This window comes from Anthonomus grandis, chromosome 6 (assembly GCF_022605725.1).
Source record: "Anthonomus grandis grandis chromosome 6, icAntGran1.3, whole genome shotgun sequence".
NCBI classification, from domain to species: Eukaryota; Metazoa; Arthropoda; class Insecta; order Coleoptera; family Curculionidae; genus Anthonomus; species Anthonomus grandis.
The window spans coordinates 11,583,593-11,867,863 of NC_065551.1; the positions used below are offsets into that span (position 1 = coordinate 11,583,593).

At 32.5% G+C, this 284,271-nt stretch overlaps 7 protein-coding genes and 4 long non-coding RNA genes across 18 annotated transcripts; 6 read left to right on the plus strand and 5 right to left on the minus strand.

Annotated features, from left to right (window-relative positions):
- Positions 1 to 5,664: 5,664 nt before the first annotated feature.
- LOC126737964 (uncharacterized) lies at positions 5,665 to 175,146 on the plus strand. 4 transcript variants are annotated; one of them, XR_007661174.1, is made up of 5 exons: positions 5,665 to 5,971; positions 172,294 to 172,566; positions 172,815 to 173,049; positions 173,155 to 173,621; positions 174,295 to 175,141. XR_007661174.1 is itself a non-coding variant. In XM_050443100.1 (5 exons), the coding sequence occupies exons 1-5, from the start codon at positions 5,816 to 5,818 to the stop codon at positions 173,360 to 173,362; spliced, it is 828 nt and encodes a 275-aa protein (XP_050299057.1). In that variant the 5' UTR covers positions 5,665 to 5,815; the 3' UTR covers positions 173,363 to 175,146. The 4 variants fall into 4 exon arrangements, 3 of the variants coding, with proteins under 3 accessions (XP_050299057.1, XP_050299059.1, XP_050299058.1); XM_050443100.1 differs by having other exon boundaries at positions 172,294 to 172,402; positions 172,447 to 172,566; positions 173,155 to 175,146; XM_050443102.1 differs by having other exon boundaries at positions 5,665 to 6,079; positions 172,447 to 172,566; positions 173,155 to 175,146.
- LOC126737962 (U5 small nuclear ribonucleoprotein 40 kDa protein) lies at positions 34,147 to 38,615 on the minus strand. Its single transcript, XM_050443097.1, has 6 exons — positions 38,359 to 38,615; positions 38,152 to 38,281; positions 37,918 to 38,091; positions 37,615 to 37,823; positions 34,558 to 34,800; positions 34,147 to 34,500 (listed from the first exon to the last, which is right to left on the minus strand). The coding sequence occupies exons 1-6, from the start codon at positions 38,473 to 38,475 to the stop codon at positions 34,324 to 34,326; spliced, it is 1,050 nt and encodes a 349-aa protein (XP_050299054.1). The 5' UTR covers positions 38,476 to 38,615; the 3' UTR covers positions 34,147 to 34,323.
- On the plus strand, positions 38,641 to 40,396 carry LOC126737965 (uncharacterized). 2 transcript variants are annotated; one of them, XR_007661176.1, is made up of 3 exons: positions 38,657 to 38,872; positions 38,937 to 39,053; positions 39,977 to 40,396. It is a non-coding gene; the product is annotated as an uncharacterized LOC126737965 (long non-coding RNA). The 2 variants fall into 2 exon arrangements; XR_007661175.1 differs by having other exon boundaries at positions 38,641 to 39,053.
- On the plus strand, positions 61,362 to 62,708 carry LOC126737963 (methyltransferase-like protein). 2 transcript variants are annotated; one of them, XM_050443099.1, is made up of 4 exons: positions 61,362 to 61,551; positions 61,729 to 62,214; positions 62,276 to 62,448; positions 62,497 to 62,708. In XM_050443099.1, exons 1-4 carry the CDS (start codon positions 61,457 to 61,459, stop codon positions 62,637 to 62,639), a joined length of 897 nt encoding a protein of 298 aa, XP_050299056.1. In that variant the 5' UTR covers positions 61,362 to 61,456; the 3' UTR covers positions 62,640 to 62,708. The 2 variants fall into 2 exon arrangements, with proteins under 2 accessions (XP_050299056.1, XP_050299055.1); XM_050443098.1 differs by having other exon boundaries at positions 61,410 to 61,666.
- On the plus strand, positions 106,004 to 106,884 carry LOC126737966 (uncharacterized). The gene is made up of 2 exons (XR_007661177.1): positions 106,004 to 106,629; positions 106,691 to 106,884. It is a non-coding gene; the product is annotated as an uncharacterized LOC126737966 (long non-coding RNA).
- LOC126737958 (uncharacterized) lies at positions 116,640 to 135,938 on the plus strand. Of its 2 annotated transcripts, XM_050443092.1 has the most exons (3): positions 116,640 to 122,599; positions 132,450 to 132,705; positions 135,739 to 135,938. In XM_050443092.1, exon 1 carries the CDS (start codon positions 116,892 to 116,894, stop codon positions 122,136 to 122,138), a length of 5,247 nt encoding a protein of 1,748 aa, XP_050299049.1. In that variant the 5' UTR covers positions 116,640 to 116,891; the 3' UTR covers positions 122,139 to 122,599; positions 132,450 to 132,705; positions 135,739 to 135,938. The 2 variants fall into 2 exon arrangements, with proteins under 2 accessions (XP_050299049.1, XP_050299050.1); XM_050443093.1 differs by lacking the exons at positions 132,450 to 132,705; positions 135,739 to 135,938 and adding an exon at positions 125,707 to 126,186.
- LOC126737961 (FAS-associated factor 2) lies at positions 145,744 to 171,814 on the minus strand. Its single transcript, XM_050443095.1, has 7 exons — positions 171,554 to 171,814; positions 171,105 to 171,398; positions 163,623 to 163,738; positions 163,326 to 163,567; positions 157,294 to 157,549; positions 157,061 to 157,234; positions 145,744 to 146,278 (listed from the first exon to the last, which is right to left on the minus strand). Exons 1-7 carry the CDS (start codon positions 171,633 to 171,635, stop codon positions 146,099 to 146,101), a joined length of 1,344 nt encoding a protein of 447 aa, XP_050299052.1. The 5' UTR covers positions 171,636 to 171,814; the 3' UTR covers positions 145,744 to 146,098.
- Positions 175,147 to 176,976: 1,830 nt separating the features above from the next.
- Positions 176,977 to 178,728, minus strand: LOC126737960 (uncharacterized). Its single transcript, XM_050443094.1, has 2 exons — positions 177,955 to 178,728; positions 176,977 to 177,705 (listed from the first exon to the last, which is right to left on the minus strand). Exons 1-2 carry the CDS (start codon positions 178,589 to 178,591, stop codon positions 176,978 to 176,980), a joined length of 1,365 nt encoding a protein of 454 aa, XP_050299051.1. The 5' UTR covers positions 178,592 to 178,728; the 3' UTR covers position 176,977.
- Positions 178,729 to 204,276: 25,548 nt separating this feature from the next.
- LOC126736980 (sialin) lies at positions 204,277 to 281,590 on the minus strand. 2 transcript variants are annotated; one of them, XM_050441634.1, is made up of 7 exons: positions 281,452 to 281,590; positions 233,444 to 233,581; positions 212,587 to 212,811; positions 212,173 to 212,419; positions 208,209 to 208,444; positions 207,935 to 208,132; positions 204,277 to 205,150 (listed from the first exon to the last, which is right to left on the minus strand). In XM_050441634.1, exons 2-7 carry the CDS (start codon positions 233,481 to 233,483, stop codon positions 204,603 to 204,605), a joined length of 1,494 nt encoding a protein of 497 aa, XP_050297591.1. In that variant the 5' UTR covers positions 233,484 to 233,581; positions 281,452 to 281,590; the 3' UTR covers positions 204,277 to 204,602. The 2 variants fall into 2 exon arrangements, with proteins under 2 accessions (XP_050297591.1, XP_050297592.1); XM_050441635.1 differs by lacking the exons at positions 233,444 to 233,581; positions 281,452 to 281,590 and adding an exon at positions 219,270 to 219,435.
- On the minus strand, positions 220,465 to 222,945 carry LOC126736981 (uncharacterized). The gene is made up of 2 exons (XR_007660841.1): positions 222,493 to 222,945; positions 220,465 to 222,412 (listed from the first exon to the last, which is right to left on the minus strand). It is a non-coding gene; the product is annotated as an uncharacterized LOC126736981 (long non-coding RNA).
- Positions 281,591 to 281,725: 135 nt separating the features above from the next.
- On the plus strand, positions 281,726 to 283,021 carry LOC126736982 (uncharacterized). Its single transcript, XR_007660842.1, has 2 exons — positions 281,726 to 282,666; positions 282,722 to 283,021. It is a non-coding gene; the product is annotated as an uncharacterized LOC126736982 (long non-coding RNA).
- Positions 283,022 to 284,271: the final 1,250 nt, after the last annotated feature.

A 284,271-nucleotide genomic window follows, 5' to 3' on the forward strand; every position in this document is an offset into this window, starting at 1 on the left:
TACATACCTAAATACAAAAAGCAACTACATTTGTTTTTGAGCAATATAAAAGTCTACTACCTAACATGAAAATTATTGTAGAAGGTTTCTATCGCCCTCCACGCTTACATATTTATAATATATTGGTCGACTTGGAACATATAATAAACCAGCTTTTTCTTTATTAAGATATTATGATTTTGACAGAAAATTTAAAGGTCGAGTTTTTAAATCTGCATAACCCTGTACTGAATACTCTTAACACCTATGGCCTCGAACAAATTATTAATGAACCTACTTGAATTACTAATACCTCTAGCACTTTAATTGACCCGATTTTTATTAACAATAAAGACATTGTCAATAAATGCGGCGCACTACCCCCTAATGGAATAAGCGATCATAACCTTGTTTTTGTCAAAATATCTATTAAATTTATAAAGCCTCCTCTGCGTTTTTTTCAATATAGGATTTTTGAAGACTTTCATCTAAATGCTTTTAAAAATGATTTACAAAATATACCATGGCATAGAATTTTTCGCGAAAGAAGCATAGAAAAAAAAGTTAATATCTTTAGTGATCTTATTATCTCACTTTTTGATAATCATGCTCCCATTCGGAGGGTAAGAGCAACAAAACCTAGGGCTCCTTGGCTTACCAGAGATATTCGTGAATTGCAGAGATTAAGAGAAAGCATGGCAAAAATATAAAAAGACTAAAACGGAAAATAATTACAATTATTATAAGACTTTAAGAAATCATACATTACCTTGTATTAGAAAAGAAAAAAGAAATCACATATTAAATATTTCTAAACTTAATAATCCTTCTAAACTTTGGAAAACCCTACAAGACTTAAATATTACTTCACAAAATAACAGTATACTCTTCTGCCAAATCTATCAAACGCTAAAAATACTTATAAATAAATACTTCACCTCTTTTTTAAAAGCAGTAACTGAACCATGTAGGGATAAGATAGAATACTACAACAATAATGTTTATAACTTTAAATCTAGATTTAACTTTGTAGAACTTCTCAGGAAATACATTCAGTTTTGCTAACCCTTAAATTAATATAAATAACTTAAATAATATAAATTTATATTAAATAAAATTAACATAAATGCTGTAGGTGTAAATTCAATCAATTTAAAAATGTTAAAAATGTGTAGCCCTTTTATAGAAGATATTATTATGCATATGATTAACTCCATAATTGAAACAAGCGATATACCGACTCTAGGGAAAACTGCAATTGGCATCCCTTTACCTAAAATAAATGATCCTCATGCCTTCTCCGACTTAAGAATTATAAGTATATTACCCACATTGTCTAAAATATTGGAAAAAGTTTAATATAACCAATTTTTTTTTCATTTTAACAATAATAAAATTATTCCTGATTTTCAGTGCGGATTTAGAAAGGGGTTTAGTACAGCTTTCGCTTTAGCATCGGTACTTGATGTCATTAAGAGTTTCGATGAAGGTACAACATCTTGTTAATAAAACACTTGTTAGTATTCTGGTTTTGTTTGACTTCTCTAAGGCCTGTTGATACTTTAGACCATAGGCTTGTTTTAGCTAAACTTAAATACTATTTCAGCCTCACGCCTTCTCCGACTTAAGCTTCTACTCCCCTTGCTTCTTTTTGCTTCCTTAACACTAGACAATGAACTATCACATAAATCTAAATCACTGCTCAGATCACTCTTATTGATTTCATCACAAATCTTATTGTCTTTCTTGTGCGCCCACGGTCTCCATAAGCCCGCACAAACACTTTCCTTTTCATTTACCAAATTTTCCTGTCTTTTATTTTAAGGTCTCTTAAGCCAAACCGGCAAAACTCAAATCAAATAATAATCTCACATGGCCTCCCTCCCAACTATTAAAGGTGATAGACCCATCCTTAAAGATCTCTTTAAAAACACGACGAAAGTAATACAAAAATGTATTTGGGTACGGCCCCGTAATTGTCAAAATCAGTGGAATAGTAAGAGATACACAATCACTTGCACAGCCTGAAGTAGGAATCGCCAGAACGCTGGTGTTTTATCTTTGTTTAATAGACTGGCTAAAAAGAGGTGAGAAGTCTGAGTGGTGGAAGTGTTTAAAATATTTTGTAAGGTGCTTGGATTTTAGTCCGTGGTCAATTTATTATTTTATATTTCAATTATTTTCATTCTAAAAATGAACATTTTCAAAACAAAAATAAAAAATAGTGAAAAACATGGGGTTTTACGTATATTTAAAATGATTTCATAGATAAACTATATAAAATGTTACCATTTAAATATGTATATCATGCGATAATAATTACGACATAGGCGCAAAGGACTAGTTAGTACGGCATCTGCAACACATCAAAGATTTTAATAGATCTCTGAACTGGACTTTACCTCTGCCTCGTTTCAGTGAACACAGAAAATAGCCAGAAGAAATAAAATATAAAAAATTTAAAAAAATAGAAAAAATAGAAAAAAAACACAGAAACCAGCATGAAATAAAATATAAAAATAGGCAATTCAAAACTTATGCCAGGTGGTTCGTCGCCGAGCGGAAATAACTTTTTGAAGAGACCAATCTGGCAAACCCTCGTGCAAAGTTTCAAAACATTTTAATAAGCGATTCTTGAATTATTCAATTAAATGTAATTGCAAAATTAGCAAATTTTCGGTTCAGATAAAACCAAACGGGCACAAGTAAAATGAATATTGTCACTAACGTGAGGAAAATTTGGTAATTTTGCAATTACATTTAATTGAATAATTCAAGATTCGCTTATTAAAATTTTTTGAAACTTTGCACAGGGGTTTGCCAGATTGGTCTTTTCAAAAAGTTATCTTACATTTTTTCAAATTTCAGCCAATAATTAATTAGTCAATAGACCCCTTTAAAATTTACATGGGATTTCCTATGTTCCGCTCGACGACGCACCACCCGGTATAGCTCCATGTCTAAATAATATTTACATTGCGTATCTCTCTCCATGTTTTTCTTGTGGTAATTGAAGGATATTGTAAAAACCTTTTATTGCTATGTTTATCGGAACAATTTAAAATATACCTTCTCTTTTCTTACCGGACACCTGGAATTGCTGCAAATCAATTAAAACATTACTCCTGCTATTGAAAATAACTTTTTAGGAATGTTATTGATTTAAAATAGCATCCTTAAAACAATCCCAACCCACGGTTCCAGCATACGTCAAAATGAAAAACAAACTCAAATGATTTGACAAATGATATTCTATCAGTCAATGTCAACAACGTCACTTCTGTTAGCTCATGTTAATTTCTCCAAGCATGATGGCCGACATACGATTCCGTATTTCACCATACAAGCTTCACGTGTTCACACTGCGACCGGACAGATAGTCGCACGACGGACGAAACGTTATTTAACCTCCACTCCGATGTTGCCAAATCAGCCAAATGCGCATTGCCGAATGCCGATTTCCAGCAGACAGCCAGCCACGAACTTAAAAATATACCTGGACGCGGATTCCGTGTACTGTTGAATTCCATAGCGACATGTCGCCTATAAAATTTTGTATTCCGTGCACCGTTTGCTAGACGACTTTCGCCTGTTCTCAGTCGCTACGAAGACGGCACCTCTTGACGTGTTGATTTCATCTTTTCTATATGACTTTCTTTGTTTTTTTCATATTTTGACGTTGGATGGTTTTGTAAAAATTGTTAATTGTTTTTTTTTGTTGATGGTACTTATATGGGTACTAATAATTTCAAAAAACTAAAAAAAACTAATAATTTTTAAATTGTAGGTATTTGGTAGCACCTTTTTGAGCTTCTTAAATTTGCCTTGATATTGTTACGAGCTTCATTTTTGTTAGGTTTGTGTTGTTTTTATTTGCATTACATTTATTTTGGTTATTATAGTTTGATTTTGGGTTCTAAAGGTGTTGTAGTTAAGTTTTACGTTGTTATTTCTGTTTGTTTTTGTCATTTGTTAGGTTAGGAGGGCCCCAATAGGGCGCCAAATTTAGCTTAGTTAGGTTATATTTTTGTCTGAAACTATAATGTTTTGTTGTGTTGCTTACCTTAATTCTTTCTAATTAGTTCCATGGCTACTTTCTATAAATTTCATCTCAAAAATTTGGCATGTAACATATACATAGCGTGTTTCCTTGTTATACAAATACCGATTTATATTTTAGATGTTTCCTGTCAATATAAATAATATTGATAACCAAAGTTGGGTGCCTTTCACATATTTGCAAAAAAGTTTTCCAGTGCTGGGAAGTCACCCTCATTATTTTGTGGTACCTATTTTATATGGCCGAGTAAATATCGAATTAGTAAATTGCAAGTAAATATTTTTGAAAGTAAATATCGAAAAAAACAAACCATCATAGATCACATAACCTACAAACTATTGACCAACACAAACACAATTAAAAAAATATCCCTAGATATTTAGTAACAAAGAAAAAATACCTAGAATTTGCTCAAACATTTTCAGAATGAATAGTATCCAAAATGCGACATATTGTTAAATCCCGACTTTTACCGAACCGGTAACGATGGGTACACGGAATACATATTTGGCGACGTGTTGACTTTAGAAGTGGAATTCAACACTAGAATTCGACATGTTGAAAGCGACAGAACACGGAATCCGCGTACTGGACTGCTAATGCATATGGCCACGATACCCAAAAATGACTGCATGGTGGCCGCCATTTTTTTGTGGTTGTGTCCTTTTGATGTTGGTCACTCTGAAAATTTTTAGTGTTGCCAACAAAAAATATATTAAATAACGGTAATGAAGTTGACATTTGACGTGTGAGTATAGCGGATTGTCTAGTTTTTGACGATTTGTAAACGACGCTTGGGTATATCGTCTGGAACAGGCGATGTATCTTTCTCCTTATTTATTACGTGAATAATGTATCACCATCTTTATTTAAAGGTATTTGGTACAGTTTCTCAAAACCGAATTATTGTGAATTGCCCGCCTGTGTTGTTTATAATAGAATAATATATTGAGTTGTTGACAGAATTGTAATATATTTTTTCTATATAAACCCTTTATAATTACAAACCCTCATAAAATCATCTATATTTTGATTCTTAATATATGGTTATACCTATTAATGTGGAAACACTGTACATGGAAGGAAAGTAAAACTTGTAATAGTAAAAATAGAAAGAAAATAAGTGTTTTTAACTGAATTTGTTAAGTAAACACAAGCAAAAAATTAAATGAATATCATGATTTTCATAGTATTAGGATTTATAAGATGCAAGATTATCAGAATGATAAAACAAATATTTTAAAGTGCACGCATCTATTCCAAGTTGATTGAAACTTTGTCTCATTTTAGGTGAGGATTACTTTCTTTCATAAATTTTAATGAAATTCTCAAAGAAGTACCAGAAAAATCACAGATCTAACGCAACTATCTTAAATTCTTACCTATACGTAACTTTCTATTTTGTATTTTTGTAAACATAACCTCTCAAAAACTTTAATTGTTTTGTTTCCCTACAGTTGGCACAATTAAAATTTGTCCGAGTGACCAACATCGAAAGGACACAATCACGCAAAATGGCGGCCCCCTAGTAGTGGTCATTTACTTTTCATTGAATTGGCAGATATATTTTTAAGTTCCTGCAGCCAGCTGATTGATTGTTATTTGTTGGGTTGGGTGGTTCGTGTTTTGGAGTCGAGATATTTGTGTTTTGAAGTGAAGTTTTTGTCAGTGTATGTGCTTACACCTACCAAAAACAAAATTATACAAATTATAATAACCAATTAAAACGCTGCGTCCTAGTTTGGCTGTAGTTTGTTTACCTTGAACATTTCCATAATGGCTTTTGAGTGCCATATATGTAAAAAGTCTTTTGGAAAGAAATCCAATTTTAATAGACACCTTGCAGAAGTTCATAAACTAAATAAACCTTCTAGTAGTGATAGTAATAGAAAACTGGGAAACAATCGCTGCTTGGAACAAGGAGATGATGACGTCTTTGTGGCATTATTTTTTCAAACATAAAATCTCTAATTGAGCATTTACAGATCACTCACAATAAGAGCTTTAATATCGAGTTGAATCAAATGGAAAACATGCAAGGTATGATCAGTCTAAAACACAAATAAAATTGTTTAATGAGTTTATTTTTAGAATTTACACAATGGAAAATCAATATAGAGACTCACAATAAATGTTGTTACATTCTGAAATCAAAGAAATCTAGTACAGTAAGTACAATATCTAGTAAGTGGTGAAGTATTACATTATAATATATGCAATAGAAGCAAAGCAAGTAAGTACGGTGGTGTGTAATTTACTGACCAAGAATAAAGCGTGCTACCAAAGCTATTTACAGACAGAAACTGTTCAAACTTAATATCTAATAGCAGTATATGTATGAAAGCCTGCTACCAAAAAACAATTTGAAGTATCACCCTTCTAAGGGGTAGTTTATTCTTGACAATTTCTGATAAAAACGTGCTACCAAAACTATTTACCGTCGAAAACTATCCAAAATCGAGAACTGATGTTACTATACATATAAGTGCTTGCTACCAAAAAATAATTGAAATAGCACCCCTCTAAGGGGTAGTTTGTATTTGTCAATGTATAATAAAAACGTGCTACCGAAGCTATTTACCACCGGAAACTATTCAAAATCGATAACTGATGTTACTATACGTATAAGTGCTTGCTACCAAAAAATAATTGAAATAGCACCCCTCTAAAGGGTAGTTTGTATTTGTCAATTTCTAATAAAAACGTGCTACCAAAGCTATTTACCGTCGAAAACTATTCAAAATCGATAACTGATGTTACTATACATATAAGTGCTTGCTACCAAAAAATAATTGAAATAGCACCTCTCTAAGGGGTAGTTTGTATTTGTATGTCTAATAAAAACGTGCTACGGAAGCTATTTACCACCGGAAACTATTCAAAATCGATAACTGATGTTACTATACATATAAGTGCTTGCTACCAAAAAATAATTGAAATAGTACCCCTCTAGGGGTAGTTTGTATTTGTCAATTTCTAATAAAAACGTGCTACCAAAGCTATTTACCCTCGAAAACTATTCAAAATCGATAACTGATGTAACTATACATATAAGTGCTTGCTACCAAAAAATAATTGAAATAGCAACCCTCTAAGAGGTAGTTTTGTTCGGTGGGATGCTACTGATGCTAGACTGTTTAGCGGCAGTTCAGGGGAAGCCCTCATACTATTTTAGGTGACACTAGCTAGTTGTTAGAGAAAGAAGAGTACTAGATTACTAAATAATAATATAATCAATAAATTCAATATGTAAATGGGAGTATATGAGAGGATAGCGAGAGGGCTTTTTTTAAACTTTTACTCTCGGTGAGTACATTTTTACCTCTTATCTTTTACAGAGTCAGTAAATTCTTTATTCTTGTATTTTATTTAATGTTCTTGAGAAACCAAACAAATCGACAAGCGTGTGTAAAGTAAGCTCTTTACGCAGGTTAGTAAAAAACTTTATTTTTACTATTCATAGACGTCCTAAAAAAATCTGTAAGATACCAACAGGTTTAACGCGAAAAATGCCCCAGAATACTGCGGCTGCCACTGTTTTGTCTCTAACAAGAAAATGAACACCTGCAACTTTTTTTCACCCGAATTTTCTTTTCGATGTCGGTCGATTAGGATGCGGTGCGTTGTCAGTTTTTATGGTTTTTTTATTGCTAAATTTTGCCTGGATAAACCCGATAAACAATACATTCCTTGTTCATTATATCGTTACATCTCTAACATAGTGTTATATATTTAGAGAAGCTTCTTCCATCAGTCTCATCCCAAAAGAACGATCGATGGAGAGGCAAACATCTTTTCCCAGCGATGGTGACGAGTCAGATTTTGAGGAAATGGCTTCAGATTTGAATGTTACAAAAACATTTAAATTTGAGAATAATAAACAGTGCATCATCTACGGTAGACAGATATATCCTAAGGATTTAGAATGTCTTGTGAAAGATGAAGGAGGTGTAAACTTCAAAGACCTTTATTTGTCAGATGTGATAATTGATGTTTATTTAGCTGTTCTCGTAAACGAAAAAAAGATAAAAGCATCGGTTGATATCTTTCCAGTGGAAAGATATTTAGTTAATTTCGGTTTGTAAAAATGAACATTTTGTTTTGATAGTGGTGCTAAAAAACTTCAATACTATACTATGCTTAAATAGTATAAGAAGTGACATAGTATATCGCAATGAAATTATCTTCGTCATGAAAGTACTACAGTTCGTTCATCAACAAAAGCACATAAGTTTATCCGAAAATTGGAATCTCTACCGGCCAACAGATTTACCTGTTCAGTATAACTCATATGACTGTGGCGCTTATGTCATTCTTCTGTCTGAACTCATAGTTACCGGATCTTCCAAGGCTTTAGCATACCATTAATTTCGAGAAATCAACAATTACAGAATTCACATTAAAAAACAACTGACTGATTTATTTTACACTACAACTTCAAATTTCCGTACCTTTGCTTATGATAAAAATATAGTAGAGAAAGGCAGAGCAGGCTTTAAAGGAAACATTATCATAAAGGAAAACAACCAACTACCTCACCTAAGCGGAAAATCTCTGACGACATCATTACAATTTCTACAGTGTGTATCAGTTAATTATTGGGATGAGGATACGGCCGGTTTCTGTCATATTGGTGCAGCCAAGTGTTCCAATATTTTTGAAGAGATGATCTTGTGTATGAAATGCTATCATTGGTACCACCACAACTGCATAGGTCTTCAACAAAAGCCCAAACAACTTATCTGTTTAACATGCCAGGATTCATAAACATAATTAGTTAGTTTTAATACTCGCATAACAAATAAAATACATATTATACCAGGAAATGTTAATATATTATAAATTACGTACCAGAAAATTTATGTTGCGTTTATTTTACTTCTTCAAATTTTCTAATGCCCAACAACAACAACAACAAAAATTAAAAATCATGATTAAAAAGTCCCTTAGGGTAAATAGGAAGCAAGTTTTATAGTTTAGGTAGCTAATGAAAATTGTCAAAGATAAACCATTCCCTGGTGGCGTGCAACTTCTATTATGATATTCTGGTAGAGAGCATTTATACATATTATAATAGATACCAAGTTTGAATAGTTTCCGACTCTAGGTTACTTTAATAGCACGTTTTTAGTAATAATTGTGAAGAACAAACTACCCCTTAGAGGGGTGCTATTTCGATTATTTTTTGGTAGCAAGTACTCATATGTATAGTAACATCAGTTATCGATTTTGAATAGTTTCCGGCGGTAAATAGTTTTGGTAGCACGTTTTTATTAGAAATTGACAAGAACAAACTACCCCTTAGAGGGGTGCTATTTCGATTATTTTTTGGTAGCAAGCACTTATATGTACAGTAACATCAGTTATCGATTTTGAATAGTTTCCGGTGGTAAATAGCTTCGGTAGCACGTTTTTACTAGAAATTGACAAGAACAAACTACCCCTTAGAGGGGTGCTATTTCGATTATTTTTTGGTAGCAAGTACTTATATATATAGTAACATCAGTTATCGATTTTGAATAGTTTTCGGCGGTAAATAGTTTTGGTAGCATGTTTTTATTAGAAATTGACAAGAACAAACTACCCCTTAGAGAGGTGCTATTTCGATTATTTTTTGGTAGCAAGTACTTATATATATAGTAACATCAGTTATCGATTTCGCATTGTTTTTGATGATAAATAGCTTTGGTAGCACATTTTGATTTTTGGTCAGCAAATTATTTTTTCCCAGTAAGTACCTATATTCATATGTATTATATTTTTGTATTATATATGTTTAAGTATTATATGTATGTTACATGTGATTTTTAAAAAAATAATATCACATGTTACATATTCTCCAAAATGAATTCCAAAATATTTTTTTAAGAAATCTTTGATATCACAAACATCTTGTTGGGTATTTAACTACAACTTTTTAAGTAACTGAACATATTTGTTACTCCATTCATCATATTATTTCATTTCTACTCCAGGTTATACACCACTTTTCAATGAGTGCAGAAAAAGACTGCAAAACAATCAAGGGTCATGTAAATTAGAGCACAACTGCACCAGTTTTATTAATGTGAAAAATGAAAGTGGTGCCTTACTGGTTGAATGGCAAAAAGAACATTACGGCCACACAAACGATTTGAAGCATATAAGAATTCCTTCACATGAAAAAGAAAGTATTGCCTCCAAACTCATAAGTGGAGTTCCTCCTCGAAGGTAAGTTTAGATGTTGTTAATACTTAAGTGTTTTTTTAATAATAACTATATTTCTTATAATATTTTGCCTTAAAAGTTTATGGTCTAATTTTTTTTTTATTTACCAGGATTTTGGAAACAAACCGAGATAGAATTGGAACTGACTTAAAAAGAATTGATCTTTTAATGCATCAAGATATCAAAAACATTGATGCCAGCTTTGGAGTTGAAGGAAAAGATGGAAAGGGAAGTAAAGAAGATGCATTCTCAGTTGAGTTATGGGTCAGAGAATGTGAAGCCTGGGATGTAAACCCCGTTTTATTTTATAAGCGACAAGGGCAAGAGCATGCATTCTAAAGAAAGAAGATTTTTGTCTTGTGATTATGAACAACTTTCAAACGAATATGATCAAAAATTTATTACTGTTGACAGCATGCATGGCTTGAATTCATATGACTTTGAATTGGCCACTGTAATGGTAATAGATGAATTTCACCATGGTTTTCCTGTTGCTGAAATGTTTTCAAACAGAAAGGATACCACCATTCAACATCTCTATTTTTCTCTTATAAAGAAAACAGTAGGTTTGTATAATACATGATATAATGATATATTTATAGTTTTTTTTAAAACTGAAACTGATGCATATTATAATAGTGAAACCATAAAATGCAATCAAAATATTATGCTATACTGTTATTGATTTATTCTACATACAAACACACATTTTTATTATACAAACACACACACTTTAATTATATTTAACATTTGACTGATGTGCAACTAATTTACTTCTAAACAACAGATTATAAAGTTTTGTTCCTAGATAAACAATAGATTTGAAAGTCAATAGAAAAAACATGTGGAATTGCAATTAAATTTTCTCAATTTATAAGATAAATAATTTACTTTTTGATTTAACCAGAGTTTATTAGCATATTTGTGTTTTCTACTACTTTTACAGTTTTTCTTGTAGACTGTTTACCTAAAATTTTCTGGCAATTTAAGGTAAAATATCTGAGAAAACATAACATATTTAAATATATGAGTGAATTTATGAATTCCATTTCTCTATATTATTATCATTTATTACAAGCTTGCTTGTATATTTGTTTATTTGAAAATGAATCCTTTAAATCCATTGTTTCTTTTACTTTTTACCCTAGCATAAACCTTCATTGTAACTTGGAACTGATTAGCAAACACGAATAACAATTTGGCATTTCAATTTCTCCTGTATTTATACTACTTTTGTTAAGACATTTTTTATTGTAGGTAAAGTTTGTTCTGAAATATTCATGTCAGATATGGACGGAACATTTTTTAATGCATGGATTATGGTGATGGGAGTAAAACCTGACCACTTGTTTTGCTCTTGGCATGTAGACAGGGCATGGCAAAGTAATCTTACTAAGATTGGTGATAAGGAAAAGCCTGCTTCTGTTTATAAACTGTTAAAAACTTTACAACACCAGATAGTACTAGATCATTTTTTCTCAGCTTTAGCAAGTGCCATGCAAAATTTATGCAGTGATCCAAGCACTAAAAAATTTGGAAAGTATTTTAAAAATACTTACAGTCATAATTATAAAAAAATGGGCTTATTGTTCTAGAGAACATTCTTCCATTAATACGAATATGCATTTAGAATCAATGCATAAAGTCATTAAATATTTTTACTTAGAGAGAAAAACAGTGAAGCGTTTGGATAAAGGGTTAAATGTTGTCTTACAATATGTGAGGGATAAGAGCATTGAAAGGATAATAAGATTGACTAAGGGAGAACATACAAAAACTATACCTATATTATCTCGAAATCATTGGGATTCAATTAAAGAAATGTCTCAATATTCCTTATTAAATTGTGCTAATTATTGAAAAATTTAAAAAAAAATTAATACATCCTCATGTTATGAGGTTCGTCAAAAACTTGATAAAAACTGTTGCCAACAAATATGTGCAATTTGTAAAATATGTAACAAAAAACAAATTAATTAAAGAAAATTCAAAAAATTGATATCAATATTTATTGTTTATTATTGTTTGTATAGCTTCCTTTCAACACACCGAGTTTATTAGCGGTCTCGGGAGACCGCTAACAAACGCTTAAAGCACCTTATACCACAGAACACAAATATAGGCCTTATACGGTGACAAGTCATACGGTCATGACTTGATCGCTCGAATGAGATGTGTTAAAGACGCTTATAGGCGCTTACTCGCTAAAATATGGCATTGAAGATCAGTTAGGTCAGTGTCAAATGTAATCTCAAATAGCCTGTCCAAGCGATGGATGGTCAAAACCAAAAGTAAATACCCCTTCATATAAACGATATTTGGTATTTACCAAGACGTCATCAGTTTAACCGCCAGTAACCTTGCTTAGGAGGAAAGTTATAGCGGACAGCTGACGAATAAAAAAATTCGAAAACGGATTGTATAAACAAAAACTACTATAATATTATATAAACTCCTGGACAAAATTATCGCACCTTTACTGATTAAAAAAAAATTAAATAAAATAAAAATTAGTTGAAACAGTTATATATCTTTTCTCATACAAAAAGCAGAATTGGACAAAAACTATGTTTATGCTCTATCATGGAACATGCTGCTTGTGAGAAGTGGTAAAATATCCGTAAGAAAGTTTTCAAAATTTGATACGAGGAATGCCGCGAAGACTTCAAGCGATCATTTCAGCTAGAGGTTGCAAAAAAATTCAAGTTGTCAAAATCGATTTTTTTTCCTTGTATTGAATTTAGTTACTTAAATCTCGCTTTGTTAAATAGAATAATAATTTTTTTTTGTTAATAAATAAAATAATGCATAGTTAACAATGCCTATTATTTTTTTTTATCATTATTAAAAAAAAAAATCTCTAAAAATCAAGTGGTGCGATAATTTTGTCCAGAAGCTTATATTTGTCAAAATATACAAAAATGTATTAGGTCTAATATTTTTTAAGAACTGTAAAACCACAAGTGGGGTTTTTTCCAAACTCCATCCAAAAGAATAAAATTTTAAGAACAACGCCTTAGAACATTGAAAGGCTAGAATTACTAAACAACAACTTTGTTTCAGTTCAACATGTTCACAGGGGCAAGGGAGGTATTTTGTTTACTTATTGATGTTAGATTTTGGGTTAAAAATGTCAAGTAGAAGCCACTACTAAGGTAGTAGCCACTACCAGACGGACCAATAGGCGCCGCGAGAAACTTACGTGGTGTGAAAAGGAAGACACGACCGGTTTCAGTTTTAAGGGAAGTCGGTAACTTTTCTCACATGTATGAAGCTTGTATGGTGAAAATCGGAATAGTCGGTCGGCCATCTTGCTTGGTAAAATTGACAGAGAGCTGGCAGACAGTTCTTACATTGACTGATAGAACATCATTTGTCATTGTCAAACCATTTGAGCAGTGTTGCCAACACAGTAGATTTTCCACTAGATCTAGTGGTTTAGTCATTTAGTGGAATGGCGTTATCAAAATCCACCATGACAGAAATTTTAGTGGAAATGAAATTTTTTAGCGGAATTTTTACTGAAAATAAGATATTTTGCAAAATGATGGTACTTTTGTTATTTTCAAATTTTTTAGTAAAGCGCATCAGTTGGCAACATCATTTAAGGCAACCCGCTCGTCACTTGAGAAAGCGCCAATACGGTCGCGTTCATCAGAATAAAGCGCTTACTAAAGCGATGCAGTTTTTTCTGCTGAACTTTAAGGAAGCTTTGCATCGCTTTGTTCTGATGAACGCAGCCTAGATCAATTACTAATGTCAACGTCAACGCGTGTTATATTAACCAGTTCCAAGCGATCTATCGGTTTTAACCGCGGTTAAGCCCTTAGTTGAACTGAACAGTCCCTTTATAACATAACCAATCGTGTCCGCTTGGACGTGTTTGGTTGAAGAAACTTCGTAATTTGTCAGCTGTCGCTGTCATCATTTTGTTTGTTTGTAAATAATACCCCAGTTCTTAAACATAAATATCAAAAAAGAAAACTTATTAGCCATAATAAAGTTTGTGTCATTTTTAAAAAGGAAATAATTTGTTGTTTGTTTTATTTTTCCCGCACTTATTTCAATATCTGACATTTGACGTTTAGAAAACAGCTCCGGACGTGGGTAATTCCTGTTCCAAATTGATGATTATATATATTAGTATATAGGGCTAATTGGTGAGGTCACGTATCTTGGACGTGTTTGGTTAATACCATTTAGGAACGGTAATTACCGATAGACCGCTTGGAATCGGTTTATATATTTTCCATTTTTTTTATAATAAATATGTAATGTTTTCTATAAAACTATGAGTTTTTAATTGCAAATTGCAACTACTCCTCACAACAAGATGGCGTAAGCATAGCAAAAACTTATTGTAGATTTCTGCTGTACCTTAACATATGACATATGTACCTATATAAATACATTCGCCGACAGATGGGGCTGATTTTTAAAAATCGCAGAAAAGATGATAAATCAGATTATCCTAATAATTAAATGATATTTTTGTCAAAAAAAAAAAATATATATATATATAGTGGAATTCTAGTTCAATTTGATTATTTTTCAGCTGAATTCTAGTGGAATTTAATTTTTTCATTTAGTGGATTTCTAGTGAGATTTTATATAGTTTCTGGTGGAATGTTTTGTAACAAAGTTGGCAACACTGCATTTGAGTTTGTTTTTCATTTCAATGAATGCAAGCGGGGGTTGAGTGTTGAGTTTGCTATTTGTTTTAAAGATGTTATTTTAAATTCATGACTTCTTCTCGAAAACGTTCTCTTTCGATATTGGGAGTAATGTTTTAATTGATTTGCAGCAAGCAATTCCAAGTTTTTGGTAAGAAAATCTGATTTTATTTATTACTATTATGTGTTTGTATTGTCAATCTTTAGTCTTTAATAAAATCAAATTTAGTTGATTTCAATGAAGAAGTTTCACTTTTCATGTATTTAAGTTTTGAATTGATTATTATAAATACATATTACATGTCTGGCCTCTCATTTTCTATTCCACAATTAAAAATTGTTTAAAATTTCCTTGATGTAAGAGTATCTATATTTTAAATGATTCTGAGAAACAGTAATAAAATATTTTTTTAAGTTCCTCCAGTACCCATTACAAGAAAAACATGGAGAGCGATATGCAATGTAAATTCTATTAAGACTTTGAGGTATAGAATCTCTTCTGATCAATTCTCAATACTGCAGGCTTTACACTACAATACATATTTATTTAAACATTTATTTTGTCTTTTTTTACATGAATCCTTTAGTAAATTAATTTATAAGGTTTGGACTTAATTTTATTTCATGCTCCTATCATACCACTTCCTGTGTTCACTGAGACGAGACATAGGTTTAGAGACTAAAGGACTTGAGTCCCCGGAATGGATCAGAATTAATGTTTTTCTTACAACTTGTGTTTTTTTAAGAGTTTCTTTTTATTTTATGTAAACATCTGTCCTTGAATTAAGTTTTTATTCAATTATAGCTCGAAAATATGTTGTTAGTATTATAAGAGACCAACAAATATATATAATACTATGTAAGTGATATATGTTTATACTAACAAGTTTTCATTTTCAAAGAGTTTATTTTGTTTTGTAGATGGATATATTCTTTCTTAAGTTTCTTTAGGTTTAGATAATACTCTGCTATAGAATTTTTAAAATCTTTTTAATATTTCTTTAGGTACCAATACAAGTATGTACATATTAGATAAGGATAATTCATCCTTTATTGAATCTGTGTAAATAAAATAAGGATATTATTAACCTAATGGGAATGCCTTTAGATGTATGATGAGAAAATAGCACAAAAATTTTGACAATATTTTCTAATCTGTTTAAAATAGGGTAGTTCAGTGCTAACAAAATACTAATTTAAAACATTTTTAGATTAATTCTAATTTATATGTCTGTTATAATAAATTATTGTATATTATGTATATCATTTTAAGTAATTTTTTTTCAGGAAAATTAAATAATAAATGTATTAAAGAAAAACATTGTTTTATTTTCATTTGTCCAATTGGTGATATGTGGTACACTATTGTTAATTTATTGCAGTAAATTAACTCACTTAGATATGTAAAATAAAGCTGAAAAGTTTTATTTAAATTCAGATTAATATCAGATGCTAACACCTAACCAAAAAGGCTCCTTTCTCTATTAGTAACCTTTTTGATTAGGCGTTTGCAATAGATATTACCGTTGATTGAATATTTGGGAAGATACGCAACCTTATGGGCTAAGGCGTGACCGCAAATATGCATGAAAAATAGATGGCGATTCTCTCCAGTATGCGCGAAAATAATTTCGTCCGTCGCTTCTCATCATAGAGTAATTAAAAGTATGTAAATTAGTAATTAAAAGTATAAAACATACTTTTAATTACTCTATGGTTGCTGGTATTCCGTTGCTAACATTACTCCGGTGTAGAAATATCAGCCTCTATATATATGGACTTATCCTTAATTAAAAAGTGTACATTTCCATCCATTTTATCTGGTTTAATATAAATACTGCTTAATTATTACTACCCTATGGGATCTTATTATTGTATATTCAAGTTCAAATAAAAAAATGTTATCAATCAAAACAATTTTGTCTTTTATCTCGTGTTTACAAACAAATCCAAACCAAATCAGATAACCACCTCGCCGGTCTGGTTCGAGATATGACAGACCAAAAGTAACGAAACAAATGAAAAATGATTAATAAATTTATTATTTATTTCTATTTTAGGTTGTTTCCACAGAACACAAATATAGTTGTTTATATTTGTATTAAATATAGGTTGTTTCTAGCGAGTAAGCGCCTTACTCGGTTGCCTTAGGATATCTTAAGCATGACTTCCACAGAACACAAATATAGATGGCTCATACAGTGCTTTCACTTCAAAACGATCCACCCTTAATAACTTTCTTAAAAAAAAAAAAAAAACACGTCAAATTAGATATACAGGGGGACGTTTATCTAATTTGCATTTACTGAAGTTCTGTCAATCACCTCCTCACCTCCAGCTAATCTCACTTTAATATGTCAAATGGGAACCCCCATCGTGTGATACATCACATAAAGCAGCGTAAAATTCTCTATTCAACGGTACCAAAAAAAAATGAAATCGGTAAATGTGTAAGCAAATAGTTAGCGAAAATGTCTAGAAATAATGAATATGTTATTAACGCCAAACTTTGGTATGTCAAATGGCTACCCCATGGTGTGATACATTATTTTAAAGGGCATTCATTATGCTATCAATGGTTGTAAAAAAAAATAAAATTGATTGACCAAGAAGCAATTAAAGTGTAGATCGGTAGGGTAGAAAAACAAATTTAATTAGTTTAACAAATTTATTTTATTATATAATTCAAGTTCAAAATGCGCGCCGTTATTAGCAAGACAATAAAAAAAAGCCTATTTTCAAACTCTTTACGAACATTGGCAAGGGTCTGCCCGCTAATTTCTCTGCATTCTTGAAATATTCTATTTTTTAAATTCTCAATGGCTTGATGAAAATTTTCGAGAAAAGTGGATTGGCAGACGTGGCTCATATGATGACTTCATCATATGAGCTATATTTTAGCGAGTAAGCGTCTTACTCGGTTGTACAATGTCTTAAGCGTTACGTTACGTCATCATATGGTTGCGCTCGAATAACGTCATGTCTAACAGCTGTCTGAGTCTAAATCACAAAATATAAACCTACGGAAACTGTGGGTAATTTATATTTTGTGGTATTATTACTAAATATTAGCTATACCTTTCATCGGTATTGCATTCGCTTTGGAGACTGACCTAAACCATGAAAACACCCATTTGTCTAAGTTTTCAAAACGTTTTGAGTCTAAATACTAAACTAACTAAATCCGATCTCATACATTTTAAGGATCAGATCAAGAGGAAATACAATAAACAAAAAAGTTACTAGCGTAAACATACCCTCACTCATATTTTTTTTCACACATAAATAAACACAAACAAATCATCAATCAATTTAAAAAAAAAATCCGCGCAACCTCACCACACTTACGTTCTTCACTATATTTTTTTCAAATCTATTCGCTCTTTTGATAATTTATTATTTTCTGCATTTTTATTTGGTTTACTGTTAATGTATATAAGACATTAATATTAAATAAGTTAAAACAAATACTAAGAAATATAATGCTTCTACTCTAAAAAAATATCAAATAATTGATATAATATATAGTGATGCGAAGAGTCCGGATTAATCGTCCGTTCAATCCGGATCTCTAAATCGTCCGGATACACGCCGCCCGTCGTCCGTTCGACCGACAATGAAATAATCACAGAACACAAATATAGATGTGAAATAATTGTATGAGCGGAATCTCGTATGGAAAACAGGCAAATAACACAATGGACATTCGACACACTCCCGAAGCTTCCCCCGACACAACACACCGCTCGGAAATACTCGATTATGTTGAGACGAGAGAGACAACAAATCGGAAATCACTTACCAGAATACGTACCGAAAAAACCTTTCGAGACACTGAGTTATCGGGGTTGGCAGCGCTATTATTTTACAGGTAATATACTATTTTTTTAGGTGATCGAATGATACCATTCGATAAATCGTTAAAAAAAAAATTAAAAAACAAAACTAATTTCAATAGCTGTCTAATTATTCTTTTTAGTATGTTTCCTATTTAATGGTTGGGTTGAGTTGTATTGGGCCGGGTGGGTTGGTTGGGGCTGAGCTGGGTTGGTAGTGATTTTTTTTTATATAAAAAGGCGCGGGGTGCAAAAAGGACCTGTTGGGTGAATAATTATTTTTCATAAGAAAAACTGATTGCGCAAAAAAAAACGAACAGGGGTAAAATTTTAATATTTTTTATTTTCTTTTTTCAAATGATTGAGTCTCCGACAACGAATTTATAATAAATACGACATACATTAACTTTTGTAACTGTTTAATTTTCTAAATTCCTACAAAAAAACGGCGTTCGATAAGTATAGTATAGGATAGTAAACTGTTACGCCAGGGGTAATTAATTAATATAGTCACTTTTTTTTAAATGATTTAAAAAAAAATAAAATTGAAAAAATTGAAATTTTTGGTCTCCGACAATGAAATTATGATGAATACGACATTCACTATCCTATGTACCTGTCTTTTTTTTTAATCTTGAAAATGGGTAGTCGATAAGATAGTAAACTGTTTCCGTAATTTGTACACATTCCAGCCCTGACAAAACTCAACAATATGAATGAAAACTTGGCTCAATCTAAATAAGGCTGTAATATATGATATTCTCTAAGAACCTGTTTCTTTTCGTACTTATAAATATTATTAACTAATAACTCATTGCACTTTTTTACGACACCAATTCAGAAATAATGTTAGTCACAAATTACTTGATAGCAATACGTGTGTGTATAAGTAAATTAAAAACTGTATAGTCTATTACAGTCCTTTTGGTTATTCAGTATGTTATATTTAAGCTGACACTATAGTTTATAATCCAAATATCCTCGGAGGCATATGACTTCATCAAAATCATCCAGTTTCTCCAGCATATTATCCTAAATTGCACTTTTTTTAAGTTTATTAGTCAAAAGTAGTAAATATAAACACTATCACCACACCTATGCAAGTCAAATGGAACTTTGTTTGCCACAATTTTACACAAAAAAACTTGCACTTTCCCAAGTGATGGTACGTTTTTTTGGCGTCAAATTCCTCTTCACTTCGCAATAAGTATAATGCAGGTATTTAATGTTCTAACAAAAAGAATCACAGGATAGGAGGCCAAGTAGTAAATTACACAAAGTTAGTTATAGTGTTTCTTAATCAGTATCAGGAAGTATCATCCCAGGTCCTTTGTAGTTATATCTTAAAGCTTCAAATATACTGAAGAACTCACAACTCACAAATTAATAACTTTTGGCAAACTATCGATAAATATAAACTAATTATTGTAAGCACGACTCGAATGTAAAGAAAATAATATACCTATACCTAACCCTATTTTGTGATAGATGACAAAACTACTTCTATTTCGAATAAAAATTGGGGGATCGGAATTGGTCCTACTCCATAGGTAATTAAAAGTATATTTAATATTCATTTCTCTATGATCCCGTCCTCGGGCCGGCCGGGGCGCATATTCATTTTCTGCCAACGTAATAGACCCTTCGGCTGAAGTCGCAAATATTCGAGCCTACCGTTTGCAAAATATGATTAAATTGGACTAACGTTGGCAGATTATATTCCATGCCGCCCGAAGTATGCGATAGTTTGTTTACATATTATTCAGTTAGAATTTGGCGGTTAATGTTATAGGCTGGTGAAAATAGATTTTTTTGGGTTTTAATTTTCTTTAATGTCTTGCTTTGTTTTCGAGAAAAAAATCCACCTAAATGCATATCCTCAAACCATAGATAGGCTTATAGAAGAGATGCAAATGTTTAGATGGATAGCCTACTGTATATTACAGAGCGCCAGCGCTACAAAGTTCCACAAAGATTTCGGAAGCCCAACTTAGATGGCATTAGAGATACGATATACTTTCTGAAATTAGAAAGCTGTGTGAAATTAGGCGCCTTTTCTCTAGTACTGCAATTAGTGCCTACAACGCACGCTTGCATATAGGTAGAATGTTCATTTGTTGGTCTTTAGTGATTTTTTTATGCCAATTTTTCAAATTTTTCAATAAGTTTCTACTTTTTGTTTTCTCTTTTTTTTTTTAATTTTCCAAATTATCATTAGGCTTATTTTTAAATAAAGAATATCTTAAAAAAATGGTTTCTCTAGAAAATGAAAAAAAAACAGTATATTTATCTCAAGGGTTAGGTATATCATGCTTAAAATACGATTAAATGTATAACTTATGCGATTATTTACTCAGAAATTGATATAAGTATTAGGTATTACAACTTATATAATTTCTTACAGAAATGGGTAACCGAATTAGGAGAAATAACAAAAGTTACTTGGCGAGCTACGACGCCGACGACTGTTAGAACACCTTTGAAAAAATCTAAAAAAATAACATATTTAGACGCTATTACCATTGTCATTTCAAAGTTAAATAATCGTGTACAACAAAGAAGTCTCGTAATATTGACTGTCCTGCCAAGATGAAAATTGTATTAGAAAAGCCTATGGATAATGCAAGTACATGGTCCTGCGTTGTAAATTTTTATGAAGAACATAATCACACCATAGAGAGTGGAGTAGCCTTGTTGAAAAGACCTATAGGCAACGAAACAAAAAAATATATTTTTGAACTTTTTGAGAAAGGACATACTGCTGCAACTGCCTATCACACATACACTAGTATCAGGATGGAAGAAATAGGCGACACATACGAAAATATTATTTTAGACCGGCATTTTTTCCCGACCAAAACTGATTTTTCCAATTTATGGGCTGAACATTTCAAAAAAAACTATGGAAAACGAACTGGAGAAGGCATGCTCCTAACTTTAGAAAATAACTAAATGAAAAATAAAAGTACTCTTTCTAAAATTATTCGTAATGGTGATCATTATGCGGTCTGTTTATGCACACCAATAATGCAACGAGCTGGTCAGTACCTTACACAGGCCTCACAAATTTTATTTGTTGATGCATCAGGAAACTGCGACGTGCAAAATCACAAGATTTACTTCTTTTTTGCAACGCAGTCTCCAGCAGGAGGCATTCCAGTTAGATGTATCATGTCTAGTAGTCAGAAACAAAAGTTATTTGATGAAGCAGTTGAGAATTTGAAGGCAATCATGCCTCGAAAAATTTCTCCAAAAATAATATCAACCGATGATGATCTCAGTGAAAGAAGTATTTTAAAAAAACATTGGCCACAGGCAGAGCTTCTGCTTTGTTCTTTTCACGTGTTAAAGGTAGTATGGAGATGGCTGACTGCATCGAAAAATCTGATCAAAAAAGATGATAGGCAAAAGCTGTACTTTAAGAACATATTGACTTCAACGTCAGAGCAGCAGGTGAAGTTAAACATAGAACGCTTCTTCAATGAATGCAAGTATCCACAATTGGCTATATACATTCAGAATATGATAGATACGAAAATTCATGCGTGGTGCTTCTATTATAGACAAACACTAATGACTCGAGACATCTAATCAGACACTAATAATTACGTAGGGGTTATGTTCAGGTTGTTCAAGGACATTCCATTAGAAAGAACAAAAGCCTTTAATCTAACACAGCTAACAGATTTTGTCATTACGAACTTTGAAACATATTAGAAACAGAGAATACTTAATATAATTCTAAATAGAGAACGTCAAAGTAGATTAAGGCATTTATGCCCTGACGAGAAAAACGTTTCCTTGGATAAAATAAAATGTTTAAATGCAACAGAGTATATTGTTCAGAGCTCTTCAGATTCCGATGTTCACTATTTTGTAGATTATTAATTTAATTAGTAGTTATAAAATTTTTTCATGTTGTTGATGTAGTGAATACGTTGACCATTACCATTAAAAAAATTATGTATGAAATTGCAACCAATATGAAAACTTCTGCGCAAACATTTGCCCCACTGATTTCGGAAAAATTGAAGAAAATTGATGACGTTGACATTAATCCTATCTGTACCCCTCAAACTACCGACATACAAATTATATATGGTATACAAAAAGACGAAGAAGAAAATCTGTTTCAGGAATCTGGAACAATTATTAGTGTTAACAATATATCCGAAGAGGGTGTGAAAGACGTCAAGAGAGATTGGAAATCATTTAGTGAAAAAGTAATGGACCATTTGAATAATGACCCAGTTAATTTTTATCCAGCAATTAAAACGTTTCTGCATAATTCCCAGGTTTACGGTAGAAGTACAGTAGAAGTCTGATTCTTTAATGTCAGGGCTTTACACAGCTTTCAAATATCAGGGTGTAAATACCAAAAATAGACAATTCGTATCCAGAAAAGGGAAGAAAATTGCTGTGCAGCCAACTTCTGCAAGAAGAAAAACATCAATTAGTGGACGCAGAAATTTAACAGCTGGAAGAAAACTAGGATCAGTGTTGGTTAAGAGCAAACTCAAGACATAAATTGCCAACGTCAAGTTGAGATGCTCATAATTTGCCAACGCTTCACGGCTCACGGGACGAATCCAGCCGAAGTCGTATTACGTTGGCAGAATATGAATATGCGGCCGGGGCGGTGCTCTGTCGCAGGCACTGGTACACGCGCGATGTTGCAAAATTTCGCCTCTATGCGGTTTCCTATAAGAAACGAACGAAAACACGATCTGTATAAGTATGTAATAAATTTTAAAAAACACGCATAGAAAATTCGAAATCAAAAAATTTATTTTCTATTTTTTTATGTTAGCATAATCTTTGGTTTTTTAGCCTCCGGCGAATCATCTACCATACCCCTTTTTATTCGTCATTTCATATTTTCACTTACTTGCGGTTCCCAAATTGAAAATCGACGAACTGGCACTGTGTTGCTTACCCATTCGAATATTGTTCACATGTTCGAATGTTAATCTCGCGTTCTTAAGACCTAAGGGCGTTTGAATGAACTCGTATACAATTCTCATTTTCCACGGAAAATGTACTTTTTGACATATCCTTAGGGTCTATTTCGATCTGGTGGAATTCTGACGCCAAAACAAAGGTTGTCAAGTATTGGCATTTTCCAATTGGATTCGTCGGATATCGGAAAAGTCTGAGCAAAGTATTATTTCATCTTGTTCTTCGTCATTAAGGTAATTCGATTGGGGTTAATTTGGTTGTCAAAAATTCGTCCTGTTCATATCCATGAACAACAGTATTCGGAACTTTAACCTTCTCTTTTTCATGTCCTATTAAAATTACCTCTAAATCCGCAGAATTACATTTTAACTTGAAAACTTTTTAGCTGCGGGATTCTATTTCTATTAGGTTTTTATTTTGATTCATGCATATTTTACCACTAGAGCCCATATCTCGGCCATGCTTCTTTTAAGGTCATAGTGAATTAAAGTTTCTTTATGCACCGAGCTGTTTTACCGTTTTTAAAGTAAAAATTAAGAACTGTATTTTACAAAATGGTGGACACTTTCAACATTTGTAAAGTTTGTTTTTTGTAAAAGTTTCTGTTCTTGTTTCTTAATTTTGTTTAGGATTATGATGTTTAAATTAAATTATTGTTACAATAACTTCAGAATTTTTAATATTGGCTCCACTGAAAAAATTGTCTATCAAAAGATTAATACACCAATAATCATGTCAAAACCTATACAATATCTGTGGATTTTTCCCGAAGGATTATTCGATGTTACTTTGGATTAGTCCGATGTCTAGAAAACTGTACCAAATAAACAAAAGAAACCCAATAATTATAATTGCAATGTGTATTAGTATTGTAAACGTGTATTAGCCGTTAAAAATTCTTATTTCAGTAATAATTCGAAAAATTAAAAGGATCGCCGACTGTGATACTTATGTTTTTTTCCAGTAAAGTTAATCTACTTTTCGATTTTGCTATCAAAATTATACCATGCCATTTAAATCTTTGTGGACAATCAAAAGTAATAGTTTTTAATTCAAATGACAACTCCTAGTGATTTTACTCATCTTTAACTTTCGCATACTACTATGGATAAAATATTTAAAAATACTTTACATTTTACTTTTAACCAAGCCCAAATTGAAAAAAATCGGATGTCTTTTAAAAGTTATAGCCACTTTCAATACTTTTCAGTACTTTATATGAAGGTCGGTATGCCAATAAGTCTTTGACCAAAATAATATTCCAAGATTTCTAATTGTGACAAAAAATGATCTCTTAAGATGACATTTTCCGGAGAAAATTAGAGTTGAATTATTGGCCTTTTGATACGCCCTCTAGCGGCCAAATTTCGAACTTAAAAATAATTTCCAAGGTTTTCTCTTTGCCATTTTTATAATGTCAGAGATGATTGTCGGATTAACAGTTCCTGAGATAGCCGCGATCCGCGTTTTTTTAAATATCCTGTTTACATATAATATAAAATTATTTATGTATAATGTACCTACATTGGAATGTTAGGAAAAAAAATTAAATATGCCTAGTTTTTTTTAAACGTTACCACTCAATATGTATATTGTGCAAGACAGTTAATATATTTTTTTTTAAATTCCTTGTATTTTGATATATCAATATATTGTACTTTATATCTTGAACATATAAAAGAGATTGGCTCTTTAATGTTAAGTAATCAACAATCGATGAATTTTGAATTCAAATCACGAGACAGTTTTTCCACTGACCAAAACTCTTTATTTTACTCTCGATACGTGTTTCGCTAACAATGTCTTATTTTATGCCTTTATGTATCCTCGAACGAAGATGTTAAATTGAAAAGTCAAGTCATTGCAATAAAATTTATTATGAATATCTAGAAAGGTCTCAGAAAGTAGAGCAGGTTTGTTCTTATATTAGTAATATAGGGTAACCAAATGTAGTCTTACATAATGATCACTGGTTTCATACAGTTCCATAATACTTGAAAAATAAGGGATAAGAATTGATGAAAATACAAAAAGTGAATTGGAAAAAATTACCAAATTTTTAAAACTTCCTATTTTTATAATTTCATTTTACCGCATTAAAAAAAACTTCAGCTTTTTCGCTTAATAACTTTGTACTACCCCATATAATATGATTTTTCACTTTTCTTTCGAAAATCAAACTCAAATTTAATAGTAAAAAACTGCGTATAGGAAAAAATCACAATTTTTTTACGACTTGCAAACGCAATATATTATATAAAGGTTTCCGCGTGTAATCTAAAAATATAATATACAGGATGTCCCATTTAAATTAATGAAGTTAACAGCTACGTCCGTTATAACCGAAAGTGTCAATGATAGCTTTGTGTCCATCAATGCACTTACCAGAGAACCACCCTACTGAATATAGACACTTATGTATACCGAGTGTCAACGTCAACGATATTACTAACCAGAAGAGTAAATAAATTTAGTAATAATTTATGGCTAATTTGAGGATTATTTTGACATATTGAACAATTGATTGCCACTTTCGGTTTAACTGGAGCGATATTGAGTTGCTTTTTTAAATAGCATTACTACACTTACATACTCTTGAGTTTTTGAATTCTTGGAACAAATCGAAGTAAGAGATGGTACTAAATAATAGAGAATTTAAATCTGATTAAAGCTTAAATTATTTTTCGTTTAAACTTATTTGATAACTGTAAAAAAAAATTTACTGCCGCTATAACCGGAAATATAATAAAAGACGATATTTAAAGCACTTTTTCAAACAAACTTTTTAAAAACCGCGTAATATTAATGTTATAAGCAGAAATAGGAGCCTAAGTTTGATGTGCGTGACATCATCGGCTGTTCCATTGCCGCCGGTATGATTAATAATAAACAATATTGTGCTGATCCATAGTAAAGAATAAGTGTTATTTAAGCAGATTTAGGTTTATGTGTGAGATCGCTTACGTGTTAGATATTATTATTAATTCGACCGTTTTCGTTCAGAGAGTTAAGTTGACTTTTGTATCCCTACATTATAAAATAAAAACTTTTAAATAAAATATAATATATCATTATAAACTATATAAAAACCGTGTTTTTATAATATCAGAAGTGGGATACCGCGTTTCGTGCGCCTTAAAGACCGCGTTTTAGTAGTTTTGTTGTGTTATTTTGTTGTTCTTTGTTCGTGGTAGTGTGACGTATTAACAATTATGTCTTTGGAACAAGAACATGAAGAGCCGCCGGAAATGCTGTATCAGCGTCTTTTGGAAGAGCAGATTTCACGGCGAATTAATGGGGCAATTCGACGCTCAACGGAAACTTCATCCCTTGGTGGTCAAGGTTTTGAGGCTGCCGCGTCTACATCTAGGTCAGCTCCAACGCTCGTGACAGGTGACATTTTACCTCGTTTTGACCCAGACCAGAAAACACTTACAGTAGCCTCCTGGTTACAAAAAATTGAACAGCTGGGAACTTTGCATAAGTGGACCGAATACGAAAAGTCTTGCTACTTACAAAATAAATTAGCTGGTTCTGCTAGAGATTGGTACAATCGCCTGGAAGATTACGACAAAACTTGGAGTGAATGGAAAACAGCACTTACCCAAGCTTTTCCACGGCACACAGATTATGCCATACTTCTGGAAGAACTTGTAGCTCGTCGAAAACTGTCCGATGAGTCGATGACGCACTATTATCACGCAAAATTTTCCTTAGCTCAACAGTGTCGTCTGGAAAATGATGGCATTATTTCTTGTGTTATTAGGGGGCTACCTATAGAATTGCAAGCTAATGCACGGGCTTTTCAATGTACAACCCCAGATGAATTGTATGCGGGCTTCATAGCACCCATGGATAACTATCAAACTCCTGCCTCTAGCCATGCCAAAGTGCCCCGACTTTCTCTCGAGCTGCAGAATAATTGGTTTCATCGATACGGGAAGTGAAGTTAATGTCATAACTGCTGAAATTGCCTCGAAACTTAATCTTTCCATTACCAAGGAAAATAATGTTCTAAAGGGTTTCGGAGGCAGATATGTGTATTGCGATACCGTTGCAAATTTTTCGGTGGTTATCGATGGACTCACAATTGAGACACGTGCCGTAATTTCGGAAATCTTTCTTAATGGCATTGACTTTCTTATCGGGCAACCAGTGATTAATAAAAAAGGAATATCGTTAGTGATTAAGAACGGTACTCCTCAATTCGTTGACGACTTGTGTACCTTTTTGGAAAACATTACTTTGGACGAAACGAAACAACGGCCAAAAGTGTTACTGAGTGAAGATGTAACAATAAACGCGGGTTGCACAAAAGTGTCTATTGTGGTGTCGGGCATTCCGGATGGAAAAAGTGTTTACCAGGAAGCACAATGTTATCCCTTGGGCGTGTTAGGTGAATCGATTGTTCAAACTCCTGCTAGCATTCATTCAACACCAACATCAAAGTTACTTATTTCCAACATGGGTCACCAGGCGGTAGCTTTTAGAAAGGGTCAGCTGTTGGCACGTGCAGAGGAGTGTTTAGAAGTGGACGGCCAAGAAAAAATTTCTTTTTCGGTGAGTCACTCAAAAACTAATTTTTCTTTGAATTTGAATGAAATTGATATTGATCAGTCGCTAGAGTCAGAAACAGTAAATAAGTTACAAGAAATTTTATTAAGGAGACAACATTGTTTTGCAAACACTACCAAGCAATTGGGAGTGGTAAAAGATGTTGAAATGTCTATAATTTTAAAAGACCCAAAGCCCGTATGTTATAAGCCATATAGATTGCCTTTTAAAGAAAGAGAAGTTTTGCGAGACAAAATTAAAGATTTATTAGAAGCCGGAATAGTTCGTGAATCAAGTTCAGAATTTGCAAGCCCTGTAGTTTTAATTCTTAAAAAAAGACGGCGATTACCGCTTGTGTGTTGATTACCGTGCATTAAATAAACAAACATTAAAAGATGTTTATCCTATGCCGAATATCGAAGAACAGTTAAATTGTTTATCTAATAAAAAATATTTTACGAGCTTAGACTGCAATCAAGGTTTTCATCAAATTCCTATTGCACCCGAGTCGATACCCAAAACCGCATTTATAACTACCGAGGGTCATTATGAGTATTTACGAACTCCTTTCGGTCTAACAAACTCGCCTTCTGTCTTTCAACGTATCATAAATAAAATTATTACCAGTTTAGAAATTAATAACATTCTTGTTTACATGGACGACATTTTAATTGCTTCTGCCACAACATCTGAGGGTTTAGCTTTGTTAGAATTAGTATTAAAGCGTTTGGATGAGTCTGGACTTAAACTTAATATAAGAAAATGTTCATTTTTAAAATCACAGGTAGAATATCTTGGCCATACGATAAATTCTGCTGGGATAGCACCGGGAAGTCGAAAAACGGATGCGGTTAAAAATTTTAAAGAACCTAAAAATGTCCATGAAATTCGCCAGTTTTTAGGATTAGCAGGATATTTTCGAAAATTTATTCAAAATTTTGCAATAATTGCTGGTCCATTAACACAATTAACAAAGAAAAATGTAAAATGGGAATGGGGTTCATCACAGCAAAACGCTTTTGATTTATTAAAACATAAACTTTTAAGTAAACATATTTTGGCACCTTTTAATGAAAAATTAGAAACGGAAGTTCACACCGATGCGAGTAGTAAAGGTTTGGGCGGTATTTTATTACAAAAAAGAAACAAATGGAAATAAACAACCTGTCGCTTATTTTAGTAGGGTTACGAGTACCGCCGAAAAAGTTTATCATAGTCATGAATTGGAAACACTGGCTGTTATTGAGTCATTAAAACGGTTTCGTGTTTATTTGTTGGGTGTGCATTTTAAAATAATAACTGATTGTAGTGCGGTTCGGTATACTTTTAATAAACGCGACCTTGTCCCTCGAAACGCTCGATGGTGGCTGTAGATTCAGAATTTTGATTTTGAAATATGTCATCAACCGGGAAAGAATATGAGTCATGTGGACGCGCTTAGTCGGAACGCAATAACTGCAGACGTAAGCATTGATATTTCCCAAATTTCTAATATTGATGATTGGTTTTTGACCTTGCAACTTCAGGATAATGCGTTACAAATTATTATTAATCAATTAAATAGTGGCGAAAAAAATGATTTGCAAAAGGAGTATGTTATTAAAAATAATTTATATCGTAAGACTTCTGCAGGTGAACGATTAGTAGTTCCTAAGTCAGGTCGTTGGCAAATTATGATTAAGTATCATGACGATATTGGTCATCCTGGTCTTAAAAAATGCGAAACGTTAATAAAAAATAAATTTTGGTTTGCAGGAATGACTAGATTTATTAAAAAATATGTTTGTGCTTGCATAAAATCTGCATATAATAAGGGAAATTTTGGAAAACCTGAAGGTGAATTACATCCTATAAATAAGTCAAATGTTCCTATGGAGACAGTTCACATAGATCATGTTGGTCCTTTTCCAAAAAGTTCATCCGGTTTTATGTATATACTTACAATTATTGATTCATTTACAAAATATTTTATAGTTATGCCATGTAAAACGTTGGGGTCTAGGGAAACTGTAAGACATTTAAAGCAAGTTTTTGGGATGTTTCTTGGGTACCCAAAACGTATAATTTCCGATAGAGGCGTTACCTTTACGAGTCATCATTTTGCTGAATTTGTCAATGATAAGCAGATTGAACATATTTTAAATGCAGTTAGTACACCTCGTGCCAATGGACAAATAGAGCGATATCATAGGACATTTTTAAATGCCTTAAAACCTTCTGTTGATAATGACAAATACTGGGATGAGAAAATTGTTGAAGTTGTTTGGGGTATAAATAATACGATAAATTCCAGCACGAATTGTACTGCATTTGAGTTAATGTTTAATCACAAGGGGAAAATATTGCAGAATTTAGAAAGTGACATGTCAGAAAATACTGATGTTAGAATAAGAAGGCAGGCAGCTGCTGTAGCAATGGAAAAGATCGCTCGTCAGATGAAGGATGTTTATGATAAAAAGCATAAGCCTCCTCGAAAATATGCGAAAGGTAACCTTGTGTTATGGAAAGATGCAAATTGTTGTAGTCAAACCGGTATAAGCAAGAAACTTGATTCACGATATTCTGGTCCGTATGTTATTGTCAAAGTTTTGGAAAATGATAGATACAAAATTCGAAGTATAAAAGGGCTTAAGGGTTATAAAAAGTTCGAAACGGTTGTAGCAGGTGATAGCTTACGCCAATATTATAGTATGCCGGGTGCATCTAGTAATGACTCTAGTTCTGATGACGAAATAACTATAAACGACGAATAGAATAATAGTAAAGTTATGTTTAAGTATGTATTTGTGTAATGTGTAAAAAAAAATAATAAATTGTATTTTAAACTGGAAAATGTGATGACTTAGACAGTATCAAGCATGGAGGAATATACGAGTATATATGTATAAAGTATAAATAGGCAGGTTTCTGCTGATGGTCGGTCAAAATACTTAAAGAGAGGTTTTAGAAATTATGAGCAGCATTCTGCCGAAAGTTATGTCATCATATTTATTATGTTGAGAAAATACGATGATATGGTCACTTAAGCTTGCATGTTTGTTTACGTTGGCGGTGCGTATTCTGGCCAAATACGAGGCGGTCAGCGTGTGCAATCATGTATGCGGGTGTGATGGAATTTTGACCTGTTTATTGAAATGTATGGTGGTAATATACGTAGTCCTAAAGATAAATGCAAAGTGTTGCATTGTTCCATGTTTGATGAAGTCTGAGAAATCCTGAATATTAGTTGTGATACCTCAAAGAATTATTGGTTTCCAGGGTAATGTTCCCGAGGACGTGAACTAAACAGGATGGCCGATTGTTATAAGCAGAAATAGGAGCCTAAGTTTGATGTGCGTGACATCATCGGCTGTTCCATTGCCGCCGGTATGAATAATAATAAACAATATTGTGCTGATCCATAGTAAAGAATAAGTGTTATTAGCAGATTTAGGTTTATGTGTGAGATCGCTTACGTGTTAGATATTATTATTAATTCGACCGTTCTCGTTCAGAGAGTTAAGTTGACTTTTGTATCCCTACATTATAAAATAAAAACTTTTAAATAAAATATAATATATCATTATAAACTATATAAAAACCGTGTTTTTATAATATTAATATTCTCGTAATTAAAAAATTTCTTATATCTTCAATACTTTTCGAGATATCTGCCATAAAAGCAAATGACGCGGCGATATCATAGGAGCCTTCTAACCACAAAATATTAAAATCCACATTTTTTTTGCGGAGTTATTGCTTGGCTATTAATATCGTTGATACCCGATATGTACTAATCTTGGTATTGTTAGTAGATAAGAAATAAATAAGAATACTAAAGGACTGTGAACAAAGCAAATAATGTGTCCAAACATTAAATTTTTAAAATAGAGCTAAGACATTTTAGAATAAGATAGGCCTTTATGATTCAACAACTTTCTTCTTCTCTATTCCCTCATCATCTTGTTCTATATTTGCAGTTATTCTTCATTTGTAGGCAATGAGACCCGAACAAAAAATTGAAGGCATATTGTTCTACCGGGGTCTGATTTAAGGCCTAATAAAATAATAAATGATTGATAAATTGATTATATAGCTTGCTAAGAAACGAAACAGTATCGTCATAAAATAAAGGCACTCTCGGATGGACATTTTGACGCCTCCATAAGTCAAAAGGCACCACACTTTTTTCTAACTATGTTACATGTTTTAGAATTTGAAGATTGTCATTCCTCAGAAATGAAGAAAATATTTAAGGCTCCAAACGTTTAATAGGTTGCAATAGATGATAATAGGTCAAACTATACAGGGTGTCTCACGACGAATAGACGCGATCGATATCTCGGAAACTAATTTTTCAAACATTTTGAAAATTTGGCAACATAGCACATTCGATAGGGGCTACACAACTAAAATATTTTGACAGTTATGACGTTTCCGGTTATACCGGAAGTAGGTGTCAACTTCGTTATTTTAAATGGAACACCCTGTATATTTTTACATTTTTGGCTTTTATGTGAAATTCTAAGTATATTTTGTGTATAATGTCCTATACCTAAGTGTAACCGTTTTTGACATATTTTTAATTTCATGTGAGAAACTATGTTTATAAGCCCTAACATAATTACCGATTACTCTCTTTTAGTAGCCTTTATTTATTGGTTAGTTTTGGTTTTATTTTAGAGGAAGGACCATTTTAAAAGACTATTATAATATTTGGCTAAAAAAAGAAACAGGGGGGTCAAAAACTAGCATTAAAAATTAAAATGAAAAAATCATTAAAAGTCAATTTTTTTAAATGGAAACCCCCTATTTTTTTAATTTTTTCATAAAGATAATTAAAAATTAAGTTAACTTTGTATAAGGTTATCTAGTCCAAAAATTGATAGTTTCCGAAATATTGGCACTTTAAATTTGGCCTAATATTAAAAGCCGTATAGTAACACGGCTCAAGAATTGTTGATTAGTTGGGCATGACGGTTGTCATAGTAACCGCTAGAAGCGGCAGTAAGATAATGGATTATAACAGAAATGTACACTTTTTAATTAAATTACACTTTTACGAAGAAAACTTAAATAGCAAGTAACTTATAAACTTAATGCATATAATCCATTGTCTTACTGCCGCTTCTAGCGGTTACTATGACAACCGTCATGCCCAACTAATCAACAATCCTTAAGCCGTGTTACTATACGGCTTTTAATATTAGGCCAAATTTAAACTGCTAATATTTCGGAAACTATCAATTTTTGGACTAGATAACCTTATACAAAGTTAACCTTATTTTTAATTATCTTTATGAAAAAATTATAAAAATTGGGGGTTTCTATTTAAAAAAATTGACTTTTAATGATTTTTTCTATTTAATTTTTAATGCTAGTTTTTGACCCTCCTGTATCTTTTTTTAGCCAAATATTAAAATAGTCTTTTAAAGTGTTCCTTCCTCTAAAATAAAACTAAAACTAACCAATAAATAAAGGCTACTAAAAGGGAGTAATCGGTAATTATGTTAGGGCTTATAAACATAGTTTTTCACATGAAATTAAAAATATGTCAAAAACGGTTACACTTAGTTATAGGACATTATACACAAAATATACTTAGAATTTCACATAAAAGACAAAAATGTAAAAATATATAGGGTGTTCCATTTAAAATAACGAAGTTGACACCTACTTCCGGTATAACCGGAAACGTCACAACTGTCAAAATATTTTAGTTGTGTAGCCCCCATCGACTGTGCCATGTTGCCAAATTTTCAAAATTTTTGAAAAATTAGTTTCTGAGATATCGATCGCGTCTATTCGTCGTGAGACACCCTGTATTAAGTCGGTAGAGTTCAGTCTTTTATAACCCTTATTGAACTGAAATTAAAGTTTCGTAAAAAATGACATCAAGAAATTTATAGTTTTGTTTTATTACAAATGTATCTTTTTGCATGTGAGGCTATATTAATAATAGAAATCAGAGGGAAAAATATACAACAATTAAATCCTTAAATCCTTATTATGTTTTTATAGTTTCTTTAAGTGAAAATAATAAATCCATTTTATAATTTCTAGATATATCCTTTTATCAATCAATCTCTCCAATGAACACTATTTTATCACTTCCACCAGAAGCAATAATGGGTTCATTTGGATGAAATGCCACACTGTTAACAGACCCTGTATGTCCCGGTAATTTATAAATGATTCTTCTTGATGTAGTGTCCCACACATAGACAAATCTGTCTGCTGAACCGCCACTAACCTATTTTTCAAAAATAAAATTAATGTGAGTATAAAATATAAAAACCCTTACTGTTACCTTATTCCCATCTGGAGACCATGCACATCTCAGTAAATTTTTCTCAAAATTATGTTGGTGCCCACTAAAAACTTTTACACATCTCTCAATAGGTGCATATGGCCTTACATCCCATATCCTTAATGTATTATCCATAGAATTGCTAAGTAAATAAGATCCATCGGCACTCAATGACAATCCAGTTATTGTGTCTGTATGGCCTTTCATTGTATAAAGCAATTCCTTATTTCTTAGATCCCAAACCTAACAAACAATTTTTTGATTTTTATTGGTGATATGAAGCCACAGATTTAGAAGAAAACATTAAATGCAAAAAAAAATCTTCCTTTAGAAGACCAATTATGCTTTAATTATCTTATTAATTTTTATATTATCTGATTGAGAAGATACACATAGAAATTCTTTTTCAGACCATTTACCAATTTTACTAAACATGAAATGCCTAATCAAATTATTCATTTGCAATGTTTATTTTTCCATCTTGCTACTAAATCCTAGCAAAGAAATATTATGTTAACTTAAGGTAAAATTTAAAGAAAAGAATACTTACAGTCATTTGTTTTAATTCAATTCTCAATTGGGAAGTATTTGTTAACACTCCTATTTAATGGAATAATCAAACAAGATATATTCAGAGATAAACAATTTGTTATTATTAGCATAGCAGAACAGTTTCAACGTATGAGCCATCACCTCTGAAAGCTCTCTACTAAGCTAATAAAAACCATTTGCTTTGAATATGACTTGTTTCATTATTTCATATTATTCTGCCAGTGACACAGCCACTTCCCTCTTTTTACACTTATTTAAGTGAATTGTTAATTCTGCATATTCTTTAATTAAAAAAAAGTTACTCAATTCAAGTTCAACAATTAATTTTGTTATGGGGATTTCAATAAATACAAAAAATATTCATGGCTTTAACTTCTCCTTTAAAGAAGAGCCAAGTATTTCTTTCATTGAAATAAAATGTTAAAATGCACTAAAATAAACCAAATTTATTTCAAGTTTCAAACTCATTTCAATTTTAGTTAATTTTTTGTGTAAATAAATGATTTTCAAAGGGATATCTAACCAGAATGTTTGTGGCTGGCCAAAGAATTTATCCATTAAAATTAATTCTTGAGTTAAAATAAGATTAGGAGAAACAAACTAAAAGTTCTATAACTTATTATACAACTTATTTTTAAATTAAGATTATTTTTTCAGGTTTACTATTGTTAGCTTATATACAGTAGTGGCCATAATTATAGCAACAAGTACATTTTTCCTTCAAATTATATGATGTGGTAGATTAGAAAAAAAACTGGTATATATTATGATGTATTTTTTACAAAGCTTTTTATTTATGTTTATTTTTTTGTTACTTTATAAAAAAAATAAAAAATGGGAATTTTTTTTAGGAAACGGGTTGGACAAAATTATAGCAACACATTTTAGAAAAATCAATGTATTTATTCTCCAAAGTCAAAATAAGATTACAATACAATAATATTCTTCAGTATTTAGTATAGTACCCTTTAGCCCTTATAACAGCAATGCATCTTTTTGGCATGGATAAAATAAGTTTGTTTATAACATCATGATCGATTGACAACCAAGTATCCTGAAGAGCTTCGAAAAGTTCTCCAGCATTTTTTAAATTCCTGGTTCGACACCTGTTATCCACAATTTCCCAAAGATTTTCTATTGGATTTAAATCCGGAGATTGGGAGGGCCACTTCATAACATTAATTTTTTCATCATGGAGAAACTCTTTTATTAGCCTTGAAGAATGTTTTGGATCATTGTCATGTTGAAATTGATATAACAGCGGCATATTTTCTTCAGAATAGGGTAACATAACATTCTTTAATATATCCTTGTACATAAATCGATCCATAATCCCTTCTATTCTGTGAAGAGGTCCCATACCATAGCCCGAAAAACAGCCCCACACTAAAACTGAACCACCACCATGCTTAACTGTAGGAGAAGTGTACCGAGGATTAAATCTTTTGCCTACAGGACGTCGAACGTATGCAGCACCATCACTTTTAAATAAATTGAATTTTGATTCATCGCTAAAAATAACTCTGCGCCACTGATCAATAGTCCAGCCCTGGTGTTCTCGAGCAAATTCAAGTTGGGCCTTCACATTCTTCTTGGAAAGAAGAGGCTTTTTTGCTGGTCTGCGTCCAAACAACTTATTTTCAAATAGACGCCGCCTTATGGATCGTTCACTAAGATCGGAACACCCACTGCCATCCAAAAGCCCTTTAATTTTTGAAGAGGACAAAAATGGGTTTTGCCTGGAAATCTGAACAATCATTTTGTCACTTTTTTTTTAAGTTTTCCGGGGACGTTCCGAATTTTTTTTGGGTACTACCAGCCCTGTGTTATTGTATCTTTTCACTATACGTGATACAACTGATCTGTGAAGAGCAACATTTTTTGCAATGGATGACTGTTTGATGCTTGACTTATACTGATTAATTATAAGTTGCCTCACTTCAACAGACACAGTTTTACCACGACTCATACTGTTATTTAAATAAGTTAATAACTACCAAGAAATCACAATATAAATTGTTTCAATATTGCACTTCAACAGATTGAAAGAGCACTAAATTTCAAATGTTGCTATAATTATGACCAGGTGAAATATTTGCAATTACAAATATTTATTGTCAGCAAAAAAACAGGTAGGCTTTTTTTTATTTGAATGAGATATTTTGTTTAAATATTAAGAGGCCATCTAAACCAGCGGCGTACTTTTACTATTAAAACATACATATAATAGTTATTATTAAATATTAGTAAAATTCAAATTTGTTGCTATAATTTTGGCCACTACTGTATGTATAAAAAAATTAAATTTGATATGAGTATCTTTTAATCTCAAAAAAGTTTAATTACTCAATTTTAATAATGTAAGCCAAGGAATTAATTGAAAAAGTAAATTTTTTTTTTAATAAATAACACTCTACCACATGAGTTTTTAAAAGGTAAAAAAATGTTGTAGAGTAGAATAGGTTGTATTCAATATTTAGGATCTAATAATAGTTTTATTAATACCTTAATATCATTATCAATACCACCACTAAAAACATTCTCAGCAGTATCACTGAAACTAACTGCAGTAGTTTGGTAGGTAGCGTTTAGAGTCATAGTAGGTATTTTCTTTCTTTGGTCCCAAATCTTTACAGTAGTATCATCACTACCTGAAACAATCAACTGTGGACCCCTTCTTGAGGGCTGGGCACAATTTACAAATGTTGTATGACCTTAAAAATTACCCACTTTTAGTAGACTTGTTTTAGCTTTAAAACTTAAAACTACAAAATTAATTAAAAGCTTTACACAATTATCAAAACATACCCTTATATTTCTTAATTCTCTGTGCTGTCACAATATCCCAAAGTCCCAGAGTATAATCTGTAGATGCAGTGATCAAATTTGTGCCATCTGTATTAAAATGAAGTTCTGTTATAGCCCCTGTATGGCCAGTCATGACCGAGATATTTTCACATTCTCCATATACACTCCATAAAACTAATAAAGGAAATTTATGAGTAAATAATTAACAATAAGTTTTAGCAAAAGGAAACTGACATATTTTTCTATCAAAACCTGAAGTAGCAAAATATTGTCCCTCTGGATGAAAGTCTACTGTGAATATTTCACCTTCATGCCCTTCACACACCATAATTGGAGCAAAAAGGTTTGAGGTACGTGCCGGTGCCTGTAAAATAAAAGTTAGTAGGTAAATTAAACGTAAAGGTAAAGTAAATTAAACGTTTCCTATTTTTTTGAACTTACAGGCTGAAGTTGGGCAAGTTGTTTGTTTTTATTGGTAAGGGCGACATCATTTCGGGATTTTTTTTGAACCGGAACTAGAGCTGAGTCATCAGCTTTTCTCTTATTTTCAATAACCATAATTTATTCAGATTTTCTTCAACTAAAAAATACAAAGCACACCACTAACCAAATAATCAAAAATAAATTAATACATTAGGAAATAACACAACTTCTAACTCCAAACAATTTTGATAGAATATAGCTGACATTGACATTTTGAAAAGGTGGTGAGACATGAACCGATTCCAAGCGGTCTATCGGTAATTAGGCCGGCGACACATTGGCGGTTGCGGCAGCGGTTGCAACCGCGCGGTTACAACCGCGATAGCGTTCACATTTTCCGCAAATTTCGCGACAGTCAGTAGTATGGAGTTGACAGAAACAGTTGCCATAATGTACGCTCTCAAAATTAAGAAATCTAAACGAAAAAGAAGGTACTGGGTCCATCCGTTATACGAAAGGCGTCTGACAAATGGTCAGTTTCTATGCCTTTTTCATCAGTTGAGGGAATATCCCTAAAAGTTCTTTAATTATTACAGAATGAGCGTTACGTCTTTTGATGAATTAGTGACGTTGATGAGACCTCACTTGCAAAAGTCAAATAGTCACTTTAGAGATTGCATCACTGTGGAAGGAAGATTAACAGTCACTATAAGGTAAGATAATTATATTTTATTCTTAGTTATGGAACAAAGTTCTACAATACCGTAAAAATCTACAATACCGTTTAGAAAAAGAAAAGAAATTCAATCAAAGGTAAAATTTCACTGTAGTCGGACGATTGGGAATCTGTGGGTGAAAATATAGGTTGTAATGAACGAGAGGTACACGGGCGGCTGTCATACAAAGCAGAGGGGTTTGATGGTGATGGGTGAACGGAGAATGATGTGGAAGGAATGGTTTGGTGAAAAATTTGCTGAGAAACTGGCGGAATGTATGTCGCTGATTGGAACTGATTATGATAAGAGGGCTGAGGATTTAAAACTCTTTGGAGAACTTGCAGTATTTTTACTCTCAAATTGATTTTCTGTTACAGGTTCAAGGTTTTAACCATTGGTAATAACGATTTAAAGAAAAAACGACAGACGAGACGAAGAAATTTAAATCGTCGTCATCTTCCAGAGGCTGTGGAGGCTGCCTGTTTTCTAGAAGTGTCAACCATTTGTCTTTAAACGGTGCTTTTTTTCTGGAGATTGTGTTCGGCATTGCTGCTCTTTGGTTGAAATGCGGTGCTGGTATGGCCTCTTCAGAACCATCTTCATTTCCTTCGGTATTTTCTGGGCTGTCTACCGCTTCCTCGGGCACGTTAGATTCGGTGCTGGAAAAAGAAAAATACATATCGTTATTTTCTACTGCCATTAAAATCTACCATCGCCCTTGTGTTTGAGGAACCAAAAACTGCAGCATATCAAAGAAAACGTACTTTTTCTGAGCCGCTTTTCGAATCACCTTTGAGGTCTTTAATAAAACGGTCTTTAATGTTTTTCCATTTCTTTTGAAGTTCTGTTCCTAAAAAAAATCTCATTAAACTAAGCAACCTATTTTCATACACAGACGTAAAAATAAAATGTTATTTTAGGTATCTCACGACTGGAATGCATTTTGCTGCTTTGCAGTATTCATTTTTAATGGGAAAAAGGACAATCTCATTGATCATTAATGAATGTTGTCGTGCATTATGGACTATATTACAACCACTAGAAATGCCCGAACCTACTGTTGAAAAATGGAAAGAAATAGCAGAGGAATTTGATCAGAAATCTAATTTCCCCCACTGCTTTGGGGCAGTCGATGGGAAACATATTCGTATAATGTCACCAGAACATAGCGGATCGGCATTTTTTAATTACAAGAAGGCAGTTTGAGTTGGCAAAATGCTATGATATAGATAAGTATTAGTGTATTGTGTTTATTTAATAGATAGGTATATTATTACCTTTGTAAACAATTATTATATTAAAACACTTTCTGTACATATATATATGAAGTATTTTTCTTACCTTTTAGTCTTATTTCTTCCGGAGTCGCCAAATTTTGATCCGAATACATTTTCTCCAAAACCTCCTGCCAAGCATTAATTTTTTTTATCCCGATTTTTGTATTCCTTGTCAGAAACATCCCACAAACACGTCCGATTTTGCACCAAAATAATAAATTTTTCTGTGTCGAATATATCCATGGTTCAAAAATGATCTGAATGATTGAATTGAATGAATGATGAATTTCCGACCGCGAACCGCGCAACCGCGGTAAGATGCGGTTGAGAAGGCGATTGCTGCCATTTGGCGGCTAATGTGTTGCCACTCCATATTAATCCATGTATTTTACAGAATAGCGGTTGCAACCGCTGCCGTAACCGCCAATGTGTTGCCGTCCTTACGGTTCCTAAATAGTATTAACCAAACACGTCCAAGCGGTTATAGTTATAACCGTGTTGAGATAAGTGACGTCACCAATTAGCCCTTTATATGTCATCAATTTGGAACAGTAATGGGCTTGTTGCCGACTTTTTTTTTTCGCAATTTTTTTCATAGAATTCAACAACACTTAACATCCTAAATAAACTGTAAAAATTTCAGCTTTCTATGTATATCCAATCTTTAGATATTCGACGTTAAATATTGAATATCCGTAAAAGCCGCTCCCTCCATTTTTGACGTCACGCCGCAGCAGCTCTCTGCGGGCGGCCGACCCCGAACGCATTTGAGTCGGACATTTCAGTGTTTTTGATGTTATTATTTATTATTATCTAGTTCGCCGCTATAAAAAAGGGTCTATTTTGTTTGATGCCTGAATGTAATAAAACACTATTATTATTAGTTAAACTATTGTTTTGATTAGTGGAGTTTTGTGCAATGTTTTCAGTCGAAAGAGGCTTCATAAAGGCAGATTCTGGGAATTTGCCAGAAGTAGATATGTTCATGGTGCTGGATTATTTTTTTCAGCAAACCGCATTATCTTCGAATCATTTTGCTTAAATGCACATTTTCTTTTTTTCTTCTCTTTTTCCACTGGCACCAAATCATCTGGCATACATTGAATTCCCTTGCTGCGACTTTCTACCTTAAATAAAACTTGAATGCCTACATCTTTTTGTTTCGGTTCTGTTTCGCTTGTCACGTTATCTTCTTGCTCAACATCCTCGATTTCAGCAGAAGTCCCAGGAAGTAGTAAACTATGAATCAAAGACCGCTGTTCTTTTTTTTGTAAAAACTTCGACTGTTTCGCTTTATGTGCTGTTACTCGACTTTTTTGGCAATCAAAAAATCTCGGTACTACATTTGGCTTAATAAGAATATTCCCTTTTTTCATAGTTTTTAAATACATATAATTTTCTATGTCTTCTTTTACCTAAAAGAGGTTAAAGATATAAAATATTTTTTATTCTGCGTTATCATCGCAAACTTTAACTTACATCAAAATGATCCTCACAACAATAAACGTGTGATTTACCAGAAACAAAAACTTCTCGACGCATAGCTTTTTGCCAAACCTTCCTAGCTGTAGGATCAGAAGGCACGTTTATAAATAGTTTCTCAGGGGCATTTTTTGAGGTATTAGGACACTCAGGTACAATACAATATTTCCTCGTAGTTTTTTTGTCACTCATGGTACACCAGAAATTAAATTAAAAAAAGTTACATAACAGAAAACACCACACGAATACTCCAACAGACTAAACAAACACGTTTTTTAATTCGATTTCCACTGTTTCTGGCCGTCTCCCGGTACCGCGGCGCGGTCGCACCGTCTCGTCTGCTGCATCGTGACGTCACCCGAAGCTCCGCCCCGTTTTCGCGTGGAGCAACTTTGTTAATTTTTTTAAGGGGTTAAAAGTAGGAATAAAAATCTAAAAATTTGGGAATTTACTTTATAGGTGTTTTTCTTTCGATTTGTAAAATAAAAAAAAAATCGAGAACGGGCCCATTACCCACGTCCCGAGCTGTTTTCTAAACGTCAAATGTCAAAAATATTGAAATATGTGCGGGAAAAATAAAAACAAATAACAAATTATTTCCTTTTTAAAGATGACACAAAATTTATTATGGCTAGTTTTCTTTTTTGATATTTATGTTAGAATTTAAAAAAATTAGTTAGTCAAAAAATAATTAAATTAAGTTTAATTGAAATTAATTCATCGAGACAAAAAAGGTGGTATCTTATAATATTTTATGTGATTTATTGTCACGGTCAGAATATTTCGGAATTCTGGAATATTTTATTTATGGATCTTTTGCTGAGCTTGCATGAAAAAAAAGGGAAAGAAGATTAAGTTTAAATAATTTACTTTTTATGAAATTTTATTATGATGATCTATAAAAAAGCCTTCTTAAAATAGACATATTAGAGACATCAACGCTCCTAGATTAAAAAAGACAATTTTAAAAATGTCGTATTTTATTATCGATACATGTTATTTATTTAATGTAGGAACAAATTAAAAATATATTAGATCAATATAAAAGTTATTAGACATTATTATATTAATAATATTATTTACATATAATAATGTATTTTAACATATTATTAAGATTACCATAAATTTCTCCAGGGTGAAGTATCATTATGCAAAGCAAAATAATAGACGAAGGGTCCTGTTTACTTAAAATCTTTATTTCAAAAATCCGGACGCGTTTCGGTTGTTAAACCATTGTCAAGGGAACACTATGTAAGTAAAATATAAAAGGGTGTTATAAAACTAATAAATTAATTAAAAACGTAGTAAAACATGATATTAGGTATCACAAAATGTACATAAAAAGGTTAAAAAAATGGCACACACATAACGTTACAATACATTAATCCAAAAACATCTCATCACACCGTATTTACAAACAATAACGGATTTTGGTTTTTAAAAAATATCATATGGGTACTACATTATATACAGATATTTAATACTAGTACGAGTAGAGACATCTAGGATTAAACGCGGTTAACAGAACATTTTAAAAAACAGTAAATTCACAGAAATGTGGTAAACTACTTAAATAAATGTACAATCTTGGCCGCTTCTCGGTAGTGGGCGTTAATAGGTTCGTTCAGACAATTAACATAACCGATTCCAAGCGATCTATCGGTTTTAACCGCGGTTAAGCCCTTGGTTCACCTTGAACAGTCTCTTTATAACATAACGAATCGTGTCCGCTTGGACGTGTTTGGTTGAAGTAACTTCGTAATTTGTCAGCTGACACTATCATCATTTTGTTTGTTTTTAAATAATACCCCAGACGCCAGTAATATTATATGTAATTAGTTGTTAAACATAAATATCAAAAAAGAAAACTTATTAGTCATAATAAATGTGTCATTTTTGAAAAGGAAATAATTTGTTGTTTGTTTTTATTTTTTCCCGCACTTATTTCAATATCTTTGACATTTGACGTTTAGAAAACAGCTCCGGACATGGGTAATTACTGTTCCAAATTGATGACGTATAAAGGGCTAATTGGTGACGTCACGTATCTCAAGCGGTTATAACTATAACCGCTTGGACGTGTTTGGTTAATACCATTTAGGAACGGTAATTACCGATAGACCGCTTGGAATCGATTCATGTGTATTTATTTCTAGTTTTGCTATTTCTAGATTTTCTAATATATTTAATTTTTGGCTTTTATTTAGATTATGCAAAACTTTGAAATTGTCGTCTGTATTAAATGAATGACCTGTTTCTCTTAGGTGCAATCCAAAGGCGGATCTTTTATCATTAGGCTTCTTCTGAGAATTCAGATGTTCTTTAATTCTTGTCGATTTGACCAGCATATTTGGCTGGACAAGAGTCGCATGATAAAAGATAAACGCCACTGCCATTAGGAATGGGCTTACAAAGTCTTTTAATCTTGAACAAAGACTTCTTATATTTTGAAAGGACTTATACACAATTTTTATATTGTTGTTTATGGACTTAAGTAAATTACCTATGCTTAAAGAAATCGGACCAATAAAGGAAATTTTTACATATTTCGGAGGTTGGTAAGGATGGATGGTCTGATCAAGGGGCTCACTGGAGAGGGACTGAAATAATATTTTATTGAACTTTTTTCTAATTAAATTATCTATTAAAGGCTTTTTGTATCCATTGTTAATTGCAATCTGATAGTGTTCTGTTCTTTTAAGAATTTCAAAGGTGAAAGAGGGATCGTAAAGAGTCTATGAATTAATGCGTGAAAAGCTGCCAAAGAAATGGTTTGATTTTGCAGTAATGACATTATCGGTTTGTGTTGGTTTTCTATATATGGAGTATTGTAAGCTCTTACTCATCCTATTAATAGTTAGATCTAAAAAATTTAATTTATTATTGCACTCTATTTCCACCGTAAATTGAATTTTCAGATTTAAAGAGTTGAGAAAAACGTGAAATTCCACTTTGGAGCCTGTCCAAATTAAAAAAATATTATCTACAAACCGTCTCCATATATAAATCTTGTTGATAAGATTGTCAAAGTTCTTCATTTCTTATTTAATTTTTTAAAGTGATTAGATTTAAATTTATTAACTTTAAGTTCTAGGTTCTTAGTCTAAGGTTTTTTAAAAGCATTTACTTCAATATTGGATAAATGAGTGTATAACAAAGATAACATAAAATGTATTTTTAAAATTAGTAAGGACTTTTTGGAGAACCACATTTTATTTTCTTCTTTTAGAGCTAGTCGTTTTAGCTTTTGTAAACTGTGTAATGATCTGAAAGGTAAATATGTTTTCTTCTTAAACTTGTGTTCTAAATAATTTGGTGTAATTCCTTTCTTTAAACACTGCAAGTTAAACCAAATGTGTCCCTAGATTTTTCCTCTTTTATAAGAATTTTTTAAAAACTAAAATTCGTTATTGTTTGTAAATACGGTGTGATGAGATGTTTTTAGATTAATGCATTGTAATGTTATGTGTGTGTCGTTTTTTTAACCTTTTTATGGACATCTTGTGATAATATCATGTAAGTTTCACTATGTTTTTAACTAATTTATTAGTTTTATAACACCCTTTTATATTTTACTCACATAGTTTTCCCTTGACAATGGTTTAACAACCGAAACGCGTCGGAATTTTTGAAATAAGGATTGTGAAGTAAACAGGACCCCTCTTCTATTATTTTGCTTTTTAACATTGGTAGATAAAAATATTATTTTTATAGGAGACGCACAACAACCGTTTCAAACAAGGCACGTAGTCATTCTCTACTGATCGCTAGTAAATATTTCTGTTATTTTTACCAACGCATCGCATTACTTAGAATCATTACCTGGACTTGCATTTTTTAGACAGTGGCATCGCATCGCGTTGCCCATATTATTATTAGTATAATAATAAGCTTGTATACTTATCTCAATATTATAATAAATCAAATAATAACATAGAACTACAAGATTATTAACAAAAATATCGCTTGACGCTAACACGGCCAGCCTGACACTGGGACGCTCTCGGCCCAATGTTTTCCCTTTTTTTTTTAATGCTCGGTTTCATCTTCATCGCTTTCATCCAGACTACTAGTACTGAATGTGCTCGTGCCAACATCAGTGTTGGTTTGATTCATGTTCTAGACGACAGAAAACAGTTTCATAATCAAGTGTTCTTAAGAGCGCTTTATTTCAAAATACACATATATATTTAACATGCTCAAACACCAATGCTTAAAATCTAACAAGTGAAGATATCCGCCAGAAAGCATTAAATCATGCCCAAGCATCTTCACTAAAAATAATTTAAGCCAGTGAGATATCAGCCAGACAGCATAATACCATGCCCAAGCATCTATCTAAAAATATTTTAACCCAGCGAGATATCCGCCAGACAGCATTATAGCATGCCCAAGCATCTACACTAAAAATAATTTAAGCCAGTGAGATATCAGCCAGACAGCATTATACCATGCCCAAGCATCTACACTAAAAATATTTTAACCCAGAGAGATATCCGCCAGACAGCATTATACCATGCCCAAGCATCTACACTAAAAATATTTTAACCCAGAGAGATATCCGCCAGACAGCATTATACCATGCCCAAGCATCTACACTAAAAATATTTTAACTCAGTGAGATATCCGCCAGACAGCATTATACCATGCCCAAGCATCTACACTAAAAATAATTTAAGCCAGTGAGATATCAGCGAGACAGCATTATACCATGCCCAAGCATCTATCTAAAAATATTTTGACCCAGTGAGATATCCGCCAGACAGCATTATACCAACAATTATCGCTCACACGGTCATTCAATTATAATAATATTAGTTACCTGGCAATCATCATTATCAGTAAATACGTATGACTCAAGCAACTCTGAGCAGTCCTCAGGAGTCCATTCCTTTGGCCACAAACGCATCTGCTAAGACGCTCCTGCTGTAAGTCTAGTAGATTCAGCAACATCTCCCACTTTCCTTAATTCATATCTATTCGTAGATAGGATTTTTGTTACCTTATATGGCCCCAACCATCCAGACTTAAGTTTCTTTGGCTTAATAACCTCTCTGTTAATAAGTACATAATCACCAAATTTAAAGGTTTTTTGTACTTTTGCACGTTTATTCACGTACGTATCTTGAATAATTGCATTTTCATCAAGACGTTTCTTTACAAACTGCTTCCATTTCTCCGTCTGAATAGGCGAAGAAGGCAGTTTATCTTCCGACGCATTGTCAATGATATGCTTAATTTCGGGTATTCTGTTATCACATCCAAATAACGTTTGAAGGGGTGTCCTTTTTGTGGTTTTATGAACAGTAGAATTGATAATCAGCTGAATACGCGAAATAAAAAAATAAATAAATTTGCAATAAAACTCATGTAGCGTTCAGCTTGACCATTAGCTTGGTGTACGTATGGGGTAATGAAATGCCACTCTTCCGTTCCCGTTCACGTAAGAGTTCATGGTTCTGGACTGCACGAAGAGAACTACCTGTCTACCCCTTATCTGTTATTATTCGAGCTGGAGTTCCTACAAGATATATTATGTCCATTATGCAATCAGCAATTTCATCCGTTTTGAGACTCTTCAAGGCGTACAAAAAACAGTATTTAGAAAAACTGTCAACAGCTACGAAAATATTAGCAAAATCTTCTTCAGTCTTAGGTAAAGGTCCAAAACAATCAATGTGAAGAGTGTTGAATGGAATGTCAACTTTGTTTATTGAATGGATTTCATAGCTGGATGGTTTAGGGATGCGTTTTCGGGTGAGGCAGGTTAAGCACGCGTCAATATACTTTTTAATGAATGCCCTCATTCTTGGGAACCAAAAGTGAGAGTTTATACTTAATAATGTCTTATCTAAACCAACATGAGCTTGACTGTCATGATATTCCTTTAATAATACATAACGTGCATTTTTAGGCACAAAGTATTGTGTTACTCTTTCCGAATTTATCTCACTTAAATGGCACAGAGTACTATCAATCATCAAAACTGACTTTTATCAAGCTCGCCATTGTTTAATTTTTCTTTAAGTTCCTGAGTTTCGCTGTCTGTACTTTGTTGTACAAACAACCAACCGTCAGGCATTACGCTAAACTCTGCTTCGCTTGCACCATCAACAATCTCAGAAATTCAATTAATGCATACTGATTTTGGTGGATTGCGACTTAAATAATCCACATACGACATCTGATTACCCGCCCTATGCTCAATAATAAAATTGAAGTCCTGTAGGTAAGTCCACCAACGACTTACTCGCGGAACTAAATCACCCTTATACTGAGAGCTTTTTAATGAGTTGCAATCTGTGACCAATTTGAATGGAATACCTACAAAATAGTGTCTAAACTGTTTCAGTGCGTAAACCACGGCCAACGTTTCCAACTCGTATGAGTGGTAACGTGACTCAGATGTGGCTTTACTGAAATATGCAACAACACGCTTAATCCCATCATGGATTTGTAAGATAATGGCTTCAAAACCATGACTACTGGCATCCGTATGCAGCTCTATAGGAAGATTGGAGTCAAATATGGCTAAAACCGGTTCATTTGACAAAATATTATTGACATATTCAAAAGCCTTAGATTGTTTATCACCCCAGCACCAAGGTTCATCTTTCTTTAGTAAATGTGATATTAGTCTGGTTTTAACTGAAAATTCGGGGACAAACTTGCGGAAATATCCCGCAAGACCTAAAAACTGGCGCACTTCTTTAACATTTGTCGGGGGTGACAGAGACTTTAGAGCCAATGTTTTTGAAGGGCTGGGTTTCACATCACCTTTGCAAATTAATCTACCTAAATACTCAATTTCTTCTTTTAAGAAACTACATTTATTCATTGTATTTATTCATTCATTTATGGAAAATCCGTGAGATCTTAAAGTCACAAAAACTTTTCGTAGATTTGTTAAGCCTTCTTCAAGGGTAGTAGACGGATTCAATATATCGTCTAAATACACCAAAACTAAACCTTTTGTAATTTCATCCTGTAAAGCAAGATTTATCGCCCTTTGAAAAATGGAGGGGGCATTCGCGAGGCCAAATGGCATACGCAAATACTCGTACTGGCCGTCGGGTATAATAAATGCTAATTTTTCTACTGATTCAGGATGAACTTTAATTTGATGGAAGCCAGCGGCCATATCTAAAGTAGTAAAATACCTACAGCCACTTAAACGATCAACTTGATCGTCGATGCGGGGAAGGGGAAATCGATCTTTCACAGTGATACGTTTTAAAGCCCTAAAATCACAAACTAGGCGCGGCTCACAATTTTTTTTCTTCACCAAAAGTACGGGACTCAGGGCCGAGCCTAGGGTATTTGCCGCCCGGGTGCAAGAGCTAATTTTGCCGCCCCTTCTGCAGTGATTTTTATAAAAAGTGTTTTAAAAAATGCGCAAAAACCAAAGTACAACGTTTAAAAAAAAGGGTGTAATAAAAAAATCATATTGAATTAAATTCCAAATACACATATATTAATCAATATATCAATATTATCTATACATAAAAGCATATATTATTTACTTATATAAGTATTTCTATATTAATATGTAATTACATCGATTTAAACACCTAAAGAAAATATATTTTACTTACATACTAATTTAAAGAAATTTAAAAAAAAGTAATTAGAACCCTGGTTTAAATGCTAACATTTACTTTTCTTGCCTTTTTATATGCAAATTCCCTAATTAGGTCGGTAACATCTAAATTAGAAACAATGTCTTCCTCAATACTTATTATTGATAAATTTGATAGTCTTGATTAGCTCATTGTGGATCTTAAGTAGTTTTTTATTAATTTTAGTTTGGAAAATGAGCGTTCCCCATGAGCTAGAGCAATAACACCTCTACAAAAGGACAAAGCGCTCCAAAAAATTTCGCTCGTGACGTCACACGTTTGGGCCATGCACTTCGGGTTGATTTTCGCGTGAATTCAGCTGTTAGCGCTGCCGGTGTTCGTCCACGGAAGGCTGCCTGCAACGCTGTCAGACTTTGCAGATTGCCGTGAACGTTAGGATGATCTATTACTATCTTAAAATAATTAAATCTATATCTTTAACTGCTCTTACTTTACAATTTAGTTAAAAAAAAGAGTGCATCCTTATTTCTCTTTTTATAATTTAAACTTCCATTTTTCAAATTTTATCATTTATCTAATACCTTGTTACTTGCCAATAGGAGTTCTTTCTATATACATCTGACAACGGCGCATCTACTAGTTGTGCCACCTGATGAAACGAGCGGTTAGGTTGTTTATATTTATGTTCTGTGGTTGCCGGTATTTCTGACGAGATCCGCAGTAAACATTAGCCCATTTTTGTGTTTTTTTCTAAAATCGGAACTGTTTATTTCCGCGAAACGTGTATGTTATATTTATGTAAACTCTTCGCGTACTTTTAAATCGTAATTTCGGACTAGAAAAATCCTCGGAAAAACCGGTTCTCGGTCGCGGTTTTATTTGTTTATATCAGACTTAGTTCGTGTTTAATTTAATGTTTTTCTCCTAGTTCGGCTTGTAGTTTATACCAGAGTGTAAATATGCCTCAAATGTGTTGTGTTCCGGGTTGTAACGGAAACTAGAAAAACGGACCTAAAGTGCATGTCTTCGGTTTTCCTAAGGATATACCTAAATCTAAGGGGGAAATGGGTAAAAGCCATACACAGAAATGACTTTGAGCCCAAAAACAACACCAAAGTATGTGAAGCTCATTTTCCTGAAGGTAGTATAATAAAGAATACTTTATTATACGTTTTATTATACATATTAAGTTCAAGATTCCAACACAGGTAAAATTTTTACAATAGAATTACTAAAACCATGACTGAAACTTTTGAAACTTTTTTATATAGAGAACCAGTTTGTGTTTTAACATCAAAATTTAAAACTCCATATACTTCCCATAGTTTAGATGATTTATATGCAATACTTGAAGCAATAGACCTTACTATTATTACCTGCCTTTGGAGGAAAATGTTACCAATAATGACAACCCCGACTGTGACTTTCTGCCACCTACAAATACTGCTACCGAGACTGCTACCAATACTCTTGGCAATACTATTCTCGATCATGCCAAACCATCAAATGACATAAATAAAATGAAACGTGTGTTCCATTTTGTGTCAAACATACTAAAAAGTTTTAAAAACATTGAAGACAACAAAATAGTGCATTCTTTAGATTTTATTTGTGAACAATTAGCTTTGCTTAGAACTGCAAAGGAAAGGTACAGATATTCAAGTAGTACAATCATTGTAAATGACTTCTATAATCTATACTATTAGTCCTCATGCATACAAGTATTTAAGAGATTATGGATCCCTAATTTTACCACATCCTCAAACTATAATGGGTATTTATAACAAACACATGACCGATCCCCACATAAATGAAAAAAAATGTTTTTAACTTATGCCCGAAATGTGTTTAGTTTACTAAAGGATCATGGGAGATTTGTGACACTACTTTTTGATGAAATTCATATTGACCCTTACATAAAGGCGGTAATATCACTGGAACATCAGTCAATAATAAGTCTCTAGCTTCCTCGGCATTTACTTTTATGATTACAAGTGTGTGTTCCAGCTTTGAGGAAGTAGTTCACATAGCTCCCATCTCCAAAATTACATCAGGCATATTTTATAATTTTATTAAGACAATTATTGAAAATTTAGAGGAGATTGGGTACATAGTTTTTTAATAGTGTGATAATAATGCCATTAACGGGAAAGCCATTTGTCATTTTTCAACTGCAGACCAACTTAGCATTGTTTATCCTCATCCCATAGATAATCAGAGACCATTATTTTACCTATTTGACACAGTTCACTTACTTAAATGTGTATTTAATAATTGGCTTAACTCTAAACCAGACCAAAAATTTTATTTTCTTGATTTTGACACCTCGAAGAAAAAATGTGCTTCTTTTTCTGCAATTAAAAAATTACATAAACTGGAGTATACCTAAGCTTTTTAAGCTTTTAAAGTCAATATATGTATATAATAACATTTTTTAATACTTGATGGTATAAAAAAATTATAAATACCTAAATACATATGTTGAATTTTGGCGCAGATGTAGGGGAGTTGGGAGTCTGCATTTAATATTACACCATAATATTTAACCTGACATTCAACCAGAACTAAAACATACCTTTGAATGTTTCCTGAACTCTATTCTATTCCTAGCATTTTTTAAAATAAGCCAAATATTGAGATATTAGCATATGAAATCCCTTGGTTTTTAAAAATCGGTGGCCCACATCGATGACGTCACGCGCCAAGCACTAAGGCCTTGTCTTTGAGTGGGTGTTGGCTAGAGTGACTGGCATTGTTTAAAATATTCTTAAAGCTACGAATACATTTGGAAATATGCCTTTCAAATCGTTAGCAACCAGATATATTAATATTTCTTTGGCCGAGAAAATATTTCTATCATTAATGTAAATTGATAATATGTCGATTTCATTATAGAGGTCCAATCCATTTATGTCCATATTTTTTGTTTCAGGGTCAGTTAATTTAGCTTCTAAATTCTTACAATAGGTCATTATTTCGGGTTTGGAAAATGCTTTCAAATTGTTTAAAAAACCAAATAATTCAATATGTTTTTGTAAATCGTGAAATCTCTCATCCAATTTTGAGGTTGAAATATCAAGAATATTAAAAAAAAATTTACTTTCAAATTTATTTCTGGAGATTGGATTGGCTCATCCTTGTGTTCTTAATTAAAAAACGTTTTTTTTTCCTTGGTCTTATTGGTATTTGGTGAATGGCTGGAAAGGAAATTTCGGCGTCTACTTCTTCCGCAATTTTCTTAGATTCATTTATCATGTCTAAAAACCCGTTTTCCGATCTCATTTGTGTCAAAAATAATTTGATTTCTTTTAGCATCTGTACAGCTTCTGGTAAAATAACATTAGACTTTTGCAGTGTTTTGCTTACTATATTAATTTTTGCCAAATGTTGTACCAAATAACTAACGAACAAATCAATTTAAATGATTTTATTTTATTTATTAGGGACATTGCAATATTCTTTGTTTCATTATCTCTGCTTTCATCATTAAAAAGCGTAAACAGAGCATCATACACTTTTTCTAACTCAAATCTAAGAGTTTTTATTTCCTCAATACGGCTTTCCCAGCGGGTATCCGATAAGGGCTTTAGTGTTAGCCTGGGCAGCTCTTTTAAGAGACCATTCCATCTGTAAGTTGAAGCCGAAAAAAAGACATATATTTCCTGAATAATGCTAAAAAAATTAGTTACTTCTAGAGAGCTTTTTGCTGCATCATTAACTACTAAATTTAAACTATGGGCAGCACAGGGTACAAAAAAGGCTCTAGAATTAATATTTAAAAATTTTTTTTGTAGGCCATTGTGCTTGCCTTTCATGTTTGCTCCGTTGTCATAGCCCTGACCTCTCATATCGGCAATATCAATATCCCGTTCTTTTAAATAATTTAATAAAAAATCTGTTAACCCCTGACCAGTAGTGTTTTTACAAACTTTACTAAATCTAGCTTCCTTTTTCGGTATTGGGAACCAGAAAGCCTCTTTCGACCATCAGCCATCTAAATCAACAAATATTTTTTTTAGATATGGCACAAAAATCAGACATTACTTTTACTTTTACAAGCATGAAGTTCTAAATATTTGGAAGATATTAATAAAATATTTTAAACTTACCGTTAACAACACAAACACAATTTTTATATAAAATGTATTAAAAATAAACACTAATCGACAAGTCGCAAATTAAAATAAATTAAAAACAAAAGGGTGGGAATTTAAACATTACACCCCCGCTTATTTCTGCAGCTCCAAAATACATATTATTTATTACCCAAAAGTATTGAAATTCCGCAAGAAATAAATTTCGAGGAATTTGGTGGTACTTTACGCGGCTCTTTTAATTACGCCGCCCTTATAACATCATCAGCACCCGGCGCCGCCCTGGCTGAACCCACCATAATTGCGGTGCTATTGTTTTTATTACCTGGTCCTGGTACCTTTATTTATCTATATAGATTATTATTATTATAGCAACGATTCGGGGAACAATGCTCGGTTTCAATAAACATTGTATTCTGTTGGCGCCTTAATTATAAGTTTTAAATTTTATAAATTTTTGTTATTCATAATTTTTTTTTCATTACTTGGCGCTTTTTTATTTTATTTCTCGGATATTTTGCCGCCCCAAATGAGCGCCGCCCGGGTGCGGCGCACCCCTTGCACCCCCGGCACGGCTCGGCCCTGGCTGTGTGATTGCGTAATGCACTGTTGAGTTTTAAAGCGCTAATTTCATTTTTTTTTCAGAGTTTATGGAGGCAATTCGGCAGAACAATGCAGAGATTTATTCTAATTAATTTTTGAAAAGAGACCGATTCCTTGTGCTAAAACTGCTTTGCTGAAATGTCTTTTTTGCCTCCAAGAATATAGAAATTATCACATCAAAATTCATGAACCATCTATTGAAAAGATCCAGCAGATAGAACGATGGGCCGAAATGGTTCCTAGTGCTTTAGTTTTGGTTTCAACATGATCGAGCAGAAGTGCTGGAAAAAAACTCAGTACGCACCATGAAACCGTGAGGAGTATTTGGAAAAAACAAGAATACAAATATTTCAAAAGTCAGGGGGTATTTGAAGACTGAAGACCAGTGGCGAAGAATGGTATTTTGTGAAACTTTGATGGGAAAGGTATATATATAAAATGTCCTCTTTCCCATTGCATGGTAAACATAATCATTCCATTGTTTGTCACTGGTCTCAGGAAAACGAGCACAGAAGTTTTCAATTCCGTACTTAGTACCCTTAAAAGTTGAATTTTTGGGCTGGTATTGTTAAAATAGGTGAAATAAAACACATGTCCAGTATTCAGCACAGACCTATATTTGTGTTCAGGCTGGGATTCACGAACTTAAAAATATACCTGGACTGCCAATTCAATGAAAGGTAAATGACCACTACTAGGGGGCCGCCATTTTGCGTGATTGTGTCCTTTCGATGTTGGTCACTCTGACAAATTTTAATTGTAACAACTGTAGGGAAACAAAACAATTTAAGTTTTTGAGAGGTTATGTTTACAAAAATACAAAATAGAAAGTTACATATAGGTAAGAATTTAAGATAGTTGCGTTAGATCTGTGATTTTTCTGGTACTTCTTTAAGAATTTTGTTAAAATTTATGAAAGAAAGTAATTCTCACCTAAAATGAGACAAAGTTTCAATAAACTTGGAATAGATGCGTGCACTTTAAAATATTTGTTTTATCATTCTGATAATCTTGAATCTTATAAATCCTAATACCATAAAAATCATGATATTCATTTAAATTTTTGCTTGTATTTACTTAACAAATTCAGTTAAAAATACTTATTTTCGTTCTATTTTTACTATTACTAGGTATACTTTCCTTAGTTTTCTAAGTTTTACTTTCCGACCATGTACAGTGTCTCCACATTAATAGGTACAACCATATATAGGAATCAAAATATAGATGATTTTATGAGGGTTTGTAATTATAAAGGGTTTATATAGAAAAAATATATTATTCTGTCAACAACTCAATATATTATTCTATTATAAACAACACAGACGGACAATTCACAATAATTCGGTTTTGAGAAACTGAACCAAATACCTTTAAATAAAGATGGTGACACATTATTCACGTATTAAATAAGGAGAAAGATACATCGCCTGTTCCAGACGATATACCCAAGCGTCGTTTACAAATCGTCAAAAACTAGGCAATCCGCTATACTCACACGTCAAATGTCAACTTCATTACCGTTAATATATTTTTTGTTGGCAACACTAAAAATTTTCAGAGTGACCAACATCAAAAGGACACAACCACTATAAAAATGGCGGCCACCATGCAGTGGTCATTTTTGGGTATCGTGGCCATATGCATTAGCAGTCCAGGTATATTTTTAAGTTCGTGCTGGGATTCTAAAACCACGATTCGACACGATTACTCGATATGACTGATTCTAAATAAAATGTTCAGTCGTGAGTGTCTTGCGGATTGCCTAGTTTTTAACGATTTGTCGACGGCACGCTTGGGTATATCGTTTACACCAGACGATATAGCTTCTTCCTTTTTTAATACGTGCATAATGTAACAGCATCATTTTTTAAACGTATTTGTTTCATTTATTGTTTACCAATATATTATCTATGATACCAGGTTTTCATTAGTATATCAAGAAGCTTTCTTAAACACAACAACTAATAGATTTTAGACTTCTGTGGCACAGACTACGATTATATTTTTTCATTGACATATGACGTACACACACTGACATTGACATTATCGACACATCTTGTGGTATGACACGGCATTATAACTAATGAGCATAAAGGTGGTGGTATACAGTGTTGCGATATTTCAATACTCATAACATATTATTACAACAGGTATTTTGGGCGACCATACTATTGGGCCATTTTTCATGGATGGTACTTTGAACGCCAAAAAGTACCTTGAATTGCTACAAAACCAAGTTCTTCCTGTCGTTCAATGTCTCCCTGATATAGACCTGGGATCAGTCTTAACAAGATGGCAGTCCCGCTTAATGCGGTTAGAGTAAAAGAATTTTTAACATATACTTTTCCTAACCGCCTTATTAGTAATAAGGGCCGGCAATATTAAATCGCCTACAAGATCTTCCGATTTGTCATCAATTAACTTTAATAAAAACAACGCTTCAATTTCAATATGCAGCATAAAAAAATTATAAATACGAATCTATACGGATTCCACACATGTAATTCCTGCATTAGAAAAATTTTATATTAATGCCGCATAATATTTTTTTAAATTTTGCAGAAAGAGATGCACCTACTACCGACGTTAGACGGTTACTAAAATAAATTAAAAATAATGGATCTCGAACCTCGAAGACCAGCGTACTGTCGTGGCGGCGACTTAGGAACTTTATATGTGTAGTGGTCCATTCGCCAATCTGTATATGCCAGAAGATAATACATAAAGATATTAGGGATAACGCACCCTACAGGATCCTGCTTTTGGAGAATAAAAATACTTCTACCTGCGAAAAAGTCCAAGTAGTTGCTACCGAATCCAAGATTCTACGCATAGTTCAGTCAAATTATTGGAATTCTTCCCAATCAAGAGGTCATCAATTATTATAGTATTAAACAATTATTTATTTATTATTAATAATTGTAACTAGTTATTTCTACTACAAGAAGTTCTTTTATACTAGATGTTCAAGAAGGTCGACCAATCTAAAGCTTGCCAATATAAAATATGTGCATATTTTTTAAAAAGGCGTTTGATTGTTGAATCAGTTAAATCCTGTCAAAACTTTTGCCTTCTAAAAACTTTTCCCAACTTGTTGACATTGTTTATCACGTTCTTTAACTGTATTTATGTCACGATTTATTATTTATATTATGGCAAAGTTATTCCAAATATTTTAAGTTTTTTAACAATTAACCAATTATTACTTTTTTACAAAAAAAAAACTTTGTTTGTAGAGGGTTCGGACCATCGTAATTCATTTAACTGTTATTTATATCAAGACCAATTTTCATTTAAATATTTTGGGAGTTGAGCTTACCTGATTTTCTTATGATCACAAAAAAACCTTAGTTTGTAGATAGTTATGGCCACAATATTGACCACTCGGTATATATATTTGCTTACTGTAATGTAAACGTTGCTTTATATTATCTTTCGCTGTATTCGCTATAAATCTTGTATTTGCATCTTTTGCTGTATTTGCTATTAAAATTTATATTATCATGTTACGGCCTTATGCCTTAATCTTCGTTGTACAATAGAAAATAGTTTCTACTTGCTGTTTGTACTAATTGTCAAATAAAATTTGTTTTTTAAAACGTGCTTCGCACGATAAGAAACATAACTAGATATTTATAATCTCCATATATCTATTTACTTATTCATTGTCAATAACCGGACAGAATATTATTAAAATATTTTGTGAATTTTAGGAGATATAGTTCAGTTCAGAGATCTATTAGAATCTTTGATGTGCCGCGAATAGTCCGTGTGCCGGTGTTGCTTGTATTGTCCCATGACATGCATGTTTAAATCGGAAAATTTTATGTAAATGGAGTCATAAAGTAATATTCTAAGCGATATTTAATCATTCCATTAAATAAATAAATGTTTTAAGCATTTTTCTCAGAATTTATAAATTTGATTCGTAAAATTTTACTAAATGCGCCCACGTACTATTTTGTTAGATGCCTGACCCTAGTCGCAGCCAGTCAATCGTGAAAAGTTGCACAGGTCCGGCCTTAAAATGTATTTGTATTTAAAACTTTATTATTCGGGATTTTTGGGTTTAGTTTTATTAAGTTAGAAATTGAAGATAGTTGATAGCAAAATAATATTTAATTTAACTATAAGATTTAAGTACGTAAAATAAGTTTAACCAAACATTTTAATTTAATAAGTTTAGTTTTTAGCGCCATCAATGGGGTGTTTATAACAAGTGATGAGAGAATAGGTGGTACGAATTACTTAGGCCCATTTATTCTGTGTATTAAGGCATTAAATATTTACTGTTTGACACAAAAGGGTAAAATGTTTTGGTTTGTCTTCAAATTTTATATATTTCCTTTTTTTGGGTATTGATATTTATTTTTACTTGGTGGTGATTATTAATGGGGATTTTGGCTGCCATATTCAATGTCCTTTATTATTGTTTTTTTTTTTAATTAATACATATTATGATATATTATTATAATAATATACTCGTGAAAACCCTATCCCTACTATATTTCGTACCAATCTCTTTTGATAAAAAGTAATTATGTAGTCAGAAAAGTGGAAGTATATTTTTTTTAAATAAACTTTTACATTAAAAATCATCTAGCGGTCTATAACTTATGCGTTTAAAAGACACAAGTTTTACTTGTAAAAAACACACTTTACATCCTGAATGTAATATTTATTAATTTGTTTGCCTCATATTTAGTTATTGTGTATAATAGGAGAGATTAGGTGAAAATTAACAAAGATAAATGCTTATACTAAAAACTAAAAATCTTATATAAGACTCTACATTTTAAGTATACTGAATCCTAAAACTACACTGAGGATACTAAATACTTTTATAAATTTAACCAGTCTTTTGAATCTGGCCCAAAAAATTAATACAATTTTCTAAATTCTGTTTTTTTGCCTTTGTTCTTTGGCAGTTTCTTCCATTAAGGAAGGAAACAGTTTCTCTGTTGCTGCTATGGATTTCAACTTCATCTCGCACATCAGCATATGGATACTAAAGCATTACATTATAATTATATTCTTTATTGTGTCGCTTAAGGACAAACAGGGGCAGTAAGCTGAAAAACCCAAAACTTTAAACTTGTTTAATTAATAAAAATAGGGTGTTCTTACTATGGCAAAAAAGGGACTTTTTTCCAGAGAATGAAGGAAGAAGCAGTCTTTATTGTGTCGCTGAAGGGCATATATTGCTGCATGTTGTCAATGAGCCAAAAGATAAGATTGGAACAAAATTCGTGATAGGGACTGATCAGTTGACAGTCGTTTTCCATAAACCCATTCAATTTTTTTTACCCATAAACACTCTATTATTTAAATGTTATTTATGAAAAAACGTTTGAATTTAAAAATGTATCAATATCTTTTTGACACATAAGTTTATCTCTATCTAGCTCATAAAGGAATCAGATAAGTATACTTTTATCTCATATAAATGTTGACAAATTATTATGTTTTTACAGGCACTCCTGAAATAAAAATTCCAATTACTTGACTTTTATAAAATGGATTTTAGTAAGTTCTTTAACAAAAACTAAAAAAGCCTTCAGAGTAGTCCATAACTCGTTCATTTCAAAATTAAATCAATAGAACCCTAAGATATTAGGGTACTAACCAGAAACAAATTATTTTGTCTTTTACAGCCACCCCTTGAATAAAAATGCAATTTTCTTGGCTCTTAATAAATGGATTCTAGTCATTTCTTCAAAAAAGAATAAAAAAACCTTTAAGTAGTTCATAAATCAATAACGGGAAAATTTTGACTGTTAGAACTCAAGGTATAAGTAAGATGCCAATAAGAGACAAATTTTTTAGACTTTTAGTTATTAAATTTTAGTTATTTTTATAGAAAAGACTAGGAAAGTCTTCAAAGTAGTCAATAAATCAATAATAACGAAATTTTTACTACTAGAATTCAAGATATTGGCGGGCCAATAAGAGACAAATTTTTTTTTCTTACAGGCACTCCTGGAACAAAAAATCCAATTTTTTGAATTTTAATAAATGAATTTCAAGCGTTTCTTCAGAAAAGACTAAAAAACCCTTCAGAGCAGTCCATAAATCAATAATTTCAAAATCTTGACTACTAGAACTCAAGATATTATTGTGTCAATAAGAGACAAATTATTTTATTTTTTACAGGCACTCCTGGGATGAAATTTCAATGTTCTGGGCTTTTAGTCATTTCTTTAAAAAAGACTAAAAAAATCTTCAGAATAATCCATAAATCAATAATTGCAAAATTTTGACATTTTCCTTCTTGAAAAAATTCCTGTGGTTTTTAAGTAAGAAAAAAATGTGATTTTTGTTGTAAATTTCTTCGTCAAAAAAATTCCTAGACAAACACGAAATTTGATCCTCAACTGCGACAACAGAAGGAACTAAGCTGTAAAAGACAAAATTTTAGACTTATTTTCTTAATAAAAACAGTGTTTTTCTTACTATAGCAAAAAAGGGTTTTTCCCAGAGAATGGTGGAAGAAGTTATAATACTAAAACAAATCCACAAACACAAATAAAAAAACACACTTTCTCACAGTAAAAACTGCAAAAAATTTGGACGAATACAGGTCAAATTCTAAATTCACCACTTTCATAAAAGGGAAAAAAAGAAAACCAGCAAAACCCATCAAATAATAATGATCTCACCTGACCTCCCTCCCAACTATTAAAGGTGATAGACCCATCCTTAAAGATTTCTTTAAAAATACGTCAAAAGTAATACAAAAACAGCCCATAAATTTATCTGGGTACGGCCCCGTAATTCTCAAAATCAGTGGGATAGAGAGAGATACACAATTACTTGCACAGCCTAAAGTAGGAATCGCCAGAACGCAGATGTTTTATCTTTGTTTAATAGACTGGCTAAAAAGAGGTGACAAGTCTGTGAGTGCTGGGAGTGTTTAAAATATTTTGTAAGATGCTTGGATTTTAGTCCGCGGTCAAATTTTTTTATATTATTTTCTTGTGATATTATTTTCTTTCTAAAAATTGACATTTTCGAAAGAAAAATAAAAAATACTATAAAACATGGGGTTTTACATATATTTAAAATGATTTCATAGATAAACAATAGAAAATTTTTCCATTTAAATATGTATATCATGCGACAATAAATACGACATAGGCGCACGGACTAGTTACTGCGGCATCTGCGACACATCAAAGATTCTAATAGATCTCTGAACTGGACTTTACCGGCATCATAATGATAAAATAACAGCGAGCGCGGACTATAACTAGGCTGATGGTAAACGACATGTGCTGCGTTCCACATTGACGCTGCTTAAAACCTATAGTCCTATATATTTGTGTTATGTGCTTAAAACACAATACACATCCTTTTCTGAAAGCATGGAAAACTCTAGTGATAACCCTGAAGACAAAAGACCTCAATTCGGTAACCGTTACCTCACAGACAGCAACGACGTTTTTCAGCACAATTCTTGGTATGAAAATATTAAGACATTTTGTTAGATATTGCCATACAAGATTTAGAAAAAAACCAAAGTATGGTACTAGATACCTTACAGATCCTTCCAAAGTTTATAGTTGTAATGCATGGTATAACATTCTACCTTTGTACAAATCCTATGTTTTATAAATTATTTCTGAAACATTTTTAGGGATGATGTTGAATGGGATGAGTCACAAGAACAAGAGGCATTGATAAAAGTGCAACAAAATAGCACCATAAAATTTTCAGAACCTGAGATAGAAAAATATGACAAACTTGCTAACAAATTTTGGGACTCCTTTTATGATATACATGATAACAAATTTTTTAAAGATAGACATTGGTTATTTACTGAATTCCCAGAACTTGCCAATAAAGACAGCAAAAAATTGACCATTTTTGAGCTTGGCTGTGGGGTTGGCAATACTATATTTCCCATTTTGCAATATAGTAAAAATAAAGATCTTAAGGTGTTCGGTTGTGACTTCTCAGAAAAGGCAGTTCAGATCTTAAAAGATTCTGCAACATTTGACAAAGAAAGGTGTAATGTTTTCGTGTTAGATATAGCAGAAGATATATGGAATGTTCCACTAGTAGAAAACAGTGTTGATATTATAGTTATGGTTTTTGTTATGTCTGCAGTACACCCTGATAAGTAGGTGTTTGTTGTTTATATATGTATATAATATATTAATTTATGTTGATCTTTTTAATAGGTATAAAAACATAGCAAAAAATATTTACAAATATTTAAAACCTGGAGGCCTACTGCTGTTTAGAGACTATGGTCGATATGATTTAGCACAACTTAGGTTCAAGCCTGGCAGGTCCTTGGGTCAAAACTTTTATGTTAGGGGAGATGGAACTAGAGTTTATTTTTTTACTCAAGGTAAACAGATGTCTAACATTTTTAACAAACTAAAAAAACCACTTTCAGATGAAGTTAAGAAGCTATTTAAAGATGAAGGTTTTATTGAGAAAGAAAACAGAGCAGACAGAAGGCTGCAGGTCAACAGAGGCAGACTTCTAAAAATGTATAGAGTTTGGATACAAGCAAAATATCAAAAACCAGGAGTATAAATATTTATAATTTGAAACATGGAGATATGTATGGTTTTGTTTTAATAATTATATTAATATTTTATTTTATTGCTTGTAATATCCTTTACAAGAGATGGACAAAATATCTAAAAAAAGCAGACAACTGTTGACAAAAAAGTCGAAAATATTTAAACTTAAATTAATAAAAGTACCTAATATTTATTAAGTTACATATTTATTTTATTATTCATTAAATTATATAAAAACTCTCACATTATCCAGGGTGTCTGAAATTAAGGCTGCACATGTATTATTGTTGACTTCTTTTTTTTCAGAATACAAAGGGTTAAAAAAATATATATGTATATAATAAAATATTAAAAATTAAGCTCAAAATTATCCTCTAAATAGTCTGACAATCGATAGTAACCCTTCCCCAGCACAATTTTATTCTTGCCTTAATTTTTCCAATTCAAGAAGGAAGATGGTTAAGAAATTTTAAACTGAAATAAATTGAGGAATTGTTTGTTAATGTTGAGTGAGGTGTAGCAAGGCAGTATTAGTCAAGGCTACAATATGAGAACTTCTCTTAAAACTGGGATTATTAGTAACTATGACTGAATTAAATTTAGAGTGGATCAAACAATAGGTTTCTAGAATAAACAAGGATGGTACTGGTAGTGTTATATTTTTGGAGACTGAAAAAATGGTTTGCGGCATTGAAAACAAAAACAAAAAAGTTTTTAATATATGCTTATATCATAGTCCTATGGTTGGAACCTTTGGTGTGATACTCAAATTATGAGACAGTTTTACCACTAACCAAAACTCTATTTTTAATTTCGATACGTGTTTTGCTAATGATGTTAGCATCTTCGGGAGAGGATTAAAACCAAACTAAAACTACTTATCTCCTTATATACTAATGATGTAACTAATAGAATGGAAAAGGCAATGAAGCATGGCCAAACAAATCTTAAACACTATCTAAACTATATGATTGACTATAAGGGATTGGACCTTTATCCATGTTAAGAATGTTTTTTTGAATATTGCTAAACTTTCGTATACATCTAAATTCGTATTGTTATTAATTGGTTTAAGTAATTTTAAGTTGTCTATCCCTACAAAGTGACCAGTATTTAAAACATGTTTTAAATACGTAATATAACCACACTTGTGTGGCTGAACATGTTTTAAATATTGGCCACTTTGTAGGGATAGACTACTTAAACCAGTTAATAATAATAGAAAACTAAATGCATATGAAAGTTTAGCAATATTCAAAAATCAAAAAAACATTCTTAACAGGGATAAAGGTCCAACCCCTTATGGTCAATTATATAGTTTAGTTAGTGTTTAAGATTTGTTTGGCCATGCTTCATTGCTTTTTCCCCTTATTCAAAAAAAATTGAATTATGATCGGTTTTCACTTTCAGGTTGGTTATGAAAAAATCAATCAAAATGAGTCATTTACCATTGGTAGTAATGGGTCATTTGATAAAAAAATGGTTTCTCTTCCTAAAAAAAGCTTGCATGTGGTCAGAGATTATGCATCACCATACAATTTTTCTCATTGTCACACTTTTTATATCTTAAACAAAGGGCCTTTTTAAAAATAGTTATAACTAGAGATGGGCTGCTAATTTGTAGCTGATTTTCCATAAAAGCTGCTTTGCCCTGTTCTTCACCTCTCAAAAAAGCTTCTACTAAAAAGCACTATATTGTGAACAATGCTATATGTATAAATGTGGAAAGCGACAAAAGCCAGAAGCAGTCGACTAATACAGTGTTAACTTGTCGCGTACCGACGTTAGGTTCAAAGTTCAATATTTGCCAATTGAGTTGCTTCTTTCAAAACAATTCGGTAACATAAATTTAAAAAAACTGAATGTTAATATTATAATGGAGCTATATATTTTTCAACAGTAATTTTTTTAAATTTTGAACTATATCTAGTGTACATATAAATAATATGATGTGTCATTAGAAATATTATTATTTTAATAGCAAAACTTAAAGTTAAAACGCTGAACTTTTTGTTGTATAAACACTTAATTCTCTCACCTTTTAAGACGATAAGCTACTTTTTGTTTTTTAAAGTAACTATAGTTTTTGAAAATAGGCGTTCGCGTGAAACTAATGTGGAGTCTGTTCCAAATTTGTGCCCAACTAGCTTCATTAAATTAGAAAAATTATGCCCATTATCCTTCCACCATTTCAGAGAGTCATGTTTTCTGTTAAGATAAGGCTCTTCACAATATCGCTTTCATTATTGCCCAAATGCAAATTTCAATTTGCAATGCTTTTGCGCGATTGGTTTTACCATTGAGACCTGCTTCAAATTCACCCCAAATTTATAATTCACAAAATTTCTAGTCATTGGCAGCCTGAGCCCCGTTTGTCAAACTATTAATTGAATCTGATGCTTTTGAATCTTATACCTAGTGACGTACTACCCTTCCTAACCCACCTCTGAAACTTAAAATATTCACCGACATGACTCACCTGATCGGATGTTTTTGGAATAACTCAGGCGATCGTCACATTCTTTAATATATTTCGCAGGGCGAGATAAAAAAAAGAGAATAGATATATTCGTTCGATCCGAAGTGATAAGACTTGCATAAATTAAGAATTATTATTTATTCAAAAGTTAATGTTTGGGATATTTGTAAATATAGTTATTATTGGGAGATTGTGGCTTTATTCCTACATCGCTTAAACGCCCAGACTACATCAGAAGTGGTTGAAAAGAACCGGGCTTGTTGAGAAAAGGCTAATTTAGGGTGTTTCGTGCAAAATTGAAAAATGGGACGTAATAGTAAAAGGGATAGACGACATCGGTCGCCCTCATCGACATCAACATCAAGTGAAGAGTGCAAGAGCCATAGGAAAATTGGTAAACAAAAACAAAAAAAGTCCAGAAGCAGATCAACTGTAAGTTACACACCTCCTCCTATTAAGTCGTATCCCGCTGAGACCATTACCGTTTCTAGCGTTATACCAGATTTTCACCCCAAATTTCGGGATATAAATGACTGGATCAAAATTATTCAATATAATAAAAATTTATATCATTGGTCTGATACGGCCACTATATTTCAAGCTTTAAGCAAACTTTTAAATTAAATCGAAATTGTTACTAGTTGTTAATGGACCTAGTTAATCATAAACCCAAAGAAAATCAATCATTATATGATTTTTATTTCGAACATCTTTTAAAGATCAACAAACTAAAATTAAATTTTTCGGAAACAGATAAAATATCTTTGATTACTGGAGCCATTAATGGCAATAATATAAGCGCAGCAGTCGAAGCTTCTAATATGACAGATGTTAATGCTTTAGGCGCATATCTTAAAAATAAAACTAATGTTGTTACAGCCAACAAAATGGTACAAAATAAATCTCAATTTGAGAACACTAAACATAAAATGAGTCGTGAAACTTCTTCGACTAGCTCGACACCTCACATACAAATTATAAACAAACAGTGCAAAACATGCGGAAAAATTGGTCATGATCGATCCGTTTGTAGGCATAGAAACCAGATTTGTAATTTTTGTCAAGTCAGAGGGCATTTAGAAAGTTATTGTTTAAACAAGAAAAAAGTTAGTAATTTTAACCTCACAATTTTCAAGAAAATCAGAAAAATGTTAAAGAAAATTTTAAACCAAAAAATGTTAACCTTATTAAAAATTCAAACAATATATCAAAATTTTATAAAGACATTTGTCTCAACGGATGAGAATACAATGAACTGAACAATGAGAATATAAATATTATGTATTATAGAATAAATAACTCCCTTATTTTTAAATATAAAGGGGATATTCCTACATGCTACTAACATTCACCATGGAGAAATATCTTCTGAAGAATTAAGATTGTTACAAAAACTTTTACAGAAATTCAACATGTGTATGTTCCAAACATTAAATAGCTTAGGTAAAGCTCATTCGGTTACACTTTCAATAGAATTAACTTCTGAAAAACCAATAGTCCATAGAGCATATCGATGTGCAGAAAAAGATAAGGAAATTTATCGAAATATTATAAAAGAACTCTTAGATGCAAAAATTATTCAAGAAAGTAAATCTCCTTATTCTAGTCCCGCTCTGCTTGTAAATAAAAAGAATAACGAAAAAAGAATGGTAGTCGACTACAGGACGTTAAATAAAATTTCTGTTAAAAATACATTTCCAATGCCTGTAATTGAAGACATTAACAAACTATAAATATTTTACCAACCTCGGCTTGGCATCGGGATATCACCAAATTCCAATGCATGAAAACTCAATTCGTTACACGGCATTTGTAGCGCCGGAAGGGCATTACGAGTATCGAAGAGTACCATTTGGGTTATGCAATGCCCCTTCAGTGTTTCAACAGTTCATGAACGAAATATTTTTGCCACTACGTCACTTTCATGTCATACCATATTTGGATGATATCCTCATACCATCAAAAACAGTAATTGAAGGTATAGAAAAATTAGAAAAAGTTTTAGAAATAATTAAGCAATACGGTTTAATTATAAAACTTAGTAAATCAGCGTTTTTATTGAAAAAAATAAACTATTTAGGATACGAAATATCATTTAATAGAATTTGTCCTTCAGACACCAAAATTGAATCCGTTCAAAATTTTCCTCGTCCTAAAAACCAACATCAGTTAAGACAGTTTTTGGGCCTTGCGGGATACTTTAAAAAATTCATTCAAGACTTTGCACGCAAAACAGCCCCTCTTACAAAGCTTTTAAAAAAACATTGTAAATGGAAATGGACAGAAAATCATGAATTAATTTTTAGTCATTTAAGAAATCAAATATATTCCAAACCAACATTGGCTTTATTTAACCCACAATTACCAATGATTGTATATACTGATGCAAGCCGAGATGGTTACGCTGGTATTTTGACACAAAAAAAAGATAATTTGGAACACCCTGTAGCATTTTTCAGCAAACAAACAACCGATACCGAAAAAAACTACCATTCTTTTGAGCTGGAACTATTAGCAATAGTCAAAACTTTGGAAAATTTAGATACTATTTAACAGGGCACGTTTTTACAATTTTTACTGACTGTAACGCGGTTAAAAACGCTTCGAAAAAAAACAAACAGAGAATCGTACCTCGAATTGCTCGCTGGATATTAACCTTGCAGGATTTTTCTTTCAATATATTACATAGACCGGGAACACAAATGCAGCGCGTAGATGCATTAAGTCGCAATTTTGCTGAAAGTGGTAACAGGCAAATAGAGAACATTTTAGTTATTTCTGAAAACGACTTTTTAAGAGAAGCTCAAGATTTAGATGATAGTATTAAAGATATTAAGAACACACTACTAAGCGGTGACGTAGATAATAATAAAGATATATTTAATAATTATGACTTGCGTGATAATAAAGTTTTTAAATTAACCCCATTTGGACGAAGATGGGTAGTACCAAAAAGTTGTCGTTGGCAAATTGTCAAAGCTAATCATGACGATATTGGTCATTTTGGTTTTGATAAAACTATTGAGAGAATGAAAAAATTCTATTGGTTCCCAAAGATGAATAGGTTTGTAAAAAAATATATAAGTGCATGTTTACAATGTTTATATCATAAAGACTCAAGTGGAAAAAAACCTGGGTATCTTCACTCAATTCCCAAGTATGCGAGACCTCACCACACAATTCATCTAGACCACCTAGGCCCATTTGTTGAGAGTAAAAATGGAAATAAATACTTATTAGTGGCAGTTGATGGATTTTTAAAATACACATATTGCCAACCAGTCCCTGATACGTCTTCGAAACATGTAGTTGGAAAATTGGAAGAAATTTTTTCAATTATTGGAAATCCCATACGAATTATTACTGATGCGGGTACTGCTTTCACTTCAAGAGAATTTAAAGAATATTGCGATAGAAAAGGCATTAAACTGTTCACAACAGCTGTTGGACTTCCTCGAGGTAATGGTCAAGTAGAACGCATGAATAAGACCATACTGGAGGCTCTGGCTACATCAACTGCTAATACAACGAGAGACGACTGGGACAGCAAAATACTACAAATTCAACAAGGAATAAATAGCACGAAACACCGCATAACTCAACACTCACCCGCAGAGCTACTACTCGGTTATCCACTTAGAACTGACACTGACATTTACAATGTATTGGACGAAGAGATTATAGACGTTACAAAGATCCGGAAGCAAGCGGCCAAAAATCTCGAAGAAAACAGAGTCAGGCAAAACTTATCGTTTAATGAACATCGAACACCACCAAAATTTTATTCAGTGGGAGATGTCGTACTCTCAAAAGTAACAAGCTTTCCGGCAAACAATGAAAGTAAAAAGTTACTTCCCAAATATAGAGGCCCTTTCAAAGTCATCGAGGTTTTACCTAACGACCGCTATCGAGTAAAGGCGGATATTCACTCAGAACAATCCAGTAGACTTTATACAGCTGTGGTTGGATAAGAGCAAATGAAGCCTTTTACTCTTCAGGAAAAATAATGTCGCAGGTAGGCAAAGATACTACTACTCTCTCTCCAAACAGTGACACTTGAAACAGTGAAGATCGTTAACATCTTTGGTAAAATAGTGGCCCCCTTTGGCAAAACAGTTGTCCTCTTTGGCAAAATAGTAGCCCTCTTAGGCAAAACAGTCGCCCTCTTTGGTAAAATAGTAGCCCTCTTAGGCAAAAGAGTCGCCCTCTTTGGCAAAATAGTAGCCCTCTTAGGCAAAACAGTCGCCCTCTTTGGTAAAATAGTAGCCCTCTTAGGCATAATAGTAGCCCTCTTAGGCAAAACAGTCGCCCTCTTTGGTAAAATAGTAGCCCTCTTAGGCAATGCAGTTGCTCTCTTTGACAAAATAGTCGCCCCCTTTGGCAAAATAGTAACCGTCTTAGGCGAAACAGCAGATCTCTGAAGCAAAATAGTACCGCTCTTAGGCGAAACAGCCGCTCTCTTCGGGAAAATAGTAGCCCTCCCAGGCAAAATAGTAACTCTCTTAATCAGATTAGAATAAAAAAAAAAAAAAAAAAGAAATGTTTTAATTTCAGGTACTCTTTATCTTTCGAGGACGAAAGAAGATCAGGATGGCCGTGACGTACTACCCTTCCTAACCCACCTCTGAAACTTAAAATATTCAACGACATGACTCACCTGATCGGATGTTTTTGGAATAACTCAGGGATCGTCACATTCTTTAATATATTTCGCAGGGCGAGATAACAAAAAGAGAATAGATATATTCGTTCGACCCGAAGCGATAAGACTTGCATAAATTAAGAATTATTATTTATTCAAAAGTTAATGTTTGGGATATTTGTAAATATAGTTATTATTGGGAGATTGTGGCTTTATTCCTACATCGCTTAAACGCTCAGACTACACTAGGATAACTAGTGGCGACCAGTAAGGTGTTACTTTACTCTTGATTTCTAAATCCATATTTAACGCTCTCGTTTATGCCTCTTCCACGAACTTAAAAATATACCTGGACTGCTAATGCATCTGGCCACGATACCCAAAAATGACCACTGCATGGTGGCCGCCATTTTTATAGTGGTTGTGTCCTTTTGATGTTGGTCACTCTGAAAATTTTTAGTGTTGTCAACAAAAAATATATTAAATAACGGTAATGAAGTTGACATTTGACGTGTGAGTATAGCGGATTGCCTAGTTTGTGACGATTTGTAAACGACGCTTGGGTATATCGTCTGGAACAGGCGATGTATCTTTCTCCTTATTTGATACGTGAATTGTATCACCACCAATTGTCCGTCTGTGTTGTTTATAATAGAATAATATATTGAGTTGTTGACAGAATAATATATTTTTTCTATATAAACCCTTTAAAATTACAAACCCTCATAAAATCATCTATATTTTGACTCTTATATATGGTTGTACCTATTAATGTGGAAACGCTGTACATGGAAGGAAAAAACTCGTAAAAATAGAAAGAAAATAAGTGTTTTTAACTGAATTTGTTAAGTAAATACAAGCAAAAATTTAAATATCATGATTTTCATAGGATTTATAAGATTCAAGATTATCAGAATGATAAACCAAATATTTTAAAGTGCACGCATCTATTCCAAGTTGATTGAAACTTTGTCTCATTTTAGGTGAGCATTACTTTCTTTCATAAATTTTAACGAAATTCTTAAAGAAGTACCAGAAAAATCACAGATCTAACGCAGCGATCTTAAACTCTTACCTATATGTAACCTTCTATTTTGTATTTTTGTAAACATAACCTCTCATAAACTTTAATTGTTTTGTTTTCCTACAGTTGGCACAATTAAAATTTTTCAGAGTGAACAACATCGAAAGGACACAATCACGCAAAATGGCGGCCCCCTAGTAGTGGTCATACTTTTCATTGAATTGGCAGTCCAGGTATATTTATAAGTTCGTGCTCTTATCGCATTATACAAGACATCGGAGTATTGGTTTTCACGTAGCTGGCTATGTACTATTGAAGTGAAGTTCTAGAGATCTAGAAAGCATATAAAATATAGAGTTCCAACGCGTTGGCACATATTGGACCAAGTTTGTTGGTATTTTATCATTTTGCTTCTGGTCCAGTTTTTCTTTTGCTAAATTACTAGGTTCGAAAAATGCCACTATAAGTTTATCTTTTTCTCCATTTTAGATCTTCTATGTCTCTCTCAACATTATCGAGATTGTCAGATATGGTTAACAAAAGCTTATTTTGCAACTCCTATTCCTGAACTAGCCGATTTAAAGTTTTTTGGCTCGGTAAACTATACGAGAGATTTAGAGATTAGAGAGTAGAAGAAAATGCTCGTGGTTCCAGTTCCAACTCTGAATGAAGGTCAGGCTGTTCATTTAGGCTAGTTGGTTCTGTAGACCTAAGATTTATTAAAGGGTGTTTTCTCACAACATGCTGTCTCAGATTAGTTATTGATATTTTGTGATTAATCAAATAGTAAAAATTAATCGGCTTAAAAAAATAAATCGCCAAGTGAATTTCTTTAGGCATAAAAAAGTTCAAACATTTTTTTTAAATTCATTTCTAATTGTCTTCTGAAAATACAATATTCAATGAAATGTAGGTACAAAAACACTCCGTTTTACGTCAAAATATCCTAAAAAAAGCACATTGTCGGCGTTATCGCAATAAAAAATGTTCATAATTTGTTATAAGCAGGAATAGGAGCCTAAGTTTGATGTGCGTGACATCATCGGCTGTTCCATTGCCGCCGGTATGAATAATAATAAACAATATTGTGCTGATCCATAGTAAAGAATAAATGTTATTTAAGCAGATTTAGGTTTATGTGTGAGATCGCTTACGTGTTAGATACTATAATTAATTCGACCGTTCTTGTTCAGAGAGTTAAGTTGACTTTTGTATCCCTACATTATAAAATAAAAACTTTTAAATAAAATATAATATATCATTATAAACTATATAAAAACCGTGTTTTTATAATAAATTTTAATACCCTCTCTCACTGGTAGGCTGGGAAGACAAAAATATTTTAGGCTTCAAAATTTGACTCAACTCGACGAAAATATATTTAATTTTTCCAAATAAATTCTGAGAATTAAACAAATATATTTAATATTATTTATTCCAATATTAACGTTTTACCTCTTGAGGTAGCGAGGAAGACTTTAATTTCAGATCCGAACATTGGCTTATACAGTGAAAATTTAATTCATTCATGATATGCCCGATTTTTCAATATTTGAACGAATCTTAGTCCTTCTGACCAGTTAGTACTTTTTTGGTCATTCAGGCAAGTCATAAGCATATTTTGGATGTCCTAGTTCGCTCGCTCCACACTCCCTTGAGACTGACTGTGTCTAGGCTGATCATGAACAATTTTCAGCCTGTCCCACGTTTAGCACAACTCCTCAATAATGTGCTCAGCTAATTGCCGACCTAATTAAAGAAAATAACATTTAGGCCTTTAGGGTGACTGATGATCAGTGATGGATTTATCCAGAAAAGTCTAGTAAATTTCTTGCAACTTCTTCAGCTGTCTATGTCTGTAAAGACCTAATTTAGACGAATTTCATTTCATCAAGTGGTCTTGGTAGACTATAATAAACCTAACCCATTGGACCCCCATGGATTTGACTGCATGTCGATCAAGTCAACTTGGCATCGATTTTTCATTTCTGAAAACACCATGGGATTGACAACAAGACCCTTTTTAATAGATTTCTGTTTCTTTTGACATGCCACACACAGTTTGAGGTATATCATGATTATTTCCTGCGTTATAGTTTTATACTTTTTTATTTATTCTTTTAACATACGGTGCTTTCCGCCATATCCGATAGCCACGTGAGTCTCATGTAGAATATCAAAAATATCTTCGGATTTGACAAAATACCTTATATTTGTTTCACCCTCCGCAACAGGAGCAATAAGTTTTTCAACTCACAACCTTGACGGTTCTCAATCGATGATACTGTTAAGCCGATTTACATTTCGCTTCCTTCGCCACTTTTACAGACTGCAAAAACTCACTATACTGCATAGAATTGACACAAGATGTATTTAAGTCTCTATGTGACATCAAGTCAAGAAGCATTTCATTCAATCGCGTCTTGAAATGCGAAGATACTTCTTAAGTCACTCATTTTCTTGCGCTGTCTGGAACTGAATGGCCTAAATATGGCATGCAGTTTTATCCAAGAAACATTGGGAAACAGGGGCATACCCTGTTTAGGGGCCGGGTATGCCTCTGTTTCTGTTAGGGGGTTAGGAGATAAAATAAACGGCAATTTATCTGGGAAGTGAGAATTAAAAACGTGTTACCTACCCTGCGCAAAATGAAGTGTTAGAAGCAAAATATCTTTCTTAAATAAAATCTTTTTTTTTAATCTATAATTAAATATTCCACAACATTCGATATAGTATACTGTTAGCGACTTAATATAATTTAAGTCTCCCGATGAGACAATCAAAGTCATCTAGGATTAAAGCCGAATGCTATCGAGAATATCTGAAATAGCATCAATTTATACGCAATACCACGAAGTACATTCTAACTGGAAAGGAAAGGCAGTGATTGCAATTATGAGGCAAGGCAACACCACCGAAATCAGATCTTTATTTCGGTGGTGTTGGGCAAGGACGGAAACAGAGTCAAGTATTTTCTACATATTTCAGTTATTATTTCAGTTGTTTAATTCAGTTCGACGAGACAACTAATACAATTCAACCATATGATTATTTGATTTCTTGGTTCAAACCATAAAGTTAACGAATTTTGAATATCGCAATTTTACTTTTACTGATAGGAAGTCCGAAGTAAATGATATCTGAATGATTATAGAAGAAATTTTTTTAAGAATTGAAAAGTCGCATTAATTGAAACCTGTTTTATAAACGTTCCTGTTTTATAATTGTTCATTGGTTACATTAATATATATTATTAAATCACATGCGTTAACTTTAAATTGATAATAATATTATATACAATTCCATTAGTTAAGCTATAAAATACACTCAAATAATAAAACATTATCAGACCAAGATGACTAAGCATCATTTTAAAGATTCTTCGATTCTTGTGATAATAAATTTGATATGGTAATATTTATAAAAGAATTGTCTTAAAGATACGCTTTATTCCTCACACATGGTATTTTTACTTACTTAGGTACTTATTGTTATCAAGTAAAGAAGCAGTAAGCAAAAAGCTTTCGTTGTGGAATTTTATAATCCATTCCGTTATTATAGGTATCTTGATCTTTATTTTCCGTATTTTCGTGCTTTGCCTAAATACCGTTAGAGTAATTTCGTGTATCTATTTTTTAGGGTCAACACGCGAAAAAAGATAAAAAGGTCAGGAAAGTAGCATTGGAAGCGGAAGCGATGAAAATGACGACCATGATAAAACTACTCACAAAATGCCAAGATTATTGCTTGCAAACATTGGACAAGCGTCATATTCTCTAGCAGAACCTGTAAATATATCCGTTGCCGACTATTCTTCTCCATCGACGTCCCAACAAACTTATGACATCAATGTCGATCCTGAAATTATAGTGGACGATGGCTATATCATAAAAATGATCTGGGTCTTTATGTTGAGTTGACTATCCAGCGATCGCCGGAAAAGAAGAGGGAGTTGTTACAAAATCCTTGGATCCCGCCCAGAAATTACAATTAATTATGTGAGAGGAATATGCGGATTATTTATAGGCCATATATAAAGTTCAAAAATATGCATGAAGACTGCCGAAAGCATGCAACGACCAACCTTCACCTAACAGCGACAAATGCTGCAAAAAATTTTCTTGAAAATGTCTCTGTTGACATCCAGCTGCTAAGTGGACACCAAAAATCAATCGATGAAAACAGACAAATATTGTCATCAATTTTTTCTTGTATACTATGTTGCGGTATACATGATATGCCTCTTAGGGGAAAACAAACAGATGAGTGTGTTTTATTAGATTTATTGAAGTTGAGAATCGATTCAGGGGACGACAAATTAAAGATTCATATGGAAAAGTACCGTCGCAATGCAGTTTACACATCGCCAAAAATACAAAACGAACTGATAAATTTATGTGGCGAAGTTATTAAGGAGAATATAATAAGTGAGGTTCAGAAGATAATGGCTTACGCAGCAATAGCTGATGAAACAGCAGACGTAGCTGGGAAAAAACAGCTGTCAATAGGCGTGCGATTCTACGACGAAAGCAAAAGGAAAATTAGAGAAGAATTTGTAGGGTTCGTTGAACTAAAAGCATAAAATGCTTCAGCAATTGACAATTTCTTGATTAGTTCTAACCTCCCAACCGAAGACTGCGTAGGGTTTCGATTCGGTGGCTGTTCTACGATGGCAGGGAAAGAAGGTGGCTTTGAGAAAAAAATATCCTCGTGCTTTATATTTTCATTGTTCACAAACTCAACCTTGTTGTGAATTATGCGAACGCAGTGCCAGAAATTAAAAATACTGTCGCCACTGTATAGGATGTTATAACGTTTCACGTAAATCCCGATTGTGTGAGACGAGATGGTCCGAAAAATATAAATCAATCGGAAAGTTTTCTCAAAATTTCCCAGACACGTTATCCGTAGAGGGAAATTATGCCACCAGAAAATCTGCATATCAGTTGCATTCAGCCAGTGTTTATTATTGCTCTACAAACAATAGTCAAATATTCAGCAGTTTTAGAACCAGTGGTTAGTGCACTGCAAGCTAAATCGATCGATATGATCTCGGTGGGGGAACACATCAAAAATATCAAGGACAGTCTCACAGATGACCGCGAGTTTCCTGATAGAATAAATGCTTCAAAAAGCGCGAGCTGTTGCAATGGATTTGAACATAGAAATTTTGGTTCCACGTCTTGCTCACATGCAAACACATAGAAGTAATCCGTTATCAGACAATGATAACAAATATTGGCGGCGTTCCCTGATAATACCATACATTGATCCACTCATTTCATCATTGAATATTCGATTCTCCCAAGAAAATACTCCAGCGTTTGTTTTAAGTAAGCTACATCCCTTATATATGACCAAGACCAAAACCAACATTACAGACTTACACAAGAACGTAGAATAATTCCAAGAATTTTATAACCTGGATATCACCGGAGAACTGAACCTTTGACCCAATTTATGGGTGAAAAAGGCTTTATCAGATGATCAATTAAGGGACATAGAAGTAGTTGATCTGTTCAACTAAGCCAAAATTTTATAACCTGCTGTCAGAAAGTCATTGATTATTTTAAACACTATCCCATGCACCACGGTGACAGTAGAACGGTCCTTCAGTACGCTGCGAAGAGTTAAAACATGGCTTAGAAGCACCATGGATGAAGAAAGGCTTATAGGTTTATGTTTGATGAGCATACTCGTACATCGCAATTATTTAAAAGAAAGCAGTGAGTTTATTGAAAAGACTGCCATAGACACATTTTTAGCAAATTTGACAAGAGTACTGTTAAATTAATATACATATATATTAAGATTATTATATGTGTAATATTTTGTTTTAATATACCCGACCGACCATCTTCTCTCGAAACAGTATGAGCTGCCCTCCCCTAGCTGAAATCATGGGTACGCCCTTGTTGGGAATGTAACCCACTACACAGATGGTGCCAGCCTGTTTTTAATCCTACCTAATGGCCATCCTGGGCCAAGAAGAATAATTTGTGACCGAGGAACAGCGTTTACGAGCAAAAGTTTTTAGGACTTTTGTATTTCGTTAGGTATTAAGCGCGTTCTTTGTGTCACAGCTACACCTAGAGCTAATGGGCAAGTGGAGAGAATGAATCGCTCTATCCTCTCGGCTCTCGCAATCATCTCTCAGCAATCATCAGTAGACGAAAAATGTGTTTCGTCTTCTGAATTTGCTTACAATATAGGGAACTAATTAAGTTTTTTTTTGTTTTTTTAGTGAATCTAGTTCACGAGGTCGTGAAGTGTAGACAGGAAGGCCGATTGTAACCCATTACACAGATGGTGCCAGCCTGTTTTTAATCCTACCTAATGGTCATCCTGGGCCCTGGGAAAAGCAAACAAGCCCAAACAGATATATCATATCATATCACAAACCACCCAGAAAAAGAAAGTGGCATCACGTCTTCTTGGCCGGGTTTTTTGGAAGGTTTGGGCAGTCGATTTGCGATATTATTATCCGTCGGTTTCTAAGCGCTCGTTGTAGTATTTCTTTATTTATTAAAAAAATATTTTGTCCTCGTAACTTTATTTGTTTTATTCACATCGATTACAGGAAATACTAGTATTAACCGGATAAATCTAGAATACAACGATATTTCGGACTATATTCACTTTGCTTGGATAGTTCGGGTTTTATCTATAGAACGGATAATTCTAGTATTATCCAATATTTGTTTTAGCCATAAGATATATATTTTAATTAATAATGTCAGTGTCTATGAGAGACCCTGATTAAAATAATAAAAATAGTATATGTTATATAATATGTCAGATCTTGGGTAATATCTTCGGAAGCTATAATTAATACACTTAATTGAACGCGAATAACTTTGTTTATTAAAGAAATGTCCAGACGGATGTAATATCCCAACTAACACGAAAATCAACAACTATACACTATAATTACTTAATATAAACTAACAACTTAATATTTACCAAAGTAGTAAGGTGATCCTTTCAGTCAGGGTCAGTCTTTCTTTAATCCGGTTCCTTTTATAACTGAACTCTTATCCTCTTAATATATCTGACCCCCGTTCCATCCAACCGTAGCCGATCGAGAGTTCTAGCCGTGACACTGGTTTCGTGGCGTCAAAATTGAAGCCGAGATTTGGTGGCGCACGCCGTACAGTGGAACGACTAAGTGGAGATACCGCGGGACCTAATATTTTACATTTTACAAGATAATATATTTTTTTATTATTACGTATTTTTAGGTATATGATAAATGTTTTAAATATTTTTTATTATTTATTTTATTGGAAAAATACACATAAACGGTGTTTCAAATTCGTCTACCCTCAAAATACGAAAATGGATAATTTACCCCAAAGTTGCACATTACTTACTTTTAAAAGAATATGCCATATAAGAAAATATATATTTTATGTGGTTTTGAATATTATCGAAAAAAAAAACAAATTTTCAAAAACTTATTCTTGACACTTTTGTGGGTTATCTTGGTTGCTATGGGAAAGTTGTTGCATTGCTGTATTACTTTTCCGTAAAAATGTTAATGCCGAAAACAAAATTAGGTAGGTACCTACGCCAAATTTTTGTTGCTTATTTAAAAAATCGAAAATTTGAATGATTCCGAAGATAATTAAAAAAAAACCAAAAAAAAAAATTTAAAATCCATTTTAATTTTTTCTGAGCTTAAACAGGAATGCAGCAAGAGGTAGGCATTATTCTAAATAAAATTAAGATTGTAAAATGTAAGTTAAAAATAAAATTGTTAATTTACCCACCTAATTTAAATACCGAATTTTTATTCTTTTTAAAACTCAAAGCGAGTATCAAAATAGTTTGGTAGTTTAAAATTTTAAATGCCTTATTAAGATGTATAGTAAGCTATAAACTACAATAATAACTGCAGTAAAATATTATTTCGAATCAACGCAAAATATCTGCCCCAGCGCGGAATTTTTGCCATCGCGATGCGGTCGTCGCCTCGCGTGATTTCGGCTTCTGTTGTGAGGTATCGATGGTAGCGGGGATAAGTGTCCAGGCTAGAACCGTTGATTGAATATTTGGGAAGATACGCAACCTTATGGGCTAAAGCGTGACCGCAAATATGCGTGAAAAATAGATGGCGATTCTCTCCAGTATGCGCGAAAATAATTTAGTCCGTCGCTTCTCATTAGTAATCGGCCGATCATCCCTGAGTCGTGTGGGAGAGTTTTTGCACAGGTTCGTGTTTGCCGTATTGAAATTTGGTAGTTGTTAAAAATTTTGTTGGATATCATAATCACAAATAGATAGATATATGTAAATGTGTTTAGTTTGTGAGACAATGGCTCCTTTAGGCAAAATTAATCAGTGTGCGTATCGTGGGTGCAATAATGTAAGAAAATGTAAAAACAATATTCTCAGTTTCTTAAGATAGAAATATTTTTAATTAATAAAAGCTTTGCTAAATCAAATAATGTATCTTCTCTAATAAACCCATCAGATAATTTTTCAAATTTATGTCAAAATACAATAAAATCCTTTAATGAACTTTATCATACTCTAAAAGTAAATAATAATATATGCAAGTCAATTAATAAAATATTACTAGATAAAATAAATATAAATAAATCAAACCTATGTCCACAGCATATTAATAAATTTTTGCATATATTAATTAAGACTTTGATTTATAACAACCTAAAATGGGAATCTCAAAATCTTATTAGAAAATCTTTAAAAAAACTAATTATAAACCTCACAGAAAATTATCTATTTTATCTACAAAAATCAATCCGAACTCTTAAAGATATTGTCTCTTCATGTCTATGAGAGCCATTTTCTCTTTTTCTTTTTTTTTACTTTAAGAAAATTTTAAATCAATATATTATGTTTATGGTGTTTAGTGTTTTAAGTATTTTCAATAATTGTTTTCATGATGAAATTTATTTATGAAAAAGATAAAAATAAAGCCTGAAAAGCCTTTAAAGTTATTGAGAAACTGGTTATAGTACGAATGGTAGCTTTCCTAATTAAAGAAAATAACATTAAATGAATGTCGAGTAATGTTTTCATTCCTGGAGAGATTATATTTGAGCTTGAAGAAGGTCACTTTGCTGCAGCGGTATTCTGCGACTTCTCTAAAGACTTTGACTGTGTCAACCATGGAATACTGCTCGGTAAGCTTTCTAGATATGGGTTTAGGGGAGTTGCTCTAGAATGGTTAAAATTTTGTTTTGTTAGACAGAAAAAAGTTTGTTTGGCCAAATGGCAGTTTGTCTGAACTTTGTGTAGTAAGCAGGGTTCGTTTCTCGGTCCTATTTTATTTCTATTGTCCTATATAAATGACCTGGCGTCTCTCCAGATAAGAGGATTCTTTACTATTTTTGCAGATGACACCACTATCTTATGGGCAGACAATAATAAAAGCACATTAACAAGAACAATTTCTAAAGATTTATTAATTATTAAACAGTGGTTTGATGCTAATTTGTGGTCTTTAAACATAGATAAGACTAAATTGTTAAGTTTTTATGTTCAGAGCAGTTCATGATTCACAACAAAGAATTGAAAGTGAATAATTTTAACAGATTCTTGGAATTGTTATCGATCATAAACCTAAGTTTTATGGAGATATGTCAGGAGGCAAAAACTGGCTAGACGATGTTATGCTATTGAGTGGTTTTAAATGAACTGAGATTGATATCTGCAAAAACGGTCTATTTTTTTTTGTTGAAAGTTGGAACTTACTTTCATACAAAAATACCTACAGTATTGAATAACATTTTGAAGTTGCATTAGTAAACGGCTTTTTGACTCGATGTTTGTTTTTAAAAAACGAACCATTAAATATATGTGTCATAAATCTCCACAGGACATGCAGACCCCTATTTAAAGATACTTTCCTTGTGTTGCTTGTTTATTGTTGAGTCTGCTTGCCTAATATATAAAAAATATAAATTGTATCTTCAAAATAATGGCTCCCTAAAACATTATAATATCAGAAAAGAATACAATATTCCAATGCCCATCCCGAAAAGTAAACTAAGAATTCTCTTATTTACTTGAGCATAAAAAATTTTAATCATTTTCCAAATGTCATAAAAGTCTCTAGAAGTTCTCCTCGCTTTAAAAAGTCCTTAACGAAACTTCTTAAAAGCAAGTATTTTTATAGCATTAGAATTTTTTGAAGATAGTTAGGAATAGGCCAATAGTATATAATTAGTTTTTAGTAAAGATGTAAAGGTTAGAATTTGTGATGTTACTCTAAAAAATTTTTAAGTCGTCTTGCTTTGAAATTGAACAAACATTTTGGGTTTATACTAGTATGTTAAACCCACTATTGTGTATTGTTTTTAAATTATGTGTTAGTAATATGTCGATTAATGTGCCTATTTTATATCATAGAAGTACCATGTCAACAAGTAGGTACCATGTATTTATGAATAAAGTATGTTTTGAATTTTTTGAAATTCGAAATTGTATTTAAAAGAGAGAGAGGTATATAATATTTAATAGGGATGATTCCAACTACTCACTAGAAATTACCTCGTTGAAAAAGTAATTAAAAGGGTTATTCAAAACTGCAAGTGGCCAATATGACGTCGACAAGAAAAAAAAAAAGTTGATTATGACTCTCTAAAGAAGGAACGTCGTATTTAAAAGTTAAAGATGTTAACTTGTAAATGAGAAGAAGTGTTTACAACAATGTATAAATGATTTTATTTTATATTTTCAAATAACGCCAGAAAAAAATAAAAAACCATTTTGCCAAATTTCACCTTTTTTCTGAATATTAGGAAGTATTTGGCATTTTTCCAATTTTTAGATTGCATTTATTCAAATATTGCATTTATATTGCGCAACTTTCGCCTAATTAAACCATTTATTGCTCATCCTTACTTTGGACATCCTGTATAATGGCGATGAGACCCTTTATACTGTTAAACAAAATATTTGTTTTTTTTTCTTATTAACTTTTTCTAGTTTTAAGAATTAGTAAAGTGTTTGCCTGTATTACAAATTAAAATGTGGCCTATTTTCTATATTTTATAGTGTTGTTACACCCTTATTCAAAACCTTTTAAATTTTGCGATTTTATTTTTATATTAATTTCAGTTAAAGGTATCTATTTTTCAATATTTTTGTCCAAAAAAAGTGTACTTCACAGATCTCACTACCCTACACAGTTTTTGAGATATTGGCTGGTTTCACAAACCCGTATTGTCAAAAATCACATTTCGGGCTACTTTTTGCAAAAAATTATTGACTCTAAAAAACTATAGTACGGTATATAGATATTAAATCTTTAATTATTGAATTTACTCTTTATATTTACGTGAAACCTACCTATATCATCACCTTTATTTATTATTTTTGTTAATTTTCTAATTAATAAATAAAAGCTTATTGAATTTTTGTTTTGTTTTTATTTATTTATTTTTGTCTCAAAAAAGGATTTTGGTAAGTAATTTATTATTTGTTAATAAAATTAAAGTTGTAAGAGATAGCACCTTCCAATACATTACTTGACCACCACATTTATCTAGTTATTTATGCGAGATCACAGCGCATTTAAATATCGGCAATAACAAAATAAATAAAAGCGCTGTTATTATCATCGCCCTTGTCTTAAAAAAATAACAAAACGGCCGGGCGCCCAAAGATTCCCGCGTCGTCAACTGCAAATGATCAATATAGCGCCGACAAAGAAAAACAAAACAAGTTGATGATGGCTCTTTAAAGACAGAACGTCGTATTTTAAATTTAAAGTTGTTATCGTATAGGCGAGAAAAAGTGGTCACAATAATTTATTCATTTAATAAATACTTTTGTCATATATTTTGAAATAACGCCAGAAAAAAAAATGATTTTGCCAAATTTCAGTTTTTTGCAAAATTTAGGAAGTATTTAGATTTTATTATAAAAGGACACTATATTGCTTAACTTTCCTCTAATTATACCACCTCTATTGACGTCCTGTATAACCGTGATGCGGGGTCTTTAAACAAAATGTTTTTTTTTGTTACTAGGTACCTTTTTATAGTTTTAAGTATAGTTGTAACCACTGGTAATTGAGAATTTTCCTGTGTCGCTTAAAACTTAAAATGTGGCCTATTTTTTATTTTTATTAACATCCTCACTCACAACCCCTTACTTTACAGATCTCACTACGCTGCACAATTTTTCAGATATTGAATCACATGACAAAATGGGTTACTTTTTACAAAAAATTATTGATCAAGAAGTTATATTACCATCGCTATTAAGTCTTATGAATTATTTCAATTATTCTTTATAATATTTACGTGAAACCTACTTATATCTTAAAATTTGTTCCACATTCCACATATTTTTTGTATATTAGTTTTTAGTTAATTAAGTGCAACGGGCTTTTTATTTAAAAACTTGACCCTCTTGAACACACAATGGAGGAAACATAATGTTTGTTGGAATTATAACTTGTATTAAATTTGGTAAGGTTGGTAATTTTGTAAAAATAGCTTTTTATATATATTTTTGTATTAATTTTTAAGTAATTATTTGTTTTTAAAATTAACTTTTTAGAAATAACTTTTAAGAAATTTCAATATGCCTCCACCATAAGTATATCACTTATCACTTGACCACCACATAAATGACACCGTGCTGTATGTTCAAAAAAAATAATAAAAACATAGTTGGCAGCATCATCCCATATCTTAAAAAAATATCCAACGCGGCCGCGTAACCGGAGATTCCAGCGTCGTTGAAAACCTGACTCAAAGAAGCCAAAAGCCAAGTCCACGCAGCTAAAATAAATCGTTCCTAGATTTGACGCGTCGCGGCAGCACCACACGGTGCACGAAACTGAACGGCAATCCGATAGTCGACTGGGTACACTTTTTAACACAGGATTGCGTATCTTCCCAAATATTCAATCAACGCTAGAACTATCGATCGGCTACGATCCAACCCAATCGTATTACAATAATGAATGGTGTATTGCACATATTGTACAGCAATCCGTAAACAAGTATATTTTTTTCGCAAAGCCCTTATCTACTAAGATTTAAAAATTTTCAAGGATCAAGGATTTCTTAAGATCTTATAGTTTTTACTTATTCTTTTTGATATTTTAGGTCCTTTATACAGTGCTTTCATTTCAAAACGATCCACCCTTAATAACTTTCTTAAAAAAAAAAAAAAAAAAAACGTCAAATTAGATATACAGGGGGACGTTTAATTATGCATTTACTGAAGTTCTGTCAATCACCTCCTCACCTCCATATAACCTCAGTTTAATATGTCAAATGGGAACTCCCATCGTGTGATACATCATAGTAAGCAGCGTAAAATTCTCTATTCAACGATACCAAAAAATGAAATCAGTAAATGTGTAAGCAAATAGTTAGCGAAAATGTCTAGAAATAATGAATATTTTATTGACGCCAAACTTTGGTATTTTAAATGAATACTTTTAGTGTGGTACCTGCCTACATCATTTTAAAATTCTTACATTTTTTATAATAGATCATCAAAAAAAAATACATGCAATTTAGAAGTTAAAATGTGTGGTAACAAACAGTACATTTAGTTCAAGCAAATTATTGATTTTTTTAAGTAAAGAATGTGTACCGTTATTTGCGAGAAAAAAGAGTGTCTTCAAATTTTTTGCAAAAATGTTTGCAGTCTTATAACTTTGTATGTGTATTTATTTCACTTATATTTTTTGCGAAACCTACCTAATAGGTACAAAAAAACACTGCAATACCTTATATTTTTAAGGCGTTTAAAAAGCAGGCGATTTATTATTGTTAAAACTGTCAGTTTGACTCGTGCAATTTTTCAATTTTAGTTAAAACAGTGAGTTAATAAAATGGTGTATATGCTAGCCGAAAGAATAGAAATAATTTGCCTTTATGGAGCTCAAGATCGGTGTGCTCGCAGAACCGCGAGAGCATTTAATGAAAGGTATCAAGATAAAAACGTGAGCCATAAATACGTATTAGAATTGATACGAACATTTGAAGAGACGGAATCGATTTGCAATAAGAAAAAATATGAAAATAGAGTTGTCGATGAAGCATGCCAAGTTGAAGTACTAGGACAATTTGCTATGGATCCAACTTTGTCTATACCAAAGGCCGCAAAACTAACAAATATTTCCACTGGTTCCGTACATAAAGTTTAAAAAAAAATAAGTTCTTTCCTTATAAAATTCATATTCTTCATAAACTCGGAGAAGATGATTTTGATATGCCTTTTGATGTGCCAGCGAATTGACGACGATCCTCATTTATTGAAGAACATTTGCTTCAGTGACGAATCGACGTTTTTTTTTAAATGGCCTGGTGAACATATATAACTGTAGATACTGGGATAATGAAAATCCGCATGTTTTTCGGGAAGGCCATACCCAATATCCCCAAAAAATTAATGTTTGGGCAGGAATTTATGGGAATGAAATAATCGGGCCATTTTTTTTTGGAAGAAAATTTGACTGGCGAAATTTATTTAAACCTATTAGAAAATGCAATATACCCTTCCATCATCCAATCTATGGAAAATCAAGTAGATCAACATGGTGCTATATTATTGAATGAAAATAATATACATTTTCAGCAAGATGGAGCTCCCGCGCACTACACTTTGGTAGTTCGAGAGTGGCTTGATGAAAATTTTCGAGAAAAGTGGATTGAGAGACGTGGTGCCATCGAATGGCCTGCGCGGTCTCCAGACCTAACCCCACTAGACTTTTTTCTTTGGGGCTACTTAAAAAGCAAAGTTTATAAAACCCCACCTGAGAGTATTGAGAATGAAAAAAATAGAATATTTCAAGAATGCAGAGAAATTAGCGGGCAGACCCTTGCCAATGTTCGTAAGGAGTTTGAAAATAGGCTTTTTTATTGTCTTGCTAATAACGGCGCGCATTTTGAACATTTAATAAAATAAATTTGTTAAACTAATTAAATTTGTTTTTCTACCCTACCGATTTACAAGATTTACGAGAATTTTACGCTTCTTACTATGATGTGTCATACGATGGGGGTTCCCATTTGACATATTTAGGTAAGGTTAGCTGGAGGTGAGGAGGTGATTGACAGAACTTCAGTAAATGCATAATTAAACGTCCCCCTGTATATTTTTTTTTTTTTTTTTTTTTTTTTTTAAGAAAGTTATTAAGGGTGGATCGTTTTGAAATTAAAGCACTGTATATTCTTTATACTATCCTAGACATAACAAGTTAAATTATAAAGCCACCTCTGTTAACACATATTTGGCTGACTCTTCTTAAAGACCCATAGCTCTTAAGCTATGGTGCAACGTGGGTACCCACGCCGTTTGTTTATCTTGAAATTCTAAGTAATATAAATGCGCTGACTTATATTCTATTACGCTCTCTAAGGTAAGTTCCTTGTTTTTTTTACAATATAATTTAAATTAAAAAGTAATGCACAGAAATATTTCTTATTATATATAAGTCAAAAACTGTGCCATTTGTTACCAATAAACTTTAAATTATATACGCATGGCGCAAATCATATACAGGGTGTTTCAGAACTATGGGATCAAACTTCTAGGGGTTGTTCAGTGCAACAGTAGAATCCATTTGAGTATAGGAACCCATGTCCGGAAATGTGTCACTACGCCACTACGGCCCTAAGACGCGTTTAAATTTAGAAAAAATATTAATTACCTAAATAAGATCTGATGCATTTATTTTTACCTTTTGTATATGATACCATCATAACAATTGTTAAAAATGTCTTCCTGCAACCTCAATACACCGATTTAAACACCGCACATGATTTCGGCGGACTACACTAAAAATTTGATCCTCGTTTTGAATTATTTCAAATGCTGCTGTTATTCGTCCAATTAAGTCTAGCTCTGATTCTACTGGAGTTTCGTAGACTAAAGACTTTAGATGCCCCCACAAGAAAAAATCGAGCGACGTTAAATCGGGTGACCTAGGAGGCCAAGAAACTGCTCCACCTCTGACAATCCAACGGTGTCCAAACCGCTGAGCCAAATACTCGCGTACTTGTACAGCAAAGTGAGCCGGCGCTCCATCTAGCTGAAACCACATTTGCTATCTAACGTTTGGTGGAACATTTTCAAGAGATCTGGGAGAACTTTCTCCAAGAAACGCAGATAAATAGGTCCTGTTAACCGTTCCGGTAAAAGGTATGGCCCAATTAAATAATCATCAACAATGCCTGCCCATACGTTGACAGACCAACGATTTTGATGTTTTCTTGGAAAAATTGCATAAGGATTTTCTTCGTCCCAAACATGGCTATTCTTACTATTAAAAATACCGTCTCTTGTAAAAGAGGCTTCATCGGTCCACAAAACATATCGTAAAAAATTTGGTTGTGCAATGATGTGATCCAGAAACCATCGACAAAATTGAACTCTAGGATGATAATCGGCTGCAGTCATACCTTGAACTTTCTGGAAGTGGTAAGGATGGAGTTGTTTCTCGTGTAGTACCCTCCAGACAGAAGCGTTACTCGTATTCATATTCTTAGCGACGTCACGTGTGCTATTTGATGGTTCATCGGTAACTCGCTGAAGCACCTCTTCTTCAAATTCGACCGGTCTTACGGTTCGAGCACACCAGTATCATGCATATTGGCCTTAAAAACATGCCTGTCTTAGCGAGCCGCCGATGAACCGCAATAAACTTTTTGTATCCAGGATGCTGTTGTTCGGGATAACGTTTATGATACAACCGCGATGCTGCTCGAGCATTGCAGTTGTTGCTCCGTATGCCAAATGCATATTCGCCAATTCTTGATTGGTAAAGTTTTCCATTAGCAATAAATGTTTAAAAATTGTAAGCTATAAAATTTTTAAAACATGACATTGAGAATTGACATTGATAAACGTTGATTTTAAACAATTATTGTTGTTATGGTATCATGTACAAAAGGTAAAAATAAATGCAGCAGATCCTATTTAGGTAATTAATGTTTTTTATAAATTTTAACGCGTCTTAGGGCCGTAGTGGCGTAGTGACGCATTTCCGGACATGGGTTCCTATACTCAAATGGATTCTTCTGTTGCACTGAACGACCCCCAGAAGTTTGATCCCATAGTTCTGAAACACCCTGTATGTAATGCCCAACAAGGCAAAAATATTGCCAGGTGACTAGTTAAGTTACCGGGGATTACCCGATTTGTCATAACCCAGACCAATCATCAACCTTGATTTCAAGAATTCTATATTGCTGAATTGTAAAGTATTGTCACGTTTGATTATTATTTTTGAATATATTGATGTATGATTGCGTTACTACCACTTATTAATCAAAAGACAATTAAAAAAGCAGAAAGCGTTTATCTTTTTAAAACTATATTACCGAATAACTATGCACTTAATTACGCTAACGCAATATCAAGAACAGTGCCTCATAGCTCATTCTTCTATTTTAAGTGCTACCGCTGCTGGTTTTTTGACCACCTATTAGCCTACTTGCTAGTAACCTGCTATTTTAAAGCTAGTTTTAAGAAGCAGGTTTTTGAAAAAAGCAGTCTCAGCTGCTTCTTAAAAATAGCAGTTTTGCCCATCTCCAGTATTTGCTATTTTATTTCAAACAATACTAAGAAGACTGTTTATTAACTCTTAAATATAATTTTGACATTTATTTCTTGTGTGAGACCACTAGTCCCAACGAACACTTCGTGTAAACCGTCAGGCGACGCAGTGGCAAAAAAGCAGATTACTAGTAGACTGTGTAGCGAGAGCAGTGTTTCTGATTTCTTTGTATTTTTCTCTTGTCTACAAGTTACAATAAATTCAGTCTATTATAAAAAAGCCGAAATTACTTTTGCTATTAATCCTAACATAAGTTAATATACAAAGACTTTTACCAACTCAAAACCTTATAATTCTCAAAAGAAACAACATCCTGTCTACCAATTTTGATATGAATGATCATAAAGATCGCTGATCAGAACCAAAGAAAAAATAATAAATCGATAAGTACTTACGGTGTTTGAGCAATTTAAAACCCAACGATTTTCCAAAAGATCTTTTGTTTAGTAGAAAAGGTACGGTCTATAAAGCATTAAAAAAAATCTAGAATTAAAAAAAATTAGAACAGAAAAACACTTTTTTTAAAGTAGCGCCTACAGTTTTGTGTTCTATAAAGAGACTAGAAAAAGCCTATATAGAGAAATTTTCTTAAAGTAGTAAAATAGCAGAAAACCTTTTTTTAAACTGTTACCGTTTTATTATATAATATATTAATGATTACTTTAGTTTTTAAGTTAAAGGATGCTTAAATTTATTGAACATTTCTATGTAAATGTTCTTTTTGGCAATGTAAGCATTATTAAGCAATTAAAAAAATAGAAATTAATAATAGATAGATAGATAGTGCTTAGTCCCAATCGGTAATTGTACAAAATGCTCTTCATGCTTACTCCTGCAGCTAAAACAAGGAAGTGCTCTAAGGAGTATATAATATTATATAAGGAGTATATATATTATAGGTAAAAATACAGAACTGCTGAGAACCATCAAAGAACGAAATCTCCCATACATCGGACACGTTATTAAGGGCGACCGCTACGAGTTCTTCTGAATCCTCATCGAGGAGGTAGAACTCATCGCTGAGGGATTTGCGTCGGATCGTCGGAGGAACATCTATCGAAATTTTCAGAGGGGCGGTTTCAGGCACCTATATAAGCCATTTGGATCACCAACCTTTGTAGGAAGCCGCCGCCCTAAGAAGAAGAAGAATTTTACCAAATGTCAAATCAAATGTTTTTGTCATTTCTGTCAAATTTGAAAAATGAGAGTTTGTTTTGTTTTCTCATATCCGTATTGTTTATGCGGAGCATGGCTTTTTACTTTTAGTTTTAGTTCTTTTAGTTTTTCGAGGAATATTAAGGGCTTAGGTCGAGGTTTTCTTAAACAATGTAAGTGCTTCTTTTACAAAAATAGTTTAAGAAAACATGAATGATAGTCAAATTCTATATGCTTTACTGTCTAAATATGCAAATATTAATTAAAGTCTTATTCAGGAAGATTAAATCACCAATGGGATGCCTCAGGATTCATTTTTGAGGCCACTCTTTTGCTTATTTACCCTAATGGCATTGTCCTGTTTATACAAGGGTAAAAAATGGTGATGGTTGTAACTAATACTACTGCTCTCTGCAATTAAATTTAATTAAAACCTTCATTTCTTATTCAAAAAATTGTACTCATTCAAATTTAATGTAGTTAATTATTTTAATATAGACAGAAATAAATGGCCCTATTTAGAATAGAATGAACACAAAGTTAAGTTCTGTTAAGGGGGTGTAGTCATGACTACTGGCCTGTTCTCCAACATTTAACCTGCTCTTTTGATTGGATTTTACAAAAATACATGAAAAAAAACTCACATAATGAGGTAAAAATTGGTCAAATAAAAAGTATTTAGTCATTTGAATTGAATCAAAAGCATTTTATTCTGCTCACACTTCCTATTTTGATGTTGGTGATCCATTACAATTTATATTTTGTAGTTTGGTATTATTGGCTTCCCTTGTTAACTGTTGGCTTTCATTTTTGTTCAGGTGCTTGTCAGTTTCATGGATGGTAACTATTTACTGTTAATTAAATTTGAATCAGATCAAATATCAAAAATTTTCATTCCCACATATCCATCCATCCATTTCATTCCAGTGTGACCATCTGTGTACCAAATTTCAGAAAAATCTAAGGTAAGATTTTTCAATCTTGATTTTATTATCGAGATTTTATTACAATACATTACAAAGCTTATTTGTACAAATTTACATTACAAAGCTTAACAGTCAAAAATCCTGGCCAATCCAGATACTTTCAAGGGCCAGCACACACAACCCAGCTGGTGTTACTCCTAGTATCATGATGATCTAGGGGGGTAAAACCAGCCTAGAATATGAACATCCTCATGAGTAATACTGTTTTTATCAATAGCAGGGTTTCAAGGACATAAAGATATAGCAATGTTAAAATTTCATGGAGAGAAAAATCATCTCTGCAATCCTTTCCATATCCCAGTTCTGTTACTATTCTGACTGCCTTCCTCTGGATTGCAAACAATCTACCAGCTGCAGCTGAATGCTCCCAAACCAAAATAGCATATGAGCACTTGGTATGAAGATGTACAAGTGCAGACTATGTAGCTCTAAAAACATTTAGAAACATTGAGAGTCTCCTTGAACATCAGATATTAGACAATCCTCCACTTTATGGAAAAAGACAATAAGTTTACCAAAGTTATACTTCGTAACTTATATTTATATTATTATTTCAATAATAAAAACATCTTATAGTAAAATTATTGTAGCAACTACAATATCTGAAATTAAATGAAAGTTGCATAATTTTATGCTGATTAAAATTCAGAAAATAAATGAAATTTTTTTATCATTCGCAAAACATTTGCAATTCAATATTATACAGGGTGTTTCAGAACTATGGGATCAAACTTCTAGGGGTTGTTCTTTGTAACAGTAGAATTCATTTGAGTATAGGAACCCATGTCCGGAAATGTGTCACTACGCCACTACGGCCCTAAGACGCGTTTAAATTTAGAAAAAATATTAATTGCCTAAATAGGATCTGATGCATTTATTTTTACCTTTTGTATATGATACCATCACAACAATTGTTCAAAATGTCTTCCTCCAACCTCAATACACCAATTTAAACGCCGCACATGATTTCGGCGGACTACACTAAAAATTTGATCCTCATTTTGAATGATTTCAAATGCTGCTGTTATTCGTCCAATTAAGTCTAGCTCTGATTCTACTGGAGTTTCGTAGACTAAAGACTTTACATGTCGCCACAAGAAAAAATCGAGCGACGTTAAATCGGTTGACCTAGGAGGCCAAGAAACTGCTCCACCTCTGGCAATCCAATGGTGCCCAAACCGCTGAGCCAAATACTCGAGTACTTGTACAGCAAAGTGAGCAGGCGCTCCATCATGCTGAAACCACATTTGCTGTCTAATGTTTAGTGGAACATTTTCAAGGAGTTCTGGAATAACTTCCTCCAAGAAACGCAGATTAATAGGTCCTGTTAACCATTCCGGTAGAAGGTATGGCCCAATTAAATAATCATCAACAATGCCTGCTTATACGTTAACAGACCAACGATTCTGATGTTTTCTTGGAAAAATTGCATAAGGATTTTCATCGTCCCAAACATGGCTATTCCTACTATTAAAAATACCGTCTCTTGTGAAAGAGGCTTCATCAGTCCACAAAACATATCGTAAAAAATTTGGTTGTGCCATAATGTGATCCAGAAGCCATTGACAAAATTGAACTCTAGGATGATAATCGGCTGCAGTCATACTTTGAACTTTCTGGAAGTGGTAAGGATGGAGTTGTTGCTCGTGTAGTACCCGCCAGACAGAAGCGTTACTCGTATTCATATTCTTAGCGACGTCTCGTGTGCTATTTGATGATTCATCGGCAACTCGCTCAAGCACCTCTTCTTCAAATTCGACCGTTTTTACGGTTCGAGCAACACCAGTAACATGCATCTTGGTCTTAAACATTCCTGTCTCAGTGAGCCGCCGATGAACCGCAATAAACTTTTTGTATCCAGGATGCTGCCGTTCGGGATAACGTTCGCGATAACAACCGCGATGCTGCTCGTTCAGTTCAGTTTGTTGCTTCGTATGCCAAATGCATATCCGCCAATTCTTGATTGGTAAAGTTTTCCATTAGCAATAAATGTTTAAAAATTGTAAGCTATAAAATTTTTAAACATGACATTGAGAATTGACATTGATAAGCGTTGATTTTAAACTATTGTTGTTATGGTATCATGTACAAAAGGTAAAAATAAATGCAGCAGATCCTATTTTAGGTATTTAATGTTTTTTTATAAATTTTAACGCGTCTTAGGGCCGTAGTGGCGTAGTGACGCATTTCCGGACATGGGTTTCTATATTCAAATGGATTCTTCTGTTGCACTGAACAACCCCCAGAAGTTTGATCCCATAGTTCTGAAACACCCTGTATTCAAGAATAACAATCCAAATATCTGCTATTCTATAAACCTTTAATATTTTTTAGATTCAGAAAAATATCATGTTCAAATATTTTGACTTCTAGTAATAAGTAATTTTTTTTTAAACAGCTCTTTCATTTATTTATTTTTATTTATTTATTGCTCATTAATGCTTACAGTGCCAAAAAGAAAAACACTTACATAGGTATTCAAGAAAGTATTCAATAGAGTATTCAAGAAATTAAATTTAAGCATCTTTAACTAACTTAAAAACTAGGGTAATGATTAGTGTCAGTCATACAATAAAATACAAGGACATTGCACTAACAGACATACACAGACTTATGCTAAAGCAGTTAAAACAGTAATTGAGAATTAAATTTTTTAAAAGAATACACTAAATAAAAATTAGGTACAATAAATGTAACAATTAAAAAAATAGTTTTTAAATTGGAATGGTACATAATATTTAAATTCGTGTTTTAAAAGCTCGTCCAGGCTGTAGAACACTTTACTGACTAAAAGAGACTTAATGTGTCTTAAATAACTCAAAAGGTAGATTTCTAATAGCTTCAGGCAGCCGATTATCGAACCGCACTGCCAAGCGCTGGTAACTCAGATCAAGATCTTGTTTGTTTCTGGTATTATGAGAATGTTCCTGTTCATAAGTCTGGTATTGGAAAGTATGGTTTTTAATATATAGGAGACTTTCTTTGCCAGACCTCTTAACAAGAATGTATTGCTTCCCAATTTCGCGATGCAAGAAACAGCATGAATAGTCCAGCTGTTAGCCCCAGGTGGACGCCAAGATATTTAACATTATTTCCAGTGCCCTCTGTATCCCTGACACAACAAGAAAAGGTCATTTCTTGAGTTTTGGAGGAATTTAGAAAAAGTTTATTGCAAGATAACCATTGCTCAGCCCTCAATAATGCCTCTCTCCTCATACCCTCAGCCTCTGCGCTACTTCCAGCAGAGCAGGCAATTGTGGTTTTAGCAAAAAGGACAAAGTGCAATCCAGGGGCGGTCCAGGGTAAGTCATTGATATAAATCAGACACAACAGTGGTCCAAGGACCAATCCCTATGGCACCCCAATTGGCTCTCCTCTGAATCAACCCCACCCACACGGACTCTCTGGAACCGTTGACAGGTAACTTTTTATGAGAGAGACACTTTTTGTGTCAAAGCAATAATGAGGCAGTTTCTTGATGAGGATGTAATGGCAAATACAATCGAAGGCCTTACTAAGATCGCAAAATCCAGCAGCCACAGAATCACCTCTCTCAAAGAAATCATAGATATAATTTGAAAGATCTAGTATTCCCATTGATGTACTCAGATTTGCTCGGAAGCACATGCCTATCGGTGAAAAGGTTGACGAATTCAAAAAATCGGGCAATTCTGATCGCCAAGCATTTTTCAAATATTTTTGAGAACAGAAGGCGTAGAGATATTGATCTGTAATTGGAGACGTCATCCACTGCATCTTTTTTAAATATTGGTACAACAGTGGCATGTTTTAGGATATTTGGAAAAATGCTATTTTTTAAATGTTGATTAAATAGCCTGGTTAGGGGTGACACCAACAGATCTTTTACGCTTTTAATTAGGTCAACAGTAAAGCCAAAAGGATCCTTACTCTTTTTATTTTTTAAGTTGCAGATGATATCCCTTACTTCTGTGAATGTGATTTCAGGAAATTCAAAAGAGGTAACATTATGGAGGGGAATGTTTTCTACAGGATCAATATTGGATGGAGGGATTTGGGTCTGTACCTCTGAGGCAATGGTGTAAAAAAAAGTTACTTTAAGTAAATTAAAATTGATTAAAAATAACATGCTACTTGCGCCATCTGTTGGGAAATGTTTAAGCTGAAAATCAAGTATGGACGCCGACTACGGATTAATCTACCTTAAATATTAAACAGAGGCACTCACTCAGATTATCAGTAATGGGTTGTTATATCATGAAAAAAAATCGAAATAAACAGATATCCACCCTTACAAGCTGTGTTCTGTTACTAAGATATAACAGAAAGTATTCGAAAGATGCTCCTCTGAACCCATAGTGCTGCAACTATTAATTCAGATTTTATGATTTACAAAGTTGAAAGCCTTAGAGAAATGGCAGAAAATTGTTGCTGCCGAGTGATTATTTTTCAACAAAAGTTTGTGGATTTAGCTCCAAATGCGACAATGCTGCTTATTTACATACTTATTCAACCAAAAATTGACTATAATTCTCACCTGTTAAATGGGTTGTCAAATAAAGCAGTGTTGCCAACTCACAATAAAGTTGTCAACCTATAATAAAAACACCCTTTATAACAGCATGTAAGCCTGAAGTCTATCTCTAACTTACTACGAATCATCCTTCAGTCCAAGTTATCGAGTCCGCATCCGAGTTTGGGAATTGCTAAGCGGATCGGAGTTCTCGGAAAGCAAGTCCTTCTTTAGAGAACATAAAGCTTCTGATGTGACGTCTTTTTGGTAGCCCGGTAGAAAATCTTTCTTTTAGTCTTAATCAGTTTATCTGAAGCTTGACTCTGGCGCTAGACCGACGGAGCTCTTAAATTTTTTCCAAACTTTCTAAAGAAAACCTCAGTTTTCCATACATTTGTAAGTTCATAGCCACACAATGTACCATAACATACTCAGCTAGAGTAGCATACAGGTTTTACTACACTTAAGGTCCCGTTAGCCATTAAAATAAAGGGTCATGAGTTGAATTGGTTGGATTTTCAGCATCTTCCTGTTTCCATAATAATAAGTGAATCATTTACTTTAACCAGTCGATTAAAGTGTATGATTCGAGCTTTACCTCGCGGCGGATTTTGTGTTATGTTCTTATTTTTGTATGGTCCATCCTAGGATATTTGAGGTTCGGTGACGGATCCTTTCATCTCTTAGGGTCGTAAAGGCAAACCAAGTCGCCGTTATTGTGCTTCTGGTCTTTGGCTTTGACATCATATGGTTATCAATCCGATTCCTGGCATCTTGCATGGAAATGCGCACTTGACTATGAATTATTTTCCTATGCAGCGCACTGTATATTCAAAAAAGATCATCCATAGTTCACGATACAAACTACACAATGCCAAAAGTTGACCTCACAAGATCAGGAAGTAAATTTCTAAATAATATAAAAAGAAGGGACCCTAAGATGGTACCTTGCGGTACACCTGAGGTAAGTAAAATCTGTATTGTTGTGACGAATTCATAATGAGTTACTTATTTTATTGGGTATTACGTCACATCAATCTCAGCTATGGCAGGGAAATAAAATGCGGGTTTATCAGGGGCTGCTCCAAAACTACTTGGTTGGTCAGATACCTGAAATACAGAACCAAAGAACTGTGCAAAGCAATCGGAAATGTCTTGAGAAGTACTATAGGTAGAGTCATTGAAGTTCATTTCTCCAGGGATTCCATCTTTTTTAAATTTTAAATTATCACCATTTTTGCACTCAAATAGGTCCGACCAATTAGAGTTTTTACTATATGGCACAGCAGATTAAAATTACCTTTCTGGTAGTGATATGAGTACTCCTTTGATGGCTCTTTGGTCTCGCTCAAGTTTTTCAAAGGGGTATGAAACTCAACGGCGGGATGATGCAAATCCTCAGCCACCAAGGGATTAATTCTATTAATAAAGGAAACAAGTTCTATTGACACCTACAAACCTTAAATTTAAAATAATTAAGTCAATCTGTCTCTAGCATTTTTAATGTCATTGTATTGGACTAAGTTATTAAAGTTTGGGAAATCATGGAGTAAGATGCTTCTATCATTATCACAGTTCAAGAAAAATGGTAAATTAAAATCTCCTAAGATTAATAAATATTCATCATCATTTAAAATTCCTTCAAGTAACTTAAAGTATTTAAAATATAGATCTAGATTACTATTAGATGGAAAGTATACTACCGATATGTAAAATATATTCTTCTTATATCTTAACTTGATAATCACACATTCAATATCATAGTGGTTGGTATCTATTACTTTGTGACATATATTTTTCTGTAATGCTAAGATGACGCCACTTCCTTGACTAGAAGTAGCACTACTATCTCTCCTAACAATATTGTATCTATCATCCAACAGTTCAGATGTATAAATACCTTCGTATAGCCACGTTTCTGTTAGTCCAATTATGACGTACTCCCCAGATAGCAGATTTTCAAATAACACTTCTGTTTGTGCCCTGATGCTTCTTACATTTTGGTAGTAGCAGGAGCAGGATAGACTCATCAGAGGGGATTTGTGGCAAGAGTGTGGATTTACGGAGGACCTATCACATGTGGCTGTTCTACTGTTTGAGCTGGTGTTGCTGGGACTTGACAGCCCAATTGTTGTGGGCTGTGTTGACAATGCTGGAGCTTTTGGAGTTGTGATTTGTTACGTGAGAATGATGGTGGAAAGGCTGACTGACTAGCAGGATCGGAATCTGATGATCCCGATACTGGCACCAAGGTGTTTCTTTTAGATAACAGATCAATCTCTGATGTATCGTCATCACCCGGCTCCATTTTCTCACGGAACAACCAGATAAGAGAATGTTCAGCAGGTCATGGGGACTATCACCAAAAATGTTACACTGGGTATACACAATGGTGAAACCCATCATTACATACGCAGCACCAATAGGATGGCATACGGCAGAAAGAAGGGCTCTTATTCAGACACTCAACAAAACACAAAGAATAGCGTGTCTGACACCAAGTGCTGCCTTAGAATAGGGTCTTCGATAAGTTTCAGGACCTTAGGCGTATGGCACTAAGAACGGACAAAACCAAGAACATACAGCTAGACAGGACCTTTGTAATTAAAGATGGAAAGGGACCATTGGAAACGCACTTGAGTTGGAGAAACAATTGCAAATAACATTAAGAGAGAAGCAAGAGAAAGTTTTTATTTAATTATAAATTCAGATGTATCATTGGATATTTGTGATAAGAGGGGCAGCAAGCTGAATCATTTTAAAATTTCTCAATCCTTCTCCAGCTATATAAATGCCTCAAAACGAAAAGTGTCAAACTCAATCCACATTTCATTCACATCACTAACAAATAATGGAGGAAAAACTTTACAAGGAGAAAAAAATTTGAAGAAATGGGTCACCTTGAAGCCCACAGTCAATATTTCTGATTGTGAGAATCCTTTTTTAGGTCTAACTCCTATATGCTAAGCACTTTTACTAAATATGCAATCGGTAAGAGCTAAAATAAATAAGCTAGAGTTATTGTTAGATCATCTTGGCTTTCCTGCTATTTTACTAATAACAGAACATTGGCGGAAACCGAATGAACCAATTCATATTCCTAATTATAGTGTTGTGGCCAAATACTATCATATCTGTGAATGGTGCTACCATTATTCTTGTCCAAGATAATATACTTAGAAATTTTAATTTTAAGGAGATAAATACTGTTGTTGACTTCTGTGCAGAAATTTGTTTCGAATGTTGTGTTATATATTCTAATATTTTAAATCTGTTTATTATTTGTATTTATCGTTCACCCAATTCGTCTAGTGATGTTTCCTTATTTAAGTTCGAATTGCTGTACGAAGTACTGTTTCACCCCGATCATCGATAATTGTTGCGGGATATTTTAATATTAATTTTGCCGAGAGAATCAGTAATACAGTTAATTCACTTAGGCATCTGTTGAATGCCTAAGTAAATTATGCAAGAGTTACTTAAAACTCCGCTTCTATCCTGAATTATATGTGTTCTAATTTTAGTTTAGTTCTATTTAATTATTGATAGTGTGTTCTGTTCAATGCTAAATTCTGGTTTGTCAGATCATGAAGCTGTACTTTGCATGTTTTGTCTTCCTAAAACGGAAATTAAATTAGTTAAGAAAAACTTTAGGGCATTTAATCAGGCTTGCTTAGAAGTCAATTAGGAGAAACCTTGCGTATCTACTAAATCTCTATTGTCTTTCTACTTTAAACTCATTCAATAGTAAATTTCCCATTGCATATATAAAGTCTAAACGTTGAAAATCCTGTATGATTAGGGGTTTGAGGAGCTCCTCTAAAAATATGAGATGCCTACATATACTGCTTAAATTTTTAATGCATAATTTTTTTTTTATGAATTACTTTAATAAATACAAACAGGTATATCGTAAAATCTTAAAATTAGCTAAAAGTGATTATTTCAATAATGTTTTGGAGTCAGCAAGCAATAAGCAAAAGGAAACGTGGAGAATTCTAAATGCTCTACGTTGTTCACAAAAGTTTTAATTAACACTACCTCAGCAATGGATGCGACCAAACTGTTTTATTACAAAATGTCAAAAATATCCCAATAACTGATAGAAATCCATTATCTCTTCTGCAAGGTGTTTCTGGACAATCTTTTTATTTTAGCCATGTAACAGTTTATGAAATTTCTAAAATGCTTTAGGGTGAGATAACATTTCTATTAAGGCTTTTGTGAATTTGCCTAGGTGTGCGCTTACTGCATTGGCTGACTGCATTAATGGCTCTATCTTACTTGGTGACTTTCATGAATTTTATGGTTTTAGAGGTTTTATACTAATTTGTTGTATATTGAATTCTTTTCATCTAATAGGTGTCAGAGGGTGCGTTTTGGTGGGAGTGAGTCGGAGGAGTTGGGTGTGGTATTCCTAATACATATAAATGATCTACCATGGGTACTACAACATGGACGGTGCACATCATTTGCTGATGATACTACACTTCTTTGGAGTGGCACAGATTCACATGCTCTGAGCATTATAATAAATTAGGATTTGATCCACAGCATGTTAATGTCACAAATTGTAACACATTTTTAGGGTTGTTTATTAATGATAAACTAAAGTTTGATGTACACATTGAGAAGCTTTGCACTAAATTGGCATTTGGCTGTTTTGCAATTAGAACAATTAAGTGCGAGCTAAATAAGAGTATTGCTAGAAAAGCAATCAAAATTTAAGCAAATTTAAATCAAAATTAAGCAATAAAAATAAAGCGTTCAAAATTGGTTGTAACCACTTTTCATTTGTACCATATCCTTTGTGAAAAAAAAAACATTTTTCCTGATTCTGCAATAAAAAATGGTTTCCATTTAAAAAACATATCGATGACGTCATATCTCTTTTTTGAATCACCCTGTATATTTAATTTCCACGTGAAAAACCCTAAACAAAAAACATTAACATCGACGAGTTCGGCCACTTTTTTCGGAAACAGTACATTTCATTTTTATTGAATTTATCCGCTACTTTACGGATGCACTGTATATGTCACTTTAAATAGGTAATATCTTTAATATTTTTATTTAGGTCTGATGATATTTTTAGGGGCGAAAAACGTATATCTTATTTTCAATTTAAATATATGTTCGAAATGAAAACTACATGTTTTATAGTAATAAGTAAGTCTCTTTAAGAAAAAATGGACGACTACTTTCAATGTTCATAGAACAATAAACATACAAACTTAAAAGAATACTAAGCGAAATGGAATCGCCCGACACTAAAAGCAAAATTAGTCAATACATTTAGACATAGTCAAACTTCATGTTGGGGCACGTGTGTTATTATAAGTTTTCCTTATTGAGTATAAGGTTTATCTATATCTAATTAATTTTTAGGTTATGTCGTGTGAAACTACTAATGCTGATTGTTTATTAGACTAAATTTATACTAAACCCTTGCTTGGAAAATATTTATTACAAATATTGACATTGTATAAGTGTGGCTGTTTTCAAAGTTCTGCATGTTTATAATATAATATTTTAATATAGTGTGTAATAATATAAAACTGTTCATCTGCAAAAAGTCTGCCTAATCTGGAGAACATAGATTAGTAATGCGGCAGGTGAAGTTATCCTTTGAATAAAGGAAGTGAGATAGAATAGAAGTGAGAGAAGAATTTAATTATATAAACCCAATAAATGAAGCTGCTTATAAACAAAACTTGTAACGAATGAAATTACGCAATTTTGATATTATTTAATAAGCTGCGATAATGCTACAAAATATTTCTAAAGAAAACGCTCGTATCTTAAAAATAATAACTTTTATTAAATTCATTGAGTTTTTCTATAGAAATATAAGAATGCATGTAAAACCTGCATATAAATTAAATAGACCCGCATTTTTTGTCATATTCTGTTGTTTTCTGTCATGTCCGGCTAAACTAAAAATTGCGTTATAAAATAATTATATTTATATATATAATATGATTATACTTTTTTTTTTCAAATTAAAAAAAATGTTATTTTAAAATAGAAATCTAATTAATAATTCCCACATCTCTAATTCAAAATATGTCTTTATATATTATTAAATATTACCTTCCAAGTTGCGCTTTTATAAAAATAATCTAGTTATATCTTTTTAGTCGATGTCAAGAATGTTATATGAGTAGTACGTGTGAAAAAGGAATGGTACCATTAGGTAAATCCACAATACAGGAAAAATTGAAATTAGTCTTTTGCATAATAATTGTGCAAAAATCGCACATTTTGCAATGTTAATTAAGAAATGCGTTCAATTCTGCAATGCATTCCCTTTTTAATATTTTGTGTGCACGCTTCTTGCTAAAATTGCCGCAAAATGATATTCTCGGTCTGCAGAGACGAAAACTTAGATTCTTGGGTTTTAGGGAAAAATCTCATACATACTCCACAATCTCAATTTACTCTTGATGAACTCTTGTGTGTGCAAAGGAATAGAAACTATCGTGGGGTGATATATCCATAACTATGGTGGTGAAAATGAATAAAAAAAAATTAACTAAATTTATAAAGTTCTGCAGTGGTTCAAGATTTCTCGCTACTAAATAATGCAGTAAATGTACTAATTTGCCTTTTTTTATTATTCTAGGTCATTTCCTCAATATCCTTCTGCTCAAAAACATGAAACTGAAGAACTTGTGACATGCCCATTCAATCCACAACATAAAATGTGTGAAAGTTCTCTACAAAGACATGTATTGAGGTGTATGGTGAAGTATCCAAACTATGTTTCATGTCCTTACAACGCACTTCATATGTTTGAGTAAGAACTATTTTATATTTTTTAATTCATACATTTTATTCATTCATATATTTTTATTTTATTAACTATAGTTCCTTCCAATAAATACTCTATTTGTGGTTTCTTTAGTCATCGAAGTGCCCGTGGAGGAGACTTTTAGCGGCACATTTGACAAATAAACTACAAAATAGAATATTGGTGGATGCGCTGGGTAACACTAATAATACAATAATAATGATAATAATAATCATAAAATTATCCATGGATGTCATCTTCGTTACGCCGAAGTCAAGTAATCCAAATTTCAATCAAGTTCAAGTTAGCTTAAATTCCAGTAACTACCGCTTGAACATATGTTGTGACTCTTTACTTTCTCAGTAGCTATGTTTATAACGCATGTACCAAATATTTAATACTTGATTCATAAGACGTCACAAGGACTATTTTTTCGGTGTAGATGGCAGCGCACTAACATTTGATACGCGAATTTGATGCTCTCCAAACAGGGTAAATAAAAAAAATGTTTCGGTGCTAAACACCTAGGACCTATTTTAAAATACCAAAATGATAAGTTTGACATTTTATTGGATATTAGCTTACGAGATTTTTATTTTTGTACACAAAAATAAAGAAAAGGAAGACAAGGACAAGCCTAAACCTTAAAAAAATCCTTGGATTTTATATATAATTGGATGGATCATTTGATCCGTGGACCTAATAGATCCGCGAGTTGTAAACGTAGTTACTGGTGGTTAAAATTTAGCACAGTTCAAAATTAATATTGATAATCCATAATATTTAACTAACCAAACAGGGATGCGGCTTGTGATTTAAAAAGAATCTGGTAGACTTGTGCCCAACTAGATAAGATATTCAATCACTTAATATTTAACTCTACTCAGGGGTGAGTTTGTTACGTCCAAAATTTTACCGCTTTATCTTAACAAAAAGGGGAAAAAAATTAACTATAACGTCGGAAAGATCAATGAGCGCCACCGAATGTTTATTCAAAAAGAGCGTTAGCCAAAATTTTACTAATAGGACAAAAATACGGAAAAATAAGTGAGTCAATCGTATTGTCAATTTCGACCATTAAGGAAGCTTATAGTTTATACTTGGCTAAAAATACCTCTTAATAAATAAAAAAGGATAACAGAAAAAATCAAATTAGTAGATTTTAGGTTGTTTAGTTTATAGCGTCTTAGCAACTCCTACATAATCAATTAAACGATATTAATTAAAAAATATCATAGATAGTTTTTAAAAAATAAAGTGAAAAACAATTATTTCCTTAGAACTAGGTACTTGTTACTTGCTGATGTTAAGCTGCGTTGGAGTGTAATTATGTCACCAAGCCATTGATATTTCTTGCAGTGGATTTCAGCCACTTGAGGGGTAATATCGTCAGGGAAACAGCTGACGCAGTGGCGAGAATGCAAGGAAGCTTAGGGCTCAACTCAACCCCTAGTCAAGATAGGTACATCAGGATTCTCTGTCATTATCAAATTTGACAAAAAGTGTCACCTAAAGCGTAAATCGGAGTCCTGGATAAATCCAAAACTAACAGAAAAAAACCTAAAAGAAATACAATTTATTAAAATAGTATTAAGGGTTAACTTGCAGCGAAGCAGGGTTATCAAAAATCTCCTTCTGGCAAAATTACGGTTTTCAAACAAGAGTACAACTATACTGAAATTTGAAATGTAATTGTATTTTTTTTAGCCCCTAAGAAGGGTAAAATTTACAAAAATCTAGAATCGTCTTCATACGTCGAAACAGCGGAGTCTGCACACAGGATGTTTGACGACCCCACACAAGATACAACGCCGCAGTATAGTCTTCGCTTTTAACAATGGCAGATCAAACGGATGAAAATATAATTTTAGCGTGTATTGCTCTTTGCATAATTAAAGATATACCAAAAGGAAACGAAAATTTTGGTTTAAAGAATGGCTTATAAAACGGAGTTTACTGAGTCATGTTAAATTATTGGAAGAGTTACAGAGCTCGCTCGCTCCTTATGTTTTTGTTGGGGGTGATGCTTTTTCGTTGGGAGTAGATCTGCTTAAACTAAACCATTTTCCCAGAGAAATTTAGGCAAAGAAAAAGCGATTTTTAATTAAGATTATTATGAGCGCGTCGTATCATTAAAAATGTTTTCAGAATTTTGGTAGCTAGATTTCGCATATTTGATACAGATTAGTGCCAGTCTAGAAGCAATTGAAAAGATAGTAATGACACGCTGCGTTCTGCATAATTTTTTGCGTAGAAAAATCCCGAAAGGATACACGCCTCAGCATCACTTGGACAATTAAGACCAAGAAGTTGGAACACTTACCCAAGGGCTGCGGATTACTTCAAATGATTTAATTAAACTGCAAATTAGTTCTATGGCTAGGAATTCATCACAAGTTGCAAAAAAGACAAGAAAAATGTTTTAAAACCTATTTTAATAGTGAAAGACCTGTTCCATGGCAAAACAAAGCTCTTAAAATGTAATTAGGAATTATATCTTTAATGCCGCGTTAATTATTAATATTTTTATTTTGAAAAAAAAAATTGTTTTTCGCCAGAATGTAAAATAAGAAAAATAAAAATAATGCCTCATTTCCTCATCAGATACGTTAGAAGTAGCTTCACGATGTTCATCTTAATAATTTAAAAATGATCGATAATTGTTGAGTTTCTTTCTCACTATATCCTCATTTGCATCTTTATTTACTGTTTGAAACTTTTGCGATCAAAATTTCCAGACCTTCTTCGGGCTTTTCGGGTATGATAGGTTTCACTTTTTATTTTCCACAGACATTCTTGTTCTCTATATAACTCAAAAAATTCCCGTAAAAACTCCTCTGAATAAATCAACATTTTGGTGATCCATACCCTCAATTTTTTGGTAACAGTATCAACAAGTCAGTCGCGGCCATACACGATCAAAAACACCACCGATGCGACGGCGTTGTACAGCGGCAGTCAAACGTGTTTGTTTGCAAGCTTATTTGCCGATCTGGTTGTTGTTACGGCCACACACGATCAAATTACTGTCAATTTGGATTTATGCGACACGGTCTGCAGGCTCTGTTACATCGTGAGTGGGCCACTTAAGATCAACATTTACATCAATTTATATATTTTAGAATTCTACAAACGCCACTTTTTCCATAAAAAATTATTGAAATGTTAGATGTTAAAAAAAAATAGTTCTAAGTGGCTATAACTCCCAAAGGATTTGGATATGTTAGGTTGCTGTATTACTCCTTTCTTGGCTTGGGATTCGCAAGGATGAAGGGGAACGAGCCCTTTTGCGTAGGGAAATCAGGGAGAAAATATCATAATGGCGCCCTGTTTGATATAACGTAGCGCGTATTCGGGCAGATGCGGTCGGGAAAGAATACGGAGGGATTTGTGAGCCCACACTGCCCTGGAGTACCTTTTCCGTTCTAGTTCGTGCGTAAAAACATTTCCGGTCGTGTAATAAAATAAAATAAAAAAAAAAGGATACCAAGGAGAACAAACAGACTTTACTGGAGAATACTCACTATTTTCTCCTGGAGAGAGTGAGAACTGTTTCTCTTTTGCAGGGCCTACTGTCTAGGGGAATACCATAGTCTCGACGACTGCATGCTACCATCCCAGGTTTTATTCTTTACTGCTACTTATTCCCTACTACTGGATACCAGCGGACCTAATAAAATAAAAAGTGCTAACGTATTATCTATGAATAAAAAAAATTCAAATTATGATGGTATTTTGATTAGTTACAATACGGTTACAGTTGAAACGTATCTGATATTGGGACCACCAAAATTATAATGTATTAAGTGTGATTTATAAGACAATATCATTATAGGCTAGCTTGCAAAAATGTATCCATCTTCACGACAGAATGGATTCTATTTATATTTTCAAAGAAAGTTTGTAGAAATTTAGAACCTCTATAAATTATATTAGAGTTTCATCTTAGACTTCCCTACAAGTTAATAGAGAGTTATAGCCAGTTATAATTTTTAACATCTCACCCTTTAATTTTTTTTATGAAAAGTCTTTGTAAAGGTTTGAAACCATCTCATATCGATTCAGATTGATTAATTTTAACAAATTTTTATCCAATTGTTTTGGGATCTTTCTTTTACTTGCTGGCAACCTATCAGATGCTAGCTTCACACACATACATTTCTTCCCATATTAAAAATATCACATTTGCAGCTATTTCTCAAGGGTTAATTATTTATTCCTCAGGCTTTGCCACACAGTTCAATGAGCAAGATGAGAAAACCAACAAGTCAAAAAAGCCACCAAGAACAATAAATTCGACCCCAAAACAAGCTCTTCACCGAGGAAAATAAGGTGGATTTTAGACTTCTTTTTAACAGCTTAGACCTAGTGTGACTATTAATATTCTATATACAAGAAAAATGCATGGAAACCATAATCCGACTTAAAGAAGTACAAAAACAGGCACAGGATGCCGCAGTTTCGGCCCATTTTTTATTTCCAATAAAACAAATTATTTATTTAGATTTGAACAAATATATTGTACTACAAGAAAATGCTCTACATCCTTAATCTAATCATTATTTTCTTATGATATATATTAGATGAAACGTATTAAATAAATCAGACCATAACTAACCATGAGATTACTTGTTGTTCACATCTAATTTTTTCTTTTCATAGAGCCAATGGGATTTCATCTCCTTCATCATAAAATTTATTTACTTACGAGTTCAACTTTTCTGGATTGCTGTTTGACTCCACATTCCATAGGGTTGCCATGATATTAAGATAGTCGGGGAGATGAATTTCAATTCGTAGTTAATTTAAGGATGTATTAAACAGTGTTATTCTTTTCCTACTGATTTTGCCTCTTTAACGATTTGTCAGGTAAAAATTTAAAAAAGAGACCAGTTTTATCTGCATTTAATATGTTTTTTTTTCTCTATAGGGAGCTAACAGAGCCGGCGACGTTTCTTTGCTCTAAATATCAGATTTTCCTCTATCAACAGCCTTTTACGGCAGAACTTTTTTGCTAATCAATTCATTCAATAAATTCACCACCAGGGCCGATATGAAATTAATATTTTATCGGTCGGACGGTAAAATATCCATTTTATTTCGACCTTGAAATTTTGACTTATAGAGGTGTGTTTATTGCTCGGGCCAATTATCTGCTTCGAATTATGGAGATTTTAATTTTTTACAATACGCATCAATATACAGGGTGTCCCAGCGAAAACGAAACAGAGGTATTTTTGGTATGAAAAAAAAATTTTTTTACAAAAATCTCGAACACGTCGATTTTATTTTCGAGGGGGACAACTTTTCCTTACCAAAGCACCCTCATACCAGTAACCCTCTTCGAGGGGGTGGGATCACCTCTAAAATCTTAAATAGAAAGAGGGGTCGTGTGATACCTTATTTTAAAGGTCTTTTAATTCTGAATATAACTACCAAATTTGAAGTGGCTAAAATTTTTTATCCGGATATGACAGCTTGTCAAAATTGTAGAAACAGCGAAAATGAAAAAGGTATTTTGAACTCTGTTTTGGATAATATTTTTAAAAGAATAAGGAAGTCCTAATTTCAAAGGGGTGACTTACTAATTAAGAGGCCACCCTAATACCTGGAACCCTTTACGAGGGGTTGAAAGCACCCCTTAAATCTTAAATAGAAAAAGGGGTCGTGTCATTCCTTATTTTGAAGGCCTTTTTACTCTGAATTTAAATGGTGACTTTTGAATGACTGATGGATATCTTGTGGATATAAAAATAGCAAGAAATATCTTTACTGCCAGTAAAAGTGGAGAGATAAGAAATACCTACCCTTTTCCTTTTGTGTCTTTTAAATAAAACAAGTTTATTTAAATTACGTCAATTTATTAAATGTTCAAATTGTGCCCCGCCTACTTCCATGCAGGAATACAGGTTTTGCTCAAAACGATGCCTGACGTTTTGTAGAACTTCAGGTGTTATCATCTGACACTCATTTATAATTCTCTGGCGTAAGTCTTCTAGGGTGTCTGGTTGGGTAGCGTAAACTTTTGTTTTTAAATGCCCCCTTAAAAAAAAATCTAATGGGGTTAAATCGGGTGACCTAGCTGGCCATTCCGTAAAAGGTCCTCTCCTTCCAATCCAACGATCAGGAAATATCTCATCAAGATATTGCCTCACACCAGCAGCATAATGTGGAGGCGCTCCGTCTTGTTGGAAAACGACTTGATCATCATCAGAATGATTTCCGCCTTCCATTATTTCTACTATTCTTGGATATACGGCATTTTCCAAGAGATCTCGGTACATTTCTCCATTCAAATTTCCGGGCAGAAAAAACGGACAAACATTTAACTTCTCAGGGAACTGGGTATGAACTTCACGAAACTGGCCCGGATTTGCATTTAACCAGTAGCGGCAGTTATGACGATTTACGTTGCCATTAAGAAAAAAAGTACATTCATCTGAAAAGCAAATGTTGTAAATAAGACGCGGATTAACAGTTATCATATCACTAAGCGATTCACAAAATTGCACTCGTCTGTCAAAATCGTCCTCATTCAGTTCTTGCACCAGATGAATTTTGTAAGCATGGAATTTATTATGCTTAAGTATCCTATGAACACTACTTTTGCTTACTCCTGTACTCGTCGTCAATTTTCTGACACTTATTTCTGGCTCGGCATGAAGTTGACCTAGGACAGTTATTTGCATTGCTTCATTGACAACAACAGCATTTTGAACCTCACGCTTTTTATTTAAGACACTGCCAGATTCCCTAAATTTAGCAACTATTTCTAAAACGTATTTTCTGTTGACTCGTTTTTCTGGATGAAGGTCATTAAATTCTTGTACCGTTCTATTGGCACAATTGTTATGCCGAAAGAAAAACTATCATCTCAACCCTCTCTGCAGTAGAATAAACCATTGCTAACAGTGTTTCAACACGTAAAAGACTGGGTAATAATTTAAAACTATGTAAATAAATGCTGCTTTATGAAAAAAGTACCAATGATATTTAGCAAGCTAAATAAATTCTTCAGATACTTGTGTTTGCATTTTATTTGGTATTTTGTTTTTATTTATGATATGCTGATAAGGTGTAATAACAATACTAATAAATTTTTAATCATGTTTTAATGATCCAATAAAAAAAATTGTAAGAAAGGGTTTCAGGCATAAAGGTTTATTTAAAGCATTTTTTCCAGAATTTTATTTATCTTTCATATCCAGAAGAAATCCATCAGTCACTCAGAAGTCACCATTTAAATTTAAAGTGAAAACGCTTTCAACATAAGGTATAACACGATCCCTCTTTCTGTTTAAGATTTAAGGGGTGCTTTCAACCCCTCGTAAAGGATTTCAGGTATTAGGTGGCCTCTTAATTAATAAGTGACCCCTTCGAAAATAGGATTTCCTTGTTCTTTTAAAAATATTATCCAATAAAGAGTCCATAATACATTTTTCATTTTCGCTGTTTCCGCAGTTTTGACAAGCTGTTTTATCCAGAGAAATAATTTTAGCCACTTCAAATTTGGCAGTTATATTCAGAATTAAAACACCTTTAAAATAAGGTATCATATGACCCCTCTTTCCATTTAGGATTTTAGGGGTGATTCCACCCCCTCGAAGGGGGTTGCTGGTATGAGGGTGCCTTGGTAAGGAAAAGTTGTCCCCCTCAAAAATAAAATCGACGTGTCCGAGATTTTTGAAAAAAAATTTTTTTTTCATACCGAAAATAGCTCTGTTTCGTTTTCGCTGGGACACCCTGTAGATAGCAAAGACGCAGGGAACAGTAATAAACTTCGACTTTTTATTGTAAGTTGTTAACAGTAATTAAGTCTTCTATTTTACAGTCAGTTAGGTAACCTACCTATATAATAGTTAACGTTTTAATTAATTTAACAAAGTTTAAACTTATTTAGTTATGTTTATATATAGGGTGAGTCGGGAGGAAATACAGAATATTGAGTATTGTACACGAGCTAAATAATTCTAAAAAAACCCATATGTCCTTATGCGATTCTTATTTGTTTTCAAAAATAGCTTAATTAGCATAGTTTAAAATTTCCTAAAATAATATGGTTCAAAAATACCGCCAATAACCTCTAAGCACATTTTACTTCATCTAAGAAGGGCCTTTGTGGCATTCATGCCTTTCTTTGATAAACACTGCACTTTCTAATGCGTCGAATTAGGGCCTCCCGAGTGTCGACTTTCACTGTGTACGCCTCATTTTTAAGTGGTGTGAGCTCTGGAGATCTTGGAGGTTAACTTAATAGGACCACAGCGACCCATTCATAGTCATGGAATCTCTTCGTCCAAATATTGCTTGACCTGTCGAGCGAAATGTGCGGGAGCTCCATTGTGCATTAGTGCATTTATGCAAATAAATTTCTAATTAAATAATTATCAGAGTTATGAGTACTATTAATGCCATCATGGGTGAATGTTGCTTCATCGGAAAAAGTATGCGTGATACAACAGGATATAATCTTCCGGTTGTAGGTGCTGTACTGCTGCCAAAACGTTGTACATGACATGGATATAGGGAATGACCTATTGAGTAGCACTTCTTCGTGGATCGTTGCATCATCTACCAAATTCAGAATATTGTCTACTTCTTCTAAACCTCGTGAGGGGCTCGTTTAGGTGTTAGTACTGGGCAGAGTTTCGGTCTCGCAAAGTTAAAAACTCTGTTAAATAAGTTTTTGTCCGGATTTCTCCAGTGTAAAATTCGTCGACGGTATTCTTGAACAGCAGATGTAGCATTCTCATTACAAAAGCTGTGTAAGTATCTCCAACATTTGTGAAAAAAGCGCTAAACTGTTTAAAACATTTTAATTACGCTATAATGTAATAACAGATAAGAATCGGATAACATAATATTGTTTTTTTTTTAAATTATTTTCACGTGTACAGTAACTCTCCTGGAGTTTGGTGCGTTCCTCCCGACTATATATATATAAAAAAAAAAACAAATTACAAATTATTATCTTTTTTATTAATCAATTAAATAGGAATCCTAATATGCATGCTTTGCAGCAATCTAATCTCTTTTCATAATATTTTGACTTAATGTCTTTTCTTTGTGTATGCGTACTTCTGCATTGTCATATTTTAACAGTTGCCATATTTATCAATATACAAATTTTAAATGTATTAGGCAACAAATTTGTTAATTGTAGAACCAAAGAGCTTTTGCAAAGCCACATAGAAATCTGTCCATGCAGACAATTCACAATGGATGATATTACAAAAGATGAGGAATTGATTCATGATGCAAATCTTAAGAATTTGAGACGATGGAATATGGAGTATGAAAATTGGGATAAGAAAGATTAGTTATTAAATTTGCTAAGACTTAAAATATTTTTGACTTGTAAACCTTTAAATATATGTAGATTATAAATAAAGAATGTCATAAACAAATTATTTATTCTTACATTGACAAACTTTTAGGTTTTGGGTACGGAAATCAAAGTAATTAATCAGTGAAGTATTGTCTTTCTCGTGCCGTTGTCGCTTCTTGCGACGGTTTTTTTGTGTATGAACGCTATACGCGATACAACTTGAGATTGACCGAAGTGCCATGCCCGTCCTCTTCCCTGTCGGCCTACTCTACTTTTAATTTGGATCGAATTCTAGTTTAGAATAAATGATCATTCTCTTTCTAACTCGCAACTTACACTTATTAGCTTGAAACATTGAATGCTTAGAATAAGTGTAGCTGCAAACCATAGGCGAAATTGTTTGAGTTCATCTCTCAGACAATGATGTCAAATCGACTTTTCAATTTTTCATTCAATATACAATTTTCTTAATCCACTACATATTTTTTTAATGTGTTGTATTTTGTAACAGGTAAAAAAATATACTCTTTAAAAGTTTCGTTTATTTGCTGACTAATAATATATACTTTGAAAGTAAAACAAATTTTTCATAATAAAAAAAAGATTCTCGACAAAAAAAGTTAATGAAAAAAAAGCAACTTGGCAACAAACAGAATACCTCTATGTTTACAATGCACGTATCCGAATGCCATTTTGTGTTGTTTTTCTATATATTTTTTCATATCTGTGGAGCTAGCGCCCGATCGATATCCAGCAACCAAAATCTAGAACGTAGCATATGTCGTTTGCCAGCGACCTATTTAAAGTCCGCGCCCGCTGTTATTTAATCAATATAATGCCCGTATCTCCTGGACTTCTAAAGGAGTTTTTAATATTTTTTTGTCCAGATATTAATAACTAAATCGATTTATACTGATTATAAACCTCTATAAACTAAAGTTTTTCTGTGAAAATTACTTAAAAGTCGAATGTTAAAGAAATGAAAAAGGCTCAATATCTAAGCCCATTTGAGATGGTTGCAAACCTCTACAAACAAGTTTTTTGATAAAAAATTATTGAATTGTTAGATGTAAAATTAATAATAAAATTATGGAATTGTTATCTAACTCCTAACGGCTCTAAGGAAAAGTTTTATCCATATCCTTTGACTGTTATAGCCATTTATAACGTCTAACTCAATCATTTTTAACCAAAAAATTTTCGCTTGTTTTTGTTTTGTTACAGAAGAAAGTTTAATACAGATCCTTGGAAGTTAACCTTTTAATTAATTTTTACAAAAAAATCTTAGTTTTCGCGGTTTATTCCCACTATAAACCGATCAAGTTATCCATTGTTGATATCTAGACAAACAATTAATAAAACTCCTTTGGAATTCCAGATTTTGATATCCAATACTCAATAGATCCTTCACAAATATGCCGTCTTTTATATTATAATCTAGGTAGAAGGATTATACCATTGACACCTAACTCGCTTGCGAAAGGAACAATTTGAATTTCCTTTTTTCCAATATATGTGACCCACTTCAGACTTCTTTATCATTTTTTAGCAAAATGGGAATTTTAAGTCTTAATACTAATTAAAAAAACTCACTGAAAACATCCCTTTAATATTAATACTGTACGAAAGGTGCACCATCCAAAAGTAAACAACGAGCGCAGTTGCCAAATACCTTTATTGGGAGAATATTTCTGCCCAAAATTTACAGCGTTGCCGCTGCATGTGGAAATTTGGTGATTTAAAGAATCTAAATTAAAATATTAATTATTATTAGTGTTTAGTGTAAATATAGGACAAAATAGTTTTGGTTATTAAACGAGTTTCACTCTTTCTTTTGCTTTATCATAAAGAATGCAACTCAGTTTCTGCTAATTATAATAATTTATTATATCAATTTATTTTCCTCTCTTAAAATTAAGTAATCACTGGTAACATGGAATACTAAGCATGTTTATCAACAAAATATTCCCTCTGCCCCCTGTGTAGATGGTGCGCTCAATCCAAAGCAGCTAATGTTTATTCTAGTGTATTCAATGTTCTAAGGTTATTAGATTAATTCCCGAACCGACTCTGACTAGAGCTACTATAGTTTAGTGCATGGTTGCACAGACTTATTAAGACTAGGGGCCACTCTAGCAAATCACGAACTGATGGCGGGCCTGCCGCCAGAAGTACAGGTAAATAAAGATAACAAAGATTTGATAATAATTTATTAAAATTAAAAAAGAATTTCTTAATTTGAAGCGTGGTACTGCATAGTGCTTACAATCTTTCATACACTTGGCTCAAATTTACTTGTAGGAATGCGTACAACTGCTTCCAAACTTTAATTTGCAAGGCGGTTTCGATTTTTTGTTTTGTTATTATTTAGTATTAAAAAAGTTTGTTCACATATATAGGTAGAACCAAATAAGCTGGCACATTTCAGAGCGTTTATGCGCATACTTATGTTTATCAATGCAGCTGTAAATGTTCAGCAAGTCTCCTTTGTTGAATTTGTTATGTAAATCTTGGTCGTTTTGAATGTCGATAATTTCTAACTGCATCGACTCTGGCGCATTTTCAAAATTCAATTGTAATCTGAAAAGTGTCAGCTTCCATTGACAGGATGACATATGAACGTAGAGCTGGGATATCAGTGTCTTGAACACATGCCTTAAAGCCATGTGTTCAAGACATTCAAATGATTTGTAATGTCAACTAAAAAAGCCAAATCAAACGACCAATCAGGATTTTTAATTTCCGGAACATCTCTTTGCTTTTCCGCCAGAAATATTCTAATTTCTTCTGTTAAATTCATTAATCGTTCCAATGTCAATCCACGAATTAACCACCTTACTTCTGTATAATACAGTAAATCTCCGTATTCGCTTTCGATATGATCAAGGAATTGTTTGAATTGTCTGGGAGTCCTCGTGATTTTATGAAATGTACAGTCTGCTTTTTTAGCAAAGTAACTAGCCCGGAATTGACACAAATCATCGAAGGAGCACCGTCAGTCGCAACTCCCGATAATTTTGATAAGTCCAAATCAGTTTTTGAACACTCATCCAAAAGTACATTAAGTATATCAACTCCTTTGGTTTAACCTTTCAATGAACACATTCCTAATAACTCTTCTAAGAGTTCAAAATCTTGAGTAACACCTCGTATGAATATGAGACGTTGAGCTGTGGAACTAATATCAGTGGATTCGTACAGTGCTATTGAAAAAAATTTAATGATCTTAGTTTTTTCAATTAATTATTGCGTAATATTACCTGACAAACCCCTATAGTCTCAATTATTAAATTAACAACTTTCTCAGTCGGTGCTAAAGAAGTGGATATAATGTTTAAATAATTAGTGGTGTCGTTAGTTTTATTTAAGTAATTTTATTAAGAATTTGGTGACACATCAAAGCTAGAAGAAAGATACTGTAGGTACCTCTTGGTGGATAGATTAAAATAATCTCTAAGCACTTCATATGCGCAAGAGGATATAATATATAACATAAGACATTACTATAGTTGATGGGCAATAACGTCGTTGCTTTAAAATAAGTAAAGTTATTTAAAGTGAAATCTATTTTAGGTCATTTTGGAACAACTCATTGTTTTTTAAAAAGATTTTAACACGTAGGTGGTTATCTAATGATATTTGATTAATAATATTTATACAAGCATCATTTAATTTTAAACTATAGAAATATAGTTTTGTATCCCGAACAATTTTTACATTCCACAGGTCAGATATTAGAATTTTTTGGGAATAATAAGATCATGAGATCATTAGATCAACTCATAAGATCTTGAAAATTTCTTATAAAATCAAGTTGCTTAAAGGCTTCATTGGCAAGTTCTTTATGTTTTTGTTGTTCAGCATTTTTTTCGTCTGGACTTTTTCTAGGAAGAGGCACTATTTTTGTTAAATCTTTTGTCCGATTCCAAAAATGCCGATGGGGTACTTTTGAGAAAACCCAGCGGCAGCGATTGATTTTGTGTGTTTTTTTTAGATGTACTCTAACAATATAATATAAATGCCTATTTTGGTTTTGGATAAGGTTTAAAAAACGATTTTTATTATTTAAGGTATTTTAATTTGAAAATAAATATACACAATATGAAACGTCTGAAGGCTTCTTAATTAATAATAAATTAATAATACTTTATAGCTAGCCAAAAAAAAGGATTTATGGTTTTTATTTAACTTTTTTTTTACTTTAGACGAATGCCTCTGCAGAAAAATATCAGTGATATAATATGTACATATTTTATTATGTTGTCAAAAAAATAAAACAAAAATAGAGGATTAATATACAGCCTATTGTGACAATTAACTTTCATAAAATTGTGTGCGCTAAGTATACATATGAGTACCCATTGGTTGTTGGTAATAATAGTGTTACCAGTAAATGCCAAAAGAAAATGCATGATGCCATTGATGACATACAACCAATTAATTTCACTTTCTTAAGTATCTATAATCTATATTTTTTTAAATTGCTTATGGGTAGACGTGTTGTTTCGTCATCACATGTTTGTAGTAATTATAATTATTAACTTTAATTTTCTCTTAATCAATACTTAGTGATACTTTAACTTTAATTTAATTCTTTACTTGTATTTAATATTTATGCATTCAAAAATACGCGTTTTGCTAATAACTTATTTAACTTTACATAATTTGCCTTACATCTTTTCCTTTTCCCACCTTTTGTATATTCCTGAACTATACACATCTTTCCTTATATTGAATACGAATGCGAAAAGAGTGGGAGAAAAGGAGAAGGTTGTGCTAAGCTGTGAATTGAGTAGCAGCAATTCTGGCATTGACCGAAAACCGATTTGATCGATAAGTGTCGACATTATTTTACGCGCGTATTTTTCGGTACGTGACCTACCACACCCATCCCCAAAATATCCAGGGTAAGTTACTTTATTTACTAAGTTACTTTCTATTTACGTTTACGAATCAGCAGGTGAGAGGTTTAGATTACCGGTTAAATTCGAATATTGAGTCAGTGAAACCTATGACTTAAGGGTTTTACTTAATTCCCTCGGGATATACATATTTCGACGGAGTTGAACCATTTTATTGGTCCTTCAAGCCTGGATAGGTTTTTTTTTTCTTACAGAATAAGACCGGGAATCTAACAGCCTTATCTGCTGATTTACTACATTTTTGAATGCATTTAACGACTCTTTTACTATTTCTATTTTTTTACATTAGCCTGAGCTTATATTTTGTGGGATAATTTAATTATTAATTATTTACTACGTTTATCTATAGACAAATATATACATACATTTACATACTCTACTACATTATTTAAAATATAATAATTGCAATGGTCTTTTAATCTTATTACTACTGGGTGCTGTTACATATATATATATATATATATATATATATGTATATATATATATATATATATATATATATATAATATATATATATATATTTTTTTGTCGATACTTATTTTTACGTACTTATGTACCTGCATACTTTTACAATACTATTAAATTTATTATAATTTTCTTTAACAGATTTAAATACAAGCCAGATTCCAAGCACACTTGACCTTGGATTAATTTTTACGATTTGCAGCAAATTTGTGCGTTAAATTAAGCGGTATTTAGCCTGTTTACTTCAAATATTTTATCTTTTTATGAAATATCGAATACCACAAAAAAAAAGGTATTGGTCGCGTGTTTGAAATATACAGGGGACTTTTCAAAGGATTCACGGAGAGGTTGCATAGTTAATATAGTTTTTATTTTCAAGTCTTTATTTATTTATTACTGTTTTCTTGGAATTTATTATGCCACCTAACGCCGATAAAGTTTTAAAAGCAAAAGCTTTGCGGCAAACGGCCATAAGTCAGCTTTCTTTAATTATAGAAGCTGCCCAAGCAGCAAAAAATGATGTGGCAGAGTTAAATTCCTTTAAAGTTAGATATAGATCTTTGCCCAAAATTAAAAAGGATTATGAAAAACACAACAATGCTCTTTTAGCCTTACATGCTTCTACTCCTGATCAATTATTACTCGAAGAAAAGGTTTCTCTTGATTTTATGAAAAGATGTCATGAAATAGACACCATTTTTTATGAACTGTTTGAATTGCCTTTGGAACAAAATGGTATTTTAGATACATCCCTTCATCCTATATTCACTGCGCACGATCACTACACTCATCATGATTACGATAATTTACCTAAATTGGCTATTCCTATGTTTGATGGCGACATTACTACTTTTCCTACTTTTCAACAAAGTTTCAATGTTATGGTTCACTCTAAAAAGCAATTAAGTAACATTTCCAAATTTAATTACCTGCTTGGCGCATTGAAGGGTCCTCCACGGGAGTTGATAGCAGATATTTTAATTACAAATGAAAATTATCCAATAGCCTATAATACTATTATCGAAAGATATAGTAATAGAAGATTACAAGCATTTACTCATTGGAAGTTAATCGAGGAATGTCCCCGAATGACATCTGATAACGCTGTGAGCTTAAGAATTATCTTAGACACTTTTGCTAAAAATCTTGCTGTTCTTAATAACTTAAAATTTGAAACAGGTCTTTGGGATTTTCCGATTACTTATTCTTTACTTTCCAAAATTCACCCTGCCACGCGCAAAGCATTTGAACAGCAACACGCATCAAATGATGTACCCAAATACGATGCTGTACGATTGTTTTTACAAAAACAATGTCTTGCTCTTGAAACCATAGAACTGGAAATGTCTCAAAACTCAAAGCCCTCTACATCTAAGCAACATTTCTCATTTACTAATCCTCGTATTTTGCATAATTCGAATAATAGACACAAACATAACTCTATTTTATTTTCGAATACCCAAAAACCTAATTTACTAAATACTTGTTTCTTATGCAAGGGTTCCCACGTGGTGTACAGATGTCCCACATTTCTCTCAAAAACTGTAAAAGAACGTTTTGATATAGTAAAAGCACAAAAGGCTTGTACTAATTGCCTTGCTACTTTTCATACTGCTAGATCTTGTTCTTCACAAAAACGATGCCGTATATGTTCCCTTGAACATCATACTTTACTTTGTTTTAAAAAATGTGAACCTACAAATACTTCTGGAAATCAAGTTCCTTTGGATAATCCTCAAACATCAGATAATTCATTAACACCTAGATCTACCACTGCTTGTATGTTACTTAATGATCATGAGGTTTTATTATCTACTGTATTAATTAAAATCAAGGATGTCTTTAATAATTGGCATACTTGTAGGGCTGTCCTTGACGGAGGTGCTCAATCAAGCTTCATTTCCAGAAATTATGCGAATAAATTACTTTTACCTACCTCTAACATTTCTATGTCTTTGCATGGACTCGATGGTATGTACTCAACTGCCAAAAAAGGTGTGAATTGCAGTGTCTCTTCACTTTACGATAATAATCAATCCTTTAATTTTGAAGCTATTATTATTGATAAAATTTGCAATGATATGCCGTCAATCTCATTTTCAAAAGAACATTTTACTATTCCATCGGAACTAAACTTAGCTGATCCATATTTCTTTAAAAAATCATCTATAGATCTTTTGCTTGGAAACGATATTTTCCCGTACATTTTGCAAGATGGAAAAATAGAAAATGGGCCTAATCAACCAGTCTTATTAAATACCTGCTTTGGTTGGACTGTAACTGGTAAAACATCTTATACATCTACTGATAAAATCGTTCGTACCTTTTGTACTACTATTTCAAATTTGGACACTATAAACAAAACCTTACAAAAATTTTGGCAGATTGAGGAAGTACCGGAAGTCAGTGTTAAATCAAAAGACGATGAATATTGTGAAAAATATTTTTTAAATACCACTTATCGAACACCTTCGGGTAGATACGTGGTCTCTTTACCGTTCAAAATTACTGCTCCAGATTTTGGAGATACATATACCGTTGCTCTCCGCAGATTTTTATCTTTAGAAAAAAGATTTGCTCAGAATCCTCAGTTTTTTATTTCTTATTCTACAATTGTACAGGATTACATAGATCATAATCACATGCAACTTGTACAAAAACCTTCTTTACTTAACATGCATAATTACTTTTATATCAGTCATCATGCTGTCTTTAAAAATGATTCAACTTCAACTCCAATACGCATTGTCTATGATGCAAGTAGTCACGCAAATCAAAAAATTTCATTAAATCAAGCACTACATACTGGTCCTAAGCTTCAGAGGGATCTTGTAAATATTTTATTAAATTTCAGATTACATAATTATGTTTTTACTTGCGACTTGAAACAAATGTTTAGAAATATTTTGATAACTCCTAAAGATCGTGATTTTCAAAGGGTACTATGGCGTTTTTCTCCCAATGACCCCATTTCCGATTACCAATTAAATACAGTTACATTTGGGGTTGTTTGTAGTCCATTTTTGGCTATTAGAACCTTAATAAAACTTGCTGATGATTACAATGATTTGCCGATAGCTTCAAATATTCTAAAAACGTCGACCTATGTTGACGACGTAACCGGAGGTTCAAACACACCCTACGAATTAATCTCTATAAAAAATCAACTTAACGATCTTTTACTTAGAGGAGGGTTTGAAGCCCGAAAATGGGCTAGCAATTGTCCCGATTTGTTAAAAGAATTACCTTTAAATCATGTGGCTCACGATATTTCTTTTGATAAAGATGACACAACTATTTTAAAAATTTTGGGTTTAAAGTGGGATCCTAGACAGGATTGCTTTTACTATACATTTTCAGTTGAAAATAACCACTGTACCAAAAGAATTTTATTAAGTACTTGCGCCAGAATATTCGATGTTTGCGGTTTTCTAACCCCTATTACAATCTTTATAAAGCTACTCATTAAATCTCTATGGTTGTCGGGTATGGACTGGGATGAAAAACCACCAGCAGAAATCACTAATAAATGGGAAAAATTTAAAGCAGATTTAACCCTTTTAAATACACTAAAAATTCCTCGTTTGATAAAAATAACAGAGTCAAATTCATATGAATTAATTGGCTTTTGTGATGCCTCAGAGAAGGCATATTGCGGAGTGGTTTACATACGAACTTTACACTCTGATAATATATATAGAACGTATTTAGTTTGTGGAAAATCAAAGGTTAGTCCTTTAAAAACTCTAAGTCTAGCAAGATTAGAGCTTTTGGGTGCTGTATTGCTAAGCAAACTCATGCATTTTATTTTACATACTTATTCACACAAGTTACAATTTTCTAACACATTTGCTTTTACTGATAGTTCTGTTGTATTGCATTGGATAAAAGGTTCACCACACCAATGGCAAACTTTTGTAAGCAATAGAGTTTCATACGTTCAGGAAAAATTATCGCCTGAAGTTTGGCGCCATGTCCCATCAGAATTAAATCCAGCTGACTGCGGTAGCCGTGGTATGTTTCTGTCAGAGCTTGCTAATTTTTCATTGTGGTGGAATGGCCCTGATTTTTTATTTGATCATTGTAACACATGGAATTTTTCTAAAATAGTAATTCCCATAGATTTAAATTTAGAAAAAAGGAAAATTATACTTTCTTCTTTAGTACAAAAAAATGATGAACTTACCGATTTTGACTATTTATTTGATAAGTTTAATTCCTTACATAAAATAAAACGAATTATTGCTTACTTTTTGCGTGGTGTCAAATTATTTCGTAATATTAGAAATAAATCTTATCACCCTCAATTAAATCAATATTCTTGTTTCACTCTAAAGGAATTGAACAATGCTTTGTTGTTTCTTACAAAATATGTACAAAATAAATACTTTTTTTCTGAGATTGCGCTAATAAAAAATAAACAGCCTCTTCCAAAATATTTACAAAAATTAAAGCCCTTTCTTGATGAGCAGGGTCTTTTACGAGTAGGTGGCAGGTTATGTAATTCTTACTCACTATGTTATGATAGTAAATTTCCTTTACTACTGCCTTCAAATGCTAAATTAACACGTTTGTTGATTTTTGATCTACACATTACATATTTACATTGTGGTATACAAACCACCCAGCACTTTCTATTTCAACATTTTTGGATCATTTCTGCCAAGAAAATTATACGTGAAGTTATTCGAAAATGTCATACATGCTGGAAAATAAATCCAAAACCATATACACCCCCTATGGGAAATCTTCCAAGTTTTAGAATTTCAGAAATTCCTAAGGCTTTTACAAATACAGGCTTAGACTTATGTGGACCTTTTGATATTACTATGGGTCGGCTAAGGGGTGCTAAAATTTACAAAGCTTATGTATGTCTCTTCATCTGTACAAATACTAAATGTTTGCATCTGGAGTTATTATCGGATCTTACCTCAGAAGCCCTTTTGGCAGGTCTCCGTCGTTTTATTGCACGACGAGGAAAAGTCTTAAATTTGTATTCCGATTGCGGTACCAATTTTGTTGGTAGCGATAAATATCTGCGGCAAATATTTTCCAATTGTGCGAAAGCTGAAGCGATAGCGTGGCATTTCAACCCTCCAGCTGCTCCTCACATGGGCGGAATTTGGGAGGCAAATATTAAATCTGTAAAGTCGCATCTAATAAGAATTGTTGGTACTCAAAGATTAACGTACGAAGAATTTAACACTGTACTTGTACAAATAGAGGGAGTTCTTAATTCTAGACCACTTTGTCCAATAAGTTCTGATCCCTCTGACCTGGCAGTACTTACGCCTGGTCATTTTTTAACTATGCAACCTCTTAGTGCTTTACCTGACCCTGATTTTACGAATCATAATATAAATCGACTTTCACGCTGGCAACTCTTACAACGCATGCATCGCGATTTTTGGAATCGTTGGCACAGAGAATACCTGCACACTCTGCAACAAAGAGCCAAATGGTTAGATCCTATCGGCGAGGTTGAAATAGGCACCATGGTGGTGATAAAAAATGAGAATCTACATCCATTACAGTGGCTCCTAGGGCGGATCGTGGAGTTGTTACCTGGGCGCGATAATGTACCGCGGGTTGCTGTAGTGAAAACTACTAAGGGTAATTTTAAGAGACCATTGGTCAAATTGTGCCCTTTACCTTTACAATAATTTTTTTTTTTTTTTTTGCTCGAATGAAAACCCAGTGTTTTCATGGGCGTGGGGATGTTTCGTCATCACATGTTTGTAGTAATTATAATTATTAACTTTAATTTTCTCTTAATCAATACTTAGTGATACTTTAACTTTAATTTAATTCTTTACTTGTATTTAATATTTATGCATTCAAAAATACGCGTTTTGCTAATAACTTATTTAACTTTACATAATTTGCCTTACATCTTTTCCTTTTCCCACCTTTTGTATATTCCTGAACTATACACATCTTTCCTTATATTGAATACGAATGCGAAAAGAGTGGGAGAAAAGGAGAAGGTTGTGCTAAGCTGTGAATTGAGTAGCAGCAATTCTGGCATTGACCGAAAACCGATTTGATCGATAAGTGTCGACATTATTTTACGCGCGTATTTTTCGGTACGTGACCTACCACACCCATCCCCAAAATATCCAGGGTAAGTTACTTTATTTACTAAGTTACTTTCTATTTACGTTTACGAATCAGCAGGTGAGAGGTTTAGATTACCGGTTAAATTCGAATATTGAGTCAGTGAAACCTATGACTTAAGGGTTTTACTTAATTCCCTCGGGATATACATATTTCGACGGAGTTGACCCACGTGTTATTAAAATGGTTTTGTAATCCATGTCGGCAAACTTGTTTGTCCTTTGGAAATCTAAAGAATCGGCAATCTAAAACTACCTTACTTTTTTTGTTGTTGTTGCTTGAACAACCCACAACTGCACAGTACACCATGATAAAAAAATTTTAATTATTATAATTTAATAAACTCTGCCATATTTGTCACACAAAATACACACAAAACAAATAAACCATGCCCTAACCCTAAATCCAAGCATACGTTAAAATACAAATATGCCCCCAATCAGAGAAATTGAGAGTGGAGCAGCACCATAGAGTAATTAAAAGTATGACAGGGTTCAATCCTATAGTGACAAGTAGGCACCATCTTTACCCTAAACTCGATTGCAGCATACGGTTGCGGTCTAACCGAACTAAAATAATTGACATTTGTCACAGTCGGTAAAATAGTCTACTGTAATACTGATCCGTCATAGAAATGAAAGGCAGGCTATTCAAAATTTAAAATTATTGACCCATTAAATCAATTTTTAACAGCGTAAAGGCTGTGAATCTCGATCACAAACTCTAAAAAATTATGAAATAGTGCAAGTGTATTAATTTAATTTTTGAAGAGTCTAAGAGTGATAATGTATGTAATTAAAGTTTATTTTTTACATTTTTTAATTGAATTCGTTAGTTTTTTGACATTAAATTCATCAAATTTGCTTTTAAGCTGTTAAGTTAATGCATTAAGGCCCTTCAAAAAAATTAATTGTTAATAATGCACTTTTTCATTGATTTTTAGAGAATGTGAAAAAGTTTTTACAGCCCAATACGCTATCAAAAAAAGATTTAATGGGTCAATTATGTAAGACAATATTTTAGAGATTTAAGTATAATATATTAAGTCCTATTTTGAGAATTAAATGCTCGATACTAACAATGTTAATTTCACTGTTATCAACAAATTAACAAGGGTAGGGGTAGAATTAAAGTCAATTGTAAAGTAAGTTTATAATTTATTGCCTTAAAAGGGATCCTGATACAATTTGTTTTTGTGCTGCTTTAACACAACACTGTCCATGGTTCTATTTTCCTTTTTCTACATTTTGAGGATATGATACAAAAATTACAATTTATCAAATTTATAAATTAATTATTTATAGACATAAGAACTATATTTCTCAAAAATATGCCCTAAAAATTTAACGTTTACTACCTACTTTTTTGTACAGAGGGTACCCAAAAATGTTAGGAGAGTGGTAATATATAAAAACTAACCCTGTAATTAAAATATTCTTTATGGAGAGTATGATATTAAAAATTAGTTAACACTGATGTATACCCTAAATTCTAGATGTCATCGGTCCTTTTTCTTAAATATTCAAGGAGAATCCCTGGATCTTACTCCCACCTTATTGAGGTGAGGTACCTCTTTGAGTAGTGACCTGGTAGAATGGAAGTTGTTTCACTTATTGTGCTTTTGGTACTTCCTAGCAGCAAAGCACTGATGATACCTTTCGTCAGACCTAGTAAAAAGTGGTCTAGCATAATTATGTTCATTCTGAACATTATATTGAGATTGCTGGATTATGATAGCAGGTAATAAAGTCAATGTATCTTCCCAAGGTACTTGTGCCTCAACCAGTACTGGGGCATTTTGAATAATACCTGGGCCAGCAATTGGGAGAGCACACTTTCTTAAATGAGTAAATATAGTACTAGTAAATGAAATATCATCAAAATGGTCTTGAAATAAATAACACCTTGTTGAGGTTGGGCTTAAACCAAGTATTTTAAACCATTCGAACCTCCTAATAATGTCACTTTTAGGAAATTTAAAGAAAATTTTATTTTTGTATGAATCCTCAATGGGCCAATAGTAAGTATTAGAACAAGTAGGTGCCTTGCATTTAAAAATGAATTTTCCTGGTGATAACATTATTAGGGCAGTTTTAAAATGGTAATCAACAATTTTAGGTGACCTACAACATGGTGAAAACTATTTGATAAAAAAATTGCACTTACCCCATCCTAGGGATCTTCTAGGATCAAGTTTTTAAAGAATTAGAGCAAAATATGGATTGTTCAGTAGCCTCTTTTTTTCAAAATTGCTTTACAAATTTAAAAACAAAAAGACCAACATGGAAAACCAAAGATAAGGTATATGCCCTAGCACTCTACAAAAGAGGTCCAAAATCATACAGGTTTTTAAAAAGCAGTCTAGCTTTACCAAGTAAATCCACCCTACAAAAACTTTTAAAAAGTGCACCCTTTGAAGCGGACATTAATGATAAGCTTTTTGGTAAATTAAAATTAAGAGTGAAAAATGTAAGCAATTGATAGGTATTGCTCATTAATTTTTGATGAAATTTCACTGTCAGAACAATTAATGTACAATCGGTTATATGATATGGTTGATGGCTATGTAGACCTAGGGCCAATGGGTAGAAGAAATCAGTTTGCAAATCATGCTTTAGTTTTTATGGTCAATGGCCTCCACAAAACTTGGAAGCAACCAATTGCATATTTTTTTACTAGGGACTTACTTGCAATAGAATTGAAAGTTTTAATAAAACAGTTAATTGCCAAAATTGAGGAAACTGGACTTACAGTTTTATGTACAGTATGTGACCAGGCATCTAATAATCGCTCTACCATAAAACAACTTTCAAAAGAAAATACTCGACCGGGTCCATACTTTTATATAAACAACCATAGGGTTTTTACTCTTTTTGATTATTGCTTTATTAACTGCTCTATCTTTTAGCTATAAATTAAAATAATATTTAGTCGGGCAATTACATAATATATACTTCATCGTATTCAAATATATTTTTTTAATCAAAACTTTTTTAGATACTAATTAATATGAATACAAAATTCTTTTAAAACTCCCTGATCAATTCAAAACATTTTATATATATTGTATATAGTAGTTTTTTTAACATAGTTTTTTAAAACTTTTTTTACTAGGTCTGACGAAAGGTATCATCAGTGCTTTGCTGCTAGGAAGTACCAAAAGCACAATAAGTGAAACAACTTCCATTCTACCAGGTCACTACTCAAGGAGGTACCTCACCTCGATAAGATGGGAGTAAGATCCAGGGATGCTCATTGAATATTTAAGAAAAAGGACCGATGAAATCTAGAATTAAGGGTATACATCAGTGTCAACTAATTTTTAATATCATACTCTCCATAAAGAATATTTTAATTACAGGGTTAGTTTTTATATATTACCACGCCCCTAACATTTTCGGGTACCCTCTGTACAAAAATGTAGGTAGTAAACATAAAATTTTTAGGGCATATTTTTGAGAATTATAGTTCTTATGTCTATAAATAATTAATTTATAAATTTGATAAATTGTAATTTTTGTATCATATCCTCAAAATGTAAAAAGCAAAATACATACCATGGACAGTGTTGTGCTAAAGCAGCACAAAAACAAATTGTATCAGGATCCCTTTTAAGGCAATAAATTATAAACTTACTTTACAATTGACTTTAATTCTACCCCTACCCTTGTTAATTTGTTGATAACAGTGAAATTAACATCGTTAGTATCGAGCATTTAATTCTCAAAATAGGACTAAATATATTATACTTAATCTCTAAAATATTGTCTTACATAATTAACCCATTAAATCTTTTTTTGATAGCGTATTGGGCTGTGAAATCTCTTTCACATTCTCTAAAAATCAGTGAAAATGTGCAATTAACAATTTATTTTTTTGAAGGGCCTAAATGCATTAACTTAACAGCTTAAAAGTAAATTTGATGAATTTAATGTCAAAACATTAACGTATTCAATTAAAAAATGTATAAAATAAACTTAAATTACAAACATTATCACTCTTAGCCTCTTCAAAAATTAAATTAATACACTTGCACTATTTCATAATTTTTTAGAGTTTGTGATCGAGATTCACAGCCTTTACGCTGTTAAAAATTGATTTAATGGGTCAATAATTTTAAATTTCGCGCCATTCTAAAATTTTGAATAGCCGAACTAAAATAATTGACATTTGTCACAGTCATAGAAATGAAAGGCAGCACTGGGATTCTAAAATCACGATTCGACACGATTACTCGATATGACTGATTCTAAATAAACGTTTCAGTCGTAAGTGTCTTGCAGATTGCCTAGTTTTTAACGATTTGTCGACGACACGCTTGGATATATCGTATACACCAGACGATATAGCTTCTTCCTTTTTTAATACGTGCATAATGTAGCAGCATCCTTTTTTAAACGTATTTGTTTCATTTATTGTTTACCAATAGTCATACCAGGCATTTTTAGTTATTATATATATTATCTATGATACTAGGTTTTCATTAGTATATCAAGAAGCTTTCTTAAACACAACAACTAATAGATTTAATTCGACCCTATTTTCCACAAGCTTCTGTTAATAATAGAGGCGTAGGAAATAGCGTTACCATTGAATGGGCAGTTTTAGTACATATATCAAGATTTATTCCACATATTATTACTAAAGAAGCATTGGACAAGATTTTAAATTTGAAATTAGGGAAACTACTAAAGTCATTGGATCCATAAAATTACTGAAATTATTGACAATCACCTTGCTGACCGATTCATTAATTTTTCAAATATAAGAGATTAGAGAAATTATTAAATTAACATTTATAGAGAGATCCAATTTCCCTGGTGTTCTAGGTCCTATTGATTGCACACATGTTGCCATATTAAAACGTTTAAACATGCCAAAAGTGGATGAACACAACAAGTTTTTGTGATTTTCCATGAATTCAATTATGATTTTCCAATGAATAGTGATGGTTTTAAACGACAATTTTTTATTTTAAAGAAATAATATAGGCATATATTTAAATAAAAAAACACGAAGGCGAAAAGAATTAACAAAATAAATGAAAACTCTTGTGTTTATCAATAGAAAAGACGATTGACGCTTCCATCTGTCAAATATTAGGGAAAATAACAAATATATCCCAAGAAACCTAAATCAAATCGAATAAAACGAGTTTAGCCGACGATTGAAATTTAGAACCACCCTTGTCGTCACGACTGGGTCGCGATCGAATTCGAAGTCGTGATCGTATCGAGATCGAGTCGTGATTTTAGAATCCCAGCCCAGATTTCTATGACGGATCGGTATTACAGTAGACTATTTTACCGACTGTGACAAATGTCAATTATTTTAGTTCGGTTAGACCGCAACCGTACGCTGCAATCGAGTTTAGGGTAAAGATGATGCCTACTTGTCACTATGGGATTGAACCCTCTCATACTTTTAATTACTCTATGATGCATACATAAGGCAAGTGCATATATGACGTGCTACATATTTGCGCATCTGCGGAAACCAATAATGTTGAGAAAGTGCTGATAAAGTCTTTTCTAGAGCAAAATGTCCTGCCATATCATGATAATATGCTGTAACTGCCCGCCTTGCATGTATGGACACAAACCATTTTAAACCTTCGTCTGTGATTTTGTATACTTGGTTGTTCTTTAGTGCATACTGTTTGTGAATAGAGCCTTCCTCTTTGTCCTTTTGACGTTCCAAAAGAACTTGCTGTAAATATTTACAACGACTATCCATTAACTGAGCTGACAAAACCCAATCCCCTTCAGATATATTTACTGACAAAATACTAATGTTAGCTTCCGAGTCGATTGGATCTTCCACAGCGTTACGGCCTTAAGCATCTACGTGAGCCAGTCGAGAGCCCGGTCGATATACCTCAAAATTAAACTCCAGAGTAGTGATCCACCATCTGGCTATTCTCGGTACGAGATCTTTCTTTGAGAACGTGCTCCGTACAGAGCTACAGTCTGTCACTACCTTGAAATATATACCCAGCAAGTAAATGCGGAACCTTTGCATAGAATTGACAACAGCAAGGGTCTCCATTTCATACGAATGGTATCTCTGGTCCTCCTTACTGGTTTGACGGCTGAAGTACTGTACTGGCTTTAAATTTCCATCACCTTGGTCTTGCAATAATATACCTCTGATTCTCCATTTCGACGCATCTGTATGTAATTCTGTTTTTAGTGTTGGATCGTAAATAGCTAATAAAGGCCTCGTGCATAGGATATTTTTAAGTTCGTGAAATGATTTAACTTGATCTTCACCCCAAGTAAATATCTGATTTTTCCTCGTAAGAGTAGTTAATGGTCGTGCAATTCGTGCGAAATTCTTAACGAACTTGCGAAAGTAACTAGCGAGTCCTATAAACTGCCTTACTTCGTGAACATTTTTCGGTATAGGAAACTTTTCTACGGCTGAAATTTTGGCTTTACCAGGACGTACATATCTCGATATCTCATGACCTAGATATTCTATATCTTCTTTAAAGAAGCAACATTTGCTTGGACGTAGTGTTAGGCCCGAATCTTCGAAAACTTTTAATACAGATTCCAGTGCATCAAATCCTGTATCAAATGTTGTTGACGGCAGTAAAATATCATCCATGTAAGCTAGTGCTGATGTAAATCTTAAAGAACCAAGAATCTGGTTGATACTTCATTGAAATACTGCAAGAGCATTCACAAGTCCAAAAGGCATTCTCAAATATTCGTAATGGCCGTCTGGGGTTATGAATGCGGTTTTTCCTATTAAATCTTTTGACATGGGGATTTGGTGGTAACCAGAAGCCATATCCAGAGATGTAAAGTACTTACTATTTCTTAAGCGTTCCAAACAGTCATCAATCCTTGGCAATGGGTAACAATCTTTAACACTTTTACTATTTAAATTTCTGTAATCAACACACATCCTCGTTTCGCCCGTTTTTTTTTACTAAAATAATTGGACTTGCCTATGGAGATGTAGATTCCCCTATTATATTATTGTCCATTAAATCTTATATAATTTCGCGCACCTTTTGTCTTTCCACAAGAGATAAACGATATGGCCTATACATTACAGGCTTAGAATCATTCAAAGTTATTGTCATTTCAGAATTCTTTACGCAACCTAACTCGCTAGTATTTTGAGCAAAACAACAACGATATTTATTTAAAAGTTCAAGAAGTCTCTTCTGCTCCATTTTATTTAAATTTTCATTACAATTAATATCGGATAAATAAATGGGCTTATATTTCTCAATATTAATGTTTAATACACTTACCCCATTATTTTATGTCTCTCGGATACATGGTATTCCTCTTGCAATCGTGTCCTTGGTCTCAAAATTTATCGTCTGGTTTGAAACGTTCATAACTGATATAATTCCCGATTTAACCGAAGTCACACACCTTGGAACCAAATATTCGTTTGAAGGTTTACATCTTATTTGAAAATCCACAAACAAGTCACCATCGTACTGTTCTTCTGTACTAAACATTATATGTCTAATGTGATTAGGCGGTATAGTAATGTTCTCACTCACAATAATTTTTATTTTGGTAGGCGGTAGACGGTCAACTTCAGGCAAGTCTAAAATATCGGATCCAAAAATCCTAACTTGATCACCCTTTATAACTAATACAACATTTGCCTGATTAATAAAAGGCTGGCCAATCATTATTGACACATCTTGAAGTTCATTGGCAACAACTAAAGCGGATACATTTGTCTTGACCAGATCAACTTCAATACTTATTTTGCATTTTCCTAGAGCTCTGCATTGTTCACCTATATATCCATGTATTTTGACATCACACTTCTCCCATTTTACTCCAAAACGTAAGGTATCCGTATATCTTAAAGTCACTGCGGCACACCCTGTATCAATTAAACCATTGCATAAGAAGCCATTGACTTTGCAGGATATAATATAACAGTTTTTAACATTTTTGTTTGGTACTTCCATTGCCATCACGTTTCTCGAAGTACTCGGTTGAGAACTTGTATTATTTTTAAAACAATTACTTTCCATAGCCCTAAGCGCTTGCATTTTCTGCACTCAATTTTGGGTTTTTGACATTGAGTAGAAATATGTCCAATATTATTACAATTAAAACACTTCGGTTGAAATTTGGCCTTTTTCTTGAAATCATTATTCAACTGGCCATAATGAGGCTTGGAAAATTTATAATTAGAATTATGGTGTTTTGTACCAACAAACGTTTTGTGGTATTTTTCTCTCCTTGGGACCTGCGGACGTTCCACTGGACCCAAATTTGACAAATATTCCTTATATAAATTCTCAGGTTCATCGTATCTACTAGTCTTGGCACCGTTTTGTATGACAGGATCGTAAATTCCTTCAATAATCATGGAAATCGCATTTTTTCCCAAAATGTCACAACATCTCAGCAGCTCCATTTTAGCAAAGTAATATTCAGTCCATGACTCTTCACTCAATTTCTTTCTAAAAATTATCTTCTTTAGGGTTGAAGGAAAATCGCGATTTTCTGGAAAAGCACTTATAAGCATCTGCTTCCATTCTTCCCATGAATGGTTATAATTAGATAAACTATTATACCATGATTTAGCTAGACTCGAAAGTCGACATTGCATATAGTAAATTATAATTTGTTCATTCCAACCATTTATTTGTGAAATTTGATCAATTTTATCAACCCAAACTTTTGAACTTAAATTAGGCATATCTGGACTAAACTCCGGAATACAATCCGACTGTGAAGAATTTTTATGTAACAAATTGTTAACCAGATGTTCGAGATGAATAATCTTTTCATTGACTGTATCTAAGTCACTTAAATTAGTCGAAGAGACAGATTGTTTATCTAACACACGGGGTGGCGTGTAAGATGATTTAGAAGAACTTTTCTTCAAATTTTGTTGCGATTTCTTATGACTTCTATTATATCGACCATACGAATTATTTTCAGAACTTGAACTGCAGCCGCTATCACTACCGCTAGAATTTGATGAGCTTGACGAACGATCACGCTTATTTCGCGATGGTTTTGGCATTTTTAAATTTATTCTATCCTACCTTATATACAGCTAAAGAGCAATAATCCTTTAACAATCACTTAATACAAACTTTTTACCAATTGCACTTTGCAAACCAAATAATAAAGTTTTGTTTATAATAGCGCAACAAACACACACTAAATTTATATTATACAAAAGTCACAAAAATAACAACGCAATTTAAAACAAGAAAAGCCATTAATGGTAAGTATAATGATTGAAGATTACAAAAAAAACAAATATTTTAAATTCTAGTGCTCATACAAAAAACTGCATAGCTTTAAACTGATAAGAGCGAGAATTTTTATTTTTAAATACATAAATGTTTGTGTGTGCAGCAGGTTCTTTATAAGTTTTCTGCAAGTGCAATTTATATTAGTAGTGTGCCCAAACATGGATTGTAATTTAACAGGTATGTTATTCCTTCCTTTCCCTATTACATTACTTATTATATCACAAAATTATAAAAAAATAGCTTGACAAAATTCAACTATGTTTTTTAAAAAATGTGCAAAAATGCTCCATACGATTTTTAGGAATATGATAGCCCCACTACTCTACCTTATTATAAAACAATAAAATCTTGCCCCAATTTGCCCCCCTCTTAGTAATTAATTTTTTTAGATGTGTCCTACAATATACCAAGAAAGATCCTATTTAAAGAGTGGCTAATAAGCCCTTCAAACGAAAAGCAACATAATATTTTTTTGAAAATTAAGTCATTTTTAATTCAAGAAAAGGTTTTCGAAGACATTCTAAAGCAAAATGAGGGCTATATACAGCAGAAAAGCCATATTTTTTGTTTAAAGCTTTTTTTTTTTTGTTTAAAGGAATTTTGGGAAAGATATAATCGAACACGTAGTAGAGTAGAAAAAATCAGGGAAAGTGGCTTAATGGAAATATTACGGTAACTCTCAAAACCACAACTTCAACTTCAGAAGTAGCCAAAACTTCGAGTGACGACTCCAAGTTGATGGGCAGACCTAGAAAATCGTTCGCAGAGTTATGTCCAAAAAACAAAAGAAGACGAGTAGAACCGCTACTTAAAAGCTATTCCATGGAAGAATTATCTTTTGCTACTAATAGGTCAGTGCATTTATCAGAAAATAAATATTCCACTCAAAATTTAGCCAATAAAAAATGTCTTACAACCTCAAAGGCTTTGGCGCTTTTTTACGACATTATCTTTCTGTCAGAAAATACTACATTTTGCGGTCAGTTGTAAATGCGCTTCATCCAGACTGTTTCCCGAGCTACTATTCAGTGCTAATAATGAAAAAAGAATATTTACCAGACAAAATTAAAGTAACTGAAACCTCCGCTGAAGTCGACCTTCAACAACTTTTGGAAATAACCACCGATAGCATTTTCAAAACTTTAAATTTTAATAATATTCAAGACCACGACTTCAAACTTGTTTGTAAGTGGGGTTTCGATGGTAGCTCGGGACACAGTCTCTACAAACAAAAATTTTCATCGGCAACAGATACGGATGAATATGTTTTTGACAGCAATGGTTCCGCTAAAGTTACTTGACCTCGAGAACCACGGCAATGTGATTTGGGAGAATCCAAAACCGTCATCTACATTTTACTGTCGGCCGATAAAATGTATGTTTGCCAAAGAAAACTCGGAAGTTGTTCGTAAGGAAGAAGAAAAAATATCCAAGTTAGTAAGAGAGCTTAAAGAATATAGAGTTGCCGTTCAAGAAAACACTATTCTTGTTTCCTTTGAAATGATTTTAACAATGTTTGACGGCAGTGTTGCAAATATTTTGTCCAATACAAACTCCACTGCAAAATGTATCATTTGTGGAGCCAGACCCAAAGAAATGAACACCGATAATGTTCTGGAAAAACCTCCTAAGGAACAAAATTATCGCTTTGGTATATCAACTCTCCACTGTTGGATAAGATTTTTTGAGTGTTTGCTGCACATTGCATACCGTTTGCAAATGAAATTATGGCAAGTTAAAGGTGACGAAAATAAAAAAAAAATAGAAAACACCAAAAAAGTTATCCAAGCTAATTTTAAAAGCAAAATGGGTCTGATAGTAGATGAACCAAAACCTGGGTATGGCTCCACAAATGATGGAAATACTGCCAGGCGCTTCTTTCAGAATTCTGATTTAAGCGCCGAAATAACAGGCATTGATAAAGGCTTAATTGAAAAGTTTCATTTAATATTAAGAATATTGGCATCTGGTCGTAAAATTGACGTAACTAACTTTAGGGTTTTGCTTAATGAGGCCCGCTTTTTGTACTTAAGCCTTTATAGCTGGTATTACATGCCTAGTTCTGTTCATAAAGTCTTAGTCCACGTGTGCGACATTATTGACTTTTTTGAATTACCTATTGGCCAGCTTTCAGAGGACGCGTTAGAGGCTAGGCATAAGGAATTTCGAAAAATCCGGCTGTGTAACAGTCGTAAAACTTCAAGAGCAGATGCCAATACTGGCATTATAAAAACTCTCTTACTAACTTCGGATCCTCATTTATCTACATATAGACGATCTTTAATTAAAAACAAAAAAACTGCCTGTGACGATAACATTAAAAAATATCTGATAAATGAAGAATCCCACGATTCTCATTCATTTTTAGATATAACGGAAGCTTTAGATACTGATACCGAAACAGAAACTGATAATTCAGACTAAATTTTAAGTGGAAAATGATTTAGAATAATACCCTTTAAGTTTTTATATAGGTATATGTAATTTTTATTTTTGTTAATAAATAATTTGATTTTTTATATATTTTATTACCTAGATACATTTTTTCAAAAATATCGAAAATACAGTTTTTTTAACTACGTATTTATTGTGTTTTTGAAGGTGGTAGACAATAGTACAGTGAAAACATCTTGTCGGACTTGCATTGTCTTATTTATTTAATGTAACACGACGTTTCGGTTGGTAAGTATCTCCAACCGTTATCAAGTGTAAACTTGTTTTTTTTTACGTATTTATTATTAAATAATTTCAATTACCCGCCTATACTCCATACCTTTTTAAAATCCTATAAAAACACCTTTTTAAAAATATAAAGGTATAAATGAAGCTGTATCTATATCTATAGATATAGGTATTTACATACTATAGGTTTTATAATAAACATAAATTCAACTTTATTTTGCTCAAACAAATACCTACACCTACATGATAGCCAGATATGGTTTGTTTATGTTCTAAACATTTTCTTAACACAACCACAATTATTCTAGTTTTTATGGCATCTCACTAGCTCACATATTAAAAAAGGTAAGAGAGGTCCCGTATTAAAAAAACCCTGTGCAATTTCCAAAAATATGCTAGCCATGTCTCTGTAATGCATTTTGGTTGTTGTTTAATATTAATACATTAAGACATAAATATGTTTAAAACATAGGTTGTATATTACTTTTGTTCCAAAACTCCTATCTTACGCAACACTGTGCGCTAGTTACGGGTACCAACCCGCCACCTTATGCCGACCCTGCATACTTTATTTAGAAATAGCTTAGTTTGTATTGTCATCATTTTTAGAACGTATAAATATAATGTAATAGACAAGAGCAATAACAATTAATATAGTAATCGATGTAGTCATTATCTATCAATCAAGTTAGTTGTAAGTTAGTTAGTCCCTGTTCTCAATAAATTTGTTTTTTAAAAAAGCAAATGCTGGTTGTTGTCCTTTAACTCGCTGCACTGAAAGCAATTACTACTTTCTTACTTCGTTTAATTAAAACACCGTCTATTTTCAATACCACTCTTTTTATTCACGAACGACCGACTATCTTTTACAAAACTACCAATCTAACTAACTCCTCTCAGAAAGGCCCATTTCCCTTTTCTTAACCTAACATAAACATTTTTTATAAATGATCTTTTATAATACTCGGTCCTTGATCCGTTATCGCCCTGACTTTGCGGTTTCTTCGGGGACCGCGCCGTTTTGTTAAAATAAACATCCCGGCATCGGTACGTATCGCTTACACGAATACGTTTGATTTTAAACGACCCATCGCGAATACGTGCAATCTGCAGTATTCCCATTGCGTCATTCCATAAATTGTTTTTACAAAAGAGAAATAACGTGACTAGTCTGGGTAACACTTCCCTTTTGCTTATTTCAGCAAATACCAGTGAATTAGGCCAGCCTGCTGAAACTACGGCCACGGTCACGGCCTCTGAAACATGATCCATACTTGATATACCGTCTGTAATACTTTTTACAGTACAAGCCTGAGAGAGAAAAACGGGTCAATTTTCTGTTTACTATTAATTAATTAGATAGTACCTACTTACTACTTATTACATTATTATGATAATTAAGTACTTCGTATGTATGTAAGAAGGAGCAATAAATAAAAATAAAAAAATAAACTGCTTCACCAACGATCTATTTTAAAAAGAAGATTATACAAGCCAACTTGCTAATGCGTACAATACGACGTACCGTCTCAATCTGATTTTTCTTAATCTACCATGCCTTAAACTTAAAAGTCCCTATATCATATTACAGACTAAACATAAACAAAGACATCTAAAGCTAAAAGGTCGAAAACTATAAATCCTTCAATAAAAGTTCGTCAGCACATCACTTGAATACCCATTAGAAAATCCAAATAGAGGTTCTTTTGTCGTTTCTTTTGCCTGCTTGACGCCCAAATTCTATGAAATGCTCACACGGCCAGACTGACAGAAAATTCGCTCTCGAGTTTTCCCTCATTTCTAGCAACATTGCCAGAATGAGAGACCTGCAAACCTCGCCTTGAAGATTAGACTTCAACATCTGTAAAAGAAAAGATTTCCGCACAGCTAATGTTATAACAAGCACAAGGAAAAACAATGTTTGGCGCATAGCAATAGAATTACCAAACTATTTTAGCATAATATAGCGATTTGACATACCAAAATAAAATTTTTAGCACACAGCAATAAGAAAAGATATTTGCACACAGCAAAAATAAAAATTTGGCACACAGCAAAAATAAAAATTTGGCACACAGCAATAAAAAAAATATTTGCACACAGCAAAAATAAAATTTAGCACACAGCAATAAATAAAAAAAATAATTGCACTCAGCAAAACTAAAAATTTGGCACACAGCAATAAGAAAAGATATTTGCACACAGCAAAAATAAAAATTTGGCACACAGCAATAAAAAAAATATTTGCACACAGCAAAAATAAAATTTAGCACACAGCAATAAATAAAAATAATTGCACTCAGCAAAATAAAATTTTAGCACACAGCAATAAAAATATTGGCACACAGCAAAAATAAAATTTAGCACACAGCAATAAAATAAAAAACGTTTGTTGTTACTCTAGTACAAATAAATAAATGCTCACACAGAACATCTGACTAAACTTACGATTAACAGTTAACAGCAGTCGTATCTTCCGAGAATTCACCGGGCCAAGTACGAATCATGTCGATCGCCACAACTCTTTTCTTATTCGTTGCTAAGTTTTTTAATTCAAATCGTTCGTTTGGAAGAACTGCCGTTACTTCAAATGGACCATCATATTTTGCATCCAATTTAGCCAGGTGAGAGTTACCAGAAGGATGGTAAACAAAATCGCTAACCTTTATTTCTTTAGCGCATTTTCGTTTTTTATCAAATAACTTCTTTGAGTACTCAGCCTGTTGCTTCATATGTTCGTATGCCAGTTTTCTGTCTCTCTCCAATGCGGAGTTATTTTCAGCCCTTACGGTAAAATGTTCTGTTATAGCCTTTATGTTTTTATCGTCGCCGTTTTCACCCGTCAATAAATAAAATGGAGAAAACCCAGTACTTTTTTGTTTAGTTGAATTTAAAGTATGCTGCAGTTTTGCAATAACGTTTGGCCATTCTGCCTTATTTTCAATTTCAGTTCGTATTAGATTTAAAACGGTTGAAACATACCTCTCAACCTGACCATTACCGCGAGGGGCACTTTTAGCAATAAGATGTTGATTTATTTTTAAGTCTGATAATAACCCTTTTACCGACCGATCTGTAAAATTTGTGCCCCGATCAGAAATAAATCTGCTAGTATTTCCAAAAATATTTAAATAGATCTTTAACTGGCAGCACATTTCCGCTCCAGAGAGGGACTTAAGCGGGACAAAAAAAATGTATTTTGTAAAAGCGTCAATTAGGAGTAAAAGGTACTTATACCCTTCAATTGATTCTGGGAATGGCCCAACACAATCGGCATGCACGGTGTGAAAAGGAACAGGGAGTTTATTAATGGGATGCAACTGCCCTTGTTTTGGGCCAGAATATTGTTTACTTGCGATACATTTTAAGCAGTGATTGCAATATTTTCTTACAAATTTTGCCATCCCAGGAAACCAAAAATAATGATTGACTTTCGCAAAAGTTTTGTCAATTCCAATATGACATTGCTCGTCATGGAATAATCGTAACAAACCAAGGCGGCTTCCTTTTGGAACAAAAGCTCTATAGATGGGGGGATTTTGCCCTGGATTAATTTTTCGAAACAAAATGTCGTTTTGGCAAAAGTATTCGGTAGTTAGTTGTCCTTGCCTTAACTTTTCTATAATTTCTTGGGTCTCTGGGTCCTTACTTTGATTTATTTTAAGCCAATTATCTGTGGAAATTGTTATAACATTATGGACTTTCGGTGATATTGGATTTCTGCTAAGATAGTCGACATGAGGAATATGCCTACCCTTCCTATATTCTATTTGAAAATCAAATGTTTGAAGAAAACACCACCATCGCGCGATGCGCGGAAGAAGATCTTTCTTACTTTGTGTTAGTTTTAAGGAATTACAATCCGTCACTATTTTAAAAGGAATCCCTGTCAGGTAAATTCTAAAGTGTTTAACGGAATAAAACACAGCAAGCGTTTCGAGCTCGTACGAGTGGTAATTTGACTCATCCTTGGAAGCACGCTTAGAAAAATATGAAACAACTTTTAGCTCTTTCCCATGACGTTGAAATAAAATTGCTCCATAACCTATTGAACTAGCATCTGTGTGTAGCTCTGTTTCCAACTCCGTATTAAAAACTGCTAAGAGAGGTCTCTGACTAAGAAAGGCACAAACATAGCTTTTTGCTACTTCCTGTTCTACCCCCCAATTAAATTTTACATTATTTTTTGTCAAATTTGTAATACAAGCTGTACGAGATGCAAATTCTGGGATGTATTTCCTAAAATATCCAGCTAGGCCCATAAATTGCCTTACTTGCTTTACATTCTTAGGGTCAGGGGCATTTAAAAGTGCATTGACCTTATGTTGCCCTGGTCGGACACCACTAGCCGATATTTCTTGACCTAAATAATCAATAGATGTTTCAAGAAAACGACATTTTTTGATGTTTAAAGAGAAACCAGCAGTTGCTAAGGCTGTTAAAACTCGCTCTAGCTTTATTAATCCTTCCTCGATCGTAAGAGAAGTAATTAAAATATCATCTAAATGAATTAAGCAGTCTTTATCCCGCAATTTTCCTAAAGCATTACAAATGGCTCGCTGAAACACAGCGGGTGCATTCGAAAGGCCAAAAGGGACCCTCAGGTACTCATAGTGGCCATCTGGGGTAATAAACGCGGTTTTCTCGATAGAGCCCTTGGCCACCGGAATTTGGTGGAACCCAGAAGCCATATCAAGTGTAGTAAAATACTTATTTTGACCTAGCCTGTCAAGTTGTTCATCGATTCTGGGTAAGGGCCACTTATCTTTTATTGTAATTTTATTGAGAGCTCGATAATCACAGCACAATCGGGAACTACCATCCTTTTTATGGACTAAAATAACAGGGCTGGCATAAGGGGAATTGCTTTCACGAATAATTTTATTTTTTAATAAATCGTCTATTATAGTCTTAAGTATCTCCCTTTCAGAAAGAGGCATACGATAAGGACGATAACAGATTATTTTGTTCTCAGAAAGCTTGATTTCAAATTCGGCAGTTTTTACTGCAGAAACAGAGTTCCCGGTTGTAATATTTACTGCAAATTTTGTAAGCATTTTCTTTAGGTCTTCTAAATAATTACCTTGCAAAGGCGACAAAATATTGTCAGAAAAATTTGCAAATGAATTTATTGAAATCGAATCGGCTTTACAGGTAGGACTTTCCAAATAAATTCTGGTACCGCTAGAATCGGTGCAAATTTTTACGCCCTTATAATTTAAAAGATCCCTACCTAAAATAGCGTCAAAAGATATGTCGGTGTCATCAACTATACAAAATGTTATTTTAAAGGCAGTCCCATTATTTTCAATATTTATTGTAGTTTTTGCTAGAGATGAAACAAAGCTACCTCCAATTCCCTTTAATAAAGTAAAATTTGTCTCCATGTGGCAACTTAATTTACCAGCAATCTTTTTAGAAAGTAAACTACACTCAGCCCCGGTATCAATTAGACAATTTACTTCAAAATCTTGAATTTTAAATTTTGTACAAAATTTGTCATCTAGCTCAATACAAAAATTATTGATATTAAAACCTTTCTGCTTTTCTTGTTTAAGTTTTTGAAAACATTTATCAGCGGTATGGCCAAGTTTATTGCAAAAATTACATTTTATTTTAGAGATAAACGAGCTATCAGCTTCTTTCTGTATAAAATTTGATTTTGCATTTTCCGGACACTGCCTTTGTAAATGACCAGGCTTACGACAAAAGTAACACAATTTTACACTGGGTCCACTCGTCATACTGTCAGTGTTCGGAAAACGCCGTTTCAATCGATTGTTAAAATTACTGGTTGTAGGTTGAGCAACTTCATATGATGCAAGTAAAGTCAATAAGCTTGAAATTGAATCTAGTCTACTATTAAAAGCAGCAGTCTTAACGTGAATATCATCTAAGTCGCCTATAACCAGTTCCAACAATTGTTTTTTTGTTAAATCAAAATTAAGGGCTTGAATTAAAGAAATTTTTGTTCTGGCATACTCACAATATGAGGTGGCGCTTCGGCTGGTATACAGGCTGGCCTTACGAAACTTTTCGTTTAGATTCCTCTTTGGAGGATAGAAACTACAAATCTCCTCCCTAAAACTTTCCCATGATTTTTCAATTGGCTGCCACTTGTTATACCACTGTCTCGCTTCTCCCTGAAGTCCAGAAGCTGCTCTCGTTAATTGTTCAAGGGACGACCACTTAAATGTATCACCAAGCTTTTCAATTTGTTCACACCACTTGCTAGCTCCATCGCTATCACTTGGACAAAATTTCGGAATTTCGATAGCGGTCACAGGACTCGAATTACGACACGACACGTCTCTTAGTTCTTTAAGTGTAGCCGCCAACACTTCCGTTAATTGCTCCATTCTCGTAATTATGGTTTAATATAATAAAATTTCAAGTATTTTTCGCGGCCTCTTTATACTTGCGGATTAATACGCGAATTCTATCCCACTTCTGATGTAAGAAGGAGCAATAAATAAAAATAAAAAAATAAACTGCTTCACCAACGATCTATTTTAAAAAGAAGATTATACAAGCCAACTTGCTAATGCGTACAATACGACGTACCGTCTCAATCTGATTTTTCTTAATCTACCATGCCTTAAACTTAAAAGTCCCTATATCATATTACAGACTAAACATAAACAAAGACATCTAAAGCTAAAAGGTCGAAAACTATAAATCTTTCAATAAAAGTTCGTCAGCACATCACTTGAATACCCATTAGAAAATCCAAATAGAGGTTCTTTTGTCGTTTCTTTTGCCTGCTTGACGCCCAAATTCTATGAAATGCTCACATGTATTTTAGATATTAAAGTGTGTATTCTTATTTGCTTATTTTGAAACAAAAGTTAATAAAAGAAAAAGAAAGAAAAAAAAATTTACTGTTTGAATATAAAAATATATTTAGGGTTCTTATTATCCTACTTAGAGCATTCCGAGAGCGGAATGATGTCAGTTTGGCCGTGTTAGATTCCTTTTTCAAATATTTAAATTTGGCGCTCTTTTGTATATTTATTGGGTAAATCTAACTTTATAAAGAACGCACTTAAAATGTAGATACAAATATCATACAATATAACCGTTGTTCCTTAAAGACAAGTACCTAACTAATAGGTAAACCTCGCATCAAATGTTTTATTTTCGCTCAATTTCGCTGTCCGCCGCGAAAAGCTCGTGGTCTCATTTTCAGTCTACCGGGCAGTGTTGCCAGTTTGATTTTGCAAGGGGTAATAGAATGTCCAATGAAAAGGTAACAGATTTGAAAAAAAGGTAATAAATTTTCAAAAAAGTTGTGATTGTTGGGTTAGGCATATTCTGAGCTCGAATCTATATTTAGTTTAAAAAATAAATAAATTTTGACTGTTTAACGGATGCCGATATGAAACGGAAACATTAAACCATCATGCGCGAAGAAAAAGACGCCTATTATGAAGTGTACTACCATTCAGTTTTTGCAGTTAAGTATCTCATATATCAAATTGTTTGGTTTGAGGAGTAGTGTAATATGTTTCTTTATCCCTACTTCATGGCTTGGTGTTTGTTTAATCCGAGGTTATCTACATTTTCAAATTCAAATTCTTCTAACGTCTCAAAAAGTTACCAACTAGATACTGAATTAAAATATTGTAAAATATATATAAAAGTCTCAATATTTAGATAAACATTTTAGAGATTTTATTAGATAAAAATATTTTATGACATTAATATGATGTATTTATCTTTTATGTCTCGCATGATTAGACAAAGATAGAAATAAAATCAGCTTTTTAGAAGTTCAGGTGTCGACCAAATATGAAAGCGGCCGAATTTAATGGTTTTCTTTTCTTTTATAAGTCAAAATTTTGAGAAAAAAAATTAGTAGTATTAGTAAATAGTAAGCCATTTTTACACCCAGTACAAAAAAACAAGATTAAATAAGGCTCGTTGGTAATTCACATACATATTATGTTAATCTTTAAAAAAAAAAAAACTTAACAAAAACTACAACAAAACAAGATATGAAAAACAAAAAATGTATTAACAACAAAAAAAAACTTAAACAAAATATTGATTTTTGGTTTATAACCATATTAAATAACTAACACTAATAAGGATTCAAATTTTTTTAAAGTGTTTCTAAGAACTAACAAACAACTCCTACTAACTAATCTATCACTCAATCAAGAAAACTAATAAACTTAGCTTTAATCATAGAATTCGTTTTAGAAATATATTTGTTGATTAGCACTAAATATTAAATCAAACTAATATTTACTTTGGTCCTAAAGTTGCTTTTTTATTTTATTAGTATATTTTATGAATCGGTAGTAACGCAAAGCGTGGCGGCGCGTCGCCACGATCTTTGGCTCGCGTGCGACTTTCAAATAATCAGGAGTCGACATATGAACTCAATTCATTATGTAGGTAGAGCGCTTTTATTTTCTTTTTAAAAGGTAATAGGTAATAGATTTTAGCAAATGGTAACAAGGTAATAAAAGTTTTGAAAAAGTAATAGATCTATTACAATTGTAATAGACTGGCAACCCTGCTACCGGGTCTACCGCACCGTGTGCGCATACAAGACGGGCGCACATGGGACTGTGTAGTTGGCGCACATCTGTAGTTGGGATTGCAAAAAGGCATTGGAACCTTGGGTTGGTGCTAAATGGTGGGTTAGGAAGTGGTTTGAGCCCTATTTAGGCGACAGCCCCGTGTGGGTGTGCTTGTATATGCGTGTGTACATACAGGCGTACGTTGTTTTGGATATAAGTTTTTATGGTTGCGCTTAGTTATTTATATCAATGTTTTATTAATAAAGATATTTATTGTTTTGACTATTAGTTCATTTACATTAAACCTCATCATATTATTTACCTATACCATCGTTATAATTAAATATCTTAAATTATGTTTTTTTTTCAAAATGTATACTTATATTAAATTACATAAAATATCAAATAATTTAAATAAATAATACCCATTTTTTAACACCTGATAAATGTGTTTTGTTCATGTAATGTAAAATCTAACTATATTATGCCTTTATTATTTTTATTAGTCCACAGCTAACCCATTCAACTAATAAGTGTTCCAGATAAAACCAAAAAATACTACTATCGACATAGTGAAGCCACTCCCATTTTTGTCAATAAGGTTGTTATTTTATTTTTCGTGTGTGTAAATTACAAAATATGTAATTATAGGGGTTAAAAATGATACAAATCTATATTTGTGTTCTGTGGTACAAATACAAAGCGATAAAAAATCCTATAAATTTACAATTTTAGCCCCCAAAAAGGTCCAAAATTTTCCTAATATATATATTTTTTATTATAGCAAATAATTACGTCGAATTCGTATTCGAATTACGTAGTTCTATTTAACGTATATAGAAAAATCTTCATCATTTGCAAAGTTTTGTATTTTTTCCAGTCATCTTCACTATGTAAAAATTTTCACTAAGTAAAATTCTATGTAAAAATGATCAAAAAAAAATCGGTTTTTAGACGTCTCTTTAACTTTACCGGACCCGAAGCTTGCACCCTATTGAAAAAGTGGGGATACCTTTTCATACAATGCACATTGACCATTCTGAACCTTTTACTAGAAGCAAGAAAAATAATCAGTATGTGTTCATAGTGTGTGATGCATTTACTAAGTTGTCGAAACCTACTCGAACTCGGTCACAGGGACGATTTCTGAAACTTAGGTGTTGGCGGATTTGGGTTCCCTATGCGAATAATTTCTGACCGTGGTCAGTGTTTGGCGAATTTATGGCCAAGGCGTTAAAATAATAAACTTAAGGGTTTTGGGGTCTTAATCATTTGGGTAATTTAATTCAAAGATGGAGTTTTCTCCAGCTCAGTTGATGTTCTCACATAATAATGGGATGAATGCTGATTTGTCGAGTGGGGTTGAGGTGTCAAACACACTCGGGGCCGAAGGTGAGACTCATGAGGCGAATAAGCAGGCTGTTTTCTAAAGGCGAGTCGTAAGATGAAAATGCGTTACGACAAAAGGTGGAAAATTGCAATTCAAGGCAAAAACATATGTAGGTACAGGGCGAGGTGTTTAAAAAGGCTGATTTGGTGCCATGGCGAAAAGCCGGAACCTGTTCGAATGAAAAGGGTGTTAACCGTAAAATGATTAAGAAATATGATGGTCGCCATGAAATCATAAAAGTTTTACCACATGATCGATATGTCATAACCTCAGTGAAGGGCGTCAGGGTGTTATAAATCTTTCAAGGCGATTGATTCATTGAGGCGTTATTGGAGCACCACTTTTTAAGCAAGATGATCACTCTGTCGAGATCACTGAATTGACCTGTTTGAGAGTTAGGGAATTGTATTAATGAGTACACTAATTTTTGCAATAAGGCTGACAATAAATTTCTCTTGAATTCGGCACTGGCGTACCCCCGGGTGACAGCGCGACAATAGAGAGGGAGACGCCGGACGGTCTGGCGGGAAAAGAAAAGGAGAGCGTATAGTGCGTGGCTGGCGATCATTATTTTATTGAATTAGGTGTTGGAGAAATAAATAGGTGGTTGTAAAAACTTGGTTTAACAATATCATACTTTCCAAGCTTCAAATTCTAATTCAAGATATTTTAAAATAAAGCAACGATTTTTGACCAACAATGATTTTTATTGTTTTTTTTTTACAATATTTACAAATAAGAATATTTGATGAAAAATATGTATGTATGAGGTTACATATTATACACCTCATCTCCAACCTAAAAGGCTGAAAAAATACAAAAAAAATATACGCGCTAAATAAATGCGTTTTAATGAGGAATAAATATAAAGAAGATAATAAAAGTAACAACTCTGTCTATAACTACGAAAATCACAAAAACTTAATAAAACAGACTCTACTATTGTATTATACGAAAAATATTACATGACGTCAATATTTTGATACTGATATTTACCTGTTCAAATAGTTTTTGACAAGTATAACGGTAATTATCAATATTGTTTGTCAAAATTGAAATCTTTCTGAAAATGCAACTAAAATATAATTTGGGGGTGTGTCTGAAAAATCTGTACTTTTCTATTACATATCAAACTACATCAATATAAGAAGACCCTCTATTAGAAAAGCTAAAAAAAACTTTGGAGTGAGGCTGTATCGTTAAATCATATTATACTAATCATTCATTATGTAGGATTAAGACAAACGTTTCGGAAACACCCCATATGTCTTAAAAAACCAAAAGACTTGTTATCCTTAAATAACTTTTATATAGTTTAAGAACATCCATGTAAAGAGGTTCACATTTAAGTCAAAATCGCGAAAAGTGCTTTTTCTTTTAAATAGTATCACAATACTTGGAATATGTAACAGGGAAGTGTGTTTTAAGATATCTACATTCAGATTTTTACGATTGCTGCTACATAAATTTTCCTGTTACATAAATCGCTAAATGCCTGGGTAAAAGGGTGTTCTATAATATATTTCCGTTAATTTATTTGAGATCGACTGTATCGTTAAAATCATCAATGTGGAATGTCTCTTTCTTTAAAATGCAACAATCGCAAAAATCTGATAGAAAATTGGTTAAGGTTTTAAGTAGTTACGCATCCAAGTCGTTAATAAAAAGAACTTCCCTATTTTTAAGTCCGGCTTGCTCCAGCGTTTCTACCCGTTCCTTTTCGTGATTCGGACGACACTTCAACACTCGTTTGGGGAAGTTTGTGGTTATTTCAAATGAATCCGGAGAGTGAGGGTGACAGAAGACAAAATAAAAAACGTGCTGAAACAAGAAAAAATAATACGTTTAAAGCAACTGTTTAATATCAATTAGGGTTGAGTCACACAATTACGATTAATAAAACCAACATTTTACAATTTATTGAATTATGATGTAAGTTTAGTTTGTTCGATGCTATTAAGACCATTCATGACATATATTTTATTAAAACAATATAGAGTGAGCCTCGTCAAAAAAAAGCAACATCTTTTTTTAGTTATATCTTATTTCAGAACATACCCTTTAACAAACCTTTTAATATTATCTATTATTAATATTACCTATGTTTCAATTATATTTTGCTTCCTAAAAAATTTTCAATTTTGATAAAAATGCTCTTTAGAATAAATATAATACGATATAAAATTAATGCATTTAGTTGAAACGAGGCGGTAAATTTTTCTTTCCCATGTTATTTTAACTAGAACTCATGAGTTGCTTATTCGGTGTATACTGAAAATTAAAAAAAGCTAGCAAAAAAAGATTTTCTATTTTGATGAAGTCGATTAACAAATCACATTTAATATAATAAACGAGAAAGTTTAAGAAATAAACAAACAAATAGAACAAATGTTAGACAGCGGAATAATTCAACCATCTAATTCGCCATGGAGTTCACCAGTATGGATAGTACCGAAGAAGTTAGATGCAACAGGACAAAAGAAATGGACAATGGTGATTGACTATAGAGAAGTGAATGAGAAGACGATCAGTGATAGATATCCAATACCTAACATCACTGATATATTGGACAAATTAGGAAAATGCAACTACTTTACCACATTAGACCTTGCTAGCGGCTTCCATCAAATAGAAATGGACCCTAAAAGCATTCCAAAAACTGCATTCAATGTCGAACATGGACATTATGAGTACACACGAATGCCATTCGGATTAAGTAATGCACCTGCTACATTTCAGCGTACAATGGACAACATATTACGTGGTTTATTAGGAAAAATATATTGAGTATACATGGATGATATTATAATTTTCTCTACCAGCTTACAAGAACATATGAATTCCTTGAAATTAGTATTTGAAAGACTTGTGTCGTACAACATGAAAATACAACTAGATAAGTCAGAATTTCTACAAAAAACAGTCGAATTCTTAGGACATTTAGTAACTGCGGAAGGTGTTAAACCCAACCCTCGCAAAATAGAAGCTGTTAAAAACTTTAAAATACCAAATACACCAAAAGAAATCAAATCCTTCTTAGTTCTCATTGGATATTATAGGAAATTCATAAAAGACATCGCAAAAATGACAAAACTGCTTAAAAAAGAACGCAAAAATAGTCCACGATAAGGCATTTCGTACATCTTTTGAATTATGCAAAAACATTTTAACAAACGATCCAATATTGCAGTACCCCGACTTTAGTAAACCCTTCATCTTGACAACCGATGCATCAGAATATGCAATAGGAGCTATTTTATCTCAAGGATCCATCGGATCAGATTTACCTATCTCTTATGCAAGTAGAACGCTAAACACAGCAGAATGTAATTATAGCACAATAGAGAAAGAATTATTGGCAATTGTATGGGCAACCAAATACTTCCGTCCATATTTATTTGGTCGAAAATTTACCATCGTGACAGATCATAAACCACTGCAGTGGCTATTTTCGATTAAGGAACCAAATTCAAAATTGGTAAGATGGCGATTAAAACTCCAAGAATACGAATATACCATTCAATATAAAAAAGGAAAACACAACGTCAATGCCGATGCACTTTCTAGACCACCCAGAGAAATTCATCCTATGGAAATAAGAAAACCATCACCCACGCATATGTCAGCAACTTGTGAAGATAACGAAGATTACGACCAATATACATGACATGATAAGATAAAACATTTCTTTGATACACAAGAAAACTTATTTGAAAGAACAATGAAAAAGAAAGAAAAAAATAAAATAAATATAATCTCTAATGTTCTATTAAAACCAGCTGATCAACCAAAGGTTAATGAACTACCTAACCTACCACAACAAGAATCACCAAAACCTACTACAAGTAAAAAGGAAATAGTAGACATACCAGGAAAAGATAATTCAGAAACAGACACAGCTAGTTCATTGGAAAAACTGACATTAGAACAACTAGAAAAGGATAAATACAAGAGAGACAACTCAGAAACAGATACGGTGCATACGTCACAAGAAGACCCAATCTTAGGAGCACCATATGTAAATAAATCGATAAATTCAATCAATCATTTAAAACCCAAATTATTTTTAAATGGACAACTAAAGAAAAGCCATACATACAGAAAGATCGATTATTCGAAACAAAAAAGAGATTTATAAATTTTATAAATAACAACCCTATAACTAATGAAAGACAAATCCTATTCAGAGACAACTTACCACCCGATACTTATTGTTTGTTTTTTCAAAACAAAGAATTAGAGCCAGTTGTCATAAGAATATTTCAGGAAACGTTTAAGCATAACGCGTATAAGTTATTAATTTCAAACACCCTATTAGAAGACATTTTAACCCCTGATGAACAAAAGGAAATTATCGAGAGATACCATACGACGAAAACTTCACATCGAGGAATTACGGAAAATATTTAAAATATCAAACAACGATATTATTGGCCAAGCTTAGAGCGTGATGTAATTAATTTTGTAAATACATGTGAAACATGTCAAAAGACAAAATACGATCGACATCCATATAAAGTAATTTATAAGCCTACACCAACAGGATCAAAACCTCTTGAACATATTTACATGGATATTTATTCCATATCTGGCCAAAAATACGTAACCCTAATCGATAATTTATCTAAATTCGCAACAGCATATCCTATAAACGAAACCTCTATAGAGATATGTCAAAGTTTAATAAAATACTTTTCACATCACGGAACGCCCTGTAAAATAACAACAGATAACGGAACATCTTTTATGTAATCTAATTCAAGATTTATGTAGAACTTATCGAATTGAACTACATTTCACCAACCCTTATAACCCCAACTCGAATTCACCTGTTGAAAGATTCCACTCAACCCTTCAGGAAAGCCTTATTGCTCTTAGAAATGATCATAGAAGTAAAATTATACAAGAATTAGTGGATATAGCAATATTAAATTATAATAATAGCATCCACTCTTCACACGAATATACTCCGTTTCAACTTCTTAAAGGAAACTTGAACTATCAGTTAAATTTCGAAAAAGATCTTAACCAAATGCAAACCGATTACGTATATGAACTTGCCGAAATTTTCAAAGAATTAAATGAAAACATTAATTTAAAATTAAATGCTAAAAAGGCAAATGTTCTATCTAAATTAAACAAGAAACGCGAAAATGACCCAGAAATTCCCAAAGCTACTAATCAATTAGTAGGTACTCCGCGGAAATTACCTCAGAAGTTACAACCAAAATATAAAATAACCAAATTTAAAGGTCAAAGACATCCTAAAAATATTAAACGACGTTCGTAATTATTTTTCAGGAACGGAAATGAGGATTGTAATAATCTTATTACTTCCGCTACTAATAGGAATAGACGCTCAATATAAAATAGAAGAATTAACTAATCCCTTGCTGCCAGTCTATCAAGGAAATAGTTATATAGTTACCAATTACCATCATGTATACTATCATGTAAATTTAACTAATATGAAGGATTGCCTAGATATAACAAGATCCACCCTATTACAAATTAATAAGACCCTTGGCAATACTAGCGTAACATCACCCTATTATTCCCTGTATAAATTACTCTTAACCAGAACAAATAACTTATTCGATCAAATAAAATCGATTGAATTATTTATTGAACACTATACCACACCCCAAACGAGATTTAAAAGAGGATTATTTAATATTATTGGTAAAGCTCAAAAGTTCTTGTTTGGAACCCTAGACGATGATGATGCAGAACGTTATAATAAATATATTAAAACCCTGCAAGACAATCAAAATATCTTACACCATGATATTTCTTTAACCCAGACCATTGTTAAAAATTTAACCAAAGATATAGACTTACAGCTGAGTAATATTAAAAACAATCAACAAAAGTTAATGACCCAGGTCAATGATTTGAAACAGTTAACACAATCCGCTACCATAACATCTTATTTTATTCTCTTACTCGACAATGTAGAAAATAATATTCGCATATTATATGAGACGTACAACAATGTACAAACCGCGATAACCTGCGCTGAAATTAACATCGTGCACCATAGCATTTTTAAATATCAGCAGTTAAATGACATCATTATGAAACTTGACCCAAAAACCAGAATTCCTTTTGATAATATTATCAAATACTATGAAGTCGCACATGCGGATGTAACCATAAAAAACGACCTAATTATATTTTACGTAGGAATCCCTTTAATATCTAATAATACCTATATGTTTTATCACATTTATTCAATCCCCATTAATAGGCAAATAGTAAAGATTAACAACCCCTATCTATTAAGATCAAGTAATGATTTTTACAACGTGAAAGAAAGTTGTTATAAAATAGAAGACATGTTTTTATGCCTATTGAGCCAGAATGAACCTTGTATCATTCAAACTATTAACTTGACAAGCAATTGCCCTATGATACCTGTTAAATACACAGATACATCTGCTACACAATTAAGTGATAATTCTATCATAGTAATTCCAGCTCTAGAACAAAACATTTACCTTACATGTCCAAATCAACACAGCATTGAAACACTTAGTAAACCATCCCTTATTATTCCTTCGGAATGCAATGTAAAAATTAAAGACAAAGTTTATGATTCACAAGAACCAGAAACCATTAGTCTAAGACTTAAATTGCCTTCAATAACTATTAACGATCAATTAGTACAAAATATTGAACCTCTAGAACTTACAGAAATCAATCTTGAAAACATAAAAGAAGATTTAGAGAACGCTCAGCGATTATCTGTACACCCTCTGAGAGATTTCGATATTGTAAATTCAGGACTATCAATCACATTATTGATAATTATAATTATTCTTGTAGCATGTTTGTATTATTACTATTGTAGGAAACATAGGAATAATGTAAAAATGGACATAGAATTGATATCCCTCGAAAACCAACCCCGGTTTTCTGAGACCTAAAGAGGGGAGGAGTTATATGGCCATTTATGCCTATGTATATTTTTATTCATTCTCTTTTGCTTCATCCAGCTTGTTCAGCATTTATCTTATATAAATACCAGTTGCTTTACAGGCGCAAGTTAGTTATTAAACGGTAGTCTTTAAGTAAACTTCATGTTAGTTTGTAAGTTGCTTTAATTGTATTCTTCTTTTTAATTAAACGAATTGTTTTTAAAAAAGGAAGTTTCAATGAATAAAATAAAAGTCAACCTATTGTTCACTTCACAACAAGAAATTAATAAATAAATACTCTCCGAGCTTCGGGAAATGTCATGGCTTGAATATTGGTGGTTTTCATTGATAAACCTGATAAACTTTACCACGAGATGAAAAGCTCGATTGCGATGTAATTAGCTGTAAGCCGTGATGATTGGCGGTTTGGGTGAAACATCTTCGGTATGTACTATTTCATAAGAAAATGGGAGATACATAGTAGGTCTAACAATAAAACAAACTTAATTTTCTTTGCTCCTCCTTAAGTAATAAATTTGCTAAGTTCTAATAAAAATTAAAACATAAAAGTTAGTGATATTAATTCGTTACATACCAGACAACCAACTCTATAAAAATCTGTAAGTTTAATAAATGTTTTCATTTATAAATAAGAGGTTTAAAAAATCAAAGCAATATAAACTATCACCTCTAATTTGTAAAAAGTTCCAAGTCATTGTTATCTTAAGGAATCTGATAGTAGCATACCGGTCAGCGAGTCCTACTATACAAGCAAATCGGCCAGTACTTTTAAAGCAAAATGTCTCCCATAACTAATGAACAGATCTTTTAACTATTGCAAGAGGTGAAGCTGCAAAGTAATGCTATTAAGATAGATGTGCAGACTATAAAGGGTGATTTAAAGAATTTTAAAGAAAAAATAGAATGTTTGGAAGATAGGATCTTGGAACTGGAAGTGGAAAAATTGGAAGTTAGTAAGTTAGTAAAAAATTGCAAAGGATTGAACAATCCAGTAAGAGGAATCAAGTTATCGTTTTTGGACTGCAAGAAAATGAAGAAAATTTGGAAGACATAATTTATCAACTGTTAAGTGACACGTTGTCAGTCCAAATAAATCTGCAAAGTATTGACAATATTTACAGAGTTGGCAAAAAAGAAAAGGCCAATAGACCAGTTATTATTAGGTTTACTCGTTTCCTAGATAAGAAATCGGTACTGAAGAACTTATATAAATTAAAGGGTACTGGGATTACAATTGCCAATGATCTAACTGCCCAACAACAGCAAGAGCAAAAAATTATTTACAAATTTTTTTAAATTAGCCAAAAGTAAAGGTTTCACGGCAAAAATATCACAAAACCAACTAATAGTTAATGAAGAAGTGTTTAGTGTAACCGATCTGATAGAGGCTGACGAGGTATCTCTTTCAGAATTCTTTATAAATAAGAAACAGCTTACTCGTAACAATAGTGCACCTTCCACGCCATCCCGTGTCAATACTGAAAAGGAAAAATCACCACTTAAGACCTCCCAGGTAGCTCCACCAGTCAGGGTTAATCAGAATCAAAATAAATCAGGAAAGAGCCAGGAAATCGTCATTGACAGCACTCCTACGGTTTTAAATCGTATTCTTACCAGAACTGTTGCCGCTAGAACCACTTCTACCTCCAGTTTAGAAAAAGGAACAAAAAGCAAAAAAACAAAATAAAGGTATACATTATTTTTTGCATGTGAACAGAATAAGCCTTAGTTTAGTAAACCTTAGTTTTAAGATAAGTTTTTAGTTTTTTTTTCTGGTTTTCTTTTGTCTCACTTCAAATAATTGTTTAGGGTAGGTACAATATGTCTTTACGTTTTTCTCAAATTAATGTTAGATCACTAGTTCCGCATTTGGACGAGTTTAAGACTACCATTTTCAACAATAATTTCGACATTGTTGGTGTGACTGAAACTTGGCTAGGTCCAGATATACCAAACAATAATATAAAACTAAATAATTATACCTTAAAAAGATGCGATAGGGCGTATGGTCACACGGGGGCGGTGTGGCTCTTTATATTAGAAATCAATTTAAAACTGAAAATCTCTTTTCTGAGAGTCATGAGTTTTTAGAATGTATGTGGGCAAAAATTACAATAAAGAAAGAACATTTTGTTATTGGAATAATTTATAGACCACCTAGATCGAATATTCAGCAGTTTTTAAACAGAATGGAGGACCTAGTTTCTAACTTGTTTCTTCGTATAACAACATATTTTGTATAGGAGACTTTAATATTGATATGTTACAATGCGATAATCTTTTCACAAAAAAGTTGGTTTCGATGTTTGAGCCCTTTAATTTGAAACAAGTTATAATGGAGCCAACCAGAGTCACGAAATTTTCTAGTTCCCTAATTGATTTAATAGTCACTAATTATGACCAAATTAAATGCACTGGTGTTATCTGTTCTGATTTTTCCGACCACTTCGTAGTCTATTGTGAGATACAAATGGCCAAATTAAATTATAAACCAAGAACTATCATTTCTAGAAATCTAAAAAATCTAAACTATAACCTATTTAAAAATGACCTTCAATCGATACCGTTTAATAATGTTTACAATATCGTTCATGTTAATCAAAAAGTCGTATTTATTAACAACGCTATAACTAGCCTATTTGATATTCACGATCCTCTTAAAATAATTACATTGCGTAAAAAACCCTTCCTACCCTGGATTACAGAGAATATTAAGAAAATGCAGAAATTAAGAGATGCAGGTCTTCAGCAGTTTAAACGCACTAAACGTCCAGAAAAATGGGAATATTATAAATCATTAAGAAACTTAACAACAGCTTCAATAAGAATGGAACGCAAAGCCTATTATAAGCATAAATTTAAAAATTGCAGTACTCGAGAAAAATGGGAGGAACTTAATAAACTAACTCCGTCTAAGAAAAAAGATATTCCGGTGCAGTTTAATGATGTTGATCAATTTAACAATTTTTTCTATCTGAAACCAGCCTTTAGATCAGGAACTTTTAAATTTTTATTCAACCAATAAAAAAAGTGACAAAGATTTCTCTTTGCAGTTCAGAGCAGTGGAAAATTATGAGGTATTTAACATAATTAAAAAAATAAAAAGTAAAGCCTTTGGATCAGACGGTCTTAACATAACTCTTCTTGAGCTTTGCTGTCCTCATATTTGCGAATATATTACACACATAATAAATAAATGCTTAGAAACTAACTATTTTCCCAATTGTTGGAAGGAAGCCATTGTCTTACCCCTTTCAAAAATAAGTAACCCTATTGACTATACACATTTTCGATCCATTAGTGTGCTACCAACTATGTCAAAAATATTAGAACGCGTATTGGTAACAAATAAGGAATCATATTAATAGATTTTCAATATTACCCATTAAGCAATCTGGATTTCGCAGTGGATATAGTTGCGCAACAGCAATGGCAGATATTACCGATGACATTTTTCGTGCCCGAGATAATAACAAAGTCACCGCTCTGGTATTGCTAGATTTTACTAAAGCCTTCGATTTTTTAAATCATTAAATATTGGTAGCCTTACTGCACTACATAGGATTTTCAAATCATGCTATAGCTTTAATAAAGTCATTTCTAAGTAATAGGTCTCAAATGGTAAAAATTGATGCAACCTTTTCAAGTCGTCTTTCAGTTCTTAATTGGGTGCCTCAAGGTAGTATATTGGGGCCACTACTATTTAGTATTTATACAACATGCTTTCCTCAATATCTTGAATACTGTAAGTATCACTTCTATGCAGATGATACGCAGTTGTATCACTCCTTTGCACCTTCTGATTATTTAACTGCTTTGAACCATATAAATGCTGATCTTGATGCACTTGTTAAAGTCTCTAGTAAGCATATGTTAAAATTAAACCCTAAAAAATGTGTAGTTATTTTCTTTGGAAGTAACGTTCAAATAAGGACTATTTATGAAGAATTTTCTTTGTTTGTTGGACATCAAAAACTTCAAGTAGTTGAGAGCACCAAGAGCTTGGGTTTAACACTCGATTCACAGCTAAAGTTTAGTAGACACACATCAAATAATCTTAAAAAGTCGTATTGTGCTCTAAAAACCATGTACCCTCATCGACATTACTTAGATCTGAATATTAAACGTGAGCTATGCGACTCTCTTGTGTTGTCAAATTTTAATCATTGTGATGTGGTTTATGGACCTTGTCTAGATGGTCAAGACTTCTATAGAGTTCAAAAAATGCAAAACTCTTGTATTCGTTTTATTTATGGCATTAATAGGCGAGGTCATGTATCACGTAAGCTTAATGATCTTAAGTAGCTTAATATGTTTAATAGACGTAAGCTACATTCCAGTGTGCTATTTTATAAAATTATTAAATACCGCAGTCCTCCCTACCTATACAACAAAATTACATTTCGGACAGACATTCATCACTTAAATTTAAGAAGTAAATCTTTAACTATTCCTAAACGCAAAAATCCATTTTTCAAAAAATCATTCTCTTATAATATTTCTCATATCATTAATGCGCTACCACCCGATATAACTGATATTTCGAATTCCATTTATAGATTCAAAACAAAAGTAAGGCAAATCTTATTGGATAATCTAATAATAGAGCTAGAAGATTTATTTTTCATTTTTCTTGTTTATAAATTGTAATTGAATGGCTAGTATTAGATATATTCTTCCGTATTTAATTGTTGTATTGTTGTAATCTGTACCAAATCATCAACTACCTAGATGTAATGTATATACATTATATCTAGTAGTTAGTTTAATTTATTAGTTGTTAGTTTAATTCGTTAGTTTTATTTAAAAAGTAGTTTAGTTTAAAAAGTTTTTTATGTCGTAGCTATGTAGGTAGAACAGAACCTGCATTTTCAATGCAGGAGTCTGATACATTAGCTTTTATTTACCTCAATTATTGAATACCCCTGTAAGTTTATATTCTATGTAATTTCCATGGTAAATAATAAACGTTATTATTATTATTATTATTATTATTATTATTATTATTATAAGGTTTATTTTGATAGCGACCGCGGCCTTCACCGCACTTATCTACGTATCTTCGGAATCTTCGTACCCTAAGTGGGCATTCGGGAATCATTGTCGCTCTCTATTTAACTTTATAAGGCTTTGACTTTGATATTCTGGTGCATGTTTATATATGGATATTTCATCACCAAAGAAAGAAATTTTCCGAGAATGTAAAGTAAAATTTAACATCATCAGGAATTCTAATTTGTCTTAAAATAAATTCAGTTAGATGTGACACTTACTTCTCAGATAAAGTGATCAAAACAATGGCAAAATAAAGGCGGACCTTTACACCAAATGAATTACAAAAAAAACATTCCTACTGTTTGGTTAGCAGTGTTATTCTTTTCTTTTCATTTATCTTTCCATATTTTCTTAAGATCGACTGCATAGAATTTGAAGAACAAGACGCTAGTAAAGAAAAGAGAGAATTTCATTATTTATAACAGTCGACCCCTATTTTCATTTAAGATTTTGGCTCACCAGCACAGGTTTTTAAGTGAGTGAAGTCTGATGATTTTCCTTTCTTCCTAGAAATAAAATTTGACGGGTCCGAGCGATTTTTTTAACGATCTACACATATAAATTATTAACCGTGTTTCGTTTGTTTCTTAAGAAATAAGTAACCTACCTCTAATGAATGGGATTTTAGGAACCTTCGTTCCAAACGTACGCCAGATGGCAATTTAAATACTACATGAACCGCATCAGGATGAGCGGCATCTGGCTCAGATGGAACTTTATTCACCGACTCTAATTTTTCCCTATGTAGGGCTTGTCTTCTCTCCTCTTCTTCCCTTGCTTCCTAAATAAATAGAACATGTCATAAATAGGTAATATATTATCAACTTTTTTTAAATTTACCTGTTCGATTCGCCGTCTTTCTTCCTCTTCCGCTCTGCGTCGTTCTTCTTTCTTTTGTTCTTTGAGCTGATCAGCCCTTAAACTCTCCATAAAAGCTTCATCTTGATGTTGACGTATTGATCTATTTAAGCTCTGCTCATATCTGTCAGCCCGAGCTTGAATAAGGTTCATGCCAAACTCATTTTCAATAGTACGCATCCTTTGTAGCAAAAGATCTGGATCAGAATAACCCTCAAGCCTTCCAACGATTGTCATTCTAAAATGATAGGGAAGATAAGTATAATTTGTAACTGCTTATCCCACAGATACAACGAGACGAACAGATCCCGCCTACAATGCAGTGAAAATACTATTGTATATATGCATATAAATACTATTGCAGGACACAAAACGAAGCTGATGTTGGCGTCTAATAGACTTCAATTTTGAATTTGCTATTCGCTCAATGGTTAGTTGCCAATAAAATGGTGTATTGCCAATATAATTTTGTATGGAAAAATATGAAATATTAGGAAAGATATACTATTTTAGGAATAAAAGTGTCTTACAATTTTAAAGGACTAGGTAAATATCATAGTACATATTTCGTTCGTTCAAACTTGTTTTGAGCTTAATAAAATAGCTACTAATAAAAATATAAATAAGTTTGTTTCGTGTTATTCTTTTCTTAAAATTTTCTTTGATTATACTAGCAATTTAAAAGCTGCTATGACCTTAGGTTAATAAATTAATTCTAATTTCAGTATCACAACATAGTAGGAAGTTCTTTTTATTAGAACTAAATATTGGTTTGAGAATACTTTTCACCCAAAAACTTTTCAAACGTGTGAATAGTTTCTACTTTTATATATTGTTTTCCCCACTTTGGTGTTTTTTTCAATAAAAATAGAACGATTTATATAAATTAGCATAATAAATAATTATTTTCCTAACTTTTTTCTATACATAATGTATAAATTACTTTATCTATATGACTATTTTTATTTAAGTTGCATTCTGGTTAGCTTATTTCCAAAACTTATTTAAACAAATATTTCAGTTTTTACTCTAAGGATACATATTAAAATTTATTTATATAGTAATTTTATTGTATTTCAGTCTTATTTTGATTATAAATATGAGACTATTTGTCAAAAATATAAACCAGATTGTGTTGATCAAAATGTTCATTGAACTAAGATTAAAAATTGGTAACAGAAATTTAAATAATTATGATACACGTTATCTGGTACACAGATATCACGAGACAAAAGAGACCGACTATCACGCTATATTGTAGTAATATATACGACTATACTCTATTTCAAAAGTGTATAGAGCAATAAACTGGGGAATTCCGTTCTGTTTGGCTACATTTCGTGGTAGTTCATAGGCGCAGGTACTTATAATATTTATGAATTTAATTTTCACGGATTAAATGCCTTTGTTTTGAAAGAGATTAAATACTAAATAAATACTTTTAATCCTTTTGTATAGGTACCTATCTTTTAACGCTTTGTAACATGCAAAAATGGGGTCAGGTAATATATACAGACTATAAATACTTTTAAATCATATTTTAAACGTTAGTAGTCACTGCTACGCTGTAGTGTAATCACAATATTATTATCCCAATATTTAAAAAATGGAGGTATTCAGTCCAACGAAAAGATGTACTAAAAATTCTCCACTATCGCTGAGTGAAAAAGTTATTATTTTAAATGTACATGATTGCATAAAACACGATTACCCTAGTTTTACTGTGCAATAAATTGTTGAAAAATGTTCTCGAATGAGTGGAATTGGAAAGTCCACCATTTTCAAATTCTTGCGGGAAAGAAAAGTAGCAGGTCAAGTGGAATCTCCCAAGCAAAAGCCAGGACGACCTACAAAAGTCCTTGATAAAAATGCTAAATGTATAATTCGAAGAAAAGTTCACTCTTTTTATTTTAAAAAGGAAATACCCACCCTAGACAAAATTTTAATGGAGCTTGGCCGAGATGACAGTATTCCGTTGATAAGTAGAAAACTTTTATGGAAAACTTTAAAAAATATGAATTTTGCCTGGGAAAAGCATAACCGCAAAGCACTTTTACTGGAGAGCGACGAAATTATTTGTTGGAGACGACAATACTTGAGAAGTATCAAGCAGTACCGCAGGGAGCAAAAGAAAGTTTTTTATCTTGATGAGACGTGGATTAACGAAGGTTATATAGTCCAAAAAATGTGGCAAGACAAAAATATAACCAGTGCTCGCCAAGCTTTCATAGAAGGCCTGTCTACGGGTATTAAAGTACCTTCGGGAAAAGGAAAAAGACTTATTATCACACATATTGGAAGCGAAGAGGGATTTTTAAAAGAAGGTCTGCTAACCTTTGAGTCGACTCGCACAGGAGATTACCATGAAGACATGAACTCAGACGTTTTAGTCCTCGAAATTTTATCATTTTTGGTGAAATGATAAAATTTCTTCCGGCTAATTCGGTGGTGGTTAGGGATAACGCAAGCTATCATTCACGGCGAATAGAGAAGACGCCAACTTCAAGTTGGAGAAAGCAAGAAATTATCGATTGGCTGACTGCAAAAGGTATTGCGTTTGAAGCAAATTTGATAAAAAAAGAACTGCTGGCAATAGCAAACTTACACAAAACTCTACAGAAGATATAGCCGAAAAATATAATATAACTGTACTGCGATTATCGCCATATCATTGCGAACTAAATCCTATAGAACTGATATGGGCGCAGATAAAAGGATTTGTAGCAAGACAAAACACGACTTTTAAAATGAAAGATGTTAAGCTACTGTTTGATCAAGCCATTACGGAAGCGACACCAGAGAATTGGCGAAAAGCAGTCCAGCATGTAATTAAGCAAGAGGACAAAATGTGGGATCTTGACAACCTCATCGATCAGACAGTCGATCCTTTAATTATAATGTCAAGAGGTGATGACAGTTCGTCAGATGACGAAGAAGACTACAATCTATTATAATTTAAAATTGTTATACACTGTTCAAAAAGTGCCAGATCCAAAAGTGACATTTTCAACTGTTTTACTCTACATATTATGTTCAATAAATTTGTGAAAAAAATATATTATTCCATTTAAACAAAAGTAACTTTCTAAAATAAAATAGCATTTAAGTACATTAATTATAAGGTAAAAAACAAGTCCCAGTTGCACGCCTTTGGCGAACCGTTTTCAATGTTTATCAGTGGGTAACAATGGGCAAAACTCATAAATTGACCCAAAACCGGGTGGCACTACCTGCAATCAACGAAAAGAAAGAATTTTACATTGAAACTAATACCCAACTAAGGTAGTGGGGTATATAAAATATTGGTGGATCACCAGGTACCACTTTTGCATACCTAATGAGGTTTTATTGCTCTACACACTTCTGAAATAGAGTATAGTATTAAAATGATTGTTAATTTCGAATTTACGCGTTTTAATAACCAACAAGAATTGTGCAAGTGACGATGCCATTAAGCCTTCAATTAAAAAAAAAAAAAATTGGAAAGAAAAACGATTAATAATATTAAAAGAAAAATGACTTGGTTAAGAAAATTACTTATCCATACCTTTAAAACATTAAAACATTTATGATGCAAGTACTTTATATTCTCTCAAAGAATAGTTGTGAGTAGAATAATAAGTTGTGTTGCCGATGTCGCTGTATATTAATTCATCTACGTCAAGTATTAAAATAATTCAACTGATTTATTTTACACGTACACGCTAAACGCGATCACTTAAGACTACTAGAAATATCTATTTACACTGTAATTATTTACTAGTATTTATTATACGATTTAAAAGAACCGCCATATCTCCGACTGAAACCATGGTTCCGGCAGATTCTAACCTTCGTAATATCGTTACAATATACATATAAATTAAAGTTTTGCATCACTTTGTTTTTGTACAAAAAAAATCAACATTTTTGGCTTGATTATTAAGGTCAAGGCAGTTAAATTTTACGAGTTCACTTGAAAAGATGCACCCAAAAGTCATAAGCGAGATTGACCCTGCAAGAATAGTGGCTCTACTTGAAAAGGGCCACTCTCAAAGGTTCGTGGCTAATAGAGTTGGGATTTGGCAAAGTGATGTGCCCTGCTCTTAGAATCCTTATCTTGAGAATAATTATCTTTATGATAGACCAAGCAGCAGGGCTTACTCGATGTGAATCATGCCACTTCCAGGCTGAAGTATTTGCTGTGTTAAATTGCTGGAAGAAAATAATAAATTGTGGATATCACAACACAGCCTAAGGTAAGGTAAGCCTAGGGCTACAGTGTTGAGCTTGTCTATGCCTAGCCATTGATATGCTTGGTAACGATGAAACAAACTATATGAGCAGAGCCAAATTTCGGACCACATGGAATGCCACTGCTGCTGGGAGAAGGAAGAAACTGCAGACAACGTCATCGAGTACTACTTAGCACTCACGCGCGCTAGGTTGAAATATCTGAAATAAACTATTTAAAAAATGTAGTGTTAAGAAACAACCTTTTTTATCATACATTAATTTTTACTATTTTGCTATTTGGTTTTAATTTATTGCTAGGTTTTGATTTTCGTAAATGCAAACTAAGAAAAAAATATTGAGTAAAAAGAAAATATAAAAATTATATATAATAAAATTAATCATAAAACTTTAATATATTCAAATTAGTAACTTTTTTATTACGAGTACCTTTTTCATCACCAATCACACAAATAAATACCGAATTTGTTAATAATTCTCTACCGTGCTACAAATAATAAGTTCATATTTAATACAAAACGTATCTGTATGCTTCCCCAGAGACGTCTTAAAAGTTAATATACAGAGTGTTTTCAAAGATGAGTCATTTATTTTAACACTTCATAAAACTCAAAAAATGTAAATATACCAAAAATCATTTGATTAAAATTTACGAGAGTTACTTAACAGTATTGAAATTAGGTTAAATTGTTAGTTTTCACTAAAATTAATTTAAAATTGTCCCTATTTGTTCAATTAACATACAATCTTGCTCGGAGAATTAACGACTCAAAAGCTTCGAAAATAAAACCCGGGTGACGAATTTAATCACAAGAATGTTCAATACGCTCTTAAAAGTTCTTCCGGAGTATTTACTGCTGCAATTTACCTACTCTTTCAAATAGCCTCACAGAAAAAAATCGCAAGGCGTTAAATCCATTGCGCCCTATTTATATAATATATTCTCATTATTTGTTGATGGATGAATAAACTTCTTGTCTAAAATATTGGGGAGCCCCATCATATAGGAACAACATATGCTGTGGTTCCTTCCTCTCACATTTAGAGGAAAATCTTCTAACCATTGCAGCAGGTTGTGTCGAAGAATATCTAAATAAATTTTACCGGTCAGTCGAGGTGAAAAAAAGTAGGGGCCAATAATCATGCCATTTACCACCTAGATCTCTGTACAGCATACGGATTTTCTGCTACCCAATCCTGATTGTTGTGGAAATTTTGCAATCCATCTGGTGTAAATGTGGCCTCGTCTGTACACAAAATTAATTTCGTAAAATCTTCATTTTTGCCGGACTGTTTTAAATCCGAATGATTTCTTAAAGGAAACCTTTCCGTATACAACCTGCATGCTGCGGCTGCATTTTGTTGGCAATCTTCATAAGTAAGTATTATGTCGTTTAATTCATGTTTTCAATAAACATGGGCTACTTTTTCGCACAAAATAATCAAACAAATGAAATACGCACTACTAAAACTTACATTCTAATTTTTCAAAATTTTTAATGTTTTACTAGCTCTTTTAATATGTAACTTTTATATAGGTGATTTTTTGTATATCAACTCCTTTTTTCCCCAATTTTCAAAGCTCCTTTTGATGAGTCCTAGAAAAACTTAAAATAAATGACTTAAGTTTGAAAACACCCTGAATAGCTTTAATCTAACAACGCTGCACTAATAGAATTTAACTAGTCAGCCGAAGCAAGTGCCATCGAGCAGCAGCTCCATTTCCCGCCATAAAGTTACGCATCTATTTGTCTTGTCATATCTGCTTATACTAATATTACCTATTTTCTTTTAGTACCAATAATGCCATAAATGGGAACCTAGCACCTCTCATGGCATTCAAAGCTCTTCTGCCCTCATCTGAAGATGCAGTACACCCCCAAAACAAGAAGTTATTATTAATATATTGAATTACTGCTGGATTTGATAAAGTGTTTCTGCAAAAGATTTCGGTATCAACTGCTTCCACATCATGCAAATATACCGCTAGGAATCGGAGCTCTCTCTTGGCATCATTTAATGCCTTAAACAACAAGAATCTTTAAAAGCTGCCTTTGTATAAATAAATACTTTTCTACCTGTGAAAACGTGCCCTGATAGAAAACTGGATGCTCACAACCATATTTTTCTTCATAGGAGTGAATGAATTCTAATACTTCTTGTAGTGGATCCGTTCGAGGACGATATTCTATACCTAAAAACAATTTTTATTTTATACGTCGGCGTCGGTATAACTGCTTAACATAGATTATTTCTTAAACAAAATATTTTAAGCCAATCCTGTTTAATAATATGATAGCATAGAAGTCAACTCATATTCTCCCTTTATGTTTCGTTTTTAGAATGAAGCATTCTACTTTTCTATATGATGACCTTAATTAAATTAAAAAGTTGACTGAATATAGGATTTGTTGAAAAAAAAATATCTTAAGCTAGTTTACTAGCTCCACCAATTTGGTGGTAAGTCCTTATGTCGGTTTATGAGATTTCCTTTTAACCTTATAGAGGCCGAAGCATTTTTTATTGACCTAAATATGATTATGAAATATATTTTTCACACATATTACAGATGAATAGAATTGTTGGGATCATACAATACAACAAAAGCGACCTAAATTAAACTAAGCACTTTGTTATAACAAGTCAATAAAAATAAAGTCCCATTAGGTCATAGCTAGTTTTTAATACATGATCCAATAACCATGCTTAAATATACATATATCAAACTCTAATAAATAGGTTTTATATTTTAAAGTTTGTTAGTGTTTAGTTTAAATTGTTCTTTAAAGATAGTAGTTATCAAAGGCCAACTATCAACTGTGGTCAACACATACGTAGTTACAAGATTAATGGATTGACGTTTTTGAAATTTCTTAGAGATAAACAAACTTAAGAATTTTAACCCTAATGACAATCAATTTTTTGCGTCTGAATGTAATAAATAAATTATTAAATATTAATTAATAAATACTAATATTTATATTTTGTCACTAATAACATTAATTTTGTTTGATTGACATTTGAATTTTACTTGGTATGAGAACTTTAGCTTGATGATGAGCTTTTTAGGAGGTTAGGGACCATGAGGAAAATCTGCTTTCTACCAAACAATTTCCCAGCTATACTTTGATTTTTTTAAAGAATGTAAATCTCTTAATAATGTCCAATTTATCTGAAATAAATAAATATAAAAATTAATTATTTAGTCAAAGTATAATAGTAGTCATAACAATATAATGACGTAAGTATATAAATTCCCCATTTATATACCATAACTTACCCCACTTGTAATACAACTAATTCTCCGAATATATAAATTTCACATTTTAAAAATGTCAATCTGTCACAATTGAAAAAGACAGTTTTTGGATTAAAAAATAAAAAAACTAGTGATAATGTGCTTAGTGTGAAATTGGTAAAAGATTTATTTAGTGTCATTGGATACCCTTTATTGCATTTAGTTAATTCATGCCTATCAACTAGCATAGTTCTAATGATTTAAAAACTAGTGTAATGATTCCAATACCAAAGGTAACCACTCCAAAGATTCCTGCAGATTTTCGACCAATAAATTTATTGCCTGTCATTGATAAAATTATAGAGACAATTGTATGCCAGCAGTTGAGACAATACTTTGAACAACATAAACTGTTATACAGGGTGTCTCACGACGAATAGACGCGATCGATATCTCGGAAACTCATTTTTCAAAAATTTTGAAAATTTGGTAACATGGCACAGTCGATGGGGGCTACACAACTAAAATATTTTGACAGTTGTGACGTTTCCGGTTATACCGGAAGTAGGTGTCAACTTCATTATTTTAAATGGAACACCCTGTATATTTTTACATTTTTGGCTTTTACGTGAAATTCTAAGTATATTTTGTGTATAATGTCCTATACCTAAGTGTAACCGTTTTTGACATATTCTTAATTTCATGTGAAAAACTATGTTTATAAGCCCTAACATAATTACCGATTACTCCCTTTTAGTAGCCTTTATTTAATGGTTAGTTTTGGTTTTATTTTAGAGAAAGGACCACTTTAAAAGACTATTTTAATATTTGGCTAAAAAAAAGATACAGGGGGGGTCAAAAACTAGCATTAAAAATTAAAATGAAAAAATCATTAAAAGTCAATTTTTTTAAATGGAAACCCCCTATTTTTATAATTTTTTCATAAAGATAATTAAAAATAAGGTTAACTTTGTATAAGGTTATCTAGTCCAAAAATTGATAGTTTCCTAAATATTGGCAGTTTAAATTTGGCCTAATATTAAAAGTCGTATAGTAACACGGCTTAAGTATTGTTGATTAGTTGGGCATGACGGTTGTCATAGTAATCGCTAGAAGCGGCAGTAAGACACTGGATTATATGCATTAAATTTATAAGTTACTTGCTATTTAAGTTTTCTTCGTAAAAGTGTAATTTAATTAAAAAGTGTACATTTCTGTTATAATCCATTATCTTAATGCCGCTTCTAGCGGTTACTATGACAACCGTCATGCTCAACTAATCAACAATCCTTAAGCCGTGTTACTATACGGCTTTTAATATTAGGCCAAATTTAAACTGCCAAAATTTCGGAAACTATCAATTTTTGGACTAGATAACCTTACACAAAGTTAACCTTATTTTAAATTATCTTTATGAAAAAATTATAAAAATAGTGGGTTTCCATTTAAAAAAATTGACTTTTATTGATTTTTTCATTTTAATTTTTAATGCTAGTTTTTGACCCCTCTGTATCTTTTTTTTAGCCAAATATTAAAATAGCCTTTTAAAGTGGTCCTTTCTCTAAAATAAAATCAAGACTAACCATTAAATAAAGGCTACTAAAAGGGAGTAATCGGTAATTATGTTAGGGCTTATAAACATAGTTTTTCACATGAAATTAAAAATATGTCAAAAACGGTTACATTTAGGTATAGGACATTATACATAAAATATACTTAGAATTTCACGTAAAAGCCAAAAATGTAAAAATATACAGGGTGTTCCATTTAAAATAACGAAGTTGACACCTACTTCCGGTATAACCGGAAACATCACAACTGTCAAAATATTTTAGTTGTGTAGCCCCCATCGACTGTGCCATGTTGCCAAATTTTCAAAATTTTTGAAAAATTAGTTTCCGAGATATCGATCGCGTCTATTCGTCGTGAGACACCCTGTATATTGGACAGTCAGGGTTTAGGAATAATCACTCTTGTGAATCTGCTCTTCAGTATGTGTGTGGGACATGGCGAAAAGACATTAACGAAGACAAATTAGTTATTAGTGTATTTGTGGATCTTCAACGTGCTTTTGAGACATTAGACCGTAATATTCTTCTTAAAAAACTGTTATATTATGGTGTATGTAATAGAGCTTTGGACTGGATTAAAAATTACCTGGATAAGAGGTATAATAGAGTATCTATAGGACAAAAGTTTTCAAATAAAATAGAAAGTATCGTAGGTGTACCACAGGGTAGTGTTCTTGGACCGCTGTTGTTCGTTATATATATAAACGATATCTATACTGTTTTACAAAACTCTTTCGTAAATTTATTTGCAGATAATACAGTAATTTGTGTGTCAGGTAAAAATTACAAGGAAGCTACAAATATTTTAAATTCAGAATTGAATATTTTGTATCAATGGCTTTGTAAAAATTAAAACTAAACGAATCAAAAACAAAGTGTATGCTAATAGGTACCAAAGCAAATTGTAAAAAATTTGTAGATCAAGGTTTAAATATTGAAATTAATAAGTCAAAAATTCAATTTGTCAGTGAAATAAAATATTTAGGAGTACTCTTAGATCAACAATTAAATTTTCATGGTCATGTAAATTATATTTCTAAAAAGATTGCCAAGAAAGTTGGGTTTTTTAGGAGAATTTCTAATTGCTTGTCTCAATGGACTAAAATGTTAGTATACAATACAATTATTTTGCCGCACTTTAATTACTGTTCCTCGTTACTTATATCATGCTCTCAGGAATATATAAATCAGTTACAACTTCAACAAAATAAAGTAATGCGAATTATTCTTAACGGTAATAAATATACACCTATCAATCAGATGCTTCAAATATTAAAATGGCTTCCTGTGAAGCAAAATATTCTTAAGGCAAATTTAATTTTAATTTATAAAATAGAGCATGGATTTATGCCATCATATCTGCAACATTTTTTAGAGAAAAGATCCAACTTTCAACAATATAATATAAGGTCAAGAAATGATTATCATATATCAAGAGTTAGATCAACTTTATTGCAAAAATCATTGTTTTTTGAAGGGTTGCAAGCTTTTAACTCTCTTCCATTAGAAATAAAGAACGCAAGTAATTTAAGGTTATTTAATAAGAATGTTAAAAAACATTTATTTAGAAATAGCGTTATGTGATGTACAGTTTATGTATTACTATAGGTTTTACTTATTTTTTATACTACTAAATTTAGCAAATTGAATGTATTAGCCAAGTGCTAAATAAAGAATATTATTATTATTATTATTATTATTATTATTAATTTATTTAAAACCCACAAATCAAATGTCAACGAAATTACAATATTATACACATTTATTTTAGTGGAACTAAATAAAACTATTTTTTTAGTGTATGTACCAATTTTTCTATGTGTACCTATTCATGTGATCCATGTACGCATATAACTAACATAACTATAAATTAATTTAAAATCAAATATTTATCAACAATACTATGTAAAAAATAAATTAATAAAATGTTTTTTTAGAATACTGTATTTAAAAAAATATTAGCTATTAATTTATTTCCTTATTAGCAGAATATTGTGACTTTATTAAATACACTTATAAACTAAATTTGCTTATTTATTTATGTATGTACATATTTATTTCAAAACAGATTGTAATACACAATTTTATTACAGCCTCAAAAAAGAACAAAATTAAAGTTAAACTTTCTCCACTTTATAAAGAAAAACTCTCAATATTCCTAAACAGCTAAAACTATCTATGTATCTGTTTTTTTATTTAAAATACCTATCTATAGCTTCATGAAAAAATGTTTGTAATAGGTAGCTAAATAATTTGTTTTTTTTTGAACAATTTTGTAGACAAAGCTAGCAAAATAATATAAAAACATACAAAAAACATAATACAGAATACGAATAAAAATATACACTACAATAAACTAAATATTGTATTTGGTGAAAATATAAGTATAATATATTACACATTTAAAAAAAAGAATATTTATAACTAAAGATTTTTTTATTATTATTTATTTATTAAATATTACATAAAAAAGTGGTTTTCTGCATATAATGCTCTTTCCAGCATGTTTGATTGCATGGACTTGATACAAAATGAAAGGGCGTATCCGAGATACGACTCACAAAGAGCATAATAAACTGATCTAGACGTTGCCAAGTTTAAGTCCTTGGAAATCCATATAAGTGCAAACTATACACAGCTTAAATTTTTGGATAAGGCATCAATGTTCAAATCAAATTTTAAGGACTTGTCTATAATAAGTCCAAAAGGCTTTACCGATGCAACGACGCCCAAACTAGAATTATGATTACAACCTATATGACTTTGGGTTTAGAAAAGTAAATTTAAAACGAAAGACAGAGAAGATTTGGATTGCACCAGGATTTGATAGTGATTAGTTAAATTGATACAATTATATATTATATCGTATACCCTTAATATCCAGGTGGCTCGAACTAAAACTTGTATTGTCTGTAAACAGACAAATTTTACCGCTTATGAACATCGACTCGCCGACAATTGTTGCTGTTGAGTGATCCTTGTTTAGACAGGAGTATATTCTACTAAAAAAAAACCTATGTTTTGATGCATTTATTACTTAAGAAATACCAATACTATGGCATAAAGTACATATGAGGTATAAAAGTGGATTATTAGTAGAAGTTATAATATTCATTACGTTTTTTGTAATATTTATAAAATAATTGTTAAGGGTTAGTAAAATAATTAAAAAAAAAAAAAAAAAATTGATTTTCACTATAAAAGTGACCTAACTGTTTTAGTTCTGTACTGAGTTAATATGCATAACTATACCGAAAAAATCGAAAATTGACTGAAGGTGTTTTTTGGGCAGCACACTGCAGAAATCAATATTGAGATATTCTCATAAAAATTATTTACTCTTTAAAATAGCTGTAAATCATCATCAGATATTCTGAAAATGCAAACAAATATGAATTATGGTATATTATAATAAATTCAAATACTTTTTTAAAAAAATTATGAAACTGCCCAAAAAATGGTTGTTAGTAGACAATTACATAGTAACCTTGATGTGATAAATTATTTCAATTAAATCTAGTGGCTATAGTATAATTGCTATTACATCAATGTTGGAGTAGAAATAAAAACAGCAATTTCACCACCACAATTTCAACAGGAATTGGATGGAAAAAATGAATTTATTTTAACCCCATAAAAAAAATTAATTAATAGAGTGTATCTCAACATTAAAAAATCATAGTTCACGAGTTTATGATAGTATTCAAGCTGATATCATTAAACAGACACATTTAGAAATAATGAATCCACTGTTACATATACTAAACTTTATTTTAGAGACTGGTAAAATATCCGATGAATTGAAAACATCAGTAATAACACCCATTCATAAATCAGGTTCCAAAATACCCATTAATAATAACAGGCTTATCAGCCTTATAAGTAATTTTGTAAAACCGAATAATTTATACAGTTCTAATAAAAGTTTGCCTTAAAGTCAGACTCTATAACTATTTATTATAGAGGGCAGAAGCACTAATGATGCATATATTTAAATTGGTTGACCAAATAAAAATAAACTTAGGCTCAAATCAAAAATGTATAGCTGTCTTTCTCAATTTAGCCAAGGCATTTGACACTGTGCCTCACAGCCAGCTACTTGAGACTCTTGAGAAGTTTGGTGTCAGGGGTGTAGTGTTGAATGTTTTTGAAAGTTATTTTTATCAGAGATCTCAAATTGTTAAAATAGATAATATTCATAGTGATTCTTTGAATGTCTTTGTGGGTATACCACAGGGCACAGTGCTTGGCCCATTATTGTTTATCAACAAGCCAAAACAACAATATATGAGGTGTCACATACTAAGTACTTCTTATATATAATCAATACATTAAACAGGTCAAAATATTTATTTCAAAAAACATGAATAATCTGTTAAAATGTTTGTAATTTATTATGATGTGTTGTCAGATTGTTTAAGTTCAAATGGGTATTTCTAGGAGATTGTTAATGTAAAACTATCTCAATAATCATTGAATATAAATTTTGTTATTGATAACCAATACTGTTAGTAAGTTAAGGCTACAGCAATACATTATTTGCACATACAGGTGAACACTTAAGTGCAGAAACAAATTTGTGAAACTCAGATCTACAGATAGAAGAATACACATGTTTGTACTATACATTTTCTAAATAAATAAATTTAAAAAAATATATAGATTTTAAGCTGTGGTTTCTATTTCTTTGTTTCTTGAATTATACTTACTCCGAGTGTTACATACTTAGACTAACAAACAAACAAAATTACCTAAGATCCTCCTGGTGATCTGGAACAAAGTAATTAGAGTGCCATAACACATATTCCACATAAATCCAAAAATTGCTCTAAAATATTTCTTTATTCCTGTGTCAGATCCATCTGTAGGTGGTGAGAAGTAAACTAGTTGTCCCAGCAAATCATTTACTACTGCTGGAGGTCTTGACTCTGAAGCATATACTGATGGACGACCTTCTCTCATATTGAGCTGTTCTTGAACAGCCACTTCTAAATTCCATTGGTGTCTTTGTAACACGTCACGACATATGGTCATGTCCTCTATGCCTGTCCAAAAGAAAAATGGTAAAAAGCAATAAATATCTCAAACAAAAAAAATAAACACTGAAAAATTATTCTGATGCTACTTTTAAGTGACACAGAAAATTAAAAATTTATAGTGCTGGAAATATTATGTTATATAGATGCTACTTAAAACCTGCCTGTGAGGTCTTGAAATTGTAGAACCTTTTCAGTCTGTTCACTTGTAAGTCCTAACCCTTCATTTTCATTTGGATAGTCCATTGCTGAAGGTTTTGGTTTATCGAATTACTGGCTCGTAAGTTATTTATTTAATTCAAGAAAAATTGTTATTCAGTAAAGGAATTAGTACTTTCTAACCATTACTCAAACTTTTTTGCCAACTTCTTTTATATAAAGGGACGTAGGACAAGACTAGGCAAAAACAATAATTTATGTGACATTATTTTGACTTTGACATATAGTTGACAACGGGGCCTATCAATAACGAAACGTTATTTAACCTCCACTCCAACGTTGCCAAATCAGCCAAATGCGCATTGCCGATTGCCAGCAGACAGCCAGCTGATTGATTGTTATTTGTTGGGTTGGGTGGTTCGTGTTTTGGAGTCCAGAATGTCGAGATATTTGTTTGTGTTTTAAAGCGAAGTTTTTGTCAGTGTATGTGCTTACACCTACCAAAAACAAAATTATACAAATTATAATAAACAATTAAAACGCTGCGTCCTAGTTTGGCTGTAGTTTGTTTACCTTAAACATTTCCATAATGGCTTTTGAGTGCCATATATGTAAAAAGTGTTTTGGAAAGAAATCCAATTTTAATAGACACCTTGCAGAAGTTCATAAACTAAATAAACCTTCTAGTAGTGATAGTAATAGAAAACTGGGAAGCAATCGCTGCTTGGAACAAGGAGATGATGAGAGTCTTTGTGGCATTATTTTTTCAAACATAAAATCTCTAATTGAGCATTTACAGATCACTCATAATAAGAACTTTAATATTGAGTTGAATCAGATGGAGAACATGCAAGGTATGATCAGTCTAAAACACAAATAAAATTGAGTTTATTTTTAGAATTTACACAATGGAAAATCAAAATAGAGGCTCAAAATAAATGTTGTTACATTCTGAAATCAAAGAAATCTAGTACAAGTGGTGAAGTACTACATTATATTTGCAATAGAAGCAAAGCAAGTAAGTACCTATATTCATATGTATTATATTTTTGTATTATATATGTTTAACTATTATATGTAACATGTGATTTTTAAAAAAATAATATCACATGTTACATATTCTCCAAAATGAATTCCAAAATATTTTTTTAAGACATCTTTGATATCACAAACTCTAAACATCTTGTCGGGTATTTAACTGCAACTTTTTAAGTAACTGAACATATTTGTTACTCCATTCATCATATTATTTCATTTCTACTCCAGGTTATACACCACTTTTCAATGAGTGCAGAAAAAGACTGCAAAAAAGTCAAGGGTCATGTAAATTAGAGCACAACTGCACCAGTTTTATTAATATGAAAAATGAAAGTGGTGCCTTACTGGTTGAATGGCAAAAAGAACATTACGGCCACACAAACGATTTGGAGCATATAAGAATTCCTTCACATGAAAAAGAAAGTATTACCTCCAAACTCATAAGTGGAGTTCCTCCTCGAAGGTAAATTTAGATGTTGTTAATACTTAAAGTGTTTTTTTAATAATAACTATATTTCTTATAATATTTTGCCTTAAAAATTTATGGTCTAATTTTTTTATTTACCAGGATTTTGGAAACAAACCAAGATAGAATTGGAACTGACTTAAAAAGAATTGATCTTTTAACGCATCAAGATATCAAAAACATTGATGCCAGCTTTGGAGTTGAAGGAAAAGATGGAAATGGAAGTAAAGAAGATGCATTCTCAGTTGAGTTATGGGTCAGAGAATGTGAAGCCTGGGATGTAAATCCCGTTTTATTTTATAAGCGATAAGGGCAAGAGCATGCCATTCTAAAGAAAGAAGATTTTTGTCTTGTGATTATGAACAACTTTCAAAGGAATATGATCAAAAAACTTCAAAAAATTATTACTGTTGACAGCATGCATGGCTTGAATTCATATAACTTTGAATTGACCACTGTAATGGTAATAGATGAATATCACCATGGTTTTCCCATTGCTGAAATGTTTTCAAATAGAAAGAATACCACCATTCAACATCTCTATTTTTCTCTTATAAAGGAAACAGTAGGTTTGTATAATACATGATATAATGATATATTTGTAGTTTTTATAAAAACTGAAACTGATGCATATTATAATAGTGAAACCATAAAATGCAATCAAAATATTATGCTACATATAAATACATACAAACGCACATTTTTATTATACAAACACACACATTTTAATTATATTTAACATTTGACTGATGTGCAACTAATTTACTTCTAAACAACAGATTATATATTTTTGTTCATAGATAAACAATAGATTTGAAAGTCAATAGAAAAAACATGTGGAATTGCAATTAAATTTTCTCAATTTATAAGATAAATAATTTACTTTTTGATTTAACCAGAGTTTATTAGCATATTTGTGTTTTCTACTACTTTTACAGTTTTTCTTGTAGACTGTTTACCTAAAATTTTCTGGCAATTTAAGGTAAAATATCTGAGAAAACATAACATATTTAAATATATGAGTGAATTTATGAATTCCATTTCTCTATATTATTATCATTTATTACAAGCTTGCTTGTATATTTGTTTATTTGAAAATGAATCCTTTAAATCCATTGTTTCTTTTACTTTTTACCCTAGCATAAACCTTCATTGTAACTTGGAACTGATTAGCAAACATGGCATTGGTTTGGCATTTCAATTTCTCCTGTACTACTTTTGTTAAGACATTTTTTATCGTAGGTGAAGTTTGTTCTGAAATATGCATGTCAGATATGGACGAAACATTTTTTAATGCATGGATTATGGTGATGGGAGTAAAATCTGACCACTTGTTTTGCTCTTGGCATGTAGACAGGGCGTGGCAAAGTAATCTTACTAAGATTGGTGATAAGCGTGCTTCTGTTTATAAACTGTTAAAAACTTTACAACAACACACAGTACTAGATCATTTTTCCTCAGCTTTAGCAAGTGCCATGCAAAATTTATGCAGTGATCCAAGCACTAAAAAATTTGGAGAGTATTTTAAAAATACTTACACTCATAATAATTATAAAAAATGGGCTTATTGTTTTAGAGAACATTCTTCCATTAATACGAATATGCATTTAGAATCAATGCTTAAAGTCATTAAATATTTTTACTTAAAGAGAAAAACAGTGAAGCGTTTGGATAAAGGGTTAAATGTTGTCTTACAATATGTGATATGGGATTAATCATTTTATTGCTAAATCTGTATCACCCTCACATGATCATGAGTATTTTTAATTTTGTTATGAAATAATTTCAGCCTAACAATTAGACTTATATACTATATACAGGGTAAACTTGTGTATCTGGGATCTTGTTTGGAAATAGTTTGCTGTGCGATTTAGTAATGTAATGGTAGTAAATGATGTAGGTTTAGTTTTATGATGTTATCATTAGTTAACTAGATACAATAAACCATTTTAATGTTAAAAAAATTCCTACTAAATGCTAAATGTTTAAACCTTTTTTTATTTTATTTAAAGAGTGTTCTACAATAGAATTAATATTCCATTTTATTTATTATATTAAATTTTTTTATAAAACATACAAACATGTGTATCTGTAAATAAAAGATATAACAGATAACCAACCACAAAAATAATTTTTTGTGGTTGTTTTATTTATTAATAAATATTTTCCACAGCCAGCGTAAAATATTAGATCAATTATTTTTAGTGAATAAAATTGACTGACAATAATACAAATACAAACAATTAAATAATAAGAAAATCATTTAAAAAGTCATGTAAAATTTTCAAACAAAAAAAAATCAAATAAAGCTTAAAACATAAAATCTATTTTGCAGAATTGTGCTTCTTTCAAAAAAATTGTTTTACAGATTATTTTACATTTCTAAACGTATTTCATTGAGCATCAATCAATATACGGGATTGCCTCAATATACAATATATATGTATAATACTCAAATAAAGTAAAATGTACAATGCACGATACTTATTGAATCAGTTTAAATTTTGGCGGGAACTGTTGGCTGACATAGGACCACATTTGGCAACGTCGGAACGAAGGTTAATTAACGTTTCGTCTATCAATAGCCGATTTTCAGCGATGAATTGAGCCATGTTTTAGCGAGTAAGCGCCTTACTCGGTTGCCTTACGATATCTTAAACGTTACTTCATCATATGGTTCCGCTCGAATGACGTCATGTCTAGCAGCTGTCAGAGTTATATTATTAGCTATAACCGATTCCAAGCGGTCTATCGGTAATTAGTAATTACCGTTCCTAAATGGTATTAACCAAACAACTCAAGCGGTTATAGTTATAACCGCTTGAGATACGTGACGTCACCAATTGGCCCTTATACGTCATCAATTTGGAACAGTAATTACCCACGTCCGGAGCTGTTTTCTAAACGTCAAAAGTCAAAGATATTGAAATAAGTGCGGGAAAAAATAAAAACAGACAACAAATTATTTCCTTTTTAAAAATGACACAAAATTTATTATGGCTAATAAGTTTTCTTTTTCGATATTTATGTTTAAGAACTAATTACATATAATATTACTGGCGTCTGGGGTATTATTTAAAAACAAACAAAATGATGATAAAGTCGAAATTATACCCATTTGTAGTTACGTCATCCAGGTGAGAAAAAACGTATGGCATAAATATTTTTGCCAATCAATATTAGATTAGAAACTTTACCATCGTCTTCAGAAATTAATAGTCTGCTATGTATTTTTATACGTTCAGAAATTAACAAATGATTTATTTTAGTAGCATATTATTATATTTTTATATTCATGTACATATATACTTTCATTCCCAAAAAATTTTAAAAAATCTTGTAGTATTTATACAATAAATTTATTAACAAACAAATTAGTATTAACAAACTTAACAATTAACAAATATTATAATAACTAATCATAAATAATGGGACATAAACAACAAGTCCGAAACGGAATTGCACTTCAAATTGAGAATGTGATAGAGCGAGCCGCAGATGCAACAAAATTGAGCACAACAACGATCGCAAATATAAAGAAAAATGGGATAAAATCAGATCAGGATTACGCTGCTCATATATTTTCCAAGCAAAAGACCGCAAAGACCGAATCTACAACATATTTGAAAAGTAGAATTCGGCACGAGCAGTAGACGTAATAAAACCGAGCTTGCAAAAATTGTGAGTTATTTTAACCCACTGGGAAAAATTTAAATACTGACAATTTAATTTACTTGTTCATGAAAAAAAATGCTGCTTGAAGGAATATGTTAACACATTAAAATGAAAATACCATTCCAAAAAATAAAACATACAAACTCAAAAAAAACACGCCATATTGCATTACCAAGTTAATGAAATTGCAACGATATGATTGAATACTTAAAGACGATAATAAAATAAAATTTGCTAGAACAAAAAAAGCTTAATCAATCTCGTCAGTATTGTCAGAGTCAGAACTGAAATCAGAGATATTGTCTTCGTCATCGTCGTCTTCGTCAGTCGTAATCACAAGTGGCAGAATGTCATAGGCATCACACACTTGTATTGCCTCCCAAGCCTTTTCATTTATCTTTTCTGTATGAAAAACATATTTTTGCCAATGATCTATAGAAATTTCGTTTATTACCCTTTCCCATGTGGTCAGAACTTCTGAAGGTGACCCCTTAAAATTGGAAATATATTGATCATATTTTCGTTTACATTCCGACCATACCATTTCAATTGCATTAAACTGGCAATGATATGGTGGCAGTCGCAAAATTTTGTGTCCTAAAGGTTTAACATATTCATCAAGGAAGTACTTTTTTTCACTAGGGCAGTTTCTGCGTGCAATACTCCATATTTTATATTTCATGGCTTTTTCTGGAAAGCCAATATTCTCTTTCTTCAACCATTCGGTCAGTATCTGCATTGTCCAAGATTTTCTCGGGATTTCTTCTAATAAACCAGAATGGTAACTTGCATTGTCCATGATTATAAATGACTTTGGGGAAAGATTTGGAACCAGCTGAGTTTTAAACCAGTTTTCGAAGTTTTTCCTGTTCATATTGTCATGATAATCTCCCGTCTTTAATGCACTCTTGAATATTACATTTGCACCCTTGATGAAGCCATCTTTGGTTCCGGCGTGGACCACGATATAACGATGACCTTAAAAATAAAAGATAATTCAATTCTCTTCTTTTAGAAATCATTCTTCCAGAACATAAATTTAATAGAATTAATAAGTAATGTTCCATGCACATACGAGTAGTGTATGGAGTTAAATTCCCTCATATTGTCTTAGAGGGAAATTATATGAAACTATGAAACTGATGAATTTATGAAGTTAGAGAGCCCTTACAAGGGCAATAGTTTTTATTCAAAAAAAATCTAAAAAGATAACCAGATAATTTTTACCTTCACTGTTTTTCCTTGAATCCGTGTGCTTGGTGTCATCTTGCCAGCTACTACGAAATGATCCCTTCCTAAAAATCCACGTCTCGTCAATGAAAACTGGAGTAAAACCTTCCGGACCTAGATTTCTATTTTTGATATACTCCCTTAAAAAATTGATTCTTTTATGAACAATATTTGGCAAGTCCATTAAATATTTTCTATTATTTGATTTTCTCCACTTGAAGCCTATACTATTGATCCATCTTCTTAAGGAGTAATGTAACTCAAAATATTCAATTTCTTCCCTGAACTTTTCTCTTATTGTTGCCAATATTACATATTCTTTTCTGACGTACATAGAATAAATTGTGTCCCGAATTCTATGTTTCAAATATGTTGTAATTTTGGTTTTTGCTGTCTTTTGCTTGGAAGATATACGGGCTGCGTAATCCTGATCTGATTTTATCCCATTCTTCTTTATATTTGCGATCGTTGTTGTGCTCAATTTTGTTGCATCTGCGGCTCGCTGTATCACATTCTCAATTTGAAGTGCAATTCCTTTTCGGACTTGTTCCTTTTCCAGTTGAAAAAAAGCCAATATATTTAAAATCATCAGCTGCGATTGTTCATTATACCTATTATATCTTTTTTTAGGCATTATCTAACACTTTTCGAAATAACTTTCAAGAACAAGTTGACAAACCAATATTTTTGATTGACAGTGACGGATATTTCACATAACTAGTATATAGAAGATGCATAATCATCAGACACCAATTTTTTTCAAAAGTTTGTTGTCGCCGCTGTTTGGAATATGCTAAACAAAGATAAACAAAAATGACGTCATTACAAATGGGTATAATTTCGACTTTAGTGACAGCTGACAAATTACGAAGTTACTTCAACCAAACACGTCCAAGCGGACACGATTGGTTATGTTATAAAGGGACTGTTCAAGGTGAACCAAGGACTTAACCGCGGTTAAAACCGATAGATCGCTTGGAATCGGTTGAAATCTTTCATCTTGAGCCATATTTTAGCGAGTAAGCGGCTATAAGCGTCTTTAAGACATCTCATTCGAGCGATCAAGTCATGACGTCACCGTATAAGGCGCTTTAAGCGTTTGTTAGCGCTCTCCCGAGACCGCTAATAAACTCGATATGTCAAAGTCAAAGGGAAGCTATACAAACAATAATAAACAATAAATATTTATATCAATTTTTTGATATTTTTTTAGAGTAGAAGCATTATATTTCTTAGTATTAGTTTTAGTTTATTTAATATTAATGTCTCATATACATTAACAGTTAAGACATCCAAACCTAATAAAAATGCAGAAAATTATAAATTATCAAAACAGCGAATAGGTTTGCGAAAATTACAGTGAAGAACGTAAAGGTGAGATTGCGCGGATATTTTTTTAAATTGATTTTTGATTAGTTTCTGTTTATTTCTGTGTGAAAAAAATATGAGTGAGGTTATGTTTACGCCAGTAACTTTTTTGTTTATTGTATTTCCTCTTGATCTGATCCTTAAAATGTATGAGATCGGATTTAGTTAGTAGTATTTAGACTCAAAACGTTTTGAAAACTTAGACAAATGGGTGTTTTCATGGTTTAGGTCAGTCTCCCAAGCGAATGCAATACCGATGAAAGGTATAGCTAGAATATAATATTTACATCTTCACATCACAACTTCTAATATTTACATTAGAAAATATTAATTTAGACTCTGACAGCTGTTAGACATGACGTCATTCGAGCGCAACCATTTGATGACGTAACGCTTAAGACATTGTAAGGCAACCGAGTAAGACGCTTACTCGCTAAAATATGGCTTTGGTAAGAGCCGCGATTATTTTTTGGTTGACAACTTTGACAGGTAAGTGTGACGTATGTTTCCCCACCACTTAAAAATTCTGATTAAAAAAACAATCGCTGAAATGCTGAAAATCTGAAATGGATTGGTTAGGAATTAAAGAGTTTATGTTTTTTCTGTCGAATTTTTTGATTTTCAAGAGCGTTAGCCACTCTTTTCTCTCAATAAAAATGCTTTTGTTGCAAAATAAATTATGTATAATGGTCATGTATATTTGCATAGCTGAAACACTTAAACACCTATTGCCGGAATTAATTTTAAATGTTCTCTCTTTTAATTTAAATTTTTTTGTAGCGTATTACTACTTGTCCTCCTTGATAATTTAAAACTAATTGGTATTTATTTTTCTTAATTTATAAAGACCGCACATCATATCGCAATTCTCAATCAATTTTTTACAATATAAGCAAGCATAGCCTTCTTCTGGACTTTATAACCAAGTTAAACCCAAGTCCAAAACCGGATAATAATTGGTAAATACCAAACGCCAAACAGCTGATCCGTGACGTCATGTTATTCCCTATTTTGGTAAATACCAACCACAGAACGCGAATATATAGAGAAGTGGTGGTTGCATACAAATTCTTCTGACAAATCAGCTATCGTCCTCTCGCTTGGCAACGGAAACTGTTGTAACTAACTTGACAGTTTGACGTGCCTAATTGGACTAATCAAAATGGTAGAAAGGTGTGGCCAAATTAAGACGGGAAATCAATCAATTCCATTTAATCTGACAATCTTATTATTTAATCGTAATATCTAAAGCAAACGCCTAATTAAAACGGTTACTCATAGAGAAAAGGGCCTTTTTGATTAGGTGTTAGCATCAGATATTAATCTGAACAAAAATAAAACTTTTCAGCTTTATTTTACATGTTTTTTCTTTAATACATTTATTATTTAATTTTCCTAAAAAAAATTACTTAAAATGATAAACATAATAATTTATTATAACAGACATTATATAAATAAGAATTAATCTAAAAATGTTTAAAAGTATTTTGTTAGCACTGAACTACCACAATTTTAAACAGATTAGAAAAGGTTGTTAACATTTTTGTGCTATTTTCTTATCATACATCTAAAGGCATTCCCATTAGGTTAATAATATCCTCATTTTATTAACACATAGATTCAATAGAGGATGAATTATCCTTATTTAATCTGTACTTATACCTGTTTCCTAAAGAAAAATTAAGCAGATTTTAAAATTATAATTAAAATTCTATAGCAGAGTATTATCGAAAGAAACAATATATCCATCTACAAAACAAAATAAACTCTTTGAAAATGAAAACAACTTTTTAGTATAAACATAAATCACTTACATAGTATATATTTCTTGATCTCTTATAATACTAACAACATTATCTTGATATGTTACCGGGTGCTCAGGTCTCTTAGCCTCTATACCTATATCTCGTCTCAGTGAACATAGGAAGTGGTATGATATGAGCATGAAATAAAATGAAAAAATAGGCAGTGCAAACCTTATAAATCAGTTTACTAAAAGATTCATGTGAAAATAAGACAAAATAAATGTTTAAATGAATATGTATTGTAGTGTAAAGCCAGCAGTATCAGCAGTCTTAATAAAATTTACATTGCATATCGCTCTTTTCTTGTAATGGGAACTGAAGGAAATTTAAAAAATCTTTTATTACTATGTTTCTCCATCTGTCCTTCGACCTCGACCTCGGACCTCGATAATACTTTGCTATAGAATTTTTAATTAATTTTAAAAATTAATATTTTAATTATAATTTAAATAATTTTAAAATCTGTTTAATTTTTCTTTAGTAAACAAATAAAAGTACATATTAAACAAGGATAATTCATCAGAAGATATTGAATAGATGTTTGTGTTAGTAAAATAGAGATATTATTAACCTAATGGGAACGCCTTTAGAATTTAGATGTATGATGAGAAAATAGCAAGTTTTGACATTTTTTAATCTGTTTAAAATTAGGGTAGTTCAGTGCTAACAGAATACTTTTACACATTTTTAAATTAATTCAAATTTATATATTGTCGGTTATAATAAATTATTGTATATTATGTATATCAGTTTTTTTTTCAGGAAAATTAAATAATAAATGTATTAAAGAAAAAGATCGTTTTATTTCCATTTGTCTAATGGGTGATATGTCGTACACTATTGTTAGTACACTGTCATAGATTATTGCAGTAAATACTCATTTAGATATGTAAAATAAAGCTGAAAAGTTTTATTTTTATTCAGATCAATATCTGATACTAATCAAAAAGACCGTTCTCTATGAGTAACCTTTTTGATTAGGCGTTTGCTTTAGATATTACGATTAAATGATAAGATTGTCAGATTAAATGAAATTTGATTTCCCGCTTTAATTTGGCCTTTCTCCCATTTTGATTGGTCCAATTAGGCACGTCATACTGTCAAGTTAGTTACAACAGTTTCCGTTGCCAAGCGAGAAGACGCTAGCTGGTTTGTCGTTTGTTTGTTTGAAGAATTTCTATCAGTTTGTATGCAACCACCACTTCTCTATATATTTGTATTCTGTGTTTTATTTTAGTAAGCGTATGACGTAGGTGGAGTCTGTATCTCTTAAGTAAAATTTAAAAAAAAAAAATATTACGCGGCATGGTATAATACTTGAAACATTAAAAGGTCTTTCAATGTTCTAAGGTATAATATTTTTCTAATGCAGAAATTACATGTGTTAAACCTGCATAGATTCGTAATTACAATTTTTTTATACTGTTGTTCTTATTAAAATAAAATATAAACTCTAATAAAAATAGAATGTAAATATTATAAAGAAATAGAAAATAAAACTCTAAATAATTAACCTAACAAATAATTCTTTAAAGAAAAGGCTCAAAAAGATTTCCTTCTTTAGCTAAACAAAAGGTTATCGTAAAAACTGTTTCTTACTTCCAAAAGAGTTTGAGATAAACTGGAATTGGCAGATTCTTGAACAACTTCTCGAACAACATCCTTTCTTAACTGCTCTAAATTCGTTGGGTTACTATTTATTATGATGTTTATAAATAGTCTACCTAAGATTACCCTACAAATAAAAGTCATTTGCTGACAAATCGGGAGATCTTGGAGGTCAATTAATATTGCAGATCTCACTAATAAGGCGGTTAGGAAAAGTATTTATTAAAATGTATTTTACTCTCACCGCATTATACGCAGGATAGCCATCTTGAAAATATCAAATCATACGATCGGAATCCGCCCTGCCACTTATCAATGAGGAAGTAACCGAGAAGCGGTGTTGCCATGTATCACCAACCTGTATACAGATCGTGTTTTCGTTCGTTACTTATAGGAAACCGCATAGAGGCGAAATTTTGCAACGTCGCGCGTGTACGAGTTCCTGCGACAGAGCACCGCTCCGGCCGGCCCGAGAACTAGAGATGTGTCGACCCAGCTATTTTTGAATAGCAGTTGCTTTTGCTACTGCTACACAAAAATAGCAGTTAATTAAAGCTGCTATTTAAATAGCAGTTGCTACAGTGTTACTTTATAAGTAGCGAGTAGCGTTGAAGACAATGACAAATAACTTTATAAAGAATATTTGCTTTTTTTAAATTTATTAGCTAAATTTTGAATTTTCATTTTGAAAAATTTTGTCATTCGGTGTTTTTTTGTTTTAAGCAATATTTTGTTGAAACTTTTAGTGTAGGTGCTCGTTGTCTTCACTTTTTGTTTAATGAATTACAATAACTCAAACCTCAAACTCTCAAATGTTAATTATCGAAATAAGAAATTTCACCGCAAATAAAACAACAAAATTGATAGAACAGCATAGATGGCAGGTGGTAGATCCCTAGAAGTCCTGAAACTTTTCAATCCTTCAAGGAGAGGTATGAAACAAAATACTGTGATTGGTAGCAGGCGCGAACGCCTGGGATTTACAGACAGGGCTTTATTCTCGATTTGTTTTTTTGTCTCTATATTAAACGATTGGCGGGCGCCTGGGATTCACCGTCGATAAACCAATGGGAATGCGGGTTATTTGCCTTTTTTAGTGGGCGATTGGCCACATCCAGTCCTATGTGTTAGTTATTGTGGAAAAAGTAGCATATATAACGTAGTATCATAGTAGGATAAAAGACAATAGAAAGGTGAAAAATATTTCAAAATATTAATTCAAAGTTAGTGTGCTGTGTTTGCTTGTTCGAAGATTAGAATTTAAAAAGGTAAATTGCATTGAATTGTTTTGAAGTTGTTATTTATTTGTATATTTATTTAGGTTCTTTTATTCAACTAACAACATGAATAAGAAATCAGATATTTGGAACTTCTTCTCAGTCTCAGATGAAGATAAAAGCAAAGCCAAGTGTAATATATGTAAGTCAGTTTTTTCATATAAAACGTCTGTAACGAACCTTAAAGCACATCTTAGCAGAAAACATCCTTCTGTAAGACTGCATCAATTTGAACGTGTTCAGAACACTAGAAAAGCAAATACTGAACAGCATACCCAAAACGGTGGTACTTCTACTGTTAGTGAACCCTGTAGTTCTAATACAAGTGTGTTGCCATCGACCTCGCCATCGACTTCTAAAGGAAGTTCATCAAATATAATTCCCTCGGCTCGATCTGAAGCTAAAAAGATGCAGCAACAGTTAATGCCTGAATATACTCATAAGAGTATTACAATGTCCCAACAAAAAAAATTGGACGAGCTTCTATTGAATCTTGTTATAAAAGATTTTCAGCCATTTTCCGTGGTTGAAGACTCCGGTTTTAAAGCTTTTATTTCAGCTCTAAACCCTAGGTATAAATTGCCTACTAGAAAAACTTTAAGTAATGCTCTTCTTCCAGGACGATTTGAAGAAGTGCAGAACAAAGTTTCGGATGTTTTAAGAGAAGTCACATCTATGACAATTACAACAGACTGCTGGACATCTCGAAATACAGATAGTGTAATGGCAGTTACAGGACATTTCATAGATCCTGAATTTAATGTCAAATCTGTTCTTTTGGATTGCGTTGGGTATGAGGGAGGGCACAGCAGTAGGAATTTAGCAGATAATCTTTTAAATGTTGTTTCTTCTTGGAATATACCTGAAAAGTCCATCTTGCTGTGCATTTCAGATAACGCTGCAAATATAAAGAAAGCGATTACTGTGGACTTAAAATGGAGGCATTTTGGTTGCTATGCACATACCTTAAATTTAATAGTAGCCGATGCTCTAAAGTTAATTCAGGAAGGGACCTTAAGCAAAATTAGTAAAATTGTGACACATTTTAAGCAAAGTGCGAACGCCAAACATAAATTCGATAATGTTTAACGACAACATGGCAAAGAACCAAAAAAGCTCAAAAAGCAACAAGATGGAACTCCACATATCTAATGCTAGAAAGATTTGTGGAGTTAGAAGAAGCAATACGAACAACTCTAGCATTAATGGATTAAGTTTCTCTGCCAGTCATTCCCACAGAGGAGTGGACATTTATGAAGGAATTAGTAATTATATTAAAACCATTTTTTGATGTAACTGAGTTAATGTCTGGGGAAAAATACGTCACATTATCTTTAGTTATAATCATGACAAATGGGTTGAGAAATGTTTGTATTGAGATGTTGAATAGCGATCAGTTTACTACCGAAGTTAGCCAAAATTTTATAAAAAATCTTATACAAAACATAACATCGCGGCTTGGAGATTTAGAGTCCAGTAAGACCCTAATTGTGTCAACATTTCTGGATCCAAGGTTTAAGAATATTGGTTTTAGTAATCCTGTCGTTTCAGATAAGGCGAAGGAATATGTTACTGGTTTAGTAGCTCAAAATATAAGAGCAAAGTGCGAAACGACTGGAGAAGCAGGTTTAGAGGTTGGTGCCGGTAATGCGACGTCAGAAAAGCCACTATTTGACCTTTGGAAGCAGTTTAATAAGTCGGTGTCATCTCATCCTAAAGTCAATCAAAGTCCGCAGGCACGTGCTATAGTTGAAGTAAACCGTTACTTGGAGGAAGAAATTATCCCAAGAAACGAGGATCCTTTGAAGTGGTGGGCTAACAATGGTGCGGTTTTTCCAAATTTAAGCCATGTCGTCCGATGCAAGTTTGGAACAGTTTCAACTTCAGTTGCATGTGAACGCATGTTTTCAAAGACTGGTCTTATTATTTCGGAGCGGAGAAGTCGCATTAAGTTAGAGAAAGTAAAAAAAATTATGTTTTTAAATGTTAATCAAAAGTTACTTTGAGTTTTTATTACGTTTATTATTTCAGACTTTTTTAGATTTTTTTTCTATTTTTCACTTCTTTTAACGCTTTTCCCTGACTGTTATACTTACTATATGTTACAGTTTTATATACTCTTGTTGAATAGCTAAGTTTCAAGTTTTTCTTTAATAAATGTTTATAAATTAATAATAAACAAGTTATTTCTATTATATAGAATATATGATTTTTTCTAAACAGCTTTTTATTAAGAATGTAATTTTGTTTTTTGAAATTAATTTTTTTTTCCAATTAGTAGTTTTTTTTAATATTAAATTTAATGGATGACAATAAAAATATTACACGGAAACAAAATATTAAAATATTTCCGTATTTCCAGTCACGCCATAACCCATCTCTATCCGCTACTTTCATAATCATAATACATTTTCAATGTTCGAATCCCGAATACTCCGTTTCCCGTTTGTGTTACACTCATCGAATCGCACTTCGCGTCGCAGTCGGCCAGTCCCGCCAGTCGCAGTCGTGTCGTGCTATTGCTATTCCATTTCCCAGCTATCGTGACACTCGCGTCAATAGCCGCTCCGTATTCAATTTTAGTTGCTACAAAAATAGCAGCTATTTTTTGAAGCAGTAGCAGCTAACATTATTAGAAATCAAATAGCAGTTAAAAAATAGCAGGCTGCTATTTAGCAACCCATCTCTACCGAGAACGGGATTAGTAAACATCTGACTTTCGTGGGAGCTGCGTCGTTTGGCGACAAAATGTCCCAAAATATTACGCGAAAATCCAGGCATTTTTAAAATATTTATTCTAATGCGGGTTTTACAGACATAACAATGTGTAAAACCCGCATAGAATAGTAATCTTAAAATGTTTAATATGCTGTATTTTGCATAATGAAAATTGAACCGTTATTCTAATAAAAAATAAAATATCAACTCTGATAAAAATATAATAAAAAATCAGAAATAAAACTCTAATAAACAAACTTAACAACATATCATTTTTTAAATAAAAGGCTCAAATAAATCGCCTTCTTTCGCTAAATAAAAACTTAACCTATCGTAAAAGCTATTTCGCACCTCCAAAAGAGTTTCAGGTAAAATGGAATTGGCACCTTCGACAATTTTATTTCGCAACTCCTCTAAATTTGTTGGCCTACTAAATTCATGTTTGTAAATGGTCTGCTTAAGGTAACCCCACAGATAAAAGTCATTTGGAGACAAATCTGGAGATCTAGGAGGCCATTTAATATCGCCAGTCCCACTAATAAGGCGGTTAGGAAAAGTATTTGTTAAAAATTCTCTTACCCTAGCCGCGTTATGAGCAGGACAGCCATCTTGCTAAAAATAAACCGATCCCAGGTCTACATCAGGTAGGATTTGAATGGCAGGAAGAACTTTTGCAGCAACTCAAGGTACTTTTGGGTGTTTAAAATGCCATCAATAAAAAATGGCCCTATAACATTGTCGCCAAAAATACCTGCCCAAACATTCAATTTCTGAGGATACTGGGTACGAAACTGAAAACTTCTGTGCTCGTTTTCCTGAGACCAATAACGAACAATGGAAGGATTGTGTTTGCCATATAATGGAAAAGAAGATTCGTCAGAAAACAAAATATTTTTTAAAAAATATTCGTTTTCATTTGCCTTTTCCATCATGGTTTCACAAAATTCCATTCTTCGCCACTGGTCTTCAGGAAATATTTTCTGAGTTTTTGAATACTTGAAACATTTGTACCCATATTTTTTCCAGATACGAGCAACAGTTTTATTGCTCATTCCCAGTTCCTCTCTAACACTTCTAGTGGACGATGTCGAATCAAGTTTTAGGGTACTGCAAACCATTTCTTCCCGCCGTTCTATATCCTGGACCTTGACGTTTTGTGTGGCATGTTTTACAATCTTGAAGACAAAAAGATGACTCAAAATTTGTAACCACATTTAAAACCGTTTTTGCACAAGGAATCGATCTATTCTCAAATGTCACCGAAAACAAATCTCTACGTTATACTGCCGAATTGCCTCCATAAAACCATTTAATTAGTTGAACTCTTTCGGAAGGGGTATAAACAGCCATAGTGAAAAAAACACGAAAATAACGCTCAAAAATGATTAATGCAACGTGCAGTAACACAGCAAAGTGAGGTCTGCTGACTCCCGGTTCAAAAAATAAAAACGAAACATTCAGAAAAAAAACGAAAGATCTGTATATATTTCAGTCAGTATTTCGTAATTTCATTTCTTGAGCTTCATTTCAGTTCTTGAACAATTATATAATTTTTTTTTTGTTCAATATATTAATTATTTTACGTTTAATGTGAATAAAATTTCAAATTCATTTTAAAGTTCATATTTTTTGAATTTTCGGGTGAACAATAAGAAATTATGCCAGGAAGTGATACTGTCTCTGAATATTGTAGTGGTGGTCGTGTGGTCTCAAGCGCACTAATTTCTTTATATATTTTTTTATCAAGTTTACTTCTGATGGACTTATGTTCGAACATAGTATTGCTCAATTCTCAGAAGTAAATTTGGAAGATATTGCCAATTATTATTAAATTCATAATTCAAAAAATGAATAAATTTTATATCATTGTTGATTTTAAATATTTATTAAATATTTATATTATTGTAGGATATTTGAATATAGTGTTAAAAATTTGCTTTTACATTTTGACTAAAGCGTTGTCGCTGTGTCACTTAGTGCGTTGTACGTGTACTGTTAGGTATACGGCCACACTCTGACCATCTTTATTTCTCTCTGTCTATAAATAGCATATCTAGATAAATAATTAACTATTAAGAATATTCACCATACACACCATCAGAGAACTAGCTTTTATTGATAAATATTCTTTTTGCTTAGAGAATGAAAAAAGCATTGTTACTTTAGTCTTTCAAAAGATAGTTTAAATCATGAGCAGGGAATAGTTGTTATATATTGAAAATCAATGTATAATGTCCATAAATCCATCATGAGGAATTATCAACATTGAGGTTACTTCTGAAAATAAAAAACACATATTGCTTCTTTAACTAAAGTCTCTTCTGTCTCTTTATAATAATGGAAGGTTTCAGTTTAACAGAATATTAAGCTCATGATTATCAAAGAAAGAAGCAGCTTGTCAATGGCATATGTGCAAAGTACATCAATAATACCTCTGAGGCCTTAATTCCAAATATAAAATCTTTTGACAAGGTGAAACGTGGGCAAACGGGATACTTGGATTCCAAAAATTACATTTCCTAAAGACTACTCGCTGCCTTTAAATGCTCTTCGTGACTTGATTTCCCTGTCATAAATAACCTATCTCCCGTTTTGGTTGTGATTGCTGAGTCAAAAGCTACATCTGAAATTATTTTGTTAACTGGCAGCGATACCATTTTTTTTTGTAGATGTGCCTACGGAGGATGACTTTTCTATTAAATATCCAATATTTAAGGAATAGAACGAACGCGCTTAATCTTCTATCATCACCTGCGATTCTCCTGTCATTGTTTTCTTAACCGAGCATTGGATGAGACCAAGTGAATATTTCTTGGTTACTATTTTCCAATTCTAATTTTACAGATAAATTCGACAGTCTTCTTTTAGACAGAGTGTTTGAGTTCTCAGTGTATTTCTCTAAACATCTTAACTTAGATGAATTATTTGTAGATACGTTATTTGTATTTACAGGCTTCCTAGTGGGGATGTGGCAGTATTCTTGAAAAGTTTTTATTCTCTTTTATACCTTTCATTACATTCCAAAGTCATATGGGGTGGTGATTTTTTGTCACCCCAACGAACTTTACTAATGAGCAAAATTCAATCGTACGTCCTTAAGATATGTCGCCATGCTTCTGCCCTCTATCTGTGGTTTCTGACTAAATTGTGTTGATTTTTTAAAACGAATGTTTGTTTTTGTTTCATATTTTACAAAATATAGGAGAATTTACAGAAAAGTAGTGAGGGTTGCTAAAAGAAACTACTATTAGGCTCGGTTGCATTCCTCAAGTAATAGGCAAAAGGAGAGTTGGTCTATGGTAAATCAATTTACGCAATCCCGCCATTCCGTCGCACCGCAGTGAATGAGTTAAATGACTATTTTTGTGGTATGGTTGTAGAGTTCTTGAAAGATAATTCTGGTAGCAGAGATCCGCATATATAAGTTACATATCTTCACCAGGTTTCAGTTCCTAAAGCGTTCTTTTTCCTTCCTACAAATAACACTGAAGTTCTGCAGGTGGTCATGAGCATTAAAAACCACAAATCTTCGGGATCTGATGGCGTTTCTGTGAAATTACTTTTATCTTTACCAGTTCTTTGACTTTTGCCATGAATTCCTTCTGGCGTAGTGGCAATTTCCTGTGTATCTGAAGAGGGCAGCGGTTATTCCTTTGGATAAGGGCGGTGATTTGAATCAGGCTTGCAACTATCATCCAGTCTCGATTCTATCCACACTCTTCAAGATATTGGAGATATTGACGAAGACCACAATTCTTACTGGATTCCAAAAAGCCAAAGGTACTCACGATGCTATATTTAGGTTCTTGGATAGTGTTTATGCATCTCTGAGTTATGGGATGTCGACGGTTGCAACGCAGAGCATTGCATTCTATCAAGATGTTTGATTGTGTAATACTGGTGTCGAAGCTTGTCTGATCGATAGCCATTTACCTCAATGATTTCTCTCGTCGCTCTCAGAACGGTCGGATTGCTTACAAACATGTCCAACGCAAAATAACAAAAAATCTCCTTGTGTTACAAAAGTTCTAAAAACGATATATTACCTGATATTACCAAAAAGGCTCTGGTAATAATAATATTCATATGTGCTAAAAATCATAGATTAATACTTCTTAGATGGGAAACTCCCATATAGTAGAGCCAATCGAACACTGAACGACGAGGAGTAGTACTAGCCGGAAGTGAAAATGGGTTTGTAACGTCACAATAGCGGGTAATTTAAAATTTGATTATGGCACTAAATTTGAATTTCTCTCTACTATACCGTGCGCTTAAAATTAGTGGGAAATATGTGGTTCTTTCCTTATGCATTTCTTACTAGATACATAGGTCTGAGTTTTAGAAATTAAGCAAGAAATATTCACAAAATGTATTACTGTATTATAAAAAGAGATTATAGTAAAAATTCACAAGTTATGCAATAAACATTAACAATCATTGTAAAACAATTTCAACTTAGGGACCATCTGTTCACGCCAAAGTAAGTCATCTCGAATAATCTAAAAAAAATTAATTAATAATAATTATTATTTAATTCACCATATTGGTCCGTCCACATTTAGTTTGTGAACGTCCAAATAGTTTAGATTTTTTCTTTTTATAATATTCATTTGTTTTGCTCTCCAAATTAAAACTACCATTTCAATTAATTTAATTTTCTCCTTTATTACCAAGTTAATTTCTAAGTCTTAACAACAACAAATCTACGCGTGTACGATAGCCTTTAAATTTCTGAATTCCTTTGGTTTGTGCTGAACGGAGACCAGAGAGAAGACGACTTCCTTGTTAGCACTTAATCATCGCGCATTGATTCCAGTGTCGCGATTTTTTCCGCAACTGTTGTCTTAATCTTACCGCATCACAGATCGTGATTTACTTATCAAACCCGCAACCACTCTTAGTGATTAAACCCGAATTAGAAGACCCAAGAAGTCCAGAGCAGGCCTGCTGAAGCCGGATACAGACACCTCAAGGTAAGGATCTTTAAAGGCTGGTTTTTCGACCTTTTCACATTTACTTTTATTCACACAAATACAGTCCACTTTAAATCTCTCACTGAATTGTCTAAGTCCACCTTGTGCTTAAATAAATAATATAAGTCACAATTTTAATTAAAAAAAAAAAAAAATTGGTTTTCTAAACGACCACATATAATGCAACTGTTTCCTGAGTTTTCATGTATTTACATAAAAAATGGCTTTATTAATTCTTAATTGTTCGTTTTATTACTCGGTTGATCACATAAAAGCTATGCTGATCAACTGACGCTAATAAAAAATTATTATTTAAAAATCAGGGCTTTCTTTTATTAAAAAGAAGGGCAATTAGTAGCAATATATGAAATCTCAAAGATTGATGATAACTTACTTCTTCTACAAGCATACCATGTTGGCTCCAGACCACAAAATAACAGATCCTTCGATTTGTTTTTGCTAGTTGCCCTTGAACCTGGTAAAAATAATTATGGTTCCGCTTAAGTTTTAATTTTCCACTTACAAAGCTCGCAAATGGAATTTTTTCAGACGCAAAACTATCAACAGGGCTACTATCAGATATTGAAAATGGACACTTTATTTCCAGTAATCCATCTTCACCCACTAGGCCATCAGGACTTGCGCCCGAAAAGCAGTTGTCCCGGTGTGTCAATGTGTGTCAATGTGAAAACCGCTTTGGACAACTTTTGTATTTGTATTATAATTTTTCGAAATCAGCAAATGCCTGATTCGCTTTCATTGCCATAACGAGTGGCTTTATTTCCAAAAAAGTTTGAATACAACAAGTTTTTAATGGTATTTGCTGGAGAAGTAGATGGTCGCATTTTGCAAATCTGGCCAAAAATTGATGCCGTTATTCTGTTAGACCTCTCCTGCATCCACTGAGGGTTACACTTTTGCCCCAGAGTATTCCTTTCTATGGCTTGAATTTCGTTCAATGATTTTCTTAATGAGTTTAGAAAACCATTGGTCTTTTCAATATAAAATTATAAATATAAAATTGGCTATGTAAGTCCAAGGGTATGTAACTTGCATTAGGGCCATAATCCTCAGGCAAACTTTCTTTGGGAGCATTTTTTTTAAAAAGCTTTTTTTTTCACTATCATATTTTCTTTTTGCTTAATTTTTCTGTTATATAACAAACTAGGAGGAAAATACTTACCACACCAGACATACTATAACAATTTACATGATACGATCGCTTTCCCCATGCGCCATCTGTAACAACGGTTATATATGGAGTTCCATTTTTGTCAACGTCTCCAATATCCCTAGCCAATTTAGCTTCTTCTGCTGCCACCTCTTGCATATTTTGCCAAGCTGATGAACGAATAAACTCCACCACTTGTTCATGGTACTTATTAAAAGTCTTCAGGGTCATGAATGACCGATCTAAAGTTGAAGCTAGTTCATTTGCTTGGGAGTAACCAATTCCAGTAGAAATAGATCCCAAAACTAAAGACGAATTAATATTTTTTCCACTATCAGGTTGTGTATCAGATGTTATCGTTTTAAGACAGTTACACCTTTGGCACTTTAGGTAAAATTCACTAACTAATCCATTTCGTTTTTCCCCATCAAGCTTCATATAAATTATTGAACAATCAAAAGGTTTATGTCTGTCCTCATTTAGTATTTGGTCAAATAAATGCTTTACATTAATAAGTCTTCTTCCATGACATTCAGATTGGCTAAAAATTAGGCGATTTTATTATGTTATGAATTATGTAAAATATACTATTTACCCTTCCAACTTCTCCTCAATAGTGGGTTAGAACCTTTATCGCACATGTATGTAAAAAAACTGTCGAGATTTTTACCTTACATGTGCGGTAATATGGGTTCCATCGATCAATGTTTTAACATAAAATTATCTAACATTGGGCTTATAAAAAAGGGACAATATATAGTACAAAATATAGTAGGGTCAATTGGGGTAATTGTGGACGATATTTAATGTTTTGACTTGCTAAACGATTTTCGTGGACATCAGGCATTATGTTATATATGTAAATTAGCAGTTACATAGCTAATAGTATCTTCTTTGATAATTACTTCTGTAATTACAAGTCACATTAAGATAAAAAAAATATATATTTAACATGCTTGTCCGTTTACATTTGCCCCTACTCTTTAGGGGTAATTGTAAACAAGCATCACTTGACACATTTACTCTACCAGAAAAAAACGTGGGGCAAATGTAAACCAACTATATAAAGTCGCTGTGTACCAAAATATTTTTTAATATAAGTCGTGTTTACATTTACCCCAAAATAATGTGACCTTAAAGGTTTTGCTTGAAATATAAATGAAAAATCCAGATAAAAGTAAAGTTTAAAACTAAAACAGTTCTGTTTATTTTAACTAAAACTAAACTATTTTTGAGAACGCTAATAAAAGAAATTTATTCTAAGTATGTAATTATAATAATATTATAGGTATAAAAAATTAGTTTTGCTCATAAACAGGAACTATTGCTGGAAAGTTGTATAGTATTCTCTCTCCCTTCATTTGAATGCCAGGATCGGGAAGCACACCAATGATTTGATTCAAGGTTATATAACTGACATCAGTTTCAACAATGTTGAAAAGCATTTTTGATGCATCCCAGAATTTAAGACCAGTCACTTTGATTTCCGTTAATTTTTCATCCACAGCTTCAATTAAACACACATATTTAAAAAGAATAGTCTTTCTCTTTCTACCTTTGAATTGCACAAGAATAAATTTCCCTGTGGACAAGTCTGAACTCTCGACTGTTTTAAGCTCTATATCTTGTTTTTCCGGTTCCGCCCAATCTATTTCATCATCAGAATCACCTAGACTTATTTCTCCATCAGAACTTTCCGACTCTGCAACTGGTTCACTTTTCATTTTTTTCAATTTCGGCTCTAACCTTTTGTTGTCCGGTTTCGGATTAGCCTTTTTTTTTCCTTTATTTTTCTTCTTCTCTTCTGCTTCTCTTAGTCTTTCCAATAGACTTGGTTGGTTGTTAATACCTCTCCATATCTTTGTTGCTTTAATCTCGGTATGACTTGTTTTTTCTCTTCAACAATATCTTCACGGCGGCTGAGTGGCAAGAAAATGTTGGTAATTTCTGTCGATTTACTGATAGACAATGACGATGGTTGTGGATGGTTGTGGACTATGGGTAGATACCACTAATAATTTTTGGTAGTCGATGTAGGAGGCTGCTGTCGGCTTTCAGCTGATGACACTGAATGATGTTGACTACAACATGATGAAGTTGAAGGCATTTATTTGATCGTCGACCGTGGGTAGAAGTGGGTTTGGTTCAGAAATTGCAACAACAGTTGATTTAGAGGATACTGGTTGGATAATAATAGCATCGGATGTTACAGATTTCGGAGCTTTGAGGGCAGCTTCGTATTTGGCCAAGTCTTCTGGTGTAAATTCCTTTTGTGGGAATTTGTTTCGATCAACTGGGTATACGCCAGTATTTTTAAATCCAGATATAATATTGCTAGAAACCATAGACTTTTGCCAAGTAATGCCAAGTAATTCGGTAAATTTTTCCTTAGTTAGCCGTCCACACCCTCGTCCCATTTGTTCCTTACCAAATTGTTTATTCCAGTGCACCTTTAATGGTCCGAAGACACATTTGTCCAAAGGCTGAAGCTTATCCGTAAGATGGCTTGGAAACTTTATCAAAATAATATTGTTGTGCATTGCCTCTTCAATAATTCTGACGCTCATATGACTGCTGTGACCATCATACAACAGTAGAGCTGCTTGATCTAGAAGGTTTTGGGAAGTTCTTAAACCTTTAATGTGAGGTATAAACCCTGTCGTAATCCACTGGAAAAATTGCGGCTCCTCCATCCATCCATTAGTGGAGGCCGCATATAGAGTTTCTGGATAGGCGCTATTGGAAGTCCAACGAGCCTGAACTCCAGCTCCCTTGAATACGATGAGCGGTGGAAGTGCTTTTCCATCGGCAGAAACATATCCTAAGACTGTCGTCGACTCTCTTCCAGAGCCTCCAGATATCCGGCACAGGGCCTTTCCTTTCTCTCCAATTGCCCTAATACGATAGGGATCATTATTAAAACCTGACTCGTCAGCATTAAAAATAAAGCTTGCTTTATCATCTAAATTATTTTCATCAATGAATCTTTTCAGGGCATCAAAAAAATGGTAGACGATCTCAGGTTTTCTAGCAGCCTTCCGCAGTTTTTGCAAATGTTCCGGTTTCTTAAGAGACAGTTCAGGATGTCCTCTCATGAATGAGTAGTACCAGTCTTCTCCCGGTACTCCATTTTCAAATGGTGTTCTTAAACCTTTTGCATTAACATACTCCCCAACCAGTTGTCTAAGTTCTGCTTTGTCACATGGTAGACCCATCGCAGTACGTGCCAGTAAACATTTCACTATTTCATTTTCGATATCTGAGGATAAAACTTGGGAACGTCCACCCTTGGACACATTTAATTCTCCTATCCTTTGGTAAATAACTGATCTGGGAACACCATAGAACGTTTCTGCTTGACGATACGTTTTTTTTTTTATTTTGGACATCTGCAACGGCATTCGCAACAACTTCAGTTGTATAAGAAGGTGCTTCTTTTTTCCTTACATAAGTATGAGGCATCTTTACACTGCAACAAGACAAAGAAATTACTCATTTTACATAAATTATCGGCGAGACACTAATTTTATTATGTTTACAATTACCCCAAAAGTGTCTATACATTTCCCCCAAGAACAAATTTATTAGGGGGAAATGTAACCACTGAATTATTTTAGGGATTATAAAATTTGTCGACAGACATTTAGGCGTAAAATAGACACAATAGTATAACAAACAATGTCCAAATGAAATATCTAACTTACCTCGATGATTTGCATTCGAAAACTTCAGTGCCGAAATTCAACATAAAACCACCAAACACATCAAATTGCATCAGCCAATTAATGCAAGAAGAGCACAAACAGGAGTAAAATTTCGAGGGAAACCGAGTTCACCCGACGTCGGCACGACTCGAATAGTGAGCTTCGCGCCAAATTTGAAATCTAAATGTTGTTGTTTCTTATTTTAGATGTGTCTACAATTACCCCAGTTTACATTTACCCCAATTGACCCTATGGTCGTAGGAAAAATAGTGTACATCATTCGTGCGAAAGTGCCTCACTTTCCGCACTAAATAAAATTATATAATATACTATTACCCACCTAATATACATATTTTTGTAAGTAAATTTTTAAGTAAAACAGTGTTTCACAATAATTTGCTAAAAATCACATTCAAACAGTGCTTTTCTTAAAGATTCATTCCACTCTTTACTTTTTTTTTAAACGGGTCATTAAAAAAATGGAAATTTAGCATAAATTAATAGCTCCTTGACTAGAATGTTAGGTATATGACTAAAATAAAAGTAACTATTGAGCCCTTTTCGGCGGCATGGCCCGGCATTTACTTTTTTATTTTTGTTTTTTATCTGTAACGGTTTTTTTTCCAGATAGCCACAACACATGCTAAATTATAACAAAAAATTATATATTTTCCCACTAAATACCAGAAAACTACTATCACTGCCAGGAAATTAAACCTTTTTTTCCCTAAACCATGTCACGGCTTTTTGCCGTTTTCATAATTCTTGGTATTGGCAGTAGTTTTTTTAGTACTTATTTAGTGGGAAATATATTACATTTCTTTGCAGCATGTGTAAAAAACCTGCCGATTTACTTTATAATATCAGTACTTACATTTTTTTAGGTGTATCAGGCAAATCTACTAATGGGGCAGTACCACACAAATTAGAGGAATTATTGTTGGTATTTTTTTTCGATGCACATCTAAAAAAATTCTAATATTTCTCATTTTATTCTTTATACTTTTTCTTGCTGTTGACAGGCATAAGTTCTTTTTATTTTCTCTTTCCTCAAAACTTTTGCGACCCATATTAATCTTCCAGGCACCAAAAAAAGTATACTTACCCAATAAAAGAACATATATTTACATATACTTACTATACATATACTAATACTTATTACTATATATATACATATACTTACCCAAGAGAACGTCTAAATTCACAAAACTAATAATAAAAAAAGCACTTATCCCAAAAATTAAACCTCAAAACGAAACAATTCATGAAACAAAATAAATAAGCTCCTCAAACTTGCTATATTCGCTATCAAAGCACAGATTTAACTAGCTACGCTCTAGCGTAGCTAGTTAAATCTGTGATCAAAGGCACGCGACAAATAATGATTATACCATATTATTAGGCGGCAAATCTCACAGAAAATAACTCACATACCACATAAATAAAATATTGTCAGAAAAAAATTCAGCTCCAACTCTGTGCAATCATATCAGTGTTATATCCTTCTTTATTTTTTGCTTCAATGTGAAATAAGAAGCTTGATTGTTACCGAACCGTACCGTCAGCGGACACCAGTTCAGGGAGAAAAATGAATCCCGCAACGAGTGGAACAAAAGGTACGCGACGGCGCCCGTGGCACAGCGATGATGCCTGGACGGCTTATGTTTCAGATTATTTCCAGAATTTTTGGCGATTTTTTTGAAAATTAAAAGGCGTAAGATACAGGACCTAGTTGATAAGATATGATAAATTTAAATTGTGGGTTTTCGAAAAAAATACATTTTATAAAATGCTGATTAAGACCGATTTTTGAAAAAAAAAATTTATAGCAAATATTAAAAAAAAAATTCAACATTTTCAAAATTTTGAGTCTTTAGCAGCATTCTTTTACTTCTTTAGAAGATGTTCCCAAATTTTTAATTATCCAACATAAGCCGTTTTTGCTCTACTTTATTCCCCGTTTTGCCTTTTTTTCTGTCGGTACACAGGCCTCTTACCAATATCGTTGATTGAATATTTGGGTATATTATCAATCAATATCTCAATATAACCCATATTCTTAATCAACGCCAATATATAGAGTATAATATATAATTAATAATTAATAATACAATATAATATAAAATTAAACGGGTTTAAGCCATCCATCTTCTTGTACTTGCAATAAAGTAGCTTCTACTAGAATCCTACTTTACTCGCATTGCAATGTACTTTTGTAATTGCAGTTCTAATATACATAGCTAGGACGGGTCGCTTAACAAGTTTTTCCCTTAGTTTGAAAGGCATGTTCTTCTAAATCATTGCAAGAAAAAGCGAAATTCTTTTTGGTAAGATTTGTCAAAGGCTTTAAAAGTTCAGAGAAACCCTTTATAAATTTCCGAAAGTAACTGGTCAATCCTAGGACCCTTCTTGTTTTATGTACAGGATGGCTAAATAAGCGAGGTAAGCGGCGCTGTATCTCAGGACCTGTACATCTGGCAACAATGGAATTTTTTAAGTTCCGTATTTCACCGCAAGAGGGCGCAACTAAAAATAAATAAAAGAAACGTCTTTTTCTCCGAAAACTTAAGTATTAACTTATACTTTTAATATTATTTTTAGTAAGCCTAGATAATTTGCTATAATTTTGGTTTTATGAATCATTGACGTACGAACGATAGTAGGGGTGGGGGAAGCTATTGAAAGTGGAATCACTAAAATCGGTGTAAATTCTAAACCACTTATTCGATTTAAGCGATTCAAAATTTATTTGCAAGATAAATGTAGTTGCTTTAAAAGTCTGATCTCATCACTACCCTATAGTTCCTAATAAAACCGCCAGAGGGCACAATTTGTAATATTACCAGTTTTTTTCATTTTGCTCCAAAAATTAAAATCGAATGGTAGATTTTTGACATCATATTTAAAAAGTAGATAAAATTTGCAAAAATACTGTGAAAACCGCACGATGATATCTTTGCTTGTTTAAAAGTTATAGCGAATTAAAGTCTTTTACGCACCGAGTCCAAACTTATATACCGCCATCTAGCGCTCGGCCTTAGAATGTCTAGTTAACGTATAGTAGGCGGCAAAAACAAAAGAAACTTAAAAAGGATTGTATGGAAACGTCAAATATTTATTAGACGGCCAGTTTAAATCTGTTTTCAATTTTCTTTGCTCGATTTTTTGTAAAATGCCTTTAACAAATAATGAAGCTGTGGATTTGATTGCGGTTTTCTTTGAGTGCTTTTAAAATGCAGCAATAGCTGAAAGACAGTATGCCCTTCGCTATCCAGATCGCCGCCATTATAGCAGAAGAATTTTTCCACGGTTGGTACAGCGACTACGCGATATTGGGAGTTTTAGTCGGCCCAAATTTAGAAGGCGTCGCTCTACTGGAAGAACTAAAGAAAACATTATTAATGTGTTGGCCTACGTAGAGTTTAATACGCATATTGGAACTCGTGCGTTATCTTTAGATTTGGGAATAGCTCGAACTACTGTTTAAAATATACTTAAAGACCACAGGTAATACATCTTTTTATTATAATTTTTTTCTCGAATATAGGCATTTCTTTTTATTTTAAGGCTACACCCTTTTCATATAATCCTACACCAAGCTCTAAACGAACATGATTTTGAGCGCCGAATTGATTTTTGCCAATGGATACTATAAAAAAAAATATAGCAATGATTCGCGAAAACAGGGATTTTTTGTCACAGATTCTGTGGACCGATGAAGCCACTTTTTGTAGCGATGGGAAAGTCAATAGGCATAATATGCATTATTGGTCGGTTGAAAATCCTCGTTGGATGCGAGAAGTCCAGCACCAAGGCCGCTGGAGTGTAAACGTGTGGTGTGGCATTATCGGAATGAAAATAATAATTTTTTTATCCTTCCTTATTTTTTTGATGGCACATTAACCGGTAATGTTTTTTTGCAATTTTTAACAAATTCCTTGCCTATTTTAATGGAAGATTTGACATTGGAAGTAAAACGGATCATGTATTTCCAATTGGACGGGTGCCCAGCACATTTTTCCCGTTTGGTGCGGCATCATATAAATAATTACTTTTAAGGGCGCTGGATCGGAAGGGGGAGTCTATATCCTTGGCCGGCCAGGTCACCCGACTTAACATGCCTAGACTTTTACTTATGGGGTCGTTTAAAAGATATTGTGTACCAAACTCCACCTACAACAAGACAGGATATGGAAAACAGAATCCGTGGTGTAATAAATGAAATATCAGCTGCTGAAATCGAAACAGCAGTTTTATCCACCCAAAGAAGGTTGGAAGCTTGTTTGGAATGTGATGGAAAGCAGTTTGAACACCTATCGAGGCATTAAATACCAAATATGTTTGGGTTTAAAATCGGTTCTTTTCAGGACCATAATTTAAATATTAAAAGAAATTCGTTAATAAAATTATTCGCCTTAAGAAAGTCACATAAACTTCCAGTCATTCTGTGATACATAGGTATTATTAATTTATAATTTATCAATCAATTATTACTTTCATAATTTATTAATTATGACAACATCATGGTATCCTAGTTGTGGTAATACTAATTAGAGATTTTTAGGCGAGACACTAGATGGCGGTACGTAAGTTTGGGCTCGGTGCGTAAAAAATTTAATTCACTATAACTTTAAAACGAGCAAAGATATCATCGTACGGGTTTCACAGTACTTTTGCAAATTTTATTTACTTTTTAAATAGGATGTCAAAAATATACCATTTAATTTGAATTTTTGGAGCCAAATGAAAAAAACTGGAATTATTACAAATTGTGCCCTCTGGCGGTTTTATTAGGAACTACAGGGTAGTGATGAGATCAGACTTTTAAAGCAACTATATTTATCTTGCAAATAAATTTTGAATTGCTTAAATCGAATAAGTGGTTTAGAATTTACACCGATTTTAATGATTCCACTTTCAATAGCTTCCCCCACCCCTACTATCGTTCGTACGTCAATAATTCATAAACCAAAATTATAGCAAATTATCTAGGCTTACTAAAAATAATATCAAAAGTATAAGTTAATATTTAAGTTTTCGGAGAAAAATACGTTTCTTTTATTTAATTTTTAGTTGCTCCCTCTTGCGGTGAAATACAGAACTTCAAAATAATTTCCAGAATTTTCTCATGGCCACTTTTATAATAATAAAAAAAATTCCATTGTTGCCAGATGTACAGGTCCTGAGATACAGCCGCTTACCTCGCTTATTTGGACACCTATTGGAAATCCCTCTCACAAATACCCTACCTTTTTCGTATTGAATCACTCTATTGGACATACTTCACAATAAACCGCGATGTGAGCCATATGATTGGCTGGAATTGTGGTTGTCTCATTGGCAGTTAATGTAGCTTTTTTATTTACTAATATCTCGTTAATGTCTTCAATCGATAGACTTTGTTGATTGAATAAGCGAATTTGGTTTCCCCTAACAATGATAACCGGCACAGCTAAAACATCTATACGGTAACAGTGGCTAGGTCGACCTTAATTTTAATAAAAGTTTCCGCTTTTGCAATTATGGAGCCCCTTGCATAACCACACAAACATATATAAGGTGCCAGTTCTAATCCTAAATTATTTGCATCTGTAATAGTGACAGTGGCACACCCGAATCAACGTAACCACGTAAAGGTTTATCATTTATTATACAATCGATAAAATAACATGTATATGATATGTATGTATATATGTATATGATGATGTATATAAATGGTTTGTAGAAAGTAATAACATTGGTTTTTACTTAGCCTGATTCAGCCGTGTGCCAGGTACAACATGAGAGCGGTCTGCCGTATGTTCCATATAATTGTATTTTGTACAGGTGACATGAGGTTCTGGACACTTAGATTGGACATGTTCTTTTTTCTTGCAGTTAAAACACGTAATGTTGGAAACATCTGCTCTATCATTTGGTCTATTTGACGATTACGCTTTGAGGTCTTTGGTCTATTTGTGATTACGATTGTACGGCGTAAGTTGGCGTCTTGTTTATATGTAGGGGTTGTGTTGGGTATAGGGCCTTGACAAGTACGGTTTAAACAGAGCTTCAGGTGTCTCATAGCGCCCGGCTTGAGCAGCATTCTGGATGGTTGCGTCTGGAATACCATCTATTATGCAGAAAACTGCATTTTCTTTCCAGTAATTTGGACAGTTCTAAGAAGTGCATTTCGCTAAAGTAGTATATAGCCATGGACTCGTCACACGATTTTTGGCCGTTGAGCATCTTTCTCAGGCTTTTGGCAAAATCTACATCTGTAAAAGTTCTTGTAATTGACTTCCATTCCTCCCAGGTATAATTCACTGAGGTCAATCTGTGGTACCAAGTGCGAGCCAAGTCAGGTAAGCGTGATTGCATGTGGTATATTGCAGTAATGCCATCCTACCATTTTTACCTTTACATTTTTAAGTTATAGGATTAGGCAGGGATTATCAATTATATTACCATTTTCTGGATAAAAATTAGGAATATATTCTGCTTTAATAGTAAAAAAATCTACTTTAATATTAGAATAATGCATGGTATATACATAAGCATGTATATGCATGTACGTTTTTGCATCTCCTGATTATTACTAAATATTTTAACACATATTACCCTATTTACACTCAATAAGTTCTGCAAATAAATTGTCTCTTTAGGATCTTCAGGGAGCCCTTAACATAGTAAAGGTAGAGTTAATGTGAATGTCTTACCACTGGACTAGAGCTTTCGTCAAAATCTATCGCGTTTGAGTTTCTATTGTTTTGCTATTATACAAATTTGACCTTCCTAATCGCGTCGACCACATTTTTTATTAAATATTTAACTCGCTGGGTAAAGTAAATAATTTTTTTCAAAATAATTTTATCATGTATTTTGTGGCTTTGTACTGATCTAAATATTTTTATAAATTCTTTAATAAAATTACGTTTACGTTCATACTTCAATTCTACGATCCCCACTTCGTGTTTTGATTGGTCTAACATTAGTATCTAAAAATTTTAGACATAATCGGTTGAGTCTATCCGTAGCCGATCGATAGTTCTAGCCTGGACACTTATCCCCGCTTCCATCGATACCCCACAACAGAAGCCGAAATTATGCGAGGCGACGACCGCATCGCGATGGAAAAAATTCCGCGCTGGGGCCTAATTTTGCATTGATTCGAAATAATATTTTACTGCAGTTATTATTGTAGTTTATAGTAAGATTACGCATTTAAAATTTAATAAAATAAATAATAATAAATATTTAAAATATTTATCATATACCTAAAAATACGTAATAATAAAAAAAATATATTATCTTGTAAAATGTAAATTATTAGGTCCCGCGGTATCTCCATTTAGTAGTTCCACTGTACGGCGTGCGCCACCAAATTTCGGCTTCAATTTTGACGCCACGAAACCAGTGTCACGGCTAGAACTATCGATCGGCTACGGTCTATCCCCCTTGCATTTTAAAATGGACAAACATGTATCTCTAGAAACTGGTACATTTTTAACAATCTTTGCAAGCTTTTGTCTTTTGTCTTTTCTTCAGGCATTCAAAAATATTTTTATTTTCAGATTTTTTTTCCACTTCAAATAATAATTTTAATAATAAATAAACTCATGAATTTTAAGAATCGTGTACTTGAGTTCATTACAGCTATCTCGTGCTTTATGTGTATCCCCAAGAGTATATTATTAAAAAAAAACACATACATCTCATTAATTTTTATTACAAAATTGCAAAGAAAATATTTATTACAACAAAATACCTTTTTTCCGACGTGCGAAACGCACTGAAAAATATAAATATATATATTTTTTGTATATATAACTAGTATTGTTTTTTTACTGAAAATACTTTTGGTAGGCCTTAGAAAAGGTGAACATATATTGGATAATTAAAATTGTAATGATACTTATATAAAATCTTACGTTGTCAAAATATGTGCCTACAATCTGTGAGTAATAGGATTTACATTTTTTTAAATACTTGTCTCAGTCTCTAAACCAAAAATTATCCAAAATGGATATTTTTTATTACTAAGCCATGTTTATTTCTTTTTCCTTATCAATCTCAGCTTTGGTTTTTAACGGTTGCAACTCTTGTCCATTTTGTCTGGTATGTTCCTCAGGGTTATTCCATGTTTGCAGTTTTCCACTGCCGAATATTAAATAAAATAGCGCTCCAAAGATGTACGTGGCCACCAGCACATAAAATACGTACTTCCACGTATCAAAAGTACTTTGGGTTCCTGTTATTATTGCGACCATTTTTGTAGAAACCCATCCTCCGATACTAGAAAGTGTATTCGCCAATCCGAATATAGTCCCGGAAAAATTGGGTGCAATATCTAAGCCATTTGAAAGGTACCCAGCTGTGACCGCGCCATTAAAGAATAGACTAATGGTAAAAACGCTTACGGATAGGGCAGCGTTCATGCCCCAGATTGCCTGGATGATCATCAGCAAACCTGGAGGAAGTACGGCAAAGGTAGTGAAGATTTTCCTGGTCGCCGTTGTAGATAATTTTCCTGATTTACGTAGTTTATCTGCGATGTAAGATGCTATTATGGCCATTAGATACTTGCCTAAAAAAGGAAAAAACTGTTATATTGAAGAGTTTTATATTAATTATATTAATATTAATGTAATTTTAAGTAATGTTTCATTATAAAGAGCTTGAGCGGGACGCTTCCGATCTGTCTGTCATCACCATAGGCAGTGCTTGTTTGGTCCGTTTTTTTGTTCTGACATGTGTGGGTGTTAGTCTCAGTATGTTTGAGAAGTTTATTTTTGAGTTTGTAGGATTAAAGTCGATTAAAATGCCACACATCTATTCAAATTTAGAATAAGCAAATATGGTTTAATAATGGATCCAAATATAAGTAAGTATTTGAATATAACGAACAAAAAAGGGAATGTTTAGCTGCTTTAATAAAGCAACACGTGTAACTGAACGAAGCCGTAGCCAAATAAATCACATATTTTTAAGTGAGCAAAATTGTATTAAACGGCACCAAACTATTATAGCTCACACTGACATAAAGGATCATTATTTAAAAGATTTGACATAGACATTGAACGAAACGTCAATAATCTTTTAAAATCAGAAACATGGGACATTTGCATTACATCAAATGAAATTGAAAAGGCATATTTAAACTTATATATATTACTCAAACCATGGATCACACTTGGATTAATAGTGTCCATAAGACATCGCGATGCACTCAAAGAATCATCCTACAAAACTTATATATAAGCAAATAGTTCTCAATAACAATAAGCTTAGAAAAACATGGCGAGATATTAACGAGGCATTTTTCATTGATTGTTCTTTAAATACCCAAAATAGTTTGATAAAAATGGTAAAACTCGTTGAGTTGCTACAAAACCAAGTTCCTTCTGCCATTCAAATCGTTCTTAATTTTGGAACTGGGATGGGTCTATGTTCAATAATACGACTGTCATAATACGGTATGGGCAGAAGAATTGTTAACAAATATTTTTCCTGATCGTCTTATTAATGGGACTGGCGATATTGGATAATGGAAGACCACTACAAGATCTTTGAATATTGTAATGATGGCGGATCCAAATAGTTTTAATTTTGCGGTAAAATAATTTTCTAGAAAGAAATAATATATATGATTGATATGATATGATAATGATAAAGCTTATTTACTTGTGGGATTTGTAATAACAAAAAATTAAATTAAGAAAAATTAATAAGGACATGAAACTTAGATGAAGGGTACTGTTTTTAGTATATTAAGGTAAATATACAAAACCTATAATACAAAATTTTAAAATTGCTTAAGTGGATACCCGATGTCTTACTTATACAGGGTGTTACAAAATTCGGTGCAAATATTTTAAGAGTGTATTTCTGGAGTTAAAATAAGACTTTTTGCTAAAATGCATCCCCTCAGAGCTACAGCCGGCGCAAATTGCTTAAAGAAACTCGATTATTTGGAACCATAACTACAGTTATGCGTCAAAAATTAAAAGGAAACTTCTGAAAGTTTGAATGTCACCGTTTTTTTGAGTGCTCTTTTCATTTTAGGTCTCAAAAATGGTGTCCAATTTTAGAGGATGCTTGAGAGGAACTTGCTTTTCTGATTTCCTTTATCTTATATTTTCGATAAAAAAATTAAAAATCTAACAACATCATCTAGTTAGCCGTGAAAAAATTAGAATTTTTGTCTTTTGCATTTTTTTCGATATAATTAAGATTAAACTACCAAATTAGAAAAAACGAAGTGGGCTGTGACTGCTTTAATTTTTTTCAAATAAAATTAAGTTTATCGAAAAAATGCAAAAAAACGATAATTTTAGATTTTTTCATGACTAATTAGATGGTGTTCTAGATTTTCCAATTTTTTATTGGAAACATAAGATATGGGCCTTCATAAGGGTAAGCCCCCCTGAATCCTTCCCTAAAATTGGGGTTATACCAATTTTGGGATGGAAAATATCACAAAAGGACCCAAAAAATGAAGACTTGCAAATTTTCAAAAGATTTGACGAATAACTGTCAGTGTTCTAAATATTCAATAATCTTCAAGCAATTTGCGCAGGCTGTAGCTCTGAAGGGATGCATTTTAGGACACATGTTTATAGGAAAAAAAAAACTCTCATTTTAACTCCAACAATACCCTGTTAAAATATCTCCACCAAATTTTGTAACACCCTGTATTTATTAAGTAGTTTGTTTTTGATATGCTTGGTTATACTTTCGCGTAAATAGATTTGATAGAAGATTACTGGTTTTCGGACTTCACAGATGTTTCCTATTTATTTTCATTCAATATCGTAATTTATATGCGTTAAGAAATAAAGAGATATTTAATTTAAAAACAATATTCTAGAAATAATATACAATATCAGTAGTCTATTACTATTATTTTGATGCCAAAAAGTAATATTGAAAGTAAGACGTACTCTATATCATAATTCATAATATACTATGCATATATATATTATGTATATGGCAGTGAATTTACCAATATCAGTAACTAAAACATCAATTAAAATGCAATAGAGCTCGTATGCATCAATTCAATTCCCGTAAAACGTGTTATTTAAATTTGCAAAAGCAAAACTAATTAGTACAACTAATAATTGAATTTGCATGCATGGTATTGAAAGAAATGATTACATAGTAAATATTAGCGGTCATAGTTTTTGTGTTTTTATCTATAATTATTCATAATTAATCAGGTATATTATGTTTCCGTTTGTTTTATTTATATGACTATATTTGAAAACAATATATTAAAGCTTGCATTAGTTTCTGCATTTCTGCTATATGTGCTTGACACAAGACATAGATTTTAAAAAATGGCATGTCATTATTATTAAATTCTTACCTAAATATGGTAAGCTACTCAGCAATCCATTTTCCTTGATATTAAAATGGAGCACGTCTTTCATGTAAGTCGGCAATTGGTTTACAACTAAGAAATATCCGAAAACGGAACATCCGTGAGTGATTATAATAGCCCAGACCGGCATGCTTAAAAATATTTGCTTCCATGGTACGTAGGATGGTTTCTTTGAATTACCACCTAAAAAAAATTTATTGATTTAGAAAATAGATTTATGCATACCTTTACAACTTGTTTATCGTGAATCCTCCCTTACCTTCTCCTTCAGCAATTTTTGTCTCAATTTCATATCGTTCCTCTTCGTTGATTCTTGGATGTTGGGCCGGAGAATCATAGATCAAAACAAACCATAATGCGGACCACACCAGACCAATTAATCCAGTGACGTAAAAAACACTGGCCCAACCATACGAGTCAATTAAATATCCACAAACCGGCATTGTGGCAGCAGCTCCCAAACTTGAGGCCATCATGTTTGCTATGAATTTAGATCTATAACAAAAGAGATAAAGTATGAGTGACGATGTAAGATGGTTGGTTTGGCACTTATTAGGAGAATTTAGTAGATCTTCTGGTTTACGTTGATGATATGTAATGATTTTTCCCGTGAATATTGATCAACTGTAATAAAATATGGACTGTGGTTTACACGGAAGATAGTTCCATGTTATGACATCGTTCTGATGCCCGCATGAATGTGTGGTTTATATTTCTATTACGGTTTTTATAACTGTTAGACATACGAGTTAGTTGACTTATTATAATAACAGTAAAAAATAAAAATTTTTTCCAAAAATAAGTTAAACAGCTAACTGAAATGCGTTATTTCAACAATCGTGTTTTATTATAACAAACTTGTTCGTAGAATACAAAACTAATTAAATAATTAATAGTTTCTAATGACCCTGAGCGTGTGTCGTTTTTAGGATATTGAATTCTGCTAAACGAGTATCTGGTTTGCAATAAAAAAAATGATACCTAAATTTAATAATTAAAGTGGTCAACACTTCTATTTGAACTAAGTCATATTTATGGTAGATGTACTAAAATTTTACATGTATTGACACTCGTAAATAATAAAATAAACTATCCATGTTCACTGCGTTGCTATTGTATTGATTTTTTACATTAAAATTAATTAAAAATGTCATAGAAAATACATGGTATAAGATGAAAAAGGTGCCTGTCATTTTGATGTCATACCTGATTGACTTTTTAAAAAAACTGTGTTGTAAACCATTATTTACTAATCACTTAAAATTAAAACAGAAGTTTTGTCGGCCATTAAAAGGACCGTTTAGTGTAATGTAAAGTAAAATATATCATCTTCGCAACGTAAGTGATAAGTCATAAATAAAAATAAATTTTACAGCCAATACCTTCATAGAACACTTAAAAAGAAAGCCACGGATAAATTCCAGTGAATGCCAAAAATCTGCAAAAGTTAGTTTGATGATACATAATTATCTTTTGACCACCTGCACAGAAATCTCTTCAGACTTCTATTAATTCCAATATCCGGTTAACAGTTAAAGTAGATACTTTTTATCAACAGAAAACTATTAATAACTAACAAATAAATAAAAATAATTCAATGAATTTGGGAGTATCTACGGATAAGAAATTTAAAGCAAAAATAAAAAAAAATTCTATTTCAATTCATTTCTGACAAATACTTTTTTGATTTAAGATTGTTATTTATTAGGACCGAATCTTTGAATTTTAAAAATAATGATAGTTTATTGATACTATTAATATAAAGAGCAAACTAACAAAGACCAATATAAATAATTCTAAAACTTAACAAAAAAAAAGAAATGCAAAATGCAAAAAACGTATATTAAAGAAAAAGGCAACAACATCGCATCGTCGCTCGATCGCATTGTGAATTCCACCGACACAAGGAATCTTTAAAAAAAGAAACCAGTGACGTCATCAAAAAGTATTTACATGATAAATATTTATTAATAATAGATTATGCTTTAAATTATAAACAATATTACCGTTTATGAACTCTTTATGCATTTTTTAACGTACTTCATTAGAATAAGGGTTGATAATAACTAATTTTTTTTTGTAATTATTAAACATTTCCTAATAAGTTTTTATTTCTATGATCACCTATTCTACGTTTATGATGACAGTTCTCCCTTGATAAGATGTTATGACAGTATCGCCATTTACTTGTGATAACATCGCTATTGTTATTGTAACCATAGATGCCTCAAATATAGCAATAGGAGCCATATTAAGTCAAGGAAAAGTAGAACAAGATCTTTCAATTGCATACGCATCTAGAACCTTAAACCAAGCTGAATGTAATTTTTCGACGATAGAAAGGGAACTTTTAGCCATAGTATGGGCTACGAAACATTTCAGACCTTTTGGCAGAAAATTCATAATCGTTACAGACCATAAACCCCTGCAATACCTCTTCAACCTAAAAGAGCCAAACTCCAGATTGGTATGATGGAGATTAAAATTGGAAGAATTCGAGTATGAAGTCCAATACAAAAAAGGAACCCAGAATACAAATGCTGATGCTCTATCCAGAATAGAGATTAATATGATAGAAAATGATTCTATACTTGGAAGCCCTGGAGACATTACGAAAGAAACCGATCAATACATTGCAAATGAAAACGCAACTTTAGGTGATCTAGATCAATTACCAGATAATTTAACCCTGCCTTAGATCTAGAAATAAAATCGAATAAAATTCAAATTCTTTCCGATATACAAATATTACCCCCTTGTGACCAATGTCCACAAAATGGAGACACTATCCACTCAGCAGTAGATGACCCAATATTAAATAACCTATAACAGTGTTTAAATACCTACAACCATCAAGTTCTAATTACTCACCATACAAATAAACAATATTGTGCTTTTAAAACAAAACATTTTGAGAACAAAATCAGATATCACCTAACTTAATACATTAGGTAAAACGTCAAAATGGCAAAATAGATTATGCTTTAAATTATAAATAATATTACTGTTTATGGACTCTTTATGCATTTTTTTAACGTCCTTCATTAGAGTAAGGGTTGCTAATTACTTATTTTATAATTATTTAACATTTCCTAACAAGTTTTTATTTCTATGATCCCCTATTCTACGTTTATGATGACAGTTCTCCCTTGATAAGATGTTATGACAGTATCGCCATTTACTTGTGATAACATCGGATTAAATCGCCTTTTTCCCATGGTGTAGCACAAACGGTAGAAGTTTTTACCATCGTAACAATTTACAAAAACACTAGTTATGTACACAATATGCCACCCTATATATAATATTTTGCTTATGTATAAGCTTACTTAGTTATATTGTATTTCATGCTTCATTTGCATTATTTAGTTTATATAATCACTTGTTATATTAAGTTAAGGTAATCTTCGTTCTTGCTTAGAGTACACTGTATCGCGGCTTGTCAAAATAAAAGTTTTTTAAAACGTTATTAACGTGATAGGAAACATAACTCACTGAAATGAGATCTTTTTCCCTTTTAAAGCAAAAACTAAAGAAAAAACACAAAACAAGCATTAGCTTTTGCTTACGGTGTTGCCATTCCAAATTTTTTAGAAGCGCCTTTGGGAATAAGATTGTTAATCTCTTTTTTTTTGCTTTGAATATATTATTTTTACGCTTAGAATAATATACCTATTTCTACTTTTATTTTTAATCCAAAATCTAACACAAATAAGTTAAGTAGACATTATTATATGTATTAATAAATAGCTGAAAATTTCCTCTATTGAAAATGAGTGTAAACTTGATAACAGAGAATTAGTGGATATGTTTGTAAACCAACCACCCTCCTTACCCCTGAGCACATGTTGAACTCAAACAAAGGTGTTGTTTACTAACTCTAGTCTTCGAATGTTCTAAAGCCTAAGCCAAATCCATTTTCGCGTATTTTTTCAAGCTCCTAAAGAAGAAAACCGGTATTGTATGTAGACATTTTTATTCTTCAGTTAAATTCCGATAACCCAACTATTATTTATACAAATATATCAATAAATCAGTGATTTATTCATGGAATTTCTTATTGCCGCTAAGATATTGCTGCCTAAGACGCTTGCAAGATCCCGGACATGAAGGTATAAACTTTTTAATAGAAAGCCATAAATCAAAAAGGCTTTTCGACTTATTTGTGAGAATTGCTTTATCCCCACAAATCCATATTTTATCAAATTAACCTCTGTAAGTACCGTTCCATAGGAGGTATCCAACTGGCAGCCATCGGGGGAATAGCCGGCCAAGTGGCCCCTAAAAAGAAGCCAAGTACGGCCCTCAAAATTAGTATTACGTAGTAATCCAAGTAAGCGGCTGCAGGTGTGAGTATAGTCAATATGGAGGCCATAAGCATTCCTCCTCCAAAGATTTTTCGAGCTCCAACTATTTCTGCCATTCTACCGCCAGGCAGCTCTGTCAGCAAGTAGCCCCAAAAAAAACTACCTGAAAAAGTAAATAATCTATCTAAAATTTATAGGAGTATTGTTTGTGGGAGCTTAAATAGGTTGGATACCTAGAAGGGTTAGTATATATCTAGGCAATATCTGTACAACCTTTAATGAAGGAAAAGTAGTTATATAATTGGGTTAAATTAAATAAAAAAGATTTACCTAGAATTGCATTTTTTTGATCGGTGTTCCAATTGAACCTTGTTTCAGCCATGCGGTTTATTAGTGGTTTTGTGGAAGTGCTGTTCACTGAAGAATTTGTAAAGGGAACATCTTGAATCTCTATCATATCCACTATGGCGATTGTCAAGTTCACTCTCAGCATGTAATTGAACATAAACCCCAAGATGACCATTATGTTCAAGATTTGACGACATGTTAATATATCTGAAAAACAAAATATAAATTGCCAAACCTAGCAGTAAACATTTTAACATCTATATTTAGTATAGATTAGTTTCTAAATCCATAAGCCGCAGATTTGGAATTTAGTGAGATTTAAAAAAAATGCACACTATTACTTATTTTCAGACAGTTAAAAATAAGCCTGATTAAATAGTGTATAAATAGCTGCAAGCCAAAGCTGCTACTGCTAACAGGTTAAATTTCAGGCCATTAATTCAACTTAAGCGACTATCCCTTATACAGTCATTTAAATCAATATAAAATGGCGCAAAAATAAACCAAATATGTGAAAAAAGAAAATACTCTATATTTAATTTAATTTTTTTTGTTACAAACAAGTTAAAAGTTTATTCTAACAGGTTCAAAATAAAATCTCCTCTGCTCTTCCATCAAGCTTTAAAAACTTACTGTCCATGGACCTAACAATTTTATATTTCCCTGAATAATGTTTTCTATAGTTCTTTATATTTGCATGGGCCATTTTTCCTTTAATTTTACTTACAGCTGCTAAAACCGAAATGTCCCGTAACCATTTGTGTGAAATAAAAATTCGTTGTTAAGAGATTGAAGAATACAATCACAGAGTCAAAGTTCCAAAGAGCATTCACACACACATTTGGTGACGAAAAAACTACAATGTTTCAATTAAATTCCAACAGACTGATAAGACCTATTTATGAGTAGCCTCTTCTGAGGTGCTTTGAACAGTAAGGTATGTAACTTTATAACGCTGCGTCGTAGATGGTTAAAGATCATAAGACCTTCCAAAAAGATGAATTCTTGATAAGTGCGACTGCCATTAGGCCAGTGAATGAACACCATGAACTATTTTATTTTGTGTCATGTTCGGCAACGTTGGAACCGACGCGTCGCATTGCTTCTCCGCTCCTCTATTACAACTATCCCTAACAGCTCTTTCGAATCGTATGTCGGCCATCTTGCTTGGCAAAATTGACAGGGAGCTGACAGACAGTTGTTGACATTGACTGATAAAACATCATTTGTCATTCCATTTGAGTTTGTTTTTCATTTCAATGAATGTAAGCGTGGCCGTGGGTTGAGTTTGTTATTTGTTTTAAGGATGTTATTTTAAATTCATGACTTTTTTTCAAAAAAGTTCTCTTTCAATATTGAGAGTAATGTTTTAATTGATTTGCAGCAAGCAATTCCAGGTTTCCGGTAAGAAAATCTGATTTTATTTATTACTATTATGGTTTTGTATTGTCAATCTTTAGTCGTTAATAAAATCAAATTCAGTTGATTTCAATTAAGAAGTTTCACTTTTCAAGTATTTAATTTTTAACTTGATTATTATAAATACATAGTGACGGCTAGTGACAGGTCTTTTAACCGGTCACTGGCACTTAAGAAGCCATCACCATACTATCGGTATTGCGGACAACCCGGAATGCCGATGGTGCTGTGAGGAGGATGAAACCGTTGACCATGTAGTCGGGGAGTGCCCAGCACTCACGCGCGCCAGGTTCAAATACTTGAGTAACACTTTCAGTGTACTGAACGACTTTAAGTCCTTCAGACCAGAGAGCCTTATAGGTTTCTCTAAGGCCGTTGGGCTCTGGTAACCCCCGGTGGGGCATGACGGGTCCATCAGGAGACCTATATGCACAACTGCCTTGGCAGCCCACTGTTTCGTCAATTCATTCAATTCATTATAAATACATATTACAAAATGTCTGGCCTCTCATTTTCTATTCAACAATTAAAAATTGATTTAAAATTTTCCTTTTCCTTGATGTAAGAGTATGTATGTTTTAAATGGTTCTGAGAAACATAGTAATAAAAGATTTTTTAATTTTTTCAGTTCTCATTACAAGAAATACATGGAGAGCGATATGCAATGTAAATTTTATAAGACTTTGAGCTATAGAATTTCTTCTGATCAGTTCTCTCCACAAATGTTAATAATGCTGATACTGCTGGCTTTACACTACAATACATATTTCTTTAAACATTTATTTTGTCTTTTTTTTTAATCATTTAGTAAATTGATTTATAAAGTTCCCTATGCCTATTTTTTTATTTTATTTCATGCTCGTATCATACCACTTCCTGTGCTCACTGAGACGAGACATAGGTATAGAGACTAAGAGACCTGAGCACCCGAATGGATCAGAATTAATGTTTTTCTTACAACTTGTGTTTTTTTAGGAGTTTCTTTTTATTTGATGTAAACATCTGTCCTTGAATTAGGTTTTTATTAATTTTATAGTTCCAAGATATGTTGTAAGTATTATAAAAGACCAACAAATATATACTATGAAGTGATATATGTTTGAAAATGAAAACAGCTTTTTAGATCTTTACTTACATAGTATATATTTGTTGGTCTCTTAGAATACTAACAACATATCTTGGAACTATAATATTAATATAAACTTAATTCAAGGACCGATGTTTTCATTTTCAACTCTTTGAAAATGATAAAAATTTTTTAGTATAAAGAGTTTATTTTGTAGATGGATATATTGTTTCTTTCGATAATACTTGGCTATAGAATTTTTAATTATTTTTAAAAATGAATATTTAAATTAAGATTTAAATAATTTTAAAATCTGTTTAATTTTTCTTTAGGAAACATATACAAGTACATATTAAATAAGGATAATTTATCCTGTATTGAATCTATGTGTTAATAAAATGAGGATATTATTAACCTAATAAGAATGCCTTTAGATGTATGATGGTATGGTTAGGGTAGTTAAGTGCTAATAAAATACTTTTAAACATTTTTAGATTAATTCTAATTTATATAATATCTGTTATAATAAATTATTGTATATTATGTATATCATTTTAAGTAATTTTTTTTAGGCAAATTAAATATTAAATATGATAAAAAAAACATTGTTTTATTTCCATTTGTCCAATTGGTGATATGTCGTACATATTGTTAGTACACTGTCGTAGACTATTGCAGTAAATTAACTCATTTAGATATGTAAAATAAAGCTGAAAAGTTTAATTTTTGTTCAGTCAAGATCAATATCTGATGCTAACACCTAATCAAAAAGGTCCTTTTCTCTATGAGTAACCTTTTTGAGTAGGCGTTTGCTTTAGATATTACGATTAAATGATAAGATTGTCAGATTAAATGAAATTTGATTTGCTGCCTTAATTTGGCCACACCTTTCACCATTTTGATTGGTCCAATTAGGTACGTCAAACTGTCAAGTTAGTTATAACAGTTTCCGTTGGCAAGCGAGAGGACGCTAGCTGATTTGTCAGAAGAATTTGTATGCAACCACCACTTCTCTATATTACCTATTTGTGTTATGTGCAAGACCTGTATATTTGTGTTCTGTGTGCAAGACAGTACGAAGGAAGCAAAGAGAACGACTGTTGAAACGACTTCTTCGACTTGTGCACGCAAAGTCCTAACAATAATTTATTTAATTAATTGTTGTCTTTATTTAATTTGTCAAGTTTAATTAATAAAGTTATTTGTTTTTATACAAGAGTCAAGTGATTTATGTAGCCAACTAGTACAAGCATACATTCCACAAATCCAATAATAATCAGCGGATGTAAGGATGGGCGAACGCAAATTACTCTGATGTGGCTTATTGGTTTTTTTTTATATCTTTGGTTTTCCAATGTGATCTAATTTCAATGAATATTTACTTGATCTCTTGATCATTCTGGTTGCTATTAAGTTGCTGGTAAGTAACTCAAAACTAGTTGTCTTTTTTCGCTTGTAAAATATAGTATTGGTAAAAACTTGATAAAATTTTTAGTTTTTTGGCACGTTCTTGGTAATCCTTGTTGGAAGTTTATTTATGATGAAAAATTAATTTAATTCACACATAAATTAACGATAGAATTGGTGACAAATGTGGGGTGTGAAATAAACGTCAGTCAACTGGTCATTGACAAAGATCTTTGAAAACAAGAAGAAATTTAAAACGAGGACTACTGCAGTGACACCCATAATAGAACTATTAATCGGTATTTTACCAAAGGAGGCTTTAGCCCTTCCAAATACTGAGCCAGCATTCTTCAATTGTTTCTGCTGGCTTATCGATCGGCAATCCATGAAAGCACCGGAAGCACCATCTCCCATGATCTGAAGTTTGATTGCCTACCAGGAACCAATGTTGCCGGGGAGGACTACATTATTAAGCTGCATAGAAAAATGAATATTATTCATAGTCAAGTTCGCATTTTCATTCAAGATTTCAGCGATTGGAAGGACGCATATGATGTCAATGCCAAAGATCAGAGGTACCACCGTTTTAACCGATTGGCTCCTTATTATGGAAGCCACGAAGACGCTGAGCTGCTGCAAATCCAACCACAGCTGGAATCGACATTTGATGAATTCATGGTGGGAAAAGCGCAAACAGCATGGCCTGTGAAGTGTAGTAAGATCTGTTTACTGTTCCAGCTGAGTATGCTCTGGCACATTGTATGGCTGAGGATTTGCAAATATATAGAAGGATAGCCCAGGTTTTCCACAGAAAGTTCTGAAAAACTCAAGAACTACGTCGGTCTAACCCCCGAGTCTGACATGAACTTCAAAAAACTGATGAAGAGACTGGTAGAAAGATTTTTGCCTGGTTACCAAAGAGGCGTCATATCGGAAGCCAATCTATAAGGATATTTGGGGCGCTTTGTGTTCTCTAATGGAGAAGTTGCTTGCCGAGGACCTAAAAAGCTTGGCAATTCCCAAGCTGGCATGCTCGATAACATCAACTGGAGGATGATTTACAGCATGCAGACGTTATCTTCAAGTGTTCAGGCGCACTAACCATTGTTCCTGGAGATACTATAGCTTAATATATGTTGGTACTTTGGGATTTTACCATAAATTATTCAGATACATGTAAAGAAATAGTTGATCAGGGTAAAGAGAATACTTTATGACTTAACATTTGTTTTGTTTAAAAACAAATGTTGAGATATAAAAATTCTCAAATTATGTAAAAACGTCCACATCACATAATATTAAAATGAAGACAACTTCTCTTTAAACTGGAAGCAATAGATAACCATTGAAGGCTGGAGGTAAGGAGACTGATCTCTGCGATTACGAAATAAAGTGACGCGTACGCAAAAGAACGATAACTGGATTTTCAAAGTAGCCACTTTGGCGCTGCTGGTTAGAAGTGTATCTCGCTTTGATTGGGTATTATGCACGTGGCGGCGGTATTCTATCCTTACGATTAATATTACTTTTCGCAAACATTACAATATAATTACAACATCGCATCAACTGTCGAAAGGCGTGTCGAGCCAATTAGAGATGTAAACTTCTAACCAACAGCGCCGATGTGGTTACTTTCTGGAACTAACTTAAACTTAACATGATCTAGATTAACTTAATACCATATCTGGCAGAAAATTGCACACTGAAACACTTTATATAAGAACTTGTACTAAATGTGTGATGTAATTACAAGCATGTCTCAATCCCTTATCTGAAATATTTAAAAAAAATTTAAGAGAAAAAGTGTCCAAAAGAAAAACGTGTTTTTTAAAACCACTAAAATATAATTTCCGTAAGCTCGGAAAGCGGAGCTTAACAAGCCATATGCCATGTCTGGCATAATGAACCTCAAGCATTTTTGTACTTAATAAACCTGCCACTTTAAAGTTACTATTGCTGTTAAGTTATAACAAAATTTTGTGGCAACATAAAGGTTTAAAATAATATAAATACAAGTGTACTGGTCCTGTATTTTCAAATTTAAAAAAAAATCCATCCAAATCCTATGAGTAAGCAGCTGTATCAGTAATACAGTTATTTCTAAAGTAAAGTAAATTAATTTATCTAACTATAAATAAAGGTCAATTTCATAATATTTACAACAAAATAACAATGGCTGCTGGCAACGAGCAAAGCTAATTGATTATTGATAAATAATTCATTGATTTGACCAATTGTATTTTTTCCAACAAAATGCAGTGTTGCAAAAATGTTTTTAACGATCTCTCATAACTGGAAAGTTTTATGATAAATGTAAAAAAGGCCTTTTTTGATTATAATTGATTAATTATTCATAGAAAATCATACTTATTAATAAGTAAATATCGTAGTATTTTTTATAATTTACGCCACTAGCTGCTGAAAAAAAGTAACCTCTAAAAAATGTGTTTCTCTATCATAATATTAAGTACCAAAATTCAATATCTTAAACCGTCTTTGAAAAGTGTATTGAAAACTAAAAATAAAGTTTAATTAAGTCAGAAATAAAGTTAAATATGATGCCAGGATTCTATAAATTAAATATAAAAATTGAATAGCTGGAAGATGTAAATAATTACTTAAGAATATTTAATAAAATACTTGAGCTTTGTTGGTGAGTCTGGAAGATGTAAATATTACTTAAGAATCTTTAAAAAAATACTTGAAGATTTTTAACTTGTCTCGGTTTTGACTTTCTAATTCAGTTAATATTTGCAGATTAATTAATTTGTACCTGTATTTAGTTTAAAAGTGAATGAGACCACCATTTTACACTTGACCACCTATCCGCAAAGAGTAACACTTAGCATAGAGTATAACTTAATATCTCTAAAATAGGAACAAAAATTAATAGTCTACACTGGGATTGCTTTATATAAACTAATATCATTATTATATTACAATACATAAACATTGGAATTTATTTTAACTGTTACTAGTAACTTTGAACCCAGAGCCAAAGATTATTTCGAAGTGTACGCAATGTAATAATTAATCAAATTGATAGTGTTTGTTCATATGAAACTTAGTTTACAAGGTTACCCAAAAAGTAATCAATTACAAAATTGATGTAAGATTTGGAATTTCATAATTTGTCACTATTAAGTTTCAAACCATTATTTTTCCCATATTTCATACCCTTTATGAAAATGACCACCTCATAACAAAAAATTACTATGTTAGTACATATTTAAAATTATGTCATCAAAATCACAAAATATAACGTCAACAATTTTACGCATTTAAATTAGGTGATAAGAAGTGCCCTACTTTATTAATGAAAGCTTTAAGATAGCGTTCAAATGACATAATTATGGAAAAAAATCAGCTTCTTCGCGAATGTCATTTTTCATTATGAATGCGTATAATGATATAATCACCGATACGATCACCGGCTTGATCATATTTCTTGGTAAAAAATAACGAAATATAATAATCATAAATATTACTTTCAGATTGATTGAAATTTTATTAAATATTACTGGAAAATAGTGAGTTGGGTTTTATCATTTTAGTCTGTTATTTGACAAACAATGCGGTTTTATATCATTCCGCTTGAGAGAATGAATGACAGCAGTTATTTGAGGAGTGTCTTTTCGAATGGGGATATCTACATCTTATCTTTTTTTTCAGAAAATCAAAAAAACTGAACAAATACAAAAATATTTGCGGATAAGTGGTTTTACTGTTTAGAAAGTACATAAACCTACTATTAAAACACAATCTTTCAAAAAAAAAATCATGCCTTTTAATTTTCATGTTAGAAATTTCCATTCATGTAGAATATCCTCTTTTGAAAAATCCATTTTAATTAATCCCCTTTTGTCTTGAACTACTTGTAAATATCCCCTTTTGTTTTGCTTATTATTAGTAAGAAGTATGAGTTTTTGTTTTAACTACATTTTATCAGGATAATAAAAAATGAAGCAGATCTTTAATATTTTTTATTACAAATGTCTTAGACGCTATCAAAAATAAACAAAACACAAATTCTAGGTCGAAACAACAAAATAATAGTGATCAGAAGTTGAAAATTTGTTAACTTTTATTTCACCTATATCATCTGTAAGACAATCACACATATTTTCCATTTCGGGGTTTGCTTGTGCCTCGGAAGCACTATTTGGATCATGAATTATGAATTTTTTGTACCACTGTAGTTCTTCCAAATTAAACCACTCATCACCAAACTCTTTGTTCAGCAAGTTTTTTTATGTCCTTTTTTTGTTCTCGCTTAATGAACGTAACCCCAAATTCAAATTATCCCCTGACAAAGGGTGCCTCTTTCCCTTTTTAAGAATTGTTACAGGTTTTTCCAACGGATTCTCAAATCTATAGTTCTCATAGCATTTTAAATCAACGGTGTAATGACCTCGAACCTTTTTTTTTTTTTAAAAGCATTCGTTTAAATTTCTGGATTTTATCCACTTTTTTATAATATTCCTCCAAGCTTTTTACATTTTTTAGAATCCAATCGTGCCCCAATAATCTTAGTGTGCCAAATTTTTTAAAAATGTCATTATTTTCCTCTTTGGTGGTTACAACATGCTTTCTAATTTCTTTCTCCAGTCAACCGAAAACCCGGTCTGCTGGTAGAAAACTGTGTTCTCGTACTGGAAAAAATAATGTTATGTCCTTAAGATGTCTTGGGGAAAAACATCTTGGCGGACTTGCATTGTCTTATTTATTTAATGTAACACGACGTTTCGGTTGGTAAGTATCTCCAACCGTTATCCGACAAGATGTTTTCACTGTACCATTGTCTACCACCTTCAAAAACAGACATGTCTTGGGGAGTCATTCAAAAGGTAGAACAGGAGCATGTGTATAATGTGGCTATTCTTGTTTTGCCCTCCGCAACCATCGCAAAACAGTCTTAGGTGAAATACATCAGCTTCTAGTATTAATTTCTTTAAATAGTCTCTTACTGATTGTGACTCATCCCATGAGTAAAAAACAGGATCTTTTGAATCTAAAGGTACAAGACAAAAATTGTATAAACTGAGCTGCCTGGCATAAAAGGCATCTTGTATGGGGGTCCTAGGCAAACATTGAACCTGTTGTAGATCAAAACATACAGAATGACTGTTGTCCTCTTTTTTTCTTACATAGTCGTAAAATGCATTTGCACGGAGTTTATGTATGCTCTGTTCTGTTATTAACTGGTGCTTTTTGGCCTTATCTTTCTCATTTTTTATTTTATTACGCCATAACACGCAGACATTGCAAGCATCCGTAGCTGGAGATGCAAATCCGATATTGAATGCTCCTATAAAAATTTTATAAAACATTGTTTTTTTAACTTTCAAATCATCCGTCACAGAACTATTATAAAGTTGCCATAATTTCTTTGCATTTAATTGTGATGACAAGTAAATCCTTTTTGACTTTTCTCGACCATAATGACTTTCTTGTGCAAGCATTTTATTTAAAAATAAACGAAGGCTTTGTTTTTTGTTTTCGTTGCGATTACCATACCTATTTCCACCTCGGTTTTCTGCCGTCGTTTTTCCTTTATGTAATGTTTTACACAGGTTCTCTAATCTTCTTTTTGTAATTTCAAAAGCAATAATAAAAAATTGTTTACACACTACAATCAAACGTTTTTTCTTTGAAAATAAGTGTTACTGGCAGCTCATATTCCTATTCTTGACATTTGATTTTGCCGCATAGTTTCCCTTTCCTTGTGCATCATAAGGCGTTATTTTTCGGGATAAAAATATATCTTGCTTTACCTTCGTTTCTCGTTCGTAAAGCTTTTTTTTATTTTTCATCACCAATGACAAAGGAATAGTAGCACACTTAAATTTAGTTTTACCAGAACGATGTAAACAAGTTTTCTTGAAATCCGTACACAGACGATCTTTATCAACATATCTACAAAAAAATATATCACTAGTACTATAAACAAAACAGACAAAACACAAATCAAAACGCGAACTATTTTATACACTTACAATTTCTATAGGTATTTGCTAGCAAACACAGTAGAAAATAAAGGTCTTATTTCACCAGAAATTCCTTTTATTATGACGACCGGTTTCGCGATTACAATATCATCGCATCATCAGGTCGAGGACTAAAAGTAAAAGACACAATTTACATAGATACTACGCTTATCAAAAATTGGTAAAATGCTGAATAAAATCGAATTTTAAAGCGTACTTACATTGTTAAAAACGAGATTTGTCAAAACAAAACAAAAGCACATATAGAACGGTACAGTTAAAATTAAGCGAGTAAATCTTATCGTAAGATAACAAATAATACACTTAGGTTCAAAACAATAACATCTAAAAAGCACCGTTACAACACAATAGACAAAACGATCTAAAAACTATGATAACCGCTATTCAAACTAATCTGACCAACAGAGTCATCTATATCTAGTTTTCATAATTAAGAAAGAACGTTACAAAGAAATCTATATTTTATATCATATAATCGAATGGGTACTAGATAGCGGTACCCACAGTAACTTTAAAATATATATTTTTTTTAAACTGTTAAACAGATGTCTCTACCAGTTTATATTAAGAAAACAACGGGGTTTTTATTAAAATAAATTAACCGGAAAGGGAGGGAAGAGTTATTCAAATAAAATATTAATTAAATTGGTTGGAATGTTAATCTGAATATTAAGAGATTTATCATATTCTTTTTTGAGAGATCTTTTTATCTCGAGTAATTCAAGATTATTTAGATTTATGTTGTCCTGAACTCTATGTAAGATCTTGTAATTATTTAGTATATTCGATGGGTGACCGGTCTCCATAATATGCTTAGCAAATAATGACTCAGGATTGTTCTAGTACCCATTCGGTTATATGATATAAAATATAGATTTCTTTGTAACGTTCTTTCTTAATTATGAAAACTAGATATAGATTACTCTGTTGGTCAGATTAGTTTGAATGGCGGTTATCACAGTTTTTAGATCGTTTTGTCTATTGTGTTGTAATGGTGCTTTTTAAATGTTACTGTTTTGAACCTAAGTGTATAATTTGTTATCCTACGATAAGATTTACTCGCTTAATTTTAACTGTACCGTTCTATATGTGCTTTTGTTTTGTTTTGACAAATCTCGTTTTTAACAATGTAAGTACGCTTTAAAATTCGATTTTATTCAGCATTTTACCAATTTTTGATAAGCGTAGTATCTATGTAAATTGTGTCTTTTACTTTTAGTCCTCGACCTGATGATGCGATGATATTGTAATCGCGAAACCGGTCGTCATAATAAAAGGAATTTCTGGTGAAATAAGACCTTTATTTTCTACTGTGTTTGCTAGCAAATACCTATAAAAATAGATCCCAGAACATGGACACCATTCTCCAAACTACTTACAATTTCCTTTTTCGAAGTTTCTTTATACTCCTCTGCTTTCTACCACCACTATTTAAAGCCTCTACCGTTTTATCTTCCATTTTCTATCAATATTTTGTCTTCAATATTATTGATTTTATAAGCAAACTAACCAAAAAACAATGAAAACATTATCACACTAACTATAACCTCACATTCTCACTTTACTATTAATTTACAGAGTGGCTAAGAGCACAGTTTCGCGCCTCTGACTGCAACATTATAGATACGTAAATGACTTGAAATAGTTGGAATGCAAGACCGCACTGCCTAGAACGTAGAACCTACAAGCCCCTTATTAAATATAATTTGTTTTTTTTTACATAATTAGTTTAAAGTATAATAAAATTTAAACCAAACATGTAAAAAATGAAATGTAAATATTAATTTATGTAAATATCACCTTCTGAGAAAAATCAAAATAGTAAATCCCCTTTTGAAAAGAACACAATTTTTTCCATGTAATTTACTAAGGATATATCACGCTTTGTTTCGGTTTATGATGGTCAAAATATGAATTTTAGCACAGATAAACGGATTCAAGACTTAGTATAACAAAACCCAAAAATGTGAATAGACACTCCCTTTTGAAAAGACACTCCTCATTTGTAATTATTGTTATTGTACGTATAATATTGTTGCGTATCATTAAAAAATTCCCCGAAATTATCTTTCATTGTATGTGAATATTATAGTGGAGTAATTATTCAATATTCAATACACCACGATAATTATAAAGTCACTAACACCTAAAATTACAAAAAAATAAATAAAACTTATGGACGATTTTAAGATCGCGCCAATATTCCGAACTGAACAGTCCTTCCGGCGGCACGCGCTTCTGATATACTCGGCAGACCATGATGTTCGAATACCTAATTATAAAAAAGAAACTAGGGAAGGCATAGTCTTAAGATGCGTATACATTGAACAGGACGCGACGCGCCTGCTTTACGCCAAATTTGTGCAATTAGTAGCGGGTTCAAGAAACGCGCGCGCGTCGCGTTTTTATCGATTTTCTGTCGGTTTTTCGAAGATCTTATAACAGGTTCGAGGGAGAAGGATTCAGAACGATATAAATAAACATATTTTTCGTTTTATTAATATTTTCTTGTCATATGGACTGAAGAGAAGTAACTTGCCTTAATTGAATTATATAGGAGATATCCAAATTTATAGGATCTTTAAAAAAGAGGTTATTTTAAAAAAGATTTGAAGACAGATGCTTGAAAAGCAATTTCTGTGAAGACAAAGCAGTAAATGATAAAATGGCAAAAAAATTATGAGCCTCTTATCGATGTATACAAAGGAAAAAAAAAGTAGAATTATATATTATATATTATAGATTCGGTAAGGACAGGAAAAGGTAGGTTTAGGTTATAATGAATATATTCAATTATTACAATTTTTTTTAGAAAGCCCCTCTCCATTCTCCTACTTATTCCTTGAGCAGATCAAAAAAAAAAAAAAGAGTTGGCATATCGGTTTATAAATACTATATTTTGCTATAAAATTGTAAGCTATACGCAATATAATGAACTAACTATGAGTTTTTAAAGGTATCGATAAGTTTTATAACGCGGAAATAAAACCTTTATCTTCACCCGTTTCTAAATGGCCGCTTATTAAAAATGTGATTTTTTATTTTAGCATCTCTAATTCTAAAACGATTTTTTCATATTTAAAATTTGGTGTGAAACTTTCTGCAATTACTATGCAACCACTACCCAGGGTTATTAATTCTGCAATTAAAGATGTTAGCATCTTCGAGAGAAGTTGAAAACTCGCTTTTAGCATAAAACTATTTTGTGATTCTAGGGCAGATATGCAACTATAGAACCGTGATTTTATTTTCTTTGTGTCACTAAACTTTGCGTCAATGATTAAAACTTCTGCAAAGATGGAAGAAAATTCTGTCTGTTGGAAAATTGTGCAAAATTGAAAGAAAACTTTGCCACACTCACCATAAAAAGTGATCTTGGGGAAAATCTAAAGGAGAATTCTGCCAGGTTGGATAAAAATATTTTAGTGAATAATTAAAAGAAGAAATTCTGCAAAGAAATTCACATCTGGAATATGTCTCCCACATGCAAACATTGGTGCAAAGTCAGGGAAGTCCTTGCAAGAATTTGAAGCTAACACTGCACGTTTCTTAGAACATTGAAAGACTAGAATTAGTAAACAACAACTTTGTTTGAGTATAACAATTGTGTTCAGGGGCAAGGGAATTGTTTTACTTACAAACATATTCACGCGTTTTCTGTTGTAACATAGTTTCAAAAGACAGAAGTTTTATTACATTAACACAAATAATAATAGGAGTCCTTCTTTATCTGAACTTTTAAATTATATAAATATTGTTAATTTTTAAATTTTGACGTAAGTTTGTCTAAATTTGTTCATTTAAAATAAGCTTTGTCATGATATTTTATGTTTTGACCCCTTTAGAGAGAGTTTTTTGTTATTTTTGTTTTTTATTATTTATTTGGAGTCATAGCACTGATGATGGCATTGATGGCTGTTTGTTAGCCGAAAGCGCTTTGCTAGTTAAAAAATGTATACATGTTATACAAATCGCTTCTCCTTCTTCTCTATTATACGTTATCTGCATTCATTTAACTTTGAATATTGACTTCTTTATAGAGTATCTTACCATATTTTATTAAAGAGGAACAGGCAAGGCGTTATCTCAGAAGACCTAAACGTTTGAAATGCTTTCTTGACAAGCTTAGCAATTCCTAAGTTGGCATGTGGGCTCGATAACCTGGACTGGAGGATAATTCGCAGCATGTTAGAAGTATTCTTCAGGTATCTAGGCGTGCAAGTTCTGGTGTGCTGTTATACCCTTCAAGATCATTCTCTAGTGGAAAGCATAGAGAAATGAATATTAAAAGAGTGTTCGAAAGGTACCCTAACCTGATCATCAAGTTCTAAAACTTAACCTAAAAAAATTAGTTCGGTTAGACCGCATCGAGGGCCAACTTCTGTCATAATTGTCATTAGATTATCGATTTTCTTTCGTCCCTTCCCCATCACCACCCACCTTCGCATCATCGATCGTCGCCATTGCTTATTCCTTTTTATTTTGGCGTCCATTGGGTGTGTCCTTTTGTTTTTTTCTGAACAAAAAATAATTAAAAATGTAGCTTAAAGTCATTAAAGTGTAATTTCATCATATAGAAGCTTTTTTTGTTGTTTTATTGTGTGGTTTCAGATCCCTAGGATGGGGTAAGTGTAATTTTTTTGATCAAATAGTTTTCACCATGTTGTTGTTTACCATTTTAAAATTTCCCTAATAATGTTATCCCCAGGAAAATTCATTTTTAAATGCAAGGCACCTACTTGTTCTAATACATACTATTGGCCTATTGAGGATTCATACAAAAATAAAATTTTCTTTAAATTTTCTGAAAGTGACATTATTAAGGGGTCCGAATGGTTTAAAGTACTTGGTTTAAGCCTAACCTCAACAAGGTGTTATTTGTGTCAAGACCATTTTGATGATATTTCATTTAGTAGTACTATACGTACTCGTTTAAGAAAGTGTGCTCTCCCAATTGCTGGCCCAAGTATTATTCACAATGCCCCAGTACTGGTTGAGGCACAATTACCTTGGGAAGATACATTGACTTTATTACCTGCTGTCACAATCCAGCAATCTCAATATAATGTTCAGAATGAACATAATTATGCTAGGCCACTTTTTACTAGGTCTGACGAAAGGTATCATCAGTGTTTTGCTGCTAGGAAGTACCAAAAGCACAATAAGTGAAACAACTTCCATTCTACCAGGTCACTACTCAAGGAGGTACCTCACCTCGATAAGATGGGAGTAAGATCCAGGGATTCTCCTTGAATATTTAAGAAAAAGGACCGATGACATCTAGAATTTAGGGTATGTCTAAAGTGTCTATCCATATCAGTGTCAATTATTTTTTAATATCATACTCTCCATAAAGAATATTGTATCGTATATATTACCACTCCCCTAACATTTTTGGGTACCCTCTGTACAAAAAAGTAGGTAGTAAACGTAAAATTTTTAGGGCATATTTTTGAGAAATATAATTCGTAAGTCTATAAATAATTTATTTATAAATTTGATAAATTGTAATTTTTGTATCATATCCTCAAAATGTAGAAAAAGCAAAATACATACCATGGACAGTGTTGTGCTAAAGCAGCACAAAAACAAATTGTATCAGGATCCCTTTTAAGGCAATAAATTATAAACTTACTTTACAATTGACTTTAATTCTACCCCTACCCTTGTTAATTTGTTGATAACAGTGAAATTAACATTGTTAGTATCGAGCATTTAATTTTCAAAATAGGACTTAATATATTATACTTAATTCTCTAAAATATTGTCTTACATAATTAACCCATTAAATATTTTTTTGATAGCGTATTGGGCTGTAAAATCTCTTTCACATTCTATAAAAATCAATGAAAAAGTGCATTATTAACAATTAATTTTTTTGAAGGGCCTTAATGCATTAACTTAACAACTTAAAAGCAAATTTGATGAATTTAATGTCAAAAAACTAACGAATTCAATTAAAAAATGTAAAAAATAAACTTAAATTACATACATTATCACTCTTAGCCTCTTCAAAAATTAAATTAATACACTTGCACGATTTCATAATTTTTTAGAGTTTGTGATCGAGATTCACAGCTTTTACGCTGTTAAAAAATGATTTAACGGGTCAATAATTTTAAATTTCGCGCCATTCTAAAATTTTGAATAGCACGCCTTTCATTTCTATGACGGATCGGAATTACAGTAGACTATTTTACCGACTGACAAATGTCAATTATTTTAGTTGGGTTAGACCGCATCCGTGATGCTGCAATCTAGTTTAGGGTAGAGATGGTGCCTACTTGTTACTATGGAATTGAACCCTCTTATACTTTTAATTACTCTATGGTGGAAAGGGTCGATTGTTATTTCTACAACACAGAACACAAATATATAGATTATAGTCCTACAAGGTCCAGTTATAAGAGGGGAACCTTCTGGCGATATCGACATCTTTGGAATAATTTCAAAATGAGCGCAGGGAGGGGCAGTGTAACGATATTGCCAACACCGCGAATACCAGCTCTTCTCCCTATTTCCGTAATCATCGCGGTGACGCAAGCACACTGTACCTACGACATCTCTGAAGACGCGTGGAAGGTTAGCGATTCTTTCGGAACTATGATCTGCCCCCTGGATACAAGAGACACGCGTCGCCGGGAGACTAATTAACCGATTCCAAGCGATCTATCGGTTTTAACCGCGGTTAAGCCCTTGGTTCACCTTGAACAGTCCCTTTATAACATAACCAATGGTATCCGCTTGGACGTTTTGGTTGAAGTAACTTCGTAATTTGTCAGCTGTCGCTATCATCATTTTGTTTGTTTTTAAATAATACCCCAGACGCCAGTAATATTATATGTAATTAGTTCTTAAACATAAATATCAAAAAAGAAAACTTATTAGCTATAATAAATTTTGTCATCTTTAGAAAGGAAATAATTTGTTGTTTGTTTTTATTTTTTCCCGCAATTATTTCAATATCTTTGACATTTGACGTTTAGAAAACAGCTCCGAACTTGGGTAATTACTGTTCCAAATTGATGACGTATAAAGGGCGTCACGTATCTCAAGCGGTTGTAACTATAACTGCTTGGACGTGTTTGGTTAATACCATTTAGGAACGGTAATTACCGATGGACCTCTTGCAATCGGTTATTAAGTTCGGAATATTGGCGCAATGTTTGTATATCGATTATTTATCGATTCATACCTAACGAACAGTAAAAAAATTGCAATATAATGATTACTTGTTTAGGCCTTTACTGTGACTGCTCTTACTATTGCTTATTTGACATATTTTTTTGGCTAGATTTAGCAGTTTATCTTTTGAGCTTAGGTTTCGTAATTATGGGTTCCCTTATGAATTCTATAGAAAGTCATGTGAGCTTTGAGAAATTATATCGTACAAGAACTGAGCGTTTTATGCTCTTTTTAAGCACGACGAAATTTCTTCCTTAAGCTAAGTACAGTCTAATGTGCAAGATTCAATCCGATAATAAGCTTAGAACATAATCATAAGATATTATTATCGGATTTTCAGCTAAAATTTCCAATGTTATTTTGACAAAAATATTTTATGACTAATGCGTTTTAGTTGATCTTCATACTATTAGAACCGTATATCAACGATTAATTTTTGTTTATCTTAACAAATAAAAACCATGTTCCTTATTATCGTCGCAATCTAAATTTATTCTATATAGTAAATTTTAAGTGAAAAATGATGGAGTATTAAAAACAAATAAACCACTTTATAATGGAATTACCCAAAAATATAGATTTTTTAAAATTATTTTTCAATATTTCTTTCATGTTTTTACTTTAGGTCAAAAAAGGTTGATTTAATATATTATTTAATATACAATTAATTGATAATTGATTGAATTAATTGCTATACCTAATTTGTATACATTTTTAGGAGTTTATAATAATAATTAAGGGTATTCATAAAAGATCAATGCATTAGAGATCTCTTACCAAGGTTGACTGCTTAAGGTTTTTATAACAGTTCCCAGAAAAGACCCCATAAACTCCATATTAAATGAGGGCTCTGAACTGCCTTCAGTTCTTGCATGCGAAATGAAGCATTAGCTATTTTTATTGCCACCTCGTCTTCAATAATTTACGTGAAGTGAGATTTGTATGCGTATAACAGCCATTATTAATTTCTGGGTGAATAAAAAGGGCATTGTTAGTCTGCACCAATAAGTAAGCTATTAATAAAACACATTACTAATATTATTGACAGCAAAGCAAAAATTAATATACTACAAAACAAATTTTATAAAATAAAAATATCTCTGATTTGTTATTTAGAAACACTTAGTCCATCAAAATAGTCATTATAAAGTTAATTGGTCGTATATACTCGTAAGTCACTTAAAATTTCACAAGTCGATTGGCGTTGATTCTTGGCATAATTGTTTGTTAAAAAATTATTCAATGAATTAAATCCTTAACCAAGCCAAACCAAGTATATAATGAAAAAATACAAGATGCAATCAGGTGAGCAACTTGACCAGTTCAAATCAGTTTGGAATTATGAGGCACTTAGAAAATCTCTCTCATTAAAGGTTCTCGTAAATTTTTCCTATATCATTATCACCATCATTATTATAAAACTTTAAAACAATTCTATTCAAGGCGCAGAATTCCTGTATAGATTTTCTAAACGTTATAAAACAACATTTCGTAATATAACCAAGTTGTTTAAAATAAACAAGCATTATAAATTTGAAATTAGTGAAATTTTTTTAAAAGAAAAACGCTAATCCTGTTCCCTTAACTCCCTTTTGATATGGTTTAAACTTTAAATCAAATAGAAGAAAACTTGTTTTATTGCTCCTGTAGACTTTTAGCCTTTATAACAATCGTTGCACAGAAGTCACTCAAAAAGAAAAAGGTAATGATTTGGAAACTGACTAATAAAATCTTTCGATAGTAATTACCTTTCTGGATAAATTAGCAAGACCCGATTGAGTTTTCATCTTAAACTCTTAAAAATACTTCTACGTAAAGGAGTCATAAATAGCATCAATGCTAACCTCCCGCTTGAGCACTAACTATTGAAAATCTTGGTGTAACGTTCTGGAGAGATTCAAACCAGACATAGAAAAGTTTCGAGTTAATCCATAAGCGTCGCTTATTAAATTTAACAATTCAGGTCAAGAGGAATTTGCAACTGATCCAAGTTTATTAAGAAAAGAAAAAAAAAATTCAAACAAAAGAAATTTTTGGTTGGATGATTGTATACAAGCAAAATTTCTCGAGTGAAAATTATTGTTTTAACCTGAAATCTTATATATTCCATCTGACCATTGAATTTCGCACAGTTACTAGGTTAGGTTTGTTGCGAGTGAGGCTCTTTGCGTCCCTCCACTCCGACTCTAGGTCTATTGTGGCTCACCCCTAGGTGTTTTCACACATTTTTACTTCCCCAATCAAGTCCGCCCTCTTTTTGATTGGGAGAAGCATTTTTAATGTCTTCTGTCTTAGGTAAGGTATTACCGAAGATTGCCTGCCTGATTCTGTCTAGTGCCGAACATCTGTATAGAATGCGCGTGGCAGTCTCGTCTCCCTCCAAACATAGTCTGCATCCAGCGACTTCCGCCAAACCAATCCTATTCATGTTTCATCCTTTTTTGGCTATCTTCTCAACCGCTTCATTTCCGGTAAGCCCAGCATATCCCGGAATCAATGTTAAGGTAATTTTGTTCCCTTCCCTAAGCAGTATGAGCTGGTTTTTGCAGCTCCATGTTGCTTTAGATGTGTAGGTAGACGATTGTATTGCGTGCACAGTTACTAGCACTCACATTGAAGAAAGACTTTGTGACACCATTCTAAAGGTGATTCAAATTACTAGATGTATTTGTGGAATATAAAAGTGTTTCAAATAGAGCTAACGTGAAGTAAAAATAATATCCACTTAGATATTTATGTATCATGGATTAAATTAATGCAGCCACAGAGAAAAATAACTATAAATTTATGTGTAACCAGAAAGTAGAAGGATTTAAATAATCTTAAATATCATGGTTCTGATGCATGCGTTTAAAAAAAGGTTATAAGTAATAAATTATCGTGCAGAAGAGCACCTTAACTCTGTGCATTATAAATTGAAAATAGAATGAATTACTGTGCACTTCAGTCTAAGAAATTATAGTCTCACTCTCTTAGGGAACTGTTAATATTTGGAGACTACAACTTTCCTAACTAAGCGGGTCGAATAAGAATAATAGTGTGCAATATTCTGATAATTCTCCTGTTCAAAATATTGCGGAATTGCTTTTATTTAAATGTGTTCCAGATAAAGCAACTTCCCAAGAGTAAATCTCCTTTCTAGGTAGCTTTGTATCAAAATAATATGCCATTTGCTGAAAAAAGAATACCCACAAATGGTTTATGAATATATTTATGGGCTGTTTGCAAAATTAAATTCAAAATGTTTGAGAAAACCTAGAAATATGTTTGGTGTTGAAAATTCTAATAAAGAAATTGTAACCTTAAGCGCAAATTGTGATTTTTTCCAATTAGCAAAATTGATACTGTTTATATATTTCGATAAATGAAATTTTACGTTTGTATTAATGGACTTACGTTTTGTATTTATAAATTGAGCTTATCTATCTTGATACTAGCAACTGTTAAATATTCTTTGAGTAGGTCCGAGTTAAAGTATGCTGTAGCAAGGGATTCATAGGTTACAATTTGCATGAGCAAATGAGAGAGAGGGTGCAAGTTTTTAGGAATTATAGCTTTCTAATATCACGAATCTTGAAACTTGAATTAATGGAAATGCAGATTATTCTCCATTATTATCTCGAATTAGTATAAACTTTTCTAATAGATTATTGAAATCTTCTTTATAACATTCCCTAAATTTTTATTTCGTTTAAATTGCTTGGATTTGAATTGAATGTCTTATTGGTGCAAATCAACCACCATAAATCCTTACCTGTCCATTTCTTATTCTCCAGTTTACGAGCAGAGGCCATACCAAGGAACAGGTTTCTTGAAATAACCTTTTTCGCAGCTTTTTTTCGTTTTCTTCTGCTTCTTCTTTAGGCGCCGGTCTTTTTATATAGACTCTGAACTGAAACAAATAAGACGCAAAACATTTAAATTCCGTTGCGGATTAACGGCTGCTGGATTGCTTACCAACGTGTAACGAAAGGAATATTGATGAGTATTTAATTTATATACCTAGTAGTCGGCAATTTAAAGGTATACTTACATTTTGCTATTAAGCGGGATTGAAGAACTTTTAAATAGTTTTTTTTTATTAAAATATATAATGATAGACATGTCTCAAGGCTGTGAAATCGGGAGCGACTTTGTACAGTTATATTGATTTTAAGATGAACAAATTATAATGTATGTGTTGCTATACACTACTGGTACACTACTTTGTTGCTGCTTGGTATGATAATTCATATTAGTAATTAATTTGTACTACTAATTTCCTTTCTAGATTCAAGATTTGCAATTTTTAGAATTATTATCGGTCATTTCACCAATGTTCAACGCAGTTTCAAAGATTAAAATTACTTGTTGATTATTAAAAAAAAATAAAGAATAAGTTTCCTTTAATTTAAAACTTAAAATAAATTGATTTCTAATATTATGTTTTTTTTTAATGTATTTAGATAAAGATAAAGGGATAATTCAACTGACGTTTCTAAAGATGGATAATATGACAATAGATATATAATACACAATAGATCTTATTTCGAATTTCCACAAATAAATTAATTGGAATAATTAAATTAATAAAAGTCTCATATCAACTTAAATTAATCATTACATTTGGTCGGAGTATTAAAGAATTCTTGAAATTATTGAAAGAAAAGACTTTCTTGAATAGAAATTTACTTGAAAAGGGATACTTTTTAAACAGTTTGTAAATCTTAGGTGCTAAATAATTTTGAGAATAGCATCTTTTGTTTAATTGTATGAAATTTAATTGTATATAAGTCGTGCATTTTTTGGTATACTTCATATACTACATCATATACTACAAAAGGCAAAAAACAATTTTAGGTTTTTGGTATATTTAGAGTTAGTTGATTGGCTTGAACCCATGACACCTCGGTTTTTACACCTCAAAGTAATATTATTTGCATACAAGAAGATCCTATAAACATTAATCGGCAGATCATTGACTTAGATTGCAAACAGCCCAGGGTTCAGAGCCGTGTGGTACCAAAATATAAAAAATATTAGTCTGTGAGAGGATCATCAAGAAATTATTCTATAATAAGTATTAAATCCTACTATAAAATAGGATACGTTATAAAAATTCGATTGAACGAGCGCCAGGCTTAGGCATACTCTCCTGCTATCGGAATGTATGAGATGCGCAAACTCAATTAACGCGCAATTCAACATTGCTGGGATCACAAAACGTGAATTCAGCAAAGCCTTACACGAACAGAGAGCAGCTGCTCCGGTGCTGTTGTTAGTTCAAAAATCATATTGTGAGGGAACAAAAATACATACATTCGTATTCTTTTTGTTAAGCTAAACATATCTGTACTCTTTGATTTTGTAGATCTTCAATAGCTTTCCTAGCATTGTTTGAGTAACGTCTGAAACAGAACCCATGTGTCCTTTTTTTATAAGATTTAGTATCTGCTATATTATTCATTTTTTTGTTAATGGAATTTACAATATTTATAGGGAGTCATAAAAAATACTTATTTGAATTTACTGATTTTTTTTACTACCTTAATATTATTGATTCCATATATCTTTTACTTTTTTTTTTGTTGGGCATGTTAATTTATATAACCTTGGCTTTTGTTGTAAAATGTAAGTTTTTAGTAAAATTGATTAATTAAACATTTAGACATTTTTTCCTTCAGAGTTTGCTGCCTAGTTAAATAATTATATTTTAATTTACAAAAAAATATAACTTGAAATATTGACAATGTCGGTAATAATGACAATACGATGTCAAAAATGTAATGTCTTACAAATTTTTAAATTGGAGCTTAGATTGAAACATCATTAATGTGTCATTAATACTTTTGGTAAAGCTTTTCAGATTTTCGGTCTAAAATTTAAAATGCCACTCAAGGGCATATGATATATATTAAATAAAAGTATTTATAGTTATAACGTAAAAAACTACAAAAGTAGAGATATAAGTAAGGTATGCTTTGGTTTTAATAGTAGAATTGCCAAAATTGTCACAGAGTAAATAATTTTTCGAATGATCAAAGTCATAAACAGGACTATCTTGACTGGAATCTATCCAAACATTTTGAAAAGTGGTGGTTACTATTTTCAAAAGCAAAAAATCATAAGGTGAATTTATATATTACTGTATAATATCTCTATTTTCAATGATTTCAAAAAAATTAATTTCAGAAGAAGTCAGCTTGTTAGTTTTAACAATAGGGCATCAACTACCAAGAACATAAAGGAAGATGATCCCTAGAATTCTGTTCTTATTGTTTTCAATTAATAATATTTAAAATATTCCATATTTGAATCTGATGATACTACCAATCTTCTGAAAAGTGTTCTAATATTTAGACTTTATATTATCTTTTAACAGGCTTGGTAGAACCGACACTGATAAACAAATCCAGGATTGGTTTTAGCCAGTAACCTCGTATAGGCTTTAAGTCAACAAAGAAACTTAGAAACTTGTAGGAGTTCATGAAGTATTGTTATTGTCAAACTCTACTAGAAGATTCTATCTTGTTCTGGATTATAACCTTGCAACAATAGCCATAATACAGAAATTTTAATTTTTACAGAACTTCAAGATACAGAACCAGGTCTGATTACTATTATTACTATGAAGCTATTTAATAAAATTTCTCAGAAAATTTGAAATAGTAATCCTAAACTTCTTTGAGAACTACCTAGAAAGGGGGCTTAATGTTTCTTAGTTCTAAAAATATTTATCTTTAAATTTATAATTTCCACTTTTTCAATTTTTTCTCCAATACTGTACTTTCCCATCACCTATTTTTTTACACAAAACCCACTTTTAACTTGAATATACAACATATGTTTTAATTAAAAATAATAAAGGTGCTCATAAAGATAAATCCATCATAATAATCAAAGTAATGAATAACTGCGCAAAAATTTAGTTTTTATGTATATTCTTTTAGATAATATTAGTTTTCATTTAATGGGAAGTAACGAAATTTATAACATTCGTTGGAAGCTATTGTTTTATAAATTTTATTGTTATTTATTATATTCCCCTTATAATTATTAAAAAAAATTAATGAAGTTTTAAGAGAATTCAGAATGGTGCAAATCTTCCCAAAAAATCTACATGCATCAAGGTACCCCCGCTATGTCTATAAAGTTTGAGGAATAAGTAAGAAAAAGAGATCACATGCTTAAAAAAGGGTTATAAAAAAGTGACATATTTTGGGTCATTTAATGATTTTAATCAAGCATCCTAACAAATCTCAGATTTTGAGCACTTGATACTTTTAGTTTTCTATACTTTTTAAAATTGAACTCTCGACTGCATACAATTAATAACTCCAATTTTTTATGTCAGATATCTTTTAAAAAGTTGATAGTATATTTTTTATTAAAAAGATTTCCTTTTTTTTGAAATTTAAGAACGATGCGATTATAAGTTATCTAAGGATCTAATAAGGATCTTAGAGTTGCGTAAGTAGGCCAAGACAAAAAACTTAGATAGGAAAAGTTCCGTCCGGCAATAGAAATGACAGTCCAGAATCAAATCTTATAAGTGTTGTCTCAAATTTTCCTCTTTAGGGGACTGTACTTTTAGAAAAACCTAATATTATACAGGCTGTTACAGAATAAGATGCTGATCTTTAAGGGTGTTAATCCTTAGCTGATTTTAAGAAGAACCGTTTAAATAAAGTCCTAAACCCCTTTTTAAGTAATTTTTAAGCTATAAGGTGTTAAAATCTTAAGAAAAAAACGTTTCTTCGCTATAACTTTAATAACTTCCCAGATAGGTGTATGAAATTTAGCACATATCCTCTGAGTATTAACAGCCATTTTTTTGATGTAGGAGATTTTTTTTTAAGTTTAAGAATAGAAGAATAAATATTTTTCAAAAAGACCAAACCAAAACTATTTTCATAATCTCCATTCATTTTAGGGCAAATTTGTAGTTAATTGAGCATAACTATCCTCCTCCCCTTTTCTAGATTTTTAAAAGGTATTGCATATTAGAAATATTCAATATATTTAAGAAATTCTAGGAAGTAATCAGTGAAAAAACACAAATAATATATTCGTTTAACCATATTCTTATTATAAAACCTAATGAAACGAGAGTCTGAAAAGGTTTTAATGAATAAACTTAGAAACGCTTAACGTAATCATCCTATTGTCGAGTTAACTAAATGATTGTGAACCCGAAGTGATTTATTTTATTAGTAAATACCTTTCAGAATCCGTTAGAATCTGATTGGTCTTAAAAATGTATAAAATGTATGCTTGTGGTTAAATGTTGAAAAATTGTTGACTTTGTAATTTATCAGAAAAAAGTGATAATATGTGAGATATCGAGAAAAAAAACTTTAACAGGGCTTAGGCTGATTGAATAAAATAAATGAATGGTCAGAAGTTTATCTGACTCTCGTTTTTTTTTAACTAGTTCAAAACTTTTTTTTATCACAGGCCCGAAAAGACAGACAGAAACAGTTTCGATCAATGGAGCTATGGAACATGGCAAGCCAGTATGGTCAGAAGTAAAAAAGACCAATAGAAGTGAGAGTTCAAGATCCATGGTTGGATAAATATGAAGAAAAGAGACTAAAAAATTGAAATTTTTGTTGAAGGCAACATGAAATAAAAAGAAAATATTGGAGTGTGATAAGAGAGGCGGAACAGACTTCGACAACTAAAAATAATTTAGAAAATTAAATTATAAGTTTAGTCGCCGACAGACATGTAATTTATTTTAACAATTTATGTTGATCATTGTTAAAGAACCTAACAAATAATGTAAATAGCAGGTGACAAGTAAAAAGATATTCAGTATAACAGATATTCAATGTAAAAATTCGATATTTAAGTTGTAGTTTTGATTCGAATTATAGAGGTGGTAAAATTTTGGGAATACTAATAATGAAAATAATAAAATTTAAAAAATAATAACAATGTATACGAACATTCATACCAAAATTATGACCAGAAGAAATTTTATAGCACACACGGATTACCCAGGGAGTATACTAACGTTTTATCAGCGCTTAAATGTTCTGAGAAGTTCTGTTGGTCAATTAGAATGCGCCACAATATCTATTTATGATATAATTATAAGTTTGGCCTAGTAAAATATTGATCTAGCTACATATTGCTTATGGTTAATTAGCCATGAACCAGATTCACCAACCAATTGAGGTGGCTCAGCGGTGCCTATCGAGATGTATAAGAGAGATTGCAAGGAACAGTAATAATATTAACTTCCGATAATTATGGCAAATATTTTATAAAGTTTTTCTCTATGAAGAAAACATATTACTTGCTAAAAACATATACGGTTGCTCTTAAGCCCATCCCTATGTATGTAGATAACGTAGATATGGATAAGAGGTACTGTAATGTTATTCAGCATTTTTTTAAAAAATAGCATCATATCGATTTGTTTTGATTATAATATTTTCAATATTTAAGCATCGTATGTACTTATCTAGACGACGTACTATCGTACCGAAAAAAAACTGGGACAGCAAAATCTTCTAAATCTCTTGGTCTATTAGAATAATATATTTTGATGTTGTCAAAGTTAATTTAATTTTGTGACAGCCCCTTCAACAAAATCGTTCTTTCAAAATGCTTGCAGTATCTCCTCAACAAAAAGCGATAAAATACACTCGTCTGATGGATGGAGGTCTGATGGTTCCTATAAAAAGAATTGCAGAAGAATTGGGCATTAGTAAAAATACCGTTTCCTTAAACAATCCGTTTGAAACAGCAATAAAGGCGAAAGAAGACACGCATTTTCCTGGTTCTGCTAATACAGCTCATAGTAGGATAAGAAATTCAAAAATTAAAAGTTCCTGTGCAACAAATAAAATATTTTTGACCGAAGCAAACAAACAGAGAAAATTAGAATTTGCCCATCAATATGCGCACCAAAACAACATATGGGAAACGGTAATATTTTCGGATGAAAAAACCTTTTAATCGTGCAATAATGGCAAAATCCGCGTTTACAGGCCTTCTAATACCAGATATGATAAAAGATATACAAATAAGACTAATCAAAGTGGACGATTTAGTATAAACGTTTGGTTCTGGTTTTGTTTTAGGGGACCAGGCGTTTGTCAAATAGTGCAGAGAACGCTTAATGCCGTAGGATATTGCAATATCCTGAACAATGTTATGATGCCATCGGTTGGTGTTGTCTATGGGCAAGATTTTATCTTCCAACATGATAATGCTCCTATACATACAGTCCGTATAGTTCAAAAATATCTAGACGAAAGGCGAATTCCAGTTTTACCGTGGCCCTCCAAAAGCCCTGATATCAACCCAATTGAAAACGTTTGGGGTAAAATGGCAAAATAAAAAAGATAACTTTAGGCCTAGAAATCAGAATGAATTACGCCTAAATAAAGATGCGATAAATGATGATGCATGGGACCAAATAACCGAAGAATATACCGGAAACTTAATTTTTTAAATATGTCACGACATGCAAGCTGTAATTGATAACGACGGTGCGCTTACTAAGTATTAATAGTTTTTATCCATATTATCAAAAAAGATATTAGTTAGTTTTGGTTTATTTATAAAATGTGTTCCAAATAAAAATAAATATCGAAAAATAAAAATGTTTTGTATCAATATTATTATTTAAATATGTAATTATTAAGACTCCAAAATGCATAATGCGTAAATATGCACCCAAGGAATGCGATTTACTATAATAGACTAGGAGACAACTTCCTACCTAAATTTTAATGTCCCAGTTTTTTTTCGGCACGATGGTACGTGAAAACAATTAATATAATTTATTTTCTCAAATAGTCCGACAGCTGTCAAATATTTGTTTTTTTTCTGCTCGTTCTAATGCTCCAAATATTTTTATGTTTTGGTAATTACTAATTGTCATAATGGTCCAGTACAGTAATCAAGAAATGACAGATATGCATTTCGTTTACGGAATGACTCTGGGTAACGCTCGATAAGAACGACGGTTGTATGGTGATCACATTAGAGCTAGAACTAGAAGACCAGAATCCTTCAATGCAGCATGAGAATAGTAATTTGATCTCTAATCATGTTATATTTTACGATTATTGACGCATTTGTCCCTGTAAAAATTAATTAAGAATGAAGGGGAATATAAGAAATGTATACCAAGAATAAGCTACATTTTTCGAAATATAAAATGTATATATTGAAAAATAACGATACATTTTTCTTGTAGCGTGTCATTATTTAAAGCTGTGTCTATATATTATTAATTACTAAATTAAAATATAATTGTTGGCTAAATTTAAGATCCAAATTAAAAATCTATAAACTTATTAAGAAATTATTGCTGAAATTAAGTTATGTCTGAACAACATAGGCTGGGCAGATTAATATAAATGCATTATGGAGGTCACAGAAAGAGTTAAAAACACCTTATGTCGATCTCGTGATTAAATTTTTAAGAACTGACTTGACACACTTGTTTCATATTCATTATGTAGGACTGTTTGTTTTATTGAATAAATGGAGTGCGTATTACTTTTTTTAACCCTCAGTTTAGTTTGCAAATGATTATAATCATAAAACAGATTTAAAATAACCAAAAAAAGCAGTACTTAGTAAATATGTTGCTAAATTTACAAGATAAAAAATATATACATGAATATATTTATTCCGGCCATATTTATGTAAAAATTAAAAGAATAAAAAATTACAACTCTAGAATAACATCGCTTATTGAGTTAATAAAGGTAAATAAATAACCATCTGGTGGGTATTTTTGTATTTAGTGAGTTATCAAGATTAGTTACTTATCTTTTGGGTATTTAACTTTTAATTTCATACTAACCATCATAAAATAATAATGGTACTGTTTTGGTTTCTTTTTTATATTATGGTTTTATTTATATTAACTATTTATAGACAGTAGTTTTTATCCTCCCAGCTGTTTTGTACAGTCTGTGACCTAGTCTCAAACTGTCCTAAAACATTTATTGCTGCCTGGCCTCCTGGAATAATTGCGAAGGATCGGCCTCTTCTCTCATCAGTTGGACACAGGTCTGGATTTCCATTATGATTGCCTATAAGTCTGTTGCTTTCAGGCCGAGGATTAGCGTGAGCTGCGTGTATAGCACATACACATTGCGTTGCAAACGGATATGCACCGAGAAAAATTCCAAAATTTAATTGCTTCGACTTTCATAGAGAGATAATGTCTTTATTGCTAAGAATTATTTGTGGTCTTGAAGCAGAAGATCTTTTGCGATAGCCAATATAACTGAAACATTGAATACATACATATTTAAAAAAAATTTATACAAGTATTCGGCAATATTGTGATAAGTTTTTCTATTATTACAGAATGTCTAAAAAATCATTTGGCAAATTGTTAACTGTGTTAAAACAAGATATTTAATGTAATAGTTTATGTGAAAACGCACGTTACAACCGGAACGAGTACCGTCCTACATGTAGTAGGTGTGTTGGCCAGGTCTATCCCGTCGTCCGATGCTACCGCAGCAAGCTGCGTTTCTCTTCCGTCGATGCGGTGCTAACGCATTCGTGTATCGCCTTCAATTTAAACCTATATAATAAATTGTACTAAGGCGGCACCGCAGCCTTTCTAGCGCATCGGTTAAAACTGGATACCCGCACTTATATATGTGAGGAACACAAACTTTTTATTGACAACGTCAAAATACAAAAGCCATATTTAAGCGAGTAAGCGCCTTACTCGGGTGACTTACGATATCTTACAAGCAATCTTGTAAGCGTTACGTCATCATATGGGTGCGCTCGAATGACGTCATGTCTAATAGCTGTCCGAGTCTAAATATTAGCTATACCTTTCATCGGTATTAGCTACGTTTATAACGCGCGGATCTATTAGGTCCATGCTTCAAATGATTGAAAGCTTAGACGACTACACTCCAAATACCAATAAAATGTCAATCTTGTCATTTTGCTACTTCAAAATAGGTCCTATAGGTGTTTAAACCGAAAAAAAATGTAATCTGTCCTGTTTGGGACGCATCAAATTTTAGTGCGCTGCCATTTACACCGAAAAAATAGTCCTCATGACGTCATTTGATCCAAGTATTAAATATGTATTTGGTACAAGCGTTGTAAACGTAGCTTTTGAATTTGTTTTGAAGACTGACCTAAACCATGAAAACACCCATTTGCCTAAGTTTTCAACACGTTTTGAGTTTAAATCCAATCTCATACATTTTAAGGATCAGATCTAGATCGTAACAAAATACAAATTAATTTCGCCCTGAAAACGTTTATAAAGGGCAGGCATTTGCCCAAGAGGAAATACAATAAACAAAAAAGTTACTGGAGTAAACATAACCTCACTCATATTTTTTTCCACAGAAATAAACACAAACTAATCAAAAATCAATTTAAAAAAATATCCGTGCAACCTCATCTTTACGTTCTTCACTGTATTTTTTGCAAATATATTCGCTCTTTTGATAATTTATTCTTTTTTGCATTTTTATTTGGTTTAGATGTCTTAACTGTCTGATATACATTAATATTAAATAAGTTAAAACTAATACTAAGAAACATAATGCTTCTCAACAAAAAATTGATGTCAATATTTATTGTTTGTATAGCTTCTCTTTGACTTTGACATATCGTTTGACACAGTTTATTAGCGGTCTCGGGCACGAACTTATAAATATACCTGGACTGCCAATGCATATGGCATCATAACCAAAAATGACCACTGCCTGGTGGCCGCCATTTTTATAGTGGTTGTGTCCTTTTGATGTTGGTCACTCTGAACATTTTCAGTGTTCACCTAAATATTTTTTTAGTGTTTGTTGTGTTTAGTATTACATATGACCGAGCATCTGACTTTCATTTTTTCACCACTTTGATTCTTTATTTAATTATGTACAATATTACTTACATCTATAATCCAGTTTTTCCATAGTACATATGTAGACACACATTTTAATTTTAATTGCAAAAATATTGTCTTGCAATTATGATTTACCTATTATATAAATTTATCTATAGATTTCCAAAAGATGCGCCCCTTAGAAGTCAATAGTTGACAGTAATTGGCAGAAAGGACACCACCAGTAATCTTGCTTACCAGAGTGTGCTCTGCACATTTCTCAATAAATGATTAAAAACCTATTAAGAAAAAGAGGATACTGAAAATAGCTACCATTCCATCAAAAAATCTAATAAATATGAAAACTCGCATGAACACTGAAGATTGTTTCACTGAATTTATGAAAAGATATTATGTTAGTAATTTTGAGGACATTCCAAAAGAAAACTGGCCAGATTCAGATACAAATGCTGTAGGCTTGGAAATAAAAAAAGGTGGCGAATCTGAAGGAAAACCCAATAGGTAAATTATATAATACTAATTTAAAAAAACTATAACAATGCTTAATTGCTTTTTAATATTAGATTAAAACGCCCATACTACTGCATTTTGGAAAAAAGCCCTTGTAGAGGTGCAGTCCGATTCTTCTAGTACTGCTTCAGTAACATCTTCTGCAAAATTTAAATTTGTAAAAGCTCTCCATAGTTATAGGTAAGTGCATTTATATTTCGAAGTAAATTAAATGTAAGCAAAGAAACATTTTTAATTTGATGTCATATGTACATCTACAATGTGTTTAATTTATCTTGATAACATTTCAATTCTCTGCAACTTTTTTGTTTTTAAAGTTATTAAGGTAAAATAAAAACCAGAATGAAAGTTTTTTTCCAAGTGTTCGGTAAAACAAATGACAACTTTTTGACTTAAAAGTCGTATATCTATTAAAATGCAACACACTTTATATTTTCATTCACCTGTTTGTGATTTATTGGAAAAATTATGGATAATAACTTTTATCATTAAGATGGTATTTAGCAAGTTTAGCATCTGTAAAAAAAGCAATATGCCTTAAGCATCTTCAGAATTTTTCTAATATATCTAGTCTTGTTGATTAAAATAAAGACTGGTATGTCATTATAATCAGAAAAACATATTCTAATAAATACACATATAATATATAGGGGCCATTAAAAAAAATATAGGTTGGTTTTATATGTCAAAAAGTTGTTAGTTTGGTGTTTGACTAATAACTTGGAAAAAACTCGGCTACCAACTATCTACTCTGGTTTTTTTGGAATAAAATTCAGAATGCGATGAACATTACTACAAGCAAGAAAATTACATAGGGTGGATCAAAATGTTGATTAAGATAAATTGAACGCTTGATACTAATATTAATAGATACATTTACAATTTTTCAGTTTAACACCAGAACATGACAAAAGGGAAAGAATAGTCTTAAGGAAAAATATAAAGAGTTTAAAAGCAAGATATCAAGTCGTTAGAAGAACAAATAAAAGATGCAAGCTGGCCATCAAGTCTCTTAAACAAGTTGTCTTAATTTAAAAAAATAAACTTTCATTAACGAATAATGCCACTGAGGTCTTGGAATTAACATTTTCAAGTGTATCACTTCAATTGATGAAAAGAATTATTGAAAATAGTTCTACAAAGAAAAAGAAAAAAAAAGTTACTAGGACAAAGTACCCTGAGGTGTTAAGAAGTTTTGCTATGACTCTCCAGTTTTACAATTCTAAGGCATATAATTATGTAAGAAAAACTTTTGACTTGGTTTTGCCAGCACCTTCCACAATTAGATCTTGGTCAGCAAAGGTGGATTGTACCATAGGATTTACGCAACCTTCCCTTATCGCTTTAAAAATTGCATCAAAGTCATTTCAATCAAAAAATTGTGTTCCTCTATTAGCGTGCTTAATGATGGATGAGATGTCTATAAAAAAGAAATCTCTACAAAGACATACTTAAAGAATTTGAGGCTATGTTGAGATAGGAGCTACTATGTCTAATGATGACCATGAAGAAGCATCGCAAGCTTTAGTTCTGATGGTGGTTGGGGTAAATTACTATATTAAAATACCTATTGGGTATTTTTTCATTAATGGGTTAAGTGGAGATGAAAAAGCCAACTTGATTAAAGAAGCTTTACACCAAATAGGTAAAACAGGCATCAGAATTCTTGCTATTACATGTGATGGCGCACAGGTTCATTTTAGTAGCTTAAAAATATATTTTGAAAACCCTATAGATAATTCCCCAGTTTATATAATTTTTGATGTATGTCACATGTTGAAGTGAATCCGCAACAATTGGACAATGAGCAAAACTTGGACAGAAAAGGATAGAAAAGAAATAAAATGGGAATATATTACAAGATTATACTAACTACAAGAAGAAAAGGGGCTCTACTTAGCAAATAAATTACAAAAGAAACACATAGAGTGAAAAAAAGCAATAATTGCAGCTAAAGCAATGGGGCAAAACACGGTCGCAGACGTTCCCTCTGGAATACCGGGCGACCTTGTAATACCTTTTATCATTGAAATATTATCCATATCCAGTCTTACCCAGGTAAACGGCTCTGCCTGGGTGGACCGCTATTCCGTTATACTCGTGGGACCAACATGGACCATCAAAAAACCAAAAAAACTCTTTCTCCCCTTCGTTCCCCCTCCACTATGGCGGGCTCTGATACATCAGAGCCCACCTTTCCTTCAACTCCTGTTGCGGGCCCTTCCTCTGATGGGCCCACACATTCTCCCACCCCCGAGGGGCTCTGTCTCAGCAGGGAACCCGGTTATCCCCGACGTCAACATTGACGATCTAGCTGGAGCTCTCAACAGGGCACAGCTGAAAAGAAAGAACCTCTGCGGTTCTAAGAAAAGAAGGAGAAGGAAGGCTAGGGCTGCAGAAGAGGCCAAGGGGGCTCCCTGGGCTCGGCTTCCGCGGCGGCCCTGGCACCTACTCCCTCAGAGGCTTGCAAGCCTGGGGCTTCCACTAAGGAGGGACCAGGCACCAAAAGGCTCAGGACACCCGGGTCTACGCCTACCGAGCGCGCTGGCGGCGCTAAGAGACCGCGGACCGCTCAGTCCCGGCCTCAAGTCAGGTATGCGCGATCGGTCGGCAGCGCCAAGCTGCAGCTGGCAGTGTGCCGTACGGAACAACCCGAGGTCGGTTTCACTGGCGAACAGCTGCTACAATTCGTGGACTCGTTGACTGAGGCCATACTGCGGACTTCGTCCGGCAGTGAGGCACAGTCACTGCAAATCCACCGCGGCTGATCAGGAACCACATTCTGTTAACGGCCGCGAACCAGGAAAGTCTGGAGTGGCTCCGTCGGGCACTCCCAAGTCTTTCCCCTTGGGAGGGGGTCACGCTGACAACAGTGGAGCCCTCCACGCTTCGCTTACGCCGGGCCATCTTAAGGATCCCGGCTGGAGCTTCAAAATCCTGGCCTCCCGTGCTCCCAGTGGAGAGTGTGGGAGCGCAAGGAAGAGGCTAAGAACCTCAGGCTGGTGGTGGGGGTGGATGAGGGATCGGCCAAAACGATAAGGAAGAGAAAGGGCTCGCTATTTTATAGCATCACCAGGGCCTCTGTCTCCCTTATCGAGAGCAAGAAAGCGGCTGATGACATCAGGGTGGCTACTTCCACAGTGGCCCCTGGGCCCTCGGCCGCCGACTTAGAAAAGTGCCACTACTGCTGACACCGCAGCTTCCGAGGCTTGCTGGCAGTCACCTATCCCCACACCATACAGCATGCCTTTAACATTTCTGCAGGCGAATCTACAGCATGGAAGAGCGTCCACCGCTGTTCTGTGCAAAAGGCTCACTGAGCTCCATATCGACGTCGCCTTATTACAGGAGCCCTGGACTTACCACGGCTCTGTTAAAGGCCTGGGTTTAACTGGCGGCACAATACATAAACATGTACCTTGTGAGAATCCCCGCGCAATCATCCTTACTAGGAATGTGCGGTGCTTTCTCCTCTCAGGTCTCTGTACAAAGGACCTAGTAGCCGTCAAACTGTCAATGGCCACGGGAAAGGATCTGGTAGTCTGCTCTGCCTACTTTCCCATCGAAATAGAATCCCCCCCCCCCGGCCGTCACTGCGGTGGTCAAATACTGTGAAGACTTGGGTCTCCCACTTCTCATGGGCTGCGATTCGAATTCACATCACGGCCTTTGGGGATGCGGAGATGAGAACCCAAGGAACTACTCAACCGAGGCAGTGTCCCAACTTTCTACTGCAATTGACCTTACTATCTGTTCACCTAGTACTGTGAACCTTTTCAGTTCATGGAGAGTGTCCCTCGAGGTCACAATGTCGGACCACAGGCACATTCTTTTTGAATTAAAGAAGCAGGCTCGGTGCGATACCCCAGCCTACAGAAACCCAAGGTGCACTGACTGGGACCACTTTCAAGAGGAACTAGTCGGTGGTCTTGCGGACATGCCGGCAAGGTACACACTTCCGGCCGACACAGAGATCGGGACGGTCAACCTGACTCGTGCGATAGTCGCGGCATTCGAGGGCAGCTGTCCCCTCAGACCGAGACCCGCCAATGCCAAGAATGCCTGGTGGAACAGGAACACGGAAAAGCACCGTGACACTACGCGTCGGCTCCTTCGCAGAGCTGAGCGCACTAAGCTTGCCACTGACTGGGATGCGTTCCACGCAGCTCAAAGGCAATACAAAAAGACACTCAGGGACTCCAAAAGACAGTGCTGGAGGCGGTTCTGCGATGATGTTGAAAACACACCATCCGCAGCACGACTGTGCAAAGTACTGTCCAAGGAACCTGGAACTAAATTGGGGTCTGTCACTTCCAGATGGCGGCTTTACTACCAATGAGCGGGAGTCACTGGAGGTCATGCTGCGCACCCTCTTCCCAGACTCCAACTCATCTCGCGATCCTCCTAGCTGTTCTCGGGTTCCGATTCGCTTAGAGTTCGAGACTGCTAGAAGAATAATTACCTACGAGAGGGTGAAATGGGCAATCAAGTCATTCCCCCCCTTCAAATCTCAGGGCACGGATGGATTATATCCATGCCTTTTGCAAAACGGGTTAGAAGTACTTACCCTACACATAGTCAGACTATTCAGGTCGTCCCTCGCTCAGGGCTACGTCCCAAAGTTATGGCGTCAAGTGAAAGTCGTCTTCATTCCGAAACCCGGAAAAAGCGATTTTACAGATCCCAAATCGTACCGACCTATCAGCCTTACCAGCTTTATGCTGAAGGCGATGGAGAGGCTGATCGATATCTTAAGGAAAGCATCCTGGTCAACAAACCACTGCATGTGCACCAATACGCCTATCAGGCGGGCAGAATCCACGGACCTGGCCCTACACCACCTCGTTAGGAAGGTGGAGGGTGCTCTGGGTAGTGGCAAGGCCTGTCTGGGTGCGTTTCTAGACATTGAAGGGGCGTTCGACAACACCCCTTTTGCATTAATCTGCCAAGCACTCGAGAGCCGCGGCTCAAAACCCTGTTTGGTTAGCTGGATAGAGGCCATGCTCTCGAAACGTCATGTATCTGCCCAGCTCAACAACGAGATTGTCGAAACGTTGGCGGCTAGGGGCTGCCCGCAGGGAGGAGTATTGTCCCCTACCTTGTGGTGCCTTGTGGTCGACAGCCTGATAAATCTTTTAAACAATGCTGGCCTATACACACAGGCCTACGCTGACGATCTGGTAATCCTTTGCCCAGGGAAAGACGCCGTCTCAATGCAGGACCCTATAATGAGAGCCCTGCGGATGGTGGACATATGGTGCCTCTTAGGGGGTCTCAGGATTAACCCCAAAAAAGCAGAGCTCCTACTATTCACGAGGAGACGTAACTTTCGTGCTCAACTGGACAGAGTCCAACGTCTTGCATGACTAGAGCGCTTGAGACTCTGCTGAGCCTTCCGCCTCTGGACCTCGTTGTGCAATTCGAGGCAATGAGGTCTGCGTACAGGCTATACGTTGTCGGCGAACTACGTGCTGGCGAGACCGGTCACGCAAAAATTTGGTCACGGGCCATACAGGAATGTCCTCTCCTTCTGATGGGCAGTGACTGCATGGCTCCAGTGACTGTGGACTGCGAGGGATTCGTGACGCACATTGCAGGCAGAGAGAAGTGGCAGCATTCCCACAGACCTGCGTTGCTAAATAGGGGAATCATCTGGTGCACAGATGGCTCCAGAATGAATAACAGAGCTGGATCAGGGCTTATTGGTAGGATCCCACATACCAGTAGGGCATACTCGCTGGGGGAGCACGCCACTGTCTTCCAGGCCGAAGTATTCGCTGTATTAAAATGCGGACAGAAAATCCTAAGCAGCGGACACCGCAATACAGTTGTATCAATATGCTCGGACAGCAGAGCTGCCATTAAGGCTATCACGGCCGCAAAGGTAAGCTCCAAGCTTGTACTAGAGTGCATAAAAGTCCTGAAAAAACTGGTACAGGTTGGATGCAGGGTCCAGCTCGTCTGGATACCTGGCCACGCAGGCCATGCAGGTAATGAGGAAGCGGACTCTCTCGCCAGACTGGGATCCGCGAATGTGCCGATGGGGCCGGAACCCATAGTTGGTATCGCCAAATGCGTTGCGGTCGCGTCAATGAAGGGTCTGCTGGACAAGTGGACCCACCGAAGATGGACTGAGTCCCCTGGTATGAGACAGGCCAAAGCGCACATAGGTGGGCCCTCTGCCTGTCTCACCAAAAATCTACTACGCCTAAAAAGACGCGAAATTCGGCTAGTGACAGGTCTTTTAACCGGTCACTGGCTCTTAAGAAGCCATCTCCATACTATCGGTATTGCGGACAACCCGGAATGCCGATGGTGCTGTGAGGAGGATGAAACCGTTGACCATGTAGTCGGGGAGTGCCCAGCACTCTGGCGCACGCGCGCCAGGTTCAAATACTTGGGTAACACTTTCAGTGTACCGAGCGACTTTAAGTCCTTCAGACCAGAGAGCCTTATCGGTTTCTCTAAGGCCGTTGGGCTCTGGTAACCCCCGGTGGGGCATGACGGGTCCATAAGGAGACCTATATGCACAACTGTTTTGGCAGCCCACTGTTTCGTCAATTCAATTCAAATTCAATTCAAGCAATAATGAAGGTAAGCTCTGGACCAAAGAGTGTTTCACATTTGTCAAATATAATCTTAATTATCTTTCTTACCTTGCACAATACCCTCGTCCAAAAAACTATATGCATCACTAAAATTTTGCTTCCATTTAGAAGTAATTTATTTCGTAAATTAATGATCTGATTTATGTCTATTTTTTTTCTGTTGGAGAGTTTGTTCTTTAGAAATTAAAGCGTTTCGATACAAATTAAAAAAAATTGCTTCAAAAATTCCTGGGTGCAAGAAAAGAATATGTACATGTTTAAAAAAATAAGAATATTCTGTGGGGCATATCAGTGAAAATAAATTATTGTAGTCATATGCTAAGTAAGTTCCATGTTTGATTTAAATTTTTTCATCTTTCTACTTCTTTTTTTATTATGATAGACTACGTTTTTCCATTAATTTGCACAGGTTTTCAATACTGACAAAATAAAGTGCAATGTGAAACTTTATGCCAAAGTTATGTGAGCATTCTAGCTCAGGCTAAAAGGGGGTGTTAATTGATAGAATACATCTACACTTGGAAAATAAACTAGGCATTTTAGTGATTATGACGTAGTTTCATACAGAGAACCTGTGTTAAATCTATTCTTTTTTGTTTAGTCTTTAGTTTAGTTTAGTTTATTGTATATATTTTCGCATTTTGAGTATTAGAAAAATATGCAAGTAGTACAGGTCTGAAATCTGACACACTAAAATTGGTATAATAATGTTAATAAAGAACACGGTAGGAAGACGAATCAAGAAGCAAAATGTTTTTAGCACCACTGACATTGCCTACATTCTTTTTAAAGCCACCTTTGGTGGTTTGTTTTTCTCTGATAATTACTATTTCATAAAATTGGTGCAAAACACAGGAAGTGTAGAATTAAGAATTTAAAAAGAATGTAGGCAATGTCAGTGGTACTAAAAACATTTTGCTTCTTGATTCGTCTTCCTACCGTGTTCTTTATTAACATTATGATACCAATTTTAGTGTGTTAGATTTCAGACCTGTACTACTTGCATATTTTTCTAATACTCAAAATGCGAAAATGTATAGAATTAGGACTAAACAAAAAAGAATAGATTTAACACAGGTTCTTTGTATGAAACTACGTCATAATCACTAAAAACTCTTTGGTGGTTTGTTTTTCTCTGTAATTATAGTTATTCCTCTAAGGAAAGATAGGAAAAAGCTAAATTAAGGAAACATTTTGGTGATGCATTATTTTTTTTTGGGGAGTGTTGAAAAATTTAAAAAACGATTTTTTAAGTCTGTAAAAATTGATAAATATTATTCCATTTGCAAATTATTCATATTAAAAATCGAATTTAGTCTTTTTTCGTTTTAGGTACAGTTGGCTGCCCAAACAATTAGTGCTAGTGTAGCTGACGCACTTGAATTTCTTTGTAAGGATTTAGAGTTGGACGAATTTAGGGATGTCATGCCCACAGTTTTATTTTTAATAAAAATTAATGACTTAATCGATATACTAAACTCTAAAAATTCATTTGGGCGGGGCATGAATACTCCAATGAGAGTTGAAAATGAACATTATTGGAGGACTAAGATTTTAGAGATTGTCGAATACTTTAAAGAACTTAAAACCAATGGAGTATTTTTCTACAAAACAAAAAAAGAGAGTTCCTATTTTAGGACTTATTATATCAACAAAGTCATTGTTGTATATTTATGATTCTGAATGTAGGAAAAAGCAATTCTTAAAATATATTTTAACATATAAGTTCAGTCAAGACCATTTAGAACTATTTTTTAATGGAATTAGGTAAGAATTTTTTCTGGGCATTTATGAATTTCTTTTTATTTGCGACTTTTAGATTAAGAAATGGACCTAATAACAACCCTAGTTTAGAGTTTTATCATATATAGAGAATAATGCTCATGCATATTAACATAAAACATGATACTGGAAACTGTTTGATACTAGACAATACCAACATCTTACCTGTATCGTCAGAGAATACAAAGATCAGTGAAGTGTTTGTTGAGAGAAACACAGATGAAAGAGTCTACAATATAGAGGAAGAGGAAAAATTAATATTACCTACAAATTTTGATGAATTCTGATAACTTGCATCTAAAGTTAAAAAAAATAATCACTTGCTTAACTTGTATTAATGCTCTGGCTTCATGTGAAGATGAGCAAAACACCTATTTTAACTTCATTGCCAGGAAAACTAGAGGTGGACTTTCTTACCCTTCTAATAGTGTTTTATATATTTGCAGACGGATTGAAAGAAAGGTTTAGAATGCGATGAAAATTACTGGAAGGCTTTTACCAAAGGATATTTTAATTAGCTTATTAATGGAAATAAATTATCGATAAGGAATCGCCAAACTTTTTATTAAATCCAAATTTATTTCCAACTTTGGCAGACCATGTATTTGATCGGGTCCGTTAAAGTTAAAGGGACGTCTAAAAAACAATTTTTTTTTGAAAATTTTTACATAGAATGTTGAGTTTGAACATTTTATTGATAAAAAAGTGAGGACGAAGTAAAAAAATGCAAAATTTTAAAAATATAAAGGATTTTCTACTTACGTATGATTCACAATTACACCCGGCCTAACTACACTCTATTTGTGACTAGGCATCACGTTGATCATTATATATGCTATTAATTTAAATTTAAAGCCTTAAGTAACAAAATTCTGCAACTTAGAAGGATTTACATCACTTCTTTAGGTGATAAACACAAATTTCCATTCACAAGCGAATCAGGAATATCAAATATGTAAATACGAATTTATTCATAAATAAAAAAAACTGTCAAAATGTCACATATTTATTGGGAGTGGCTACTGTACTAGTACGATTATCGTAATTTTCTGTCCTGTCTCATTATAGGTAAGTATTTGTTAATTTATATAATCATAAAATATGCACACGGGGCGGTAGCCCCGTGTGCGCATACAAAGTGAGCGCACATGGGGCGGCAGCCCCGTGTGCGCACATGGGACTGTGTGGTTGGCGCACATGTGGAGTTGGGATTGCAAAAAGGGATTGGAACCTTGGGTTGGCGCTAAATAGTGGGTTGGGTAGTCGTTTGAGCCCTACTTAGTGAATGGGATAATAATTAGAAAATGGGAATTACAGGCACAAACGCGTGTTTGTTCCTATAATTCCTATGCCTTATTCCTATTCCTAATGCCTATAATGAATTTAAAGATATTTATTGTTTTGACTATAAGTTAAAGTACATTAAACCTCATCGTTATTATTTACCTATAAATAATTAAATATCTTAAAATTTTGTTTTTTTTTTCAAAATGTATATTTATTATATATAAAATTACATAAAATATCAAATAATTTAAATAAATAATACCTATTTTTTAACACCTGATAAATGTGTTTTGTTTATGTAATGTAAAATCTAACTATATTGTGCCTTTATTATCTAAAATTGAGTCCACAGCCAACCCATCCAACTAAAAAGTGTACCCGGCAAAACCAAAAAATACTAATGAGGACGTAGTGAAGCCACTGCCATTTTTGTCAAGAAGATTGTTGTTTTATTTTTCTTGTGTGTAAATTACAAAATATGTAATTAAAAGGGGTCCAAAGCGATACAAAATTATACAAATTTACAATAATAACCCCCAAAAAGTTCCAAAATTGCCCCAATATATATATTTTTTAACTATAGTAAAATCAAGAGCTAAAAAACCTTGTGCAAGTTGGCAATAATTACGTATTTAACGTATGTAGAAAAACCTTCATAATTTCCAAAATTTTGTATTTTTTTAAATCATCCTCACTTTTTTATCAATATTTTGACCACACTTAACATTCTATGTAAAAATTTTCAAAAAAAAATCGGTTTTTAAACGTCCCTTTAACTTTACCGGACCCGAATTAACAGTATTGCGAATCATATCAATGAAACAATTTCGGGAGATAAAATCAAAATTTAGAATTTTTTAGGTATATTTTTGTCCAGAGAGAAAAACGGTTTTAACTTATGATTTCCTTATCAGCAGCTAAACTTTTATTTTTACCAAAATACACTTCTTAAAAAGGTGACTTAATTTTAAAAAGCCTTAATTTTATATCTTCAACATATGACTTTGCAAGACAGTTAAGTGTTTACTTTAAAGAGTATAATATTCATTAGGTCGCGAAACTAGTTGCCATGTAGATAAAATTTCCAAATAGAAATTTTGAAACATCTACATTTTTTCTATACCTCTTCCCTATCCTTTCTAGTTGAGTTGTTTAAAACATTTACCTATAGAGCCTCTCCTGTCACGATCTCCTAAATTACTAATGTTCCCTTTTAAAATTTCATTCAAATAGTAAAACTTATTTTATATTATAATATATTGTGTTTTGGTATTAAAGCAAGAAAGTGCATTCTTTTTAGTTACATCATTTCATGTCTTATTCATCACCTGAAAACATATGTGGCAAAGATTAGAATTGTTGAAATGGATATAAGAAAAACCAAATAATAGGTTTTCAATAACCTTTGTTTTCTACTAAGTTTATTAATTAAACAAGCAAACATTTAAATGAAAACTACCATTTCCATGGTATTAGGATAAGTAAGATTCAAGCGAACAATAAAAAACATTTTAGTGTTAGCATGCATGTAGTCCATTGGAACATAAATGTAGTTACATTTTTTACATATTATATCAAATTATTGTTCTGTTCTCTTGTGCCCAGACTTTGATTATTGTTCATGTGCTTGGCGCCCCCATTACAATATTCAAGCTATTGGAAGAGTGCAGAATAAGTTCTTACGATATATTTCATTTAAGGAATATAGGGCTGTAGATGACATTAAGTTGTTGAGCTGTAGCCCTAGTTGACGGGAAGGATTAATATTCATGCGCCATCTCTATTTGATTTATTTTTAATTCTTAGATTTATAAAAATTTTATAATGGACTTGACCCGTGGATTAATAAAATAAATAAATAAATATTTTTCAGATGAATGAATGATAAAATATGAACATATTACATATTTTTTTTGTAATAAGTACATAGTAAAATAATATAGGTATATGCTAAGTACTTAGAAAATAATGAATATTTAAAAAAAAATTAATCGTCCCTTTAAGGATATATTTAACTACAATAATAAGTAAATTCATTTATCCTAGACTTTACTAATTCCGTTAAGTCACTTAAAACAACTCGACGGCCACCTAGTAGTGGTCATCACACATGTATGAAGCTTGTTTGGTGAAAATCGGAATTGTATGTCGGCCATCTTGCTTGGCAAAATTGACAGGAAGCCGACAGACAGTTATTGACGTTGACTGATCATCATTTGTCATTGTCATACCATTTGAGTTTGTTTTTCATTTCAATGAATGCAAGCGTGGATGAGTTTGCTATTTGTTATGGATGTTATTTTAAATTCATAACTTTTTTTCTAAAAAAAAACTTTTTTTTTAGAAAAAAAGTTCTCTTTCAATATTGGGAGTAATGTTTTAATTGATTTGCAGCAAGCAATTTCAGGATTCTGGTAAGAAAATCTGATTTTATTTATTACTATTATGTTTTTGTATTGTCAATCTTTAGTCTTTAATAAAATCAAATTCAGTTGATTTCAATGAAGAAGTTTCACTTTTCAACTTGATTATTTAATTTTTAACTTGATTATTATAAATACATATTACAAAATGTCTGGCCTCTCATTTTCTATTCAACAATTAAAAATTGATTGAAATTTTTCTGACCTTGATGTAAGAGTATGTATATTTTAAATGTTTCTGAGAAACAGTAATAAAAGATTTTTTTAATTTCCTTCAGTTCATATTACAAGAAAAACATGGAGAGGGATATGCAATGTAAATATTATTAAGACTTTGAGCTATAGAATTTCTTCTGATCAGTTCTCCACAAATTTTAATAATGCTGATACCCCTGGCTTTACACTACAATACATATTTATTTAAACATTTATTTTGTCTTTTTTTTACATGGATCATTTAATAAATTGATTTATAAGGTTTGCACTGTCTATTTTTTTATTTTATTTCCTGCTCGTATCATACCACTTCCTGTGTTCACTGAGACAAGACATAGGTATAGCGGCTAAGAGACCTGAGCCCCCGGAATGGATCAGACTTAATGTTTTTCTTACATCTTGTGTTTTTTTGAGAGTTTCTTTTTATTTAATGTAAACATCTATCCTTGAATTAAGTTTTTAGTAATATTATAGTTCCAAGATCTGTTGTTAGTATTATCAGAGACCAACAAATATATTCTATGTAAGTGATATATGTTTATACTAAAAAGTTGTTTTCATTTTGAAAGAGTTTATTTTGTTTTGTCGATGGATATATTGTTTCTTTCGATAATACTCTGCTATAGAATTTTTAATTAATTTTAAAAATTAATATTTAGATTATAATTTAAATAATTTTAAAATCTGTTTAATTTTTCTTTAGGAAACAGATACAAGTACATATTAATTAAGAATAATTCTTAGAACATTGAAAGGCTAGAATTAGTAAACAACAACTTTGTTTGAGTCCAACATGTGCACAGGGGCAAGAGGGGTGTGTTGTTTACAAACATATTTGTCGATTCTCTGTTGTCAAGTCGACGCGAATTTCCAACGGAGGAAATTTTTTGCTATATTTTAACAACCATAATAACGTTAATTTAACTTACTTGTGTTGTATTTTATAGGAAAATTTAAATTAAAAAACATAAATACTACAATGAACCTATTTTAAAAATAAATATAATATCCTTAAGCAAAAAAAAACAAAATTATTAACATTCTTATCCCTAAAACCGTTTCTAAAAAATTTGAAGCGAGAACGCCGGAACTTTAGCGCCTGAGCCATACGCATAGTGTCATCTGTCAAACGGCTTTTTGTTTATGTTCGGGATTCGTGTATTTTCTTTAATTTTTTGGTTTCAAAAGGAAAAGGCCACATTTTAGTGTTTTTTTAAATTGCTAGGATGGCAAAAACTTGTGTCGTTTGTGCCGCATCATGATAAAAAGGTGATTCAAGCCGATCTTTTCACAAGTAAGTACCGATACTTTCATAACATCACGTCATGGGGTAACCATCATCATAAACGTAGAATAGGGGATCTTATAGATATAAACCTAATAAAAACTTAAATGTGAAAGTGTGTGTAAAATACCAAAATATTTATATTTTTAAATCTAAATATATTTTTGAACATGTTCATCACATATAGACTATAAAAAATATAAAACTAGAATTTTGTCCCTGGTTTTATTGCAGGATTTTATGTTTTTTTTTGTTGTTTTGGCAGAAAGATGGCATAATACCCATATACCTATCTATATATAGTTATGTTTTTTAATATAGACATTAGGTAGATAGATGAAATTACTAATTTTTTATTGCCTTTAAAGAATTTTGAAATTTATTTAGATATTGATATCTAGGTATAGTTAATTTTGTCTTTCCCTAAAATTTGGACGATAATTTTTTTGTTTTACCATATTGCAACTTATTAATAATATATATATATATATAGTAATTGGCACCACATATTAATTTATTACTGTAATTTTTTTTGCTTTTTGATTAAATGTCAAATACTTATTATAAATTGCCTAATATATGCCCAAAGGGAACAATGGATTTCATTAATTGAAATCAACACAATTAAAAAGAATATATTTGTTCAGATCACATCCTTAGAAGTGATTTATTATATAAGGAAGATAATATTATCAGTAGCCAGTCAGCTCTACCTTAAAGGTAATTTTTTTTTAAATATATTTTTCTAGTATAAAAAAATCGTCACAAAAAGTATTAGTGTTACTCATATAAGCTTTATTTATACCTAATACTTATTAAATTAGGTATGTGTGTAAAACTATTTTTTTACTAGGATTTCTAATGCACTGGTTAAAAACACAGCAGCCGATAATTCAGTTAATTTACCAAGTGATTTACCCTTCAAAGCTGCAAGGGTAGTTTTCCTGAAGAGTGCAAAAACTTCTTTAGCTTCCAAAATGGTATATAGGTGAAACAGTGAAGCTAATATAGACAAGTATGGATAATTAAAATAAATTAGTATTCTTGATACACCAAATTTTGTATAATTACAGATTTGATCATTCATCATCAACAATAACTGCATCTGAGATTAATAGTTACTGTGGGGTCTAGGTCAACAATTACTATTTCCCATCCAATCCTTTTTTGTTTAACTGCTACACATTCCCTGACTCTGCATGGAAAAGGTAAAAATACACTCAAAATAGACATAATTATAGCACATTTAAAAATTATTGTTGAATTCTTTCTCTAAGTACAAATAAGACTTTTATGCCATGTATCATCTTATTCTATATATCTTATTTTAAAAGTGATATAGTATTTTATTGTGTTATATTTGTAATTAAATGCAATTAATCAAATGTATGATATTTCAAAGATTCTTTATAATAACATACATTTTATTGATCAATTGGATTATCATAATACATTTTTTTAATTTTTTTCTTTTTAATATTGGTAATACTATATTTTTATGTATATTACTCTAGGGTAAAATCAAAATGATATCCTGAGGATCTTTTAAAAGCTAAATAACTTGTCACCAAATTATGGAAAAAAAAATAAAGAACAAAAAATTAAAATTCGAAGATTGCAACAAACAAATTTGCGCCAAAGAAATTGAATTAGATGTCTCAAGTGATTATTAAAATACTTAAGAAATAATAACATGATTTTCGAAAAAGCCCAACATATTACATATTTTATTTGACTTGTGAAAGTACTTGTTTGTATATTACTACTTTATTCTTAGGTAAGCTTTGTTTTTTAGTATAAATTAATATGATATAATAATTGGTATTAGGTATTATATAGGTCACTGTTAAATATCTCAAAACCATTGTACAGGCTAAATACTCATAATAAAAATCTTATAACCTATAAAAAACCTGCAACTCCTTCACAATTTGAACATCCTTGTAGTTTTAACCCTTTCCGCTGAAGCAATACTGTCCCTTTGAAAAAGTCAGCACCATAGAAGTATATATTATGTGATTTAAAGTAAGTGATGTAAAACTGAGTTTTGTCCAATATAACAATAATAAAATTTTGCAAAATGTTAAAAATGTTTGTCTTAAAACATGATTTATTAAGAAATCTATAATATTATATTAATAAAATATTTTATTTCCATAAAAATGCTTTGACAAAAATGCTGCCTTTTATTAGGACCTTCCTCTAACGAAGTCCGTTAAAAAAACACATAAATAGCTCATAAATGGTAATATTACTTATACTTAAACTCTATAATAATTAATAACAATTTATCAGGTAAATATTTGTTGACGACGTCACTGGTAGAGAGTGCTTGTATCGGTGGCGTCAACAATGCGATCGAGCGGCGTTGCGATGCCATTACCGTTTTCTCGTTTCTTCGTACTTTATTTTTATATTTCACGTATATTGACTTCGATATAGAGTATCTTATCAAATTTATTTTTAAAAAATGCTTGATATTTTATTAAAGGGGAGCAGTAGTATTGTTTTAAGTTTTCGGAAAAAACTGAAAACTTTTATGATATTATAAAGTGATTTTTGCCATTTCTCTATAAGCATTTGGCATCATTGTATCAGAGATGTTCCAAGCAAACAAACCTGCCCATAGTTCCACGGCATGCTACTTCTAGCCTTTCAATGTTCTAAGGAATAATTCATCCTCTATTGGCTCTATGTGTTAATAAAATGAGTATATTATTAACCTAATAGGAATGCCTTTAGATGTAGTATGAGAAAATAGCACAAAAATGTTGACATCCTTTTCTAATCTGTATAAAATTAGGGTAGTTCAGTGCTAACAAAATAATTTTAAACATTTTTAGATTAATTCTAATTTATATAATGTCTGTTATAATGAATTATTGAATATTATGTATATCATTTTAAATATTTTTTTTTTCCGGGAAAATTAAATAATAAATGTATTAAAACCATTTGTCCAATTGGTGATATATCGTACACTATTGTTAGTACACTTTCGTAGATTATTGCAGTAAATTAACCTATTTAGATATGTAAAATAAAGCTGAAAAGTTTTATTTTTGTTCAGATCAATATCTGATGCTAACACCTAAACAAAAAGGCTCTTTTCTCTATGAGTAACCTTTTTGATTAGGCGTTTGCTTTAGATATTACGATTAAATGATAAGATTGTCAGATTAAATAAAATGTGATTTCCCGCCTTAATTTGGCCACGCCTTTCTGCCATTTCGATTAGTCCAATTAGACACGTCAAACTGTCAAGTTAGTTACAACAGTTTCCGCTGCCAAGCAAGAGGCCGCTAGCTGATTTGTCAGAAGAATTTCTTTCAGTTTGTATGCAACCACCACTTCTCTATATATTTGTGTTCTGTGGGCCACCTAGTAGTGGTCATCACATGTATATTTTATGAAGCTTGTTTGGTGAAAATCAGAATCGTATGTCGACCATCTTGCTTGGCAAAATTGACAGGAAGCCGACAGACAGTTGTTGACGTTGACTGATCATCATTTGTCATTGTCATACCATTTGAGTTTGTTTTTCATTTCAATGAATGCAAGCGTGGATGAGTTTGCTATTTGTTATGGATGTTATTTTAAATTCATGACTTTTTTTCCTAAAAGTTCTCTTTCAATATTGGGAGTAATGTTTTAATTGATTTGCAGCAAGCAATTCCAGGTTTCTGGTAAGAAAATCTGATTTTATTTATTACTATTATGTTTTTGTATTGTCAATCTTTAGTCTTTAATAAAATCAAATTCAGTTGATTTCAATAAAGAAGTTTCACTTTTTAAGTATTTAATTTTTAACTTGAATATTATAAGTACATATTACAAAATGCTTCGCCTCTCATTTTCTATTTAACAATTAAAAATTGATTTAAAATTTTCCTGAAAATTTCCTTGATGTAAGAGTATGTATATTTTAAATGATTCTGAGAAACATAGTAATAGAAGATTTTTTTAATTTCCTTCAGTTCCCATTACAAGAAAAACATGGAGAGCGATATGCAATGCAAATTTTATTAAGAGTTTGAGCTATAGAATTTCTTCTGATCAGTTCTCTTCACAAAGTTTAATAATGCTGATATTGCTGGCTTTACCCTACAATACATATTTATTTAACCATTTATTTTATCTTTTTTTTACATGAATCATTTAGTAAATTGATTTATAAGGTTTGCTCTGCCTATTTTTTTATTTTATTTCATGCTCGTATCATACCACTTCCTTTGTTCACTACTGAGACGAGACATAGGTATAGAGACTAAGGGACCTGAGCACCCGGAATGGATCAGAATTAATGTTTTTCTTACAACTTGTGTTTTTTAAGAGTTTCTTTTTATTTTATGTAAACAAGTGTCCTTGAATTAAGTATTTATTAATATTATAGTTTGAAGATATGTTGTTAGTATTATAAGAGACCAACAAATATATATATACTACTATGTAAGTGATATATGTTTATACTAAAAAGTTGTTTTCATTTTCATAGAGTTTATTTTGTTTTGTAGATGGATATATTGTTTCTTTAGATAATACTCTGCTAGAGAATATTTAATTAATTTTTAAAATCTGTTTAATTTTTCTTTAGGAAACCGATACAAGTACATATTAAATAAGGATAATTCATCTTCTATTGAATCTATGTGTTAATAAAATGAGGATATTATTAACCTAATGGGAATGCCTAGGTGTATGATGAAAAAATAGCACAAACATTTTGACAACCTTTTCTAACCTGTTTAAAATTAGGGTAGTTCAGTGCTAACAAAATACTTTTAAACATTTTTAAATTAATTCTAATTTATATAATAAATTATTGTATCATATATTGTAAAATTAAGCTGAAAAGTTTTATTTTTATTCAGATTAATATCGGATGCTAACACCTAATCAAAAAGGCCCTTTTCTCTATGAGTAACCTTTTTGACTAGGCGTTTGCTATAGATATTACGATTAAATGATAAGATTGTTAGATTAAATGAAATTTGATTTCCCGGCCTAATTTGGCCACGCCTTTCTACCATTTTGATTGGTCCAATTAGGCACGTCAAACTGTCAAGTTAGTTACAACAGTTTCCGTTGCCAAGCGAGACGACGCCACCTGATTTGTCAGAAGAATTTCTATCAGTTTGTATGCAACCACCATTTCTCTATATATTTGTGTATTGTGGTGGTGATTTACTTTCCATTGCATTGGCAGTCCACTGTCCAGGTATATTTATAAGTTTGTGGGTCTCGGGAGACCGCTAACAAACGGTTAAAGCACCTTATACGGTGACGTCACGACTTGATCGCTCGAATGACATGTCTTTAAAGACGCTTATAGGGGTTTACTCTCTAAAATATGGCTAAAACTTCCACTCGCGTTGATTGTCGTTTAATTGTCTTTAAGGTAAGCAATAAAAATGATTAAAATATCATAAAATTCGATCCCCCGATAAAGATCTATGGAATAACTTCGAAATTCTTAAAATTTTCTTACTTATTTTGCCCATGGAAAACAATAATTTCAAGAAATCACTCACAGTCAAGTGATTTAAATTACCAGAATTAATAGTAAAATAAACTAAATAACGTATAAATTTGGGGCCCTCAAACAAACTAGATCTTATAGGTAAAAATATAAAACTAAAGGTGAAGAAATCTAAATAAATAACCATTCAGCTTAAACTACAAAATAACTATTCAACTTAAACAGCAAAACGGACAAGAACTATGGGAATAATTAACTACGTTACTGAATAAATTAAATACGTTAATTTTCATAACAATATGTATATTTTAATTGTATTAAATTTCAAATATGTAGATATTCATTACGTCTGACACAATTTTATTACATTTTAGCTTTTCATTGGTAATCTATGAGTCTCATATAGAGATTGCCATAGGTTTTGAAGATAGAGTTTTATATTGTATCACAGCCTTCGTTAAACCTTTGGAGAAACTAAATTTGGAGTTCTAGCTAATTTCCAATGAATTAATGACACTCTAAGCAAAGTTCTGCAGAACATACATTAATTCGAAGTCAGAAGAAACGAAGGTGAATAACAGAACAAATTAGGGATTATGATCTAAACCGCAGATGCAAAAGATCTACATCACTACGCAAAAGATCTACATTGAACCACCACAATATTCGAAATACATGCAATATATGTCTGTTTGAGAGAAAAGATGGCAAAACTATGGGAGTTTAAGACCAAGAGTATATTAGAGCAAGTCAATGTCACTTGACCTCATTGACTCACGAAATACTAAAACTCAAAAAAATGTAACCTTAATATCCAAACACTGCAAACTGAAAAAACACTTCTTTGAGATGACCTTAATAGCCAACTTAACATAAATTCTGGACAAGAATAATAACAAAAAGAAGGTTACAGAGTTTGTAAGAGCCATTATTCGGATTAAAAGATTAGTCAACACCAAACAACATCTTTCTTCAAAATTTCAATATTTAGCCTGATCCCTCTAAATGCTTTTATAGTTTAAAAATAGTTATTTGTAAATACAAGTTTATGTGGATGAACTGTTTAAGGTATTCTGATGTCTCAATAGCTCGTGTTTGCATCTCTTACATGTTTCTTTAGAACGAGTAATCGTTCTCTAGAGACTCTATATCTTTATTTATATAAGAATGGTCTTAAAGACTTTACAATCGACATCAGAAAAAGGGAAATTTATTATCGATACTGAGGATAAGTGATTTCAAATTTATTTAAATTCGATAGAAAATGCCTATATATTGATTTAAAAAAAAATATTTAAACAACGACCAAAATTAATATTAAATCATCACAAAAGCTCGACTACTGTTTTTTCTCATTATCATTTAGATGCGTAGGAAGAAAATACTAATTGACATAATGGGTATTTAAAAAACTATTAAATATTTTTGGATTCCTATCTAAAAATAGCTTTGTTTTTAGAGACTGACATTACTTATAAAACAGTTACTGATTTTTTCATATGGGTATTTTTAAATCACCGCAAATCTCGCATCCGAGTCTTGATTAGTCGTTAAGACCTCTGTCTATTATATATTATATAGCCTAGATCTACTTTAACTGGCAGTCCCACTGGGTCGCCTTTATTTCTACTTTTATAAAGTCGTGAATAGCAGATCGGTCAACCAACAGCTTTATTACCGGCATCCGGAAGAATTATATTATCCTAAACTAACTTTTCTTATGAAAGAGTAATTGTGATTGAATTAATAATTTTATTCGGTGCATCTTGTATTTTTTCTCAAACATACCCGATTACTACAAAATAATATTCTTACAAGAAAAAGAGATTCTTCTCATAAATATTTATCTTCCTATATGCCTATAGTATAATGCAGCACTGAGAACTGCTTTAGTTTTGCCTCACCTTTGCTTAAGTTAGAAAAAAGTACTTCTATATTTATAAATTGTTGCAGCGGTCATTAGCAGCCGATCTGACATGTTTATCTCTATCGTTTCACTTTTGTGTCATGTACTGTCATTTGCCACTGGAAGACATTTGATCAAGATGAAGTTCTTCAGAAAGTAGCCCATCAGCACAAAATTAGTATGGGGTTTTTAGGGCGAGAAACTCGAATTCAATGCTAATTTTTGTGTACATTCCAAAGGGGGCTATCAGCGACACTCCGAGGTGATAAAAACGTGTACAACTTTTTTGTACCCAATGGATTCAAGTTTTTCATAAAAATCTCAGCTTTCACATTAATATTAGTCTAAAAAGGTATAACTTTGTCGAATTTTTAATTTTGAATGCGGCCTAAATCAAAATATTTGTTATTTACATTGTAATGATTTGCATTTTTTTTTAGAAAAATTCCTTTTTTTATTGAAGGGTAAATTATTCAAAAATACATACTTAGTTTTAGATTAATACGGCTTTTTTTAGGTTTAGATTAATACGGCTTAGCTCTAAGCCGTGTTAATCTAAACCAACCCGGAAAAAAAATAAGAAAGGGTCACATCCTGCATTACCGTGACAATTTTTTGAAAAAAAAATTCTAAGCAAAAATTTATTTTGATATATATGTCAAGAATGTCACGATACGACGTTTTTTCTAATAACTGAATAACCTAGAAATGCGGAACATGATATGCGTATATGCCCAAGAAAATGTTACCGCACAGAGACCCGGTGATATGTTTCAAAAGGCATCCTAATTTTAAAAGTTTCAAAAACCTGTACGACAGACTTGGAGAAAGGGGTTCTTTACGTCACTCACCAATTTCTCGAATATTCTATAGGGAAAAACTGCATCCTTACCATTTTACTCCCCTTTGAAATTTGTTTTCCTCCGACCTACAGAAGAGACTTGAATTCGCTCGTTTCTGTCACAACCAACCGACTGCCGACCAATTTTTCTTAAATGAGATTTTATTCAGTGATGAAAGAATTTTACTAGAAGAGGAGTTTTCAATTTCAGAAATAAACATGCTTGGATTATGGAAAACCCTCATATTGAAAATACACCGTTGCTACCAGGATGAATTCAAAATAAATGTTTGGTATGCTATTGGTAATTACTTTCCAAGACCAACACCAAGTTACCACCGAATTTAAATGGCGAACTCTTTTTACATTTTTTACGAGATGAGCTGATTGAGCTTTTGAAAGATCTCCCATTGTAATAACAGAAACGCAAGATTTTTATGCAGGATGGTGCTCCTTCTTACTTTTACAGATCTGTCAAGGAATATCTCAATCAAGTTTAGCCTAACCGCGGGGTCGGCTTAGCCGCCTCGAAGCCTTGCTTTTAAACCTCTCGAATTTGCCATATGGAGAAAGATGAAATCAGTTGTTTGTCAAGACACAATCAATACCCGTGAAGAGCTATAGGAACAAACCACAATGCAGCAGAATTATTTTGAGATAACAACATATTATTTAATATCAGGCAGTCTTTCAATAAACGGGTAGTTAAGGGTATTGAAGTTAACGGAGGCCACCTTCAGCATTTGTTGTAAGATAAAAAAAATTAAATTTCCATTGCTGTTGATATTACCGTTTTGTTCTTGTTTTACATTTTTATATGTAATAATTTTATAATAAATAATATTATTTATTTTGTAATAGATTATTGTCTTCAACACATATTTCACTATTAAATTATGATATCATGTTGGTAAAAAAAATTAAATGAATATGCTGGATATCTTATTTTCATACTATATCGAAGAGGGCTTTCTAAGCGACAAAAGGCAAAAGAGTATCGCCGAGAGCGCCCTCTAGGATTCACACATAAATTAATATTGAATTCAAAGTTCTCGACACCAAATCTCCCAATTTCCAAATTTTGTGCTGGTATCTTCTATCCTTAGAGTTAGACCAAAGGATATGCTGAACACCCTGCATACTAGTTCACGCCCTCTGGCCAACGAAGTCGATAAAATAAAAGGAAGAAGAAAATAGACTTATTTAGTTTATGTTTAAGCTATTTTAATCTGTGCTTATATCCTTTAACAATATCTTTAATTGTTTAATAAATTCTTATTTTTTTCAAATGTTTTTAATAATGAAACAAGCTCAGGAGTGGCTTTAAAACTTAATTTTTGAATACAGGATTTTGATAAGCCTAAAGTAAGTTATCCATTTCAGAATTACTGCACTAAAATTTAATTTAAAGATTGTTATTATTCTTCTGAAAGACACAGTGCGCTGATAATGTGTAGACTGATTTTTTCAAAGCATTCGATAGAGATAGTTAGTGACCTTTGACCTTAATAATAACAGCTTTAAACGAATTTTCTTATTGCATAACTTTTATCTTACATAACTAACATATTCATAACTCATAATGCATAAGCATAATGGATAACTTATAAAGTTGACAACCTTTATGCACTAAATTATAAGAAAACCAAAACTACGCAGATGCCATGCTTTGTTAACCATAACAACTGATCGCACGTTCAATGCTTCTTTGTGACAGATATTATACATATAATTTTAGCTTATTTGGCGGTCATATAAATAAAGCATTTCAAAGAAACTGCTTTTATCAAACGTGCAAAATAGCAATACACCTTTAAACAAAAATGCCGACAAAAAAAGGTAAGACTTACCACTATGAAGTTGTATAAACCCATACTAAAGTTCTGAAGTGTGAGTTAAAATTAAGCTTATGCTTTCATTTAAAAACTAACCATCCATAATAACTTCTTAAAGAAAAAAACACATCAATCTAGATATACAGAGAACGTTTAAATAATTACATGTTTTCTCCGTGAGCAAGGCGTATTTAGAACACATTTATTAGATTTTTATTAGACCACGTTTCATCTAAATTTATTATGTTTCTCTTCAATTCTCGATAGTTTTTATTATTGCGGTTCCATTATAATCATCCTATTGTCAAGTTTTTTGTGCTTAAACCCACACTCAACTAAAATACTTCGGAGGGTCTCTAAGCTACTGTAATCATAGTCTGGATATTCACTTAGTTTGTGTTTTATCATTTACAAAATTGGCATTAAGCTGTTTTCATAAAACCATACACTATTCGTCTAATAACGTCCTTGATCGCATTGTCAATTTTTTGCAACTTTTGGTGTTGACCTGTTTCCGCTTTATGGAATGATCTATAATATCTCCAACTTTAACAACACGATAAATTGTAGACCAAGATATTAACGTCAATTGTTGAATTCGGGTGATCCATATTTTCGCGTCGAAGATAATCAAACATATTTAGAATTTTGACACTGAACATGTAGGTGTTTATGTTTAAATTCTCGGCTTTGCTCATTACTTGCATTTGTATCAGAAATAGAAGAAAATAACTCCAAAGCTTTTAAAGAAGCATCATTGACTTCAAAAAGGAAAAATAAAGGTTTTTGACTAGATGCCACTTTATGAAATGCCGGACTGGGTGAAACTGGTAGAACCCCATTCTCTATCTGCAGTCAACATTAATATTTAATGAGATTACTATTTGCCAGCAACATATTTTTCTAAAAAAAATAGAAATTAATGTTTTTAAACAATAAAAAAAAACAATGAAATGGCCAAATAAAACTGTTTAGAAAAATACATTACTTTTTTCAATATTGAACAATTTCAACTCGCAATATCTGGATTAGTAAAATTGTGAGTAATTTTCTTTTTATAAATTTCTTTAACGGACTTTAATAAGGCTACACCAAAGTGCCATTAAAAAGAAATTGAAGGATAAAAATACATGTTTGGCTATGTTTAATAATTGTGCAGAAGACAAACAAAAGATCATTTAAGTTATTTTGGATGATGCAAATTTCCAAAATAATGTTTTTTCTTTAAGTCAAAAGGTAACAAGTGAAGTTTTTAAAATATAATTTTTTAGCGATTCTTTTGCACAAAAATAAGAGATATTCTATTTAAAATTTAAAAATTGAGATAATTGCTCGTTAAATCGGTAGTGACAGAAAATAACTGAAAAAGCGTATTGTATGAACATACTATACCAAATTGGATTTGTTTTGCTTACAAAGCAATTATCTGAAGGGATATTGCATTTTTTCTTGATAGCCGCCCAATAGTAAATGAAAATCTTTAGATAAAAAGTAGAAATTTCCAGATAGTTACTAAAAGTTATTGGATGCCTGGGCTTCAAAAAATCCTCTTTAAAGTTATTCTCCAGGTAAAGAAATGGACGTATATAAGAAATATAACCAATAAGAAATTACAAGATTCTAAAATCTCGACATATATACAGTAATACCCCTTTAAGCCTTTTAATTTTTTATTTAATCGAACCAATAATGCTGTTTGTATATTTATAATTTTACTGGTTTTATATTTGTTAAAAGTAGCATGATAGTTGCGCGACCACGTGTCTGTCAGTCCGGGATAAAGTAAGTCTAAATTTTATATAATACAGTATGTCCGAAAAATTCTGGAAAAATACCTTTTACAGGTAAATAAATTACTTGGTTGAAAAACACTCGGACAGGTTCAATTCAATTCAAAATCAAACAATTCTCTTTTATTTTTTTGCATGTTTTTGAATTTCTGAAAAATGTACAGGGTGCGTCAAGAATATTGGACAGCTGTCAACTTTATTATTTTAAATAGATAACTCCATTTATTAATGCACTCTTGGATTCTATGATAAATTCTAAACACATTACATCTATAACACCCTAAATCAATCTTAAACTGTTTTCGAAATATCAATAATTAAAAATCATAATTTTTAAAAACTTTACCAGACTTTAAGATTAAAATTTTTAACTCTCGGTACTTTTTTGTGTTACAGGTGGCAGGTAGGATACTTTGACTTTGATTATTAGATTTGACGTCTTCGCCAAATTAAGGTTATGGAGGTCAAGCTAGACCATACGAAGAGGTCACTAATTCATGTGATGACTTATTTCCAAATCGAAATCCAATTACTTTATGAACTGCGCAGAAAATAGTAAAGAGGTTCGACAAAACTGACAGCATTAAAGAAAGGACTAGCTCGGCCGGCCAAAATCCACAATAAATGATGAAAGAAGTATGGAAGTTTTACAATGTTCCATTAAAACTCCTCACAATTCATTGCGAAAAACTGCTCAACAAATTTGCATGCCTAAATCATCAGTTGAATTAATTTTAAAACAAAATAAATTCCGTTCTTATAAAGCGCACTTGGTTCAAGAAATTTTGGAAGATAATATTGACAGGAGGCTCGAATTTTGTGAAACAATCATGGTAAAACTAGGCCAGAATCAGGCCTTATTAAATAACATTGTGTTTTTAGATAAAGCTACCTCATAGCATTTTAAACCGCCAAATAGCAGATACTGAGATTGGATGCGGAAAGTGCGTATCCAATATCCCCAACAAGTTAATGTGTAGGCGACGATATTTGAAATCCACATAATTGACCTGTTCTTTATTGAGGAAAACTTAACTTCCGTAAAGTATTTAGAAATTCAAAACCGCGATGTTCCTCAAATTAGACGTTTGGCCGGTCCAAACTACAGAGAAGTGTCGTTTCAATGAGATGGAGCTCCTCCGATAGGCAGGAGGAGTACCATAGAATGGCCAGCTAGGTCCCCAAAACTCTCGCCTTTATAGCTTATGAAAAACTAAGATAGGAAAGTGCAACCCCAAGAGAATTTACATGTCCGAGCGTATTTCTATTAGGTACTTCGTTTACCTGTAAAATGTATTTTTCCAGACTTTTTGGACACACTGTATAACAACATATAATGCAACGAAAAATAGCGACACTCGACAGTTGTAGTAATTTTGGTATAAAAAATACTGACAAAGCTGTGCTTCCCCTTTTCTTTTTTTATAGGAGACGTAGCGCGAATCAAAAAATTAAATATTGGTAGATAATGAATACAAAATTAAGGAAAAAATAATAGTAACAAAATATAACTTCGTATACGGAAATTTTTAGCAGGTATCTGAGACTTTACAGTTTTTATTACTTTAAGGAAAAAATGTTGACTGCTTTATATTTATAATATTTGGTATTTATATGCTTGTTGAACATGTAGTGGCATGCTTCGATTAAAAGATACGGCGAATTTAAGAAATACGCCACTAATAAGTCTTGTTGAAAATGGGTCTAGAAATACGATACGATTCATGCTAGCAGCTTCTCAGCATGCTCTTGGTGTGTTGGCTGAGCCTCAGAACCTTCTCTCTCTGTCAGAAATTAGAGGTATATCAGGATGTTGATGTTGATGTTCTTATGGCTACTTGTTTCAGGTTAGAAAGTGGGTAATTCCGCTATATGTAGTGTAGTATACTGTTGCTGCCAAGGCCTTTTGTATTCCTGAACTCTCTTTACCTAATAATATAGTCAAATAATTGTGTTACTGTAATAAATAAATGAATTATAAAAGAAAATAATTAATTTAAGAAGACAGAACATAAACTGCAAATCAGTAACAAACATAAACATGCAATAGACCCACTTATAGACAAGACAATTTAAAAAATTACGATTGAATATTGTATTCAAAATAAAAATACAATTTTAATTTCATTAAATAAGGTTTCATTTAATAAACAAAAACTACTACATCAAAGGTATAGCTTTATAAGTTACCCTTTTAGATTATAAAGTTGGGGAGGCTGAGGTAACTACATCCTTTAAGTGAAAATATTTGAATATTATGTTTAATATATAAACTATTACATTTAATCTATACCTATACGAAAAAATTTTCCCTACAGCCTAGTATAAATAATTTATTTAATTGATGCAGACAATTTCAATTAGGCCGTTAATCTCAACCCAAACAAGTTTCTAAAGTCATCTTCGTTTCTATAGTCGGCATCTTCATTTAGCCATACAAAAACATCAGTCGTTTTTATAAACCGCACCTTATTGCCATATATTACATGCAATCTAGGTAACTAAATATACTTATTTGTGCATACTGGTATTTCATGGGTAAGGTACATTTTCGAATATATTAGCATAACATAAACTGGTTTCCTTCATACATATTATCGTATAAAATGGTGAACCTATTGTCTAGGAATTTTTCACATTTTCTAGGATTCTAGGTCTTGCTTATAGAAATGGGGAAAATGTATGCCGTTATTAGAAATCTTATTTTCAACACTTGCCAAAACCACAATGAATTAATTTGGTTTTACCACAATGAATGAAGAAGGCCATTTTTCGCATTGGTAATTTGCACATCCCTTATTCAAAATATTGCCAGCAATACTTAAATAAAATAATTATTACCGATAACATAAAGCTTAAAAATTGCTTATCATGATTTTGATTTTTAACGATTTCTCCAATTTTCCAGTTACTTTATTTTTGCATTGCATACTGTTGTTATTGCGACATAGTTACGCATACATTTACATACATTTATTATTAATTGACTGACCATTGTTTCTACTCGTTCATTGTAATTATGGTAATAAGATCTGTTGTTTTTAATTTTTTTTTCGACTTTCAAATTAAAAATTAAAAAAAAAACATTTTAATGTAGTAATATTGGTCCATTCCATATGGGTCAATATAAATATAAACGATAATTCTATATATCAAATATTCAAGTTTACATGTCTTCTGTGTGTCCTAGACTTCATTTTTTTTATTTATTTAATACAATAATATAATGGTTACCGAAGAAAAACAAAGAAGAAAAATTGTTAGCAAATATAATAACTTGAAAGAAGAAAGAAGAAAGAAGAAAGAAGAAGAAGAAATTCTAAGTTGAAGAAAAGTTTTAAAAATGACAACAATAGTATTTTTCTATACAAATTTTTCTATATAATGTCTAAAATAAAAATTAGGAAAAATCTGACAATATAATTAAGTCAGTATTGGCAACTCGACTTAAATACCTTTAAGATAGCGGCATTTCATTTTATTGTATAACTTATGCGATTTATTAAATATAATTTATATTCATTTTTCTATTCTGTCTATTAAAATTGGTTCCTCTCTACAAAGAACCCAACCAAAATATAATGGTAATCGGGAAAATTGATTCCTGCAAACGTCATTTTTGAACTTAAACATGTCAAAAGCGGTAAGACTTAGATATATGACATTATATACAAAAAGTAGAGTCCGATGTAGAATTCAAAAATGTAATATATAGGATGTTGCATTTAAAATAATGAAATTTACAGTTACTTCTAACCAGAAATACCGCCATGTTGAAAATATTTTAGCCTAGCTAGGCCCATCGATTTTAGTATACATAGATCGACGAAGTTCCTGAAGACTCACCCTGTATATTCCGGCAAAGCATGCAAACTTTTTTTTCTGTTACAGTTTTAATTACTAGACAATATCCTTGTGAAAATAGATGAATTTTTCAATGTAATCATTCATAGAATGCCTGTTAATAAATCCCAGTTTCCTAAAACCTTTCTCATTAGGAAAGGAAGGGTGAAGTTGGCTTTATAAACTTGTGTTACCATTAGTTATCGAAGTCAGTTCCTGTTCAGACAACAGTTCTTGCTCATAAGCCTCCAAACTCTTACAACTGAGCCTGGATATGCTACATAGTGACACAATACATATTGTAAATCTTCCTCCTCCTGACAGACCTTATGGGAGCTAATTGCCTTTGTGGCCGCCTTAGAACATTGAAAGGCTAGAATTAGCATTGCCGTGGAACTATGGGCAGTTTGTACGCTTGCAACATCTCTGATGAAATGATGCCAAATGATTATGTAGAAATGCCAAAAAATCACACTTTATAATATCATAAAAATTTGTCACTTATTTTGACAGGCGCAAAATAATACTATTCCTCTTTAATAAAATATGAAGCATTTTTTTTTCATAAAATATGATAAGATACTTAGTAAATAAGTCAACATTTAAGGTTAAATAAATGTAGATAACGTCCCTATATTAGAGAAAAAGGCAACAACATCGCAACGCCGCTCGATCGCATTGTTTATTCCACCGACACAAGTAATCTTTACCAGTGACGTCGTCAAAAAAGATTTACATGATAAATATTTATTATTAATACATCATGCTTTAAAGTTTAAATTATAAATAATATTACCGTTTATGAACGCTATGCGTTTTTTTTAACGTACTTCATTAGAATAATGGTACTTCTAACATCTAATAAAAAGCATTTTTATGGAAATTAAATATTTTATAAAGAAAAAACACAGAACTTCACAAATGCCGAATGTAAACACAAAGCCGTTTGTCAAGATGACATCAGCTTTTGCCTGCGGTGTTGCCATTTCAAATTTTTTAGCGGCGGTTTTAGGAATAAAAATGTTACTTTTTTTTGCTTTGAAGTGGTTATTTTTGCGCTTAGAATAACATATACCTATTTATACTTTCTATTTTTAATCCAAAATCGAACATCAATAAGTTAAATTAACATTATTATGTGTTGATATATAGCTGAAAAATTCCTCTTTTGAAAATGCGTGTAAACTTGACAACAGAGAATCGATGAATATGTTTGTAAACAAAACACCCCCTTGCTCCTGTGCACATGTTGAACTCAAACAAAGTTGCTGTTTACTAATTCTAGCCTTTCAATGTTCTAAGCCGCTTGGCTGCTCGAGTATATAACTATATTTTAATGTGCAATTTTGATTTCTTATATATATGGAACAGCATAAAATGGTGGTAAAACTTGATAGTTGATCGAGTCACCAATTGATTGAGGTCTGCTTTTATTGGAGGGCCACCCTTCCAGCTCTTCTTGTCTGTGACAGAAGTTACGACTTATCCTCGACGCGGCGCAATCTGATGAGTCAGATCAATCTAGCGCCAGCCATACCTGTATACATGTCTGCACCGGTCATAAGCAATTCAATACCGGATTAAACAGATGGAAGTATCAGTGGTGGGGGTGATAGATTGTGACGACCTTGAATAGGAAAAGACGACGTCAGTGAATAAAATATTTTCTATAAATGTAGGATTTATGTTCGCCCTTTCCAATATTTCTTCGCAAAATTCCATCCGTTTCACCTGATCCTCATCAAAAATTTCTTGATTAGTTCGCAATTTATAGCACTTAAATTTATTTCGCTTTAAAATACCTCGCACAGTTCGCGGCAAGCGCATACTAGGAGTCGCCGCGGAATATCAAACTCACCAGAAAGTTGGGTACTGTTACAAGGAAAGTTATTACCCGAGTAAATAATGTCCGAGTAAATGAAAACTCGAGTAAATGAAATACCATATAATAATTTGTGTTTTTTGATCAACGGTATAAGTAGAAATGTTTTGTTTATTAACACGCAACAGTCGCTCAGTCAGCGCTCGAAAGTAAAATGACCCCGACTCCACAAAGACAAAATCAAGCCGCCGCGTCTTGTTTTTGGCGTAACTTATTTTTATCGCACCAATCAGAGTCATTCGTGCCCGATAATTATGTGGAGTAGCGGACCTACATGTAAATCCTATGACGATGCTAAGCCATTGCTACTAAGCCATACCTGTATATATATTTATGTCAGTACTAGTAGTAGTAGTAGTAGTAGTAATTCGTTTGCGAGTTTGCTAGCGTTACGCGAACAGTGATTTCTTAATTATTTCGTATTGTCATTTCGTTCTTAAACAATTTTATAAGTAAATTTTTGTTGTTCAATATATTAATTATTCTAGGTTTAAAGTGAATGAAATTATAAATTTATTTTAAATTTCATATTTTGTGAATTTTCGTGTAAATAATAAGAAATTATGGCAGGAACTGATACAGACTCTGAATATGAAAGTAGTGCTCCAGGATCATCAACTGAGAAGGAATTACTAACGAAAATTGTGCATAAATATACGAGGGTGGATCAAATATTAACCGACCTTTTTTTTAATTTATTGCAAAAAGTTGTCAACAAAGAAGAAATTACATTATTCTTCTACATAGTCCCCTCCCTTTTGAATACATTTTTCCTATCGAACTGGAAGTTTTTTTGATACCCGTTTCGTAGAATGAACGAGGTCGGCTCTCGAAAAAAAAGCTTTCGAACTGCACACACGAAGCTTTCGATCTGCTGGTTGCTGTTGAATCGCTGCCCTCCAAGCTGTTCTTTTAGAGGCCCGAACAAGTAGAAGTCACAGGGAGAGAGGTCCGGACTATAGGGAGGGTGTTCCAAAGTAGTCCACCCCAATTTGAGTATTTTTTGTTGTGTTGTTTTGGCAGTGGGCGGTCTGGCGTTATCTTGTAGTAGGAGCACGTTTTTACACTGCAACCACGTTTCTTTGATCGGAAAGACTGTCGCATTTTTTTTTATTAGAAGGAAATTTTATTTACAAGAAGGTCGGAATAGTAGGCTGCATTGATCGTTTTCCGATCGTGAAGGAAGTCGATATGGACGATTCCTCTATAATCCCAAAAGACGGTCGCCATTACCTTACCGGCCGAAGGTTGCGTTTTTGCTTTTACGGGAAAAGGGTTCATTTGTTCTCCGCCACTTAATACTCGCTCTTTTTGACTCTGTAGTACAGTGATGACACCAGGTTTCATTGAGAGTCACTATGCGTTGCAAAAAATCATCTTTTTCATTTTTGTATCGAGCCAAAAAACGCTCACATACTTGGAGCCGATAATTTTTCAGTTCCGCAGTCAGCAACCTTGGAACCCACTTAGCACAAATTTTTCGAAAACCCAAGGAATTTTTGATGATTGACTGGACGCTTCCATAACTGACTTCAAGATTTTGATAGATTTCCTGCACTGTAGTACGGCGGTTTTTCAAAAAACTTCTTATTCTTGAGAAACAGCGGATACGTTAAAATTTGTGATGCTCGTCCGTGGGCGTCGTGGATGGGGGCTATTTTCAACGTTGACACGGTCTTCCCGAAATTTTTTGTGCCACACTTTCACTTGAGTTTTTAAGATAGTCGATTCCGCAAATTATTCAATCTATTCCAAATTTCGATGGGTACGATATTTTTTTTCGCAAGAAACTTGATAATAATGCGTTGCGCAACACGCGGATGGACTTTCTGTTCATTCATCGCAAAGGAGACTAAATTACTGAGAAGTAACAACAGTCGGTATTGCAGAAAAGTTCCTTAGGCTTCCAGCCAACATTCCACGAGATGGCATTTCGATCAATGACATACATAAATTACAGTGACTAAAGGTCGGTTAATATCTGATCCACCCTCGTACATATCAATGGAGCTAAAGAAGATCTACTTCAATCGTGTGGTCTCAAGAGCACTACTTTTTTTTGATAAAAATATAATTAATGCTTGTTTCAGACACAGGTCTTATAACATCTTTAAAAGAACCAATAAAACTATACAAATTTAGCAGATGTAGGTAATAATTCACATTTTTATCGTTTCCCAAAAAATATTAACATTTAGATCACCATGAATAAGTGTAAGGTGGATAAATATTGATCTAAGTAATTGAGAAAATCGACAGCATTCGAGTTTGTAGAACGGTAGCTTGCATTAACACTGACTTGTTACTTGACATTTAAATTTGATGCCAGTTATACTTATCTTTGTATTTTTCGGTTTCCATGCAGTGAAAAAAGGATTAAATGGGCTTATTTTGTATGTTTTTTTTTAACATGTAAAACCAGTTATTCATTATTCAACCTATTATCATACCAACCATTATCGAGTGTAAACTAACAACAAAAACTATTCTACAGGCTTATACACTAGAGGTATGTGATGTCTAGTCATGTGTGAAGCGCATTAAAGTTTGCATTGTTCTGACAGTAGGCGTGTCCAGATGTTGAAAATATCAACACTGGGCTGCCTGAAGATTCCTCGGTTTTGCGTGATGTAAGTTGCTCTCATCTTCTTCTTTCCTTCCAGTGTTGCTCCATAAAATATTTGCTTTTGTCCAATGTACGTCGCGGCCATTGGACCAAGCGTGTTCTGCTATTTGTGTACAATGGCCACAACATACATTGAGCCGAAGCAAATATTTAGTGCAAGGAGCAACATTCGAAGAAAAGAAGATTTCTGGAAGCAAAACCAAGGAATCTTAAGTCAGCCCAGTGTTGATATTCCCAACATCTGCAGACCCCTGCACTTTGCACATGAGCGGACGTTACACATCTTTAATATATAAGGAGTATCATATCACATAATTATTGTCAGTTTACAGTTGAGAACGGTTGGAGATACTTCCTAACTGAAACGTAGTGCTAAATTTAAAATAGAGATATGAATTTAAAAAATTAGATTTTACAACTTTTTTCTTACAACAGACTTACCAACCAATTTAAAAAGATCTTTTTGCAGTAATTGCAGGATTTTCCAAGCATTAAATCCCTGTTTGTTAAAATCGCAAAACCCCAGATATTGTTATATTTAAATAAATCGAGTATCCAGTGCCGTTTTAAAAAATAAAATAGGTGATAATTTCGGGAAGAGGACCCATTATATTTGAAGTGTGAAAACACCATATTATTATGCATAAACAAAAAAAAGTGATAAAATATTAAAAACAATAATAAATAAATAGAGACAACTATAATGCACTAACAATAATAACCACACTTTTGAATTTTATCTATTAAAAAACAAATTACGGGTTAATAGATTTTAATTCAGATGAGAGGAGATCTAAATAAGGAAAATCAACGCATTTTTTCTACTGATTAATCTAGTAAAATACACATAAACGTCGGATACGAGATGAGTGGAGATTTTATACATATTTCTGCAAGTTCATGTAAAAAAAACGATTTTAAAGCATTGCATCATTTACCTTATATCTGATATCGAGATTAAAATATTGTGTGTACTTAGTAATATCTTATCTTTTAAGACCCTCAAGTATAAACCATTTTCATCCGGGATTAGGGTTAAATGTTTTTTTTTACCGCTTAAAAAGTGTGTTTTTTTTTACCGCTTTCCCGTTCAGAGTACCAACAGTCAGGAGGCAGCAGAAACAAATAATAGGAGGACATTTCTGAACGATTTTAGTAAAAGATTTGTATGAATATTCTAATTTGTATGAGCAATTAAGAAAATAATAATAATAAAAAAAACAAATTTTTAATTCCCATCTGAAATCAGGACTTTTATCATTTTAACTGAATTCAATCAATTCTTTTTTATATGGCTTTTAGCAAAGAACCTACTGAGGACATTTTAGGTTAGAATTTTAATATATAAAATAGTAGTTGTATGAGTATAACTATAAATAGTTTTAACAAAATTAGTTATAGAGTCAGGAGAAACGCACCAAATTCCAGGTATAAGTATTTTACACAAATTGAAACTCTGCCCAGTACTAACACAACATCGTAAGCCACTCGACAAGGTTAAAATGAAGTAGAAAATATTATGAATTTGATCGAAGATAATCCAACGACCAGCTCACGAAAAATTGCTACTCAATTGGTAATTCCACAGAAAACGTAATCAACCAGCTGCACGAGCTAGCACCATATCCACATTTTAAGAAATTTTATGGTTGGATAAATAATAATTGTCCCGTTAACATTTGTAACAAACATAAATAACATTCATCCGTGATAGCATCAATAATACTCACAACTCTCATATAGAGCCCCAGACGAAAATCCATATGCAACAGTCGAAAATAATTTTATAAGCATAAGTTTTCATTAAACGTGTGGTGTGGTATGCTCTGCGGCACATTTCGCTCGTCAAGCAATATCAGGTCCTATATTAAACTCTCAATAGTATCTTCAGTATATCAGAATCTCCTCCAATGTCTCCAAACCCCGCACGACTGGACTCTTGTTACTGGAGCTAGTTTAAAAATGAGGTGTACAAAGTGGAAGTCCACACTCGGAAGACCTTAATTCAACACATTAGAAATGCGGCAGTGTTTGTCAAAGAAAGAAAGCTCAAACTTATAAAAAAGAAAAGAAAAAAAAGCTTAAGACACTTATAAAAGAAACAAGGGCCCTTCGTAGATGAAGTAGAATATTTTTAGAGGTTAATGGCGGCATTTTTAAATTTTTGATAAAACAACGCTATAGTTAAAGCCATATTAATGCAGGAAATTTTGTGTGTTTGTAATTAAGCTATATTTTGAAAAGCAATAAAGCCAAGAATATAGCATAAGACCCTATGAGTTTTTAATAGTTATTTATGTAACAAGTGTGTAAAATGACCCTTTTTTTATGAATGGGAGACTTGTCGCATGAGCCGTAGGTGAATGCAACAATAACAATTCCCATGAATAAGAAAAGGGGATTTTACACACGTGTTAGATACAAAATTTTAGACTTTGCTATTACAATTTATCTATTATTATAAGTGCGGGTATATACGATCCGGTTTCAACGGATGCGTTTCTACCGCATAGGATATACGCGATACACACTGCGTTGAAAACGGATATGTTTTGGGAGAGTCAGTATAACGTAAACATTTAATATTTTGAAAGTGGTGTAGAAAAAAAATCGACAAATTTTATACAAATATTCGGCAGTATATATGATAAGCTTTTTTAGTTATCACTGAATGCTTAAAAAATCATTTGGCAAATTATTAACTGTGTTAAAACAAGATATTTAATATAATAACTTGGGTGAAAATGACCAAAAACGCTCGTTACAACCGGAACGTGTATCGCGATGCATTTAATGTGATGGCTAGGACCATCCCGTCGTCCGTTGCTGTTTACCCCAGCAAGCTGCGTTTCTCTTCCGTCGATGCGGTATTAACGCACCGTGTATCACCTTCTTAACTATTTCCGAATTTTTCTTACCCCCTCCCCTATCACATCTCCAAGGAAATGTATCGAGTTAACAGTAACTCTGTATATTTATTTCGTTTAGTTATTTTACATTTTTGCTTATTCCTATTTTCTTGCTTAATCAGTGAATTTATTTTAATTTAATGATAAATTGAGTATTTGTTATGTGTAAGATATTCTAAAACATGTTTTAACAATTTTCACAGATTAATGGTAGATTAAATTGTATATTGTTAGGAAGCTGTGAGGCATCGATTCGTCCATTCATCTCAATCCATCGAGAGGAATTTTGTATCTAATTATCAATGCATTTTTTTTATTTGTTAGTAGTTTTCAATAATATAATTTATTAAAAATCTAATAATAAACTCAAGAAAACAAAATCCTTAATGTGCTATTAAGAAGCAATGATTCTAATCATTCTGTATATTTCTACTATTTTAAGTATTAATAAAAGTTGTAACAAATTTTATTTGTACCTTGACATTTTACGATCGACTTCATACCTTAACCATTTTTAAAACTTTTCTAACAGCGATATACGTATTCTTAACCCTCATATTTTTCGTCAAAAATTTGAAGTTTTTTCAAAATGCATTGCCAGAATTTAGCGAACCATGTATGTATAATATGCATACATAATTTTTAAAACCAACATAATTTTTTTTATTATTATTTTTTAAAAAGCTTAAAATAAAGCACTTACCTTTCAAAAAAAAACCGCACCAACGGGCACTCAAAATTCGCGCCAAATCTCGTACGAAACGTGTGAATGAACTACAGCGTTAAAGCCACTGATACCCTCTACGCGCCGCAGCGAACCGAAACTGCCGACAACCGCAAGCGAAATAGAATAGAATATGTTCGTTTTCGTTTTCGCCAATTCGTACCTGAGCGCACGCGCGGTCCTTTAAGTCATGAATATTAGCCGTTTTAATATTGCTCCACCCTAGGGCGAGGAGACGAATGTTTTTGGAAGTTTTTCTGAGATTGGAGATTTTGCATGACAGAAATTTACGTTAAGTAAGTCTATACTCGTTATAGTTCTTTAAATAGAGATAAAGGGTATATATGGGATAATAAAAAATTATTTGAAGATTTATATCAAGGCTATTTTCAAACAGACTTGGGAACGTCTAATGACACGATTTAAAAAAAAATTACTCAAGTTTTAATTTCAGCAGCGAAAGCATTTCAAGCAAGTTTATAGTGGAGATGTCCAATTTTGGTGCCCAACATGGAGCCCTTCCTTTTAAAGATAATTAAGTAGAGTTTTGTATGATTTCTTCATTACAGGAATTGTTAAATTCTTGACACCTTTTTGAATCTATGTTTACTTGGAAAAATTACAATAACGAATAAGCATTTTAACTATGAGAATGTCGGGTATATATTAAAATAGTCTATACAGTCGCATGTATTACGATTTATGGCAGTTAACTTATCCTCTAATATGTTCTGGGGTATGAGATATCCTTATAGATGATATTGAAAGCTAACACCAAATACCAGTGTAACGAATATTGTCAACAGCTGGCCGTTTTATATTTTATATTATATAGAATGAGTCAATTGGTTACAGTACCAATTATTGGTAGCACTTTTTACACATTAAATACCTCTTTAGCTAATTGAACAATTTTTTGAAATTTAATGGGATGTGGCAAAAACTCTACGAAACAAACAACGTAGAAATTGTATACTCCTTACGCCATATGCCTAAAAATAACTCTAGACGGATGATATGAAGCCCACACACCCACAGTTTCGACCAATAGGAGGGCTCGGCCTGGCTTGTTCGCGCGAATTAAAGAAATGCTGGAATTTAAACATGCATGTGATCGTTTGGATCTGGAGAGTGACGTATTCAGAATTTGAAATGAATGAACAATTAAATGCAGTAGGATATCAAGTTATTACGGTAAATACTAATTTTAGTAAAGTAGTTAATAAAATTAATGGAGCTATTTTTTTAGGAAATTGTATTAAACTATTGCAATGTATTGATATTTTAAAGTTAAATCCTACAATATTGCAACACAAGTTTTCCGTTTTTATACTTTAATAGGTGGCTACAACCAAAGTTTACTGAATAAAATACTAGTATTTTATTCAGTAAACTTTGGCTACAACAGGCTGTTAAACAGGAATTTGGGTTGACAAGGTCTCGCTCTCTTCCAATGTGGCGTCCTAAGTGTGAGACCGGATCTTGGTATTGTCTTACATGTTATGAAATATTTTGTGTAAACGACAAAATAAAACATAAGAAACTGGAATCTTAGTGTGTTTTATTGAGAGTAGCTGAAAAACAATAATGAAATTTAAGGTAATAGGACTTAGCAAAGTACAAAAAGTTTAACGAGCTAATTACTTTTCTGAAAAAACAATTTTGGACCTCCTATCAGTCAAACTCAGAGACACTCGAGGAATAGTACTCAAGGGTGAGACACTTAGCGGTGAATTTCGAAAAGCAATTTTGAAAAAAACTTCTACGGAAAAAGTTTGTACCAGGCATGGTAAAAAGCGCACTTCAGACCGATTATTTCAAGGAGAAGCCAATATAACTTAAGGAATTATTGAGGATTGCCGTCCAGAAGGAGTGCAAATCAATTTCAGAAGTCCATTCAGCAGCCGAGGTGAACTTGGTTACCGAAAACAATGTAAATCAACATGGCAAGGCTGCGAGCACGAACTTAATAAATATACCTAGACTGCCCATTTAATGAAAAGTAAATGACCACTACTAGATGGACGCCATTTTGCGAGATTGTGTCCTTTGTTTATTATGTTGGTCACAAATTTCAGTTGTGCCAATTGTAGGAAAACAAAACAAAGTTTTTGGGAGGTTATGTTTATAAAAAAAATAGAAAGTTACATTATTTAAGAGTTTAAGATAGTTGCGTGAGATCTGAGATTTTTCTTGTACTTCTTTAATAATTTCGTTAAAATTTATGAAACAAAGTAATCCTCACCTAAAATGAGACAAAGTTTCAATTAACTTGGGATAGATGCATGCACTTTAAAATATTTATTTTATTAGTCTAATAAACTTTAATCTTGTAAATCCTAATATCTTGAAAATGATAATAATCATTTAAATTTTTGCTTCTCTTTAACAAATTTAGTTAAAAACACTTTTATTTCCTTTCTATTTTTACATTACGACTCTTACTTTTCATCTATGTCCAGTTTTTCCACATTAATAGCGTTGATTGAGAATATTCTCAATCAACGTTAATAGGTATACCCATTTTTTTTTATACAACCATCTATAAAAATCAAAATATAGAAAAGTTGGAGATGAGATTGAGGATTTGTAATTACCAAGGGTTTATATAGTAAAAATAAACAACTCTAGATATTATTCTATATACCCAAGTGTGTCGTTTACAAATACATCATATCGGGTCGTGATTTTAAAATCCCAATGATGGTTTAAAAATAATGTCAATATTGTCAATAAAAAAATTAATTTAGTTCGTGACAGGTCACACGTCAAACGTCAACGTCGTCACAACTTCATTAC

What these genes read in the sequence shown, in the direction of transcription:
- LOC126737964 (XM_050443100.1), top strand. Translation starts at nt 5,816, where the DNA reads ATGGCTTTTGAGTGCCATATATGTAAAAAGTCTTTTGGAAAGAAATCC. An exon ending in TCAGATGGAGAACATGCAAG is followed by an intron (nt 172,403 to 172,446) that starts GTATGATCAGTC and finishes GTTTATTTTTAG; the next exon opens with AATTTACACAATGGAAAATC. An exon ending in AGTGGAGTTCCTCCTCGAAG is followed by an intron (nt 173,050 to 173,154) that starts GTAAATTTAGAT and finishes TTTATTTACCAG; the next exon opens with GATTTTGGAAACAAACCAAG.
- LOC126737962 (XM_050443097.1), bottom strand. Translation starts at nt 38,475, where the DNA reads ATGGTTATTGAAAATAAGAGAAAAGCTGATGACTCAGCTCTAGTTCCG. An exon ending in AGGTTTTGATAGAAAAATAT is followed by an intron (nt 38,092 to 38,151) that starts GTCAGTTTCCTT and finishes TTCCTTTATTAG; the next exon opens with TTTTATGGAGTGTATATGGA. An exon ending in GTATTGATAATGATATTAAG is followed by an intron (nt 34,801 to 37,614) that starts GTATTAATAAAA and finishes ATTGTTTGTTAG; the next exon opens with GTTTGGGATCTAAGAAATAA.
- LOC126737963 (XM_050443098.1), top strand. Translation starts at nt 61,419, where the DNA reads ATGTGCTTAAAACACAATACACATCCTTTTCTGAAAGCATGGAAAACT. An exon ending in GTTTATAGTTGTAATGCATG is followed by an intron (nt 61,667 to 61,728) that starts GTATAACATTCT and finishes AAACATTTTTAG; the next exon opens with GGATGATGTTGAATGGGATG. An exon ending in TCTGCAGTACACCCTGATAA is followed by an intron (nt 62,215 to 62,275) that starts GTAGGTGTTTGT and finishes TCTTTTTAATAG; the next exon opens with GTATAAAAACATAGCAAAAA.
- LOC126737958 (XM_050443092.1), top strand. Translation starts at nt 116,892, where the DNA reads ATGCCACCTAACGCCGATAAAGTTTTAAAAGCAAAAGCTTTGCGGCAA.
- LOC126737961 (XM_050443095.1), bottom strand. Translation starts at nt 171,635, where the DNA reads ATGGACTATCCAAATGAAAATGAAGGGTTAGGACTTACAAGTGAACAG. An exon ending in ATCAGGGCACGTTTTCACAG is followed by an intron (nt 163,568 to 163,622) that starts GTAGAAAAGTAT and finishes TTGTTGTTTAAG; the next exon opens with GCATTAAATGATGCCAAGAG. An exon ending in AAAGACGGCGAATCGAACAG is followed by an intron (nt 157,235 to 157,293) that starts GTAAATTTAAAA and finishes CTATTTATTTAG; the next exon opens with GAAGCAAGGGAAGAAGAGGA.
- LOC126737960 (XM_050443094.1), bottom strand. Translation starts at nt 178,591, where the DNA reads ATGCCTAAAAAAAGATATAATAGGTATAATGAACAATCGCAGCTGATG. An exon ending in TTCAAGGAAAAACAGTGAAG is followed by an intron (nt 177,706 to 177,954) that starts GTAAAAATTATC and finishes TTTATTTTTAAG; the next exon opens with GTCATCGTTATATCGTGGTC.
- LOC126736980 (XM_050441634.1), bottom strand. Translation starts at nt 233,483, where the DNA reads ATGGCCTCTGCTCGTAAACTGGAGAATAAGAAATGGACAG. An exon ending in AAAAATTGCTGAAGGAGAAG is followed by an intron (nt 208,133 to 208,208) that starts GTAAGGGAGGAT and finishes AATTTTTTTTAG; the next exon opens with GTGGTAATTCAAAGAAACCA. An exon ending in GAGTAGCTTACCATATTTAG is followed by an intron (nt 205,151 to 207,934) that starts GTAAGAATTTAA and finishes TTCCTTTTTTAG; the next exon opens with GCAAGTATCTAATGGCCATA.